General features: G+C 49.1%; 78 protein-coding genes and 1 pseudogene across 79 annotated transcripts; 47 read left to right on the top strand and 32 right to left on the bottom strand.

Annotated features, from left to right (window-relative positions):
- The first annotated feature begins 17,361 nt into the window (after positions 1-17,361).
- Positions 17,362-18,386, top strand: B0T23DRAFT_334990 (uncharacterized protein). Its single transcript, XM_062835792.1, has 2 exons — positions 17,362-17,999; positions 18,125-18,386. Exons 1-2 carry the CDS (start codon positions 17,384-17,386, stop codon positions 18,349-18,351), a joined length of 843 nt encoding a protein of 280 aa, XP_062693712.1. The 5' UTR covers positions 17,362-17,383; the 3' UTR covers positions 18,352-18,386.
- On the bottom strand, positions 18,370-20,688 carry B0T23DRAFT_376202 (major facilitator superfamily domain-containing protein). Its single transcript, XM_062836940.1, has 3 exons — positions 20,060-20,688; positions 19,175-19,998; positions 18,370-19,119 (listed from the first exon to the last, which is right to left on the bottom strand). Exons 1-3 carry the CDS (start codon positions 20,291-20,293, stop codon positions 18,516-18,518), a joined length of 1,662 nt encoding a protein of 553 aa, XP_062693711.1. The 5' UTR covers positions 20,294-20,688; the 3' UTR covers positions 18,370-18,515.
- A 463-nt stretch (positions 20,689-21,151) lies between these two features.
- Positions 21,152-23,722, top strand: B0T23DRAFT_394422 (acriflavine sensitivity control protein acr-2; the record flags this gene model as incomplete). Its single annotated transcript, XM_062838127.1, has 4 exons — positions 21,152-21,272; position 21,416; positions 21,630-22,495; positions 22,545-23,722. The coding sequence occupies 4 exons, from the start codon at positions 21,152-21,154 to the stop codon at positions 23,720-23,722; spliced, it is 2,166 nt and encodes a 721-aa protein (XP_062693710.1).
- Positions 23,723-23,880: 158 nt separating this feature from the next.
- Positions 23,881-25,460, bottom strand: B0T23DRAFT_104661 (uncharacterized protein). The gene is made up of 3 exons (XM_062831754.1): positions 25,453-25,460; positions 23,938-25,260; positions 23,881-23,896 (listed from the first exon to the last, which is right to left on the bottom strand). The coding sequence occupies exon 2, from the start codon at positions 25,137-25,139 to the stop codon at positions 24,018-24,020; it is 1,122 nt and encodes a 373-aa protein (XP_062693708.1). The 5' UTR covers positions 25,140-25,260; positions 25,453-25,460; the 3' UTR covers positions 23,881-23,896; positions 23,938-24,017.
- B0T23DRAFT_315316 (uncharacterized protein) lies at positions 25,168-25,404 on the top strand (the record flags this gene model as incomplete). Its single annotated transcript, XM_062834852.1, has 1 exon — positions 25,168-25,404. The coding sequence occupies one exon, from the start codon at positions 25,168-25,170 to the stop codon at positions 25,402-25,404; it is 237 nt and encodes a 78-aa protein (XP_062693709.1).
- B0T23DRAFT_104642 (uncharacterized protein) lies at positions 25,339-26,107 on the bottom strand. Its single transcript, XM_062831753.1, has 2 exons — positions 25,614-26,107; positions 25,339-25,553 (listed from the first exon to the last, which is right to left on the bottom strand). Exons 1-2 carry the CDS (start codon positions 25,880-25,882, stop codon positions 25,538-25,540), a joined length of 285 nt encoding a protein of 94 aa, XP_062693707.1. The 5' UTR covers positions 25,883-26,107; the 3' UTR covers positions 25,339-25,537.
- On the bottom strand, positions 26,024-26,839 carry B0T23DRAFT_376198 (thioredoxin I). The gene has a single exon (XM_062836939.1). It carries the CDS (start codon positions 26,715-26,717, stop codon positions 26,334-26,336), a length of 384 nt encoding a protein of 127 aa, XP_062693706.1. The 5' UTR covers positions 26,718-26,839; the 3' UTR covers positions 26,024-26,333.
- Positions 26,840-33,493: 6,654 nt separating this feature from the next.
- On the top strand, positions 33,494-33,580 carry B0T23DRAFT_t158 (annotated as a pseudogene). The gene has a single exon. The product of its transcript is annotated as a tRNA-OTHER (tRNA).
- Positions 33,581-39,799: 6,219 nt separating this feature from the next.
- B0T23DRAFT_312892 (uncharacterized protein) lies at positions 39,800-40,554 on the bottom strand (the record flags this gene model as incomplete). Its single annotated transcript, XM_062834713.1, has 2 exons — positions 39,800-40,305; positions 40,377-40,554. The coding sequence occupies 2 exons, from the start codon at positions 40,552-40,554 to the stop codon at positions 39,800-39,802; spliced, it is 684 nt and encodes a 227-aa protein (XP_062693705.1).
- A 1,746-nt stretch (positions 40,555-42,300) lies between these two features.
- Positions 42,301-42,984, bottom strand: B0T23DRAFT_403280 (uncharacterized protein; the record flags this gene model as incomplete). Its single annotated transcript, XM_062838766.1, has 4 exons — positions 42,301-42,386; positions 42,503-42,507; positions 42,583-42,690; positions 42,911-42,984. 4 exons carry the CDS (start codon positions 42,982-42,984, stop codon positions 42,301-42,303), a joined length of 273 nt encoding a protein of 90 aa, XP_062693704.1.
- A 462-nt stretch (positions 42,985-43,446) lies between these two features.
- On the top strand, positions 43,447-43,950 carry B0T23DRAFT_376187 (uncharacterized protein). Its single transcript, XM_062836938.1, has one exon. The coding sequence runs from the start codon at positions 43,589-43,591 to the stop codon at positions 43,895-43,897; it is 309 nt and encodes a 102-aa protein (XP_062693703.1). The 5' UTR covers positions 43,447-43,588; the 3' UTR covers positions 43,898-43,950.
- A 1,240-nt stretch (positions 43,951-45,190) lies between these two features.
- B0T23DRAFT_403279 (uncharacterized protein) lies at positions 45,191-45,590 on the top strand (the record flags this gene model as incomplete). The annotated part of the gene is made up of 3 exons (XM_062838765.1): positions 45,191-45,303; positions 45,378-45,438; positions 45,480-45,590. The coding sequence occupies 3 exons, from the start codon at positions 45,191-45,193 to the stop codon at positions 45,588-45,590; spliced, it is 285 nt and encodes a 94-aa protein (XP_062693702.1).
- A 9,589-nt stretch (positions 45,591-55,179) lies between these two features.
- Positions 55,180-57,210, top strand: B0T23DRAFT_403278 (uncharacterized protein; the record flags this gene model as incomplete). The annotated part of the gene is made up of 1 exon (XM_062838764.1): positions 55,180-57,210. One exon carries the CDS (start codon positions 55,180-55,182, stop codon positions 57,208-57,210), a length of 2,031 nt encoding a protein of 676 aa, XP_062693701.1.
- A 399-nt stretch (positions 57,211-57,609) lies between these two features.
- B0T23DRAFT_403277 (uncharacterized protein) lies at positions 57,610-57,834 on the bottom strand (the record flags this gene model as incomplete). The annotated part of the gene is made up of 1 exon (XM_062838763.1): positions 57,610-57,834. One exon carries the CDS (start codon positions 57,832-57,834, stop codon positions 57,610-57,612), a length of 225 nt encoding a protein of 74 aa, XP_062693700.1.
- Positions 57,835-62,167: 4,333 nt separating this feature from the next.
- Positions 62,168-62,443, top strand: B0T23DRAFT_403276 (uncharacterized protein; the record flags this gene model as incomplete). Its single annotated transcript, XM_062838762.1, has 1 exon — positions 62,168-62,443. One exon carries the CDS (start codon positions 62,168-62,170, stop codon positions 62,441-62,443), a length of 276 nt encoding a protein of 91 aa, XP_062693699.1.
- Positions 62,444-64,647: 2,204 nt separating this feature from the next.
- On the bottom strand, positions 64,648-65,512 carry B0T23DRAFT_104485 (uncharacterized protein). Its single transcript, XM_062831752.1, has one exon. The coding sequence runs from the start codon at positions 65,261-65,263 to the stop codon at positions 64,802-64,804; it is 462 nt and encodes a 153-aa protein (XP_062693698.1). The 5' UTR covers positions 65,264-65,512; the 3' UTR covers positions 64,648-64,801.
- A 6,370-nt stretch (positions 65,513-71,882) lies between these two features.
- B0T23DRAFT_315093 (kinase-like domain-containing protein) lies at positions 71,883-73,945 on the top strand (the record flags this gene model as incomplete). Its single annotated transcript, XM_062834838.1, has 5 exons — positions 71,883-72,359; positions 72,643-72,961; positions 73,021-73,082; positions 73,146-73,358; positions 73,415-73,945. The coding sequence occupies 5 exons, from the start codon at positions 71,883-71,885 to the stop codon at positions 73,943-73,945; spliced, it is 1,602 nt and encodes a 533-aa protein (XP_062693697.1).
- A 5,172-nt stretch (positions 73,946-79,117) lies between these two features.
- On the top strand, positions 79,118-82,166 carry B0T23DRAFT_427289 (uncharacterized protein; the record flags this gene model as incomplete). The annotated part of the gene is made up of 2 exons (XM_062840049.1): positions 79,118-81,172; positions 81,234-82,166. 2 exons carry the CDS (start codon positions 79,118-79,120, stop codon positions 82,164-82,166), a joined length of 2,988 nt encoding a protein of 995 aa, XP_062693696.1.
- A 1,320-nt stretch (positions 82,167-83,486) lies between these two features.
- B0T23DRAFT_104355 (chitin synthase export chaperone) lies at positions 83,487-85,122 on the top strand. The gene is made up of 2 exons (XM_062831751.1): positions 83,487-83,956; positions 84,025-85,122. The coding sequence occupies exons 1-2, from the start codon at positions 83,716-83,718 to the stop codon at positions 84,858-84,860; spliced, it is 1,077 nt and encodes a 358-aa protein (XP_062693695.1). The 5' UTR covers positions 83,487-83,715; the 3' UTR covers positions 84,861-85,122.
- On the top strand, positions 84,841-85,346 carry B0T23DRAFT_104351 (uncharacterized protein). The gene has a single exon (XM_062831750.1). It carries the CDS (start codon positions 84,921-84,923, stop codon positions 85,305-85,307), a length of 387 nt encoding a protein of 128 aa, XP_062693694.1. The 5' UTR covers positions 84,841-84,920; the 3' UTR covers positions 85,308-85,346.
- A 1,862-nt stretch (positions 85,347-87,208) lies between these two features.
- B0T23DRAFT_376161 (uncharacterized protein) lies at positions 87,209-87,545 on the top strand. The gene has a single exon (XM_062836937.1). It carries the CDS (start codon positions 87,245-87,247, stop codon positions 87,491-87,493), a length of 249 nt encoding a protein of 82 aa, XP_062693693.1. The 5' UTR covers positions 87,209-87,244; the 3' UTR covers positions 87,494-87,545.
- Positions 87,546-89,198: 1,653 nt separating this feature from the next.
- Positions 89,199-92,395, top strand: B0T23DRAFT_104324 (uncharacterized protein). The gene is made up of 2 exons (XM_062831749.1): positions 89,199-92,176; positions 92,276-92,395. Exons 1-2 carry the CDS (start codon positions 89,343-89,345, stop codon positions 92,337-92,339), a joined length of 2,898 nt encoding a protein of 965 aa, XP_062693692.1. The 5' UTR covers positions 89,199-89,342; the 3' UTR covers positions 92,340-92,395.
- On the top strand, positions 92,075-93,016 carry B0T23DRAFT_376157 (uncharacterized protein). The gene is made up of 2 exons (XM_062836936.1): positions 92,075-92,176; positions 92,276-93,016. The coding sequence occupies exon 2, from the start codon at positions 92,464-92,466 to the stop codon at positions 92,731-92,733; it is 270 nt and encodes an 89-aa protein (XP_062693691.1). The 5' UTR covers positions 92,075-92,176; positions 92,276-92,463; the 3' UTR covers positions 92,734-93,016.
- An 850-nt stretch (positions 93,017-93,866) lies between these two features.
- B0T23DRAFT_376154 (ribosomal protein S6) lies at positions 93,867-95,059 on the bottom strand. Its single transcript, XM_062836935.1, has 3 exons — positions 94,631-95,059; positions 94,453-94,484; positions 93,867-94,198 (listed from the first exon to the last, which is right to left on the bottom strand). Exons 1-3 carry the CDS (start codon positions 94,652-94,654, stop codon positions 93,901-93,903), a joined length of 354 nt encoding a protein of 117 aa, XP_062693690.1. The 5' UTR covers positions 94,655-95,059; the 3' UTR covers positions 93,867-93,900.
- A 384-nt stretch (positions 95,060-95,443) lies between these two features.
- On the bottom strand, positions 95,444-96,736 carry B0T23DRAFT_104287 (Cullin binding-domain-containing protein). Its single transcript, XM_062831748.1, has 2 exons — positions 96,329-96,736; positions 95,444-96,275 (listed from the first exon to the last, which is right to left on the bottom strand). Exons 1-2 carry the CDS (start codon positions 96,396-96,398, stop codon positions 95,587-95,589), a joined length of 759 nt encoding a protein of 252 aa, XP_062693689.1. The 5' UTR covers positions 96,399-96,736; the 3' UTR covers positions 95,444-95,586.
- A 2,276-nt stretch (positions 96,737-99,012) lies between these two features.
- On the bottom strand, positions 99,013-102,374 carry B0T23DRAFT_104188 (sorting nexin mvp-1). Its single transcript, XM_062831747.1, has 5 exons — positions 101,629-102,374; positions 100,244-101,104; positions 100,055-100,194; positions 99,404-99,997; positions 99,013-99,351 (listed from the first exon to the last, which is right to left on the bottom strand). The coding sequence occupies exons 1-5, from the start codon at positions 102,212-102,214 to the stop codon at positions 99,142-99,144; spliced, it is 2,391 nt and encodes a 796-aa protein (XP_062693688.1). The 5' UTR covers positions 102,215-102,374; the 3' UTR covers positions 99,013-99,141.
- Positions 102,375-103,000: 626 nt separating this feature from the next.
- Positions 103,001-104,753, bottom strand: B0T23DRAFT_334942 (ribosomal protein L18e/L15P). The gene is made up of 2 exons (XM_062835791.1): positions 104,043-104,753; positions 103,001-103,915 (listed from the first exon to the last, which is right to left on the bottom strand). The coding sequence occupies exons 1-2, from the start codon at positions 104,381-104,383 to the stop codon at positions 103,318-103,320; spliced, it is 939 nt and encodes a 312-aa protein (XP_062693687.1). The 5' UTR covers positions 104,384-104,753; the 3' UTR covers positions 103,001-103,317.
- Positions 104,754-106,571: 1,818 nt separating this feature from the next.
- Positions 106,572-107,870, top strand: B0T23DRAFT_334941 (uncharacterized protein). Its single transcript, XM_062835790.1, has 3 exons — positions 106,572-106,835; positions 106,897-107,449; positions 107,571-107,870. Exons 1-3 carry the CDS (start codon positions 106,576-106,578, stop codon positions 107,670-107,672), a joined length of 915 nt encoding a protein of 304 aa, XP_062693686.1. The 5' UTR covers positions 106,572-106,575; the 3' UTR covers positions 107,673-107,870.
- Positions 107,871-108,886: 1,016 nt separating this feature from the next.
- On the top strand, positions 108,887-110,556 carry B0T23DRAFT_314724 (uncharacterized protein; the record flags this gene model as incomplete). Its single annotated transcript, XM_062834824.1, has 2 exons — positions 108,887-109,446; positions 110,355-110,556. The coding sequence occupies 2 exons, from the start codon at positions 108,887-108,889 to the stop codon at positions 110,554-110,556; spliced, it is 762 nt and encodes a 253-aa protein (XP_062693685.1).
- A 794-nt stretch (positions 110,557-111,350) lies between these two features.
- B0T23DRAFT_439646 (DnaJ-domain-containing protein) lies at positions 111,351-112,506 on the top strand (the record flags this gene model as incomplete). The annotated part of the gene is made up of 2 exons (XM_062840700.1): positions 111,351-111,509; positions 111,571-112,506. 2 exons carry the CDS (start codon positions 111,351-111,353, stop codon positions 112,351-112,353), a joined length of 942 nt encoding a protein of 313 aa, XP_062693684.1. The 3' UTR covers positions 112,354-112,506.
- A 1,413-nt stretch (positions 112,507-113,919) lies between these two features.
- Positions 113,920-114,739, top strand: B0T23DRAFT_439645 (uncharacterized protein; the record flags this gene model as incomplete). The annotated part of the gene is made up of 2 exons (XM_062840699.1): positions 113,920-114,081; positions 114,146-114,739. The coding sequence occupies 2 exons, from the start codon at positions 113,920-113,922 to the stop codon at positions 114,737-114,739; spliced, it is 756 nt and encodes a 251-aa protein (XP_062693683.1).
- A 3,288-nt stretch (positions 114,740-118,027) lies between these two features.
- On the top strand, positions 118,028-120,898 carry B0T23DRAFT_411423 (FAD/NAD(P)-binding domain-containing protein; the record flags this gene model as incomplete). The annotated part of the gene is made up of 6 exons (XM_062839445.1): positions 118,028-118,092; positions 118,573-118,768; positions 118,826-119,308; positions 119,425-119,677; positions 119,737-120,706; positions 120,799-120,898. The coding sequence occupies 6 exons, from the start codon at positions 118,028-118,030 to the stop codon at positions 120,896-120,898; spliced, it is 2,067 nt and encodes a 688-aa protein (XP_062693682.1).
- Positions 120,899-121,683: 785 nt separating this feature from the next.
- B0T23DRAFT_403262 (Alpha/Beta hydrolase protein) lies at positions 121,684-122,547 on the top strand (the record flags this gene model as incomplete). Its single annotated transcript, XM_062838761.1, has 1 exon — positions 121,684-122,547. One exon carries the CDS (start codon positions 121,684-121,686, stop codon positions 122,545-122,547), a length of 864 nt encoding a protein of 287 aa, XP_062693681.1.
- Positions 122,548-122,785: 238 nt separating this feature from the next.
- On the top strand, positions 122,786-125,244 carry B0T23DRAFT_452323 (FAD binding domain-containing protein). Its single transcript, XM_062841141.1, has 3 exons — positions 122,786-124,520; positions 124,576-124,858; positions 124,927-125,244. Exons 1-3 carry the CDS (start codon positions 123,087-123,089, stop codon positions 125,010-125,012), a joined length of 1,803 nt encoding a protein of 600 aa, XP_062693680.1. The 5' UTR covers positions 122,786-123,086; the 3' UTR covers positions 125,013-125,244.
- A 35-nt stretch (positions 125,245-125,279) lies between these two features.
- On the bottom strand, positions 125,280-126,302 carry B0T23DRAFT_104128 (uncharacterized protein). The gene is made up of 3 exons (XM_062831746.1): positions 126,143-126,302; positions 125,703-126,056; positions 125,280-125,541 (listed from the first exon to the last, which is right to left on the bottom strand). Exons 1-3 carry the CDS (start codon positions 126,197-126,199, stop codon positions 125,380-125,382), a joined length of 573 nt encoding a protein of 190 aa, XP_062693679.1. The 5' UTR covers positions 126,200-126,302; the 3' UTR covers positions 125,280-125,379.
- A 1,537-nt stretch (positions 126,303-127,839) lies between these two features.
- Positions 127,840-129,326, top strand: B0T23DRAFT_411419 (uncharacterized protein). The gene is made up of 3 exons (XM_062839444.1): positions 127,840-128,058; positions 128,119-128,504; positions 128,579-129,326. Exons 1-3 carry the CDS (start codon positions 128,018-128,020, stop codon positions 128,944-128,946), a joined length of 795 nt encoding a protein of 264 aa, XP_062693678.1. The 5' UTR covers positions 127,840-128,017; the 3' UTR covers positions 128,947-129,326.
- A 341-nt stretch (positions 129,327-129,667) lies between these two features.
- Positions 129,668-130,344, top strand: B0T23DRAFT_104076 (uncharacterized protein). The gene is made up of 2 exons (XM_062831745.1): positions 129,668-129,801; positions 129,875-130,344. Exons 1-2 carry the CDS (start codon positions 129,786-129,788, stop codon positions 130,228-130,230), a joined length of 372 nt encoding a protein of 123 aa, XP_062693677.1. The 5' UTR covers positions 129,668-129,785; the 3' UTR covers positions 130,231-130,344.
- A 1,552-nt stretch (positions 130,345-131,896) lies between these two features.
- B0T23DRAFT_290128 (uncharacterized protein) lies at positions 131,897-132,073 on the bottom strand (the record flags this gene model as incomplete). Its single annotated transcript, XM_062834270.1, has 1 exon — positions 131,897-132,073. A coding segment is annotated over one exon (177 nt), but the record flags the coding sequence as incomplete, so codon positions are not given.
- Positions 132,074-132,824: 751 nt separating this feature from the next.
- B0T23DRAFT_355032 (uncharacterized protein) lies at positions 132,825-134,716 on the top strand (the record flags this gene model as incomplete). Its single annotated transcript, XM_062836149.1, has 5 exons — positions 132,825-133,221; positions 133,301-133,378; positions 133,539-133,723; positions 133,793-134,047; positions 134,492-134,716. Exons 1-5 carry the CDS (start codon positions 133,173-133,175, stop codon positions 134,714-134,716), a joined length of 792 nt encoding a protein of 263 aa, XP_062693675.1. The 5' UTR covers positions 132,825-133,172.
- A 659-nt stretch (positions 134,717-135,375) lies between these two features.
- B0T23DRAFT_394400 (uncharacterized protein) lies at positions 135,376-137,991 on the bottom strand (the record flags this gene model as incomplete). Its single annotated transcript, XM_062838126.1, has 13 exons — positions 135,376-135,405; positions 135,453-135,733; positions 135,789-135,810; positions 136,063-136,216; positions 136,310-136,313; positions 136,349-136,429; positions 136,816-136,900; positions 136,943-137,000; positions 137,056-137,150; positions 137,460-137,510; positions 137,623-137,652; positions 137,782-137,789; positions 137,964-137,991. The coding sequence occupies 13 exons, from the start codon at positions 137,989-137,991 to the stop codon at positions 135,376-135,378; spliced, it is 927 nt and encodes a 308-aa protein (XP_062693674.1).
- A 3,754-nt stretch (positions 137,992-141,745) lies between these two features.
- Positions 141,746-143,296, bottom strand: B0T23DRAFT_313686 (mannosyl-3-phosphoglycerate synthase; the record flags this gene model as incomplete). The annotated part of the gene is made up of 1 exon (XM_062834755.1): positions 141,746-143,296. One exon carries the CDS (start codon positions 143,294-143,296, stop codon positions 141,746-141,748), a length of 1,551 nt encoding a protein of 516 aa, XP_062693673.1.
- Positions 143,297-145,073: 1,777 nt separating this feature from the next.
- On the bottom strand, positions 145,074-145,868 carry B0T23DRAFT_104018 (uncharacterized protein). Its single transcript, XM_062831744.1, has one exon. It carries the CDS (start codon positions 145,700-145,702, stop codon positions 145,244-145,246), a length of 459 nt encoding a protein of 152 aa, XP_062693672.1. The 5' UTR covers positions 145,703-145,868; the 3' UTR covers positions 145,074-145,243.
- A 259-nt stretch (positions 145,869-146,127) lies between these two features.
- On the top strand, positions 146,128-146,999 carry B0T23DRAFT_403256 (uncharacterized protein; the record flags this gene model as incomplete). The annotated part of the gene is made up of 5 exons (XM_062838760.1): positions 146,128-146,222; positions 146,300-146,395; positions 146,581-146,795; position 146,915; positions 146,948-146,999. The coding sequence occupies 5 exons, from the start codon at positions 146,128-146,130 to the stop codon at positions 146,997-146,999; spliced, it is 459 nt and encodes a 152-aa protein (XP_062693671.1).
- A 5,539-nt stretch (positions 147,000-152,538) lies between these two features.
- B0T23DRAFT_427271 (uncharacterized protein) lies at positions 152,539-154,175 on the bottom strand (the record flags this gene model as incomplete). Its single annotated transcript, XM_062840048.1, has 2 exons — positions 152,539-153,974; positions 154,082-154,175. 2 exons carry the CDS (start codon positions 154,173-154,175, stop codon positions 152,539-152,541), a joined length of 1,530 nt encoding a protein of 509 aa, XP_062693670.1.
- A 96-nt stretch (positions 154,176-154,271) lies between these two features.
- On the top strand, positions 154,272-154,481 carry B0T23DRAFT_314621 (uncharacterized protein; the record flags this gene model as incomplete). Its single annotated transcript, XM_062834816.1, has 1 exon — positions 154,272-154,481. One exon carries the CDS (start codon positions 154,272-154,274, stop codon positions 154,479-154,481), a length of 210 nt encoding a protein of 69 aa, XP_062693669.1.
- A 1,946-nt stretch (positions 154,482-156,427) lies between these two features.
- B0T23DRAFT_355023 (uncharacterized protein) lies at positions 156,428-157,413 on the top strand (the record flags this gene model as incomplete). The annotated part of the gene is made up of 2 exons (XM_062836148.1): positions 156,428-156,836; positions 156,888-157,413. Exons 1-2 carry the CDS (start codon positions 156,445-156,447, stop codon positions 157,411-157,413), a joined length of 918 nt encoding a protein of 305 aa, XP_062693668.1. The 5' UTR covers positions 156,428-156,444.
- A 1,990-nt stretch (positions 157,414-159,403) lies between these two features.
- Positions 159,404-159,952, bottom strand: B0T23DRAFT_376124 (uncharacterized protein). The gene has a single exon (XM_062836934.1). It carries the CDS (start codon positions 159,913-159,915, stop codon positions 159,694-159,696), a length of 222 nt encoding a protein of 73 aa, XP_062693667.1. The 5' UTR covers positions 159,916-159,952; the 3' UTR covers positions 159,404-159,693.
- A 431-nt stretch (positions 159,953-160,383) lies between these two features.
- On the bottom strand, positions 160,384-162,886 carry B0T23DRAFT_439624 (uncharacterized protein). The gene is made up of 2 exons (XM_062840697.1): positions 160,771-162,886; positions 160,384-160,673 (listed from the first exon to the last, which is right to left on the bottom strand). The coding sequence occupies exons 1-2, from the start codon at positions 162,712-162,714 to the stop codon at positions 160,470-160,472; spliced, it is 2,148 nt and encodes a 715-aa protein (XP_062693666.1). The 5' UTR covers positions 162,715-162,886; the 3' UTR covers positions 160,384-160,469.
- Positions 162,887-164,001: 1,115 nt separating this feature from the next.
- Positions 164,002-167,774, bottom strand: B0T23DRAFT_411413 (Diaminopimelate epimerase-like protein). Its single transcript, XM_062839443.1, has 5 exons — positions 166,575-167,774; positions 166,102-166,146; positions 165,526-165,970; positions 165,007-165,464; positions 164,002-164,943 (listed from the first exon to the last, which is right to left on the bottom strand). Exons 1-5 carry the CDS (start codon positions 167,587-167,589, stop codon positions 164,468-164,470), a joined length of 2,439 nt encoding a protein of 812 aa, XP_062693665.1. The 5' UTR covers positions 167,590-167,774; the 3' UTR covers positions 164,002-164,467.
- A 2,369-nt stretch (positions 167,775-170,143) lies between these two features.
- Positions 170,144-174,693, top strand: B0T23DRAFT_376119 (uncharacterized protein). Its single transcript, XM_062836933.1, has one exon. It carries the CDS (start codon positions 170,306-170,308, stop codon positions 174,401-174,403), a length of 4,098 nt encoding a protein of 1,365 aa, XP_062693664.1. The 5' UTR covers positions 170,144-170,305; the 3' UTR covers positions 174,404-174,693.
- Positions 174,694-174,878: 185 nt separating this feature from the next.
- Positions 174,879-175,987, bottom strand: B0T23DRAFT_394392 (uncharacterized protein; the record flags this gene model as incomplete). The annotated part of the gene is made up of 4 exons (XM_062838125.1): positions 174,879-175,105; positions 175,233-175,359; positions 175,390-175,752; positions 175,976-175,987. 4 exons carry the CDS (start codon positions 175,985-175,987, stop codon positions 174,879-174,881), a joined length of 729 nt encoding a protein of 242 aa, XP_062693663.1.
- A 1,713-nt stretch (positions 175,988-177,700) lies between these two features.
- B0T23DRAFT_315278 (uncharacterized protein) lies at positions 177,701-178,418 on the bottom strand (the record flags this gene model as incomplete). Its single annotated transcript, XM_062834849.1, has 2 exons — positions 177,701-178,318; positions 178,371-178,418. Coding segments are annotated over 2 exons (666 nt in total), but the record flags the coding sequence as incomplete, so codon positions are not given.
- Positions 178,419-179,039: 621 nt separating this feature from the next.
- B0T23DRAFT_419013 (uncharacterized protein) lies at positions 179,040-179,978 on the bottom strand (the record flags this gene model as incomplete). The annotated part of the gene is made up of 1 exon (XM_062839689.1): positions 179,040-179,978. Exon 1 carries the CDS (start codon positions 179,595-179,597, stop codon positions 179,040-179,042), a length of 558 nt encoding a protein of 185 aa, XP_062693661.1. The 5' UTR covers positions 179,598-179,978.
- A 311-nt stretch (positions 179,979-180,289) lies between these two features.
- B0T23DRAFT_376116 (uncharacterized protein) lies at positions 180,290-180,682 on the bottom strand. The gene has a single exon (XM_062836932.1). The coding sequence runs from the start codon at positions 180,587-180,589 to the stop codon at positions 180,347-180,349; it is 243 nt and encodes an 80-aa protein (XP_062693660.1). The 5' UTR covers positions 180,590-180,682; the 3' UTR covers positions 180,290-180,346.
- Positions 180,683-183,348: 2,666 nt separating this feature from the next.
- On the bottom strand, positions 183,349-184,604 carry B0T23DRAFT_439600 (uncharacterized protein). The gene is made up of 2 exons (XM_062840696.1): positions 184,586-184,604; positions 183,349-184,523 (listed from the first exon to the last, which is right to left on the bottom strand). The coding sequence occupies exons 1-2, from the start codon at positions 184,591-184,593 to the stop codon at positions 183,389-183,391; spliced, it is 1,143 nt and encodes a 380-aa protein (XP_062693659.1). The 5' UTR covers positions 184,594-184,604; the 3' UTR covers positions 183,349-183,388.
- A 2,998-nt stretch (positions 184,605-187,602) lies between these two features.
- Positions 187,603-189,725, top strand: B0T23DRAFT_103909 (nucleotide-diphospho-sugar transferase). The gene is made up of 5 exons (XM_062831743.1): positions 187,603-188,128; positions 188,218-188,616; positions 188,670-188,756; positions 188,821-189,220; positions 189,299-189,725. The coding sequence occupies exons 1-5, from the start codon at positions 187,845-187,847 to the stop codon at positions 189,638-189,640; spliced, it is 1,512 nt and encodes a 503-aa protein (XP_062693658.1). The 5' UTR covers positions 187,603-187,844; the 3' UTR covers positions 189,641-189,725.
- A 5,169-nt stretch (positions 189,726-194,894) lies between these two features.
- On the top strand, positions 194,895-195,976 carry B0T23DRAFT_403246 (uncharacterized protein; the record flags this gene model as incomplete). Its single annotated transcript, XM_062838759.1, has 2 exons — positions 194,895-195,014; positions 195,071-195,976. 2 exons carry the CDS (start codon positions 194,895-194,897, stop codon positions 195,974-195,976), a joined length of 1,026 nt encoding a protein of 341 aa, XP_062693657.1.
- On the bottom strand, positions 195,970-196,506 carry B0T23DRAFT_103845 (uncharacterized protein). The gene has a single exon (XM_062831742.1). It carries the CDS (start codon positions 196,391-196,393, stop codon positions 196,055-196,057), a length of 339 nt encoding a protein of 112 aa, XP_062693656.1. The 5' UTR covers positions 196,394-196,506; the 3' UTR covers positions 195,970-196,054.
- A 3,667-nt stretch (positions 196,507-200,173) lies between these two features.
- Positions 200,174-202,323, top strand: B0T23DRAFT_103767 (dihydroxy-acid dehydratase). The gene is made up of 3 exons (XM_062831741.1): positions 200,174-200,495; positions 200,578-200,693; positions 200,761-202,323. Exons 1-3 carry the CDS (start codon positions 200,401-200,403, stop codon positions 202,251-202,253), a joined length of 1,704 nt encoding a protein of 567 aa, XP_062693655.1. The 5' UTR covers positions 200,174-200,400; the 3' UTR covers positions 202,254-202,323.
- Positions 202,324-204,257: 1,934 nt separating this feature from the next.
- Positions 204,258-204,709, bottom strand: B0T23DRAFT_354994 (uncharacterized protein; the record flags this gene model as incomplete). The annotated part of the gene is made up of 3 exons (XM_062836147.1): positions 204,258-204,352; positions 204,456-204,539; positions 204,678-204,709. The coding sequence occupies 3 exons, from the start codon at positions 204,707-204,709 to the stop codon at positions 204,280-204,282; spliced, it is 189 nt and encodes a 62-aa protein (XP_062693654.1). The 3' UTR covers positions 204,258-204,279.
- A 1,662-nt stretch (positions 204,710-206,371) lies between these two features.
- On the top strand, positions 206,372-206,924 carry B0T23DRAFT_103741 (uncharacterized protein). The gene has a single exon (XM_062831740.1). The coding sequence runs from the start codon at positions 206,437-206,439 to the stop codon at positions 206,755-206,757; it is 321 nt and encodes a 106-aa protein (XP_062693653.1). The 5' UTR covers positions 206,372-206,436; the 3' UTR covers positions 206,758-206,924.
- Positions 206,925-208,295: 1,371 nt separating this feature from the next.
- On the bottom strand, positions 208,296-208,831 carry B0T23DRAFT_103712 (uncharacterized protein). The gene has a single exon (XM_062831739.1). The coding sequence runs from the start codon at positions 208,739-208,741 to the stop codon at positions 208,409-208,411; it is 333 nt and encodes a 110-aa protein (XP_062693652.1). The 5' UTR covers positions 208,742-208,831; the 3' UTR covers positions 208,296-208,408.
- A 529-nt stretch (positions 208,832-209,360) lies between these two features.
- B0T23DRAFT_427257 (uncharacterized protein) lies at positions 209,361-210,799 on the top strand (the record flags this gene model as incomplete). Its single annotated transcript, XM_062840047.1, has 4 exons — positions 209,361-210,335; positions 210,394-210,510; positions 210,571-210,688; positions 210,771-210,799. The coding sequence occupies 4 exons, from the start codon at positions 209,361-209,363 to the stop codon at positions 210,797-210,799; spliced, it is 1,239 nt and encodes a 412-aa protein (XP_062693651.1).
- A 1,956-nt stretch (positions 210,800-212,755) lies between these two features.
- Positions 212,756-213,620, bottom strand: B0T23DRAFT_376093 (uncharacterized protein). The gene has a single exon (XM_062836931.1). It carries the CDS (start codon positions 213,328-213,330, stop codon positions 212,974-212,976), a length of 357 nt encoding a protein of 118 aa, XP_062693650.1. The 5' UTR covers positions 213,331-213,620; the 3' UTR covers positions 212,756-212,973.
- Positions 213,621-216,006: 2,386 nt separating this feature from the next.
- On the top strand, positions 216,007-217,549 carry B0T23DRAFT_394383 (concanavalin A-like lectin/glucanase domain-containing protein; the record flags this gene model as incomplete). The annotated part of the gene is made up of 2 exons (XM_062838124.1): positions 216,007-216,136; positions 216,267-217,549. 2 exons carry the CDS (start codon positions 216,007-216,009, stop codon positions 217,547-217,549), a joined length of 1,413 nt encoding a protein of 470 aa, XP_062693649.1.
- Positions 217,550-220,477: 2,928 nt separating this feature from the next.
- On the top strand, positions 220,478-222,898 carry B0T23DRAFT_376082 (Clr5 domain-containing protein). The gene is made up of 3 exons (XM_062836930.1): positions 220,478-220,988; positions 221,046-221,266; positions 221,319-222,898. Exons 1-3 carry the CDS (start codon positions 220,855-220,857, stop codon positions 222,431-222,433), a joined length of 1,470 nt encoding a protein of 489 aa, XP_062693648.1. The 5' UTR covers positions 220,478-220,854; the 3' UTR covers positions 222,434-222,898.
- A 511-nt stretch (positions 222,899-223,409) lies between these two features.
- Positions 223,410-224,606, top strand: B0T23DRAFT_103566 (uncharacterized protein). Its single transcript, XM_062831738.1, has one exon. It carries the CDS (start codon positions 223,577-223,579, stop codon positions 224,303-224,305), a length of 729 nt encoding a protein of 242 aa, XP_062693647.1. The 5' UTR covers positions 223,410-223,576; the 3' UTR covers positions 224,306-224,606.
- A 241-nt stretch (positions 224,607-224,847) lies between these two features.
- B0T23DRAFT_103543 (cytochrome c oxidase polypeptide IV mitochondrial precursor) lies at positions 224,848-226,461 on the bottom strand. The gene is made up of 5 exons (XM_062831737.1): positions 226,210-226,461; positions 225,922-225,966; positions 225,356-225,514; positions 225,189-225,289; positions 224,848-225,110 (listed from the first exon to the last, which is right to left on the bottom strand). Exons 1-5 carry the CDS (start codon positions 226,298-226,300, stop codon positions 224,946-224,948), a joined length of 561 nt encoding a protein of 186 aa, XP_062693646.1. The 5' UTR covers positions 226,301-226,461; the 3' UTR covers positions 224,848-224,945.
- A 3,076-nt stretch (positions 226,462-229,537) lies between these two features.
- B0T23DRAFT_394379 (uncharacterized protein) lies at positions 229,538-231,133 on the top strand (the record flags this gene model as incomplete). Its single annotated transcript, XM_062838123.1, has 1 exon — positions 229,538-231,133. The coding sequence occupies one exon, from the start codon at positions 229,538-229,540 to the stop codon at positions 231,131-231,133; it is 1,596 nt and encodes a 531-aa protein (XP_062693645.1).
- A 424-nt stretch (positions 231,134-231,557) lies between these two features.
- Positions 231,558-232,921, top strand: B0T23DRAFT_103532 (Oxo-4-hydroxy-4-carboxy-5-ureidoimidazoline decarboxylase). Its single transcript, XM_062831736.1, has 2 exons — positions 231,558-232,554; positions 232,657-232,921. The coding sequence occupies exons 1-2, from the start codon at positions 231,982-231,984 to the stop codon at positions 232,735-232,737; spliced, it is 654 nt and encodes a 217-aa protein (XP_062693644.1). The 5' UTR covers positions 231,558-231,981; the 3' UTR covers positions 232,738-232,921.
- A 569-nt stretch (positions 232,922-233,490) lies between these two features.
- B0T23DRAFT_315314 (P-loop containing nucleoside triphosphate hydrolase protein) lies at positions 233,491-235,846 on the top strand (the record flags this gene model as incomplete). The annotated part of the gene is made up of 2 exons (XM_062834851.1): positions 233,491-233,919; positions 233,969-235,846. 2 exons carry the CDS (start codon positions 233,491-233,493, stop codon positions 235,844-235,846), a joined length of 2,307 nt encoding a protein of 768 aa, XP_062693643.1.
- A 1,356-nt stretch (positions 235,847-237,202) lies between these two features.
- B0T23DRAFT_452298 (uncharacterized protein) lies at positions 237,203-240,455 on the top strand. Its single transcript, XM_062841140.1, has 4 exons — positions 237,203-237,882; positions 237,938-238,094; positions 238,150-238,810; positions 238,880-240,455. Exons 1-4 carry the CDS (start codon positions 237,701-237,703, stop codon positions 240,205-240,207), a joined length of 2,328 nt encoding a protein of 775 aa, XP_062693642.1. The 5' UTR covers positions 237,203-237,700; the 3' UTR covers positions 240,208-240,455.
- A 1,149-nt stretch (positions 240,456-241,604) lies between these two features.
- B0T23DRAFT_313926 (uncharacterized protein) lies at positions 241,605-242,483 on the top strand (the record flags this gene model as incomplete). The annotated part of the gene is made up of 1 exon (XM_062834773.1): positions 241,605-242,483. The coding sequence occupies one exon, from the start codon at positions 241,605-241,607 to the stop codon at positions 242,481-242,483; it is 879 nt and encodes a 292-aa protein (XP_062693641.1).
- Positions 242,484-243,166: 683 nt separating this feature from the next.
- B0T23DRAFT_427246 (uncharacterized protein) lies at positions 243,167-243,856 on the top strand (the record flags this gene model as incomplete). Its single annotated transcript, XM_062840046.1, has 2 exons — positions 243,167-243,518; positions 243,561-243,856. The coding sequence occupies 2 exons, from the start codon at positions 243,167-243,169 to the stop codon at positions 243,854-243,856; spliced, it is 648 nt and encodes a 215-aa protein (XP_062693640.1).
- Positions 243,857-244,969: 1,113 nt separating this feature from the next.
- On the top strand, positions 244,970-245,181 carry B0T23DRAFT_376065 (uncharacterized protein). The gene has a single exon (XM_062836929.1). It carries the CDS (start codon positions 244,991-244,993, stop codon positions 245,147-245,149), a length of 159 nt encoding a protein of 52 aa, XP_062693639.1. The 5' UTR covers positions 244,970-244,990; the 3' UTR covers positions 245,150-245,181.
- Positions 245,182-246,752: 1,571 nt separating this feature from the next.
- On the top strand, positions 246,753-249,346 carry B0T23DRAFT_314136 (uncharacterized protein; the record flags this gene model as incomplete). The annotated part of the gene is made up of 2 exons (XM_062834785.1): positions 246,753-246,968; positions 248,603-249,346. The coding sequence occupies 2 exons, from the start codon at positions 246,753-246,755 to the stop codon at positions 249,344-249,346; spliced, it is 960 nt and encodes a 319-aa protein (XP_062693638.1).
- A 2,092-nt stretch (positions 249,347-251,438) lies between these two features.
- On the top strand, positions 251,439-253,400 carry B0T23DRAFT_439564 (uncharacterized protein; the record flags this gene model as incomplete). The annotated part of the gene is made up of 3 exons (XM_062840695.1): positions 251,439-253,050; positions 253,151-253,212; positions 253,275-253,400. Exons 1-3 carry the CDS (start codon positions 251,742-251,744, stop codon positions 253,398-253,400), a joined length of 1,497 nt encoding a protein of 498 aa, XP_062693637.1. The 5' UTR covers positions 251,439-251,741.
- Positions 253,401-255,584: 2,184 nt separating this feature from the next.
- On the top strand, positions 255,585-256,417 carry B0T23DRAFT_103415 (uncharacterized protein). Its single transcript, XM_062831735.1, has one exon. It carries the CDS (start codon positions 255,698-255,700, stop codon positions 256,358-256,360), a length of 663 nt encoding a protein of 220 aa, XP_062693636.1. The 5' UTR covers positions 255,585-255,697; the 3' UTR covers positions 256,361-256,417.
- A 4,302-nt stretch (positions 256,418-260,719) lies between these two features.
- On the bottom strand, positions 260,720-261,040 carry B0T23DRAFT_313862 (uncharacterized protein; the record flags this gene model as incomplete). The annotated part of the gene is made up of 2 exons (XM_062834765.1): positions 260,720-260,846; positions 260,988-261,040. Coding segments are annotated over 2 exons (180 nt in total), but the record flags the coding sequence as incomplete, so codon positions are not given.
- Positions 261,041-264,779: the final 3,739 nt, after the last annotated feature.

Genomic DNA, 264,779 nt, shown 5'->3' with positions numbered 1-264,779 from the left:
ATAAATAAAAATTCTATATTATATTACTTATCGAAGGTAATAAGTTCCTTATTAATATAGGCGAGAATTAGGAAGATAGGTTTGCGAATGTTCCTCTTCGAAAGAAAAGTATTAGAAGTAATAATATTATATTGTAAATACGGTGTAGGGAAGGAGATATTCGAATATTTAGTATTAGAATATTGGGAGATAGAATAAATTTAACTTTAGGGCGAAAGTATATTTATATAGCCGATAAATAAGGAGGAATTTTATAATAAATTTAAAACGAATATAGAACGGATTCTAAAATAGGCCCTATAGTTAAGGAGGCTATAAGAATATAAATTGGCAATTAAAATTAAGAAGGCGAAGGAAATAGAAGAGATATTCGGGGATGTGGATTAGTATATTTGATTGTATATATGAAAGATCCGGCCGAAGTTGGTAGTTACTAAATTGGAATAGAATTATATTGGAATTGATAGGAAGTTAATTAGACGTATATTAAATATATCGAAGGTAGCTCCAGAAGAAAATTAAATTATAATTAAATTAGGGGAATTGGGGAATTAATTATTCTACGTCGCTACTATCCGATATTGCGTCGGTATTGTTATAAACTTTAACTTCCTTAGGATTATAGTTATCCTCTAAGTTGGAACCTCTATTATTATCCTTATTGTAGCGGGGCTAATATTAGGAGGTACCGTATCCGAAGCGGTGCTGCCCTCCGAATTATCGGGGGAAGCTATAGCTTTCGCGGCCTTAGCCACCTTTAAAGTAGGCGTCTTCTTAATAGTGCCGTTAGGTTTCTTATATAGTATTGTAAAGTAGTAGTAGTATTAGTTCGGGTTGGGTACGGGCGAGTGGCGGCGGTGGATTTGGTTAGGATGTGGATATAATGTAGCGAGGGCGGTAGCGTAGTGTAAGGAAGAAAGAAGGGAAGGAAGGAGAGAGCTAGGTCGAAGTTTCCTTTATAGAAATATTTAGGTGGCCCGGGATGATGTAATTAAGGAAAGATGGAATAAAAGACCGCCAACTGTAGAAAAATTATAGTAAGAGGACGAAGGAAGGACGGTTATAGGCCGGAGCCGGGTTGGCTACGTATACAATACAAGTTCATAGCCTCGGTTATAATAGTGAGGTTATACTGAGAGGAAGGAAATCGGGAAGGTACAGAGCCAATATAGCGCTGTTATGATAGCGAAGCGGAGGGTTTTTACCCGGCTATTACGGTACGGTTTTTCCCACCGACTACGAGTGAAGTAGTACCGCGTGCCCACTGGGCGGACTATGTATATAGTTAGCGTGTATAAGACTAATAATAATATTTATTAAATTGTATTCGTTAAATTATTTCCTTCGATAATAATTAATAATCTTTTTATCGGTATTAGTAACGACGAGGAGAAGAAAATTATCCTTTGCGCTTACTTTGACGTAGCTAATATTACTATTTAGAATTCCGCTTTCTAATCGATTATCGCCCTACTCGGTCGCTTCTATTATAATAACCTCGCTTAATACAAAGATATTACTATGGACTTTAAATATAGCGAGGATGAATTAAAGATTGTTTATAAAATAGCTATTGAAATTTAGTATAATTTCGATTATAAGAACCTCGACTACTTTAATTTAACGGTCGAAGTCAACGACTTCCAAAAGAAATATAATGATCTTAACGTAGACTACGCTGCCCTTGAATTTTATAGTACTTATATCCGGTCCTTACTTAAGAATTTTAATAAAATAATTAGGATTAATATCAATAAAATATTGTCCTTGAGGTAGACTATAAAGAACCCGCCGATCTTTACTAGTAAGGAGAATATTAGTATTACCCGTAAATATAAAATTTCTAAAGTAAAGTATTTCTATATTTTATTTTAGTAGAAGTACAATCCCTTCCTCTATATCAATAAGAATATTAAGATTATTCGCACTACTATACTACTAAGTCCCGAAATTTTATTTAATATTTAAAATAATTTGAATATTATTTAAAATGGGGGAAATATAGATTCTTAGCGTTAGAAGACTGGTACTGAAGTTATGGAATATTTAATTATTTATTTCTAAAACGTTGATTTAAAGATAGACATTAGTTACCGTTTTAAAGATTTCTTTATAAAGAATATATTTTTATGGAATTCGAATTAGAATTTAGTAATTTAATAAACTTCTACGGCCATAATGACTCTATAAAAGTTCACTATCTATGTAATAGAATTAACAAACGCTTTTACAACGCCCTTACGTACTATAACCTTTCTAAAGCACTAATGATTTTAAAAAGTAATTCGTAATTTACTGTACAATTGCAAATAATTTAAAGGACGCCGACTACTACTATAAAATAAATGTTCGTCTTTTTAATAATAATGCCCCTATTGCTAGTAGAAATTCTAGTAATAATAATAAAATTAATACGAGCGGTGCTTCTAATTTCTGTAATACTAATAATATTTTAGTTAATTAGAGTAGTAATAAGATAAACTTCGATATTATTAACTTCGCTATCTTTATCTATAAAATATTTTTAACTAACGTACCTATAATAGTAAATACCGCTATTATAGTAGTAATAATTATATTGCTTACAACTATCTTACCTCCATTAATTATAGTGCTTAGGGCCCCCAATATAATAAAGGTAAAAACAATAAGGATAAGAGCTAGGGTAAAAACCGTTGTAATAAAGAGGAAGTCTATAGTACTAAGGCTACTTCCGCTACCGCCCCCGCCGCTCCTACCGTAACCCCTACTACTACCGCTACTAATAGTAATTACTATAACGAACTAAAAAATACTTAACCTGTCTACCTAATTGTATATAGAAGTTTTTCCGGTTATTATTATAGAAATAAATTTTAAATTCCTTAGAATTGAGGGGTTTAAAGGAGGTTAGGATACAATCGTTAAATAATTCTACTTCCCCAAATTTAATACTCTTATTATTTTATATTATGATTAAATTATATAAGACTTATTGTATTTCCCTTATTAATACCGGCTATTCTACGATCATTTTTGTCGATTACTCTTGAATTATTAAATATAACTTTCCTTATTCCTACCTCTACTATATAAAAAAGTTTATCTTCGCTGATAGAATTATTAAAAATATTATTTCTAAGGGAATGATAATTAAACTTTATATTGGGTACTATAATAGAATAATTACTTTCTTAATTTATAACATCTTAACGAAATACCTAGTTACTCTAGGATTCCTATAGATACAATACTACAAACCCAACATCGATTACAACTAATATAAAATATATTTTATTAATTTTATTCATGAGGGCCGCCACTTACCTACCAACTTTATTAAAAATTAATTAATAGCCCCGAAAACCCTTACTAACCGAATCTTAATTGTAATTATTTATAGTAGGATTATTCTCACTCTTCTATTGATTCCAATTCCTCGATTAACCCTAAGGAATAAAGCTACTACCCTCACTTACATAACCCTAGTAGTACTAAAACTAATATTAATTAACGAAATTACTAACCCTAACTATATAATACTAATATTATTAAACCCTATATTAAGAATTTTCGAAGTTGGTTATCAATTTATTTCTACCCCTATTAAAGTACTAATAATCAATAGAGCCCGGTTTAAAATTAATATTATAAGTATAGCCGCACTTTTTATTAAAATTAAAACCCCTGTATCCTACGAACCCTATATCCGCTTTAATAATAATAATAATCTTGTTCCCTATACTATATAACTATAGTGCCTTTTTGGCATAGGGTCCTTCTCCAATTCCCTAAAGGGGAAAACCGTACGGCATTAAACGCCGCCGGATAAAAACCCCCAACTACATTTCGGTTGTAGATTCTACGCCGCTCCTACTTTATTTATAGTTATAACGGTTCTCACCTACCGCTATAGCGAATTGATTTCGTTTCTTCTACTATTGCGTTATTCTAATACTAAAATAATAAGAATAATAGGAATAAAATCTAAATTTAAAATGCTACTTCCCTTTACTATCCTTTTATTCTAATATTTACTACCCCTTCCTCTACCTTCTCCCTACTACCCGATCGCCGGTTAAAGGGTAACCGACAATATTGAATTTCATATAATTAAATCTACTAAGTACAATCTATAAATATCGAGGCCGAACGTTTGTATTAGTCTTTACTACTTGTATATAATGGATTACTACGGGCTAGTATTAATTTCAATAATTAAAGTCTTCGAAATTAAGTATAAATTAATATTATATCCCTAATGGTCTATGAATAGGTTATTATTAAAATACTGATAGTATATATATACTAAGTTCTAGAAATGGGTAAAATACTATACTAACTATCGTACGCCTAAAAAAGACTTCTTTTATAGGAAGTATTCGTATAAACTATTCGATTCATATTGTTCGGAATATATAAAAATTAGGAACCTAATATTAATAGATAAATAAAATTATTATAATGCTTAGCGCTATTATTTTTCTTATTGATTTCAGCGGGAATAAGAGAAATCACTAGTCCTTCTACCGCCGCTATATATACCTTTTACGATATTATATTACAAACGTTATTATAATTAAATTATTAGATATACCTTTGAACAAGTACTGGAATATTAATTGTATCGGTAAATTGAAAGTAGATGTAGTCGACCAAACTAAAATACTAATAAAAATAACCCAAATAAATATAAGTTTTAAATAAATACTAATAAATACGTACAAGGATAATTATTAAAAGCAAATTACTATTATACCGTACAACAACCAATAATTGAAATAGTAGAAGAAAATTATATAGGATAATAAAAAGTAAGAACCTCCTTAACATTTCAACACTACAACATATTTTTAAAGTACTTAGAAGTAATAAACGTATTTAGTACTTTCTTACTATACTACTAATAAATATATACAAATATACACACGCGTATATATAAGTATATATAAGCGAGTAAGTGTTTCTTTATATCTAGCTTATTAAAGAGCACTAAGCACATTTATAACCCAAACGCTTATAATCTTTATAGAGCAATATAAACCTAAATATTACTTAAATTTTATTATACTATATTTTAAGAAGGCTAATATATAAGTCAACTTGCCGACACGCACCAAAACCTTATAGGCACGCACCCCCACTAGAAAACTGGGGCAGTTCAGCTAATAACACTTAATATTGTAAATCCCGTTTTTACCCGCAAAATCTCGTTCTTGCAATGCACGCAATATCGCTTTACCCTAATTATTTGCACTAGCACTTTATATTGCACTATATTATACGCGATCATATTATACTTATCCATACTATTTATATCTACTATATGTATTACCTCAACGTACGTTAAATTATTATATTTAATTAATTTTTATACGGATTGACTACTATAGATACGCCCTCGTCGTACGTCGCGCTCCTCTATTAAAACCTTTATAAATATATTACTAGATTAGCGTTATTAGATTAGCGCTATTATATTTGCTTGCCCGCTGAAGATTAGGATTTACAGGGGATTTACTGGGTTGACCTACCTTATGACATTGAAAACCACGATTTTTTACAGCCAAAACGACATACTTTACATGTCAGCTGTCAGATCCCAAAAGTGCGTGCCTGTAAGTTTTCGGTGCGTGTCGGCAAGTAAACTCTAATTGAAACCTTCGCCTCTAATAATACCTTCGACCCTACTATTACTTAATTTATCCTAGTAAATAACCCCTTCCTCTCCCTCGACCCTATTAACGATTATGATAAATTGTTTACCTACTTTATTGAGTTTTACCGTTGTTACCGATTTAATATAATTACTCAACGTACTTAGAAGTTTAAGAAGCTGAGCTACGAGGAAGACGGGTCCGTTATTAAGTAAATATACTGCTGCGACTATATAGATTATTACTTATTAATCGTTACTAACGAATACTTAAAGTAATAGTCTATATTATAAAAGAAGGCGCGCTACTATCCCTTTCAAATAGTATTCTAGATTAAAAAGTGTATAGGATGGAAATAGATTGCCCGGGCTATGAACCTAATATACGAAGGCCACCCTCCATTGCGTAATTAGAAGGCTATATTATATTTTGTATTAAAGTATAGAATTATAAGGTTAACCCGGCAGTAAATTGCTTCCTTAGTAACCTTTTATTATAATAAGACCTTATAATATAGATAATTATTGCTATAGTTAAAGAAAAATACTTTAAGATTCTTTAGATTTATAACGACTTTAATAATATACGTTGGGCGGTATAATATAATACAAGGTAGGGGTACGATGATATATGGTTATTTATTGAGTAGTTGAATGATGATTTTTAGAGTAAAGTTCTCCTTTACAATTATTTAAACTTTGAGGGTAAGGGTGAGGATAAAAATATATTATACTATGCGTTTTGGTTAATTAACCGCTAGCGCCGGATTTAGATAAGGTTCTTATAAATTATCCTAATTGATGCTACGTATAAGACTAACCGTTACTATTTCCTATATATTTCGGGAATAATCCTTACCCTAGAGTGAACCTCTATACCAATTTTTCAAGTAGTACTTAATGATAAGAGAGAGGAGGGGTTTACCTTTTTAACATAATATATTAAAGAGGCAATTAATAGGCTTAAAATCCCTTATCTTATAGTAGTTATAACCGACAGTAACCCTTAACTTACTAGTACAATCGATAAGACTTTCTTGAATATATAACGATAACGTTATAGATAGTATATTAATTATTATATTGTAAACTACCTTAAAAAAGATTAGGTAATATACAACCGGTCAAACGACAATATAGAGTAACGTAATAAAGAGGATTCTAAAGATTTTAAATAGTATAATACCCGATTTATAATAATTACTAGAGCTAAGGCAGGATTCGACCCCTTACTAAATAAGGTCGCTAATATGAATTTATACTAGTCTTTATATAGTAGTATATAATCTACTCCTCTAATATTTTAGAGTTTGAATATACTTGGTTTATTCTATATTACTAATTTGGGAGTATATAGGAAGATATAGTATTATAGATCGAGGGGAAGATTTTACTATATAAAATGAAGTGGGTAGGCTACTTTACTAAGAATTACTTTAATAAAGAGTAAAGGATTATATTCCTAAATAAAATTAATAATGAGTTAACCTCTCCGCACGCACCCAAAACTTACAGGTACGCACCCCCACCAGAAAATTGGGGCGGTTTAGCTGATGATACCTGATATTGTAAATCCCGTTTTTACCCGCAAAATTTCGTCTTTTCAATGCACGTAACATCGCTATACTTTAGCCATTTCTTTTCCCCTTTTTCTCGTACGGCCAATTGTACTAGTACTTTGCACTAATTACCTCTAGCGCTAGCACTTTGCATATAATTATACTACTCTATCCCTTATTAATAATACTTTTAATATATATAAAGTTATTATATTTAATTGGTTTCTAGACTAATTAATCGCTATAAATACCTTCTATTATTGCGACCGTACTTTCGAAGTATCTTTATTACTACTCCTCGATTGAGAATTTTATATTTAGTGCTTCTATTGATCCCGATATAATATTATAGATTGTATTAATAAACAACCCCCTCTTTCCCTTCGAGCCTATCAATAATTATAATAAAATATATTCCTATTTCGTTACGTTTTGCCATCGCTATCGCTTTAGTATTTTAATTCAATATAGTTAAAAGTATAAAAGATTAGGCTACTTAGCGAATAATTTTATTATTAAAATTGTATTTCAATGCGATTATGTAGAGTATCGACTTTAACCTATTTATAATAAAAATGCAAAGAGATGCTCTATATTACGAAAGACGGCTCGTTATTACCTATTTAGAATTATACTTCAATTTTAAAAGAGGATAGGATATAGATAGACTGCCCGGGTTATAAGTTTAACTTATAAAGGCTATACCCCCTTGTGTACGTTAAAAGGCTATTTTATATTTCGTTGTAAGGTATTTGAGTGTAAGGTTAATTTAAAAATTAATTATTTTGTTGGTGACCTTCTACTATAACGAGACTTTATTATACGGATTATTCTTATTATTATCAAGGAGAAATATCCTGAGATTCCTTGGATTTATAGCGACTTTGATAATATGTAATAAATTGTATGTTATTATTTGAGGGAAGGGTATAATAATACTTAGTTATTTATTAAGCGGTTTAATAATGATTATAATAGCGATGGGGTTTTCGTATTTAAGTATGAAGTCTTTGAGGGGGATAATATATTATATGACGCCTTTTAAATTACTAATTATTAATATCGGATTTGGAGAAGGTTTCTATATATAATCTTTATTAATGCTACGTATAAGACTAATTATTACTACCCCCCCTTCGTTTAAGGAGTAGTCTTTATACTAGAGAAAACCTTTATTCTAATCTTTTAAGTAGTGTTTAATAACGAGAGAGAGGAGGGTTATACTTTTTTAATTTATTGTATTAAAGATGCTGTTGATAAGTTTGAAATCCCTTACCCTATAGTGGCTATAATTGACGGTAATCTTTAATTTATTAATACTATTAATTAGACCTTCCTTAATATATAACATTAATATTGTATATAGTATATTAATTGTAATATTATTAATTATTTTAAGAAGGATTGGGTAGTATATTAATAGTCTTTATTTAGTTAAGAAATAGAGTAATATAATAAAAAGGATTTCGAGGATTTAAAGAAATATAATGCCCGAGTTTCAATTACTACTAGAACTAAGGTTGGATTCGATCCTTTATTAAATAAGGTTATTAATACGAAGTTTGTATTATTCTTTGTATAGTAATATATAGTTTACTCCTTAGATTTAATAGAGTTTTAACGTGCTTGGTCTATTCTATAGCGTTAGTTTGGGAGTACGTAGGAGGATATTGTTTTGTAGATTGAGGAGAAATTATTGTTTTATAAGAGGGAGTGGGTTGGCTGTTATATTAAGAATTATTTTAATTAAGGTTAAAGAATAACGTTATTAAACGAAGTTAATAATAGTTCTCTTAAGAGTTATAGTCTGTTAGTTCGTGGTGGTTTAATTGAGTTATATGAGGCTAGTCTTTAATATATAAATTATTATTATAAAGTGTATATAAATTATTTAGTTAAATTTAATAGTCGAATATATGTGAAGTAGGTTAATTGTAAGTGGATAGGTACGTATTTATATAAATTATTTGTATAGGTATTTAATTTTATTAACTACTAATATTATAAATTTAAATTAATTTTATTCTTTTAATGGTTGAACTTCCCTGGTATTCCCTTTGAGTTTTGTTCGAATAATTTTAAAGCTTAATATAATTTGCTTTGTACTTATAAAATAGAGGGTTTATTAAAAGAGGGGAAGATGGTCCTGGTAATTAAGGAAGTTTACTATCTATTTTAGTACTTGTATTAATGTTGTGTAAGTTGATATTTATACCCCGGGTATTTCCTATACTAATTTTTATATTAGAATACGGTAAATAGATATTTTAAATATAAATTAGTTGCTAGAGCGTTGTTTAAAGGCTGTTTATATAAATAGGGGGGCCCCTTTGGTAGCGAACTTATATTCGTAGTGCTATTAGTTGGGTTATAATTAAATAAAGGTCTAGTTAGAGTAAAGGGTAAATTATATAACTTTGGTACTATTCGAGCCTTAGTACGGCGTAATTATTCCTAGTATGAGTTGGGTTTTAATATCGAGGAGATGGATGTTAGTAACGCCCGTGTTCGTGCCTAGAGTGAGGTACGTAGCTGTATTGAAGTGGTTAATAATAATAAGGAGGAGGATAACGAGTTGGGAAGATATTGGGAGGCGAGAGTCCGAGAGTAAATGGTTAAAGAGAGGGAGAGAAGGGATAAGGTTATTGAGATATTATTAATTAGTTTATTTAACGAGTTTTTTAAGCTATTTGATTTACCGTTAAATATAAGCTTTAAATTGTTAGATATAAGTATTTAGGGTAGAGTAGAGTGTAATACGAGTTGTTTTAAACCTTTTAATACTACGAGAATATTATTAAATTGGCGTTGTTAGATTTACTAACTTGTTAAAGATTAAGATTTATAGGGCATTTACTGGGTAGACCCACTTCAAAACATTGAAAACCCCGATTTTTACACCCAAAATAACATAGTTTACATGTCAGCTGTTAGACCCCTAAAAGTGCGTACCTGTAAGTTTTGGGTGCGTGCGGAGAGGTTAACTCTTAATAATAGCTCCCTTAAGAATTATAATTTATTAGTTTGTAGTAGGCTAGTTAAGTTCTATAAAGCTTATTTCTAGTATATAAATTACTATTATAAAGTACATATCGATTTATTGGCTAAGTCTAATAGTTATATATGTGTAAGGGATCTACGAGGTTTACACGCAGGTAGGCCTTAAAAAGAGCTTGTAATAACCAACAAAGAGGAAGAAGGAAGTCTGCACCCTACTAGTGTAGAACTTCCAGCTAAATATACAAAAAGTGTGGGTATTAAAGGTGCCAAAAATACTAAAGCTAGAAATATAGCCCGTGCGACGCCCGAGGGATACACCCAATAGCACACAATATATCTAGCGCTAAAACGGCTACTAACAGCCGACCCGCCCGTATACCCAATTAGAGGGCACGCTTAGCTTATACACTAAGCAAACAGTCTAAGCGCTAACCCTATAATATTACTTCCTACCCCTCCCCTCGAAAAATACCTAGAAATACTATATATAAGAAAGAATCCAACGTTTTAGTAACCTCCGGTACTCCCAAACACTCCTAACTCCTTACTACCCGGGTTTTTATAACAGAAAACAATTAAATAAACAATCAACAATAACTAATAAGCAAATCTCCCTAGGAAAGTTCTATTGATTACCTCAATACCTGTTATTTACATGTACGCTGGTGCCGGTTATATTCCCGGACTATACAGTAGCTACCGTACCGGGCCGGGCATTTCTAAATCCTCAGCCCCGTAACGTTTAATTCTATCCAACTATAAAAACTATTACCTTACTTTAATTTATATGTTATAACCGCTATCCCCCTAACCGTTACTACCCTACGGCGATATTTAGTATATATACTTTTAATAAAATTCGCTACTACCTAATACTTAAGTAAGGTATATACGGCCTTCCCGGGCACTTCTAGAAACTACCGGTTCTACTCTAGAATCTACCCTTCGGTATTGATAGGCTAATATCCTTACCTTACTACTTATTATTATTATAAATCTTATTATCTTCCTCCGGGCCCTCTTCCAACTTAAGTATCCGGATATACCGAATTTAGACTTTTTTATTCAAGTAATAATTAGCCTAATAAGAAGGTAAACTATAAACTGTATAAGTACCCTTCTTCTTCTACTTTTTCCATTAGATATTTAATAACTTGAAATTAAAATTCCCTACCGGGGTAGGCCGAACCCAGGTAGCGGTAATATCTATCAATTCTCCCCTATTAATATAAGTAGCGCTATAATTAAAATTAAAATTCCTTTAATTTTGACACTATACTCCCCTTAAGAAAATTATTACTATTTAAATATTAAAGGAAATTATAAAACTCCGGGTAGCTATTTAAAATTTTTAATCGTTTATAGAAGCGCCCGAACTATTCGTTATTAAAGCAAAATATTAATAAATTGATAATAGTTTAATTTAGTTACGTATTAATTTTAGTTCTATAAAGGATTTCTTTAAAATAAATAAGAAAGTAGAAAATAAATTCCCGGAACTTCTATTGTAAAGTAAAGAGTTCGAGCCCAGCTTTTTTATCCTAATTAACTTCACTATAGTTGAAACAGAGCTTCTCGAATAACTTTTCTAATATCCGGTTAATTAGAAAAGATTCAGTAAAGGCAAATAAAGTTTGGTGGATGGTAGGCGAAAGGTTGGAGTAAAAATAGTAAAACTAGGCCCCTAAATCGCTAATAGCCTAGCGATTAATATACAATTTCACCTTAGCCATATAAATTTATATATTAAGCTCCTTTTTATCCCCCGTAAATTTATTAAAGTACGGGAGCACTGGTTTCGGGGTATTAGAGGACTCGGGAACTTTAGAAGCCTTTAAAGTAACTAACTCGTTAATTAGTACTTAAATAGTTATAGTAAATTACTATTAACATTTAGAAGCATTCTAAACCTAAGGAATTAAAGCTATAACATAATATAGTAAAGAAAAAAAGTTAGCAGTTGGAAAATACTCTTCGGGCAACTAGAGGTATCCGAAACAGTAAGGGTACTAAAGACTGCTAGGGAGCTAGAAAAAGATTAAGAAGAGGGTTGGTTATAATATAAAGGATCTACAAAGTATACACGCAAGTAAACCTTAAAAAGAGGGAAGTCTATACCCTATTAGTACAGAACTTCTAGCTAAATATACGAAAAGCATAGGCATCGAAGGTACTAGAAATGCCAAAGCTAGAAATATAGCCCGTACGACGCCCGAAGAATACACCTAATAGTACACAATACATCTAGCGCCAAGACGGCTACCGATAGCCGACCCGCCCGTACACCCAACCAGAGGGCACGCCTAGCTTACACGCCAGGTAAACACTCTAGGCGCCAGCCCCGTAACATCCCAGACGTTTAGCAGCCTTCTATCGTCCCCACATATAAACGTTTCAAAATTTCCGACTTGTATTTAGGCATCTCGTAATTTTTGAAATATCTAAAAAGTCCGACTGTCAATTGACTGTTAATTTACAATTCGAAACACCCCCCCCCCCCCCCCCCCCCCCCTCGCAGTACGGCTGTCACAAAGTTCGAGGAGACCCACATTTTATATAGGGCGGGGGTTACGGAGGCAGAGGGGGTCTGTAACAGAGACTACCTTGTCGTTGCTTGCTTGAGGGTGTGTTCGGCGTACGCGGAAATGGACCTAGAAATGGAAATTTTTAAGGGGAACAGCACTGGCCTTCCTAAACCGGATTTTAGCGGTAAAATCCAATAATTTGTGGGTCTCCCAGTTCCAAATCAAAGCCCAGTTTCCAGAACCTATTCGAATGCTTCAGAACCTAGAAATAATGCATTTATCAATAAATATCGTAATATAAATAAAAGGATGTCGGATTTCAACTACTTTATTTATTTTTGTAATCTCCCGTTTTTTAACCCTCGATTTATCTATTAACGAATGTAAAACCCTTCTTTTTATACCTAAATAACTGATAGTCAAGTTTAATTATTAATAGTAGGCGAATCTTAATCCCTAGGTTTTTAAATCCTATTAATACCGAATTCCTAATAGTCTTAATCCTAATCCTAACTATTATTGGATATACTAACTTTTGCCTAATTTAATTAACCTAATTAATCTATTAGCCGTTTAAAGGGTAAAGGGAAGGTAGTAATAAAAACGACGACGAAGAAGAGGAATTGGGTATGGACCGACCCTTAAGAAGTCCACCTCTTTATTCTACTAAAGTAGGCTATCGATAAAGGGATAATTAATTAAAACGGTTATAAAAAGTAGGTATATAATTAAATAATTAAGAATATACATACTAAATTCGGTAGCGCGTCTAATATTAAATAAATATGTAATAAAGTCGATTATTATTAATATAAATAGCGTATTTAGTATATTCTTAAAAGTTACTCTATATTTAATTTCGGATTTAACCTTAATAGTAGTATACCTACGGCTAATAATAACATTTAAAATCGATTAATTGAAATAAGTAAATATACTATATATATATATAAATAATATAGGCGAATTAATTAGAGTGTTTTAAACGTATAAAGAGGTCGGTTAATTCCGCAATAGGGGTCTTCAATATCGGAAATTTATAGAGAAAGCGTTTATCAAAAACTAGGGAGCTACTAGAGAGTATATAATAATACTAAGTCGATTATTATTAAATAAGGAAGTACAGTAAATAATTCCCCTAAAATTATTAAACTTTTTTAATAATAATAATAACAATAACAGTAAATTCCCCGTCCCCGCCTATATAAAGGATGGGAATTTAAAGGGGAAGCGGTAGTCTGCTATTAATAATAGTCGCGATCCTAAAAAGAGGAAGCGGGAAAATAATAGTAAAATTATCGTTGAGAATTTGAGAAATCTAATTATATTAATAAATTAAAGTAGTAATGATTATGTTAAGAAGGTTATAATTAAAGAGAAATAATCGATTACCGAATAATTGAATAAAGTATTTAATATTTTTAAATACAATTAGAAAGATAAAGTTAATAATATTATTACTAATTTCGTTTTTACTAAATAGGAATCTTCTAAAGTAAAAGCGAATATCTTTATAAAAATATTTTGAAAGTAATATAAAGTTTACTTTAAAAAAGTAAAGAAGAAGGTCACTAACAATAGTAGAATTAATAAAAATTATAGAGGGGTAGGAATTGAACCGTTATTAAACTTACCTATCGACCCTCAATTGCAATTAGACTTCTAAAAAAAAAAAAAAAATTAAAACTAGGGGTACGGGCGGGAGGGAGCGGGAAGTGGGTCGACCCCGGATTTTCATATTTTATTTTTTTAATATGATTTTTTAATACTAATATAAAACTACGAAAAAAAATCGTATGTATATAAAAAATACACCATTCTAATCGCCGAACTAAACTAAATCGATATATCAATTTTGTATTAATTTTAAAATAAATTTATAAGTAATATAAATAGTATAAATAATATTACGATTTTTAATTCAGTAGGGCGGCGGAAACTAAGACCGCGCTAATGCTAATTAATATAACAAATATTACTAGAAATTTTAAGACTCAAATTATAGAATCGAATCTTTAAAAAAAATAGATTTTACACACTCTAACACTCTAGGAGTAATCTAGTAATTTAAATTTATAACTCGATATATACGATTTCACTAGATTTAAACACTTTAAAGGGTAATCTATATAGCCAGTACCAAATTACCCTATTTACTCACAAACCCCTATATCGTAAATTAACTCCCCTCCTCTCCCCCTTCCTCCTTCAACCACCAAAATTAACCTTCTCTCTCTTATACACACTCTAAATTACTTCTCCCCCCTCATCGTAACCTTATTATAATACCCTCGCCACATCCTCTTCACAATACAATTACGATATTAGGCTATATAATTAATTGTACCGCTATTAAATTTAACTTCTATAAAGTTATTACTATTAAACCCTACGTTTAATATTCCGCCGCTAATACTAGGACTACTAGGGACTTTAACCCTATTTACCAGACCCTTTTCGAATTATATTATATTATTCAAAGTTAATACCTTATCGTTTATAACATTAATATACGAGCTTAAGAGGTCGTTATACTAAAGAAGCCAGTTTATAATGCCCGCGGTAGTTAGGATGACTTTAATTTATATATTTACATTGAAGTTGGGCGATATATAATAAATTCTAAAGGTCCCTTTCAACCTCCCAATAGCCTTCTTAATAATAATCCTTATTTAATTATAACGAAGATTATATAACTCTTTTACAATAGTAGGTTTAAAACCTACTTTAATACTTTCTTAAAAGTGGTAGCGTATACTACAATAGAATATAAACAATCGGTTACTACAATTATAACTAGCATCGGTTAAATAAAACCAACTAGATAGAATCTTAAAGCCTTAATTAAAGGCGTTATTTAGGATCTTCATATTATTAACTAAACCCTCCTAATTAAGTATTACGAAGGTTAACATACCCTCGAAGGTACAAGCTACTAATATATTAATTAATACGCCTCCCTTCCTATTATACTATAGCTTTTAATTATTAATACCGATCTTAATAGGGAAATATAAACTATCGAAAACGCCTAGTACCCACTTAAAATATAAATAGAACTTAGGGTCTACCTTAATAGTCCAATTAATTAATAATTTAGGGAAACGGATTTTATAGTATACTAGGACTATATAGGTATTTAAAACCTTATAGAACGCCCTATTAATATAGGATTAATATAAGTAAGTAAGGTCTTTATAATTTAATTATCTTAATATAAATTAACCTATATATAGTATTAATACTATAACCTATTATATACCCAGTAATTATAAAGGTTATACCCTACCTAGTTACGAATAGAAAGATCAATACCTTCTTGTATATAAATATATTTCTCGAACTAAATAAACTAATATAACTAGTTAATTACGTAATTAAAGTATAGAATATATAAGGGCTCATACGAATTAAATCTTTAAATCGACCCTTATAGCCGTAAACCAAATCCTTCGTTATATATAGACCACGCGTACTATACAAATTCATAGGGATAGGTGTCTTCTATAGTATATGTGAAGAGGGTAAGGATTAAAGCTATTACGATAATCTATTTATAAATATTACAATATTTACAACGAATTGCGAGAGTTATAGTAGCTTGAATCGAGGTTATTATAGTAGTATTGAGAAGAAAGAAATCGATTTCTTTGAAAAAAATCGATTTTTATTAAAAAAGTCGGTTTCTGGGCAAAAATTCGATTTCCAAGCTATATTTCAGAAAATTTGAGAGTCTGAAATGCTTTTTGGGGATTTTAGGAAGAATGCGGTAATTTGATTAGTTAAATGGCTACTATGGGTACTGGAATTTCCAGGAACTGGATTTGTAGCGATTTCCAGCCAAAATCGTTCCCTACGCTTCCGAACAGTATTCTGAAATTTTGGCTTGGAAGGCTTCCAGGTGCCATTTCCGCGTGCGCCGAACACACCCTGAGTTGCGCAAAAGACTCAATTTTCGACGCAGCATCGCAACTGCCCAGAAGATATTAGTGTTGGAGGTGTGCCGTATCACGTACGGCCAGCCATGGCTCCAGCGCACAGGGCTCCCCTACCCTCATTTCTAGACCTCCAGACTTCTCGAGTCTTCCCCTCTACAACTCAATACATCAATCACCATCATCCTGTTGTACTCTTGTTGTTGTTGTTGTTGTTGTTGTTGTTGTTGTTGTTGTTGTTGTTGTTGTTGTTGTTGTTGTTGTTGTTGTTGTTGTTGTTGTTGTTGTTGTTGTTGTTGTTGTTGTTGTTGTTGTTGTTGTTGTTGTTGTTGTTGTTGTTCAGCCTGTTCACAATTAGGCATACAATATATAAGCGGAGGAGGAGGACATGTAGGAGGTTTCAGCAAGTCAATATATCCAATATTGACTGCAATTTGCCGAATGTTTATCGGGGATAGATCGCAACTTCGCGGCAATTAGGCTATAATGGAGAGACACCAAGATGTCCTAGTCAGTGGTTCGACGCTGTTATGATGGGTTCACGCCATGACTCTGGACACATTCGACGTCTGGTTACCCCTTATGAGTGTTGAAACGTATAACATATATCCCCAACGTCACATGGAGATTGTGAACATTGGTACTCTTCGCCTGCCCCAGTTGAAAGACATGCCTTATTAACTAACTACAATAACTTCTCCCGCTTCAGTGACAATTTCCTTCAGTGAAATGAAGGCCAACCTACTTTTCGTAGCCCTCGCTATCCGATATGCTGTACTTGCAGCCACTCACTGGGACATCTACGGATACGGCATAGTGGACACCTTCAGATGGTCTCGCCCATTTCCCGACGACGGCACCGACCCGGGTGGGTTTCTCGTGAACTGTCGAGCCGAGGGCACCTTTCATGCCATGATGTACAAACTCAGCGATCTCTTAGCAGAACCACCGGAAGGGTTGTCTCCGTGGCATGATGCCATTGAGGACTTTCTCGGTCGTCGGTCTTACCTGGGCAGTTGGGATGGGGTTGACCATAAGGGACACGACCGTGAGATCGTGGTGATGGAGTATGCTGATGTGCCGGGACCTGCTACGGATTGGATAGAGAACCAGCAGCGAGATACCAGCAAGACAGACGATGGCAAGTGGATGTTTGCGGTATTTAGAAAACCCGACAACCAGACTGATAAAGTAACGGGAACCATGAAGCCTGCCCTAACAAGAGAGGCAGCGGATGCTCATGAGGCCTCGCCGATTTCCGCCAAGGACAAGATCGTGGTGTTTCCAGCTGGTGCGATATACGAAATATTGCCTCTTTGGGTTTCTAGAAGCAGCAAATGCGAGCGTGAGTGCCCTGTCCTTTTATCAAGAAGATTCGAGACTTTGGAACTGTGCTCATCTCCAGTACCATAGGCGAACTGAACAATCTCGTCATGTACAAACCTCAAGCCATTGACAACTCGGTCATAGCATGGGTTACGAGCCACACAAAGCCCAGGCGGGACCTCGGCAATCGAGACATCACATTTAAGATCGAGGCAATGGCCGTCACCGAGACAGAAGAGGGAAAACACACGCGATTGATGTGGGAGAAGATGCATCGAACCATCAGGAGGAACGAAAGGAGGATGCAAAGAGGAGAGCGTCAAAAAGTAAGAGAGGAGTTGAACGAGGGAAGATTCAAGGACGAGCTTTGAGTATTTAAACGGCGAGAATAATCAATAAATGGCAGATCAAATTTCATATGATGCATAGTGTGCTCTGCTTGATGATATACTCAAACAAATTCTATAAGTCGACCAATGTTCTACACCTATGAAACCAAGCATGAACTCCGAAGCTATGCAAACGAAACATCATTTTATTCGGACTCCGGTTCAGGGTTTGACGACTCCGAACCGGACGCAGACGTTTCCTTCTTGGGCCCAATTCCAGCTTCCATCCGTTCCTCCAAGGTAAGTTCGCTTTCGGCTTTGCCGGGATCGATAAGGCAGAAAAGAAGCAGAGAGCAAGCGGCACAGGCTACTGCAAACCAGAAGGCCACCCTGTGGTTCTCGCCGTCAAACGTGCCCTCACTTTCAGCAACAGCCAGATCGGCGAGACCGAGGAAGAAGCTGATGCCAATGAAGACAAGACTGTTGATGAGAGCGCCAGCAGTACCTTGCATGTGCGCAGGTACATTGGTAGTGATGAAGACGTTGGACACCAGGTATGTGATATCAACACCAATGGTGGCTCCGAGCATGGCGGGGAACACAAAGGCCCAATAATTGGCATGGTCGGGGATGAGAGCAAAGAGAAGAACGCTGGCAAGACAACCGCCTCCGGATATCATCAGTAGCACTCTACCGGGAAGCTTATGAAGGGTGAAGCCGCCGATGGTGGCTAGGGCGATACCGCCGCCAGCCATGGGAGCGAACCAGGTCGCCGTTTGGAGGGTGGAGGCACCCATGAATGCCTCGATGCTGAGGAGCAGGTCAGCTCGAGTGCCTTTCAGTCCATAGGAAGTGGGGAACTTACTGTAAACTGGCATAAAACAAGAAAATGCCGAACACTCCGTAGGCAAAGAAGAGAGCAAGCGTGAACCTCTTCATATACTTTGCGGCAAATAGATCCTTTGGCAGCAGAGGCTGCTCAGCGACCCAACCCTCGAGATATATAGCGGCGCAGAGGAAAAGCATTCCGATAACGAACGTTACGGGAATGTAAGGGGTGCGCCAACCATTTGGAGCCGAGCCACCGGTGGTAATGGCAAAGGTGATGAGAATGATGGCCGGAACGATGGTGAATAAACCGAAGTAGTCCATCTTGGCTCGTCCGTGGTTAGCAACAGCCTGGTGTCTATCATTGGGGATGGTGAGATAAGCCATCAGACTTGTCACAAACAGGATGATGGTTCCAATAAAGAACCACCAACGCCACGAAAGATACTCGCCAGTGACCCCACCCAGGATAATTCCGATGAAAAAACCGAGCGGAGCGAATGCACTATAGAGACTGAAAACGAGATTCTTCCTCGGGCCAGGACGATAGGTCTTGCCCAGCAGCATCAAACCAGTAGGCAGGAAAGCAGCGGGACCTAGACCGGCAAGAGCTCTGGTGACGATGAGCATCTGATAGTTCTGACTAAAGCCACCAATCAAGCACCAGATGCACATCCAAACCAGGCCGCCGGTGAAGATGAAGTAGGCTCCATACATGTCGGCAAGGCGGCCGAATGGCAGGAGAAAAGAGCCGGTAACAAGGGAGAAGACGCTGGACGGCCATGTTTGGGAATTTTTGGGAATATCTAGCGCCCCGGCGAGACCAGGCAAAATGATATTGAAGCCAGAAACAAAGTATTCCTAGCCAAGGTGCCATGTGTCAGTTGAGTGCGTGACGAGCCAAGGTATCGAACAAACTCACACTCATGAGCATAGAAATGAGGATGGAGCCGCAGAACATGACCTCTTCCAAGGTGCTCGAAAAGACAGCGGGTCGTTGACGACCAACGCGGTCGAGATCGAACTCAGTGGTGGCGTCAACTTGGACATCCTGCTGTGCCTGAGAAGGGCTCTCACACTCGGACGATTCTGGATGTTGTTGGGGTTGCTGATGGTGTGGTTGTTGCTGTTGTTGTTCTAGTGTTTGCTGGCCCATCTTGCAGCAGAGTACACAGCTTCAGGGCGTGACACTGTCGAGAATGTTATAGATGGATAGTGATGGGAACATGACACAGAATGGGCATTGAACTTCTCCTTCTATATAATAGAAGTCTGCTAACGTACACACATGAAGGTGCAGGGAGACAAAGTAACTCCTTGAGGTGGCGATGGGGAGGGGAGCTTGTCTCCCGCTAACAAATCGCAGACGAGGAGCGTCCCCACTTGGCTGCAAAATGTGGGATCATGGGCCAAGGTGCCCCGGCCCAAGTGTTAGCCGGATACTTCCAAAGTCCGGGCGGAATTTGTCGTAGTCATAATTGTTCTGGCCGGAAAAAAAAAAAAAAAAATAGTCAACATGACAAAGGCTCCATCATCACCAGTCGGGCGAACTAAAACTGCAGCAAGTACGGCTTGGCTTCCTTTTTGGTCTTCCCCATGGTGACTGGCAAAGGCGTAGAGAATAGTGCTACGTATCTCAGGATTCCGATCCCTGGGGAGAAAAAGGGAAAACAAGCGGAAAAGGGTGGTTTCCATGTGTCATGAATGTCAGTCCATGACGACGAGAGTGGCGGAAGGTTGAAGAAAAGTCGGCGAAGGTTGTTGCAAGGCGGTGGCTTGATAAGATGCGCCAAACATGAAGAGACTCGCCAAAGTGGTTGGCGTCAAAATGTGAAGAAATCGGTGAAGTGACTGACACAAGCTCAAGAATCTCTGGTCTCCCAAGCGGATTTAAAAGCGCTAATGCACCTGCTGCTATTTCCCTTCCGGATCAGGCTTAGCTCTGGCTAAATCCAAAAAGGGCGGCCACGAGCAGGCCGTCGTCAGGAGCCCGCGGTCCCGTGGCCCCCCCGTCATGGCCCGGGCAGCAGCTGCCTCTACCGAACTCCAGGTCGGACACTGGCGGGGAAAACACTGGGGCCAGTCGGGAAGCCCATCGCCCCACAATCGATTCGTTATCTTATCTACCTACCTAGGTAGCTTTGTACGCCGGATATCCCTTTAACCGACCCATACTGAACGCTGCCATGGGCTAGCTAGTACTTCAAAATGTATACGTAGAATGTATACACAGATAGATTATTAGTGTCCAACTTGTTTTACTAATACATCTTTTCAGCGTGAGTCTCCAATCAAACACCAAACTGTCGTTGAGACGCTTGGACAAGTTGGCCCGAGGTTACGGACTAACAAACAAGCCGGTATCTGACTGTACACTACAAGTTCACAATTATATGACTTTGGAGAATTACACTAGCACTTCTCACCGAGGGCCTGGACGGAACCTCGCACAGCCAAGGTAGCGTCCTGTCTCCGATATGACAACCACCAAGACGCTACCACTACTACACTATCACCACCCATGGCCATCTACCCATCGCCATACCAGCCACGAATGATAAGGCTATCGTCCTGGCTCTCATCTTGAACTGGGTGACACCTCATGCGCCGAGAAGCCAAGCAGTGCCTGTTCGTGCAGTCCCATCTTTGTCTCTACAGCTCTTACAAGACACTCTTAGCGCAAGACAAGCAAACACCCTTCCCAAGACCGCCGTCATGGTGACAGGAACAGCCGCCATGGCTCTGAAGAAAATGCCGCCAAAGAAGCCTCACCACCAAAAGGCTTCGAAAACGAAGGCATGCTACAACTGCCATCGGAAACGTCTTCGCTGTGACAAGTCGCTGCCTGCCTGTCTCAAATGCTCCATCAACGGCGAGGAATGTCTTGGCTACGGCATCGTCCTGCGTTGGGCCGCCTGTAATTCACCAACCTCCACCATAACCACCAGGGCCACTAACAAGACCAACTTCAACGGCACCAACACCACCACACCACGAACCGTCAAATCACCTGCGCCAACACAAGCTCCAACACCAAGCGACAGCCCTCGACAACTTGATACCGATGTCACTAGTAGCTCAGCACCCAATCACACTAGTAGTAGTAGTAGTAGTAGTAGTACTACCACGTCTACCACAACCACCCGCATCTCATCTCCAACCCCAGAGGAAACCATCAACAGCTTCACAGTGGAGACACCAATCGATAACAATGTCGACCCTCGACCGCGAGCACCAGATGATAACCCAGATCCAAGCTCACAAATTATCAAGCGCCCCGTCAACCTCATCAAGATTCCATTAACAGATCCTCTCCTCAACGGTCTCTCAACCAAGGCAAGATGGTACATGCATCATTGTAAGTTTGTCTCACTCGTCAACATGGATTTGACCCTCACACGTCTCAGTTGCCACGATTGTCTGTCGAGACCTGGTCTCCATTGACCAGAAGGAACGGAATCCATTCCGGGCCATCATCCCTTTGGTTCGCAAGTTTGACTACCTCCAGTCGGTCGTCTTAGCAACGGCAGCCATGCATTTATCTACGATTCACAAGTACCAAGGTCGAAGTCTACCGTCGGAGTCCGCCCTAGTGGACGCACTGATGCTCAAGTCCCGGGCACTTCACCTTCTTCGCGCCGCCATCAATGACAACACCCTCACGGACAAGGCCATGATTCTTTCCGCCATCGTCTTCCTTGTCAATCTTGATCTCATCGACTCCGGCCGAGGAGGCTGGAAGGCCCATGTTGAAGCCGCCCGGCGTCTGATATCATCCCTATACCTGACCAAGACACACCTTGACGGGGCCATCGCCCCCCTAGTCAACGCCATCGCCGCCGACTGCCTTACCTATCGCATATACGGCTCAACCATCAGCGGCAACACTTCGTCGTGGTCGGACAATACCATCGATGACGGGGTCGTGTTGCCGTACATTTTGCAGAACGCCGAGGCCTACAGCTACCATTGCGCACCACCGGCTATCCTCCAAATTATTCTCTCTGCAAGCCAACTCTGTAGCGGCAGCTCCACAACGCTGGAAACAGATGGAGGGGCGGGGAGGATTGTCACCGCGGCGGCGTTGCTTCACAAGGCGCGCAACTTTGACGTGCAGACATGGGTGTACAATATCAAGGGACTGCCACCGGATGACGACCTGGAAGCGCGGGTAAGCGTGGCGTCAGCACACCGCGCGGCAGCCTGTCTGTTCGTCTTGTTGTCGGTTCCCGAGGCTGGATTGCTCGAGATACCTCTGCTAGAGCCCAAGGATCTGGTGCAGGAAATTCTTGGACATTTGTCCTGCATCCCAGATAATCACGTCCACTTGAAAGGAACGGTATGGCCGACTTTTGTTGTTGGCGCAGAGACGGACGATATGAATGAGAGGGCTTGGTGCCTGGAGCGGTTGGTGGCGGTTTGGACAAAGAATCCTTGGACGTATCCGTGGGGATACGTGCACACGGCGATGGAGATGTTGCAGGAAATTTGGAGGTTGAAGGATTTGGCAGCGCAACAGGGCGATGATGGAATCAACTGGTTGCAGAGGTTAAAAGCGACTGGGAATAGTTGCTTGATTGTATAGCTGGGTATAAATGCACGTACATTGGTAGGGATCACCTGACAAGGAAAGTTTCCTTCAAAAGGACCCCCCTCCCCCCTCTCTCCCCCTTCCCCTTCTCCTCCTTCTCCCCTCCCCCCCCCCCCCCCCCCCCCAAAAAAAAAAAAAAAAAAAAAAAAAAAAAAAAAAAAAAAAAAGAAAAAGAAAAGAAAAAGGGGCCGTGTGAACGTCGGAAAAGAGGAAAAAAAAAAAAAAAAAAAAAGGAGAGAAATAAAGCTGACATAGTCAACAGCTTGACCATACCAAAACATTACCTTGATTATCTCCTCCATCGCCTGTAGTCCCTTCGCTCACTCCCCCTAGAATATCCGTACCGATCCAAATCATCCTCAAACTCGACCGACCTCCTTGGCTTGCTCTCCCGATCCCTAGAGCACCTTCTACCATCCCTATCCCTCCGCACCCTTTCCCGTTCCCGGTCCCTACTTCTACCGTCTTTTTCGCCCCGCCCGTCCTCATCACCTTGCTCCGTCCCGACTTCACCCTCCTTTCCCTTTCCTTTCTGACCCTTACCGCCTCTCTCCTTCCCCTCCCCATCATCTACCTCTGCAACCCCTCCATCCACACCGCGGTCTTCATCGATTTCAGGATGCAGATTCCTCACATTGTTGACCGCCATCTCCAGATTGTCTATCGACACCCTGATGCCCTCTGCCCTCTTCGCCAACGCTTCATGTACATTGTACTTCTTATTCTGCGATGGAGGCTTATTGACAAGATCCGCCAGTGCTTCTGAAGTCGCTCGCAGTTCCTTCTTGAGTGACTCAAGCGTTGTTGCTAGGCTTATTGCTGCTGGCTCCGGATCATCGGTGGGAAGTGATCTGGGTCTGGTGCTGGCTCCAGTGTGGTTGCTGGTAGCAGCCAGATAGTCGGCGTAGCTGGTGTATGGGTATTCACCCGACGGCCGCCGTGGTGGCCCTTGTGTTGCCGCAGTGGTGGCGTACAAGGGTGGTTTGATCTTGTTCTTCTCCTTTTCCTTTTTCTTGCGCTGATGGAGAAAGTGGCGGATGCCAAAGCCGAGGATGCCAACGGCTAGTTGACCCATTACGTCGTGGAGGTCGTTGCCATCGCGGCTGCCGTCTCGGTCTCGGTCAATGCGGTGGCTAGCTCCGCTGCTGTCTCGTGCTTTGGTTGTTGTGCCGCGGTCGCGCTCTTGGGATTGGCTGTCTTCATGAGCGGATCTTGACCCTAGATTTTGTCGTGATGTGCTGCCTTTATCGGCCAAGTCTTGCCTGGTCAGACGCTTGAGAGAGTAGACCAAAGCAGCGCGGGCAAGTTGTTGGATGATTTCCCGAGTTTCATTATTGCTACTGCCCCTTGTTGATGATCGATTAAGGAGCGACGGTTTACCCCTGGACCTGTGCGAGCGAGTTCCAGGCATGTTGACGATGATGTTGGTTTGAATGAGAATGACTGAGTGGTGTTGTTTATTGAGTATAGACTGGGAAGATTCGAAAAGGAGCGAAAACTCGCAAGAAGAGCAAATAAGGTCGCAAACTAGTCTGCATATACATCTTGTAAGAAACAGATTGGTCTCCGACAAAGAGGCCTCGTGTCAGGAGTGGTGGGATGAATGGGGATGGCGAGTAGCTGCCTGCTCACGGACTTGCGGTGCCACATGCGTTGTTGATGGAGGTATCACCTGATAGTTGACTGTGATGACAACAGTTGATACTGGAACGCAAGAAGCATACTGAGACTAGAAAACACAACTATGTGCAGGCTAACAAATTGAAATATTGATTTCAAGTCATCTTTCCGAGTCACTGTCGAGAATCATTACTGGTCTCCTTCCCTGCCGTTCATAGATCGGTTAGCCGTGAATTCAATTCATAAGGACGTGATCAGAACTCACAGTATAGAAAGTGTGACGTCTCCCTTTATCTTTGCCCTCAGTTGCAAGTCGATATCCAAGTCCATATCGAGCCTAACGGCAAGAGCGCCACTGCGACTGCCTCTTGTTGTCCCTTGAACCGATTGCTGCTGTTGTTGAAGTCTTTGTGGCTGATATTGCTGGATAACATGGGAGTCGCCTCTGTCTGGCGAGCTCCCAAGATAGCTCTCTGGGGTTGTGTCGCGAGACTTTTGCTTGCCATGTCTCTCGCCGTTACGTGAGGTCGACATAATGCTGTTGAATAGTGGTGTGGCAGATAGGGGTCACGATGGAGTGTTATGCTGATATAGGGAAACGCCAAGAAAAAGAAAGGTCTTGTAGGATGACCAACTGACACGGTCAATGAGTCAAGGGCGGAGGTGACTGATAAGTGTGTACTATCCAGTGGTATAGTGTATATAATAGTAAGTATCTGGCAGAAATTGGGGCTCAAGGGTCACGGTGTGATCATCCATGGTAGAGGTACTTATCAGACCGTCGCCCGAAGATCCCATGACATCATAACCTGAACAACTGACAGTTTTCTATTCGGTTCACTCAGCAACAGCTGATCTCCAACCCCCGCCGAAAATAGCCAGACGCAAATGTCCATGCTGTAGTGTAGTATGTACACTTGATCCACAACTGGATGCTCTGTATGCCTTTGATCTCTTTCGTCTTGTTTTCTTTCCTTTCCGAACCTCACGACGAGCCAGCGGCAGCAGCCTTCTCCTTTGCCAGACGGCCCATCTTCTCGGCAGCGGCCCGCAGACTGTTGACATCGGCGCCCTGGATCATGACGGAACCGTTGACGGCGACCTGCTTGCCGTTCTTGAAGAAGAGGAAGGTGGGCATGGCGGAGACACGGTAGTGCTGAGCAACCTGCTGGACGCTATCGACGTTGATCTTGGCAAAGGCGAGGAAGTTGGGGATGGAGAAGGTCTTCGCAAACTGGGCATACATGGGCGCAATGGCCTTGCAAGGCCCGCACCAGTCGGCGTAGAAGTCAGCGACGACGTACTGGGTTGTGTTGAGGAGGTTCGCAAACTCCTGGGCCGAGTTGATGTGCTTGACGCCGTCCGACATTGCGATGATGTTTGTGTTCGGTCGAGGGAGAATCGATGGCGAAGTAGATTGCTGCAAATTTTCACGGTTAACCTGAACTGCCCGTAGGAGATAGCTCCGGCGATAAGGATTGTACACTACACACCTTGGCTACCAAGAAATCGCAAGTTGCGGCGAGAGTTGCTGGCAGGCGTCGGCTTTCAACTTTGTTAGGGCGTGTTCGGTAACTCAGTAAGGCCCAGTAAACAGGGTTTCCAGTAAATCGATATACGTGCCAGTACACTAACCGCTCGTAATCGGTCCAGTAAATCCAGCTTAGTCAGCGTCGTACTAGATAGAGCCCACTTTACAAGGGTATTTACAGAACCTATTCGAATCGCTGGGAATCTAAAAATTACTATATTTAAGTTTATTAATACTCTTAATTATCTCTATTATAACTAACTTCCATAGCCACCCCTATTTTATTTTATAAAGAATAAAACCTATTTATTTTTACACCTAAATGAGTAATAGCTAAGTTCGTCCTATAATAGAGGGAGAATCCTAAATTATAGGGTTTTAACTACTATTATAATTTAACTAATCCTAATCTAGTTAACTCCCCCTTCATTAATATACACTATTCCCCTATAGCTAACCTACCTTTTGTTAACCCCCTCCTTTCAACTAATTATAGTCTAAATTTAATAGTAGTAAGAAGAACCGTACTATTATTAAAAATTAATTATAGGACGGTAAATAGGAGGTTTATTTATTCACCCTTTTAAAAGAAGTAGCTAGTATTAGGGTAACTAATTAGAATAATTATAAAGATTAAATATATAATAATTTCGTAAAGGATATAGCCGAACATTTTAGTACTAAACTAAATAATAACTAAATCCGTAATAAAATTGACTAATTTCATTATAAATAATATACTTAGTTGATTTTAAAGAACTACTTTTAATTAAAGTTTGGGTTTAATTTAGATATTAGTATTATAACCGTATTTAATAAAGTATAGAACCTATTTATTGAAATTAATATATTATATTAATTGTTATATACCGGATAAGGATTTAGACTTTAAGTATTAACCATAATTAATAGAAGAATAAAGAAGTTAGATAATTTAAAAATAAATCCTTATTATATTGCAAATTTATAAAGGAGGCGTTTATAAATAATTAGGGTACTATTAGCTAATATATTAAGATATTAGGTGCGTTATTTCTTTTAAGGGAGATATTATCGGTTAGTCCGCTTAATTTTAATAATAATTAGAATAATAATAATAAGGTTTTCCCTATACCTATTAACGTTCGTAATAATAATCAAAGGAGGGTAGCCACTTTTAATCAAAATTTTAAAAAAAAGAAGAAGAAAATAAATAGTAAGATTATTATTAATGGGTTACGTATATTAATAAAAGTATTGTAAGAAACTTCGTACGAATTTGCCCCTCCTTTTTTATTGATGCGTAAGGATAAGTAGTTGGATAAAGTATTTAATTTCTTTTATAAAAAGTAGAAGGATAAAATTAATAATAAGGTCGTTAAGTTGGTATTTTATAAATAGGAGGAGTTTAATAGAAAGGTGCGCCGTTTCGTAAAGATATTTAATAAAAAGAAGGAGGTATATTTTCGATTATTGAAGAGGAGGATTGATGGCAATGGTAGTATTAGTAGGGGAAGTTTCTATTTAGAGACTAGCATCTATTTTGATTTTATCGATTTTGAATTATAGTGAGTTTAAGGGTATATTTACTAGTAGAATGTAGGCGGGAGGGAGCGGGAAGTAGGTTAGACCCTAGATTTCTATATTTTATTTTTTTAATATATTTTTTCTATATTGAAATAAAATTACTTAAAAAAATTATATATATATAAAAATTATATAGTTTTAATCGCTAAGTGAAGCCGAATCAATATTTTATATTTATATTAATTTTGAGGTAGGTTTATAGGAAATATAAGAATTATAAATATTTTCGAGATTTTTTAGTTCGGTAGGGAGGCGGGAATTAAAACTATATTAAGGCTGATTAATATAATAAATATTACTAGAAATTTTGAAATTAGATATTAGAATTGAGTTTTTGAAAAAGATAGATTTTTTATATATTCTAGCACTCTGGGGGGTGTCACGGCACTAGTAGTCGTAACCGAGGCACGGGCTGCCGGGCATAGTCGTGTATGCGGTAACCCGACCCACCGGGCCGGTGTATAGGGTACTGGGGCTCTAGGTCAAAACCCTAGACCCCGCGTACCTCTTTATACGTTTCTTTTCTTTTCTTTTTTATTTTATAATTCTACAATAGACCTAGAATTAACGTATTAGTTTGCCTCTCGTAACTACGTCGCTCGTAATAATTATAAAATTAATTTATATATTTTCTAGGGAGGAAATTAAATATCCTATTATATTCAACTTTCTAAATAATCGTATCGTATTACTAATAACTTCGGTTAAAAATAATAGTATATACCCCTAAAGAAAAGGTAGGCTAAGCCCCGCTAAAGAAGTAGGCAAATTAAAGCTCGCTAAAGAAGTAAGGATAGTAATTTACCTCGTAATTAATATCTAAAGTAATTACTATAGTAAATATTTAAATAAGTAAGGTTTAAAAGTAGGTTGTAAGGGTTTAGAAAGATAAAATTACTATAGAATAAGTTATTTTTAATATCGATAATATACTTATTACCTTAGAATCGGTAGTAGAGTAGGATAATACTTTTCATTATCGATTACTAAATATTATTACTATTAAGGATAAATAGGACGTTTAATTACATACCCTCGATATATCTAACCTCAATAATAAGGAGGCCCTAAATAATATTAATAAAACTATTATATTTTTTAATTAAGAAATTACCGTTAAAATAATTAATATATATTATACTTTTAAGAAAGAAGATTTATATACATTCCTATATATGAAGATTAACGTAATTATAAAGTATTATTCGAAAAAGGGTGAGGGTCCCGCTTTTACTTTTAAACCCTTTATTAAGGCTAGTAAGGATTATTAGTCTTATTATTTCAAACGCAATAAATCGTACATCGGCCCCTTCCTTATCAATTTTACTATTTTTAAAAATATTTATAAAGGCGATAAGGCCGGAATAGAAGTTATATTTTAAAAAATTAAATTGCGTACAATTTTGGCGGAGGCTGCCTTAATTTAATAGTAGAGCTACTAAATTATTATTATTAATTTAAATACTAATTTAAGTAAAATGTACGAATATACTTTAAGTTTCTTTAATTATTAGAAGGTAATTGAGGAGGAAATTTTTAAATTTAAAAATAAAATTACTATACTTAAGAATGCTATTGCCAATTACAACCTAATTACCCCTCCTTAGGGCGATATCGAAGAATTGGACCGATTATAATATAAGAATATAGCCCTACGTAAAAAGAATTAAGAATTCTAGGAGGAAGTTATATTCAGTATCGTTAAATTGAATACTACGATAAATAATTAAATCCGAATTGAGAATAAATATTTAAACGGGGTAAATAATAATAATATTCCTACAATTATTAATAAGAATTATAATGGTAATTCTCGTTCTAACTATCAAAATCCGCCCAATAATTAAAGTAACAATAGTAATTAAATCCCCGAACGAAGAACTCCTACCCCGCTAGAAGGCTATTATAATTACTTTAAATTATTAATCGAAATAAATAAAATTTAGGATAATCTATTTTAAATTTAGTATAAACTAAGTAAAATACAAAATACTTTAACTACCATTACTATTTAGGCTAAAAAATTAGGAACCGAAGTCGCTTTAAAGGAAAGTGAAATTATTAATTGAAATATAATAATCGCCCATTTTACTAAAGAGAATATAGATTTTCAGAAAGTTGAAAAGAAAATTACTATCGATCCTATCTTACAGAACGTAACCCCCTAGAATTTAGTTTAATACTAGTATAAATAAATTAAGGATTCGGATAATAATTTTAGGTACGATTGCGAAAATACTCCCGCTACAAATATTTTAATTGGTAATTCCGGCCGGCTTTTGGTAAAGGAGAAGGATCCTCCGTATTTCTATAATAAGAAGGATAAGAATATGGTCTCCTTCGATATTTAGTATTATTATATTTAGAATAAACTAAAGTTGAACGCCAATTATTTTACTAATAATAAGGCTAAGAAGATATATATTGAGAATTATATTGCGGGTAAGGCTGCTTAAAACTTGGAACCCTATTTTAGAAATAAACCCTACTATATTAGGATATCCTAAGAGTTATTAAATTATTTAAAGAATAAATATTATAATTATAACCGAAAGGAAAAGGTTATTTTCGAATTTAACGAACTATAATTCCGGATAAACTAAGATTTTTAGGAATTCTATAATACCTTCATCTATTTAATTAGTAAATATAATAGACCGGCCGATATTTGAAAATAAGAGTTCAATTAGAAGTTTCCTACGGATATTTAAAATACCCTACTATTTAACTATAATAAAAATATAATCGATTTCATCGCCTTCGTTTATATAGCTAAGAAAATAATAGGAAATAATTAATACTTATAAAAATCTAAATAGAAGGATAAAGGTAAGGATAAAGACGGTAAGGATAAAGGCTTATTATCTTCGTTTTCCTTAAATTTTTTTAATAAAGTTAAAGGTTTATTTTTTTCATTCGTAATTAAAGGCTTAAACGGAAATCACCATCCCTCCGAAATATTAAGGGACGAAGTTTATAAATTTTTGGAGGAAAATAAGTATTTTATTTATAAATAAACGGGTTATTATTTCCAGGATTATCCGAATAAATATAATAATTTTAATCGTATTAATGAATTTATTAAATAGTTCGCCCGTAAAGAAGCCGAAAAGGATACGACGGAAGGAAAATAATTATTTTAGGAATCGTAAATTCCTTCCTAAGGAATAAATTAATTAGTACTTATTCTAAGGATCTAAAAGAAGTGACTACTATAGAAGTAATAGAAATAAAAATGGAAAAGGATTTTCTAAAAGATTATTTTAGTAGAAAGGTATTATTAATTTACTATATTATAATATATAATAGTAAATTATTATTTATATTTAACACACTTATTAACTCGGGAGCAAATGGAAATATCTTTATAAGCCGAAAATTCGCTAATCGCCTTACTAACCTACCTATCGAATAATTTTACGGTTTTAAACCCTATACGGTAGGAGGATACGACGGCCGATATAGTAAAAATATTAATTTATACTTTCGAGGTACTCTATAAATTTAAAATTGAATTTTTCCGGACGAAGTAATAATAATTATAAATTTAGGATACAACTTTATTTTCAGTAAGTATTAAATATAATAATATTAGGTTCTAATAAATATTTATAATTAACGTCTTATTTTCCTAGAGATTAAGGAAAAGGAATTAATAATTAAAAAGGTAGAAGCGGTTAAAGTTAAAATATTAATAGAAATTAATCATTGTATTATAGAATTAAAATAATAATAAATACTAGCGGAGGAAATTAAATAGAAGATACTTAAAACCTTAGGTCGGCTTATAGAATTATTTTAAGAACCGGCGGTCCGATTAAAGAGATAAGGAGAAAATAAAGATTTAATTAAAATAGAATATAAATTCTACAATTAGCAGGCGCCTATCGAAGAGGAACCCTTCCCTATAAGGTACGAATATATTACTATATTAGATAAGGAGTAGGAATAGGACCCTTATTAGGGTAAGGATTTATAAGGCTAATACTAATTAAAGTATAAAAGGATTAATTAGTATAAATACTATAATAACCTCGCTATTATTAAAGTAGAAGCTTTTCTTAAATTCGCTGAGCGCAAATATATAAGAATAATTAATCTTTATAAATTGGATTGTTTTATTAAGGATTAGTAAAGGAAAGATTAATTGTTCGGAGAGGACGAGGAGGAGCTTAAGGAAAGGGCGAAATAGGAGGTATTAATTTATACTTATTAATATTTTAATATTTTTAGTAAAAAGTAGTCGGATATACTCCCTATCTATTATTTAAGCAATTATAAAATTAAAATTGAAGAAAGTATTCGACTAGAGGATTTAGGGTATAATCTATTATATAAAATAATAATTAATGAGTTAAAAGTTTGCTGAAAGTATATTAATAAAATATTAACGAAAGGTTTTATTAAAAGTAATTTAGTACCCTAGGCGGCGCCGATTCTTTTTATACTTAAGGTTAATAGTAGTTTATATTTCTGCATCAATTACTAGAAATTTAATATTATTACTAAGAAGGATTAATATTCCTTACCGCTAATTAAAAAAATTATTACTCGGATTAGTTAAATAAGAATTTTTACGAAGATCGATATTTGTTAAACCTTCTATTATATTTATATATATTTAAATAATGAAAAGTTAATAATTTTCTATATTAAATATAGAATTTACAAGTATAAAGTATTACTATTCGGATTGATTAATAGACCCTCTACCTTTTAATAGTATATTAATAATATTTTAATAGGCTATTTAGATAATTTCTATAGTGCCTATATCGACGATATCCTTATTTTCTTTAATAACTTGGAGGAATATAAAATATACGTTAAGAAGGTTTTAGTCCGCCTAGAAACTACTGGATTTTAAATTGATTTTGATAAGTGTAAATTCTATATTAAGAAAACGAAATTCCTTAGTTTTATTATCGGTAAAGACGGAGTAGTTATAGATCTTTAGAAAATCGCTATTGTTAAAGATTAGAAGGTCCCTATGAATGTGCGAGGTGTGTAATCTTTTCTCGGTTTCTATAATTTCTATTATAAATTCAGGGGGGATAGCTCAGTTGGGAAGATCTGAGCTTGGCCCCCTTTCGGTTTTATCCGAAAGGTCGTGGGTTCGAATCCCGCTCCCCCCCCTCTTTTATCCGGTTTTTCGGCCAGATCGGATAAAAGATCTTCCCCGTTATCGCTCTACTAAACGCTCTTAAAAGAAGAGTATTTATAGTGAAATTAAATATAGGGGCCCACCCTAGTCTAAAACCCTAGGTGTACGTAACTAGGCATGTGTTAAAAATCTCATCCCAATCGAAGATGCGCCGGCCTCCCCCGCTCCGCTAATAGGGTTTAAGAATTAGAACCCTACCTCCGAAATCCATTCCAGAGCCACGGTTCTACTTGGATAGAACCCATCTAGTCCTACGATATTAGACTAATCAACATTATTTTATTAAAAAATTCTAATTAATTAAAAAACGAAAGATTTCGATTAAAAAAAGTAAGACCCTACTTCCCTACCCCTACCCTAAAGATAGGATAAAAGAAGAATACCCGCTTCCGGAATAAAGAGAAATACTACTAAAGCGTTAGGTAGGGAAGTGGGGCTTTAAGGAACCGACTAATTAGAAGCCGCGAAGTCTACCGGGACTAAAAAGAGATAACGTACCGAGAAAAGAGACGAAAGAAGCAACTAAGGCTCCCCGGGCCCCCTACGGTGAGGTGGGACGAAGGGTTCGGGTTAGGGTTAGGGTTGGATATAGAGAAGTTGAGGGTTTTCATCCGGATTTCAATAACACGGTTTTTCCCTTAGACTACGAACGAAGCAGTACCGCATACCCCCCTGGGTAGACTAATATAGCTAGTTAGCGTGTATAAGACCAATATATATTATAAATTCGTAAAGGATTATAGCCGAGTAGTAAAGTTATTAATAGTTTTGATAAAGAAGGGCGAGGAGTATAATTGGAATTAAGATTATTAAAATGCTTTTGAAGAATTTAAGTAGCAATTATTAAATATATTTATTTTAGCCTATTTTAAATATAATTATCTTATTTAAATTGAAACGGATATTTCCGATAGTATAGTCGCCGGCGTCCTTTTATAGGAAGTAGGAGGAGATTGGAAGTTAATAGCCTTCTTTTTAGAAACTATATATAGGGTAGAATATAATTATTCTATTTATAATAAGGAATTAATAGCCGTTATCTACGTCCTATAATATTAGAGGGTGGAATTCGTAGGTTTATAAATACTATTCTTAATTATTATTAATTATAAAATTTTAAAATACTTTAATATTAAAAGGTTATTCAATTTCTATTAAATAAAATAAGTAAAATTCTTAACTTAATATTACTTTATTATTTCGTACCGGCCTAGGAAGGATAATAGCGCCGCTAATATATTTTTAAGGAAATCCGAAGATTTAAAGACTTAAAAGGCTAAATAGGAAATTTATTATATAATATATATTTTTAGGACCCTAAAGGACGGATTAATATTTCAATCCAACTAAAACCTATTATTAGTAGTAGCTACTATTAATATAAGAGTATTACCGGTTATTATAACTATTAATATATAAATTATAAAGGTAGACCCGGATATAGAAAGGGAAGTAGCTATAATAGATAATAACTATTTAGAAGGATATATTTTAATAAATCGCTTATTCTTCAAAAATAAAATAAATATTAAATTCGAAATTTATTAAAATATAACTCACTGGGGGGAAAATAAATACCAATTCGTTATATACAATAAAATCCTAACCCAATATAATAAACTAATCGTACCCCTAGGAATATTGAGGGCCTAAATTATATACGAACTATATACGAAGATTATAACCGTCTACCTTAGCCGAAATAAAATAAAATATTTAATCGTTATTTAATATTAATAACTAAGAATAATAGGAAATATAGACTAGTATATAGTAAATTATATAATATATTATACTTCGAAAATTCCTTATAATAAGACCCCGGGCGAATTATACCTACTATTACTAATAGAGAGAACTTAGTAATTCTTAGTAATAGATTTTAAATTTATGTTAAAGGATTATTAAGGATTTAATAATATATTAGTAATAGTAGATTGCTTAAGTAAAACTATATAGACGATATTATATTATATTAGCGTAATTGTAAGAGATGTAGCCCGAATATATTATAAAGGTTTATATTATATATATAGTTTGCCTAGAGAAATAGTATCGGATTGTAGTCTATAATTTATAACCGATTTTATAAATAAATTCGCTAAAATATTAAATATTAAATAGAAATTAGCCTTAGCAGGCTATAATTAGACGGCCAATTAAACAGAAATTATAAACGAATACTTCGATTAGAAATTATACCCTTTTATAAATTATTTTTAAAATAATTGGTCCGACGCGATTTTAGTAATAGATGCTATATAGATAGGTATACTATACGATAGTTTTAGTAGAATATAACTTTACGAAGTCTTAAGGGGATTCCCTATATTAAATACTTTAAATTAAAAAACGTATTCCGATTTAATTAAAATAATAGTAAGGGAATAATTTAATTATAGAGAGGTTCAAAAAATAATTAAAAGAATATAGAACTATATAAGTAAAATAAGAGAATTTATTTTTATTACTTAAGAACGTATAATAAAATAGGCTAATTAATATTATTAGGTCTCCGATTTTAATATAGAGAATAAAATTGTAATTATTAAAAGAGGAGAATTATTAGACTAATTTAATTATAAATTAGATTTTTTAATTATTAGTTAATAATTTATTATTAAAGAATAATACAATTATTCCTATTATTTAGAGGTCCTAGAGGGCTGGCGAAGCTCGGATATCTTTTATACGGATTATTTTCGGCGATATTCTAATAATTTATTATTTAGATAACGTATTAAATAATTAAAAAGATAATACGTAGGGGATAATATTAAATAGGAGGTTGAAGAGATTTTGGTATTACGAATATATTGAAGTCGGTTATAATACCGAGCGAATTAGCACGGTTATAACCCTAACCTAAAATATTATAATATATACAATTTTAAAAATTTACTAACGCTCCTCCGGGATTTCTATTATAAATATAGAGATTAACCGGGACCTCCTAAACAATTCGATATATAATTGTAAGTAGTAGAGATGGATAATTTTAATCCGGATTACAATGATAATAATATAGTAGAATAGAAGGGAGTACGGGTAATAAGGCGTTATATTAGGGCGAGGAGGTGATTTTTAATTGAGGGAGGTAGAATTATTAGGCGGTTAATTTAAGTAAGGTTATAGGGTAGGTTGTTTAATATATTGTAGTAGATAGTTAGTATAGTTAGTAATAGCGCGGGGGCCTAAATTTAATTAATTAATTAGAAGCCCGAAGATACCCCCCCTCTATTTGGAAAGCGATTATATTTGAGCTAAAGTAATAACGATTTTTTTGTATAGTTTTAATTGGAGGAGACGGGAAAGGACCTACTTTGTATATATAATAGTTTTTTAGTATATTTTTGTACGATTCGGGACGAGTCTTTTTTCTACCGGGGGGTGATATTACGGTATTGGTAGTTGTAACCGAGGTACGGGCTGCCGGACACAGTCGTGCACGCGGCAACCCGACCCACCGGGCCGGTGTATAGGGTACCGGGGCTCTAGGTCAAAACCCCAGACCCTGTGCACCTCTTTGTACGTTTCCTTTCTTTTCTTCTTTATTTTGTGATTCTATAATAGACCTAGAATTAACGTGTTAGCTTGCCTCTCGTGACCACGTCGCTCGTGACAGGGGGTAATTTAATAATTTGAATTTATAATTCGATATATATAATTCTATTGGATTTAAACGATTTAAAGGGTAATCTATATAATTAATATTAAATTACCCTATTTGCTTATAAATTCCTATATTGTAAATTAACCCCCTTCTCCCCCCCCCCCTCTTCCCTTTACTACTAAATTAACCCTCCTTAATTAAATTTACTATTCTATATTTCTCCCCTCCTTCTCAATTTATTATAATAATTAATTTATATCCTTCTAATAATACGGTTGTAATGTTATATTATATATCCCTTTATTCTTTTAAGTAATTTAATAGCGGTAAAATCTACCCTTCTCTCCTTATTGCGCTTAAGATTGACTATATTAAATAGTTTACTCTCTATTGCGATTACGTTATTAAGATTTACCCTTTTATTCGTTATAATATTGAAATAGTTATTAAGAGTATTATTATACTCTACTAATTAGTTTAATATTACTACGGTAATAAAAATAATTTTAATTTATATATTTATATTAAACCTGGGCGAATAATAGTAAATTCTAAACGTCCCCTTTAACTGACCGATTACCTTCTTAATAATAATACGAATTTATGTATAACGAAGGTTATAAAGTTCTTATATATTAATAGGACGGAGCCCCGCTCTCTTACTCTCCTTAAAGTAATATTAAATATTATAATATAGTACGAATAGTCAGTTATTATAATTATAACCCGCATCGGCGAGGTAATACCAGCTTTAAAAGATATAAAAATTATAAACTCCCTATTGTATAAAAGTACTATTAAGTATTCTTATATTATTAACAGAGCCCTCCTAACTAGGAGTATATATTTAATTCAACCGTCAAAATTATATACAATTAATATATTAATAGAATACAATCTTTTATAATTATATTACGGTTTAGCCTTACTAGTACGGGGTCGTACTTTAAAGTATGACTTATCGAATACGCTTAATACTTTACGAAAGTAGGGAAATAATTTCGGATTATTTTTAATAATATAGGCAGTCTACAGTTAAAGTAATCGGATTTTGTAATTACCTAAGGTAATATAGGTATTGAGAACCTTATAAAATACCTTATTATATTAGTAAGTAGGAGGCTATATCTAAATTTGAAACCTCTATTAATTAATTTATTAATAATATTAAAATTATAATTAAATAAGAAGGAAATAAACTAGAATATAATACTTTACCTAATTATAAATAAGAATATTAATAATTTCTCTTAAATAATTATATACTTCGACGAATATAATCTAGTATAATAACGAAATTATTTATATAATATATAGAAAGTCCGGGGCCCTATACGGATTAAATCTCTGAATTAGCCTTTATAATTATTCAAAAGCTCCTTTGTTACAAAGAGACTATACTATCCACACAAATTTATAGGAATTAGTAGCTTCTATAGAATAAGAAGGCTTGTTAGAAATATAGTAATTAGGACTACAATTTAGCGGTGTACTAGCTATTAATATCGACGAACTTTTAAAGTAGTAGATTGTATTATAATAGATTAGTATAGCGTTGAGGAGTATATATTAATAAGGTATTGTTAGTGAAAAGTAGGGATTTTTAAATATTGGAAGCTATTTTTAGAGGTTTGGAGGTCTGGAAATGAATTTTAGTAAATCTAGCGATTTGCACATATTTAATTGGTGGGATGGGGGTTGTAGGTCAAAACATTTACTGGAACTGATTTTGCGGGCATTTACTAGCAAATTAGTTACTGGTAGTTGCAGATCACAATTAGTAAATCCGGTCAGTAACGTTTACTAAAACCATTTACTAAGTTACCGAACACGCCCTTAGGGGACTAACCATCACTAAGTATACAAGTAACCGCTGGACGCGACCGTCACCGTGAGGTCTGTCGTTGGCGGGGTACCTGGCTAGGTAGAAGGGGTGGGTCATGGCTGATAACATACGTACCTACCTACCTAGATAACCGATAAGCTCCCTGATCCAGCCCGCTTCAGGGCTGTTGACATGCTCTAATTCTGCACTTGTACACTACTTGTAGACTATTGTAGTCTAGGACTTTCCGGCCTCCAGAAACCCGGCTCACTCCCGGGCTGACTCCACATCGCCGATCCGGACTCGAGCCGAATATGATCCCGTCGCCCAAGCCGCGATTGTGTCTCTTTGGCGATCTCGACTTATGCCAAGAGCCCGTGTGCCTCCAAATGCCTGCCGTCGATCTTTGCCAGTCTGGAGTGAGCAGTTCTTTACTACGCAGTATGTGTCGGTCACTACGGTATATAAACGTCTCCATACCCTCCTTACCCCTAGACCTCCCTTCCAGCATGAATTCTAGCTCGGGTGTACTCAAGTGCGCTATCTTGCCGTCTACTGAAGCCTGATCAAGAAACTTTGCCGGTAGGACGAAACGCAATGCTTTGTACTGTGTATTATTGCCGAGTGATGTCTATCTTGAACCTCAACTTGCACAGAGCCAGGAACCCAACGACTCGCGAAAGCCACTCGAACCGCAACGTCGATTACCGGTCACTACCATGAAAATCCGATCTCCACTCCTTAGATCAGTCCTAGGCCCAGTGGAGGTCAACCTCTCTGCCTTCCAACCAGTTCTCCATCTCACCATACATGCGCTTCCACAGTCCCTTGTCGTGCGGCGTAGGAAGGTTCACGTCGATCTCGTATCCCAGCTTGGCTTGCGCCATCGCAAGGTGCCGATATCCCTCCGGATACGTGCTCAGCTCGGACTTGTCCCACTTGGGTACAGTCTGGCCATCGACTGGCACTACCTTGTCCTTCTCATAGAACAGCTTGACATACTTGGCCTTCCACTCTTGGGTAGCCGCCTGCTTTTCGCAAAAGAAGATGAAACGGCAGTCGCAGTCGACATCATAGGCCACGTCGCCCTCGTTGAAGCGATGGGTGATGGTTGCCTTCATCTTTCCAATAGCCCGGGTACGGCTGTCGCCGAGCTCGGCCAGAGTGCCGCATTCGCGGTGCATGATGAAGACGCCGTTCTTCTTGCCCTCCTTGGAGACTTCAATGAATTTGTCAACCGGCAAGTCGCTGCTCCAGGCTATGAGTTTGATAGGTTAGCAAAATGACCTAACCTGCCAGGTAACCTCGTGAGCTGGCTAAGGTACGTACTAGTCCACACACAGGCATCATCCGTGAAGAGGGAGCGGTAGTTCATCCACTCCGACGCGTCGCGATACACAGGCCAGCCCTTGCAGAGCTCCGTAACGGCATAGCGGTCAAGTACGTCTTGAGATGATCCGTTGACGTGAGACCAGGTTCTGGTATGAGGATCCGCCGGTGAAGTCATGATTGCTGGAGAAGCTGTTGGGGAAGGAAGGGTGGAAAGATTGCTGGGTTGAATTCGAGAGCTGTAAGTTTGGTAGGTGCTCTTGACGACCTCTCTGTTCTTGTCTGAAAGCAACTGAAAAAATTGCAAATTCTGATGCGAGGAGTAGTTCCTTCTTATACCCAAGAAGACTTCCACTGCACTCGAGTATCCATCATGCCTGCATCTTTTCCAATCTCCGCCCATACATCCTCGCCACTAATCTTTCATCTCCCTCGTACCGAGTCGTGAGCGGTGAACTGATGAGACGGAAGGAGCGATGGAGGCTATTTCGTTTGGTTTATCGAGCAACGGGCTCCTACACCGAGACCTGTAAGCTGCCTAGCTTGATTGATGGAGGTTGTTGACTATCATGGCAATAACATTGGACAAAATGGCGGGCAAGTGAAGCCTCAACCGCTTAGCTACCTTCCCATCAGCTAGGAACTGAGGTTGGCAGCCGCAAAGGCCCAGTCACGTTACTGGTGTTGGAGGATCTTTCCTGCAGGACGGGATCGTGGAGTTCGTACAAAGCGGAAGTCATGGGCCTGGAGGAACATAGGCGAGGTGCATCCACATTATCTGGTTTGACAGCTCCAAGCAAACACGGTGTGCTGCGCTCAACCCAGTCATCCGCTTGGACCCGCCGTGCCTCTTTGAGTCCTCCGCCCCGAGGTCTAGGTCCGAAACCCGCATTAGAGCAACACACATTGGCATATCATGTCTTGGGAATAATGCGGGCATGAGAGATTGCGGTTCGTTGCTTCTGCCTGTCAACAAATCGTTCCATTTACCACACAAGTTTGCCCTTTCGGGACTCGACGAGCCGTTGCGCAACTACTACCGGCTGTCGGCATGGTCCAAGTATCCTGCCAATGCCTTGATATAATCCCGGAGGGAAGGCTACTCCTAGATTGTACTGGTCACTTTGTCGGGCAAGAGTCTCGGCGTCGAGTACGTGTTGTTGTCAGGGAAGATCATGGCCTTTCCAATCTCGAGATGACAGTCCAGGCTTCCTTCCTTATTGCAGGTGGCCGATTTTCACTCCGATCTCCGGAGCCAACCACCTCACTATTTATCCTTGAAGCTGAAGTAGTGTTGATGATGAAAGGGAAACAAAAGGAAACGGATCATCTGGTTTGACAATGATGGCTTATTGATATTTCAGTTCTTGACCCACCCGTAGTCATAGGCAGGTATAAGCGCCGGTGTTGCCCATGAAAGTTTCACTGTTAGAAGACTAGGTAGATGATGAAGCTGATTAAAACGAGCTCAGGACCGAGCTCTGTCCGGTTTGATATCTACGCAGCCGAGAGTGGAATGTGTTCCTGTACCTTTGCGCTGGTCAGAAATTGCAACTTGAATGTCTCTCATGGTTAAATGATACAAAATACGTAGAAGTACCTCCTCCATCTTGGGCTGACAGTAATCTGTGGGGGGATATCGACAAAAAATGCTCCATTCTCTGAGCTACGAATGAAAGCTACCTCTATGTCTCTTGCACACTCGAAACCGGATCACTGGCCCAGATTCAGCCGGTCAGCCCTTCTGCCCTGCCCACGCTGCCCACCCCCTCCTTTGCCCGAGTTAGCCTTCTCCTGTGTATTCACTCGCGCTTTTGGGCATAAAAAGCCTTCACTTGTGGTACGCGTGAATGCTCGTGTCCTTGAGTTTCTGGCGAAGATTGGCCGTATATGTCGTCATCTCTTCTTGCGACCACCCCAGGATTCAGCCAAATGTGAACTGAATGATGCCCTGAAAGTCTGAAGACACTTCAGCATAGGCGTACAGTCCAACATCCTCTTGCTTCGGATCTTATGGCCAAGGGAAGACTGGTATCTTGAATCACGAATTAGTATAATGCACTGCTGTTTGGCTTTTGGGACTAAATGTACTTACTTTGAATTCTTGTACCTTCCAATGCACAAACCCAGCCTTTTTCAAGCCGTTTTTAAGAAGAAAGTTATTCCCCGAAACTGACTGGGTTAATCCGATCCAGCCTCCCCGGACAGCTTTCCATACTGCTCTAATGCAGACCCAGTAACGACGGTCCCGTCATCACAGCCCACGGTAGCCGTGATGTCAACGTGTTCAATCCAGCCTCCCGGCTTGCATGCCCTGTACACTTGTTTATATAAAGCACCACAGTCAGGGATAACAATATCAAAAATCGGATATAGATGTAGTCGGAATAGTCGGGCTTGAAGGTCCATAGAGGTACCTCTATATTGGTGCGCCCGTTATTTCGAATTCAGGTGGGCACCAGATAGGCTGGATGGGCGAAATCGTGGTACCGATGGCCTTACCTTCGGAAAATCCATCGATGAATTGCCAGTACCCCCGAACCAGTACCGAATCAATCGCATATTTGATGCCCTTTTCGATGGGCGCTAGATACCATCTTCCGAGCATGACCTCGGCGATTCCCCCTGTCCAGATTGATGTCAACAAATCGCAAGAAGTTTGGTTTTCTCTCACGATTTTGTTCAAACAAGCGTCCTGCTCCGTGCCTCTTCTTCGATCAATGGTCAGTCAGCAGATTATCGCCGACGTTGGGGTTTGGTTTTCTGATGGTTCCCCCCTTGACGTGACATTCGAGCCCTTGACATGGCAAGAAGATGCGGTCGCTTGAGCTGCTACAAGATATTGGTTCGAGAGCGCTGATGTAGGTGCACATTTCCGTAGCTGCACTGGTCACAGTCTAGAAGTCAACTCGGCTGTTTCACAAACCAATCACGATCGAATCAAATTACAATGTTCCTGCATTCTCGTGAACACCCATTCTTCTTTCCAAGTGCGCTTCAACAGTAAATGGTCCAGCTGCCGATTAAAACACACGGAGAACTGAGGCTTCGCAAAATGTAGAGTGCAATGCCTTGATACAACCATTCATCGGCGTGTGGAAGCAGGTGTTCGACTATCTGCTCAGCCTGCCCTTCAAGGCGTCAATCTAGATCTAATTCCTGATTACCACTCTCATGCGAAGTGCTGCGACTCCGGAGACTGAAGCAGAAACATGGTGGAAACCGTGCAAGTTTTGTGCTGCCGCCTGGACGGAGAACTATCACGTCTCAAATGGATACAATGTTCCAGCCTGCCAGTCCCCATTGAGGCAACCTCACACCACAGCTTCCTTTTGGTGGAGGCCACAAACAAAATTGTTTCCGCACGAGAATCGGCAGGATTAGAAGTCCGAGTGGCCTTGGAAAAGTTGCTGTGTTGCGCATACGATGGTACTTGCATGCGCACACCCGTAGACGTCCGCTTTGAACTAAAACCCAGTTGTGTTTCCAGTAATGTCTGCCGTCACGATGTTATTCCATGACACAAGATGGGACGTGTCAAGATGAGTATCTCTCATGAAGGCTTTTCTCCATGCCATATTGATACCTGCACAGACTGGAACTGACTTGCCGAGTTACATGCATGCCCTGGGCTGTCTGCGTGATAAGCGAGACAAAGGTCGATCGATACACTGGCTTGTACGGAGGCAGTACATTCAGTATGATTACTGTGCCTTATTGGACATGCACGGCAACCACTCTGACCCGAACAATGATTACATTGTCACCACCTCCGACATCACCACTCCACTTTACCGTCACAAGGCTCGTGACCCAACAATTGCTCTCCGATGCGACTTGACCAAGCACAATCGGTAGTACGGACTTTCTTGGTTTTGGTTCCGATGAATAAAGCCACCCAGAATGCCTCCACGTGCAGGTCACCCAGCGTTCTATCACGTCCAGTTGTGGCAGAGCGCGGATGAGCAATGTGCGGAGTGGCTGACATGGGAGCGTGGGGTAACGGTGGTTGAAGTCAAACTACGCCTCACGTTAGGAGACCAAAGACACAGCCGAGGGCAAACATGAGATATGCTCAATGTCTGGGCCAATGTCGCTCGCAGGCCTCGACTCATAGAAACGGGGACGCGCGCGTACAGAGAGGCACGCACATGTTTGTCTGTTGGTCGTTGGTCGTTTTCAGCCAGCCTATCAGCCCCCAAGCATGGGGTTTGCGCCATCGTCGTCCTGTCTTTTTGACCATCACCTCGAACAGCTGAGTTCACATGCCGTTGTTTCTGCCTGAATCGCGCCCTGTTTCGGTTGTGAAGCCGTGTTCTACTCCGGTTGTTGCCTCCAGATAGGCAGGCTACGAGGTCATTTATGTCAGGTTCGTATCACCAAGACACTTTCCAAACGCTGAAATACTGTTGTTGTCGGTCCAAAAAAGAAGGCACATGTGTCGACCATCCAGGGTCCCGACTGACCCGAGCCCGAACCATCCTGCCACCCATCACTCGGCACACTCGGCGCACTCGGCGTACTCCCAGTGGCCATTGACGGACCAGACATGGAAAATCCTGCCCACGTATTCAGCCTACCTACACAATGGGCTTTTGTGGTCAAGTACGCGCATTGTCCATCGACGAAGCCGATATCGCAGTTCTATGATCCATCGATATAATCCCATTCAAGCCGACCTTCGACTGACCTTTCCGACAGTGGTTTGCCCCAGTTTAGTCACCCATACGCAATGCTGACTGGGGTTTGGACTGCGAGGGTGTCTAGAGAGGCCCAGTTCATTGCAAACCGCCATGTGATCCGATGGGAAAGAAATGACCGTCGCCGTCGGTGATCACCGGTCTCAAGTGGTGAGGAGTGATGCAAGGATGGGTCCAAATTCGCGCCAGGACGAGATGAAACCCGCGATTGAATTCGACCGTCTTCAGTGAGGCGTCGAGCATGCAAGTTCATTCACCTGCGGGCCACCCACCCGCTTCAAACTTGGACCTACTGCTTTAGCGCAAAGATCATCTTCTTGCCCGTGACGGTTTCGGAGTTGGGGAGACGGGAAGCACCGGCGGTTTGCGACACCAACGCCGATGCTATACAGATTGACCGAAGGCTCCGCGAATGACCTCAGTCACGCATGGCCCGTGCACCCTGTTATGCACTCTCTCAGGTTATGCCTGCTGGTGGCATGACGGAGACTCCCACACACAGATCGACGGCTAGTCTTTGCCTCACCTTCCGAGTGGGAATTCGATGCTTTTATCAGTTTTTCTTTTCAATTCGCTTTTCAAACCGACTGCTTTCATCTCGAGGGCCGCAATTGGGCATGAATGCGAGGGTGCTGCTAGGCGCTTCAGCTGGAAGTAGGGGACATGCTTTCGGGCAGTTGCTACTGACAGCCCGCCATATTGAATACTTTCATGACAGGTTTCAACGAGATGTTCAGTCAGAGGTCACCTCAATGGTATCATGGCAGCATCCGTCACCACGGGCGAGACCAGGTCGGAGGGCCTACTCTTCACATTCTTACTGGTGATAGATTTACGACCTTGGAGCAGGGTGCTTTCGCCCCCAAGCCATTGCACGTATGCCTACAGACAAAAAAAAGCCATGTTTTCGGAGTCAACTGTGGTCTCGAAGTTTCCTCAAATGATAGCAAAGATGCAGGGCATATGCTCGGCTTTGAAGGCCCTCATCAGTCAAGGCCGTCGTAGCGGATATGGTGCTTGGACCTGATGCTGTCGTGTTTGACCGGAAATGGCTTCTCGAATTGACCAGAGCCCGCGGGGCAAGAATTTCCTGTTACATCAGATGTATTAGGAAGGACACTTGCAATCAAGCGAAATGGCGATGGTTTGGAGGTCGTGTTATGTAGCCAGGACCCCAGGAAGTCCTCAATCAAAGAGGACAACCAGCCCAATACCACAGAGGTGGGCGGTAAGCCTGCGCCAACGATATTTCAATCGAATACGATCTGTAAAGGATAAATAATGGGTGTGACCTGTCTATCCCCTTCCACAGATAAACAGTGCAGTACGGGAAAGTGGTGTCTATCAAATCCATGCTTTCAGGCCCGCCACTTTCGAAACATCTCTCCCTCAAAGCAGTGGCCCGCCGAAAGAGTTGCAAACAGATTATTAGCATATACAAGCCCTGCTAGGTCATATCGAGACGTGACGGCAAGAGGGCATTACACGAAACAAAGAGTTTGCGCTCATCACGGGCACGACGGAAGCGGCAAACATCTAGCTTTGAGATCGAGATCACCAAAAGACCAAAGAGAAACCCGAGCAGGCATGGGGAGGCGAAACCGACGAAGACGATGACAAGGCTCCGCCGGGAGGTTATACAAGCCACGTGACTGATGTGACTTTATGAGGTCCAGTCGAGAAAGCAGTTGCCTTTCATTGCCGAATGAAGTTTTAAAGTGTGATAAAAAAAGGGGCGTATTGATGAGGATGGGATGTTGATGTTACGCAGTGCAGAGCGCGGCGGCACATACCTGCTGCCTATGCAACAGCAATCCGGCGACGCATTTTGCCAGCATTTGCCAGCAATACTAGGCATTGTTAGTGCTGGGTAGTTGAGTTGGTTGCTGGGGAACAAGGGACTGACTGGAACGCGGCGTCAAAGGGAAGTGGAAAAAAGAGAGACCAGCACTAGCTCGAGAGCGAATCAATTGCCAATTGTCACAGGGCACTCCGGCGGGCGATAGCGACACCACTGCAATGTCTGGCTGGTCGACGGCTGTCCACCATCCCCCTACTTGTAGTGTAGAAGTACCCTTCCCCGGGTCCACCCTGCCGTGCCCGTCCGCGTCACTTGACGATGGGGCGCGCGCGGGTGCGCGAGTGGACGCTCCATTCATTTTGAGATTTCGCGAGAGAGGCCATCCACCCATGCAGCCATGCAACTTGCATTTGCAGCGCCCGGCTCTTGGTTGCAACTTGCTCGGCTGCTTCTTGTTGTTTGGAGTTGAATTCCCATTACGCCCACTGCAACAGTTGGCTGAATCGACCGGCCGTGACAATAACGAAAAAAAAAGACGTTGTGTTGTGAGAAAACGGGGTTCGAAATACCACCCCCAGTGTGACATGACATGATACATCCCAATCCAATCAAACTAACCGCAGCTTGCTTGTTGTTGTTGTCTGGCGTGTCTCACTGGCAGCTCGCCTGGGAGAAAAGCGGCTGACCACCTTGGGCCACTTCCACATTGCTGCAAATGCTATCGAAAGCGAGAAACGAAGACGGACCCGCGACAAAATTTAACAATCTTTTGTCACACTGTACGGGCTCAAGGGAAGGAAGGGGTGGAATGGGCGCTTGCCTTTCCATGTCTTTTTCTGTCTCTGGCTTTGTCCACAAAGGCAGGCGCCTGAGTATCTAAGGCGAGCAAATTGAAAAAGTCATGATCTTGTTATTAAATGAATCAGTACGTGTCGCAGCCAAGATGAGGACGGACATCATAAGGTATGCAGCATATCCCATCCGTCGTGCCCATCCATCCATCCATCCACCCCTTCATCAGCAGAAGCAGAGCACAAGGAAAATTATACAACACCAGACGGATACGGATGTGATATCCTACTGGGTTGGTTACTCATCATATTTGGCTCCAACACCACAAGAAACGCTAACCAGGCTGAGAAGGAGGGCCACGGACCGCCTCAGTCATTGTCTCGTTGGCGTTTGATAGCTGGGCAAAATGTACCGCCCAAGCCGTTCCATCCGCAGTCAATTGTCCCTCATGTTCTTGTCCGAGTTCGGTTGCCAACATGCAATTCCTGTCGTTGTAGTCTTTTTGACCATGCCCCCATGCCGGTTACAATGTCGTCTCGTTTCGAACTATAGAAATGGAATTGGATTCCACCCTTTATCTTGCCAATAATCTGTGCACCAGGCCAAGGAAAAGTGGTCTTCGCCGCTTCATGCTCATTATCATCTTGCTTGGTATGTGTATGAAATGGGAAATCCTACCTCGCTTTGAAAAGCAATCAGGACCGATGATGGCCGACTGACTGCCTGCTTGCGACTAACACAAAACGGATATTGCTCACAAAACCCAGGTCAAGGTTCCCCGGGTGTGCATGCCCCGGAACCTCCATGTACTGGGGATCCAGTTCATCAAGTACTTTGGTGTATTGAACGACTTCGCTTGTCGACTTTTGAAGCTTAATGGTCCCATACAAACCAGACACTAGTAACGCCGGATCCTGGAAAGGGTGGAGAGGCTGGCAAGCTGGCAGAGCTGGAAAAGAAGGCTGGAGGTAGCAATTCCGCAACACGCAGACCTTTTTTTTTTTTTTTTTTTTTTTTTTTTTTTTTTTTTTTTTAATTTTTTATTGTATGGCGTCGCTCAACATCGTAGGATCTGCATGACACCGAGAATGAAGGCCACTTCCTTTCATTCACGCGGGCTGACGACATATGATGATGCTGCTTTGAAGCACCAATTGTCCCAGGCAGTCGCCGACCAACATTATTATCCGATTCGACTCCGACTCCTACCCACCCCAAGCGCAAGCGATGCGACAAAGTGGGTGTATACCCCTCCCTCACCATACATCGAGAGTGCTGATTGCAGCAAGATTTCAAAGACCAAACCAAGTCGGGGGGTACAGGCAATAAAGAAACTTTGATCCAGCCGCGGCACCTATCTGGACCTACTACGGTAAAAGGCAATTGATTCTCCAGCTACTATTGATTTTTATCATTTTAAACGAGAATCACGTGCAGTATGAAGCTCCAAAAGACATGGTTTGCAAGCATGGCAAACCCAAGGCTTCTGGAACTGCGCGTACTCGTCGTGCCTAGAAAGTCCGAGACGGCTGAGAACCCAAGTTGTGGCATTCAAATTCCAAAGCGCCGACAGGATGGATATTTCGAGACAAGGCTCCGCAACTTCAAGGTACGAAAAGTTTGTTGCTCATCCGTCCTTCGGATTCGTAAACCCGCGTTGGTGATGGAAAGTGGTTCCATTCGCTTTCTTGTTCGATCCGGCGATTTTCTGATGGTGCAGATGCGTGCACCATGTACGTAGTATGCTATGCGCGTACAGGATCGGGTTAACACCAGCAGAAGAAGACGGTGGAGTTGTTGATTCTGAACGGCGTTAATCCTTGAGCTGTGTCCCCAATCCCAACCACCACTCTCTTTTGTCCCCATTCGGACCAGGTCGGTAGGCAGATCGAGAACCGATCAACCATTACGGATGGATACACATGGGTTTTCAGAGGTTTTGAACATCCATGCACCGACAAAGTACATGGCTATAAGCCCGCAGCAAATTGGTTACCTTGATTACCTGGCATAGGCGCAGGATTCCGCTGTTTCATTTCTCAATCATGCCGCACCGCCGCCCTTCAAATATGTTCAATATGTTTTATGTAGGCCACAGGGAGCTACAAGTCGGGGGCGATGGCGCGGGCAACTGATGACCTCGACAATGTCAAAGGATCCGGTCCTTGTGTGGTCATTCTGCCACGACCTTCACATTCCGTTCGCACGGGATGTTAGATATGTGCGAAACACAAGACGGGATCCAACTTTTTGGAGTAACTTTGTTCGTGAATGGGCGCGCCCCGCAACAGTTGCGAATAAAGCAATTTGCTGGCGCTGCAGATCGAAAACAAGCCATAACCAAGCCATTTTTGCTCCTGGCTGGCCCTTTTGGTATGTGTCGGTTCTTCCACGCCGCCCACACGCCCTCTTTTGTGGCCTTGGCAAAGCTGGCACAACCGCAGTCGGTCGGTTGGAAATTTCCAGACCTGACCAGCATGGCAAAGGGCGGTTGTCTGGAAAGGGATACGGAAGACGCAAGAGCTGTCAAAGGAAACTAGGACGGATGTATAACGGCATACACCTCTCCTACGGGGCCGGAGTAAATGCGGTTGCAGTGCCATGACCGTGTGTGGTACGCTTACACTACCGTACCTACACAGCTGGGGCTCGGCTGTTGCTGGCCGAGTAAAGACATACATGCTCTATACTTGTGATGCTCCTCCAGGATAAGGGTTATGTCGTTTGATTGTCGCATCAAAGCTACGCAAGGTTCGGACGCATTCCATACGGAGCCGAGGCTTTTTGAGTTTTTGTCGTCTTTCCGCAAAGGGGAAATCACTCTAACCAAAGCGAGTTTTGCAAGACTGTGATCCGGAACGGTTGAGATGGGAGTCAAGATTAAAGATGGGGAAGAAAGGCGGGAAAAAGAGCGGGTCGCTGACGCTCCATTTCACAACCAGCTCCTCCAGGTTGTGCTCATCATGATGTTTCTGGAAACGGCAGAGTACACTACTAGTGTACAGACCTGCGAGCGACCTCGGATCGACCTGCGCTGATCAATCATTCAGCTCTAGGTAATAAAGAGGATCCCGCCCGTGTGCGCGTGCGTTTGTGTGTGCGTATGCGATGTGCCATGTCTCCAAGTCGGAGGTCTAGAAGTCATGTTGGATGCATCGTGAGGCGTTCTATTTCCAGACTTTCCGGATGAGAAAAGCTGGAGACGCACGAGTGACTTCGGGGAGGCCTTTTGCCTGGGCCCGGCGGCAGCACAGTAAGTTCCAGGGAGGGAGGGATCTTGAGTGGGCGAGTTCCGTGGCGGTTGCTCGTTCCGGCGAAGGGTTATTGAAAGAGGGACTCTGTTGGGCGGCTTGTGTGTTCAATAGCACTCCAGCGTCGCACTCTTCATCAATCTTTGACAAGGTTGTGTGGGTGTCGTGACGCGGTGCTGGCCGGAGAACAAGTGTTTTCGCTTCTCGATCACGGCATGATTTTTTTTGGATGGACGGCGAAGGCCATGCGCTGTGGTTTAACTTAAGTCATGGATAAACCCCCCTTTTGGTGGCATGGAGAGATGGAAAGTTGGAGACAGGGAGAGGGGCCAGCCACTTGGGATGCGCCAATCGACACTGTTGCCTTTTGCCTCTGGAAACGCGGCGTCAACTTTTGATTGGTAGACTGATACCGTACAGGGCATCGATGGCTTGGACGGTGGGCGAGGCTTTTTCAGCAAGCTATCAATGGATGGCGAGCCAAACCCCAGGAGAAGCCAAGCAACGCAAAGCCCGTGCCTCCTTTTTACTTTTGGTGATAAAGTGGTCCTTGTTTCTCCACTGCATCAACAGCCAGCGACGAGGGATGATGCTCGACACGGCAAAGATGATGGTCACTGGTCACTCCGACGATAACAGTGCGTGGACAAAGGTTCCAGTCCTAGCAGTACCTCTTCTACCTATGCATCCATTTCCTGCGTGAAACACCAGGTCCAGCACGGGCCGACATGGTAATGCGTTTGAAGGGCGAGGCAGACAGGCAAAACCGCTCAGTTTCCTCCATCTGACGCCAACTGACGTCGGGCCGTATCAGGGCTCAGACAGCACGAGCAGCGAAAGCAACAAACCAATAAGGCGACTGACTTTCCAGACACTCAACCCCGGATGGCATGACTGGTGTTGCACCTGGTGTTGGTGCCACTCGATGTGAGTTTCGTTATACACATGCTGCTGTTATGTTGGCTAGACAAGTTTATGTATGGGCCACAACAACTCTTAGAACTAGGGGCCTAAAGGGGGAGGGGGGAATTGTGTGGTGCTGCAACTTCGGATTGTACAAACGAGGAGGAGCCGTACGGTATGGTCCGGACAGGGCCGGGTCAGCTAAGCCTATAGGTACGTTATGTATGTACGTGTAGCACGTTCTTCTCCAGCTTCGGCTGGCGGTCTGTGGTTTGCGCTAGTCCGGTGACGCTGACCTCAGTCGCAATGTGGTGTGTCAGTGTGTGTGTGTGTTGGATCCCGACCAAAGGGACACAAAAGGAGACGCCGTTGACGGCAGGGATGAGGTCAACATGAACGGATCTCCGGACGCGCTAACCTGTTTTTATGGAAGTCTGACATAAAAAAGAGAAACGAGGTGAAAAGTCGCTCAAACCGCGTGGCCTGCCAATGTGTTCGTATCCTTGCCGAGACCTTTACCTTTTTTTTTTTTTTTTTTTTTTTTTTTTTTTTTTTTTTTTTTTTTTTTTTTTACTGATCCACGACTGGGACTGACTGATGGGAACGAGACAAAAGATGCACTACCGTAGTGTATACAAGTACAGTGCCAATGTGTGTGTGTGGTGCGCCAGTGGCCCAGTGTTCGAGTGAGAGCAATGCCAGCCCGCTAGGGACTTAAGTGGAAGGGTGTAATTGGATTGGTAGAAGGGTTCTCTTTGTGGATCCCCGGTCCGTGTGCTCATTGCCCACTGCCCCTACCTACCTACCGGTACCTACCTCACCACCACCACCACCACCACCACCCATTCTTCAGTCAGGCACGGTAACTCGTAAGACGCTAACAACTGACAAATCAAAAGCCAAATTATGGGAGTAGCAGCAAGTACGCACCTATCCAAGTACACGGACTACAGTCTTGATTGACCGGCACCGACTCGCAACAATTCGAGTTGTTTCCTGTCCACACTTCCTGTCCTGCTTGCTCTTTTCTACGGGGGTACAAGGCCAAGAATTATAGTGGAAGGAGCCAAGGAGCGGCCATGGCCATGCAGCGCATTCAATGAAGGGTTGGAAAATGGCAAAGACCCCGGACCACTCCTTGGTCAGCGTGATCCACCCATCGACCCAATGGAGCAGAGACCATCCAGCCAGTCAGAGGCAACGTTGGCGAGGACTGGATCTGCCTGTTCCACACTGAAGCCAGATGTCGAACAAAGGAAGGCACTTTACACGACCGGCGGTGGGCAACTGGACGCAGCTGCTGGAGCCTTCTGCCTTTTATTTTTTCCCTCTTTGCATCCGGGACCCGACAAGATACGGGCCGTGACTGGCCAGCGCCAAAACCTTGAGGAAGATTCGGAATGTGCTGACAACGACATTCGGTCATCAGTGATACTTGCTGAATGTTGCGTGAGTAAGTACCAAGCCCGAATACCTAGAGGTAGGTCGCGATGCAACAATCTCTGGCTCAGCAAGATCAAATATGCGTGAGAATGGCTTGGATGCAATTTCCATTGCTGGTCAGTCGGGTCCCCCCCCTCCTAGTACGCAGTACATACGTACATACGCCCTGGATGTAAGCAGGAAAGAGATATGTATCACCGTATCTCAAAAAAAAGAGACTGTCACTGGCAGCGGGTCCCGGGCTCTCGCAAGAGGAACAAGTGGAAGACGGGACATGGGAATGTACAGACCAGACCACAAGACCAGGGTCCGCTAGTGGCAGTGACCTGCAACGGAGTGACCTGTGGAAGCAGACAAGCATTGAACCAACATGGAAACATGGGATCCCCACTGACACGCTTCCCAAATTCACTTTTTTGGTACTCACCCGATACGGATACATACTAGTACGCAACCACGACGGGGAAAGACGAAGCAATCGAACGGAACACCGTGACGGGACCATGACCTCCTTCATCCCCAAACCCAACATGGATCATGGCAGAGGAAATGGAGGCTTTCACCTCGACTCTTTCTGTTTCCTTCATTATTCTCCTCCTCCATCCCTAGAGATAGAGGTACCCTGACCGGTATCCCTTCCCCCCCCCCCCTTCAACCTTCGACTTATTGTTCATTCTGCTTTCCCTTTCAGCCTCAGAGCATCACCCGTCGTCACCAGGGGCTTCGCTGTGACCAGTGCCTCATCCTCCCGTCACCACCATTCCATTGTCGCCAGAAAAGGTCACGGTGGACGTGTGTGTAAGGTAAAGAGGAAACACGAACAACAACGGACATCCACGGCAACGACCACGCCCACATTACCTCGATCGCGAGAACGACTGGACACGACACGATACGACACGACACGACACGGACCCGGGCCCGGGTACCAACGACTCGAGTCTTCCCCCCTTCTTCTTCCCTCCATGCTGTATCCTGTTCTTTGCCAATCCAGGGTGTCATTCCAGCAGCGAAGAGAGCCCTCCACAGACAAAGCTTCATTGCCCGTCGCAAAGGGAGGCGTTCTCCATAAAGGACTACGGTCAAAGAAGCGACACACCACTTGGCCCGGTACAGTATTGAATCAGGAAGCTCGTTCCCTCGATCCGGTTAACGACTTGCGACCGGAGCACTTTGGAAGTTGCCTCTGAGCCATCCACGCGCGCCGCCGCTAGCCCTTTCGCGCCTGCCTTGGACTGCCGGCAAGAGCAGGTTCGAATTCGGTATTGGAAGGAGCGATATACAAAACTACAGTCACCAACACATTCCTGTCCTCGATCTCCGCAGTCCAGTTTCAAATTGCCAAAAAAAAAAAAACAGACCACGGCAGAGAAAACGAGAAGGAAGCAATTGCCGTCTAGGCGTCACCATATGCCGGGGTTCCTTCTGACCTCAGAGTTCTGATCCAGATTTGAAAGCCATATCGTCAAATCAACTTCACCAATTGCTCACTTACAGTCACTGGTGCAGTAGCTTGTCGTCGTCGGACTTTTCCCCCCCCACCACGTCATATCCGCTGTTTCCCCCGCCGTAAGGAGTTTTCTCGCGGCATGTATCTCGCCAGGACGCGGTGTCAGAACCCTCTCCCCTCCTCGTCGCCCTTCTCAAGTCAGCATCAGTCTCCTGTCGACCGGTGGACAACCCAATCACTCGTATCTGGCTGGCGTCGCTACGGAAACCTCATCAAGAAGTCAAATCCAAGCAGTGCCGGTGGTCTTCAGACGCCGCCATACGACAACGACATGGGTACCACATACCAAATGCCGAAGTTGACTCCCTCCTACGAACAACATAGGTCTTACACTCACCCAACACTGCCAGCACTTTCCAGTTGTAGTGCTGTGTCCCAAAGGCCGCCTCGAGATTTGGCCCACATGTTTAACAACTCCGAGTCACTGTGTTCTTACTCGGATACACAGTCACTTTACCTCCCCAACCCACAGCAATGGTCGACTGCCGCTTCGTCTACTAGCTCGAATTCAGGTTCGGCACAGCGAGGTTATGCCCAGCAGCATCAGCAATACCAACAGCGGCAACACCAGCCACGGCAGCCAAGTCCACCACGGCAGCAACACCAACAACAATACGTTTCGCAGAAACAACAGCAGCAGTACCAGCAGCAGCACCAATCACGGAGGCCATCTTCACAGCGGCCCTCAAGACCGCCCTCACCAAGCCCCATCCGACGAGAACAGGAGATCTCGAAGCGGGATGCCGCCATGGCACTCCACAGCTTGCAGGTTCCGGCATGTATCAGTCCCAAAGGCGGAAGTCTCTCGGATTTGGTGGCTGATTTGACAGCACTGTTTTGGTTCGAAACTTCAAAAGTACTTGAGCAGGCCGCGACATACGATGCCCTTCGTCCAGGCGCCGCCCCTGTACGGCGGATCGAGGGACCCGCCATCGCTTGCCCCAACTTCAAGAAATGGGTCCACAACCTCTTGTCGACTACCCAGGTGACGCAGAATGTTATCCTTCTGTCTCTCTTGTACATTCATCGACTCAAGGTTCTGAACCCAAAAATGCATGGGCTCCCAGGCAGTGAGTATCGGCTGCTCACGGTCGCGCTGATGTTAGCAAACAAGTTTCTCGACGACAACACATACACCAACAAGACGTGGTCCGAGGTGTCCCAGCTTTCGGTGAACGAGATTCATGTTATGGAGGTTGAGTTTCTGGGAAATATGCGATACAGCCTTCTGGTCACCGAGAAGCAGTGGGAAGAATGGCTGGTTAAGCTGGCTAGATTTCGCGAATATCTGGAGCGAGCGCGACAAGTTTCTTCAGCAGATCTGTTGGCACCGTCACCAAACGCCCTCCCCGTTTCGGCTTTGCCCTCTCCCACAACAGGCCAGCACTTTTCCTCACCACTGCAGCCGACTCTGGCCGGACAGTCACCAAGCGCGAGTTTCTATGCGAAGCAGAGCTCTGGCCAAGGTTGGCCGACCCATGCCGCCGGCCAAACCCCAATCTGGAACCCGGCAAGCACACCCTTAACCCGAAAGAGGAGCATGCCAGAGTTTGATCTTTTAGAGCCGCCAGCTAAACGTCGGACGCCGTTGAAGCCGTACGCCTCCTCAGAGACCCTATACCCCACAGTAACGGTACCTGAAGCCCTCAGAAATTCTCGAGAATTTGCCTGTGCACCGCTTCCATCGACGAGCGAGATGGCCTTGAAACAAGCGCGCTTGTCGGTGTCAAACTTGACATTGAACAACGCTCAATCATCCACGGCAAATACGCTCCCGAGTGAAGTCTATTCCCGCGTCAGCTACGCACCGGAGAGCATGATTTCTTTGCCTCCCATCCTTTTACCTGCTCCGGGCATGGCTGCGACCTACGTCAACTCCACGTCGGCGGCTGCTCCCATTCCATCAATCTTGCCAACCAGCGGCTCTGGTGTCTCGCCGTCGACCGTCGTTGCAGCTTCGACAACGGCTCACCCGACCTCTCAGTATGCCTTGTCTGCGAACCGCCTACAGTCTCAGCACAGCCTGACCTCAAGCGGGGCTTATCTTGGCTCATCTCCCATCGGCGAGCCGCTCATACATACTCCGATGCCGGCAAGTTCTCCTTCCAACATATATCTTCAACAGCGGACGAGCCCGTACAGACCGGTCCGACATGCCGAAACACTGCTTCATCCCCCGCCATCGGCCTTTCTCCAACAATACCATCTTCCGAACCCGATTCCTCCGACTCAGCTACACTATCAACCGCTTGGGCGGCGGAACGAGGTGCGCACGGGCATTGTTCCAGAATTCGCCATGCCCAATAGTGGGTTGACAATGGCCGGAGCTGGTCGGTATCAGGAGCCTATCCCTGCCTTTCGTCAATCGTTTTCGTTGCCTTTACGGGATATTCCGCCGGCGACATCTGCATATTCACAGCATCCAAGGCGTTAGCATGCAATCTTAGGCATTTAGTTCACGAGGATGATCTTTCTTTTACGAATGCATTGACTCCCTGTACCATCATGTTATGCCCATTGGCCGTTACTCTTTTTTTCTTTTGCATGACTTGCATTGCATGGGCGTTTATATTGGTTGTGTCTGTCCCTATTTAGTTACATCGTATCTTTCCGGGAGCGACAAGCAAAGGGCGCTGAGGTCAAAGCGCCTCTATCTTATGACCATCTCGAAACGAACTGCCATTCCCCACCACTTACACTTTGGGCGTATCTCTTTGTGAGTTGAACAAAACCTGAGGTTATGGGGTCGGATTGGGGGGTATGCTTGGGACAAGGAGCACATGATGAACTTTGGCCATGCAATTCCGACACCTTTTTTGTGTTTGCGTTGAGTTCACACCACTGAGCATCTTGCCCGCTCACGCATATTGGGACTTGATAGAGGGCCAAGAATACACATTAGACATAGGATCACTGGGCAAATGGTGACCACAAAATGAGCTGGGAGGGAGAGAGGATGGGGGAGCCATGAGATAATGAGGATCCTTGGTTGTATTTGCATGCATTTAATTAGCAGCGGTACCCTTCCATTCCGCTGGGCCAGGATCAGACGACGCATGGTTAGGGAAGAGTAAGATACCTTAGAGATTAGCAAGATACCCTTTTGATTCACATCGCCGACCATTTTGTGTTCCTTTGTGACAAGATTTTACAAAGTTTTCCGTTCAAAAGGTCTTGAATGACCACGGTTACTTGGAGAGGAAATATGATGAGCACAAGGCAGGTAAGTGAGAACCCCTTGCGGTCGTGATACTAAACCGCCAGGTCATTCATGGTGGTCATGGGCACCGGTACTACTATCCTGAGCCTGACTTGACCTTCCCTCGACACCGTTGTCTGGCACGTACTTTGGGCCGACCGGCTCGCATCGGATGTGTCCGCGGAATTGCAGAAATTGTGGGATCAATCCGTCGACTGGCGGTGCAAGATCAGACAAGGAAGACACGTTTGAGAGTCGGTTTGGACACTCGCACAACGCACGACCTCCTTTTTCAAGCGAAGGAACCAAATCACGCTGGCACGTGAAGCTTTGATCTGGCATGTCTGTGAAGCTAGTATTTGCGAATATATTGGTCAGGCAAGAGCGTACCAGCGCCTGCGATGGTTGGAGGGAGAGAGGGGTGGTGATACCGACAGGTATCTAGGTGGTTGGTGGAGATGGGCGATAAAACTGACGCTTTTGCTTGGGGGTAAGCAACTAGGCAAGTGTAGGCCTATGGGGAATCTGGATTGAAGGAAATCATCTTTGATATAACTTGGAGTGTTTTAGAGGGAAAGATGGGGAGAAATCAAGGAGTGTCCTGTTCAATGCTGTTCCTTGGGTAGGTTTTCATGGGCCTTGGGGTCCAAGCTTCTGGTCAGATGACGGCAGGCAAAAGTCCCGGGCAAAACGGTCGAAGGGCCAGACTGAGTCTAGGAGTTTATATCGACAAAGTGTCGTTGTGTTGGTGAGGGACCAGTGTTTGAAGCAGGGATCGGCTAGGTGGACTTTAGCTGATCAGCTGAGCCCCGATGAAGAGGAAAGATGACGCTTCCTAGGCTGCAGGACGAATATATCGATCTGTGATGATGATATGCGAGAAGCTGGGTTGATTCAAGCCAGTCGACAAGATGGACTGGAATATAGAAGCATAATACGGAGCGAGGTACTTGTGGAAACTGGACGAGCTTTCAGGTGAGTGAACTAAGTGAGAAGAGGTAAGAAGCAAATCACTTCATCGTTTTTGACAGTTTGCGACGTCGAACACTAAGAAGCGAATCATCCAAACCTTTGAAGACACAACCTCCAGACCGTTTATCTCATCTCATCCTAATTTCCATAGGAAATTCCGAGTAGTCGCCAGTGGGAAGTACACCAGCATTGTTTGCATGGACTTCTTAGTAGAATAATCGCCAGCTTTGCTCGGCCACCAGCACTTTTCCCTGCTCTTGGCTCTTTTCATGGCTTCTCCCAACCCACAGCATCATCCCAACCGGAAGCAAACACTGCGAAAAAAAGTTGTAATCCCCAAACACTCCAAATGCATAAATCACGACATGATCGGCGGCTTACCAGTCATTCGAAGACAACAAACCATCCGTATCACACCAAGCGATAAGCTATGAGAAGAAGTTCTATACTTAGATTATCCACCGGCAGTCGGATCGTGCCTCACTTTGATATCCACATGACAAGACAATTGATGATGAATGACAAATGTCTCGCAGGAACAGCCGGGTGGAGGAACAGCGCAACAAGGAACTCAACGAATTGATGATATCCACAACTTTATCCGCCGCTCAACCGTTTCTCATCAAAGGTAGTTTGGACCGTTTTTTTTTTTTCTTTCTTTTTTTCACCGCCGGGTGGCTATCAAGGATTTCGCCAAAGTGCCGATAGTCGTCGGATCGTGATGGAGACGGATCCGAGTCGTATTGCGACTTTTTGAAACGACCGGGAGGCATATGGAAAAAAATGGAGATCATGCGGCAGTTACCGACAGCGGGAAGCGATTGCCGATCGATCGTGGGGACTTTCTCTATCGGACGACATGGACATGAATCGACATCGAAACAGACACGACAATACGAACGTGCTTGAGCACATAGGTAGGCACCCTGGAGAGGATATCGAGGCAGAATTTGCTGATTTGTTTAGTGATGATGCAGTGCAAGGAAGGCAAAGCGGAAAGGATAGAAGTGCGAGAGAGGAAAGGTCCATCCCGATGGAGTGCCGTTTCACTGACAACAAGGAAGGAACCGGAAGTGGGTGCGCTCCAAGGCGTTGATGTGGCATGTGCTCCTTCCATCTCTGCTCCCGCGCTTGGAGACACGCCGATGAAGGTCAATGGCCTATGATCTGATCATGCCTTCCTATTTTTGAGATCTTGCCCAATTCGCTGACCATGTGTTCGGCGGCTCCTTCCTCACGAACCGGTCACCCGCCGGAGCATTATAGAAGCGAAAATGAACTGGTGGAACCCCCCCCCCCCCACGGCGACGGACCGATACTCTAATAATACTTCACGGGGGAGACAAAACTTAGAGGTAAGGTTCATCGGGCGTAGTGGTAGAGTATGTAGCGAATTGAAGCGGATGTTCAAGCGAAAGGCCAAGCCGAAAAGTCTGGCCTTCCCGATCGGCATCCGTCGTACAGAAGCATGTGTTCTTGCAACAGTCAACATCCGTCAGCAGGATAAGGTAAGGTAAGGTAAGCAAAGGATGAGTGATCCAATCGGGAGATAACCACTTTGTAGTACACTACTTTCCACTTGCTCCGATTGATGGTTCGGGTCCGGGCTGGATACTTGAGAAATATTATCAAAGGCATCGATCGGGGTTGAGAGGGCCGGCCCATAGATTACATACCTACCTACCACTCTACCCACAATTATCCAGCACCGGCAGCACTGCATTTCCTCAATGCTGATTGAAAGAAAACCCACCATCACCGGACATCCTACCTATCAAGATCAGACGAGCATAATGAATCCGACAGATTTGACTCAGTCGGTGGTCGGTGGCAGACCACAGACCACTCACTGATCTCTCTCTCCCCGGCATGCAACTGGTCCGTACCTGACAGTCTGCCTAGGTAGGTAGGTAGGTAGGTAGGTAGGTAGCATTTCGAACAATGTGAAACCCACCACCCGCCCGGCAATGAGATCGATACACGTCGACAAGCCTATTCGATCGCGAACCGGATACTTTGGTGGAGACCGGTTGTGTGTCTGTCTGTTCTGGTCGACGACGACTCGTGCACTCACTCATTCACTCACTCACTCGCCGGTCTGGACAGGCGGCGGGTTGTGAGACGAGACGCAAAGAGGCAAATTGTCCGAACATGTGTTCATGCGGCGAAATTCTTGGATCATGGATTTCCTGACCGTGATGCTGGCCGCCGAGAATAGACGCATGGACGCATGGACGAATGGATAGATCGATCAATGGACGGATGGGGTCGCGGATGGAACTGCCTGCCTGCCATTCGCTCAAAGAGTCTGAAACGAGTCTATCTACAATGTTAGTGGCTGGAGGAACTGGGTTACTCATCCGGGCTTACGACGAATGTGGTCTGGTGAGATGGATTTAATTGATCTTGGGTGGCCACGGATTGGAGGATATCGTTAACTTGTCGTCTGAGGTGCGGGTTTCTTTATCCGTCGGTGTCTGGCCAGATCTGCTTGCCTCCAGATTGTTGAGACCCGGTTGATGTTCAGGGCCCGTTCAGGGACCAAGAGTGTCTAGAGTCGGACGTCGTGGATGATCTTTTCGTAAGAACGACCCATCCCTGCCATCATTCGAGGGAGAAGTAGCCGGACGGAGACGGTGGACTATTCACACAATGAGTGGACTGGGCAGGATAGTGGAGTCGGGTGTCAGTAGTCGTCGACCGATTATTGACGACTACCGACTGGTTCGTGGGGCCAAGAGTGGGTGAATGCTGTTATCTTATACCGCTCTTCTGCAGGCCGTACGGGGAAAGCTTGATAATCCAGCGAGCTTCTGACTCCCCCAAACGCGCTACAAGCATCGTGGTTCGCTTGTCCGCGTTTGTTTCGCATTTGTAGATATGTCTTGGCATGAGGTTTTTTGAGCGTCTAACTTGAGGCTATAAGTGGACTAGTGGTTCATGCCACGTCCACGATGGGGCCTTTTTACTTAACTAGGTGATTCTTACAGAAGTGCGGTCTGCACACCGAAAAAGATCAATGTATTCTAAGGTTTCTATAAGTACCGTCCCTCGCTCGGAAGTCTCGCCTGGCTGAGTTCCATGTGGGTTGGTGATTGGAGTCCGCTCTCCCACTTCATTGACAGCAGCAATGCAGACACGCCTCACCTCGAGTTACAGTTCAGGTGGGTAGCGCGTCATGGAAAACAAAGAAAAAGAGCCAAAGTGAAGTCGTGTCAACATGTCGTGGACTGGATCCTCAAAGCCTCTGTGGCGTTGTGAGTCGAGTCTTGGCAACCTTAGGCCAGGAACCCGGTGTGTGAGGTTGAAGAATACGTACCTGGATTGGGCCCAAGATGGGGCTGTTCGAGCCCTAAGACTGCCTGGGCAGCCGTTCGGAATTCCAGACTCTTCTTTGGCGACCCTTTCCCACATGGCACTGGCTGGGGATGGGAGGGGGCCAGACCACGGTGCTTGGAGTAGCAAGAGACGGCGAACGGGCGGGCGCCGGGGTTGATGAGAGTTCGGATTGGCTACCTCGCCACCAAACAAACAGACGGGAGAGTTGACCGTTGTGAATGTTCGATCTCCAGACTTTTGAAACTTGAAACAATCTGGGCCTCCCCTCATCGGTCCCTGGTTCGCCCGGGCCTCACCTTTGCCTCTTTGCTTGCCTGATCGCTTGCCTTCTCCGGGCTCCAGCGACGGGACGGCACGCTGTGGGCGTTTTCTTTCCTGTTGTCGTCGTTGTCCCAATTCTATCCCCGACCTTGATTTCTGGCGTCACGTCGATTCGGTAAGAATCAGGCCGCAACGAACAAGTGTGACAAGAAGCGATCAGGACACAAACTGTGCCCCATGCCCAATGTCCCATAACCCCCCCCACCGTAACACCGTTGGTCTTGGGTCAGAGGGTCAGTGATGAAGACGATGATTGCTTGTGCCGCTGCAGCCCGGGTTGTGCGACCTTTTTTGCCCAAGTTTTAACCGAGCCAAGAAGATGGTAGACCGACACAACGACTCAGCGACGCAAAGCGGGAAAGATGGTGATGATCAGCCAAGCGGAAAATCGTTGGAGTTGAGGTGACCTTGTCGAGCTTGGTTGTTGTTGTTGTTGCGGGGATCCCTTACCCCAGGGTTTCACCGTTCCAGGGGTAAGGAAGGGCATGGGCATGTCTAGCCCAACCTGAGTCCCTGTTCCTGGCCCAGGCTTTCCGGGCAGGGAGTGAGCGACAAGAGGAAAAGTCGGGGATGGAATGCTCGATTGTGAATCCTGGCCTTGTTGCTTTTTTGGAAGCTGTGCTCCATTCGATAGCTGCTTGGCCCCCATCATTCCAGACGATCCCTAGTGCTAGGTGGTGAAAAGAGAAAAAGTGGTGAAGGTGATGTTGTTGACACCCACAAAGGCGTGGCCCCCGCGTTCAATATGAAGTGCAAACGGATCTCTCTTTCTTCTTTGTGTCAAACAGTAAAGCAGGTGATGGATCATTTGGGGGGGATTCTGGGCTTGCTTCTGCTGCTGTGCAAAGGGGGATGGATACTGGGCTGGACGCCATGCAGCCCTGAACATTGCTGTGATCCGAGAGGCCATTCTCGCCGTTTCCCATGTGGTTTGAGATGCCGTGAAGCATTACATAACCTCGAGCAGAGTTTGTCACAGCAGTCGCCATGGCTACCTAGGTAGTGTACTGTAGAGACGCGGCAAGGGAAGATGCGGGCGACTGACGGGATGCAGTTGTCAGGGGAGGGGGGAGGGGGTGATTACAGAGAGAGAGCTGCGGTGGTTGAAGGGATGAGGGTTCCAATCAGATGCAAATCGAGCTTGACCACGTCGGCCGACCGGGGCTTGAAACCCAACTGCTGCCCAACACGTCGCTTGCTTCCCACTTAGACCACTCTAGCGCCAACCAATGAGGACCCCACCACGGCTAGACACACCTCCCGGTCTAGTGACCAAGCCAGAGAGCTTCACAGTTTTGCAAGAAGTCGAGAGCCGCTGATGATGTCCCTCTTCCCGGTTTCTTGGACATGGAGAAAAAAAAAGGATAAGCCGTCACAGTCCCATCACGGTTAGACAAGATGTGTGCGCGATCCAGTATGTACCAACGACTCGATTTCAAGCTTCGGGCATGGTGGTAGAAGCCTCACAGTCTTGAGCTGATGTTGTTCCATGGATGGTACCTACATACCTCACGGAAAGCCGCACCTGAAGAAAGAAGAGATTTTCCGTTGGGCTGTTCGCTTTGGGATGAGGCGGACTTTGGCAAAGCTCTTTTTGGATTTGTGCCCTGGACCCTGTCTGCCTTCAAGCTGCTCAGTGATTTGGCAATTCCTCCCTCCCATCATCTGTCTGTCCATTGCAGAGTGGCAAGCTGCGGTCTGGGGGGTTGCGACCATGTTTCTATCTTGACTGCTGTTGGCCCGTTCATTCGACCTGCTCCCAACACTTTCTCTCCGGGCTTGTTGTCGCCAAACGGACAACCCCCACCCCCAACTCGCTCGCCATCCCGATTCACCTTGAGCCAGGACACGAGATCAACAGAAGTCGCGTGTAGGTTTGGACACTGATAGTGGCCTCTTGAGTGATATCTGTGGTATCTCTGAAGTGCAGTTGACAAGACCTGATGGTTGCATTGAGGGGTACATCCCCCACTACACCTAGACTAGGTCGGGTAGTCTCTAGCGCAGTGGAGCCTCTGTTAGCCTTTCCCCGGGCCGCCGCCGCCTAGCTTCCTCTCGCTGTCTTGGACCGACTTCTTTCGGAAGGGTCGGTGCAATGGGCAATCATCCCATCACCGCAGAGTCAAAACATGTCAATGCCGCATTGACGAGGCCGATTGATGAGTGCTTGCGGTCCGCCTGAGTCCGACAAGAATTACCGGTAACGAGCTGTACTCCCCACGGCAATCAACCTTGTGTATCTTATTGCGTAGGGTGGCTCACAGAGAGTACACAGAGGCCCGATTCCTGCCCGGTCCCAGCCCATCAGGGCGATTATTGTACAGATGAATTGTATAAAAATTGCTGAAACCAAACAGAGTTCCGGCATGTGCGGAGCGGGTATCCCGGGGGGCTGACGGCCACCCGATTCAACGTCGTCACCGTGTCTCGCCGTGGCTTTCCTCTTCATGCCCAATCCCAGCCATTCAATTTCTCGCACGGAACGAGCAGAGGAATGGATGGATATGATAAAAAAAAAGATTTTGAAGCTAAAGAAAAATAATAAAACTAAAAAAAATCGTGACGCGGTTGCGCGGAAAGTTGTGTTGAACCGAGACAAAAACAGAAACGGAGAAGCAAAAAAAAAAAAAAAGGCATCATCGGTTACATGACACATGCACTTTTCCGATTCGGGAGCGGAACGAAACGCTGGCTAAGCGGATTAGGCCGAGTCGTCGGATTTCGTTGTTTTTCCTTCTGCAACGAGGACAGCATTGTGAACTCGTAACAGAGTGTTATGCGTAACGCGAAGACTGTCGCTAGAGGAAGAGCGGGACAATGAGGAGGGGAGGGCTGGAACATTGGATAGGCATCATGAATGAGACTGGGAAGAAAGTGAAACTATCAGCTGGGTGAGATGAGCGCAAAGAGGTCGGCCACCGCAAGGTCACACACACACTGCACACATTCGCCATTTCCTCGTTCCTGTCCGCTCTGTCTCTCTCTCTCTCTCTCTCTCTCAGTCAGCTCGGCTGATCCCCCTCCTCACGGCATGCTGTCAGTCCGTCCCGTCCTCATCCTACTCTACCCTGACCCCCCGGTCCGCTCTGCATGATGGCTTTGGTGGTGCCCCTCCGGCCATTCATGCCCGCCTCCTGCCCGCCTTCCGTGCTTCGGCCCACGCTGAAGATCTTCAGTCCCTGGTCCTGGGCTTCTTCCCATACAGAGAGACTCGTACACATCGAGTGACCTTGATACCGACCACCACTACTGTCTGCTACCTCCTGCCCACTGCCCACTACACTACTGCAGACGCAACTGCAACAACCTGCAACTGCACGAGCACTGCACCTTCCCTCGTACCTTAGTGTACTTTCAAGTCCAGATGCACACAAACTAGGTGGAAATCCAATCCGGTTCCTGCTTTGGGCCACTTGCAATTTCCACTTGTGCTGACTGTCCTGCTCCATTCCTTCCTCGGGTCAGAAAGAAGAACAAAAGATCTCCGGCAGCCCGCTCACCGGGCATCCATTGCCATCGACCACGCATCAGACGACGGCAGACAGCAAAAGTGAACAAGACGGCAACAACGACAACAACATACACCACCGCCTCCCTTGGTTCCCGTCTACCTAGTGTACACTGCCCTGGGCTGCGGTCCAGCAACAGCCTAGAACCAGCACCCTATAACCACAGGCCCATCCAGGGAACACGTATCGGGGCCCGCTTCGTTGTTTCCACTTCTCTTTCCCTCCCTCTTGCGTGCAGCACAAGTCTCGGGATTGGCAGGGAAGCCGCACTTTGGCTCTCCTCACCGAATAACAAGCTTAACGCACCTTGGGGCCGATTTCCAGGTCTCCATCCAGGTCCCCAGCGGCTAGACAGACTAGCTGCTTGCTACCTAGACAGTCAGAAGAGGCGGCGAAACATAACAAGCGTGTGAATGCCCATTTGTGACTATACAAGTTCAGCTGAAGCCCGCGTTCGAGGTCCCTTCTTCCACCCTGAACTCCCGACCTGAATTACTTACTCCTTCTCAGTCAGTACCATCTTCGTAATAATACCTAATCACTACCTGCCTACATACACACATTCGTTCTTGTCACAAACAAACCACCCGTACCTGCCTACTTAATACCCAAACCAACCAAGCACTCTTAATACATCCATCCCTCCCCCCCCACTCACACACATATACCTCCTTCCAATACCTGGCCAGACCTAGACCTGCCCAGTCACACATAACACACACACATACACACACACACTCTCGCTTGGAGCTCGAAAACCTGACAACCGGTACATATTCATATACACCCGGCTGCACTCTGTTGTTGCACGCCCGAGCAAGCATTGGCCGTCATACACAGAACACAACCGCAGACACACACACGAACGCAAACACAACACCGAAGCCTCATATCACAACATCACAACCTCACCACCACACATTAAGATAGACACGATGGGAGATCGATCTCCATACCCACAACGACCTATGCCAGGTGGAGGACCGGGGCACATGAGGGGTTTCTCTGTCTCGGACGACAGACTCAGCAATGTCAGCAGCAGCACGGGAAGCACTATTAGCACCGCCAGCACCGCCAGCACTGCCAGCACCGCTACTCCCACCAACAGAACTTCGAGCTGGCCTCTCCAACTCACAAACAGACGGGGACCTCCTCAAAACGGTCAACCAAAGTCTATTCTCCGAAGGGGCGGCCGCCCACCACCAACACCGTCTCGTGCTCGACGAAACTCGGACTCATCTTTGGCCTCGTCCAACATCCCCGAAGTAGGAAGCGGTTCCGAGACGGGCGGCTCTGATGTCGGCAGCTCTGTTCTCTCGGGTGGCCCTACCATGATGAACCCCATGGTCATGAATGGCCAGCCCATGGCGACGAGCCTACAGCAGAAGCGCCTCTCCATGCCTTCCCGGATACCCTCTCCGGCCAGACTTTCCTCTCCGTCACGGATACCCTCTCCTCGATTGCCATCACCTGCTTCCCGCATACCCTCGCCCAGCCCTCATATGGCTCTTCAAAGAGTCCCCTCAAGGGGAGGAGCTCCCATGCCCTCTCAGATCCATCTGGCCCCTGGAATGCCCGGACGCCCTCCCCTCCCACACCACGCAACCACTGGTTCGATTGGCCTCCCACGCAGGGTGCTCAGGGCCAAGATCCCTATAATCAACCTCCCCGAAGAACGTCGTGCCACCGTTAACCTACGCCCCTCCCGGGTGCCAACCCCTCCTCAGGGCCCTCACGATGGTCCCTACGGCCCTCCTCCTAGCAATGTGCGCACGATTCCTGCGCCACGCTATGTCCTTGACAACCGACCCCACGATTATCACGATCAGGATACCGAAACCGAGTCCGTTTCGGAATCCTCGATGCACTCCAACAGCACCAGCACTCTGGCGACTACGGTCGACTCGAGACTCTCCCTTTCGGACTGCGCCAGTGATGTAACACCAACCAGCATTTTCAGATCCTCCTCAAAGTCCAACAAGTCAGCACACTCTACCGTCCGGTTTACCCGTAGCACCACCGGGTCTGATTCTGATGACACCAGCGTTGCTAGCTCCAACCACCCACCTCGCAGTTCGCAGCTTCGCGTGCCGCAACCATCTCCCCGCCCCTCGTCGCGGACTGACATGGTCGTTGCCCGAACAAACAGTGAGCCTTTGCCATCTGTTAAGATCAGGGTGCATCACCGGAGTTCCAGCCAAGAAGAGCTGAGGCAACAACAGTTGATGGAGACAAACCTTAAACGCAAGATCGCCAACCTCGAGATTGAGGTCAGGGAGCTGCGCAACGGACAAAGCGTGCTGCTGAGCAAAGAGCACGAGCACAAGGAGTCCGAGCTGGAGCTTCTTCGCAAGATTGATGAGCTCGAGACCGAAGCGAGAGGCCTGCGTGAGAACCAGGAAAAGCTTCTGGATGAGAAGTATGCGAAGGCTTGGTACCAGAAGAACAAGGAGGAGAACCTTTTGGGTAAAATGAACCAGCTGGAGGAAGAGAACAGGAAGCTGCGCAATGGCCAACACAACCTCAAGTCGCAGCTCAGTGACAAGGAGGCCGAGGTAATTCACCTGCGTGACGATCAGCGCAAACTTCGGGAGGAGCTTCAGGAGAGCATGGCCGAGGTGGCGGAACTTCTCGAGGACCAGGCCGCCCTGGAAGATGATGTCGAGGCGATGCAGAACGAAAGAGACGACGCTTACCACGAAAAGGACGAGGTTGTCGCCATGATGGAGGCAGAGAGACAAACGATGGACGAGCTTCAACACCACCTCAATATGCAAGGCCGCAGGATGGCGGAGCTGGAGCAACAACTGAACGCTACGCGTGCGGAAAAGGCTGAGATGCAAGCTGAGCTACAAGGCAAGCTTGACAACGAAACCAGAACCGCCGCCGAGTACAAGACTACTTGTGCAGCAACTAGCGCAATGCTCAGCGAAGTCCAGAAAGAAAGGGACGATCTCAAGGAGACTAGCAAAACCCTCAAGGCTACCGTCACCCGTCTGGAGGAAGATATCAAATCCCTGCAGGGAGATCGGTCCGAACATGAGGTTCGTCTCATGCAGCAAATCTCGACTATGAGGATCACGAACAATGCCCTCGAAGAGCAACGTGATTTGAGGGACAAGGAGATTGAAAAGTTGAACACCAACCTCGATGAGTTGAGGATCACCAAAGAAGTGCTTCTTGGCGAGGTTGCCACTCTCACCGATGCGAAGCACCTTGGCGACCAGATGCGTCAAAAGCTGATTGATGATGCTGCGGAGGACAAGCAGAAGCTCGCTCTAGCGGCAGAGAAGGCAGAGATGGAGCTTAAACAGCGAATCGCCGAGCTGGAGAAGGAGAAGGCGGGACTGGAGGAGGCCAAGGCCGCAGTGGAAGCAGCTCGGGCTGACTTGGAGAGCAAGCTCACCACAGCCGAGGCTAGGTCCACCGCTCTCACCACGCGCATTGATGAGCTTGAGATGTCCAGTGCCGGTCAGAGTAACAAGGTCGGCACGTTGGAGGGTGAGATTGCCGTGCTCAGGGCTGAAGGTGTCAACCTCCGCATGCTGATCGAGGGTCTCGAATCCGACAAGGCTGGCCTGAAGAAGCAAATTGAGGATCTGGAGGCTGAGAGGTTGAATGGACGGGTACTACTCACCACCCTCAACACCGATCTGGCGGGAGCGCAGACTGCCAACGTGTCGATTGCCACTCAAAAGCTCAATGCCGAGCAAGAGTTGGCGAGAATGCGCGAGTCTCTTGAGGCCGCAAAGGGCAACATGATGACGCTTTCTGGGCTCAACGCCGCTCTCCAGGCCGAGGCAGACAAGGTTCCAGGTCTACAAAGCGCCAAGGCTGAGCTGGAATACCAAGTTGCCAACCTCAGCGTTTCCAAGGTCGAGCTGGAGTCCAAGGTCACTGAGCTGGAGGCCAAGGTTGCCGAGTTCGAGACTCGTGTCGCGACGCTACAAAGCGATGCAGACAAGGTCCCCGCCCTGGCTGGCGAGAGGGACGCAGTCCGTGAAGTAGTTTCTGAACTTCAGGACAAGGTGTCCAGGCTGGAAGCGAAGCTTAACAAGGCGCAGGCTGAGGCCGACCAACTCCCTTCCATCATGGCAAACAGGGAGGAGCTTGTGAAGCGGGTGAGGGAGCTTCAGGACAAGGTTATTCGACTTCAGGACGAACTCAACTCGGATCCCGACGTGACTACCGCGGAGCTCAGGGCCGAGTTGGATGCAAAGCACCATGAGATCGAGCGTCGGATGGAGGAGGCTGCTTACCTGAGAGACCAGAACAACCGTCTTGCGGCCCAGTTGGGCTCAGCTCGCGGCCAGCTCGAGGGTCTTCAAACGTCACTGGTCGTCGCTCACCACCATCGCAAATCCAGCCGCGACAGTAGGTCTCGGGCGTCGTCGCGTGATAGGTACGAGGAAAAGTCGAGCAGCAGCAGGAGCAGGAGGAAGAAGGACAAGGATATGGTCGTCGTGCGAAACTCCAGCGACAGAAGCGCCGTGTCAGTTTTACTTCATTACGCCGCCGGTATCTAAAGGAACCTTGAGCTGACAACGGCCAGGGAATACAGAGACAGGAAGAAACACAAGGAGAAGAGGAAGTCGCTCTGGCTTTGAGCGCTAGACGTTTTTCCGCCCCGCCACCGGCCAACCGGTATTTCCGCTCTTTCTTTTTATTTTTTCCCCTTTCCTGCCATGTCCGACCATCACCTACAAACTGTGTCCATGACACATACTCACATTTCGCGATTTGTCATTTGCGGAATTTGCCAAATCAGCATTCACTTGTTCATTTGTCTTCATGTACAACCACTTCAACATTCCTTTTGTATGAGCTCTCCTTGTATCTTATGGAAAAGCTTCAGGAGTGGTTATCACGTTGGATTAAAAAAGAGAAGAAAAGGGCAAGGCATCGTCATTTCTGGCATACACATACATTAGCATGGCATCTTGTGGCGCGAAGCGCAACTATAAGAAAGAACGTGAATGGGCGGCAAGCGCGAAGGAGGTTTTTTTCATGGCTTTTTATGACGGTTAACGATAGGATCATGACCAGGGCAACATGTTTGGGCTACAGTTAGAAACGCGGTGGTCATGTGTACAAGACGAGATGATTGTAGGATACCCAGATATTGAAGGTAATGGAGGAGGATCAAATAGGAGGACATTGGATGATAATAATACAAGACTTTGGACTTGGACCTGTTCTGACTTTCTGTGGTGGTGAACAATGAGAGTTTATGAACAGTAAGTTGATCATCTTGAAATATGTGGCCTATTCTTTGTCAGTCCTCCCGCTTCCGGGATAATCTTGAATGGGCTCCGATCTTACACCTTTGGAGTTGACCGCCCAAAGCTCCCATTGACCTTGGACTACATGCTTTGTCCAAAGACTGCTAATGGGTCTTTATGGAGGCCTTGAATCTAGCCTGGCTCTTCAAGCCACATTTTGATTCTAGAGAAAGAAGGATGTCGCTTTCTCGGAAAATCTCAAGATTGCTGACAACGTATCAACACCAACTTACGAATAGTATATTCCATGCAGTTGACGCCGGCTAAGAGTGAGAAGACACTTCTTGACATACTTACCCGGCTTAGAAGATTAGCATCACTGTAACTTGTCCAACTCACACAGGTCTCTGAGGTGCCAACCTAGTATCACAGACTACATACTGTTCACAATAAAGTACCCACCGGGCCACCAAGATAACCCGCCTGTCCACACCTCCTCCACCACAGCATTTTCCTCAACAGAGCTATCATCACCACCGACAAGATGGGACTCCGCGACGTCCAACGCGAACAAACCGACTACTTTGCCTTTCACCGCATGGGCCGAGCCTCGGCCTGGTCCCGCCAAAAACGCCGCGAGGCCATCCACAACCTCGAGTTCCCCCGTCGTCGACCTGCGCGCTGGCCAGGGTTTGGGCCCCCGCCTCCTCATCATCTTCATCCGGGGAGACATACCTTTCGGGAGCCGGAGCCGTATCGAAAGAGTCAGGAGGATGAAAAGAAGGAAGGGCCGTCGACGGGGGTGCAGAGACGGGCGCGCAGATTGGAACGACTACTGGCGCAGGAGGGGATGAGGTTCGAGAAGGTGTTGGGGTGGGGAGGGTTTGGGATGGCTTGTTTGTTTAGTATGTCTTCTGCTGGACCTGGACCTGGAGGGGGCCAGGGGGGAGGGGAAAAGGTGGTGGTGAAGATTGAGTTGGAGGGAAGGGATACGATTGAGAAGGAGAGGAGGAATTATGAGGTGTGTTTGCTTCTCTCTTTTTTTTTCTTTTTTTTTTTTCTGTTTTTTATTTAAAGATGGGTTGCTTGGGGGGAAGTAATAGTGTAGGCGGTTCAGTGAGTGGGAAGAAGAAGAAGAAGAAGAAGAAGAAGAAGAAGAAGAAGAAGAAGAAGAAGAAGAAGAAGAAGAAGAAGAAGGAGGAGGAAGAAGAGATAATCCGAGGAGGGTCAAGACTGTTTGAGAAAGAACCATGTCAGAGACTGTCAACCAAAAGAACTCTATACTAATTCTCTTTTCCCTACAGTTGATGCGCGACGCCCATCACGTCCTCCACATGTACAACCTCGCCGCCGAAGAAGCCATCGAAGAGAGCGACCTCGCAGCCGGCGGCCTTTTTCTCGAGTTCATGGAGCGTGGCACCTTGGAGAAATGGATCGTCAAAATGGCCAAAGAACGAAAAACGTTCAGCGACAGGGCACTATGGACCATCTTCGACTGCCTTGTGCGCGGTTTGGTTGCTTTGGCTTACCCCGGAACGAAGTGGAGGGCGGAAGAGTCAGCTAAGGATTTCAACGAGAGCCCGAGAGATACAATGGTTCACTTTGATATTGATCCTACTAATCGTGAGTGGATGGCCGATGACCATTGAAGATGGATGGAAGAGACTTACTGACTGCAACAGTTCTGGTGGGAGGCTTTGGCACATATGGACAACGTAACCATGCAATTGCGCCGATACACAAGGTAGGTGAACCGTTCAGACAAGATAAAGAGGTTACAACATCAACTGACAATGGCTACAAACAGATTGGCGACTTGGGCTTAGGAGAAATCTTCAATTTCCGCGCACGGCGAGAGACGGAAAGAGTATGGTATGCCCGCCAGTCTGGCAAAGCTTATCTCTACACACCTGAACAGTTTACCGAAGAATGGGATTGGCACATCGCCGCACCAGCCTCCGACGGGGCACCGACGGCGGGCAACTATCGAGAAAGCATGAACCTTTGGCAGATGGGTTGGGTATGTAATCTTGACTAGACGCTTGTCGCTCAAAGGCTAACTGGGGCCGTTCTCAGACCATGTATGCCTTGATCACCTTGTGTTGGCCCAATGAGAAAAAGGAACCGTTTGTATACGCCAGCAGGGTGTTCGACCGACCGGTGAAAGATGCTACCTACGGGGGTGATCTGTTGTACTCTGGGCGGTACGATGACACGGACCGAGATCTGAGAAGAGTGGTTGCGCAGTGCTTGTACCACTCTCCGTTATCGCGACCCACGCTCAGGGAGCTCGAGGTGCACATAAAGGACAAGCTGAGGACCAGATTAAACAACTCGGAGGAGGAAGCGAGAGCATGGGCCAAGAGATTCTACGGAGAGCCAGAAAGGCGGCGGCCGGCACCGCCTCCAGCTCCTGCCCGTGAGCGTTGGAATATGGGTGCTCATCCTCCGAACCGGTTCGGCGGGGCAGCGAGGGCTCGGTTCGGAAAGGTGTTTTCGAACGAGAGTATCTTGGACTTGGAGAGGATACGAAGACGGAGGGCAGATGAGGATCACCGGCCCGTGATTCGACGACAACCACAGCCTCGCAGATTCTGGAGGGACTAATCGCGTGTTCTGGGGGAAGCATTTCTATTCAGTTCAGGTTATCCGTAGTCATTAAAGTTAGGGCAACGTTCGTTCAAGCGAGTAGAATGCATGGTAACTGAAAGCCAAGATGGGTTCCGAGTCCCTTGGCTCTGTCAGGCCCAGGGCTGTGATGTGAAACGCGGCAGTGCTGATTCGACGACGGGGATGATCAGCCCACGAGCACCAGGCAAGCTAAGCGAGCTAAGGCGGCGGTCGATCATGCTACGGTACCGTGACGACGACAAGCCGAAGAAACCGCAAAGTGTCGCGGGAATGATGGCGATGGCGAAGGTGTATGGAAGGGCGATCTCGGAGGGTTGTCCGTTCCATGGACTTCGATACCTCTACACGTGTACTGCATGGTAAATATGGCTGTCAGGCCGTCAAGGTGTCCCAGAATATACAGCCACTAGCAAAGCCTCGGCGATCCCTTTATTTCTTTCATTCAAGTTACTCGGTGACTTCACGGCTAAAGCACCTCGCCCGCTGGGCGTGTATGAACGGGCACTTTGTGTCATGGGTCGTCAAGATGGCATTAGTAAAAGTGACAGGCATGGCGCGTAACGAAGCGTCTGTCTGCAGTTCCCTTTCGAGTCGCGCGTTGCATTCGCTTCGGGGCCTCGGAATTGGATGTTTGAAAAGAGGCCGGCACTAGAGGAAATCTCAAAGTAAAAACGAAAAACCGAAAAAAAAAAAAAGACGAAGAAGCGACAACGAAGCGAAGGTGCCCAGCGAGACTGTACGTGTAGTGTATCTTCCACTTGCTTGGTACCCAATAGGTCAGCAGCTAGAGGAAAAGCGTGGAACTGGTGCCCGGGCCTGCCCTGATTCACACTTGTGTGTACCCGCTATAATGACGTAGGGAATGGGGGCTGTGGAGGCGCTCCCTGTGCCTTCCTTAGTGTACAAAGCACCCCTGGGGCATTGTCAATGCTTGTGCTGCTTGGCGCCGGTCGGTCTGTTAGTGGACGGGAATTTCCTTCCTCGCATTTCTTCTGCATTGTTGGACACTCCTCGGACAAGCAAAGTTAATTTGATGGGGACGGAATCAATGAAGGGGAATTCTGTGCCGTTTATTCCCGTATGTATAGAGTCATGTCCCTGGCAGCGGATGTCAAGGCAAAAACGACACAGGCTGGAAGTGCCAGGACAGCCGTTCATGCATCGCCGAGAGGGGCGAGGGGACCTGGCGTAGAGGTAGGTAGGTACTGTTTTACGCAGTATGTATCTGGATGTGGAGATACCGAGATATCTCGGTCTCGAACTACATACATATTAGTGTAGGTTAATACTAGGTACACAACAACCTGACAGTTTCAGATCTGTCTTTGAAATCAAATATGTCTCTCACCCACAATGATCAACACACCTCAAAAGTTTTCAACGAGTGCCGCGCCGTATTGTAATGCGCCGCCGCTTAAGCTACCGCGGCCGCACAAGCACCAACGGGAGGGAAGAGGGAAGAAAGTATGTACGTATAGGTATACCGATGTGCTGTAGATGGTGATGTAGTGTATTGTAGAGGAGGGGTGGAGGATCAAAGCATGCTTGAAAGGTTCGTTGGATTTAAGTTTGGCCGTTGGTGTCTCGGTGCCATCCTCACTTTTTTCCCCTTGTTCGATCCAATGCGTGCCTCTTCCGTTTCTGGACTGATTCACAAGTCGTGGTAGGTGTGTATGGCATGTGTGTGAATGTGTGTGTACATGGACACTATTGCCAGTCTAAGGTACGCGGGCGGCCACATCGGCATCGGTTGGCTAAGTAGGTCGTCTATCCATTAACAGTTTGGGCGCAATAACAACAGAATATCGATTCCATCATGATCCTCCGTCTTCATCTTGCCCGTCCGGGACCCTCGGGAGTCTCTGTCAGAAAGTGCTGAGCGATAACGGAACACGATCGATGAGTGTCATGCTAGGGAAAAAAAGGGCATTTCTGGCACCTCATCACAAGAGTTCGGGCGGACCTGTGCCCTGGTATCCACCGAGTGCGACCCTATCGGTGCCAAGAATGCCCAGTTCCTCCACCTTTCCTGTTAGCGGCAGTGGGGAAAAAGGGCAGCACAGGCAGGGATGGTAGGGATTCGGGCGTTGAGAATACATCATACTTGCATTGGTGGAGATCATGGCGTCCCCCATGGCTGTCTTTGCATCTCGTCCAAGACAACCTTGATCTCCGACCAGACCGTCTCCAGACTCTTGAGACCCAAAGATGGTCCAATGGAGATGCAGAGCCAGCTGGGAACGATGATGAGTCCTGTCCTGGGCGCGAAAATCAGGGTGTTTCTTCCCTCGCCTTGCCTCCAAAAATAATGCTGGGTCTTGCTCTCCATTGACTTGGTGTTTTGCTTTTTCATAGCGTCGATTGGTAATATCATGCTACTACCACGGTCCCTCAATTCCCCATCCCCTTTCACCGTCCCGACAGCCTCTTGTTTCAAGTTCCTGGTTCCAACTCTTTTTTTTTCTTCGCCGCGTCGAGGTCCCCAGTCTTGTACACTACCAACGCCCTCCCTGCGCCCTGGTCCGTCATATCTATCTATCTTTGACCCAACGACACCACGAGTCTAACCTTGGCCAGCAGAGACCGAGGATATACATACATACATATCCTACTGCAGAGGGTTTACCCAAGTACCGCCCGCGCGCAACATCCCGTCATCCTGGCACCCTCGTAGCGTGACCATCCGACCTCAACTCAACAACTCCCGGGCCTGAGACACTTTTGCCGGATTCACCAGTCAGACTGATTGATTTTGTTGCCTAACCTTTTCCACGTCTATCAACGAGCACACGACTCCCTCGACTATTACCACCCAATCTCGAGCCATTACCACAGTATCCTCATCACCACCACCTCGGCTTACGGCGCGACACTGCCACACGCACAAAGACCAACAACGGCACACTGAGTGAACGCCCGGTCCTCCCTTCGGCCGTTCCGGCACCGCGGCTTCTTTCTTGGGTCAAGCGGTTTGCTATCATAACCAACACTTGCTGAGCCGCCCGACAAGGAACGGACTATTTTTTTTTTTTTTACGACAAAGACCCAGACCAAGGCAACGACCAACCCCTGGGCCTTGTCGTACTGATATTGCACATCTTGCAAAACACACCGGCAACAGCAACAACACAGAGCGAGCGTTGTGCAGGTCGGGATTGCGATTCCGCAAATTACTGTACCACCCAAACAGCTCACCACTACCCGATAACACGGACGGTTGATTGCGCCCAGCAGCCATAGAAGCGCGGAGATAGCGGGCGTGCTCATGATCAGAGAGGTACAGGTACGTGTCATGATTTTTGTCTTTATATGAGACTTTACTATATCACATACACGCGCGCCCATGGCAACCTGCATCCCCCAGTGTTTTAGTTTTACCGCGGTGCCTCTTTTTGCATTTTCAATTTAATAATTTTTTTTTTTTTTTTCTATTTTTTCAAATTCGCATTTGGCCAGCATCGGCGTTATGCGCATTCCTCTCTTCTCAACACCTGAAAAATGTGGGAAAAATGGGAAGGAGGACACAAGTTGCGGTTTGTTGCACTTTCCCTCCCCCACCGCACAGCCATTATTTCCCCAGCTGGGCTCTTTCCATCTCAACGTACCCCGAGTATGGGGCAGTTTGAGAGTCTAGATCTAGACAGAACCTCATGCACAATCCCATCCACATCCACCCATCATACTTAGCAGGATGGAAGTGCACGGTCACCCAAACGGGAGATCCGGACACAACGAACAGCCAAGGAACGATGGACGGAGGTTACTTTAAGTTGTAATGGGCGGGCGGGAGTCCAACGTCCAGTCGACTTCCCTCCCATCCATCATCTCACTGTCATCATCCCAACCTCAACTGCTCCCTTTCCCCTTTCACCAGCAGCTCCCCACATGTTGATGACATGGACCATTACGGTACCTGATCCGATCTTGGCCACTCGCTGGCGGCATCTCTACCTATGCACAGGTGCAGCTGTTAAGACTAGTCTGACGGCCATCTGCCATTCTTCGTTGGTTTACACAAAGTTTCGCTCAGCCAGCCTTACCTTGTCACTCCTGACTGGAGTCAAGCTGAGATGAGCGTGCGTTGTGCATGGCGAACGCAGCGCCAGTGCGCTGAATGGCTCAAATTGACGTTTGAGAGTGCCGTGTGTGAGATGGTTCAAATCCCCCCGTCACCGCGGTCCAGGTCCATGTCATAGTTCCATCGTCACGGTCTCCCTGTGAATGGTTGTTGTGAGGTGTACACGGGCCAGTGTGTGTGCACCGTTGGGTCATGGTTTATCGTGGTTCAGCGTGGGGATAATGTGAGGATGACTGAGCTGTGTATCCGTATCGTCACAACGCGATATGCCTGCTTACTCGTCTTGGAGAGCGGAGAGGGAGGAAATGGTCGCTCTTTCCGTCTTCATCAACCTGCTCGATCCGGATCATGCCTGTCCAACCTGTCCAACATGGCACCACGTCCCCAACCTTGAAAGAGAGATCAGCTCCCCGTCCCCGTCCCCGTCCCAGGTCCCGCCCTCTTCCAGATCCCATCACTCCACATGGGTTTCATGGAGGACGCTGGTTCCAGGCTCCGAGTCCCGTCTCATTCGTCCCGTCACTCCCGCCTTCCCGTAATATGGACACTACTACCAACGGTTGTTATTACGACTAGCAGGGGCACTTCCACTTCCACTTCCACCTCCACCGCCGTGACCATCACGCACTTCACCACCAACCTCACCTCACTTCCCGGGCCGGCAGGCATTGCTGGTTCTGGCACAACCGCATTGTATCCCGTTGCTGGCCAAACCCTCCTCCCCAAGTTCCACTCCCCCTCTCCCTCTTTCTCCTAACTACTCTCGTCAAGTCCACAAACTCCCCTCCCCCCCGTCACGATTTTCTCCCGTCTCTTCGGCCCCTCTGCTGCCGGACTACACACTGCACAACGTTTTTCCACTCCACTCTTTGTTATCACCTTGGTCTTCTGCCGTTCTTTTCATCCTCCTCTCATGTCACCTCTTGCCACCTTTCTCTACATCCGCTTCGTGGCGGACCGATCAAACTGTGTTGCTGTTGGTGGTAGCATACCAGTCACATCTCCGCCCCCCGTCTACTCTCACCTTTCAGACCACGCCTAGCCAGGACCAGTCTCTAATCTAGCCCACAATGTATTCAACAGGCCCCCAGCAACGTATTCGACAGCGACGTCAGCCGTACTCGTCATCTTCTCGTGGATCCATCTACTACACCCCTACCACAGGTCGCAACGGCCGCAGCGCTTCAGCATCTCCAACAACCCCTTCTTTTCCCAGCCCCTTGATAGGGCCTCGTCAACGCCGTCCACACTCGATTCACATTGTAGCATATCCTCCCGGTTTTATTCCGCACGAGCTACGACCTGACCCCCTTGCTGAAAAGGTCCGGAAGCGAAAGGAGCACAAGGACAGGAAAGCGAGGAAAAAGGCGGAGAAGAAGCACAACAAGCGTCGAAAAGCCGAGGAGAAAGCTCGACGAAGAAGATCCGAGCAGCTTCCACCCGTTCGTTTACTACCCCCGGCCGGGGAAGCGGTCCACAAAGTCATAGACAAGGTCTTGTCTGTCTTCTCCATCAAGGCAAGGAAACCACCAAAATCAGCCACGCTGGCGTCCCAAGCCACCGATACCGCCCCCAGGACGAGGAGATCGAGGGCGTCGAGTTTGATCGGGCACCTTCGCAGATCCAAGTACGAGCCAACAGTACGCCCGGAGCCCACAGTCGACCAGTCCGCCATGACTGCCGTCGCTCCTACACCCGCATCTCCCATGGTGCTGCTACCCAACAACCGGAATAGCGTAATGTCTGCTTGCACTTGCAAGTCGGCAAGTTCATCAATCACCGAAGTCCAGAAGCCTGTTGCATCCGGAAGCGGTGTAACATGTTCGATAGTGTTGGCGGAGCCCAATGTCTTCTTGACTGGGTTCGACCACAATGACCGTGCCCGGGAAGAAAGTCACGGCGCATCCGCTTTACTCCGCGGAAAACTCCAGCTGAACGTGTCCAAGAACGTTAAGCTCAAGTCTGTGACATTGAAGCTCGTAGGTAAAGCGAGGACAGAATGGCCAGAAGGGATTCCACCCAACAAGACAGAAACATATGAAGAGCAGGTTCTGCGAACACAGTCTTTGGTCTTCTTCCAGGCAATCCATGGCGGACAGTGGGAGACGGAATATGGAAACCAGTGCACATACTCGCTCAAGGGAAGTGGGTGCAACCACAACCCTCGGAGTTCTCTGTCCTCCAATTTCTCCAATGGCTCCTTCTCCCACCTCACCGGCAAGAGCCGGCACTCAACCAGCCTGACTGCCAAGGAGCTCAAGAGGCTCTCGCTCAATTCTGTCAACTCTCGGAGTTTTGGTAAAGGCGACTCTCCCTTTGCAAACCAAATCTATGCAAAGGGGTACAAGGTGTTCCAGCCTGGTACGTACGAGTACACGTTTGAGCTGCCCATTGACCATCACCAGTTGGAGACCACCAAACTGCAGTACGGATCTGTCAAGTGGGAGTTGGAAGCAATGGTAGAGCGTGCGGGTGCCTTCAAGCCCAATCTTCACGGCACCAAGGAGGTGTCCATCGTTCGGTTGCCGGATTCCATGTCGCTTGAAATGTCAGAACCCATCTCTATTAGCAGGCAATGGGAAGATCAGCTGCACTACGACATTATGATCTCTGGCAAGAGCTTTCCCCTTGGCGCCAAGATCCCCATTGCCTTCAAGCTCACCCCGCTGGCCAAGGTTCAAGTACACAAGCTTAAGGTGTTTGTGACGGAGAACATTGAGTATTGGACCAACGACAGGCACGTAACCCGCAAGGATGCTGGGAGAAAGATCTTGTTGCTCGAAAAATCTGCTGGGAAACCCCTTGACAAGCAGTATGAATCCAGCGACTTCCGCATTCTGAGCGGTGGTGAACTAAGCCCTGAGCAACGAGAAGAGGCCAGGCGGTCCGCGGCAGCGCGAAGGATGGTGCAAGCAGCCAGGACAAACGCGCCACTGCCACCGTTGCCGAACCAGACTGAGAACTTGCTGGGTGATCTGGATCTTGGCTTGGAGACCTTCTGGGGCAGTACCGAGCTTGAGATGAATGTACAAATCCCGACATGCGCCATGATGAGTCGGGATAAGAACCTTCGGCTTCACCCAGACTGCAGTTGGAAGAATGTCAATGTGTTTCACTGGATCAAGGTACGTGCAATTTCCCCGGAAAGAAGCTCGTGGAATGTCCTTCACTAACACTCCACATCAGATTGTCATGAGGATATCTCGACTGGATCCTGAAGATCCGTTGGGCAAGCGTAGACGCCATTTCGAAATCAGCATCGACAGCCCGTTTACTGTACTGAACTGCCGTGCGACGCAGGCGAATACCGCACTTCCTCAATACGGTTCAGATGGATCCATGCCCTTCGAGCGTCAACAGACATCCTGTGGTTGTCCTGATGCCGATGTTGTGGACAGGAGTGCATCCAGCCCGCTTGGACAGTTGCAGCTCGTGGAGCAAGATGTCCTGAGCCCTAGTGGCAGTCGACTGGGCCTCAACAGGCTCAGCGCATCGGTCTTACCTTCAATCCCTCAAGCCGCTCACGTCCATGATTCACGGGAATCTGGTGGCTTGCCTGTTAACCGAGCCCGGGGCCACACGCTACCGAGCCCTCTCGAACGGCAACGGCCCATGCACCTTATCCGCTGCCCATCATACAACCCACCGGCATTTGATGCTGACGAGCCCCCGCCGCCGCTCCAAGCCGATTTGATGACGCCGCCGCCCCAATACGACGCCATCATTGGTACGCCTAGTGTTGACGGCCTGGCAGACTATTTTGCCAGGCTCGCGGACTATGAGGACACCGGACGACCACAGATGGGTGACCGAAGCGGCAGCCAGGAGAGTGTTGCCACAGTGAGAGGCATCCCTAGGCCGACCAGCAGAGACGAAGGCTTCTTCGACTCCAATGAAGTGGTAACTGGCTCTGATTTGCCAGCCAACAAAGACTACGAGGATGACTCGTCAGGAAGCGCGGACGAAGAAGAGGGACCGGTAAGGCCGCATCGTCGTGGCCGAGTCAATGTTGCCAACCCAAGGACACCAGGTGGCAGGCTCATTCCAAGTAGGAGCTTGGAGATTGATCGCCCCGTGATGCGACTCGACATGGGTTCTCTGAATAGTAGGAGGAGATGACTTTGATTATGACTTTTAATGACTCGATGTATGTGTACGGGCACGGAAGTTGGTGTACAAGAAAACGTTTGAGCATTTCGCATTGGCTGGGCTGGTTCATTGATAGACGGTGTTTCCTCAACCCATTGAAGCATTGTCTGTCTGGAAACACGCATAGAGACAAAGAAGGAGGAGGGGGGTGGCAAGGCTGGAGTTTTATTCGGCATGACACGGAAGGAGATGGTGGCAATGGCAATGATGGCATGATAACGCATTAAAGACCAGGGCATGAGGCGGCTACAGTGGTTTGATATATCCATTTACGAATGGCGTTTGGGAAGGGACGGTGAAGTGTACAAGGGCAAAGGGAAATCAACTTGATAGCATTGACACGGTAATGTTCTTCTTTGTCTGTTCTTCATAAATAGTTACTAGACTGTGTGGGCTTTGCAAAGTGGTGTGCTGGGCTGCGCAGGACGGACGAGATATGTGGTTGACATTTGTATGGCGAGAGCTGACTGAGGAGGAGCAGAGCACAGGGTACCGTGGTAGTCAGTCGTTGGTTGGTCGTAATCACCTAGTAAAAGAAAAGGAGAGTGTAGAAAGAGTAGTTTTTATGTACCCTAAATGATGATCATTTCGTTGCCAGTTCCAAGAGGCAGTGAGGCAGTGAACATGGACAAGACGTCAAGGTGAGATGGTGGAAAGGCGTGGAGGTTGGAAAGGGAGTTTTATATTGAAGATCTTGGAAGATCACAAGCCAAATGGACGGAGAAGCGGATGCTTGGCGGGGCGCCCATACTTGACTCCACTGAGGCAAGCGATGATTGTTGATTTGCCAGCTGGATACCTTGGCTCTCTTGGCATCCAAATGACGGGCAGCCAGATGGGGCACCTAGTGGTCATTATTCCCTGCTGTGCCCCGATTCTCCCTTTTCTGCACTGGCCCTCAGTTCATCTTTCAGCTGGTTTCCCGTTTCTTGCAGTCGCAACGCAACCAAACAACACGAGGGACACGGCGGGGAAGCCTGTTTTGCCCATTTCTCAGGTGGCTGGTTGTCCAACTTCTCTCGTTGTCGTCTTCAAATCAACCACCGAAACACATTCGTTGAAACATCTTCATCAACACTTTCGTTTTCGCCAATCAATAGCTATTCCATCGCGTATCCGAATTACACAGCGCGCTTGTCCGACTTTCGCTCAACGGCAACCTCTCGTCTCTTCCCGCCAATTCCAGACTCGGGACTATTTCACAGTAGCACAGACTCCACTAGGCGCCCGTCTCACTCGAACAAACCGAGACAAGAATCCGAAAAGAGACACAATCTTCTCCCTCATCTTACGCACCTCGACTATTTCGTTTTTTTCCGCGACGACAGTCCGAGTTGTCGAACCTGCCGAGGCCGTGAATTGACACCAAGCCGACAAATCCCCCCGTCCTCTCGCTCGGCCCCGCCCCGTTGCGTCGCTTTTTGCTTCTTTTTCTCCCGGACCCGACGACACCCACGAAACCCTCGCCGAACGACCCTTAGCTTGACCCGGCCCTCGACGGCCTTAGACGTTGCCAACCATGGGGAAATTTGGAGATTTCAGTAGCATATGTCGCATGGCGCCTATCCCTCTATGTGCGTCAGTTGGCCCGATAACATCGATTGCCAGCGGCGTCGGCATTGAGCCGGACTGCTATGCGCGCAACATTGAGGTGGCCAACACCATCATCTTCCAGGGCGCGGCAAGCGTCATGCATATTGTTGCTCTAGTCATGACGGTGGTTATGTTGTTGCATGTGAGGGGGAAGTTCACTGCTGTTGGTACGTCTTTGTTTTCTCGACTTAGCTTGTGGAAGGAATGCTTGTTAACCAGATAATGTGTCCCACAGGCCGCAAAGAAATCACCACCTTCTTCTACCTTTACATGATCCTCACCTTCCTCTCCCTCTGTATCGATGCCGGCGTCATCCCTCCGCATTCGGGCTCTTACCCCTACTTCGTCGCCGTGCAAGCTGGTCTCGCCTCCGCCTTGGTCACCTGCCTAGTGATCAACGGCTTCGTCGGCTTCCAGCTCTATGAGGACGGCACTCCTCTCTCGTTGTGGATGCTCCGCCTCTGCTCCTTCGTCGCTTTCGTCATCTCCTTCCTCGTCGGTCTCGCCACGTTCAAATCCTGGGCCGGCTTGGGTCCCACCAACACTGTCGGCATATTTGTCGTGCTCTACTTTCTCAACGCCCTCCAGCTCCTACTCTACGTAGTCATGCAGATTATCCTCGTCACCCGCACCCTCCAGGACCGTTGGCCCTTGGGTGACATCGCCTTCGGCCTCTTCTTCTTCATTGCCGGCCAAGTCATCCTCTACGCGTTCAGCTCGCCCATCTGCGAGGGCATCTCGCACTACCTGGACGGTCTCTTCTTCGCCACGACGTGCAACTTGCTGGCCGTGATGATGGTGTACAAGTACTGGGACTCGATCACCAAGGAGGACTTGGAGTTTTCGGTGGGCACGAGGATGAACAACTGGGAGGTCAAGGAGTTGCTGCCACAGGGTCCGGAGGAGGACAGGAGGGCGACGGTCTATGCGGATCCGATTTACGAGGGCCATTATGCTTCTGGACCCGGAACGGGAAGTGGTGCGAGCGCCAGCGGTTATGAGGGGGGACATCACAGACGAGAGAGTCATGGGTATACACCTAGTCCCAACAGGCAGTCCTTGAGGTATTAGAACGCCTGAGACTGCCTGGGACATGTTGAGGAAAAAAAAAAAAAAAGTGTAGGGAAGGAGATGGATGTATGGACAGAGGAAAGGGATGGATTGTGGATGTGTTTTCAGACGGTTGATGGATACCATGTGCTCACGGCACTCTTGTCATGTTGCTTGCTTGTTTTGGTCGGGCGGGCGCAAAAATGCATAACGCAGCTATCTTTTATGATTTTCGGTACGGGGTTTTCTGGTGGGAGAGCAGCAGCAAGCGAAGCATCTCCAACAGACAGCGTGTTGGTAATTCATCATTCTTTTTTTTTTTTTTTTCTTTCTTTTTTTCTCTTTTGGTCGGCGTTAATGGCATTTCATCACGGGAGAACGGACGGAGAAACGGGGGTACGTACGTTTGTCATGGGACATGTGGTCGTCCAACGACGACGACGACGACGAGAACACTTAACTACCTAACCTGATAGGATATTTCTCTTATAATAATACTCTTACAAGAAGACATTAATAGCATTATACCACTTTACATTCGAGTATTACGCGCGTCTTTCAGCTGTTTGGTTATCTAGCTTGAGAGTTTTGTTGTATGTGATGGCGAAATGATACCTCGCGCCCAGGTTAATCAAATACATAGATTGAGGCACCTTGCGCAGGTTTTCTGACTATTACAATAATCACGGTCAGCATTATATATAAGAAATAGTAATGGCGTTTGGACGATTTCCTGACTTTATGGGTAAAGGGGGGGCGGCTGGATGGTGATGAACGGAAGCTGCAAGCCAAGCTGACATTTAGCTGCAGCCACTATAAGCCTCGAGGGCGACAAATCGAGAAGGCTACGCTACCTATTAAAAAGATTACGTAGTACAAGCTGCTGAGAGCAATTGTGCTCTATGGTAGACGGAGTTTCAGGGTCTTGGTATTGGCGTTCAAAGGGCGATAGGACGGATCTTGTATCGGCCTTTATCTGTTTACAGACTTGCTTCAGTTGCTTTATTGTCTGTTTGCGCTGAATGGCTTCTTTTTACCACAGTGAAGACCTAAGTTGAGCGTTGGTTTTCCAGGTTGTATGTACCGTAGACTGGGGATCTGCAACTTCATTATCTAGTAGTGTAGTGTAGTGTACTACAATTAGCCATTTCCGTGTTCTAGGTAGCGTAGCTTTGAGGTCTGTCCACCACACAAGTCTTTTCGTTGGTAGGTAGGTGACGACATGCTTCGTAAGGCAAGGACACAGTTTGTTTTGAATCCTTCAAGTCCCTCCCACTATAAGATGATTCCAACGATTGTATGTACCTGATGCTGATGCTCATGAACCAACCCGAGCCTCACAGGGGTCTTGGGTGATATACACTGTTTCTCTAGTAGCCTGGTGGCGTGAGAGGCCATGTTCCCTAGCCCTAGGCAAGCTCGGCAAGGTAATGTACCATTGAGAGTTGTATAATTATTTATACCTACCCGACCTTCCTTGTCATGTACTACAGGCCACCCGACCCTTTCACGCTGGGTAGCGGTAGTATAAAAGTATATGCCAGTAGCCCCCTTTTTTTTGCTCGTTAGATTAGATGAGACTTGGACTGTCACACCGTCGTGTACGAATGAACACGATGTGTATAAAACAAGATGGGTTGATACCAGCTGCCGGGTGTTAATGTTAATGAGGTGTGTATGTATGTGTATGTGGGAGATAATGCACACAATTCTCCGCTCTCATGCTAGAAGCAGATCTCGGCTTTCAACTGACGCCACGCGAATCTCTGTTATTCTCTGAAGATATTAAGCAAAGAAAACGAAACTGCCGTCAGCCTGGACGTTGATCGTATCCTCCTCACCTGGGACAGTCATGTCACATTGGGGACTTTTGTGTGTTCAAATTGGCCGTCAGTCATATCACGGTTTCCTTTTTTTTTTTTTTTTTGTTCTTATTGTTTTGTCTGGGAGGGCAGACCCGGGGAGGCAATCAATACTAGGTAATTTGCACATTTACGACTTTTTGCGACATTTGCGAACTATAATACGACGGATCCCGGTCGCTCCTTATTTTCCCCCCCCTCCTGATTTGCTTTCCTACTCGGCGCGACCATACGACTATGTGAAACTAACCTGCGGACACGGAGTTTCCAGCTTGCCGAGGCTTCGTTTTTTTTTTTTTTTTTTTTTTTTTTTTTTTTTTTTTTTTTTTTTTTTTTTGTCTTGTTTTTCGAAGGAGCGTTGTTGTTTATTGATCAGTTTGCGTTGGAAATAGTACTCGAGCACCATCTAAAGCAGCACACTATCGATCCGTTCTACTTTACGTTTTATTATCATGTCACTTTTGGCAGCAGCAGCAGCAGCAGCAGCAGCAGCAGCAGCAGCATTGTCGGTTGGGATGGATAGGTACAATACAAGTGAACTGAATGAAGGCTAGGGGATCAATACGTCACGGAAATCATTTTAGTTCATGCTCACTCGTTTGCGGTGGGACCCTGGTCCTTATTCGCCCGATGATATATCTACCTATGTACATCCAATTGCTGGGTCTAGTCTTTCTTTCCTTTTGCCTGTCTGGTCGATATCGGTTCGGTTGTTTGGTCTTTGGCGGTTCCTTCTTTCGGTCATCAGCTCGTGCTGCAATAAATAATCTATCCTGCGCTTTACAGGTCTGACGCGATGCCATCAATTGGGACGGGCAGACGAGCTGTTGAATAGTCGCCGCAGTCATGAAATGCATTTTAGTTCCCTCTTGGTCCGTCACTTCTCCCTGCGTAAAGGAAACCCGAGTTTTCCGCACACGGCACTTGACTCACTGCAGCGTCCACTAGCACTACTCGTCATGGCTAGTCGGGACTATCTGTCCTTTTGTTGTGTCTTTTACCTGATGACAGTGCGAACGGATGAAGCAATGACGGATGATTAGTCGTATTGATATTGTGAGAATCCCTCCCTATTCAGTGCAACCTTGACCCATTTTGGGAAATCTGCTAGGTCCCCAACTAGTCTCTCCCTTAGCTTGGCCCCTCCCTCACCCCCCCTATACGCCCGGACGGGCTTGTGCAACCAAATCAAGGACGAGTGCCGCCCAAATTAAAAATATCAAGCAATTCGGTAATTTTCCCCAGGGCAACCCTCGACTCGACGACTCCGTTTTACAGCAGCTAGCTGAGGTGCCTGCCTACCTATAGACAGCACACACGGTAGTAGGTACCAACACCACAGTCTACATATGCGCCCGGTACTCCGGTCACTGGACTATAGGGAAACACTGGGATACCTGGAATTCCAAAACCACCATCTAATCCACTCTTTTTTGCCCATCCCATTCCCTTTAATCCACGCCCCACACGTCCGCGCCCAGGTCCAGCACATATGTAATAGGGCCTACTGTAATAAGCAATACTAATTATCGTATGTCCATGCGCGCACACGGCAGCTGCCTTGTCTCATCAGTCAGTCAGTCGGCAGTCCTATAGAGGGGAGGGGAGAGCTCTCGTAATGATAGGAAATCATTCCATGCGCAGCCTAACTGACCGTGTGGAAATGGGGGGAAAAAATCATCAAGGTCGGGTACCGTTGACTTGTACCGCGCGACCTACAATCCGCATTCACCCTTTTTACCAATACCCTTTTTTTTAGTTTTTGTTTTTTATGGCCTTGCGTGTCATATATCAACTTTTTTTTCTCCTCTTGGATTCCTTGGACCGCCCTTTGCGTTCTTCTCCAATACCTACCTGTTCTTTCACCCTATCTCTTTCTCCAACTACCTAAGTAGGTATCACCGCAACATCCCTCATCCATCACTTACCATTTGGGTTTTACTCGCCTCGTACCCAATCTCCTATCACTTCGGCTTGTGCACAGGGCATACACATAGTAGGTTCCTATCTATCTACTTACATTATCTATACTGCCACCGCCGTGTGATCTCACCGTTTCCCCCCCTAGAGTAATAAAACCCCATCCGGGACGTAGTTGCCCGCACCACTCGCACGCCCCTTCTTCCTCTTTCTTCCTTTTTTTTTTTTTTTTTTTTTTTTTCGTTCTGCTTCTCCGGCTGTTTTTTTTTCTTTCTTTTTTCCCCTGTGTGCCATATCCGAAGCTGGATTTTGCCCCTGTGCATTCAACCGCAATTCTAACTGGCGCAGAAAGTGCATGAGGGCGAATATTAGACCAGTATACCACGCAATATTGCGATCTCACTGTCGTGCCATCACATGCAGCACCGTATAGGTAACAAACCACTTCATCCGAGTCTGGCCCAACCTGATTTTTCTCTCCTAACCTTGCCACGATCACATATTTTCCTCCACTTTCATTCACCCAATCTTGCTGTGCAGGCCTCATGTGCATTTCTATTAACTCAATATTTTTAGTCCTCTCCAGCTTCGACCGCAAGACACCGGCCAAGTAGGACATCCGGCGCATTCTGCCTAGCAGGACATAATACTAGATCGGACCTCACCTCCCCATTACATATATCAATTGTATACCATTCCCGCAGGCGGAAAGGGAGGCGACATGCCACCGTTAGCCCTTCCCGCTAGAGCCGGTACCATGGCATCCAGCAACCCCAACATTAATGGAACCGGCGCCAGCAGCTCCACACGTATCGTCACCAATGGTGCCGACGGCCCACAACAACAACAAGAAGAAGAAACCCAGATGAACCTCGACGCCGCAACCTGGGACCAGATCATGGCCAAGTATTGGGCCTCCACCGCCGCCAACCGCGAACGCGAAGATGCCGAGCTGCGCGAGGCCTTTGCCCGAGAGGAACGTGAACTAGCTGATTGCCAGCTACAGCTCGGTCAAGAGCGGGTCAAGCTGCTGGAGCAACTCAAAGCCATTGACCAGCAATGGACGGAGATCGAGGCGCAGAGGAAGACCAAGGAGAAGGATCAGAAGAGGAGGTGTGAGACGATTCGAGAGGAGAGGGAGAGGGACGATGAGTTGAAGAGGAGTTGGTTTGAGGAGAACAGGAGGAAGGCTGCATCGGGCGAGAAAGGACAGGACCCGGCAGGTTTGGCCATGTTGGCGAAGAAGGCCCAGGGCGTGGCTTCTGTGGCCGGTGGTGAACTTTGCAATGGGAGTGGCTCGACTTCGGGATTGTCGTCGCAGCGGGAGACGCCGCTGAGAGAGGAACAGCAGCAACGGCAACGGCACGCGTTGCCTAGTCGGCCCAGGGAAGGCGGTAGGACACCAAGCGAGGAGCACGACAGGGCACAGGAACTCCAGCAACAACTACGCAATGAACAAGAGCAGCAGAAGGAGAGGACTGAGAATGGACTGGATGGAAAGGCCGTGGACATGGACAAACTGCCCAAGGTTTATAATGGTGCGGGTACATGTGTCGGTCATGTGCGGCCCATCAACTTGAGAAACCACTTGACTATGCATGTCCAGCAGCAACCGATCAAGCGCCACGTACAGATTCGCCAGGGACGAAACTTCACTGCCGAGACACTGGAAACCATCTACGAACCGAGCGACAAGAAGGGCGCCAAGTGGTTGAGCTGTTGGATTCAGGCTACAGGCCATGTTCAGGAAACCCCTTGCGCGTCGTGCACAACTCGCCAAGGTGTCTTTCCGCAGTGCATCATCCTGGATGCCGAGGGCTTCCCCCGGTGCGGTAACTGCGAGTGGAATCGCCAGGGATGCTGGGGTGCTTCTAAGCATGCAGACCACGACATGGCCGAAGCCAACCCAAAGGCCGGGAACGGAGAGGCGGCTCAGGAAGCTCCCGTTGTTACCAGCGGCTTTAAAGCTGTGAATGGCACATCGGCGAGCCAGAAGACCGCCAAGGTGGTTAGCAACGGAGATGAGCAGCCAGCACGATCCAAACTGCCCTCGGGGCGCAAGTCCCTTCCGAGCACGCGCAAGTCCAGTGTACAGCCCGACTCAATCGCCCCAACGCCCCTGGAAGGCAGCCCAGCGCCCAACGACAGCGATCACGCAGAAGATCTTCCTCCCATCAACCAAGCAAACCTCGCCCTCCGTGACGACGGTACTGTTTTCACAGAGCCCCCTTGCATGCGCGGCGTTCCCCTCGCCAGGATCGGCCCCGACCATCCCTATTGGGATCCCGAATGGGTCGCGCTCGAGGAGCCGATCCAAGCCCAACTCGCCAAGTGGTCGGAAAAGTACGAGAAGTTGAAAAACGAGGGCGGCGCGGCGTCGACAAAATATCTGGCTGGTCGTCAACAAAACAGGGGCAAGTTGGTTTTGGACTTTCTGGCAAAGGGAGAGTTCCACCCTTATCAGCTCATGGCAAAGCACCTCATCAACAAAGCCTACATAGGCTATGATAACTTGTACCGCATGGTGCAGGTGCTGGCGGAACTCAAGAGGTTCAAGCAGCTGGATGTTTCGCCTTCACAATGGCTCAGACACCGATTGCACGAAATCCACGAAGAGCTAGGCGATAAGTTCAACCTCGGCAAGGCGGTGGAGAACCTCTACTCGGACCCCAAGCTTCGGCTACTTCGCAGCGAGAGCGGGTTTGGCAATATTGGTCGGCCGAGGGGCTACAAGCCCACGATGGCTGATAAGGGAGAAGATGGACCAGCTCCCAAAAAGGCGACCAAGGGGACCAAGAGGAAGGCTGCTGCTGTTCCCGCGACAGATGACCCTGTCAACCAGTCAGAAGAACAACTTCGTGTCGTAGACCACCATCAAGCCGCCGACACAAGAGCCCCATCTTCCCATTCCTCACCCTCTACTTCAGAAGAAATGGGTCATCCAACCCATGCGATCTCCAAGCCTCCCGCAGCCAAACACCACCAGCCTTCCCCCTCCGTGACCCTCAAAATCCAGGCTCCCCCCGAAGACCTCTACTACGAAGGCTACACCTCGGACGACTCCTACTCGGGCGACAAGATTACAGAAGTTGACTGGCGGCTATTACAAGTTCGTCACCGGGAAATGACTACCAACACCGGTATAACACAATACTGGCATTGGCTGGGCGCCGGCGAGGACTTGACGGGCCGCGGAGAGGAAAACTGCTTTGAGCACCAGGTCCTCAAAGACGTTAAGGGCCGTCGCGTGACGTGGGGCGTCTACAAGGAGCCGATTGATTTCCACTTGAGGTTGGACGAAATCGAGGAGGTGGTGTATGCGCCTGAGGGGAGTGGGTGTTTGAAGATTTTGATTAGTGTGAAGAAGGATGCACATCATCATCATCATCATCGTCATCATCATCATCATGGGGATGAGGAGGAGGAGGAGGAGGAGGAGGAGGAGGCGCAGGAGGCGAGGGGGGATGTGTTGGCTTGGTTTAAGCGGGAGAGAACCAAGAGGAGGTTTTTGAGCTTTTTGGTGAAGAAGGGGAAGAGGGTGGTGAGGAGTACTGCGTACGTATTTTTTTTTTATTTTTTTTTTAAATTTTTTTTTTTTGATGAGTTGTGTGATGCGATGAGTTACTGACGTTTGAGGTGTTGCTGTCTGTATAGGGCGTACGTGGAACAAGCTTGGGATGATATGGACTCGGTTGTCTTGCCGCATGAGGATGAATAGGGTTTGAAGTCCTCTGGGGAACAACAACTACCCATGGTTGCTTGCCGGTGAGCGCGAGGAAAACACGGTGGGTGGTGATTGGTGAGGCACAGGGGGGAAGTTGTGAAGCGCTTCAAAAGGTTCCATGGCGGGGATATGCTTTTCTTGTTTTTTTTGTTTTTCTCTCATTCTTCTGTTCCAGATGTTTTGCTTCACGGCACTCTTGGTTTGCGTGGCCTCGATCCATAGATCGGCCGATCGTGGTTTTACTGCATTTCCTGACTTTCCTGGTTTTCTTCTGCTGGCGTTGTGCTGGTCGGTATGGAGTTTGGGAGTTTATGTTTTTCGTATTGTTAGTTTTTTCTGTTTCCTCTTTCATCCTTGCATTTACTACCGGGCCTCTTTAAGTTCTTAGCGCCGGGATAAAGTGGTGGGATATATACACAGCGTCAAGGGGGTTGGTGGTGGTGGTGGTGGTGGTTGGTTTACTGCTTGCTTCAGTTGCTTTCTTGTTCCGGGCGTTGTTGGTATGGTGGGTGGAAAGACTGAATTTGAAAATTTTTCGTTCTATGGAGAGAGGGAAGACTGGAGTGCTTCATTATTCAGGTAGCCAAGCGAAAGTAGTGCAAGATAATTGATAGAGATGGTTTACATTAAGATGTGCGCGTTGACTTGGTGATATGAACATACCTCTGTTGCCTCTCTTTCCGTGTGTCGGCGAGACTGATATCATAGTGTTTAACCAGGAACTCGAGGGAATCGGGCATCCACGATGGGTGGGGGGAGGTTGTGTAGCATAAAAGTGTGGTAACTGAAGCAAGGATGAACTCCGAGTGAAGAGCCCTCACGTCAAGTTTTCAAAGATTGCCCGTAACTTCGATATGATCGTCTCTTACCTTTCTTAAGCGCGAGCCATCCTTCTGGGCCCGAACTTATGAACCACCTTGCTCAAAGGAACTGAATATGGTATCGTATTCTTTTACGGATTACATTCTATATGCGTTATCGTGCATAAACAAAGCCGGGTCCGGGAGCTTATTCACTAACTGGCTTGTCTGATATGAAGGTTTCGTTTCGAGTGCACCATACTTCACGCCAGAACTTCTTCATCGACGACGGCGGCTCGTTGGGTTGAAAAGAAGTTAGGCTCCTCTTTCCTTTAACCAGGGTGGGTATGGATGGTTCCGCAACCCATTTGCAATGAAGATTTCGGATGCGTATGCTGCCTGTCTGTATCTGTGTATTCCATGTTACTGTCCAGGTGGCGTGCGTGCACGATATACCGTCCCTAATGAGAGGCTCAGCTCGTTATTGGTGGGTGTTTCGGTCGTTGTTATTGTTGCTGTCGACGGAGGGAAGAAGGTATAAAGATGCCTGCCATCCGTTCATCCATATATGTTGTCCGGTCTGCTTCATCACGGCCCCGTTGTATACACAAAACCAGCCATTTAAACAGGGATGGATATATGTCGATTTTCGATTCAATTCGATTCATTATTTCCCATCCATCTGTCCATCCATCGTACACATCCCCCCCCCCCCCCCCGCCCCCTCTTTTCCTCTCCGTCCGGAAGATACAGATTTACGCCTCCTCCAAACTCCTCCAAGGAATCGCCCCAAACCTCGACAATGTCTCCAGCTTGCCATCGCCCAGCTTCACGTTCGCCGTGCGGATCACACGCGGGTCGGCCTTCATGGTGCGTCGGACTTCTTCGTGCGTCGCGATGCTGGCGTCGTACCGCATGACAAAGTAGTGGCCCCGGTTATGGCGCTGCTGGTTGGTGGAGATGGGACGGGGTAGTAAAAAGGTGCCCCAGTTCTTGATGTCGCGGATGACGCCGCCTTGGTTGAGGATGAGTTTGCCGGCTGTTAGGACGAGTCTGTAATTTTTTGTTTGTTGTTTAGTACGACGAGGTGTGGAAGGTTGGGGTTAGGATGTATGGTTGGGTTGGGTTCGGAGTCGGAGTCAAAGTCGGGGTGGGTGGTAAGCAGGTAGGTGGTTGATGATGTGGTGGAAGAGAAGACAAGGGAAAGATCGGTCGGTTCGGGATCATAAGGGAAAGGAGAGACGGAGGGAGTTTCTTCCAGTCGGATCATCGATTGGGAACATTCAAATACAAGGGGGAAAACATACTCCTTCACCTCGGCGATGTTGCCCGGGCGGACCTGTTCACAAGTGCAATCATTAGCAAGACTGTCTCTTTCTATCTCTCTCTCTCTCTCTCTCTCTCTTCTCCCATTCCCTTTCCATTTCCTTTTCTTTTCCTGTACCCCAATCTCTTAACACCAAGTTCAATCCTAGGGTAACTCACAATACCAATAGTCTCGTACAACATCTTGTCTGGTAGGTTGGGGCGGCGGGCAATCGGCTCGGGAAAGTAGAACGTAAAAAGATGTTTCGCGATGCGATGCGATGCGATTGCGACCGAAAGCGCGTATAGTACTAGTGAACCTTCGACGTCGATAAGAAGTTCGGAGCCCCACAGTAGGTACCGCTGTGGCTGCTGTTGTGACCAGGCTCAGCAAGTATTGTACTGTAGGGTGTGGTGGGTGTTGCCGTCAGCAGCGCCGCAGTGCCGCAGCGGGTTCGTTGCGAGCGGGTGTCCGGGTGCCGCCGCTTGCTTGGAAATTTTTGTGGGGTCCAGGAAGAGGTCAAAATTCTGCCGTGGTTACCGCCTGCCGGATTAGGTGTGTACGTACTTTTATCATAGGAGGGAGGGGGGTTGTTTACTGGACTCTTCAACTGTCACCTCGGTGATTGTAGAGACATCCGTTGGGTATATTGGTCTTCAATATGCTTGCTGTTTCAGAATTTCTGAATAAAAAAACAAAGAAACAAAAAGGAATCATACTGTGGTATAGAGGCAACGGGAAACACTCTTGTTCAGAAACACTCCCGACCGCTTCATACACCCTTGAAGGGCCTTCATGTCGTAAATGCATGCTCTTGTCGGTATTGTGTATCTGGAAATGCGCTGTGTAAATGTATTCTTTGCTCTTTGCGAACCAACCTCTGATCTTTCGATGCGCCGCTTGACCGCAATGGCAGCAACCTCATCAATATGATAACCGCCATGAGTGCCCCAAAGGCCCTCCCAACATCCGCTGGCAATAGCATGGCCCTCAGTGCTTCTCCTCTTTACTTATCCTCCCTGCACCAAGGCGAAAGAGTCCTCACCAGCATCCTCATAGGCTCCCCCCGTATAACCACATCCACCCATTTGACTTCATCATTCCACTCGTTCCCCGGATGCTCACGACCAACTTTCTAATAATCCTCAACATCCATCCCGTCCCCTCCTGCAGTCCCCGGTGCAGGCGCCTTAGCAATCCCTTGGTCCCTGCACCAAAGCACAAAATCATCAATCACGCCCGGCCACGCCTGATCCTCGTTCCAGAACCCGAGCGTCTCATCCACCATCGTCTTCTCCGCAAACGCCAGCGTCTGGTTCCACATATCCTTGTTGACGCTCCTTGTCCACTTCTCCGCCAAAAACCGCTTCCACGCACCCAGCCAATCCACGTTCTTGCTCTTCCACGGCCTCGGTCCTAGTCCTGTATCTGAAGACTCGGTGCCCAAAAACAAATCCCAGAATACCAAGGCAACGTCCTTCTCCAGTGCCTTTTGGGCAGGTTCCTTACCCAGGCCGAAAGCGAACTGGTAGACTTTTTTGAAGTAAGCTGGATTTTGCGGCAGGTTTTGGATGCACATCCGGACGTAGTTTCTGTGGTGGGCCGGGTCTGCGGGAATGCGGTGGTCGAGGTAGATGGAGGACCACCCCTCGACAAAACCTTGGCGAGTGATTGAGCCGATGGAGTCGGCGCGGACAATCTCGAGAACCACAAAAGCTTCAACGTTTTCGATATTGGCGCCCATGGAGGAGATGTAAGCTTGGGCGGCTTCGGCGCCGATGGCCTCGACGGGTTTTCCGGCTCCTGCTGCTGCTCGGTCCTCGTCTATATACATGTTAGTACCGGGGGAATGGGAGGTAGAGGGCAAAGAGACATACCGCCGACCAGACGGTCAAACAACTGATTCAACGCATCATCTGGGCCTCGCTTCCTTTCCCGATCGTTCATATACCTGTAGTCGAAGCAAGGTTAGTGTTCCGTTTTCAACCTGATAAACTTTGAAAACAATAAGCAAAGCATCTTAAGCCATCACGGACTCTATTTCCGGCGCATTTTCCAAGGGTGAAGTGGATATTCCCTTGGGATCTATGTGTGCACCCAACTCCTCGTTGCTAGTCGGTATGACAGTTTTTGTAGACGGTAGATCCTCCAACTGAAGAGGTCCAGCCACGTTGTCCGCCGTTCGGGGATATCGGGAGTGAGATTGTGATCGCGAGTGGCTCCCCTCAGTCTCAGTCGCATCTTCGCTTGGAGTAGCCGACTTTGCGGGTTTGCGTCCATTCCTCTTTCGGAAACAAGAAGCAAACAGTTTCGAAAACATGTTTTTCGTGTCTGAAGAGCCAAGTGGTGACATCTTGAGGTGCAAAAGTGGTGATAAATGCCTTTGATGGGAAAGGGGTGTCGCATTCATTCGTTTGGGAATGACATTAAGGTTGAGTTGGGGGCTCCACTGGAAAACCACGGTGTGCATTGAATTGCGTACTGGTTGCGTGGTTGCATTCTCGGCGCCTCCCTCATCTCCCTTCTGGTGATGTTTTCTGAAATAGGACCCGGGGGGTGGAAACCAATGCTGACGGTTGACAAAAGAAACGGTGACCCGACAGAAAAACCACAACATGTCCCCTTTAATAAGACATTGTGTCGGGACGTTGATCCCTTGTAGTATTCATTGGTCGTAAACAGCTTGTAGCTGTAGGGAGCTGTAGGGAGTTCCGACCCGAACGACCGTCGTGGCCGGCTTCGACCCGGCCCCAGAACAAAACCTCCCTCATATTCCAACGTATGATTTCGAAGGGATACACACACGCACGGTATGCGGTGCGCCGTGCGACATTGCGAATGCACATGGGGTAAAGTCGGTAGTTGCAAGAAGGGACGAGGACGGAAGAAGGGACCTACATATTCGCAGCAAGTTCGACACTGTAGTTTGCATTTCGGAGGTACTGTAATCCAAGTTCGAATATCAGCTTCTTGCACTCTTGTTCGTAGTCGCACTCGCACAGTCGGACAGACGGGTATATGGCGTCCCAGCGGGACAACACTCTCCGAGGTCTCTTTTAATCCTTTCCTGTGACATTGGACCTTGGTTGAACTCACCCGTTGCGCATTCTCCTTGGACGCATTGGTGACCGCGACAAACTGGGCCACCTTTTGCCTCTGGGTGGCCGTTGAGGGCATCCTAGAGCTACTCATTGTGGCTGTCTCTCTCAACGTTCGTTGTGTGGTTGGGGTTTCGTCGTTCGTTCCGTCTTTCGAGCGCTGGGCGAAAAAGAGACGGGACCGGGAAAACTATGGCGTAATGCGGCGTTATTTCGACTTGTGTGTCGTTGTCTGACAGACACAAAATGTCGCTCTTGCAAAGATAAGAGGGAGCTTGGTGCTGTCGCTTGTTCGAGCACGAGTGAGGTGATCTCGATCGGTTTATGAGCCCAAAGTCGTCGCGGGGCAGGGCAGCAAAGGCCGATAAGGCGGGATCGGCTGTTTGTTGGTCTGGTGATGTGGCAGACGGATGAAGCTTGGAGCGCTCGCTGTTGGACGGGTCGCGTGTTTATATTATAACTGCGCGCAGATACGAGCCGAGGGGTGGGTTGAGCTCCAAGTAGCCAAATCGTGAAGGTGCCGTGGCCGTTGATTTCGGGTTGCAGGTTCGTTGCCTAGATTCGTCCCTTCTTGCGTCTTGTCAAAATAGGTAAAGATCGGGAAGGCGGAGGGGAGCGACGGGAGTTTAGGGCGGGCACTCCACTACACTACTAATCCCATCATCGCAGCGAAGCGGGACGGAGGGGCCCGCGGCGGAGGTTCGTAGGTACCAAGGAAAGCCCACTACAGTACCACCACGGCCATTCAGCGCTATGAGTCCAGCTAGGTGAGGCTGAAGAGAAAACGTCATGGCGGGGGAAGTCACTGCGACCATAGAGGTAGCATGCAGTGCCGGTGCACCCGACACTCTTCCGCTACTGTACCGCCAGCTCGTGTGTCCGAGTGCCGCCGCGGCAGTGGTGTCCTCCGGGTCTTGGCACGAATCACTGGATCGAGATGGCCGACCAATGTCCCGGAATCGGCTTGAGCTTCTGGAAAGTACCTCTACCTAGGTAGAGTGGAAGCTGAATCACAGCCAACGAGTATACCTCCGTGGGTGGTATAAGCTGCATCATCATCTCTGGTGTTGTCCATACCTCTCTTCAACTTCCTACAGAAAGTCCCTACAGACAGACCATACACATACAGCTCAACTTGACACAAAGCAAATCATATGCAAACGCCATAAACATGAGTAACATAACAAGTCATACATGAAGAACCCCAAACCAAACGTCATCCGATCATACCGTACCCCCCTCAATCTTTGCACATACCTGGTAACTGGTATCCCCAAACCTCCCATCCCCATCATGAAGCTGTAATCTTCTTTCCCTTGTCCATAATTCGTCATCAATATCCGTCAAGCCCAGTGGACCACCCCACCAGCAGAAACAATCCTCCCTGTTTGACTGGCATCTCTGTCGTTGACGGTGCCACTTCTGTTGTTTTCGATTCCTGCAGGTCTGTAGAAGCTCCATTGCCGATAGCTTGACCTGTTGACCTTCATCGTGTTGCCCCTTCCCATGTCGCTGCCTCTGTTTGGACCACGAACAGTGCGGCCACCACCACCCCGGATGGTCCGACCAAGCCCATGCCTCTTAGAGTTCACCTAATCCCCAAGCGGCATGCCTTCCAGATCATCCAGCAACCTTCGCCAGTTGTCCGCCAGCATCTCCGAGTACTTAACCCGCTCCTGCGCCCAATCCTGCGTCAGTCTCGACACGTTATACTGCGTGTTCTGGAAAAATCGAAGCTCGTCTCTTATGCATTCCTTGACAAATACTGAGCGGTTGTGTTGTGTGACAATGGATTCCTTGTCCTGTTTCCGGTGTTAGTAGAGTGGCATTGAACAACGTAAAAGAGAGACATGCCTTAATGATCGCCTCTACAACCCTCTCTTTCTCCCCGGGCTTAACCATCCCTTCTGGCTTTGCATTAAGCGCTTGCAGCTTCGCTTCATTCGTCTCTATGCGTCGTTGCAGGAAGGGAATGTTGTCCTTGTCGAGACGATCTCTCCTGTCAAACATATCACGTAGACTGACCAGCGCATCTCGCTGCCTCTTCAAGTCCTCCAAAACACCCTCTTCCCACGCCTTCGCTTCATCCTCCATCAAAGTCTGTGCGGTACGCAAGTGTCGGCCCATGGCTTGCAGCCCGTCGTTGAGAAGTGGCACGTCATTGTGGTCGGTGGCGTAGGTATCGGCACTGGTCTCGGTGAGTGAGATCAGGGAGACAGCCATCCTGGCGTGGTCGGCTGCTACGCCTTCTGAGCGCTTGATGAGACGGTCCATGATGGTGCAGGTGCTGATGTAAAGCTCGGCGCTGCGGCGGACGCCGGCTCGGGTGCGCGCAAAGAGCTCCTCCAAAGTTGGCGGAAGCGAGTCCTCGAGACCGGGTGGTAGTGTACGGCCGGTGAACTCGTCCTGAACAGAGATCGTAGCTTGCTTGCGCCAGACCGACAGTTCCTGAGAGCACATCATTAGCTAGCTGCGGGGGAATCATAAAGTGTGAGGTAGACATACCGTAGGCACCGTCAAGAACATAATCACCAGCTGCTCCTGACCCAGAACCGGGTGGCGCACAAGAGCGTTGAGGAACCTAGCCAGACCGCGGCGACGCTTCTCGATAAAGGCTCCATCGTTGGACAAATGGTTGCCATTGACTGTCTCTGTTAGCATAGCCCATGTCCCTCGGAAGGATATCCAACTTACAAGCAACCCGCTTGGGCGGCAACAGCGGCAACACCCTAAACGGATACCGCTTGTGCAAGCAATCCAATAACCACACAAAGTCGCTGTATCGTCGGACGACCTTACTGCCACGTCTTATGCTCGAGACCTCGTAGTTGTGGTGCTGAAACATGAACACGCCCTCCTTCTCCGGCATCAGCGTCACCAGGATATTTTCCTCCACGTTGCTTCCGGACCTGACATGTCCAATGCTTCGGTTGGGATTGGAACCACCGACTGAACCACTGACAGACTGACCAGGTCCCCCACTATCACCAAACGGACCTGTGATAGCATTGTCTGCTGGCTCGCCGAACCCTCCTCCCGAGGAGCTGCCGGGAAAGTAGTTCCAAGCGCCATTGCTTTCTTGAATCGACTCGGCGACATTGTGAATTGAGCTTGGACCCGAGGGTGGTTGGCTGGTGGTGAAAGTGGAAGTTGTCCGACCGGGCAAAGCACCACTGGTGGTCGTCACCTCGGGACTCGTACTGTACGAAACAGCGTCGTTGCCGTTCAAGTCGTTGGCGACCGACCGAGGGACGTCGGCGGCGCCGTTATGTCCCGTCGAGTGTTCTAATGGACCATGGTTGTGGCCTTTGTGAAGATCAGGCGCGTTCCACGGGTCCTCGGGATACTCCATTGAAACCTTTCTCAGCGTGGGCGGCTGGTGTTGCTGCTGCTGCTGCTGCTGCTGCTGTTGCTGTTGCTTGGGAGGAGGCGGGGTGGGGGCTTTTGGTGGTGTAACGGGTCGTTGTGGAGGTTTCGCAGCAAGTTCAGACAAATTCGGCAGCACGGGCTGGACGTTCTCGTTGACAAGACCTTGTAGTTTGGGCTGGGGAAGATCTGGATAGCGGTTACGCAACGAGGTTAGTTTAGTTGCCATGACACTGAAGAACTAACGGACCCACCCCCGATGGCGTTGACCAAGGCGATTGCGGATTGCGGAGCGCGCGAAGCAGTGTACTAACATGGAAGGAAGATGATGTATGTGATGGGGAGAATATGGGGTATTTTGAAAAGCAAGACACGATATCAGTGGTATTGAGCAAAGCACGAACAAAAAAGACGGACAAGCAAAAAGGTTAACGGAGTCGGCGGGAACGATCAATCAACAAACGGGGGATTGACATATGACCGCCATTCGAGGTTCGTCTGGGTTGCAACGGGGGTTGGGATGGATGACCAGCCGGCAACTGGCTGAAGAACCGGAAAAGTAAAGGCGCCCCGGCACTTTGTTGCGACGAAGCACTGCAGGCAGAAACGTATTGTAGACCGAAGAGAATACACAACCGAAGAGCAGGATCGGACAATGCCGGCAGAAGGGAAAGAAACAAAAATAAAAAACAGGAATCAAAGAAAAAACTTACTTCGTCGACGTTCATCCACGCCATCCAAGCTGGCGACCTCCCCTTCTTGGACAAGGCCAATCAAGGCCAGCAAGACGTTGAACTCGTTCCTGCCCAAGTCCCCCAAGCCAGCAGCAGCAGCAGCAGCAGCAGCGGAGCTGTTAGCCTCCCCACCATGGGCACCATCACCCCCACCACCAGCGCCTGTAGCGGAGGCCGAAGCAGGGGCGATGATACCCATTATGCGCGCCTGGTCATCGGCGCCAAGCTTGGCCGCTGCCAGCGTCCGCGCAACCCCCCCGGCTGTGATCCGCCCATTTGTGCTCCTGTTCTCTGTACGGACTACTGCGTCGAACGTCTCGATATAGCTCTCGGGAACGTCGCCCGAGGGGAGGAGGTTGCGGATCAGATCGGCGCGGCTGCGCTGCTTGCGCGGGGTGGGCATGTCCCAGGGCGAATCGTGGTCATCGTCGGCGAATAGCGCACTGCCGGAGCGAGTGGTAGGCGCCTCGTTATCGAAGAGGGTCGAGCGGCTGCTGTTGGCGATCTTGGCTGGGTTGAGGGCGGCCGAGCCGTCGTCGGGAGGGGAGCTGCCAAAGAGCGACATGTTGTGCTGGCTGGCTGGAGCTTGGAGGGCGGACAACCCAAGGTAGGTTCAGGTCAAGGTGTAAGTCGGTTGGAGGAGTGAAGATGTTCGGCGCAAGGCAAGGTTAAAGCAAAAAAGGTGAGGCCACTCTGCAAGGCTCGGTTTCTGCAACAGTCGGCGCAGAGAATCTCACTAGCAGCGTCGCAATGCGACTCGTAATCTGGATGCAACGGAGGGCCGTTGGATGTAGGTACCGCCACTGGTAGTGTAGACGTACATAGGTAGGTATGTAAGCTCAGGATTGGCACTGCAAGGAACAACCCCAATGGGCCAGGGCTGAAGATGGAAGATCCAGAGAGTGAACAAGTTAATGATGAGATTACGGCAACCTCATCCAGAAAAAGAAGAAGAAAAAGAAACACAGAAATGAAGAAAAAAGTTGAAGCAGGTCGTGATGTTGACAACGACAAGATTTGGTCTCTCCCGCCGCTCGAGGGAAGAAAAAGTCAAGATGCATCAATGATGACGCCGCGGCGGGCAGAGTGGAGGGCACGCGCCGACTCCAAGGCTGACACAATCCCGTTCGGGAGGGCTGCATACAGTGGCTTCAGTGGACGGTTCCCGCTGTGGAAGCTGGAAGGAATGGCCGGGGACCGCCCAGGACCGGGACTTGACCGGGGGTAGCTTGCGGGATTGACACATGTCACTGGCCAATGGCTGTTCTTCCGACTGCCAGGTACGAGACAGCAAGTCTTTGAGATCCGTCGTTTGGACAATGTCACCACGCAGCCAAGTGGTATTTACTTGATAAAGTCGATCTTCGGACTACGATGGATCGCAAAAGCAGGAACACGTCAACCAAGAGAGTTTCATGATTCACCTGCGTTGTGGAGTGTGGCCGCATGTGGGAATCCACTCCGTAGGTGAGACTTGTATGATGTACAAGGACCCGAATATAACTGATCCGAGGAGCAAGACGCTGGACTGACAATACGCGGATGATAATAATACAACAACACAAAGTACAGAGCCATGAACGGGCCCAGTACCTATCATACAACAAGGAGGAAGAGCGCAACAACGAGTTTTGGAAGAACCGCCATCCCAGGCAATGTTCGTGTTCATTAGAAGAGCTTCTCCGACGCCACATCCCCAGTCTTGCTGGCCTTGACCTTGTCGGCCCTGACCACCTTGACCTTCTCGCCGCCCGTCGGTACCTTGAAGTACAAACTGGGCGACTCGCCAGGCGCAAGCTGGTGGCTGAGGTAGCCCCTATGCGCCGGGTCTCTGTAGTACTCGATATCCCAACGGCTGGTCGGGTCCGGCAGGCGGTAGTACTTCTTCTTGAGCGATCGCGCCTGCGCCAGGATCTCCTCCACGTGCTCCTTGCCCACCGGCAGCGGCTTGTCGGTATGAAGAGACTTGCCCTCTACCAGACGCTTGAGCGACTCCTTGGTGTAGAATCGGGTGACGATCTTGCCGCCGGCAGCCTCGATGGCCTCGATGGCGGAGGCGGACGCGCGCGACACGGTGATGGTGACGGGGATCTTGAAGCTCTCCTTGCCGCGGCCGAGAAGCTTGATGCCGTCCTTGATGCTGCTGCCAATGATGCCGGACTTGATGATCTCCTTGGGGGTAATGGGCTTCGTGGGGTCGATACGGCCGGCTTCGATCCATTCCTGGAGCTTTTCGAGGTTAAGCTCGGACATGTCGGCAGCGAACCTATGATGGACACAAATGGTTAGTCTCTCGTAAGTATCTGGTAGGTATAACTCGTATCGGACAGCATATTGGAGAGTTGTTGGACATGGCGCATAGCAAGAGAGGTAGGGAAGTCGGGGCGGCGTACTGGTTGACAAAACCCTTGCGGCCGTGAGAGACGATCAAGGGCGTCTGACCACCCTGGAACCATGGCTTGACATGACCGTGGGCCTTCTGACCCTTGGTACCGCGACCGGCAGTCTTGCCATAGCCGGACGAGGGACCGCGACCCTTGCGAATGCGCTTGTGGTAGGCGCCCCGGTTGTCGGACAGGCTGGCGAGGATGGATGCGCTCCTGGTCTGGACGGAGAGGGCAGCAAAGAGCGAAATGAGGGACGACGTCGGCGACGAGGCTGGGGCCGAAGGGCGGGCTGTGAGGGAGGCCTGGCAGCATCGCGCCGCCTGGGTGAGCGGTAACCTGGGAGGCATATCGGAGGCGGAGGACACGGGAGTGGGTTGGCTCTGGGTCGGGCAGTCTTCCGGATTCCGTTCCTCACGGCAACGGCACTTTCCTTCCCCAAAAACAAAAGTTCAGGACCCGCGCCCAGCCAAATTCCGACCGCCTGCGTCGCGGGGGTGGACCGTGCGCCCTCTTTGGTCCCGGCTCGTCGGAGACAAAATAAGTGAGACCAGCCAGCGGGCTAAGTAAACCAGTCCACTACCGCTCGTCAAGATGAAAGAAAAGGCTGTTGTAAGATTGTAAAAGGGATTATAATAATTCGGAAAGATAGCGGCTAGAGTGCTATTTGCATGTTTTCATTCAGAAATCACTTAGAACTTAAGACCAGTGGTGTTACAGAGACGCTTGGATACGTAGTGGGAGTATACCCAAGGTAGGTTGTCAAAGATCTCACCTATTTTGTCCACGACGAGCCCGGTCAATTGCCCGATGGGCGGCTGAGTCAGCAACCTGGTCCACATCCGACGTCCTTCGCCAAGGGACCGTGATGCTCCAAAATATCCATGTTCGATATCACTTACACGGGATATGCAAGAACATGTCAAAGGTTCAGTGCGGTGAAGGTCCCTACGAGTGAGTGTATTGCTACTCAACAGGCTGAAGAACTCCTGGTGTGAGTTTGGGGAATTTTTCCACCCAGTCGGAATGATTCCTATTTGAGTGTCTCGTGGCCATTGGAGGTGCGTTGAGAAAATATTGTGCAAGTACAGCTTTGGGATGCTCAAAGTATTGCCTTTGAGAGCAACGCGAAACAGGCAGCCAAGAGCAGTTGATACTAAAAACCTATGATGGATGGGTCTCAATTGCAACCTAGTGTACGCTAGAATTACACAGAAGTCCTGAAGTAGGGCGTGTAGAAGGGGGTTCTGTGTCAGCCATGAGCCAATCGAGCTGGTGGGGTTCGGGAGTGTTGAGAATGGTATGAGTGACAAAGACGCTGGAATTGCCTGAATGTTACTTTGATTTACTGAAGGTGGTTGTACGGCTGATGCAAAAAATGTAACCGTTAACCCTTCTTCGCTGTCAGACACTAACGTTTACTGCAGAACAGAGCAAGGGACAGCGTGCAGTCGTTTCTCAGGATAAACATAACCGATTGTGATGGAACTTTCCAAGTCAAGCACAGAGCGGGAAGCGCCGCTCCGGAATGGTTTTTCACTCAAGTCTGTCCTAATTCCGGGCAAGCATGGAATGTCAGTCCCAAGCCCGAACCACGCGCCAGGTACCTGCCACCGCTCCTGCCACCGGCAACCGGTCGGCACGCCCTTTACCGAACATCGACTGACAAGATCCCTTCCCGCCCAGGCCAAAAAAAAGAGGCATGTCCTTTCTTTTGTCCCAGCGTGTTGTCCCCTTCCCTCTAGCAGATCCGGTCATTCATCGATGATCTCGAAATGGGGGTTCATGCAGGTGTCTTCTCGTGCTTGCCTGCCAACAGCTGACTTCTTGACGCGCCTTCTTTCCCCGCTACCATATCCTTCCAGGCCACCAACAGACCCCAATCTTGCCCTCAACCCCTCATCACTGGGCTTTGTAGGTGCGCTTTCCCGGACTAACAGTCACCACATTCAGCGGCGGCAACATGGTGCAACGGTTAGGCACCTCTAGGTTTAATGTTCCTTCACTTCCTGTCATTGCGTGAGTTCGGTCATTCGAAGAAGCCCAGACACAACATGAACTGTCAACATCTTTTACAGGAAGTTGCAACTTCCACCCTGCACATACCTACCCCTTGCACTCGGACTTGAGCGTCATGACAATCACCAGATTGGCACGACGACCTTGTTCGATGTCGCTGTATTCTTTCCGACTTTGCAAGTTATTCTTCATTCTCCTTCGTTGTTAGCTCCCCTCTGTTCCTACTCAATTCAATCTCCCCAGCTCAACACTATACTATCCAACAATCCCCCATTTACTGTCATTTCTTTGCCTCTTGGAGTGTTGGACCATCAAAAGCTTAGTAGAACAAGTCCAAGGATAACAGTATCACTTCCGAGGCGTTCTCGAAACACATTCATCGCTACGCTATCTAAATCTCTTCGCTACCTTTTTTCAGACCTCCAGCTCATCATCGAACGATAACATCCAAGAAACAGGCCCAACCTCCTTCAGATATTGTGTTCTATCCTCAACGAACTAGAGTGTCACTTGATTCGTCACAATGTCGGCACAAAGCCTCATACCGGCAGCAAAGAAGCGGTTAATGGAGAAGCGTAAGACCGATTTTCTGGTACATGTTGAAATCATCAGATACATGCTCTCCAGCCTCCAGGATTACTTCGGCTCAAGAAATTGGACTCCAAAGCTTTGTCTGAGGTGGTGTCGTCAACACCTCAAGACTGTAACCGAATTCAATCTCCTATTTTGTGACGGGTACCGATGGCAATGGCGATGCCTTGAGGTATTTATCACTTCCGACCTGTAAGTGATTCCAAATAGTAAAACACATTAATTTCCCAGGCCCGCGCTGATGGTCAAACAGGGTTTCTCGTATCCTTGAGCTGGAACCGAGCAACATCGACACATATGATGCCGCATCGTCTTTCCGTCTCCCAAGCCAAAAAGATGAGGAAAGGCCGAGTCGCCAATTTATATTGCAAGCATTTCGAAACATACTTGCCGCTGACGATGCCGATGGCGAGGGAGCTTCGATGTACCCTACGTCGCTTATCCGGACCAAAACCCTTGCCTATTACCTGTCGCTGAGCCCTGGAGACCCTGGCTACGAACTCGGTAATGCAAAGTCTCGATTTGATATCTCGTACGCTCTTACGGAAGCCCTCAGCTTATTTTATAAAACAAGCATGATGCCAAGGCCGTGGACAGAAGACACCATTGAATTCATGGTCTGCAAGGAACATGAAAACGGCCATGAATCTGTATCCATAGTCACCCGCATGCCTATGATATCCGTTCCAGATCCCACGGAAGACGACATATCAATCCTGACTTCTCTTTTGAGGGGGCAGTCTCTGGAGAGCCCAAAAGTTCCCGATATCCCAGCGCCTAAATTTCCGGAGATCAAAGCGCTCGGGGTATTGCTCCTGCAGATTTGGTTAAACATGCCCATGGCGGAGTTAAGCAGCCAACATCCCGAATTCTTTCAGAATGGCACGGTGACTAGAATCGGAGAAACAGCTCTCTGTCACTCCCTAGATACCGGCATTCTCGAACACCTCTCTGGAGAACTGCAGCCCATATGCAAAGTCGTGGAAAGATGCTTCAACGATGAGGTATTTGAGGGGCGCGAGGGCATAGAAATTGATATAGAAATTTACAACCAGTTGCTTGTACCATTGGAACATTTGAAAGAAGCTTGGGAGGCCAGAGAGAGAGAAGCCGAGAAAAGCGACGAAAGAACAGACGAAAAAAGCGATGAGGAAAGCGGCTTCGAAGAAATTGAGTGGAATGGGGGAGAGAGAGTACATCCAACAGCTTCCACAGAGCTTGGGAGACATTATCATTGGAATGGGGGAAAAAGAGTACATCCAAAAGCTTCCGCAGAACTTGGGAGACATTATCATTCAACTCCATTCTTCAGGCTCCCGTACGACAGGCGGCGTAGGCCTAAAAACTGAGGTGCTGGGGCAGTATCAGAGAACTCTCTACTACGGCATTCTAGTCGGGCGCTTGAGCGCTACATCGAATGTAACTTAGCGAAACAGAAGAACAAAAGAGAGCCAGCATTCATAGACTTTTGACGACAACACAAATGCGCTGTGCTGATACATTCAGTGCCTGGCTGAATATCAGCCTGAACAATGTCGTTCGTAGAAAAACATCATACGAGATTTTATGCGACACTACGTACCGCTAATTTTTTTGCCCACAGTGCAAACCTCAACATCGGTGAACCTTGGGACTCGGTCTCGTTTTCGTAATGACCAGTCTGTATGCCGTCCATCATGCCCAACTCAGACCATGACAACACAGCCCGGAGAGGAGTGGCCTCATGATTTCTCTTTGGTTTAACGAACGCGGTCAGCTTAATACCACAGGCAACAGGTCTCAACTGCGCTTTGGAACGATGAGAAAATGGAACGGAAGGCTGAAAAGAGATGTGCATGGTGGATGTAACGCTGGTACCGAGAGTTTGGTAAACATTACCCCTATTGCTACGTTGGATGTTTCTGTTTTGGCGGCTATGCATGATCAGGCGCCGTACCCTTCATCCTTGGCCTGGAGATCGGCCACTTTGGCGCGGCAGTGTGGCTAAGGATAGTATCCGATCTAGTCTAGCCGCCAATGGTAGGGGACCAAGGGGAGGGAGGCCATTGGCAAAACCACCATGGAATAGACTCCATCGCGATGTTCGAGCGAGACACTTGAATCGTATAAGAGATTCGAACATTGCCAACCTTCTTGTCTCTTTTGTTCTTCTAGGTAAGCACCGTCATTTGTTATCTATCAATTACTGTATCAGTATCATCAAATCTCTCTCTCTTTCTCACTCACACACACACACACACACAATGGACAACGAAGCCTGGTTCCCTCTCAAACAAACCCACTACCCACCACCGTCCATTCCATCCATGAAAACAGGCCATCCCACCGGTCCCATCTCTATAGGCCACATCATTCCCGACCTCCTCCACCTCGACAATGTCATCAACTGCAATGGCTTCGAGCCCTTTCCTCCCCACATGGACATCTTCACCGCCCACTACGAACAGTGCCACTTCGGGGACCGCCTTAACTCCGAGTTTGTCGTGCAAGCCAAGGCCGAAGCGCCAATAAAGAACATTATTCCCGGCGTGGACGTCACGGGTAGCGCGGGGTTGCATCATACGAATATTGTCAGTGATCGTTGGGAGTATGACAGTGTGGTGGAGTACGTGGTGTACCCGACCAGACAGTATATCGACCGGTGTTTGGAGTCGAAGGAGGTGGCGGCGTATATACAGAAGAGCAAGAAGCTGTTGGGGGGGTGGTGTGTGTATTTGGTGACGGGCATCATGGTGGCGAGGGGAGGGGGAAAGAATGTGACGAGTGAGGAGAAGGGGGCGGGGGTGTTTGGGAATGTTGGCTTGTGAGTTTCTTTTTTTTTTTCTTTTTCTTCTTCTCTTTTTTTCCCCTTTCAGAAATTCGACTGTGTATCCTTGATCATGGACGGTACTGGTACTAATGTGGGAGAAAATTGAACAGCCAGGTGTCGGGAGTCGGGGAGTTTGCGCCAGAAGTGGGATGGGATACGAAGACCAAGACAAAGGTGAATGCTCATCATACAACGGACTTTGTATGTGCGATACGGCTGGTGAAGATTGCGAAGAGTGGGTTGAGATCGAGCTGGACGATGAAGAAAGTGACTAGGGAATAGTGGAGGAGGAGCCATGGGAGTACACGGGAAAAGGACCAGATATCTGTATGCGTCCCTGTGGAAGTGGAATTTTTCGGGTTAATGTGGGTGAATCCGGTGAACAGCAAAAAGAGCCAACGCGAATCTTTTTACTGCGATTCAATGAACGATGGACGAAAATGCAGAGCTCGCCTGTTCCCTCACACTTATCGTTTGCTTTTACTCTTGTTTGTGTTGAACCTTCGGTTTATTCGAATGGACCAGTCCCTCACGTACTCGCTCTCGCTAAAAGGTAAAGTCGGCGTCCCCCTCGCCGCGGCTGGTGTCCCCTTCGTGGACCTTGGCATCGGCGTTGGAGCAGCGTTCAGCAAGAGCGTAGCCAATTACTGGGGATTCGACCGGCTGGAGAGGTACATTATGCAGCCGACGAGGAGTTATGTACCTGAGTTTTGCTGAACCAGCCAGCACCCGGAAAGTCCCGAGAGTTCGTCGCGAGTCCCGTCGTCGGGTCAGTCCCGTCGGGTTCTCTGCATTTAGATGATGATGAGTGCGTTGTCGGGTTTGGGAAGGGGCGGCGGGAAGCACATGGATTGCGTGCATTGAATGTGATGCGCTAATGGGGACATTTTTTCTGATAATAGGGAAGTGCCGCTTATCGTTGAGGCTGGACCGGGGGTCAAGAGAAACATGACGAGGCAGACGACGTGGGGTACGAGTCAGACGGATGACTTTGTTTGGGCAGTGAGGTTGGCTAAAATCACTAAGAGCGGGTTGCACTCGGACTGGAAGATGGAGACGGTGTTTGGAAAGACATCGTTTCGCGGGCAAAAGGCCATATTTTGAAGGAAGGGAGAAAGCGCGGTCTCTTAAATTCGCTGTATGAATGGATGGAAAATGAACTTGCTAATCGTACCTCTACTTACCTCAGGGTAATCCCTCCAGGCGAACAGGAGATGGCAGTTGATGGAAATCATGACTACCTCTCAGGTGTTGGGTGTGATGAGACTGGGTTTCGGAATTTGGCACAGCCTACTTTGTAGGTAAGTTGTGAATTTAGCAAATGGCAGTGGCATGGATATGACAAGTTGGGTGCTATCCGATTTGGGTTCTGGGACAAGTTCGAGCAGTCTCCATGTAATACCGAGTCTGCTTAAACGGGCATGCCAGAATCAGCCACATCCCGAAACCCAGGTCGGTGTGCGAGATGGGGATCTAGCATAGGTACGCTGTGTGTAACGGACGAGCAGTTGCAATGAGTAGCCTACTCTATGCAAGGGACGGGAAGATTGCCGCCAGCTGTTGGTCCATCTGTCAGTCATCTTCTCACAGCCAAAACACCCTCTCCGATTCCCGTCGACCCTCAGTATAAATGCTCCGTCACTTGCTTTAAACGTTGGCCGAAAGTTGTATACCTCCTCATTCTCCACAGGACCTTCTTCACAATATTTTATAATGGCCTGAATTGTGGGAACTTCTTGAATACTGCAAAGTGCGTCAACGAGAGTAGCCTTAGACACCAACAACGTATTCTTGTCGCACATTTGAAGCTCCAGCCTTTCAGTCATTTCTTCCTGTTTTTTTTTTCTCCTCACCAAAACAAACAATCTCATATTGGCATTCTCAACCAAACATTCAGCATGATCCCAGAACCTAAAGGCCTACGGTGTTACGCAACCCTCGGCGTCAGTCCGCACGCAGACTCAAATGCCCTTAGGTCGGCTTTTCGGCGTCTTGCGTTCCAAAAACATCCCGACAGAAACAACAACGCCGTGGGAGCAACCGAGGAGTTTCAGCATGTAAGTGTCTCCCCAGACCGTTTTTTTTTTGGTCGCCGTTCCTGATCCATATTACGAGCAGCTCAAAGAAATTTGGGACTACCTAAGCAATGACGCCTGCCGAAAGCATTATGACCAAATAGTCGGGGCCGCCTATACTCGGATCACTCTAGAACTGGATCAATCCTACCGGAAACTGCACGAAGTGAGGCGGAAGATCTGCCAGTCACAGACACACCACACGGATCCGGCGACAGATGTTGGCGGGCACCACCAAGAGGCAACATCTGACATGAACAAGGAGTCGCAACTTTTGGAGCAGATCAAGGCAAAATTGCAAGACCTGGCCGACTTGAATGGCGAAATCAGACAAGTCCCCGACTTTACGCGGTATACTGATGTCGGTGTTCCCGGGGCCGTTGACTTTTGGCGCTCTTATGCTACAGTTCTGGAGCAACAGGTTGAATCTCTGCAGCAGCATGTCACCAGTCAACAAGAGGTCCTTGACTTGGTAGAGACAGAAATGGACCGACTAAGGGCAGAGAACCAAACGCAAAGCCACGAGATTGCGAGACTTGGCCGAGAAAATGGTTGTCAGAAAGAGCTTGTACGGGAAAAGACCGTTGAAGTGAACGCACTCAAGGAGCAGATTTGTATGATGGACGTTGAGAACAGCAAGCGGAGAGAGTGCTCGGAAAAAGTTCGGGAAGGAGAAGACCAGCTGCGAGTGTTAAACAAGCTTCGGAAGGAAATCAAGGCGTTAAAGAGGAGCGGCACCGGAAGCAGGCAGCGTTCGACATGTTGGAGGAAGAGAATAAAGGACTGGGAACGGAGAAAGGACGGGAAACGGAGAAGAACACCTTGAGAACGTCCAGAAAGCGGGCCTGTGAGGAGCAGCGAGAGCCCCAAAGATAAATCGAGGATGCCTCTGGGCATAAGGATCACAGACTTAAGGCCGAGAACCGCAGGCGGGAGCTTGAGGGCCGGGAGCTGAAGAACGGCACAAAGGAACTGGAGGAGCTGGAGCGGGAATTGGAACAGGAAGCTGACGAGGCCTTGGAGAGAGCGACAGCCACCAGCAACACGAGAAATGGGAGTTGCTTAACGAGAAGCAACACAAAGAGATCAGAAGCTGGTAAAAGATTGAGGTCGTCCGAGGCAGCAGAGGAAAGCACTACATCGGTAAGAGGGAGTAGTTCGACAAAGCGCCCTAGATCCGGTAAACGGTCTGACTCGGACGACATGTTCATACCGTCGTTGAACATGTCCAGTCGCGCATCACCCAGTGGGGGTCTGGACTCGGTGAATGATGGCAGTGTCGCTGCCGAGGGGGTTGCAACCGTTTGGAAGGAAACAAGCTAGGAATTCAAATAGAATCAGTGGTAGGAGACATACGAAGAGCAGCAAATGGAGATGTTGCGGAGATCGATGGTTGCGTCAGGCGAGAGGGTAGACACTTTAGATACGACAGATTGCGATGATAAATAGGAGCTGGGAGGTAAACGGTACTCTAGCTCCCTAGGTATGATTCGATAACATTGTGACAAGAATTTACTTCATTGAACTTTTGCATTTTGTCTTTTCCGCTTGCATCTGTCCCATTGAACATTCTCTGAACCATATGACAAACTGATGCGAAATTGGCGTCTTATAAAGTTACCAGTTGATGCCCTGCTTCATGGAAACAACGATGATAATGCAAGTCCGGCTTGACATGCAACGGAAGGTGACATCAATTTGCTTAGTTACTGGCCGGGTGAACACAGCGATGGGAGAGTTATTCAAGGACGAGTCTTTCCTCATAGCTGGCGCCTGGCGTGGCGAGTTGTCGCCTTTTCATCTTTTCTGTTTCCCTACCTCGACGGGAAACAGCGATGGCGGCAGAGCCTTTCTCATATTTTGTGGAAGGCACGACGCGTGAATGATGTTGGTTAAATGGACCCATCATTGAGACTGTCCCCCGGGGCTTTCGTTTCCTCTCTTCAACAACCTTTATCATCCTCCCAGTCCTCAGGCTTAGCCAAGCCCCAAACCTCCTTTGGACCCTCCGAGCGACATACTTGCTTTCCGTTCGCTGACGGTCTGTCAGCCTTCTTTGGATATCTCAGCTTTCCTTACACCGTGGGTCGGCGAGCGACACCAGCGGATTCTGCGAAACGACGATTCGTTCCTCAGCGGAAAGCGTTTGTTCACCGACGTGCGTACCCAGATATCCGCCGACAATCCCCCGGGCACCGTGACATCAAGTCCCCATGAACAGATCTAGCCTGATCTACGTCCTCACAGCTTCTAAAAAACAACACACACGGCAGTCGTGCTTCCAAAGGTAAGTGGCTTTCCTTGGACAACCTGTGCTTGGTTGACTGACACTGCAGAAGGACGTAGATCTCTGTCCCATCCATTCCGGTATACTGAAAAGTCTATAGCCAACATGGCACCACCCAAGATCACGGTATTCGACTATTACGCAACGCTTCGGGTCAGCCCGTATGCGGACAAGAAGGCCATCCAGAAAGCCTACCATCAACTCGCTCGGGAGAGGCACCCTGACAGAAATGGCAACAGCGCAGAAGCAACCGCCAATTTCCAGAAGGTTTGACGCGGGAGCTTTTGTCAAATTGTACACGAATCCATGGCTGACAAATGATACATGACAGCTTGTGAACGCATACGAAGTCTTGACCGATGCGTCCCGTCGCACGGAGTACGATTTCACCGCCGAACAGGAATACGTCCGAATGCAGGAGCAGTCTATTGCGCTACAAAAAACCCTGAGAAACAGGTCTCAAGGTACGGCAGCGGCAGACGCAGAGTTGGTGTCCAACCACCAGAATATGATTAGGCTCGCTGTGCACATGTGTGTTTTAACAAAGGAGCTCAAAACCATTCCGGATGGGCATTGGGAGAAGCGCGAGCAACAAAACCAGGCAGAGGTTGCGGAACTGCGCAAATCCATTGCATTCTACGAGGAATCTCTGAAGATTAGGTTTCAGCACATGCAGAAACTGTCGACTGAGCTTGCGCACGAGAGAAAGAAGGCGCGTGATGCGGAGACGCGCTACGCGAGCTTGGTCGAGGCTTTTCGCAACCAGCTCACAACCTACATCAATTTTGATCGGGTACGAAAGTTGCTCGGCATCCTGGATGATGAGCTCCAACCGATTCGCCAAATTACCTTTTGGTGTTTGGGCGCTACCGATGAATCTACCAAGGTAAAGTTGCCCACGCCAAGTGCACCTCTAGGAAAGTGACTTAGGACGGTGAAGACACGGCTCTTATGGTGACTGTAAGGCTAACAGTTGTGAAGTCTGCCGAAGGAAGCGAAACCGGGCCGACCACTTCTGAGGGTAACGGTGGTGAATCAACAGAGGAAACGAAGCAGGACACACCGATGGTCTGAGCAGCTTGACAAAGCGGTGGCCACTCTTTTTGAGTTGTGCAGCTTGATCATGAGACGACGATGAGGCATGATTTTTGAGGTACCAAGCGAAATACGGATCTCGTTCAGGGGGCAAAGTAAACAAAGTTGGGTGAAACATGGCGTGTGGTTAGCAGGGGGAAGCAACCCTTTTCTTGGTATCTTGGTGTTTATCTATTTTGAGTACCTTTAGATAGAGGTATGTAGCGGAACAGCCGACCAGCGGTTCACCGACCAGTTTTTTGCCGTTCATGAAGAGTGATGACCGGTGTGAATGGTTCAAGAAGGCAAATCGCTGCTTGTTGAACTCGGATCGATCACTCCCTTTGTAAACAGAGGGAAAACCCGTGACATGACTTTTGAGACATGTCGTCGAAGAAGCATTGGAAGACGGCGACGGGAACCTTATCTAAGATGTAAGACTGGGTGCGGATGCTGGGATGTCCTCCGCCATTGCGTCGGAGATATTTTCCCCAGCTTGCGAGCAAGGGAGCAAAGGGAGCAAAGGGAAAGTGCAGGATCTTCCGAACTGCGAGAGGCGAAATAGTCCGAGTCATGTAATACTTTCTCTCTCGTGCGTAAGAAGAAGCCGAGGAAGGGGAATAAGAAAAGAAGACAAGAAAGAACAGGCGATTGGTGCTACGAAGGGTTGGAGAAACGCCGGGTGCGTGACGATTGAAACTTGGCCAACCAATTTGCTGTGTTGGTGTTGAGGATGCATGGTGGTGAAGCAGTTGAGGGGACGATGAGGCGCTGTGATTCTGTGAGTGAGCGGCGGTGTCGTGATGCGGATGCGGATGCGGTACGACACTCACTGAAGCACAGCCGGAGGGGGACAAGCAGTTCCAGTGCCCGGCTGGCAGGTTGGCTTGTTGTTTGGCTTCCTTGTTGGCTTCCTTAAGTTGTTGGCTGAAGTCAGGTCGGGTCGGGTCGGGTAACTGGATGGTAAATCTGCATGGTAATGTCCGTGTGTGTGTCCTCACCGGCTGCCAATACTAGCATCAAAAGGAACCAGGATTTAGATGTCTGATACCCGAGGAAAGCCAAGCGGTCGCTGAAATACATACGTCTACTAGGTACCTAATCTTGGAGCTTGGGCAAAGGGAAGTCTGCAGACGTCCAAGGGAACCAGCAGGTAATCACATGCGCGTCACGATAATCGATCAAGCCACCATCTTAGTTCATCTCACTTTTTTCTGACTCTTTTGCTTTGTGGAAGATGGAAGATCTTTTGGTGAAAGAGAGGAAGATCTGGAAGAAGTTGGGAAGATCGTTCAATCAAGAGAGGAAGATCTAAAAAGAAGAAATTGGGGAGAATTACGGTAGTGAATACCATACCAGTTCACCGGGTGTTCAACCTCAACCACCGACCTAGCTATTCCTGACTAGGGAGCTAGGTATCGCAAGATGATACCCTTGAGAGACTCTAGTGAACTCTGATACAGTGGGCTCTACACTAGTGAAAGCCGGAATGCGACAGTGATTCCGCAACGGTGATGAATCCTATCTCACATGAAAATCACACTTCCCTTGACTAACCCGTCCTTTTGGATCTTGAACTACTAATACATAAACGAAAACTAGAGGGAGATTCGAGACCTTCCCAAGTTGCGGCTCGTTCGCGGTTCGGCGGCTCAAACCCTTGCCGCCTACCATACCAATGTGATCAACGATATCACTTGCTAGCGCGCTTCTTTCCCTACCTAGAGGTGCCTACCGAAATGACTGTTAGTGGGTTCTGGTAGTCTGATTGCAACTCATTGAAAATTCAGTGTGCATTTGGGACTGTTTGAGCCGATATATTCAACCAAGGACTTCCCACTGTGTTTTTGGTCGTCAAGGAATTGGTTGCTCACCAGAATCACCAGGCCGGATCGAATCGCGGTGAGTTTGCAAGTGATTGACTACCTACCTAGGAAATTCACGGTTCAGCTACAGCATGTTGCTGTCACCAACCGATACCACAGTCAAGTCTGGTCAGTCGTCATCCGATAAAGTGATATGAGATAAACGCAACGCTGCGGCGGGTGTTTTACGCTGCTTTCTGTGACCCTAGACAGTCTAGAGATACCCTAGATCCAGTTCACAGGCCCCAGTTCCCAGTTCGCAATACCCAAAACTGTTCCCAAGCTGGATGAAAGTACCTAACAACCGAACCGCACCAAGATGCGATTGTCGATTTTTTTTTTCGATTTTCCATGCTGTGCGATTCAATACGATGCGTCTTGCCGGGGACCAAGGACATGGACATGGGACTGGCAGTGCGAGATCGGTTCAATTCTGCTGTGATTAATCACTCTCAGGTTACCTACTGGACCGGGCGGGGGACCCAAACAAAGATCATAGATCATGCCTCTTCCCGTTCATGCATTCGTTCCAGTTGCCCTGCCTCTTCCAATTGCCTTGCTGCAGAGACTGAGTTTGTGGATTCAATGTGATCACGAGATCCAGCTGCTACGACCCAAGCAGCAAGGCTCCCGGGGTAGCTTCCGAGTAGGCGAGGGCAGGATCTTGCAGAGTCGTACTCGGTGACTGCCCGGGAACGGATGGGGGGTAACTTGAATAGACCGGGGGTAGTCAATACTCCTCCCTTCTTCGGGGATGCATAAAGGTAAGAACTGAATGAACAGTAAACATCCTCAGCCGCACCGTCGTCTACACTACAAGGTTTTGTTTCCTGGACCCCGGCCCTGTTTCTTTCTCACGGATGAGATCCAGTGGGCTAATGGCTGGAGGGAGGCGCTTACCACTGCCACTCGCTGCACAGCATCACTTGCATTTGCACTTGCGTTCCGGGTTGCAGTCTTGCAGCGCTCACGGTGTGGAAAGTACCTACCTAGCCTTGCTACACACCGTGGGGCCGGCAAGCTACATGCCAGATGAGCGAACCGACCTGAAGCTGGATGATCGCCGTTCGCAGATATATCGAAGATTGCTGTAGGGGCTTCCGTGTTCCATCGTTCATGGGTAGGCAAAGAGGTGGCTATCGTGACTTGTGATGTGACATGGTGCCATCATCCGCCACCCCCGGTGCCTACGTTCGGGCCGTGGGGATGAACGGCTCCTGATTCATATCACGGATTGAGAAAGCAAGACCCCCAAGAGCTGATCAAGACTCGAAATGCAGGTTACGGAACGTGGCGCAACGAGGCATTGGATGTGCGCGTGCCTTTGGTTGAGGGGTGGGTAAGTCATTAAGTCTAGTCTGGGTCAGATCCAGACGGTCGGGACCAACACGGTGAGCGGATAGGACGTAGTGGAAGGATGTGGTCGTTTTCGTACTAGCGGTTTGACCGTCTGATATCTGATATGGTATGTTAGTCTCAGTAATGTTGATACTAGAGAATTGGACTAGACTGGATCTTGGCCGTCAAGGTTCTAGGTTGTAGAGAGAGACACTACAGTATGGCACACCAGTCGCCAGGAGGGTTCCGTTCTCATCGAGTAAGTGGGAATTTCTTCCCAGGCAGATGTGGCTACCTATCTTGTCGAGAAAGGATGATGGAGATAGATGTATTAGCTGTGACATAAAGAGACATGGCCCCTTGCCTTGAGGATTGTCTGCCCCAGATCCTCCAAGACAAAGAATATCTCGCCGCAGAGCACAACATCCTACCTTGTTCTTTCCTATAGATATCCTGGTTGATACCTGCATCTCTTTCCTAGATTCAAGCCGGCAGCTGCCCTCGACGTCTTCATGAGAGTTGCTGTCATCGGAGGCGGTCCTTCCGGACTTGTCACTCTCAAGTACCTCCTTACCGCGCACCAGTTTCTCGGAGTTGAACCCATCGAGGCTCACCTTTTCGAGAGTGACGATGCCGTGGGAGGAACATTTTATGCCAGGACCTATGAAGATGCCGAGGTATTTGCGACCCCTTCCCCAGATGTTGCCTCCAGACACTGACCGTCCTTTCCTCAGCTGGTCTCATCAACTCAACTCACCACCTTTTCCGACTTTAGAGCCTCAAAAACCGATGGAGACTTTATGTCCGCCAAGCGATATGTGCAATATCTCAACGACTATTGCACGCATTTTAACCTGTGGCCCAACATCCACCTCAACACGCGAGTCGATTCAGTGACAAGGATGCTCAAGGGGAAACATGTCGTCACTTACACCGTCAAAATAACTGGAGAGACCTCGGAATGGGAATGCGATGCCATAGCCGTCTGCTCCGGTCTTCACGTCACTCCTCACATTCCCGATATCCCTGGTATCGAACACGTCCCCGTCAAAATGCACTCATCCCAGTTCAAGGAGAAGAAACAGTTCGGCGTCGACAAGACGGTCATGATTCTCGGTAGCGGAGAAACAGGTTCGGATCTTTCCTGGATGGCAGTGATTTCGCAGACCAAGCGAGTCGTCATGTGCCATCGAAGTGGCTTTCATTTTGCCCCAAAGGTAGATTTTCCTGGGCCACAAGGGCTGTTGTTCAGCGCCATTTGCATACCCTCAAACAAAGAAGTCTGGATGAGCTGTGCTGACAAAGGAAAAAAAAAAAAAAAAAAAATACACAGAGAAACCTCAGTCCTATCCTGTTTCCCATTTTGGGCCGCAAATCCAGTGGTGAGCTGACAGTCCCCTTGGACAATGCACGTGCAAGCCTGTTTGACACAGCTTACGTCCATCCCTTGCTTCGGAACCACACGGCGCTCTGGACGTTCTACAACATTTACGTACGGACGTTTCTGTGGCTGAACACGGGCACCCCCGAAGGATTAGATCAAGTTGTTGGAGAGCCTGATCCGCAAAAGAATCATGTCAGCCGAAGTATGTCCTCCTTTTTACAACCCCCCTCGGCCACCAAGATTATACTAACTGACATGTAGTCTTCTTCAACAAATCCTCCAACGCCGCGCCCTACATCTCGTACCCTTACAAACACCTACAACCCTCCCCCACCCCTCCTACCCTTCTCTCGAGGATCCGCTCCGCCCTCATCGGCTCGACCCTCAAAGACACAGGCGGCCGGTACATCGACCTGGCGCCCTGGCCCCAATCCATTTCTCCCCAAGGGATCGTCACCTTCCAAAACAACCACCGGCCCGAATGGGAGCGCATGCGCCAGCAGACCATCAAGCCCGACATTGTTATTTTCTGCACGGGATATAACCAGGAATACCCCTTTTTCACAGCCCATAACGCTTCTCTCTGCAATAAAAGCGGTAAAGCAGCGAAGCGGTACGTAGTCGAGCACACGGAGCGCAATGTCCGCGGTATTTGGAACCGCGACGACCCTTCAGTGGGATTCATTGGATTCCTGCGGCCCAGTCTGGGCGCCATCCCGCCTTTAGCAGAGATGCAGGCCCAATTGTGGATTGTGCAATTGGTTGCTCCCCATTGGATTCCGCGGCCGTTGGACTCGAAGGATGAAGAACATTATCGGTTGCGGCACCCGGCCGAGAGCAGGGTCAAGTATGGGGTGGATCATGAGAGTTATGTGTACCAACTTGGATTGGATATGGATTCTGCTATGGGGGTTATGGAGGTGTTGAGGAGAGGACTTTGGGAGAGGGGGGTGGGTGCTTTGTGGAAGGGGGAAGGTGATGGGACGTGGAAAAAGACAAAGAAGAAGAAGAAGAAGAAGAAGAAGAACGGGTGGAAGTTGCCGCTTGTGTGGGGACTGGGAGCGAATTATAATGTCAAGTTTAGGATGAAGGGGCCATGGAGGTGGGAAGGGGCAGAGGAGGTGATGGAGACGGAGTTGTGGAGGATGATTAAGCGACGGAGATGGTTTTGGGAGCATTTCTGTTTGAGTTTGTTGCCCATGATGATCTTTGGGCCGGTGAGTCTGTTGGTGTGGGTTTATGCTAGTGTTTGTTGGGGTGTTGGTGGGGGTTGATGATTTGAGAAAGAGAAAGCAGGAGAAGAAGAAAGGACTCGGAGTGAAGGGGGGAGAGGGGGATGGGATTGGGATCGAAGAAGGAGATGGTTAATGGGGTGGAGGGGAGGTGGATGAGGGAGAAGATGCCGTTGGAGGCGGAGTTGTAACTGAAGGGAAAGAGAAGAAGACGAGGGCTAGGATAGATGGGCGAAATTGGAGTTGGGGGGTGCAGGATTGGATTGGTTGAGTGACAAAGAACTTGCTCACAGCTTTATGGGGTATTTATAGACCATCAGGAGGTGGTTAAGACTGCCATTAGAGGTCTTGAGACGTCTGTTATGAAGGTATCAAAGCCTTCGGATGACATTTCCATTTATCCGTGTATGATGTGCTCGGTACCAGTAACATCCCAACCACTCCGAGAGGTATACTGGACATCCAGCAAGCCGAATTGCTAGCAGATCGATATTCGGTAATCTGGATTTGCCAACGTTGTGTCTTGGTTTGTCCCACCATCGGCCGTTCAGCATGTTAAGATAACATCACACCTGCCTGAATATCACGAATCCCGACATGCGATGGGATACAATCGACGGGATGGCGGGGCCGAGTAGGACATCCTATTCGTCCTTTTGACGATTTGGAGTCAAAACGGTCAGATGAACACCCTAGCGTCAGGTTGACATCATCAAGGTGATTTCACCAGACTAATGTTGGGGTAAGTAACGAAAACATGGGCAAGTCATGATGCCTTTTACCTGTCACTGTTGGGAACATTCTTGACCGGAGCATCAACCCAACACCACCGACGAGAACCTACCAAACAGATTTCCCACACCACGAACAGGAGATGCTTTCCCAAGGCCTTCGTCTTTCCGGCAACATCATCAGACGAATCGTGAGCGACATGGCGAGCACAACACCGGGCGTCTCCCTCTCGGCGGCGTCCCAAATGCCCCAGGGCAAGCCGCACTCCATCAACGAGTACGTCTCGGTCAAGAAGCCACCCCATCTCGACCGTCTCACCGCCACCACCCACCAAGAATCCACCATCGAGTCCGTCACCATCGACGTGGACGACGCCCCCAACGGGTTTGTCCCTGGCTTCCTGCACATGCCGCCCAACTTCACCGCCCCGGACCCGTTCCAAGTCCACCACCGCACGGCCGCCATCCTCCTCTCCGGCGCTGGCGGGGGCGTCACAGGCCCGTCGTCCATCTACCTCTCCTTGGCTTGCAAGCTCGCCACGCTGTCCTCGGGCATCCCGACGCTCCGACTCGACTGGCGATACCCTGCCCGCAGCAAGCATTGCGTCGCCGATGTCTACGCCAGCATGAAGTACCTGCAGGATCTATACGGACTCGACCGGTTCGTGCTGGTGGGCTGGTCCTTTGGTGGTGCGCCCGTGTTTGCAGTGGCAGGCGCCGATCAGCGAGTGATTGGGTGCGCGACGGTAGCGAGCCAGACACTGGATGCGGAAGAGGGGATTCGCAAGTTGGCGCCCAGACCGGTGCTACTGCTGCATGGGACGGGAGATAGGACGATGAGCCCGGCGTGCGCGGAACGGTTGTATAAGATGTATGGAGAAAAGGGGGATAGGCAGATGGAGATGTTTGATGGGGATAATCATTCGTTGATGGGCAATGCGGGGACGGCGGAGGAGATGTTGTGTGAGTTCATTGCAAAGTGCGCGGGCGTGGAGGTGGACGAGGGGTTGAGGAGGGATGTGGTCGAGACGGAGTTGGTGGATGAGGAGGAGAGGGAGGAGTTGATGGGGAGGGGAGGGGATCTTCGCGGGTTGGAGAGGAGGGAGTAGTATAGTTGTCGTAGGCGTAGGTAGAATCCATTCATTTCCTACCTAGGTATGTGAATGTCGTGTATATTGTGTTGTGTTGTGTTGTGTTGTAGTCAGTGACGTGTTGGTGGTTGGTGTTTGAAGAATCCATGGGGACGGCGCCGGGAATACGATTGCCCCCAACGAAGTCCAAGTAAAAGTCCCGAGGGGGATTGCCCTGCCAAGATGCTGTTTGACAAGCCGCTGAATGAGGAGGCGGGGAAGACGAGCCTGAAGAAGCCGCGGGTCCCCACATTTGACCGCTGACCACGCCGTGTGTGGAATATGTACCTCGCTTTCCACGACAAACATTCCGAGACTAGCACCGCGGCAACACCATCATCACCACACCCGGGACGCTCCCGAACCCCTCGCGGCACATGGATCGCCGGCGCCGCCATCACGCCGTCTGCTACCGACCACCACCGGATCACCGGGCACTCTGGGAACGGGAAGAGTCACGATAAAGAGCCCGTCATGGACGCCCACCATTTGCAACCATATACACCTATAGTCGCACCATGTCATCGGATCAAGAAAAGGTCGACGTCCTCGTCTGTGGCTCCGGCTCAGCCGGCCTGTGCGCCGCCGTCTGGCTCGCCCGCTTCGGTATCAACTACAAGGTCCTCGAGCGCCGTGATGGGCCCCTCAAAATCGGCCAGGCCGATGGTGTCCAGACTCGCACCGTCGAGATCTTTGACAGTTTCGGCATCGGCGAGGACATGCTAAAGGAAGCCTACCATGTTCTTGAACTTGCTTTCTGGGCGCAAAACATCGAGGGCGGAAACAAGGACAACATCAAGAGGACACGCTACGCTCCCGACAAGGAGACCGAAATCAGCCATCAGCCACACGTCATCCTCAACCAAGCCCGTCTCAACGAGCTGATGATCGGCCAACTGGGTCCTCAGCCACCCATCCAGTACAGCACCAAAGTCAAGGGCGTCCAAGTCGATGAGTCCGCCGATATCACCGACCTCTCCTCCTACCCTGTCCGCGTCGACGCCGTCACAGCCGATGGCATCGCCAAGACCTACCGCGCCAAGTACGTTCTAGGCTGCGACGGCGCTCACTCCATCATCCGCAAGTCTCTGGGGTTCAAGATGGTCGGCGACAGCACCGATGCCGTCTGGGGCGTCATGGACATCTACCCGCGCACCAACTTTCCTGATATCCGCAAGAAGACGGCCATCAACTCGTCGGTGGGCAACCTCTTGATCATCCCGCGCGAGGGCGATGCCATGGTGCGCTTCTACATTGAACTGCCGGCGGGGACAAAGGCGAGCAGCGTTACGCTAGAAGACCTCCAGAACCATGCTCGCTTGATTTTTCGCCCTTACGAGATGGACTTTGCCGATACCTTCTGGTGGTCCGCCTACGCAATCGGTCAGCGAAGAGCCGATTACTTCCACAAGAACCACCGCGTCTTCCTCACTGGCGACGCATGCCACACGCATTCGCCCAAGGCCGGACAGGGCATGAATGTCAGTTTGCAGGATGGCCACAACATTGGCTGGAAGCTGGGCATGATTCTCAAGGGACTGGGCAAGCCCAAGCCGTTGTTGGAGTCGTATGTGATTGAGCGCGAGAAGACGGCGACGGAGCTGATTGAGTTTGATCGCGGGTTCACGAAGCTGTTCAATTCCAAGTATAGGGAGGAGCATGGCGTCAGCCAGGACCAGTTTGCTGAAATGTTTGTCCAGGCGGGGAGGTACACGGCCGGACAGGCGATTCAGTATGATGCTTCGGGGGTGGTGGAGGTGGGGGAGCGGGATAAGGAGGTTGTGAGGAATGTGACGGTGGGCATGAGGTTCCCGACTGCGCAGGTGGTGAGGTTTTGCGATGCCAAGGCAATGCAGTTGGTCAAGGGGCTGCCGGCGGATGGGCAGTGGTATCTTGTGGTGTTTGCGGGGGATTTTCCGGAGGAGGAGGAGAACAAGGCAAGGCTTGAGAAGGTAGGCCGACACTCCTTGAACCGTATGACATGCGCATGACTAACATCGCTTCTAGGTCTCTCAAGCCCTCGACAATATTGTCAAACGTTTCACTCCTGCCGGCGCTTACTCGGACAGCGTCATTGATTGCGTGCTTGTGATCTCCGGTGACAGGAAGAAGGTCGAGCAGGAACAGATCCCAGAGTTCTTCACTCCCGTAACAGGGAAGTGGCAGCAGAAATGTCTGTTCAAGGTGTATGCTGATGATGAGAGCTACAACACTGGACATGGCCATGCCTATGAAGCCTACGGCATTGATCCAGCAAAGGGAGCCTTGGTCATTGTTAGGCCGGATCACTGTAAGTTTTGCTCCCCAAACGACACTTCCTTGTCAAGAAGCGCTTACTTACGGAGGTAATCACAACAGACGTGGCAAAGGTCTCGGCACTGGATGACAACCTCGAGCAGTCAACACAGCAGTTCTTTGAGGGCTTCTTGTTGCCACTAGCTTAGTATGGGTGTCAACTTCCAAGCAAGTGGATGTAGGATACGGAAGAGCATGGAGTTGAGGTTCAACACTTGGAATATCAATTTCGTCAAACTAATCAAAAGAGCATAGGTATCCATCCAGACATCCGAATTGCAATACAGATCATAAATACAAGAACGAGTGTAGTACATAAAGGAGACGTGAAGCAGAGAGAGAGCACCGCAGGCTCAAACCATTATCAGTCCCACCGGTCAGAAAAACAGGTGTGTGTGTGTGTGTGTGTGTGTGTGTGTGTGAAGGGAAAAAAACAGATTGGAACCCAAAGAAACAGCAGTCCAAGGCCTCGTTACCACTCTCCATTCGACAAAGCAGACCTCCCACTAAACAAGGCTAGCACTTGTTCACCGTAATAAACACAGTCCACTTCTCCTTGAAATAGACTTGGCCACCAATGCGCGTCTGGCCACCCATGTACTTGAAGCACTTGCTCGTAACGAAGGAGGCAGCCTCGGCGACACTACCCCAGGACCGCAAAGTGATGTCGTGGTTGTTCTGTTTCGTTATTTGTCTCTCGTTAGCATCTCTTTTTTTTTTTTTTTTTTTTTTTTTTTTTTTTCCTCTTCTCCTCCCCCTCTTCTCCACCTTTCCTTTCCTTTCCTTTTTTTTTTTTTACAACTCGCCGACACGACAAAAGAATAGAGACAAGTACGTACATCATTACAAACAACTATGGCCGAATTCCAACTACAGCTCACGCGACTGCACTTGTTGGCGCCCAAGCGCGGCTGTCCCTTTAGGCCGTACAGATAACTCACGCCGTCGTGGATGGCGCTCAGGGTGGCCCACGAGCGCGGGGCACCGCAGTAGTGCGTCGTGTACGTGTAGGGGCCCTTGTACGTGGCTTGGTCCCGGGTTTCTAGTAGCGTGGTGGTGGAGGTGTTGAAGGAGGTGGAGAGGTCAATGTCGGTGGGGATGGGGGTGGTGTCGCTGTAGGGGTCGAAGGAAGGGGGGAGGGAGGAGGGGAAGGAGAGCAGGGGGGAGGAGTCTTCGTCGGGGAGTGCGGGGGCCTGTGGTTGGGTGCGGGTTAGTATCAGGTCAGGAGGGAAAGGGGAAAGGAGGGGAGGGAAAAAAAAAAAAAAAAAAGAAAACCTACGGCTGAGGCAGTTGCCAGAAGAGCCGTGAGAGGCAGGAAGACCTTGGTGAAAAGCATCGTTTTTGTTTGGTGGGTTTGATTGAGGTTGGTGGGTGACTGTGAAAGAGTGTATGATAGACTAGATATCTGTCGACACTAGAAGCTGCGAGATAAAAGAATGAATGTAATCGACTTGAGAAGACAGAACAGAGGGAGAGGTGTCAGCACCCTCGGACTAGGTGTATGAGACAAGAAAGGATCTTTTATATCTCTTCGAGTCCGAGTCTACTGTCCAATTCTGCTGTACTCTTCAAATCCACCAAATGGCGACTTCAAGCCATTTGCAGACACACAGTCAAATCGCCTCATCACCACACAATGCCGAAATATATTCAAGAATGTCCTCTGCACCCCTGACCAATTTTGGTTTCCGAGATGGTCGAGTATCGTGCTCATAGACAAAGAACCATTCACCGCGTGGTTGCCGGTGGTGAGCCACCGAGGGGAAGGTAAACAAAGCGCCACAGGGGTTGAACGGTTGTGAATAGGGCTGAATAGGCTCTTTAATGCGTATTGTTCTACTTGCGAGAATCTCGCCTCTCTAGGTGGGTAATTCATTTGGACGACATTTCTTGCAAAGTTTTTGATGGTCTTGTGAGGCGAGATTCGTGAACAGTGTTTCTTTGGAGGTATTCAGTGATTTGAAGCATTATCGAAGTAGACATGGCGGAAACAAGGTATCGAACTGGACGGGTAGTTCGGTCCTTTTGGCCTTCAAGTGGAATGTGAAATATGACATCAGGACTGTGTCGGGATTTCTTCGGGTCCTGTGAGATACGGTACGGGCTTTGGCTTCGGTGGATGGTCGGGGAGAAGAAAGGGAGAGGGCCGAGGATCCGGGGATATCAATCGGATACTGTCGAGTCTAGGTAGTGATGCTGGGTTCTCGGGTAGTGGCCGGCGGATAGCGTCTGTATAAACTCCGAGCAGCTGGCAATAAAATTACCCTGAGAATGGCCAGCATAGATATCTCCTTGAATCATGACTAGGATACCTAGTCAATAGCCGGTAACTACCGAGTGCCCGAGGTTTGTTAATGTTTGCAGTTTGGTTGACTACCTGGACCCTGAATTATTGATCAAGCAACATGATGCGCAGTGTTTACCGAGCCGATGACTGTGGGTTCTTGTCAGCTTATCCGTAATTTTCCCCAAGTCTTCTTCTTTTCTTCTTTTTTCATCCTTCCTCTCCGTTGTTCCAACACTCTACTCATTTCTCTCACATCTTGCCAAGACAACTTCTTCTGTTTTCTTCATGGCAAACATGTGTCGGCTGCGACGGGTGCAACACAGACCAGTGTCTCTGGACGATCCATTGATCAATCATCATCCTTCATGCCACCAATTTGGTTTCCCCAGATTCGCTGCGACATGTGCATCTCAGTCTCATCAAGTCTCGGCCCCCAAAATCTCAAGTTTCGACTCATTAGTGCTCACTCCATCTGCGAGTCAGACCGAGTTGTTGCCTACCATTGGGAAGTAGTCAGAAGTGCTCGATTCGGACATGTCATTCTCCAGTGGTGTTGTTGATTGGCGGCAATGAAGCCGAGGTTCCTGGCGATCGAATTGCATCCCAGTCGCTGGAACCAGATCCGGTAACACGCCCGCCCGCCCAGCCTTCCGCTTTTAGCGGGTTGGTGATGGTGTATCCCAGCACAACGTCATCAGAACCATTTTTTCTTTTCTTCTTTCCGATGCTGGTCGGGTAATCCCAATCATCTGACATGCGATGCGATGGACAGTTAAAAGTCTCCGGCAGTTGATACTTAACCTCAATCCCTCCCTCAACCACCTCAAGGATCGAACTTGTGTTTGTTGACGGGCCAAGACGGACAAAATGGCGACCACCACAGATCACCCCAAGATAACGCTCTACTGGTATGCCTATAGTACTTCCCGCAGGTGTGCGATAGATCACTAACAATTTTCACTATACAGGCTCAATGAGTCCCGCGCACAGCGCATGGTCTGGCTCCTCGAGGAGCTCGGCGTCCCGTACGACGTCAAGATCTTCCATCGCGGCAAGGACATGCTCGCGCCCGCCGAGCTGGAAAAGGTCCATCCGCTAGGAAAATCACCCGTTGTCACGGTCCAGCCTACTGAGCCCGGCGCCAAGGAGATAGTCCTGGCCGAGAGTCCCTTCATTGCCCAGTACTTGTGCGAACACTTTGGCAAGGACACCACTCTGGTTCCCAACAAGTACAAGGATGGACAAGAAGGAAAGCTGGGCGGCGAGACGGAGGAGTGGATGAGATGGCAGCATTTGCTGTATTATTCCGAGGGCAGCTTGATGCCGCCTTTGCTTGTGGCTTTGATTCTTTCCCGTGAGTTTCCGTCTCTGTTTCCAAATGTACTCTTTCAGGACACCGGGATGCTAACAAAAATCGGTTGCTTGCAGTCATGTCCGGCCCCAAAGTCCCCTTCTTCATCCGCCCCATCACCGCCACCGTCGCCGGCAGGGTGAACAACTTCTTTGTCGTCCCCAACATCGAGAAGCACTGCGCTTTTATCCAGCAGTTACTGGAGACGTCACCCAACGGCGGCAAGTACGTCTGCGGCGACAAGTTGACGGCGGCGGATATCCTGATTAGCTTTCCGCTGTTGATGGTGCCGAGGGCGGAGGTTCTCGCAGGGGAGGCTGCAAAGGGGAAATTGAAGGAAAAGTTTCCCAAGGTGTTTGACTATGTGGCAAGGTTGAAGGAGGAGGAAGGGTATAAGAGGGCGGAGAAGAAGATTGCGGATTTGGAGGCCGAGGGGAAGCAGTGAGTGCCGGTGCAGATTCCGGAGCATGGCCGGTAATAAGTGGATCTCGGGGGCATTGCATGTGGGGCCGCTCCGGATGCTTGTCCGGATTATCGATCGATCGGAGGTGGAGTTCGCGGCACCGCTCGCTTATATGAGGATTATTGATTATACTCTGGACGGTTTATATTTAATCCTGGCCACTAGTAATGCGACCGGTGGTGGCTCTGGCGTGTGTGGCCGGGTCTCCGCAACAGGTCCGGGGCAATGCGCAGCATGCGGCCTTTCTGAGACCTTTTCAGCATTCAAGATTTATCGAATATTCTTTTCTTTCCTCAGTTGTGAAGCATCTTTGCCCAATGTTACTCCTAGCTCTATATACTTGGCTCAATGTTATGAATGGCAAAAAGAATGATGGAGTGGTTGCGCTGTGTTGAACCCTAACCCGCTGTGCAAACCCTACCATACGATTTACCGATCTCGCGCTCGTTCCTTCTCCCAAACAACATCAATGAATGCAGCATGATGGTGGGGTTAATCAGCTCACGACGACAACGGGATCGCTCTTCCCTTTCCACGAACAAAAGACAGAATTGATGGTGTGACTTCTCCCTGAGAGAGTCCATTTCCCAGTGTCGGATTTTCGATGCCCTGACCGTTCATTCATTTGTGCAAAGTTCAGTTCCATGCCAATTCTGCGACCCAACGAACTGCGCCCTCGCAAAGCTCACCACACTTCACTCTTCTGCTTTACGATGCACAGTCGGCCTTTTTCACTTTGTTCCAAGATGCCTGAGTAATTTGCTTCTTGACAATCATTTTACGAGGTCATCAATTCCACAGCCAGACTCGTCAAGGGACGAATGACTGTCGAACATGGTACGAAACCCTCCCGCGAAATACTTCCAGCATCCCACGGTAACAATATTGACCACCAAACGTCGTCCAACAGTCACCGAATCACAGCCGCCAACCGCATTTGTCGTGATGCTCCTGCATCTCGATTACGGCAATGGTTTCTTTCTCCCCAAAGAGGCCGTCCAGAGTGGCCTCTCGACGGCGTGCAAGTCCCGACGCAATGGTCGGGTCGCCATAACGGGCCTGCGGCGGAGCGCAGCATGCAACCAATTTCCTCCACTAATCAACGTCCATGATTCACAAGGCTGCCTTTCCAACTCGACGGATAATCAAGAGAAGCTTCTTCCAGTTTGCCTAATTCATTTCACTAATTGTGCTCCAGGCCCGAATGATCGTCGCGTCCCGTGTCCCTCACCGACCCCCCGGTCCTCGGTGTTACTGTTAGCCTGAGGTGCCTCGCTCTAGGGCTCCGACCTTCGGCCTCCGACCACCGTACAACGACCTATCGTCAAACAGCACTACCCTACTGAGGCCGAAACCCTTTACGAAATAGTCTTGAGGTTTTACGATGCCGACCTGCAGTTAGTGTTTACATGTCCACGGCTCAGCAGTCCGAATCACTACTCTGTTACAAGTCCTTCGAGGCACAGCAGCCGTCCAACGCCGCAGTCATCAGGCGATACCCGCATGCCAAACATGGGCACAGATACCGGCCTCAGGCGCCCGAGACAATGGTCAAACGCTCGTTGGCCACCGCTTTTCGTGATTCTCTGGAGGGAGATGGGGAAGGTTCACGGCATCCGGTAGGCCAGATAAGTGTATCTGAAACACCCTTTGTGGGTTGCCTGGTATGTATTACCTTGGTGGACGAGCTTGCATGTATCATGATATGGGCGTCCTATTGGGGGCAGGTCACTCATCGAGAGAAGGTGTGTGATGGCTCCCAAGGCGACTACAATATGGAGCTAGTGTTACATCACTACGCATACCTTGTTTATATGAGGCTTCATCAAGTGATACAGGGAGTCCTTTCTGCGCACTAACGGGAAAGTGCTGGAGATTATGCAACCCAAGTTTGACAAGACCTTGCTGCAGAAAAGGCAGTTCTTTCGGTCGCTCGTAACCTGTCACCACTTCCTTCGTACCGTATTTTTCCGCGCCATGGTCGTTCCCTCTTCGGCTACCGACTGTGTGGGTGCACGTCTATCAAGGCAGCAAGGCGAAGAAGTCGAATGACAAAAATTTAGAGTACCTCCAAGACGTCCCTATCCCATGCTTTAGGTTCGTACCACTGAGCCGCTTCCCGATGGAAGGTTACACATCGGGTGGTCTGACAACGTTGACAGGTTGCCTGTTGACCATCTGTTCGCAAAGCAGCCAACGGGAGATGCCCGAGTTGTGAAATTGTGATACACTCCAAATTTTCGTTAGTTCAAGGCTTCATCCATACATCCTGGTAACGGGGCGGTATCTAGATGGTGCAAGTGTACTGTCACGACTTGCTATGCAAGAAAGGTGAAGGCCAAACAAGTGTCTGTCCGGCTGCGCTGTTATTCAACCTTCAAGTTTCATGTTCCTGTGCCGCTGGCTTGCAACTCAGCACCAGGTTCCATGTACTTGCACTTTGTGGTGGCCTTGAACATTCAATTTTCACTCTCAGCGGCAATCACCGACTCCAACTGAAACTGCTTTCTACCTCAGCTTGCATTCTGCTGTTGTCTCGCCTACTCCTCGAACGCAATGATTCTCTTCCTTCTCGTTCTTGTTACACCACCGACGCTGCATCGCTTGCGGTGAAATGGTGGACATAACGCAGCTTTCCTTGCACAAGCCTGAACTCGTGGATATCCAACAATGCCCCATCAGTTCCACCCTTGCTAAAGACACTTACAGCCCCTTAAACCTCATCAATCACATACCTCTTATCTGTATCTGTCTCCATTCAAGCTCACAGGTTGGCACTCCTCGGTGTAGTACACACTTTCATACAGCCGGGCGCACGGGGTACCCCAGGGGAGTTCAAAACTACCGTTGCTGCTCCATAGATCGAGGCACGAGTTGGCCACGGTCTTGAGCACGTCCCGGCTATCTTGCTTGGCCGTAACAATCACGGACCAATCCTCTGCACCAACATCTTGCAGTCTTGTTGATCCACAAAAGTGTCAGTGTAGTCGATCTTGAGGGGAGTGGTGAGGAATGAGGTGTTGATGTCGCGCTGCTTGTAGTTCTCGCGGTACACGGGCGAGCTGGAGGTGAGGAACGGATCAACCTCACCATAAGTTTGGGATTCGATCTAGATGTCGGTTTGCATTCGGAGGGCGGCCCATTGGCAATTTCCTGCTCCTCTTTGGGCCAGCGAGAACTGTACAGCGGCTAGGATGCCCAGGGCTGCCAAGGTGAGACAAACCATGATGCTGTGCAGTTACTGATACAATGTCCTGGAACGATGAAAACAAGAAGCACATCAGAGATCAAGTCCATGTGCAGACAGAGAGGTACTAATCTTCTGTGAAGACCAGAGGGTACGAGCTCTAAGCCAAGTGCCGCGAGCTGTCCATCTATCATCGGCAATACCCATATTGTTTCTCACATTGGCGACCCCGCTCGCATATGGGTAAGTCAACTCATTGAAGATGTCCGCTCTGCCTGTCAACTGTGGAATTACCCGGCAACATATGCTAATATTGCTACCAGATATCTGTAGTGGCGCATGCCTACGGATAGATCAGGGTGTTCTCAACGCAGCAAGCTACTTACTGGTGGTTTTGGGCTTCAAAACATTGAACCGAAATCAAGAGAACAGGCTTAAAGGCATGCCCAAAGATCAGTGGCACTTGTTGATGTGATGCGGGAAGTTCTATATCCTCGACTTCAACCAATCCTTTACTGCGGGAGAGAACATGTCGTTGGTAGATACGTCATGAACTATCACATTATTTTTCAGCCGCATGTTGCTTGTGTCCTCAAATGCAGTGTTGTCCTACAAAAGAAGCAAAGAGCTAACAACCGGCATGAAAATAGACTCATACCAACTGCACAGCCACCCGAAGGATTGGACTGTCAAACAAGCTAAACGTCGATTTAGATGCCACACCTTTGTGGGTGGAAGCAGGTTCGATCACCAACTGTATGTCTCGTTTGACTCAGATGCCGATGCAAGACTATCTACAAGTACTGCTCCAGCATCATGTCATAGTACGGTATCTACCTCAGCAGTTGCTATATGGTGTTGGTCGGTAGGTAAGAAATTTTACCCCGCTCATGCGTTTTTGCAACCGTTGGTATCTCGTGATGCAAAATTTGATGATGTATTGCTTGTTGGTTGCTAATATTCGAGATTTTCACGGTCATCCCCCTTAAAAGCTTGACATTTGCACCATGAACGAGCCTTCATGCTGGGGCCATCACAGCCGAGGGCTGCTGACAAGTGGAACGAAAAGGGTAAGTCGGTTCGTTATCACCTCGCTGTTACTGTTGGAAGTGAAAGGATTAACAAAGCTGTACATTAGATCTGATCTAGTCGGGTCCTTCCGAGCCCAGATGATGTCGTCCATCTTGGTAGGATTCATTTCTTTCCCTGATGCGGTGCCGTGTTGTTGTGGGTGCCCCTTCTGTGCATTTGACGTTGTTTGCGGATAGTTGTCGATCTCGGGATATACACTGGAGAGAGGGGCTTATGACCTAGGCCTGGCAGTCAGTCACTAACAAGCACCAAACTGTCGGCGGATTCTCAGGTCGCGCATGTGCTGGCCAATGAGGCTTGAGGTCGCCGGCGCTTAACGGCATCCGCCATCGACCAACACCACTCCCAAATTCTCGGTTGCAAGAGAGATTTCGAGTCAAGTGTGCCTCGCTGCTCGTCGTTGATTCGCCAATGGGTATTTTACTTTTGAAGATGGTATGGGCTTTTTCTACGTTGTTGCTTCGCCCCTTTGACCTCCATGTCCGCATCTCGAATCCGGAAGTTGACCTCTAAAACGGCCCCCTAAACCCCGGTCCCCTAGCGGCTGAGTGGAGAGGGATCCACACCGGGCCCGAAACCGCGACCCGGAAATGGGAGCCCGTTGAGGGCCCGGACCCCACTGCCGCAAGGCGATGCTCCTGCAAAAGCTCACCACCAGACATGGGAATTGGAGATATTGCTCAACACCACTCTCAGCCCGACCCGAGAGTTTGGTTTGATGGTGTTTTCCTTGAGGCCTTTGAGGGGCACCTGGGTGTCATGATGGAAAACATACCGGGTTCATGGACTGTCACCCGGGCATCGGTTGGTGGCACATGCTATCAGTCCCTTGAGCAGGACTCCAATGTCGTCACATTTGGTTGCTCAGCCGGATGTTGACCTCCTCCTCGTCGACTGCCGGGTCTGTGGTCAAGACGAACTGTGAGGCGGATTGTGATGTTCCCATGGCATTGGCACACTGGCGGCCGTTGACATGGTGTGGAAGGAGACTTATAAAGAGGCATCATGACGCCGGCCATGGAGGTTGGATGGAAGGCATTCAGATCAACATCTATCCTTCAATCGTCTCTCAAGGTTCACTCGAGAAAATCACAACAACAGCTTCACTTGAGCACATCAACTCGGACATCAACCACTTTACCTGACTCATCGGCAAAAAGTCACCTCGGCAAGACCTCGACGTCACCACTCATATCAACAGCTTCAACTGCATATTCTCTCAGCTATCACTTGCCCTCTACCATCCAGGACTACAACAAGTCAACAGCCACCATGTGCAACTGGGAGCAAACCAAGTTCGAGGCGTGCAAGCACACCGAGACCAAGCGGATGGCCTACTCGTGCGCCATCTACACGAGGCACACCTATGGAGAATGCAAATTCGATCCCAAGAAGAGCAAGGTCTTTACCGTCATCAGCTACGGCTACTGCAAGGAGTGCTCCGAGATGTTCAACAAATATGTGAATCTATGAGCGCTGGTGTCTGTAGGAGGTTTCTGCTTCGATGGTTGTTTTACTAGGTGAGTGTCAGCTGTTGTCGCTGAATACTTTGGATGATCATTTACTAATGTTATTTTAACGCAGTTTCCATTCAACATGTCACTTGGTGTTGTTTCGCTGCTGAGACGATGCGCTCATGCAGTTTTCCTTTTCCTTTCTGTCTTTCGAAACAACGGAAAGTCGACACACCTGCCGGCAAGATCACCGCACAACCATCGTTCACCGGACTCTTTACTGGTCAATTCGCTGGTGATCAAGATCACTGCTCTCAGCTTCCGGAGGAGTGTCTCCATTCGCGCGGTTGATGTTACAAGGCCAGATGGTAAGGAGTGGCTTGGAGATGAGGGTGCGCTGTGATGCATACAATCTTTTGAGAATTTCTGGCTTTTGTCAAAGGGAGGTAAAGTTGAGTGGATCAACAGAACATTTACAGATGGGAGAAGAGGTTCTGAGGTTGGGACGTGGGTGTGTGTCTTGTGTGCGTTTGGCTAGGTAGAGGTACTGTTTGGTGTTCTCTTCTTGTATCTACCTTTTTGTTTCCCCCCCCCTTTTTTTTTTCTTTTCTTTCCTTTTGTTTCGATCCCCTTTCACTCTTGATACACTCTTGATATAGTTACAATAAGCTCGGACCTTCATGTTCGTTGACGTTCATAGAGACCGAGCTGTCCAATATACAGGTATATATCAAATTGCGATAAGCCCAATATACCCTATGAATTTGCATCGCCACTTCGTCTAGACACTGCAATCCAATCTGTATCGCTGCACATATTTCGTCGGTGGAAGCAAAGGAGTTGGTAGGTTGGTTGTTCCGGCTATCTAAGGGTTTCTCACCGTGATCGCTGATTACTTGGATACTGCAACCAAGGTCCATGCGCCACGATGCACCTTCCAACACGCAAACGCAACTCGCAATGGCGTGCGTGTACCGATGACTCGCATGAACAATCAGGCACGTGTGGAACTTTGCACATGCACACGCGTCTGGTCCTAATTGGGATCCGAGGAGTGAGGTGCGATTGTGAATAATCACCTTGGTACTTACCAGCCTGTTGGTTGGGTTGTTCCTACGCGGTACATCACGGAACTGGGTAGTTACGAGTACCTATGGTAGCTCGCCTAGTTGACGAACAGACGGTAAGCATTGATGCCTCTATTTGATTTGAAGGAAAAAGACGGAAGAAGACAGAATAAAAAAAAAATAAAAATAAAGATGACATGCATTCTTCTCATCAGTGCTCACTCACCGCCCGTTGACGTTCGTCTTATTGTTCGTCTTACACCGACTGACTGGTTGGTACCTGACTGAGGCGGCTTACTACGTACGTGCGTGCGTGCGTGCGTGCGTTATTCATTTCCCGCTTGGTTGGGTGTAGCACGAGACTTGGATTTGTGGATTCCATTTTTCCTCGTAAAAAGCGGTGGAAATAACCCAATTGGGAGGAGTAAAGTGGACGTAAAGTGGGAGTGGGACTGTGTGGGATTACATCAGATTTGCCATTTCATGGCATCCATCCCAACCCAAAAGAGATGCAATCGTATTTTCTCATTCGCCATTCTTCTTACCTACCTAGAGGTACCTATGAGACGCTATCTACTACGTACGTAGTATGTTGCGGGCGAGGTAATCGAGGTATCTCGCGAGGTGTCGAGGTTGTACAAACACGTGCTTGTGCTGGTACGTACCTACCGCAGATAGTGTAAGATGTGTGTGAGGTGTCACAAAGTTACGAGGTAGGCGGAAAGGAATGAAAGAAAAGAAACTTGGGGGTGATACGAGGGTTTGTCAGCACCAGACCACAGTATCAGTAGGTAGGTATGTAAGTGTATTGGCATCAGCACTAACTAATGTTCGATCCATACGGAAAATATGGATTATACGTAGGTATCAACATCAGCACTGGTGCTAATAACTCGTATAGAGGTAGGTAGGTACGCGGTATTTTTACCATCCATTACGGGACGGGTATCTCCCTTGCGTGCTACATGTAGTATCATTCGTCTCGCACGCAATCCATCTTTTATATGGCCTAACCGTGGGGTCCGACTCATCGTAAGGTATCCTCACTTACATGTTACGAAAAACGTGGTAATTAAGTCCAAGGTAGAATAGAGGTATTCAACGTTATAAGTGATAGGTAGATTGCCGACGAATTGCTACCCCACTGCACTATGTACAGGAAAAGGAGCAATACATACATAGTCATGTGCTTGAACCGTGCTGTTGGTAAACTTGATAGGGTAGGATCCCAGTGAGCTGGAACAGAAGGGAGACGGCGGGGGAAGTGTGAAAGATGGACCTTGTTACCTACTTACTGGGTGTGCTTTGAGCCTTCAATCCACTGAAATTGGAATTGGAAGTTGGGGTTGAGAGTTGAATGTAGATGCACTTCTTCTTCTTCTTTTTCTTTTTTTTTTTTTTTTTTTTCTATTTGCTTTTTTTTTATGCGTATTTCCATGTCCCTCCCTTCCTTCCTTACATTCCTTCCCTACTTCCTTCCAGCAATGCTTCCTTCCTTCCCAGATCTGGCTGAGTACACTACTAGACGTACTGTACAAGCTCCACTTTTTCCCACAACCACACAACCATTCAACGAACATCCAATCCCGATTCCCGAAAACGGAAATTGACAAACAACAGGGGGCCTCAGGCAGGCAGGACAGACCTAGCTCAGCGAACGAGCGACGACTCCCGGACAAACAGCCGAGAACAAACATTGCACCATTCCTTTCCCTTTGTTCGTTCGTTCGTTGTCTGTTGTTGATTCTACCGCAGTAGTAGTGTACAAGCATCCATCTGTTCCCTTGACACCGGGGTTCGGCAAGGCCAGCCAAGGTTTGAAGTTTGAATCTGGCTTGGTCCTTCCTTGCACACTTACACTGCAACTGACACTAGACCAGTACATATACTACAGTATATAGTGTACAATCTACCCCTAGTATGTTTGTTAGCTCGCTACAAGCAGGGGTGGAATATAGGGATGTAAAGCCAATAGAATCTATTTATTTTAAGCTAATTTGAGGTAAAATTAACATACTATAAACACTATTATATATTATTTAATATTGAAGATAGGGATTTTAACGTATAAAAATAGGGATTTGAAATATTAGCGATTAGTATCTAATATAACTACTATTTACAATAATAATAGACCGCAACCGCTTAGGCATCGAATATATTAGTTTTTTTATATAAGATTTAAAGTAAGTAACCTACGCTTCCTTAATAGCCTCCTTAAGGACATTCCTAATCGGTCTAATTAAGTAAATATATTTAATCTAATGTTTTATTTATAATTAAATATATTTAATAGGGTTTAAATTAAATGAGTAAGCTAGTTAATTAATTTATTTATTTATTAGAAATAATTTATTAAGTATAGTTTTTATTATATAAGAGGTATAAACGAGGGTATTATTTTATTAAACTAGCCGAGTACGGTTTACGAATTAGAAGGTATAAAGTAATAGTATAATACACTTTTAATAAGAAGTAGAATTAATTTTACCCTATTTCTTATTCTAAATTAGGTAAGGCCCCTTTATACTGCTTATAAAGTAGTTTTAAAATATTTAATTATTAGTTCTCTAGTATATTTAAGTTATTTTGTTAGGGGTTTTTCTATTAAATATAGTAATATATTTACGGTTAGAATTAAGGTTATTAACCTAAATTTCGTTAAATTATACCTAATTCTCCTATTAAAATAATATTGTATTAATCTATTTTAAAGTAAATTATAGGCGAATTTAGCAATTCTTAAAATTTAATAGTTATTTAACTAATTAGAAGATTTACTATATACCTGCTAATTATATAGCGCCTTGAATTGTACGGGCACTATATAGTTCTAAAATTAGGAGAGTTTTACAGACCTTAAATTATAGTAAGAATTGTTTTAATTTATATAGAATTTATAAGAATACTTTTACTTATTTATAAATTTTTAATAATATAATAGGCGGGCGGCTATAGAGAGGGAACCTGGGTTTAATATTTATAATAATAATATATAATACTTACTTCTCTATAAGGGTTAATATACGGGTAATTTGCGTAATCGATAGGTTTATGTAGAAGTGTAGCGTTTTAATTATAATCCGTTCTTCGTACGTAGTAAGCGCCGATTTTCGGGCCGGACTAATATAATGCCGAGAGAAGGTAAGGTTCGTAATATTAGTAAGAGGGGTACGAATTAGGAGATAGTCAAATTGAGGTAGAGTAGGACTTTTAAAATTAAGGGTAGATAAAAATAATTTAATTTAATTATAAGAAAGTTTAATAATTAAATTAGGAATATTCGAAGTAATTAGAAGGTTAGTCCGATAAATTAGGGTAGTTAAATTAATATTAGTATAAGATTTATATAATAAGAATAATTGATTTATTAGGAATAATTAGGAAGCGAAGTCGAAGGTTTGAATAATAAGGGTAAATTAGAAGTGTATTCTCTTTATTAAATTCGGCTATTAAATTGATAATATTACGGGGTAGGGCGGCGGTTTTAATTACCGTTAAAATATAACAGTCGTATTAATTTTGGAAGTAAAGCGAATTATTAAGGTAATTTAAAAAGATTTCCTAGGCTGCCTCTCAGTGAAATTATATAATAAGGGGACTATTAAAGTTATTACTATTATTATTGCTATTATTATTATTATTTTTATTATTAAAAGGAATAGGGGTTAAAATATTAAAATTAATGTCTTTATTAGAATAAGGGTTTTATTTATTAAAAGAGTGAAGCTATACCTTCTATTATACTAGGTTAAGTACGAACTAAAGAAATTTACAGACTATTTTAGACCTATTGAAATAATTTAATTAATTAGATAAAGCAATAAATTAAAAATAAAATAATAAATAATAGGTAAATAATAGGTAAGTGAATTATAAGCGGGTATAAGCGTATAAAAGTATATATAAGTAAAAAGATTTTATTATTGTAAAAGAAGATTAGCCTTTTTAATTATAAAATTAAGCGACTAATTTTGTAATTAATTTAATTAATTTAATTAATTTAATCGATTCTCCTATTTAATTATTTGAATAAAATTATTTAAAGATTATTTTTTATTAGAAGTATTTAAGTAGCTATTGTTTTAGTACAGTTGGGTACAGCTAATAGGCTTCTAAGTACGGGTAAGCGTTGTAATACCCTATAATTTAGCCTAAAAGGGAGTCCTGCACTCCCGCGGGTACGGTAAGGTGCGTGGTAGCGTTTTTTACCCTGGTCACATTATTCGGCCTCAAGGATAATTAAGTAGATGTATAGACCACTTTAGTCAATTGAGCCAATTAGAAGTCTTGTATAAGACCGCACGGACTACCGGAACCCCTGTTATTGGGTGGGTCCGAAGAACCGCGCTAACAAACAAACCAGTCTTATATTGTACACCACACCACACTAAGTACACGACACTTACACCAGACCCCGACCCATGCGATCACCGTCGTCTGTGTCCCGGTCCGGCCCCAACCCTTGCTTAGATATGTACCTCATCAAGTACACTACACTATTGAGATTTAGACCCTGCTTCTCTAGACCCGGCCCCTCGTTTCGTACACTACACTAGCTACAGTAGACCACCTACCTACCCAGGCACCCAGTACACGTGTACCGACCCAGGTACCCCTGTCTCTGGAACGTTGGAAGAGTCCGTCTTGGCTCCCTTTCTTTCGATCTTTGAGTTTATTATGACATCAAGTGTGTGGAGATGGGAGCTATTGTTTCGTATATGTGGCTGTCGACAAAACTTGGCATTAAGGAAGAAAAAAAAAACGTGGAGTTCCGGCCGGGCGGTTGGCCGGGCAGGGCGTACCTTGCCTTGAGCATGGATGACTTCTTGGCTGTTCCGAAGTGGGGGAGGGGAAGGGGAGGGGAGGCTCTTTTGTTGACGTTGAGTGCGTAGGTACGTGTCTATCCGCGTGTCTTCTGGGCTTCGGTAGTGTAGAGCGAGATGATGATTTGCGATGATTAATGGGTTTGGTTTGTTGAGGATCGGGTGCACTGGCTGCTGGGTAGGTAGGTAGGTATCATGACGCGCAAGTGTTTGGTGTTTCCAGACTGAGTGGAATTCTTTCTTTTTTCCTCGCTAATGGTTGGATCATTCATTGGCAACCAAGGCATATATGTATGTAATGGCTCTTTTGACTTTATACATAACATCACAGCGAGAGCAAATAAAGTTGTGACCAAAAGTATTGTATCCAAGCTTGTCTCGGAGGAGATGGATTAGATTTTACCACTAAAAACAAAACAATAAAAGAGGCTTTTTGTTGCTGATGCTATACTGTACAAGAAGAAGAATAGGAAAGAGATTTTTTTTTTTTTTCGCAAAACACACAAACAGGTTGAATAAGAAGAAAACAAGAAGATGAAAAAGGAGAACAAGAACAAGAAGGAAAAAAAAAAGAAGAAAAAAAAGAGAAGAAGAAGCAGAAGAAGAGGCTCGTTTTTGCAAAAAAGCATTTTGGACATTCATTCATTGCTGGCTGGTTATTCATTTGTCCCATGTAGATAATAATTCGCATTGCGCGTTCCTCCTCTCTTTTTTGTGTGCTGCGTGCGTGCGTGCGTGCGTGCGTGAGAGCGTTGTTGTGTGCGTTTTTTTTTTGCTCTTTTTGAAGGCCGATGAGACGAAGGTGATGGTGTACTTTTGGATGATGAAAGATGAAAGGCAAAAGAAGAGGGAAAAAAAAAAAAGAAAAAAAAGAAAAGAAAAAAAAAAAAAAAAAAACCAGAAACAGAAACAGAAACAGACCATAACCTTTCTAATCCCAGGGGTATCCTTTTTCTTTTTGCGACAAACAAGACGGAGAGGAAAAAGAAAAGGACTTTTTTGGTGAGAGAGACAGAGAACCCGAAAAAAAAACAATGGTTGTGGAATAATGACACTGTGTGGAATGGGATAAAAAAAAAAAAAACAAAAGGCGTGTGTAACACGAAACATCGCAGCGCGACTTCAAATCCCAAATTACCACGATCACAATCACAATCACAATGGTGGCGTGACTCCGTACTGGTGGTGATACACAGGCGCAATGGTGTTTGGCCTCGGAAGCTTGAAATGCGGGAGGTTCAGACAGTACAGCGTCTTGTGCTCGCTCCTCACCATTTCTCGGAACCCGTCGAGGTCCAGCTGGCGCACTGGCGGGTAAATCCGTGGCCGTGGTGGCTCATGGACCAGCTCTCCCTTGGAGTTATCGTGTTCTTCGTGGTTGTCGGCCAGGAAATCCAAGATGTCTCCACGCAGCTTCTCGCCACGCGCAAAGCTCTTGGAGGAGGAGGAGGAGAAAGCCGCCGAAGATGGTGGTGATGGTGTTTGCGTCGTGCTGTTGTTCAAGGAAGCGGGCAGATGGTGGTAAATGGACCCTAGCCCGCTCGCCCACATGGAGCGCACATGTGAGTCGTCGGTTACCCGGTGGAAATGCGGGTTCCTGGTGCGAATCTGCATGATGGTGACGGGCTGCAGATTTGGCACCCGGCCCGCGTTATAGCCGGCATGAGCAGCAGCAGCAGCAGCAGCATTAACATTCTGCGGGGCCAGTTGATCCAGCAGCTCCACAAAATGGAACGGTTCGATGGCGTAGCCGTTGGCGAGCCGCAAGCTCAGAGCAAGGTCCATGGTCATGGCGTGCTCGCCGGCGTTGCCCGTCACGATAATCTCGCTGTCACGGGCGGCGGCCAGGCTGCCGGTGGGGTCGGCGTCGGCCATGGCGGACAGCAGCTTGTTGAGCCAGCGGTTGACCACCTGCGAACTCCGGCCCTCGCACGTGTAGTCGATCTCGCCGTTCCTGACCTTGGGCTTGGACGCCCACCGCAGGCGCACCATGGTCTCGGTGCCCGGGTTGGGGTTGAGGGCAAAGCCGGCGGCAAAGGCCCGGCAGTACTCGTTGACGGCTCCGGGGACGGTGATGTCGGCGTCGACAAAGGCGACATAGCGGCGCTGGGGGCACAGAGCAGCCACCAGGGCAATGCCAAGCATCATGCCCTCCCCCTTTCCATTGCGGATGCGCTTGTGGCTCCCGCCGGCCACGTGCGTGACCAGGTCGGGCAGGCCATACATGTTGAAGGCTGCTGCCGCCGCGGCATCGCTCTGGTGGATCGCCAAGGCGGGCCGGGCGTGGCGGCAGAACTTTCGGAGCATCATGACCTCCTTTCTGTACGCCCGCCCCTCGCTGTTGGACACCAGCACAATCAGACACCCGCGGGGGATGCCCGAGAGCACGCCCTCGATCGTGTTGGGGTCCTCGCCCTTGCACGGCACAATGACGGCCATCTGGCCCAGAATGCTGTCCAGCTGCGCCTGCGGGATGGTCACCTCTGGCGGAACGCCGTCCAGCACGCTCTCGTCGTCCTCCGGATCCGTGTCGCTCTCGAGGTCCCTCATGTCCTCGTCCTCGTCCGAAAACAGGTCGTCGTAATCCGAGTCGTCCAGCGAAGACTCATCTCCTTGCTCGGAGCCTTGGGGCGTGTAAGCTGACCCGACCGTCTCCAGCGGTATCCCCGAACCGGCATCCAGCTCCAACACCTCAATCAGGTGCATGATGCTGAGGCCGCCCATGTGCAAGCCTTTTCGCGGTTCCGTGAGACGCATCTTTTTTTTTTTTTTTTTTTTTTTAATGAAATTGGCGATTAGGAATAACAATTATGAATATGAGTGCAAAACTCGGGGAGGATGATGATTGGTTGGCTATACAAGCAGGCGATATGCAGGTGTTGCTGCAGCAGTAGTGCGCGCCAGTCAAGTGTCGACAAACTTAGTTGGTGGTCAAGTTGTTGTATATATCGGTATTAGTAGTAGCAGCAGTGGCGATGATGGTAAAAAAAAGTGAGACTGGGCCGGCACTGCGGGTACTTATAGCACATAGCATTCCCCGGACAATGGCATGGATGAGGCAGTTCGGGATAGATGACGGGAGAGTGAGGCAAACAAACACGGTGTGTGTGTGTGGTTGCGGGTTACTTTTGTTGTTGGGCGGTGTTGGTCTGACTGCTGCGGTTCATGATCCCCAGGGCTCCCGAATGGTGGTGGTGGTGGTGGTGGTGGTGGTGGTCTGTGGTTGATGTGTCACTCGGTATGTCTCGCTCTCGCGTCACTGTACTTGTTCGGGAAACCAACAACGGGTATAAAGATGGAGAAGCAAAGTGACTGGCTATGGCGAGACGGGAACTGTTTAAAAAAAGCGTGGCTGACCGTGGGCGACATGCTGCGAAAAAGAAAGCAGAAATAAAAAAGAAAACAATCACCAGTTGGGACAAAAGCTTTATCTTGATAGGGGGGGAACCGAGTGTAAAGGTTCAGAGTACTGTAGGTAGGTACATGGCACAACATGGGGTACAGCATGGGGACAACAACATGGGAGAAAGACATGGGCCCATGCACCGAGTTTGTGTGTAACAATAATGTATAGCGAGCGGGTTTGATAGGTTTGCCCTTTTATTTTTTTTGTTTTATTTTTTTTAAATTCTTTTTTCCCTTTTTTTCACCAGTGTCTACAGGGTACCTATCTGTGTTACCCCGACTACCGAAGCTACCTGTACACTAGTATGCGATGGAGGAGGCCGGATGGGGAGAGAGTTCCAGAGTCGAGGAGATACCTGGTAAAACACGCTCGCTGTTCAACGGGCAAAGAAATTGGCAATTTCCCGGCCTTTTCGTTGATTGGAAAGAGAGCTAGAGCAGCCATGGCAATCTTATCGGCAACTGTGTGTCGAGTCAAACAGGAGGATGGACCTGACTCCGGCCGCCGCTGGCTGGAACTCGACGATCCTCCCACAAGACAAGAGGTACAAACCCACCGTAAATTTCTCCAATAATGCCCCACGTGCCGTTGCAGAGGTTGCTGCTCCAAGCAGGGTTCCGGGGTCTAGTGGCTAATTGCCCATGGAATGGAAGCCAGGGCGACGCTCGGATTTACGGTGGACTCCCGCCGCCTAGCAGCAGAAGCCTTCTGGAAAATGGAAGACGCGGACGGGAGAACCATTCCAAATTTCCACCCAGCTCTTTTTTACCTAGGTACGTATATACATAGTAGGTAGCCTAGTTAGTGTCGGTGTGTCCCGTTCCCTTGCTAGTGGATATATCATATCTCCCATACCTGCGGCGCACTAGGTAGGTACACTAAGAGGTGGTCTGTGATTGGCAGCAACAGTCTCCAAATCCACTTTCCCTTTCACCCAAACCTAACCTCTTACCCGTTCAACCCGGTAACAAACAACAGTAACGCTTCAGGGGATGCCGGTGACCATGACAATACATACAGTACACTACTGATGATTCACAGCCTCCTCTGCTCTCCCCACATGCCTTGAAAAATTCTCCCGTCCTTCCACTTCCAAACATCCAAACTCGGCTTACAGGAAAAAGCAACCACGGCAGATCAAACACTTTTGACATTCCCGTGCTGCCGACGGAACCTAACCTAACAACCCCCCCCCCCCCCCCATGGCCAGGCACATGCGAGGTCATTCAATTCGATGTGATTGATGCTCATGATCCACCACCACCCCAAAGAGACCAGTGTCTGTTTACTTTTTCGCACCAGACCACTCCAGACATCCTCAGCCCTACCCAAGCCAACCTTTGATGAGAACAGGGAAGAATGGTCTTGCACTGAGGAAGCCAACGCCGTTCCTCTGCCGCGGATACAAACCGGTCGTCCCAAATAGGTAGGTGCTTTGCTTCCAGGCCTTTGTCCACCCCCTGTCCCTGACCGGCCACATTCCCACCCCCCCGGTCGTCGAACCCGTCCATCCCCGGCTGCCACCAACCAAGCCAACCCCCCCTGGTCCTGCTCTGTTTCACGACCGGGAGCCGAGCTATGAAGGATCCGGTCTCCCCCTGGTCCCGCCCGGGCGTCATAGCGATCCTTTCCACCCAATTTCTCATACGAAGTGGAAACACCAAGAGCCGAGAACAAGACAGAACCAGCACAAGCCAGCCGGGCATCCCTTCACGGCCGGCCGCGCGGGCATGGCACGTTTGGGGTCATGGTGGTCAAGGTAGCTCATGATCATGGACATGGAAGTGAGCGTAGGCCTGTTTGGCTGGCTGGCTGGCTGGCTGGCTGGGTGCATCATGTGCGTGCTATGCTTTTTTTTTCTCCCCCGTTCGTCATTCTGTCGCTCTTCTCGCTAGCTAGCTCTGCCAATCCGACTTCTTGGCTTGCTATCATATACTCAAATACTCTGAAAAAAATGATAGCCCCCAAAATAAAACAATAGGTCCTACACTATATCGCAAGCCGCCTGATACCCGTTCGTCATCACAGCCCACGACGGATGCAGAGAAAAACTCTCATCATCACTGGTCACCCAGAGCTTCGGGTCCAGCACACACTCTCGACATGGTTGCATGTCTTTTTTGGTATGCCAATGGAACTTGATCATGTCACCCTACTACGGCTGGGAACTTTTGAGAGGAGGCATGACGGCACAAAATACGGTGAAGAATACGACTCTATTCAAAGGCATGTATGTAGTATGTACGTATGTATCGGGGATGACGATCATTCTCACTCTCTCACTCATCTCAGTCACAAAACAGGCGATGGCATGCTCGGGCGCACACTCATGCTCACACCACTTTCTTTCTTGACAAATGGAAACTGCCATTCAGCAACAAGCGCAAGCGCCAGGCGCGGTGACTGTATTTTTTCGGTCTATGTCGTCGTCCACTCTCACTTTCCCCTTCCTCGTTGACACCCACCCACTCACACTCACACTTACACCCACAGATCCATCCAACCATCCATCCACTTGCATGGGTTCTTTTCCTCCATCTACACTGCATACATACACTGATGCCATGCGCCCCATGTTCATCAGCAGCACAGGGTGTAGTGCCCCATTGGCATGTTGTTCGTGTTACACAAGAAAGGGTGATCAATGCAACCCAACTCCCTCGGTTGAGTTCGCCGAGACCGGGCGTAACACTGGAGAAGGGGACAAAAAAAGACTGAAAGATCCAGTTCACAAAAAAGAGAGAGGAAATGGGATGGCGTTACAATCCACGTCGGCCGGAAAGCAACCCAAAAGATGCCGTAAAGAGAGAGAGAAACGAGAGAGGCATTGCCAGACATACATACCGCGAATGACGCGGTAGGATAGCGCGGTACACGGGCATAATACCACAATACCCCTGTAACAATATCGGCTTCAGCGTAATGATGATACCTACCTACCTTTTTTGCAGGCCTCTGGAAAACCCAGTGGCTCGGATACGCCTTGTCCTGTTGGACCGTTAGTGTGTACCTCGGAGACCTCCAACTCTGGTCAACCAATCAAGACACCGGACCATCCTCCATCCTACGCTAGCCCCGAGTTTATGTAGGTACCAGGTCTAACTGACAGCAGCAGAACACACGTGCATGCCAAACAGGGGAAAACGGGACCAAAGAAGGAATAGGAAAGCGTAAAGATTTGCTGATAAACCTACAAAAGAAGAAAAGAGAGCAAAGAAAACAAGGCGGACCACATTCCGCTAGGAGACTTCTCCGCGAGACAGCAGCAATCCCTGTTGGAAAGAAAAAAAAAAGCCCGGGGAAATCATCAATGAACGACATCCTATCGCCCGTTGGACTTTTTATATCGAACCATATCTACTACATACCTAAAAAGCAACTACACTAGGATTTCCAAAAGTAGTAGCAGCATCAACTGCATGTCTCAGATACACCACCACCCCCACCCTAAGAACAGGAAAAAAGCAATGTTTCTGAGACGGCTCCTGAGAACTGAGACATCGTGATCAGTTTCCAGCGCGTCGAACACACCCGAAAAGCCCGTTAGCAAGAGCAGCTGAGCGAGAGACATTCAAGCCCTGACTGCCCTGTCCGAACTGCTGAATGGATATATTGATGAATGCCATTTTATTTTCAAGCACGCAACGAACACTTACCGGCGGACACTAATCACACCCACGGCACCGAAGCAGAGTCATGAAAATTGTTAGTCCCGGATTTACACTATCTTCATTGCCCTCTTCACGTTATTCCACCTGCATTAGCCACCATCAGGGAAATTCCCATTCTCCCTTGTCAAGCCACTACGGGAAAAAAAAAAAAAAAAGAAACAACAGCAATAACGCCATCGATGTATAATGTAAGAAATGTAAGAAACAAAGCGCAATATCTGGTCGATGTCGGCATCGTCGGCACCACCGGCCACTAGTCACTAGTCACCAGCCACCAACCAACAGCCACTGGGATCAACATCCATCCCAACGTCTCTGCGCAATATAACTCCATTTATATGAAAGTTCCTTCTTCTCCCTTCTTCTGTCGCGGCTGAAAGCCACCTACCTACCTTGTCTTCCAACCTCCCGATGATGATGATGATGATGATGAAAGCCACAAGTAAATAAATTCCTCCGTTTTTTAATTCGTAAAACCAGGAATCCGATTCGTCTGTCCTCTTTCGAAACCAACCAGGGAGCTAGCACAGAAAGCCACAAAGTCAGACGAGCCAAGGTAGGTAAGGTATCTAGGCAAGGTATCTAAGCAAGGGTGCGGCGCAGGTATGTATGTACAGTACACTACCCTAACATACGAGCATACTTACCTACCGTACATAGGTATTATCCCCATGTCCCGTCTACTAACACACGTCCATTCACGTCTTGCACCCACGTTTGTGCAGTTCAGTTAGGTAGGTAGTTCCGCACTGTACATACCTAGGTACCTCGCTGTCCTGACTTCCAGCTTAAATTGAAGCCGGCTGGCTGGCTCCCTCCCCCCCTCGCTCCTTCTTCCTCTTCTTCTTCGGGGTTAGTCCTGCCTTCCAATTCGGGTCCGATACCAGAACAAGTACATGGACCAACTGAACTGAACCAGGCAGGGTAGTATGTACGGTACGCACTTCTTTCTTAACTCGGCATGGCTTGCCTTTTTTATCTCTTTCTTCAACGCTTCCACTTTCACTTTGTAAGACCCTTAGTAAGTTGAGAGCCCGCTGCCTCTCGTCTCTGCAATACCTAGGTAAGATATCTTGCCTATAGGTACCTAGCTAGCGGTAGTTCTTTACAAGAATTGCCCTACCGGCTGGGATCACAAATACCTAGGTAATGTACCTACCTAGGTAGGGTCTCAGTACACACACAACGATTCCGTCCGGCAACTGGAATCCGACTAGGTACGTATCTTTCTTGTATTTGGAAAGGCTACCTACCTACCTACCTACCTACCTACCTACCTATACATAGGTACCTACCTACCTAGTAGCCCCACTAACTGACTCTCCATCTTTCTCGCTCTTGGAAAACGAATTGATCAGATTCATGAGAACCTGACTTGACAAATACCTTTACCATTGGGACACAACCCAATAGACCCCTTGGAAGGGTGTTCTTCGTCAGCTTCCCCATTCAACCACAACCAACCATCCATTCATTCCATGGCATCCCTGGGGCTGGGTCTGGGGCTGGGGCTGAGCGCCGGGACTGGGACTAGTGGACACGGAATTTCTGACTGCGCTCGCTGCATACCGTACTAACCACGTACGGTACCGACAGGTCATGTAAGTTCACTCACATGATATCCCGCCTGGTCCCTTGCGTGCATTAGTCTAGGGTAGTATAGTTGCCCTACCTTACCCAATCTGTAGCGTCATGGTCTGGTTGCACGAGTGACGACCTTACCTGTTTGATCCATGGCGGCCCATTCATCTTTTTAGGTTAGGTAGGTAGGTAGGTAGGTAGGTAGGGTAGGTTCCCTGGCGGCGGCGTCCAAATACGGCACCGAACACGGCACTGACATACGTAGCCAGTAGGTAGTACCTCGTGGTAGGTACCATGCATGCATGTATGCATACAGGGGATTTCGGAAAGCAGGGCAGGGACGGTAACTAGGTAGGTGGGATGGACTGTTACTTAGCTCTACGGTACCTCTAGAGACTGGATGGATAGACCTACCTGACCATGTTGTCGACGCATGGAACTTCACGTCATAGGCATCATCGATTCTTTCACATATTTGTACTGTCTGTAGCTAAGTTATGTGTCAGTTAACTACACGCTCGGAGTATTAAGGGAAGAAGCCGAAGACCCAAACAAACAAACAAACAAACAAACAAATAAACAAAATAGAAAAAAAGGGGAAAAAAAGAAAAAAAGAAAAAAAGAAAAAAAAAGTGAGGGAGAAGAGAAGCAATCGGTTACATCATATTCAACTTAAACTTCCAGCTGCTATTTGCTAGATAACTCCCAGCTTATCCCAGCCCAGTACCTACCTAAACTTCCAATTTAACTCCCGCCCCCACCCAACAAAATCAGACAACCTAGAGGTAGGTAGGTTTCGTTCTTTTCCGAAAACTATGTGTTCCCCCCGTGCCCGTCTGTCTGTCTGCCTGTCTGTCTGTCTCCCTCCTGTTCTCAGCTTGCTGGGATTCTTTCACTTTTTTTTTTTTTTTTTTTTTTTTTTTTTTTTTTTTTTTCAATCCTACCTTACTTTACCTTACCTACCCAATTACCAACAGCACCAGCGGTTCTACCTATAGCTGTCCTGGCACATGCGGCCGTTTGCCCCCCCCCCCCCCCCCCCCCCCTTTTTTTTTTTTTCCTGTAGTGCATTAGTGTAGTAATCGGGACATGAATAGGGGCGGAAAAATTAACCGAAACGAGAAAGACGAAACGAAAAAAGACAACATGACATGGCATGGGAGAGAGAATCGCGGAGTTCGAGAAGCAAGCAAGCAAAAGTGTGCAACGACCTACGTAAGCGAATAAGCGAAACAAGTTAAGAAGAGCCGAAACAAAGGGAGGAGAGATGAGTGATAGAATCTAGAAGACTATTTCGCTCGCTATTATTCAGTAACTGGAGGAGGAGGAGGAGGAATTCTATCTCCCTACCTATTCTACATCCAATGACTTGGGATTTTCACGCACAAAGTTCTCGAAGTAGTGTGTGTAACGGGTAAGGCAAGGTAAGGTGAGGCAAGGGAAGTTGAGGCAAGGTCGGTCGTAACGAAGGCAAGGTAAGAAGTGAGGTGAACTCTGAATGGGTCCGTAGTCGTTCTCACAATCTACCTAGGTAATATTCCAATCCCTACCTGGATACGTACCTACCTACCTACCTACAAACACAATTAGGGAGCTAAATATCACAAAATGCTGTTGGTTAATCAACTAAAAAAGATAACAACAAACAACGAGGAAAAAAAACAGATGAGATGATATTTCCCTCATTCCCATGTCTATAATACACCCTTGCACTTGTACGACGGAATATCCGGAATATCCGAAATCGAAGCGAACGAACGAACGAACGAACGAACGAACGAACGAACGAACGAGATAAAAAGAAGAAAAAAAGATACTAAACCGCCCGGTCCTAGTAAAGTCCATTGGAAGAACTCTAGGCAGGGCTTCGTCAACTGCCTGGTGCTGCTGCCTGGTAAAAGTAGGAGATGGCCTTCTCAATTAATTTCAAATTGGGCTCAAGCTCTCTTAGGCGTAGCCTGGATATACCGGTTCGGAAGATGGGAAGGATACAATAGTGCCTTCCATGAACTGATGAACTGAAAGAAGGAAGTGGTGATGAAGTTGTTCCATTGGAAGCCTGGTGCAGTGTTAAAGCCACTGCCTGCCTGGTTGAGATCTTGTTATTATTCAATCCAGGATGAACTCGAAGGAAAGTTGAACATTCTTTTCGTTCTTATCGGCCCTCGTGGCATTATCTCGTGGGAGGTGGTGGTTCGGTACACGGTTTCGAGAGAGGATGTTAGGGGGTAGTAGATCTCTTTGAGGGGTTGGTGGTGGGTGGTGATGAGTGGAAGAAGTATTTGGGGAGGGGGTGGTGGTTACTTATTGGAATAGGGAGTTGGAAGTGGAAGACGAAGTGGAAGTAAGGTAAGAGGTTGACTTGGAAGTTGATAGTAGACGGTGGAGGATATTGGAATTTTGGATCGGGTGGGTCGATTGTTGGGAGTGTGTCCTTCCCTGTTTCTTTCCTCTTTTACAATTCAATACTGGTTTGTTTGTTAGTTTAGTTCCTCGGCCATGGGTTGAACAGGGAAAATCTAAACCTCTTATTGGTCTCCTAAAGAGAAAATTGGCCTCCGTTTGAAACGTTATAGGATAATAGCTAGGGTTGAAAACGCTACATAAGCCTTCTTATACCTCTCTCCGTCTTCTTCTAAAGCCTTCAAAGACTAAAAAGATATAAAACAACAGTCCCCGACGGCACCCGTCCGCTTAAAACCCGAATACTTTTTTATTCTAGTAGCCTAAGAGTGGAAGTGGGCGTTTTTTGTACCAAACTAATAAACAAACCAGGGTTAGATTGTACTTTTTTTTTTCCTACTGCCCTTCAGGTTTAAGTCTTGGTCAAATGGTACAGTTGTCTTTCCACACATTTCACAGCTTGTCATATTTTCCGCCGTGTACGCTGCATCCTGTTACTAAACTCTGTCGCTATTCGGCCGTCATGTTCTGTCGCTGTATCCTGTCGCCGTGTTCCGTCGTTATACCTATCCTGTTTCCAAAAATCATTATCATCAAAATTCATAACCTATTTGTGTCCCTACCCTGCATCCTACTTAGGTACCCACGTGCAGCTACCATGTCCCTTTGCTCTGCCTGACAAAACACCCATTCCTGGCCTTATTCAAAAAGAGAGTACCGGTAGCAGCACCCGCATCAACGCTGCACACCATAACCTCTCGGTCACCGACCCCTCAGTGATCATCGAAAGCAGGTCAATCCCGTTTCGAACCGCCAACCTCATACACTCCCCTCACCTTGACCCTAGCCTTTCCGGGACAACCGTCAAAGTCCCATCGATCAAATCCTCATCTCCCAAACCCTAATCCTCCAACTCCCCAATCATATAAAGTCCTATCTTCCAACATTCCATCCTCCAAGCCATCTTCCAGCCCCCCACCTCCCGCCACCCCTCCTACCATCCCTTCCTCCCCCCCTACACCCATGATCTCTCCCCTCACCCCATCCCGATCCCCATCACCACCCAAATAATTCAAATACTCCCCCGGCAAACACCCACCTGTGCCTTCCTCCTCCATCGAGTCCTTCCTCTCATACAACGTAACCTTTACTCCCCCCGTCTCCCTCTCCCTTCCACTTTCCATTCCCATCCCATCACACCTCATCAGTAACGTAGTTGTCCTCACCCCCTTTTCCTTCTCCATCTGCCTCGCCAACTCCCTTATCTTCTTCAACAGCGCCACCACCTTTCTTAGCGTCCTCTGATTTAGCTCTGTGTCTGCCCACAGTCGTATCTCCTCGCTCTTGTCTTCTTCCACTACACTATTGTTGTATCCGCTGCCGCTGGGAAAGAAACGTCCATTGTCGTTCTTGGCGATGTACAACTTGTGAATTTGCGAAAAGTAGAGTTGGGCTTCGGCGTTGAAGAGCGGTTTGTTGCGGACTTTGTGGGTCTTGACTTCGACGAGGCAGTGAGAGGGGATGTCGCGGCCGAGATGGAGGACGCGGAGGGTCGCGGACGGATTGGAAGGGGAGGTGCTGAGGTGTCCGGGGACGCAGGGTCCTGGGATTTTGTCCATGAAAAGAGGACGGCATGGGGAAGGGGGTGGCGACGAAGGGGGTGTTTCTCCTGTTGTATGTGAATCGCGGTGGCAGGCGTCGAGGGAAGAAGAAGAAAATACAGAGAGGTGGGTGCTCGGTTTAGATGAGCCGGCAGAGACGGCACTGCTGCGTCGTTGGTATTGGGATACTTCGTCGACAGTCAATGCTGACAAGGTTTCGGGTAGGGTGGGATCAAAGTTGCTTGGTCGGTGGCAGTCACAGTGGTATGCGTCTATCTCGGACTGGACGACTAACTGCAGTCCACCGAAGCGATACTGTATAACCCGATGGTGACTTGCGCTACTCTTGAGTAGTTCGTCTTCTTGATCGTCGTAGATGCACGTTGCTTGCTCGAAGCCGGTGCCGTGACCCAAACTGGAGTTCAGATATGGGTCCGATGTCCACTTGGATAGAAAGAGCGTGTCATTTCTCCAGGTGAGATCATAGCGCTCATAATTCTGTTGTTTATTGTGGAAGATCATGAACATCTTTCGGAGGTTACTTGCGTTGCTGACAATGTCTGTTTGTCTCAAGTCATAGTTGGGATCGGTTGCTTCGATAGATCGCACAAGGGGCTCGAAATGATGGGTGTAGGTCGGGTAGTCACGCCCGAGGGATTTGTTGTCGTAATCGAGCTGGAGGTCAAGTCGCTCGGTTATAGGGTGGAGGCGCGGAGGAACACCTAGATGGGAGAATTAGCAAAGACGCTTCTTCTATACCTCTGTCTACTCCGGGCCAAGACTGCCCCTTCCCTCCCAGGATACAACAACGATCCGAGGGGATACATACCTGGTACTGCTATCTGATTGCTTGCAATTTTGTTGAAGCTCGAAATGGCATGCACATCTTGGATCCTGACCGGTCCATCTTCTTCCAAGCCCATGTTTTGCACATTGATATTCATCAGAAACTTCAAATTCTGCCGGATCAAATTATCCCGCCCGCCACTCCTCTCATTGTACAGAGAATCGCGCCGGACATGGCTCGAGGGATGATAATATCTGCAACATCCCGACGTAAGGAACTCACACATCTCTCCATTCCGGCATGGCTTGGATGGCGTTTGCATCATTTGCTTCCAGATTCTGATCCGGTAAGGGTTATGGTCAAGGTTGCAACTCGAGCTTCGTTGGCAGGGTTTGTCGTTGACGAGCCATCCGCAGGGAGGCTGGGATCTTTCTCTGTGTAGCATCGCGACGTGTATGTGTTGTCGGTTTTGCGTTGAAAGATGTTTACTTAATGAGCAACAGCAGGGAGTTTAATGACAAGTTCATCAACCAAGATGTCTGGTGGGACCATGGTTTATATAGGGCAAGGAGCTTGTTTGTCAGGATGCTCCAATCCCTTTTCTTCTTGCATTATCAACCTTCGGTACGAGAGGCCTACCAGCGGGATAATCAAGGCAACCAGGACTATGAGTCCAGTCTATCAGGCTCGCTGGATGATGTCGCTGTAATCGTTTGTACCCGAAGAACAAACAATGGTAGCGAGGTAGGTTCCCCCGTCGGAGGCCCGCGCTGGTTGAGCTCAAAGGTGTAGGTGATGTTCGCTCGTGGACGGCCAATAATTCGCGGGCCCAACTGCAGACTAGCAGTGCAGAATTGACCCTTACTCGATAGTTCTGGTTGATTGGTTGTAGGCTTGCCAACTAACTCCCGCGGGAGGCCCAGCGACGGGAATCTAGGGTGTTCTTGTGGTCTGTCGATTGGGAGGCATACAAACGTTCTGAATCTAGGCTCAATGTTAGGTTGTCTATGTCTTGGACGAGGCGGATTGGGGAATGGTTGCTTGCCTACCAAAGTGCACCAGTTGCTCTGGTTGGGTCTGCCTCGTGCTAAGGATCGATGCAAGTCTGCCTGTGTTGCTGCCTCAGATGCGATTGACCGCGGCCTAGGAATGATAACAACAATGGTGACAAAGGGGAAACCGACGATCTGGTCTAGGATGTGTAATAGGGCTTTATCAAGAGAAGGGAAAAAAGGAAAGAAGAAAAAAAAAACAAATCCGGGTGTGTGGGCCAACGGGCATATGCACCATGATCAATTGGCCCCAGGGCAACTGGCTGCACGTCCCACAGGACCGCAGGAAGGAAGCCATCGCCAGTCAAGAGAAGTGACTGAAGCATAGTTAACTGATTAGCAGTTGGGAGCGATAAACCCGTGTTATTCTCCACAGCAGACTACTATTTCACTTGTTGCTCATTTTCTGACCCTCTCCCTTGCTGTGGTAGTGATCTGGGTATATGATGGCGGGATGCATCCGTCGGTGCCAACAAATAGAAAAGGCCATTCTGCATGACCGGAGTTTCTCGGCGCGCGGAAAATTGCATGTTCTGTCGGCCGACGTACACTATGTGCTGACTGATGGATTCGTCGTCGACAATGTATCAAGGAGCAGTTTCTGGCCTCAATGCCTTGCTTGCTGCGTATCAAAAAGAACGTGGGAAGGCATCGCTGTCATTGTATTTGTCTGGTGGACCACTAGGCCGTCGGATCTTCTTGCAGATTCAGATGATGAAGGGGTCAAAATGACTAAATGAAATCGAAAGTAGCACAAAACTGAAAAGAGACAAGTGTAAACAGACTCCAAGACGAGCACCCATTGCTCAATTCATCCAACTTACGCACCCTTGAGACCTACCGTGGCTAGCAATGAGTGCATTCCATTCAGAGCCATCGCAATGAGTCGGATGAAGCACATGCGTTCCCTCTCGACTTTGTTGCTCACGGTGTAGTTCGACAAGATGGGTGCCCTGCAAACACTCCAAGGCGTACGGGACAGCAGCGGTGATACCTTAGCGACAAGACAATAGGACCCAGGTGTTTGATCCGATAGCCTATTGGTGTATGCACTTGCACATCACTGAGGTTGGAAAATTCAAACCACCATCAAAAGCGAAGGTTTAGTTTGTAACACTCCTTCACTGAGCATCAAAACAACTCGGATGACACGGGGAGAGTTCAGAAGCCACGACCCATTCACCAAAGGTGCAATGAATTCTAAGTCGAAAATGGCCAACTCACTTGCACAAATACCGCGCTCAGTTCGCCATAAAGCAATAAGAAAAGTCCCTCTACCTTGAACAATTCAACCATCTTAAGCAAAACGAAGGAAGTGCACAGATACAAAAAAGAAGCGGAAATAAAGCAGAAATGGAGTTTCAGGAAGCACTTACTGGTCTAATGACAACATGCACTGGGTTGGTCCCAATCCTCGCACTCGAGGTACCATCGAACCTCTCCGTCCTCGTCGAAGATATCCCAAGAGTGCTCAGAGAGCTCGAGGAGACACTGAGGGATCTCCAAGAAATACCTCGGGAGAGAAGGGAGATGGTGGAGGTCCACCACTTGCTGGTTGTGCTGGCATACGGCATGTTTGAGCTCTCTCGGCTTGATGCAGCACTCCATGCTCTTGGGTACTTTGGCGATCAGGAGCCAAGTACGGAAGACAAAAAGGAACGGAACATGAATGTGTTGTGGGACGTCAAGATGACCTTGGCGGAGTTTTGGGAGTATGTCAAGAATCTCAGAACCATCTTGGTCAGGTGAGTTTGTCCGCAAGAAGTCCGGCTCCAATTTTTGCTGATATTCTCCAGCGAATCCCAATCCGAGCGTGTTTGGAGCAAGAACAAGCTGGACAGAGAGCTCCAAGCAGTTCTTCGACGCCCTAACCATGTGTCGAGTCGTCTTAGAACCATAGACCTGTGGATGGAGGACGGACAACGATACGGCAACGGCGGTTGGAATAGGGCGTTTACTGATGTAATGTTAGACCCAACTTTAGATCCTCCGATTGTGCCTAGCAGAGTGGCTGCCATAAGATCTCAGTTCGACCCAGAGTCAGGCTACCAGCCAGTGCGTAACAATTTCAACCAACCGCTTTCAAGATCGTCGGACCCGAGATGGTCATCTCAGGCAAGGGATACAGCACGTGTACTGCTCACTGATATCTCGGGCGTGGAGGACATCAGTATTCCCATCTACCGGGAGGACCTGAGTAACGAGGCCAACTACAGATTCAGTAGCGCGCCTCGTAGATCAAGACCAAATTACTTGGACATTGCGGATGCGCCGGGGATACGAGAGATTGCTCAGTCATCGCCTTGGCAACCACCGCGATAAGAAGATTGCTGGATCCCACAGGAGATGGATTCCTGGTGGTAAGGCAAAGGCAGGAGGTATAACGAGATGCTGGGGTGAGACATTCCCGACAGAAACCCGTTGCTGTGGAATGAGAAGGTGCGGTTCGTAACATGGCGGGCTGCGAATGGAAAAAAGGGATGACGGAATGTGGCAGGGTGAGAATACGGGGAGAAGGATAGAAGAACCATCAATAAGGCCCAGTGGTGTGAAAAATGCAGACGTGTGAGCCGTCGGGGATAGTGTTGTTGAGGGCCTCGAAGGAGATGTCTGAGAAGCATTAATTCATGCCACAACTCGTAGCTTCGCCGAAGATAACTCGCCATTGTCTGCTGTGGACTGTGCTGTGCTCATTGACACCCCACTCGAGAGTAGGAGAGCCTCTTGTCAAGGGTCAAAGTCGTCAAATAGCTCAAGACCCTCTAACCTTTCTTGGCCTGCTTGATGATTTCGGCGATCTGCGCGCTGGACTTAAGAGTGAACCCCGGCGATAGCATCAACTCAGTGCCACACCATACAGAATAGGTATCTCAGCTGAAGCTCCGATGGGTTAGCGCCATTTCCACAAAGCCTATCCTCGGAGAATAGCGCCCTAGCGGCATGTAGCGAGCAAGCGTGCCGGCCAGGGGCACCAGCTATGTGCCTTTTCTTTTCTTCACGTGAGGGAATCGCCAAGCCCAGCCTCGGTTCGGCTCCGAGTGCCCGGTCGGACCGGTCGGTGGAATTTCGTAGTGTAGTGTAGCATTCATCGAGATGTCGCAATCACCACCACCCTTCCGAAATGTCGTGTCGGCACATGCGCTCCATTGACATGGCGTAATGTCGCAGTTGTACAGTACTGTAGTAGTGTATCTGTATGTATCATGTTAGCTATGTCGTGTACTGTATCTCGTTTATCAGATGCAAATCCCCATAGCGGAGCCTCCTGGGGGACCACCACGCGTGGAGACCGCTGGATCCTCTCAGCGACCCCAGAAAGAGCCCTGAAAATTTCGGAGCAGCCTCCCGAAAACGGCTTGGGCTGACTATCGTGGGGATCGGCCCGAGTTGCACACGGCTAGCGCGAGTTCCACCTTCCACGAGTTCCGTCATTTCCATGTGGATACAAACACCATCCAGGCACCCGGTCCTGAGCCTCTAGCCGAGCAAGCTGAACAAGAAAAAAACGGATGCCCTCGTGGCGGGACACTAATCTCCGGCTTGACCAGAGCCCCAAGCGCGCAACGGTTCTTGGAAACGAGATGGCGCATGGGTCTGCGAGCGTTGTGCAAGGTGCAAGGACAGGCACGCAAAGGAAAACAAGCAAGGACAGGCTGAGGAGAGAAACGCGCAAAAGATGATCAGCATGGCCTACACACGGAAGCACGGCTAATATCGATGGAGCTAACCACGGGAAAAACTGGAAGAATACGGCGGCTCTTGGACACTGAAATTTGGACCTGTCCGGATCATCGGATCGTCATCAACAGGCCAGCCCGCGGACAACCGGCACCCCGTGTGTTGTCCGAAGTTCATCGGCCGTGGTATTGTGGCGTGGCTCGTGGTGGCATGTACCGGTAGATGGCGAAGAACATGTTGAACGGAAGAAGCCGAAAGAGCAAAACAGGGAAAAAGAAAGCGATGGTGGGAGCAGATTCAGATCGTATACAAAATGCCACTGAGCGAGGAGGATGTTGGAGCCTTGGTGAGAGCGACCCGGTGGCGGCAGTGAAGTGGAAGGAAATGGAAGAGTTTAGAGGCACCGGACTGATCAGGGCGGACGGGGGAAAAAAAAGAGAAAGAAAGAAAGAAAGAAAGAAAGAAAGAGGAAGGAAGTTGAGAAAGGAAAGCCCAGCTGAGCCAAGCTCTGAAGTGAAAGAGTGTGACGGAGTCTGATGATGAACTCAAAGTCGCGACTGCCATTTTCACACATTAGCATCAAGTAATCACAAAATGGGTTGGGCCTTGAACCATGAGTGGAAAGGCGGAGGGAGGCAAGAACATCTTTCGTACCTGCCTTGTGATACTCAACAACATTGGACACCTCGCTCTATGTTAACGCCAACAGCGACACCACCCAGTTCGTGAATTGCGCAAGGAAGATACTCTTGCCAGAGCTAAGTGAGCGCAATCGTCCGTGAACACAACTTCCCTCAACCAGTCATTATCCATCATTGCATGCCGACATTGCCCTGGGTCCAGCGAGCCCAAGGGAATAATATGGCATCATCACCAACATGACCTAACCTCAAGACCTCAAGGTGGAAGCCATATGTACGTTCATCAAGAGACTAGGTAATTGTAAAGTGTACATCTTCCCTCTTCCATCTTCCCTAAAAGGTACCGTAAGGATACAAAATCCAACAACGCCAACCAACCAACCCTAAATAACCTTTTTTTTCCCCTCGCCATCGATCCGTCCATCCATCCATGCATGCAGTTGAAACCATAACACAAACAGAAAGAAATAAGAGAAAATCCCTTTCTAAAGGGAAAATGCCACATGGTCTATCTAACAAAAGCAAAACCGAACCGAACCGAACCGAACCGAATCGAAATCGTACCAACAACACCTAGCCGTAACCATGCTAACTAATGTTCCGCTATGCTACTGAGGAAGGTATCGATGTATAAGCAAGCAGTCAGACCACCGCCGACAACGTCCGTCCGTTCAAGAGACCGGGACAAACCAGACCAAACCACCGTGAAATCAACGTGAGATTTTGAGGTGAGTGAGTGAGAGGCGCTGTGAGGCGTCGAACGATAAAGAAATTTGAGAGGGGGATATGTCGTGAGCGAGATGAGGTTGGGAAGTCCGGCCGTGGAAAGACATGTGGTCTACCGAAATGAAACGCCCTTTGTGAGTGAGGGCCACCGGGGGGAAACATGGCGTGATGTGGTAAGGAAATAGCTATGCGAAGGGACAGGGACGACGCTGTCCATGTTCGCTGTCATCTTGGTCGACGTTTCATCCTTTCATCCCGCCGGCTAACACCAAATATGCCGCCAAGTGCATACCGACAACGACGAGACCCATTGCGCCCCAGATAGACTGAAGCTCACAAGAACAAACCAACCCACGCCGTCTTGTAGCTGACATCAGTCGAGCAATCGTCCACGGCGCAAAGGACCTTGAGGTTCTTGGCCGCCACAGCGCTGGAACTAGAACCAGCCGCGCCCGACGCAGAGGACCCCTGATCCTTGTGTTTGAAGCCCGTGTTCTTTGTGCACTTGCGGTTTTCGTAGCATTTCTTGCAGTAGACCTGTTTCGTTGATTCGATCGTTAGATCACCATCATCACCACACGAGCCGGGGGAAGAGCAAGGGGCATATAGAGAAAAGAGAGGAAAAAAAACATACGTGACCACACTCCTTGACAGCCCAAAAGAAGTGTTCCTCTCGATCCTTCTTCGTCCTCGCCTTCTTCGGCGTCGGTCCCGCTTTTTGATCTTCCTCATCAGGATCATACGCCAACTCCTCCTCACAACTCGGACACACCACCGTCAGATCCTCTCCCGTAGCCCGCGTGAACCCTTCTCTAGGCGGTGGCGGCGCATTGGCGTTCCTCTGCTGTTCTGCCGCAGCCGCAGCCGCAGCCGCTGCTGCCGCCGCCGCAACTCCGTTTCGTCCATTGTTACCGTAGTCGAGATGTGGCAAGTTCCTTCCCAGCGGATTGTTGTTCGCGTCCAAGCCAATAAGTTGGACTTCGAGATCCGGTCGGACGTTGGCAAAAGCGCCCAGGCGGAAAAGGTGGTAGAAGTTGTTAAACATGCCACCGCCTGGTACTGCGCGCGCGGCTCTACCGGCGGCGGCTGGGGGACGGGCGGCGGCGGCGGCGTTACGTGCTACTGAGCGATGAGCGGCGCGAGCCACGGCGTCGTCGTCATCCGAGTCGACTTCGCCTAGGTCGACAATCAGTTCGTTGGCGGCCGGGCGGCGATTCACGGGCCTGCGGCTACGTTCGACGTTGCCGGGTTCGCGGTGAGGAGGGCGGTGGTTGCGGTGACCGCTGGCAGCTGGGACGGGTTCGTCATCGTCCAGCGTAAGGTCGATGACCTCGGCAAATCCGTTGCCAGCTGGGGCGGGAGCGCCGTTGTTGGCGTTGTTGGCCGACATTGCGCGGCGTGCGCGGCGTGCTGCTGACGCTGCGGGGTTGTGATGATGATGACGGCGGTTGTTTATAGCTCGATTTCCACCAGCTCGAGGAAGGGCAGCGGGCTCGGCGTCGGAATCTTCCAGATCTGAGGTCAAGTCGATGACTACTTGAGCTTGTTGGTCTTGTTGTTGTGGTTGCGCGGGGTTGAGGTTGTTATTGGCGGCGGCAGCAGCGGGAGTACGCCTGCCTGCCCGCCGGCCATCGTTGCCGCCCTGGCCCGCCCATTCTACTTCCATCTCGACTAGTTCGTCCAATATGTTGGCGGCAAGGTTTTGTCCTCCTCGCGGGGCACCTGCTGCTCCTTCACCCGAACCTAAAACACCTCCCCCGCCTTGCCGCTGTTGTTGAGCACGGCGACGGTCAAGCAGAGCCGGCACGCGATATGGGTGGTGACGATTTTGTTCGTGGCGGTTTTCCTCTCCTGCAATCGATGCAAACCGCCGACGCGCCTCAGCCAGTCCTTGCACAAATAGCTGGCGGCGTTGCTCTAGTTCGTCAAGACGTGCCTCAATACGTGCGCTGGCTTCAAAAATGTCAAATTGTTCGCGGAGACGGCGGTCGAGAGAGGAATCAGAATCGTCGCTTTCTTCGCTAGAGGTGTCGTCGTCGTCGTGTTCGCTGTCTTGTTCTGTATCTGACGAAAGGAAGCCGCTGCTGTCAAGATCGAGGCTGTTGTCGCTGTTGTCGGAGTAATCGTGAAAGCCGGGAATGTCGAGATCGAAGTCGTGGTCAAAATCGTAGGGAAGGTCGAGGTCGATGTCAAATCCAGGGTCGGCGTCGACCAGGCTAGATTCGCTAGATGACGGAGACTGTGGGGAATGTGGGCTCTGTCGATGGCGGGGCAACAGCGAACCGCCGCCAACGTTGTAGTGATTCTCTTCCTCCTCTTCTTCTCCTTCTTCGTCGTCAAGGTTTAGGTCAATGTTGTTGTTGTCGTCCAAATTGTGATCCCAGTCCAATTCAGGAACCTCGTGATCGTCTTCACTGTTGTCGAGACTCAGGTCAAGGTCAATGTCACTGCTGTCGTTATCGTTGGCCAGATGGTCTTCGTAATGGTCCTCGAATTGCCCTTCGCCCTCAGCGACCAATCGCTCGACCTGGTCCAAGAATCCGCCCTCGTCATCAAACCAGCCGTCTGCCGCGTCCATAATGACCCGGGGGGAAATGGAAGGGGGAGGAAGGAGGTTGATTCCACTGCGAAGTCGCGGTGCCAGTGTCGGTGTTCGGTGGGTGAAATTGCTTATTCACTGACAGTCGCCTCCGCGCATTTCCCCAACTGGAAGATTGGGGAGAGCAGCAATGCACAGACTGGCCTCGAGCTTTCGGGCCAACACCAGTGTGGTCCCCCTTGCCGCTGGTGATGAACGACCGGGATGAAGCCGAACCGCCCTGCTGATTCAATAAGTGCACGTGTTGAAGTGAATTTGGGAACCAGACCCAAATGTCCAATTCGTCCCTAGGTATGCTGGACGGTGATCAGGCACAACGAGGTCAGGGTTGAAGGAGAGCTACAGTAGCTGTCTGCAGCCTCGAGGGGTGGGTGGTGGCAAACGCAGCTTGGTCAGCAAATGAGCGAATAGCGTGTTGTGGTTTCAAGCTGATGTTTTTGGGTGAGCGGATAGCAGGAATTGAAAGATGAGAGCCAACCATCACCGTGATCGACGAATAGACTCGGTCAACAAAGGAAGGAACTGAGGCTTTGATATTTTGTGATAGTGGGGGAAAAAAAAAAGGAAAAAAAAAAAAACCAGAATAAAAAAAGTGACCACCAAGGCTTCCTGCCAATCCCGTCTTCCCGTCTTATGAATGGTTGAGGGAAGCCGTGGTGTCATGGTACCGTAGAAACTCGGTTAGTTAGCAAAGAGCTAACCTCAATGCCTGGAAAACCTGGATATCAGGCAGGGTGCAGATCTGTAACACTCGAGTCCGAGCCTGTGCTTCGGAATGCCGTCTAGGCAAGATAGTGTTGGGCAGTATGGTAGAGCCTTCACTAACTGAGCGGACATGCGTACAGAAAGAAGTAGAGGTATGCGGCGTCCTGTGCTTACCTCTACAATGTCGGGCGCTCAAAGAGGGAAGGCTTTTTGCCAACTAACCGAGTTTCTACGGTAGGTAACCGGCACGGAGAACTCGTGTTTTTTTTATTTTTTTTATTGTTTTTGTTTTTGTTTTTTAACTGAGGCACAAGGTCATTCATCAACACCTCAGTTGGTGTCTTTCACGAGTTCCTATAGTGACTTGACGCTGACCATGCTTAATGTAGCTCTGTTAGTACCTTAGCAGTACTGCAGGCAAAAGAGCGTATCACATCACTGTATCCTTAACAGCCAGACATAGGGGTCCAATTGTACACTACCTGAGACCACCTCAATCCCGCTTCAGCATTCAGGAACAAACAGCTGTCAGCCTATCAGGTTGCACTATCTCCCGATCCCGTCGTGAGCTCTTCCAGGGTCTGATGATGGACTGTGATATGGAAGCTGTTTGAAGACAGGCAACGCTATCACGAAAGATTAGGTGAAGCCATACAACAGTATCACCGCATGAATTTCCCCGTTTTGCTTCGGTATGATCAAAAGTGAAGACATGTACAAGACAAATATACTCTTGAAATAACGTGCTCCAGTCGCCCATTCTAAACTAGGCCTATTCATCAAATATCTTTTTCACGCTCGAGTCCAGATAAACCAATGAATTACTTTACAAGCTCTTTATGTTTTGCGTCATACTGGGCAGACTGGCATTGAGCCCTCTCTCATCATGAGTTGACGTCAACCAATCAACCCCTATCTCCCCTTTCGCTCCTCCTCCAGCCCATCACTTTAATCTTCTTGGGTCCTCCAAAGCCGACCCCACCTTGTCCGTCTCCGATTCCGACGTTTCGTGTTTTCCAATGCGGTCCTACTCGCTCTTCGGCTCCAACACCGAAACTACGCCCTCTTTGCTGACGGCCACCAACTGCCTCGCCTTGTCTCCCCACTGCACCGCCACAGCGGGCGTGCTCGTCCTCAACGGCTCCGTCCACGACTTGCTAGCCTTGACATACTGCTGCACCGTAACGCCCTGCGATCCGGCAGTGGCGAGGTACTGGCCCGTGTAATCCCAGGCTAGGCCGGACACGTCGCCAGTCTGGAGCTCCTTGGCCCGCGCGGCGTCGCCTTCCTTGCGCAGGTCGAAGACGGTGACGGAGGACTGGCCGACGCCCGTAGCGGCGAACCAGAAGCCGTTTTCGGAGAAGACAAGGGTCTTGACGGGGGCGCCGAGGGTGAAGTTGGCCATGCGCTGGAGGGTCTTGGTGTCGAAGATCTCGATCTGGCCGGATTGCGTGCCGGCGGCGAAGAGGTGGCCGTCGGGGTGGAAGGCGCAGGATGTGAGTTCTGTTTATCCATATTAGCAACTTGAGACTGTGACTGTGAGGTGGGTGGTGAAAGGGTACATACCAGCATCAGTATAAACACGCGCCACACGCTGCAGCGACTGCAAATCGTAAAAGATGATGCCCTTGTCCACGCCCACCGAAGCAAGAATCTGCTCGCCAGGGTGCACCGCCAGTCCCGTCACGGCACCAGCGTGTTCCGTAACAGAACCAGTTTCGACACCGCCCTCAACAGCCTTGACACTGCCCTTCGAAGTGGCCGAGACGACCTTGTTGCCGATCCATACCGTGGCGGTCACCGGCTCGCCAACCTCCAAAGAGCGTTCGTGTGCCTTGGCCTCGACCGAGTAGAGATCCACCTTGCCGTCCAATCCACCGACCGCCGCATAGCCACCGTTGAGGGCAAGCGAGGTTGCTTGTGTGACGGGGAGATCTGTGTAGGCGGTTTGTTGCAGAGCGGAAATGTCGTCTGTAGTGGCCCAGCCTTCGGGGACTGGTCGCTTCTTGCGGCCCTTTTGCTTTCTGTAGATCGGTGAATTGTCAGCATTCAACTTTTCAAGGTGACGAAGCGCGGTGAACGTACTCGGCCTGGACCTCATCAACATGTGCAGCCAACGCCTCGGGCAGACCCTCGCTGTCCACTGCCATAGCATCGCCAGTCGCGGCACCGCCAGCAGAAGCCGTAACTGTGAGTCTGGAAAGGGCCTCGCGGGCCTCATCGCGCTCCTTGGTCAAGCGAGCAATCACGCGAACGGCGGCATCGTTCTGGTAGAGCGCCGTGGCCAATTCCTCCCTTGTCCTCGCCAGTTGTTGCCTCGTGTTGTATGACTCTAGTACCAGGGCGTCCCACTCGTCTTGGAAGGCCTTGAGCATGGATGGGAGGGATGTGAATTGCGGGGGGCGGGGGCGGACGATCCGATTTGTCTTGATGGGGAGGAGGTCTTCGACGTCTAGCTCTTCATCGGTGCCGGGTTCTTTGTGGTTCTCTTGGATGTACTTTTCGATCAATCGCTTCTCGAAGACGGCGCCTGTTATGTGTCAGTACGGCATCGCATTTTGGCCTGTCGTGGAAGCATCTGGTGTGGCTTGGTGGGAACAGAAGCGGTGGGAATGGTGGGATCTCGGTGATGGTGACAACAATGACGAAGAGTGCGCGTACCGGTCTTTCTCGAGACAACAGGCTCCTCGGGAACCTCTCCGGATACTGCGTCAATCGGTTAGCACGGCGCTGCGCAACGGTAGCTTAGAGCTGGGACATACGTGCGCAAAGCATCTTGACAATATGACTGCAATGCGAAATCTGTAAAATGGGTTGTTTGGTTTCAAGTCGCGATGTCAATGTCGTCCTCCAACTTTTTTGTTGCAACGCGCCACGGCCAGCCAGCCAGCCAGCCAGCAGGCGGCCTGGAGCTGGACGACGCTAAAGGTACTTGGAGGTTTGGCGGCAGGCAGAGAACCAACGCCAAGCTTGAGCCACACCGAGCCGCATATGACGGTGAGTGGCCAATCATGTTGGCGTCTAGGAGGTACTTTGGCAATGTATCTTTTCTTCGTCATTCTCGACTTCAACACCATGCTTAGCACCGACAGCATCACATTCAACTCTATATCAAATCTACTACACATAGATACTTCCCTTCGTCACCACCACCGCCGTTCCTCCCAGATACAAATCCTTCACCTTCACCTCCCCATTCTCCCCCTCCACCGCCGTCGTCTCCACCTCAATCTCACTCTGCCTCCCCATCTCCACGCCCTGCGTCACCTCAAACCTCGCCCCTCCCATCTCCCTCCCACTCACCGTCAAATAGCTCGCCAACGTACACGCCGCACTGCCCGTCGCCGGATCTTCAAATCCCAACTCCACCATCCTCGTCCTGAACTTGAACTCCTTTCTCCCATTTTCACCCTCTTTCTCCCCCTCCATCGGCACAAAATAATACCTGGACACAAACCCGCCTTCCCACTCCCCCTTATCCAACAACCCCTCCACCTTACTAAAATCCAGCCTCTTGGCCTTTGGCACCTTCGCCAAATGGTCCAAACTCGGCAGTTTCACCAACAAAAACGTCATTCCTCTCACGATACTAACCACCGGCCCATTCAACTCTGCCTCTCTAATCTCTGCATCATCCGATAGCGCAGCCTCAATCATATCCTTCACCTCCCCTTCTTTTTGTCCATTCAATACCCCGCCCAACGTCTGCCTATGAACACGCACAGCATGCGGAATCGTAGCCTTCACCCTTCCTTCGGTCGTTGGTCTGATAGTAATCGGTCCCGCCTTGGTAACAAGCGTATCCACATGTTTCCAACCGAAATGGTTCAGCACGAGGTACGCCGTTCCCACCGTGGGATGTCCAGCAAAGGGAAGTTCTTCCTCGATGGTAAAGATGTCGATCTCCCGGCTGGTGGAAGTCAAGCCATCGCGCGCTTCGTCGTCGAGCGTGTGCAGAAAGACGGTCTCGGAGAAGTTGAATTCGCGGGCGATGAGCTGTTTGGTGTCTTGGGTGAGATGGGGGCGGAGGGAGGCGGGGATGAGGACTACGGCTAGGGGGTTGCCGAGGTAGCGCGTCGAGGTGAAGACGTCGACGGTTAGGTAGGTGAGGGTGATGGGTTGGGAGGAGGAGGAGGAGGAGGCCATCATGGATAAACGTGTTGGTGCGCGAGTGGCGCTGTGTTCTGGATGATTTGGTGAGTATGAGTAGGTGAGACTGAGGGCCCGAGGGATGTGGTGCCTTTCACAATAACTGATTTATGGATGTTTTGTTGCGGTGTTGAGGTTTTATATCTTGATGAGAGTTGGAGGAGTCATGGTTTGATGAATCACGGCTGAAAAGTGGGGTAGCTCCAATTGCTACCTTGGTGAGGTTCGTCTTAAGTGGTCGCGCCCTTTTAGTGACATCGGCCAGCTTACGTGATGACATCGCCCGCAATGCTTGATCCCTCTTTCTTTTCTCTCGCTTTCCTTTTCTATTCTTTTCCCATATCTTCCCCTTGTTTCGATCTTTGTGTCTCCAGTCTCCAGTGACTAGTGTGCCTGACAGCAGGACACCATTTGCCCAGGCCTAATTCTTCTCTTTCTTTTCGTCTTGAGAAGCCACCGCCTTTCTTTGAGTTATTCATGTGAACTCTCCCAGTCATCATCACATCCACAACTGCCCAATATTTTTGGTGTCACAAGTTTCGTGATCACAACTTAGGAGGTGGCGTCTCTTTCACGGCATATGTCGATGTCACTACGAAACGTTCATCTTTCAACGTTAAGAACATTCCCCAAACCAATATGAAAACTACCCATCCCGGCATCCAAACTCGGAGGTTATTACCCAATGAATCCAGCCAAATCTTCTCGCTCGCCCTTCTCAACGATTGAGACAGTCTGTGAAGTCCTGCTTGCCTGCCCGACGCACTCGTGATATTACTAATGTACAATTCCGCCCTGGTCTGTTGGTTAGTCTGGTATAGGAAAGCCAAAGCTGTACTAGATAAAGAAAAGACTTTGACTTTCTATTGGGCATTTTAATCTCACAGCCTATCTTCCAGTGCTGAAGGCCTGAAGGAGACGGAGAGAGGTATTAGAGGATAGGTAGGTACCTCTACCCAGCAGAGGCTTCTGTAGCGTCACAATCTCTTGCCATTATCCCATTTCGCTTCAGGCGGAGGACACTTTCTCTCCCTTCCGCTCGTCGCTGCCAACAACGAACAGACTAGCTTCAATTTCTACAAGACAACTCCCAACGAAGTCCATCGCAAATACCTAGGTATCTCACTGGAATATAGCACTGCGACCGAATGAGCGTACGGCCCGCCGAACGCGGTCCAATTTTTCTTGTATGAGAAGGAACCCCAAAGGCTAAGACGGGGGTACCGCCTGTCGTGCGGACGGCCATACTCCTGCGGCGACAGAAGATGTGGAGGGGTAGGAAAGGCAAGTTTGCAATGACGGTGGAGGTGTTGTCGAAAGTATGGAAACTGGTGGCAGGACACCAACCAAGGAGAAGGTGCGCGATAGGCGCCAGGTACCGCAACGATCCGGTGAACTTTGGTCGGGCAGTGCAGGCATACGGGGTGCAGGATGGGGAGCACTCAGGTGGTGGACAGCAAAGAGTGCACGATTCCGGGTGTGGACTGGAGGAGGAGGCTGGGGGATTTGAGCTTGAACCAGTTTCTGCTGAATTATGCTGATGCGTCTTCTACCTGGAGGGCGGATGGCAAGTCCGTCGCAATTAACACTCCTCCTGTATCGGAAAGAATAACAACTCTGTCTCGGATACTGGCACTACTACGCTGAACGGGTTTCGACCCTCTTGTCAGCCGTGGCATCAGCGCCGACGCAAGCAGAATTTCGAGTCGGCCAGCTACGGAGACAAAAGGACATCTGATCACTACAGGTACGCGTCGAAGTATACCTCTGTCACAGGCGTCAAGTCAACAACTCGAGATGTCTCACCCCCATGTCGCGATGTTTTGACCCTTGTAGCTCGTGACTGATTGACGGCCCGGCTTCCCAGTTCCAACAGAAGGAGCAGAGGGATCTGCCTTGATGACGGAAATCGACGGGAGTCTTATCAGTGCAGATTTCATGCTCGTATTATGAACATGTCTGTTTTTCAGGTAAGAGCGACAAAGAATCGACGTAGTGTGGGCAGTCACATTTGTCTCTTCTACTGATCGTTCCTTCCCCCTTTATGAGTGTTTATTTACCTTTGGAGGGCCGGGGCTACCAAGGATGCCACCAGAACTGCTGTCGTGGGTGCTGGAGAAATTTACAGGTTTTACACGCACTGTAAGCCCCGGTAAGCCCCTTCCTTCCCTTGGTGCTCATCGATGTATCCCCGCCTTTTTGCACAGTCACCAACCACCCCAGATAATGCTATGAATTGGGGAGGATGGACTGAAGGTACGAACTTCCGTTTGGAAAGGTTGAATCGATGCAAGAGCTTGAGAATGCTGTTAAATCGACGAGTGTCCAATGCGACTTGGCCTCTTGGTCGCGATTGTCGCGAGTGGTAGCATCAGCCGCAATCAAGATAAGGCGAACCGTGCGATGAGCTGCGCCTGTACATAATATTCATCAAGCGCGCCGATAAATTTCCGCAGTTACTACAGTTCCCTGTACAGATGCCACTAGCCACATATCACCGCTTTTCCCGGCGGGGCAGTTAACTTCCAGTCTGATTCGTCAATTCAGTTTGCCTGCCCTCAATTGAATGCTGCTGCCACAGCTTCACTTCACTTCACATCTCATCCACGACCACTCACTTCGATACGTCCACCCATCTGTCGTTTCATGACAAGCGCTTAACCCTGAACAACCTCCAGTTCATCATGTCCTGGATACCGGACAATCCACCGTGACCATGGTTGCCTCGAGCCTCTGCCGCGTGGTGGCGACTGCATGCGCACGACGACCAGCATCATGGGTCACATTCAAGTCGGCCGTCATCGTCCGCCATCCTCTTCATCAAATCCGCACTCACCCTCACCACCGCCAGTTCTTCCGCCCAACCACGGCTTCCTCTGCTCCACAGCCGGCCGCTACGGACTCGGAACAAGCAGACCGTCTGGCCCGTCAAGCTCCGTCCTGCTTGCCACCCCAAGCTCCAGAGGACGACATGGAAATCATGTCTCTTTCTAGACGCCTCACATACACCGGCTTAAAAAATTTGAAGGTTAGGGCGAAAAAGTGGCGATTTCTCCGAAAGGCTACAAGGGACGCTCTGAGGTGCCTCACTGATACCAACAAGTCTCAAAAAGATCGTCAAAAGGCGATTCAAGCCCTGGCCCGCTCGTACGTTATGATATCTTGCTTCCACGTACAAATCAAGGACCAGACAATCGACTACAGAAGCTTTGCAGTTTGTCGTAGCGCCGTCGTGGACGTTACCGAATCTGCAGTACGGGCCCGGGAAGCCCTGGAGGAGGCTCAGGTCAAATTAGATGAGGCGCAAAGGGAGCTAGACCTTGCACAGGCTGAAGCCGCGGATGCCCAGGACGTAGAACTCAAAGCCGAGCACGTCAGAAACCTTGAAGCCGCGCTTTTGGCGCGAAAAAAAGAGTTTCGCGAGGCCGACGAGGCAGTTCTAGTGTCATCAGGCATCTTCCTCAACACACCATCTCCAGAGCAGCGCAACCAAGCGGAAATCAAGGGGAAGGACTATGAGTGGATGCTTGGTGCCCTTGATGAGATACAAACGTATCGCGAAATGGTATTCATAAAAGCTAAGCAACTCTTCGCCGCCTCGATCGCTGCAGACAAACGCAAACGATCAAGCAAAGCAGAAACAGAAATGGAAGCGACGCCAGTCGAGCAGTCAGGAAACAAAGAGATGGAGCAACCGATAGAGAAGGAGGACGAGGCAGGGCAGGACGTTGATATGGAAAGCATCAGAGAGCAACCTGCACCCATCGAAGAGTATGAGGACAAGCCCGAGCGCGTCCAAAACCTCGAATCGTCTAAGCCCTACCAGCGCCCGACCATCAGACTCAACGAGGCGACCGCCAAACCCAAGCCTATCCAGCTCAAGGATTCCCTGGCCGACCACTACCCCATGATCGCCTTCCCCTTCAAAGTAACCACAACCGTCATGTTGACGCTCCACAAGCTGTTCGAGGAGTGTTGCTACCAATTTGCCCTCGTACACATCCCCCATCACCTGGCCGAGCAAAATTGGGACTGCCCCGAAGCCGTCGAGTTAAGCACGTGGCACAAGATCTTCAGCGAGCTGCTCCAGACCGATGCCGACCATGTCTTCGCCTTCGATACGGGCTCTACGTTTGAGACGGCTGTGCCCGCGAGCCGCCGCGTCATCTACGTGAACAACCACATTTTCACCCTCAAAGACATTCGGAACCAGGCAGTTCATCCTAGGCCCCTCAACCCCATGGCGCTGCCCAAAATACTCCGCCGCGCCAGCGAGCTCGCTCGCCTGTTCCGCGACCGCCGCCTTCAGCAGGACATCCAGCAGCTCTCCTCCGAGATCAATCGCGTTTTGACGGCCGTGAAGACCCGCCGGGCCGAAAGCCTCAAGAAAGGCCGTACGTATGAACTGTACCGCCAGATCGTGGCTGACAAGGTTGCCATCCAGCGTGTTCGGAATCTACTGGCCGACCGACAAGTCTCGGCCTCCTCAGAGGAGCACTGGGCCGCGTGCATCATGTTCGAAAAAGACATAGAAAGCCTGTTGGAGGCGTTATCGGTTGCTATTCGGGCAGACGAGGATGCTAGGCTCGAGGCCGAACTCCCGCCGCTCGTCGAGATGGCAGAAAAGATGGCCGCGGAGGTGGAAAAGAGGAACGCGGAAATGCAGCTAAGGCTGGAGGCGGTGCGCAAGTCGAGAGCGGACATGGTGCTGGGGAAGATGCAGTTTTTATTGAGCAAGCATACGTGGAGAATGAAGACCGACAGGTTTCCGTTTATGAATCTGTCGGAACGGAAGAGGGAGCTTGGTGGCGTGGGTTCGCCTCTTCCATCGGCTGATGAGCAGGGAGGGCCGCAGGAAAAAGTTGAACCGTATGAGCGTCAGCGGCATGGCGAGCAACCGGACGAGAAAACCGGTTTTGGACCACCTGGTTTGACCAAATCGTCCTACGCGTACAGGTCCATCATCAGGAACGCCCTGACTCAGGATTTACGAAGAGAGGAGCGCGAATTCGAACGCGAGCGGGCCAACGCCGAAGCTGATGCGCACGCCGAAGCCACGAACATATCTGCCGAGGAGGAACGATCTAGCCCAGGATCTGTACCCTCTGTCCCAGAGGAAGGAGAGTGGTATGACGAGGCTATGAGCGAGTCCGAAAGCGGTGACTGGGGCCCAGACGGCTACCACATGACTACCAGCGGGTTCTTCGAAATGTTGGAGAAGAGGAAAAAGCTACCCTTGGAAGATTTCAAGCAGCGGGCGATGAAGGAGATGGCGGCTGCGGCGGTGAAGGCGACAAAGGCGGAGCAGGAAGGGGAGAAGGTGGAGCAAGTTGACGCCGGAGAAAGCCCTCGCACGACAGCAGCTGATAATGAGACCATGTTCAACAATTTAATGGATGAATACGACGCTCTGCGCAAGGAAGGTCTCATGAATCTCCTGAAGAAGGACATGAAGCGGAGAATCGCATTCGAGAAGAAGTGCGCTAGGCAGAGAATGACAATTGATAGCGAGTTGAAACCGTTGAAGGATGAGAGAGTCAGGATAGTGAAGGAGATGAAAGTGTTATGGGAGAAAAACGGAAGGCTGGAGATGGAGAAGGAGAAAGCGAAAGGGGCGGAACATCAACTGGTGGGAAAAAACGAGGAGGTGGACGAAAACAAAAACGAACTCGAACCCGTCGCCGCCGCCGCCGCCGCCGATAACGTCGTCGACAATGAAGCTGCGCTCAGCATTGGCATAAAGGCACTGGCCGAGTTGGCTACAAAGAAGAAAGAAAACGCGGCAAAGATCGAAATCCTCACAGTGAGAAGGCAAAGGATAGCAAAGATCTTGAAAAAGCTGAGAAGACTCGACCCGGCTCGGTCCGTCACCTTCGTCAAGATCGGCCACATAGAAGAAGCTGCCGCCGATGATCACCCGTCCAGTCACGTCGAGGTTACCGATGTTGAAGTCGATACCAACATGGAGCTCACCGAGGCCGAGGCCGAGGGCTGGAGGTCCAGTATTGAGGAGGCCGTTGACGCTGACATCAAGGGTGCTTCTTCCTTTGAGAATCCCAAGGAGGTAGCTATGAAGGCGTTTCTTGCTATGGAGGAGATTCTGGAGGAGGCTACGCCCGACGTCACCACTGGTCCCGAGGCTTCTGATGAGGTTACTCCTGCCGGAGAGGCCGCTGCCGGAGAGGTCGCTACACCTGAGACCTCCGTCGAACCTTGTGACACCGAGACCTCCTCCTCCACTGCTGCGTTGGCCGACTCTGAGACTGTCGCCATCCAAGAGGATAGTACGGAAGAGACAGCCACGTCATCAGACCTCAACGATACCATTATTCAGAACGATGTGCTTGAAAGCACACCCATTCAAGATGCTCCCGAGGAAGAGGCAACCACTCAAGAGATGCATCCAGACAAGGAGACCCCATCACTGTTCGTTTCGACGCCGAGACCCCCGCGGGGGAGGTTTCTGACGAATTTGGCTCTTTATGTCTCCCGAAGGTCGCAACCGGTCGTGGATGTGACGGAGGATATGAATGAGGATCTAAAGGAGGATGTGAAGGAGGAAGTGAAGGACGAGTCGGAGGACGGAATAAAAGTCGAGCTGCACGAGGATGCGAAGGAGGGTTTAAAGGAGGATGTGGTTGAGGTTGTGAAAGAGGACCTGCAGGAGGACCTGAAAGACGAGCTGACCGACGAGCTGACGCAGGATCTAGAAGGGGATCTGAAGAACAAGCCGAAGCAGGATTCAGAGCCCGAGACCGAGGCTGAGCGTGTGAACAAAGAGGAGGAGGCAGCGCCACAGGCTAGAGGAAAGTAGTCTTCATGATGAAGTGAACAGAAAAAGGGGACGAATACGGGCTACGTCGGTTGGTGAGGGTTATGTATAAAATGTGTATGATATGTCTTCATTTCATTCCATTCCATTCCTAGTAGATCTAATGTTTCTTCGCATGTAGTGGCTTGTACAGTGGACTTCCTACATCCAGTGGAGGTTTTGTACATACATCCAGCTGACCTATATCACAATTCATTCTCTACTCCACTTATCAACACCGCCGGCATGTATATAACTTTCCTCCCATCATTTATTCCCAATACCAATTTTCCATCAACCATCCCTCAATCGAAATAATAGTTCGTAAACCAGGCTTGCTGGCCAGATAGATGCTAAACCTCCGCACAGCAACTGGAGCTTACCTACCTAGGTACTGTGACAATGCAACGTTAATGGCGAGACGGGAGGTTGAAACTTCAGGTCCGAGGGCTTGCAGGTTTGAAGGTGAATGAATGGATTATGATGAACCATCCACATTCCAGCTCCCCACCATTCTGCTTTCAGTTTCGGAGCCGCTTTCAAAGTCCCATTCAGAGTCTTCATAGTCGTCATAGCCCTCGCAACCATCATCCCACTCATCGTCCATAAGGATTCCTTCGGGCTCCTGGTCAATCACCACCATGACCATGTGCAGGAGTATAACCTTTTCCAGAGCAAAAATGTCCATCCCCGGATACCGTACCCCTTCAAAGGGGAGCTCGTCCTCGTCGTTTGAGTGTTTGTAGGTAAATGACGGTCGTCGTCGGGCCTCCCGGGGCATCAATCGGGGCGTTAAAGTCGGGCCAGTTGCTGTATCTGGACAAAAAGATACCTAGGTATTCTGGTTGCCGTGTCGCGACTGCGTAAATTTCGAGGGATGTCTCGCTATCGCTGTCGCTGTCGCTGTCGCTGTCGCTTTCGGCTTCGGCCGCATCATCGCCCTCATGGTCGCTACCTACCTACTGGGTTCGTCGCCAAAGACTACCTACTTCATCCCACTCTTCCTCCTCCGAGTCTTCCTCGGATATCGAGGTGTACGATGAGAAATTCGGAATGGACCTTGGCGAGGACGAGAAGTCCCCACTGGATTCAGAAGAAGAGTGGTGCACGGGTGAGGCTGTGGCCGACGAAATACATACTGTGAGGTTGAAATGTCGATAGTGAGGTAGAAGGCAAAGGGAAGGGAGAAGATGAGGGTGTGTGCCGCAAGATGGATGGCCGGTATTCTCCTCGTCGGTTGGCTCGATGGAGTCCATGGACAAAGCCACAGTTTCGTGCTCAGGGGTTGGTGGGACGGCTTCGATATCCTCCTCGATGCTGGGTAGGTAGGATGTGGTTGGTGGAGCCTTGTTCTGATGAGGGTGTTGAAGCCTGATGATAGGAAGTGAGTGGTAGGCTCGTTGTTGTGGTCTGTTCCAGCGTACTAGTCAGCGATGCTGTCGTCATTGGCATTTTCGTTTCCGCTGGTCTTCAGCCTCCTTGGCGATCGACTTTCTGTTCTGTCCTCCAGACCCCTTTTGGACTTTTCCATGTCGTTAGCCTTTTGAAGGGACGAAGGAATTTCGTAACACTTACGCTGCTGCCCATTGTGGGGGAAGGACACTCGATTGTCTGATGCGCTATTGTAGAGAACTTACCTCTGGGTAGGGTATATAGGTATGGTTGGGTCGTGACGGAGTATTGGCTACCAGCTGTCGCCTGTGGTCGGTAAACAATTTCGTTGGTGGTTGTTGTGGGGGTGAGAAAATATAAGGTGGGAAAAAACCCGTGCTTCCTTTGAAGGTCATAATGGAGCGAAGTGAATGGTCAACCTGGAATTAAATTAACCCTTCACCTGAAGTTCCAAGTTCGCATGTAAATGGTGAATAGAGGTGGTCGATCCTCGATTGTCGTCCATGCATTAGCAACATAAGTGAGCCTGAATCTAAAAGCAAAGAATTGACGATCAAGAAGGGCCAGGCAGATAATTGCGTTACTCCTCCTTTTCCTCCATTGATACAATTTAGCAATTGAATATTACTGTAGTCGTCAAGCAAATACTCGCTGCCGCCGCCGCCGCTCCAACCCTCACCATTCTCAACATATACCACTTTCCCGGTACCCATAGCGCAGGCCCCACGATCACATACAAAACGGATCATAATAAACAATCCACAAACCTCTTCCCCACCACTGTACTTCTGTCTCAGTCTTCTGTTTCGCTATCAACCTCCCACTCGGCATTGTCCTCATCGTCGTCGTCGTCGTCGGTGAGATAGGCTACTTCGATCTGCTGATCTCCATTCTCAGACCGATCATCATGTGTAAAAGTATAACCCTCCAAACGAAAAACATTCATTCCAGGGTACCGGATTCCTTCAACTTCAAGCTCGGCCTCATCGTCCGACTCATCGTTGAAGGAGTACCTCTAGTATTCGTAGGTTCCTTCGTCATCGGAAGCATCGAAATCAGGCCAGTCGGTGTATCTGGGTGCGAAAATTTGTGGGACTCCTCGGTTTCTGTGGCTGTTACTTGCCGCCTCGGTTTCGCTGTCCTTTCCCTATGTCGGAGTCCTCGATGCTGTGTTCGTCGCTAGCCTCATCCTCCATGTCGCTGTCATCGACAAAAGTAACTCCGGGCGCCAGGACAGAAGCTGGACCCTGCCAAGGCGGATTGACCATTGCTTCCAATACCAGGCCCAGTACGTCGACATCAGGTCCTGGATTTTGATAAAGTTCCTCGTTCCACTTGTAGCTGCCAATATTTCAAGAAATCACCTTGTGGGCGGATGTCATTCACTAGACCAGACGGTCAAATATCAAGGTGAGAAGTATAAGGTTGAAGAATCAAGATATCGATTAGCGATATTCATCAGCTATTGTAGTTATTTGAAGGTCTTCAACGCTGAAATATACTGATATTACAAAATAATATAAAAAAAAACGAAGCGAAGAATACTTGTAGGCATTACGTTGGGACTCCTTGGTTTTGAAACTACCTCCAATGCTTGTAAGATTGGCTCCTCCACGTCCGCCGCCTCTCTCTCTCCCACAGGCCCGACTTTGAACCCAAACCCAACAATATACTCTTACTAACAACAACAGTACTGGTAAGCCGCCTTCGTTGTTATCGTCGTTACCCTGGAGTTATAAGACCGCTACGGCCACTACCGCTCACTAGCGACGGCTGTTGCTAGCGCGACGCGGCGGCGGCGGGACGATATTCTCCTCGTCGAACGGCTCTCTACCCGAGGTCCCGCAAGGGCTAGGGCGCGGAGGTTACAGGTTGAACATCTCATCATCCCAGTCTTCTTCGTCTGAATCATCTTCGTAAGATGAGGAACCTGATGGAGGCGGGGCGAGAGTTGACCCTGCTGGAGGCAGGAGGTGTGGAGGAAGCGGTGGCCGACGAAGCTGGTGTTGGTGAAAGGTAGGGTAACTCTGCGAGAAGCAGAGATGGAGAGGGAGAGGGATCCTGAGGCTGAATTGGCGAGGGCGAGGGGGACGAAGCCGCATGGGGCAAGGTAGATTCGTTTTCGTCGTCCTCTACGGTCAATTCCCGGAACCTCTGTGTTGCATGTGTAGAAGAGGTATAATGCCCATCTGTAGTAGGCTCGAGATATTCGGAACTGATTACATTCGGGTCGCCTTCGATGGTGTTGACAATGGTGTCGCCAATGCGTTCTAGGGGTGGAACATTGCCCTCGGTGTACCCTGGATGGTGATTGTCCTCGATGCTGGGAAGTGTCTTGGCTAATGTAGAGGGCCGTTGTGGCTCGGGTGAGTTGTAATCGTTGATCGGAGTGGGTGATATCTTGTCGTCGCTTATATAGTTGCCATTGGAGATTACCTCGGGGTCGCTTTCGTCGGCGTCAGTTCTCTGCAGTTTTTTGGGCGGGTTTCGGTCTTGGTGGTCCTCTGGACTAATGCCTCCCTTGGGCTGTTTGGTCTCGTTAGCCCGACGCATGAGAAAAGCGTTTGGTGATACTAACACTGCTGACCGACTTGGGCGAAGGAGACTCGAGATTTCTATTGGCCACGTTGACAATTTGTGTTCGAGTTGTGACGCATGACTGGTTGTGACAAACTTGATGTTGCTTCTTGGGGAGGGCAGACAGATGACTTCCTTGGAGGAGTAATTGTGGCGGGAGCAAATAGGTGCTTCTTTTGAAGGCTACCTATGATAAACGGAGTGAATGGTCCATCCTCAGGTTTTGAAGATGCCAGTGAGCCAGCCCTGGAAAAACAGCCCGATTACCAGCGAGGGAAGCGAACCTAAACCTGAACAATCAGGGCAAGCCATGGGATTATCCATTCCTTATACATAGCGCGAGTGTCCATCGTTGTCACTGATGCTCCTGACGTATCGTGGCCCTCCATAAAAAGATGAAAAAAGTATCACGAACAAAACAAATAAAGGGGAGAACAGGAAAAGGTAGTGAGTGTAGATTGCAGGCCGATTTCGCCATCAGTATCTAGCTACGTGCCTCTGGTTTACGTACGGACGACTAACGACCAGTCAGTCTACGGGCCCAAAGCAGTGCCTAAACTTCTGTAACTCGTCCGGCGATGGTCAACAGTGCTCCTAGCCAAGTGTGCAACGTCAGAAAGTCTAGCGAACTTTGCTTCCCAAACATGGTTTAAAACATGGTTCTGGCAGCCTAAATGCTCGCTCGTCTTTGTTTGCGAGTTGGATGAAGCGTGTAACGAGGGTGAAGGGGAGGCAATAGAATCTCCCTTTGATGAGCATTTTCCGTCTCAAAGGGTAGCTGTTCGCTTTTCCTGGGTAAATTTGCAGAAATTCCTGTGATTCCATCTGCAGTCGCTTCAGCCTCCAAAGTTACTGCCAGCTTTGCGCCAACCTTCGTGATGCTTGGTATGTCGTTGATCGGTATTCCCTCATGCTTTTGCTCCCTAGTTTCCTTTGCCTCCTCGACATGATCGTGACAGCCAAAGTCAGAGATGTCGAACAGGGATTTATCCTCTGGGACATCCAAATTGTCGTTCGAACGACAGTTGTCGGTACCGGGATGGTCGCCAGGATGCTCAAATGCGTTGGGTTCTCCGTTCATCCCCTCCAAAATGTCCTTAACCCCTTTCGCTAGTCTCCTAAGGGCCTCCGGCGTGTCGATGACCTCATCGATGGCTCTTGTTGACTCGCCTTCGCCTTCAACGGGCTTGGGAGAGGGCTGCGGTGTCTTTGGCAACTCCGTGGACATGGCTAACGAAATACTGAAGTCAATGCTGGTTGGAAATGGCGAGCGGTACCTCCAACATAGAGGCAGAATTGAATGCACTGAATGGTAGGTGGCTTCCTGTCCAAAATTTCGAGAGCGAGGGTTTTCTTACGAGCGAAGAAGCGTGGTGGCCCATCGATGGCAGTGAATGGGGGAAAACCCCAGAAGGGCTGTCACCAGAACTCCCCTAGACTTTGAAAAAAATGCGCGTTGAAGGTTCACATCCTAACACCAGGTTTGGAGGCCGCATTGTTTCGCGACCTTGACTGCCCTGTGCTTTGACGGCTTGGCCATTGTTCCAGGAGCTTCACTTGAGGACAGAGGAGTGGCCGGCCCAGAAGACTTTGCCGATGGACAAGGGAGGCGCCGGCAATATACCTCTATCCCAAATCTTTGAAGGGATGCAGTGACCAAGTTGTTTCAGCAAAGGAGGATGTTGGCAAAGGTGATTGCATGACAAAGAGGCTTGTGAATCAAATGTCAAAGGGTTTGCGATGTTCGTGTTGTCATTGATCTATTCTTCCCATTTGCTGTTTTGCGGTGTGGTGGTTTCTGCTTGCGTGTTTGCAAGATGGGCGACCCATGGTGTTTGTAGTTGACAATCCTGCTGCTGAGATGTATTGCCGATGCGACGGCCTATCATTTGTAGGCTTTGGTGGAATTGCAATGACGTTGGATCGGCTAGTGGCCACATCTACCCAAGCACCTCACGGTCGGCTCGGGGAAGGATATCATAGTCTCCATCCATAACTGTTAAAGTTGATGCGCGGTAGCTTGTGGTAGTTCTCATAGTCGGCTTCGCTTCTGAGCGACTGGCTTACGGGATCTCTGAGGAAGGGGTCGACAGCTCGATTGGCACGGTTGCGGTTGTTGAGCTCGTTGTGAAAGGGACCCATCAAGTCCACTTGCGGCGAATCCTCCAGGAAGGGGTTCTTTGGGGTTGAGGAATCTCCAACACTCCACGGCGAGGACATGTACTCATCCTCAGGGGTATTCGCTTCCTCGTTCTCGCTCTTGTCCTTATCAGAGTAACCGTCGTTGTTGTCGTTGTCGTTGTCGTCGTCGTCGTCCTCGTCCTCGTCTTCGTCCTCGTACTGATCCATGTCGCCATCACTACCACCTATCGTTTCCTCGGCCATGTCAACATCGTCAACGCCGTCAAACACTCTATCCGGCTCTGGCGATGTTTCGGACTGATCTTGCTTCTTTTGCATGTTCAACATGACAACCAGCCCTTTGAGGGTTTCCGATATCTCCTTCCTCGTCAAAGTAGCCGACTCCAGCGATACTCTGTGTTGACCTTGTTCCTTGTCCCTCGTCTTTGCCGATTCCTGTTCGTAATATGCGAGTAACTTGGAGCGAAATCTTTGACGTATGACCTCATCCATTAGACCAGTCGCTTTCTTCACGGCCTGCTCCACGACTAATGCCATGCGCAACCTTTTACATCTGACCTCGTTCGCCTCGTCAAGCGCCTCCTCCGCAGCTGAGGCCATCGTTCTGGACCGTTTGGGCATAATGGGCTTCGATGAACGATTGTTGAGTGCTTGGACTTTGCGAAGTAGGGTTTAGTGGTGATCGTGAGAGAAAAGCTGGAAGCTGGAGGTGCGTTGAGGGCTGAAGACGGGCCGTGGTGGGTATTTAACTGCAACCGATGAGCCATTCTTCGATAATTCCCCAAGTGCCGTCATCCTACCTCCAACCGCCAGCTATTGCGCATCCAGAGTTGCCTTCACCCATACCAACAATGCTCCTGAGAGGCAAAACGCTTTTGAATGGCCGGTTGGGATTGCGAAACTCGAAGGTTTTGGCTCCATCGTTTGGTCTCGAGGATTCTGTCGCGAGTCTCAATAGCGTGTACAATAGGAGGGGCGGCGCGTTATGGGTTATTGGCGCGAGGCTGTATCATATGTAGATGAGATGCAAAAGGAGGATGTTGGGATGGAATCCAGGGGTTGGAGCGGAGTGGAAAACGACTGCAGAAGAGGAGTGTACCTGCAATCCCATCTTGGTAATCGCTGCAGGACTGCAGCCCAGGCGTCTCTGCAGATAGGTAAACGCGCCTGTCATGACTCCTCTATTTTCGTCCTCAAGGAAAGCCACCAATGGAATCACTTCTTCGCCCTAGACGCGCTCAATCACAACTTCAAAGTCTCGACGGCAAGGTTTCCATCATAAGACTTCCATATTCCTCCCCTTTTCATTTCACGAGTCACGAGCTCGCTCAAACCCTTTTGCTTACACGCACTCAAAGCTCCTTTCTTGGCATGTTAGAACCTAGGTAGACACTACCAAATATCATCACCAAAAAGCACTTCACCCTCTTTTTCCTCCAGCCAAATACCCTCGACTTCAATCCTCATCAACCACACACAACCTCCTCAATCCATATCATCATACCATACATCCGTCCAATCCACATCATCCTCCCGGCGCCAATCATACACCTGGGCATCGTCGGACTTGCTGCTGCCCGTCTTGGTGGTGGTGGTTTTGTTGTTGCCCGACTTGGGCTGGCGGTGGTGGCGGCCAAAGCTCGCTGGGATGGTGACCTTGGTTCCAGTCACTTGGATGGTGGTGTTTGTGCCGGGGACAGTGAGGGTGGTCGTGGTCGTGGGGGGTGGTGGGTTGGTCGGCCTTGCCGAGGAGGTTCTTCTGAGTGGAAGACATCTTGTCTGGCTGTGATGGTATGATGTCGAGAGAGATATTCGCGACGTCGGTAGTGGTACGCTGTGAGGTGGCGGCCTGGTGGTGATGCTTTGATGATGGCAAGAAGATGGGTTGCTGATATAGAGGTAGGTAGCAAGAGCCGATTTCGTTTCGAGGTTCGAAGGAAAATGTGTTGAGAGAGACGAATGTGACTTCGATGATGTGGAAAAAAACAGGGAAGAAGAAAAGTCAGATTCCAGCAGGGGATGGGATGCTTATATACCTCTAGAATTCAACCTTTGCCGCAATAACCTTCATGCAACGTGTTCGCCTTCACCATCGAACAAGTGTCCTGTGAATGCCTCTCATCTGCAGTTCAAACCTGCGAGTTGTCTGGAAGCGTTTTAAGGAATGCGATTGTTGGAGGGTTGGATGGCTAGGACGTCGGGGGAAAAGTTGATAGTAGGTAGGTACCTATTCATAAGCCTTGCGGACATGTCGATGGAAGGGAGAAGCAAATTGACACCATTCCGGTAGGGTCATGTCTTGACGCCAGTGATGCAATCCCAGATAAACCAGGAATGCAAGAGCGGCATGAGGACTGGACTGGGGCGGGTGTGTCTGATGTTCAAGGCGTATACTTCTATCCTCATTTTTGATAATTCGCAATGATGGGCGGCAAAGTGCGACAATATAAACCATATACATGTACCATCTACGGCGTAATAGTCTTCCATGTTGACACAAGATGCAGGTTGGAACCATACGAGGTTCGAGGGGGGTGATGAGCACACCGAGAGCGTATCTCACATGGGCGTTGTTTGTAAGAAGATGGTAGGTGATTGGAATTTCTGTACTGTTGCATAGAACTGTTCCTTCAAAATGGTGCTATCATACGTTGCCGTGAGACTTCTACCTCCCGCTTGCTATGTCTAGGCGTCTTCGCACCCAATTGCAACGGAAGTTTAGATCAAGTGGCACTTGCGTGGCACACATCGCTTCCCCCCTTCTCCCTCCTTGCATGCCTGATCCATCCCCTGAATTCGATGATTGCCCGCTCTCTTTATGTCAGGAGCGTTCCAATCCCATGTCTTACACCCTTCCATTCCATTTAATCCCACGAGCTACTTCCATCGATTCTCATAAAACCCCGGGGCACTATCACTCGGACTTCTCGACGCCAGCCTAATGTACCTCTTGGAGCACATCTCCCCCAACCGCTGCGACAGCGGATCCCAGTACTTCTTCAACCGTCTCTTCTTGTTGACGAGCAAAAGGAACAGCTTTTCTTCCTTTACTTGTCTGTGCACTTTGGGCGCATCTTGGTACAACCCAAATTTTGTGCGTTCGAATTCGATTTTCTCGTAATGGTGGTAGTGGTCAAAGTCCTGCAGGGTGCGGAGGCGTATGGCAGGGGGTATGACAGGATCGTCGGAGCTGGAGTTGCTGCTGTCGGTGTCGTAGCTGCTGTCGGTATTGTTATGGTGATAGGTATGAAAGCTATTGTTGATGCTGGTGTTGCAGCTGGTGTTGGGGCTGGTACGGTTATCGTGCGGTACCTCCTCTACCAAATGGCTTGAGGAGTGAACAGATTCGGATCGAGTATCATGGGCTGCCATGTGTCTATTCATGTCGACGTCCGCGTTTCTGTCGCTTGATGGTAGCGGTGCGGTCAAGGCCGAGGGAGAACGGTCTAGGGGAATATGGTGGAGCTCTGCACAAAGCCGGGCATACTCGTCGGAAATACGGGCGAGTTCTTGAGACTGAGCACGAGTCATCCTCTTTGAGCTATCCTGTAGACGCTCAATCTCTTTCTCCATTTGCTTCAATCTTGCGTGGAGGTATGTTTTTCTGTCTGACTCGGTAACACTCTCACGAGCTTCGTTGCAAAGACTCGGAGGAGTGTCAACAAAGGGATCGTCAAACGAATTCAGTGCCGCAGCTTTTTGTGCCCATTGCCTCAGATTTCTGTCGACCTGCCGTTCGTACCGGCCCCCACAAGTCGCATTCGAAGCTTCGACATCTACGTTGTCAAAGATCCCGGCCAAGAAGATGGGCGAATAATTGTTTCCTTTTCTAGCTTTCTCCGGTCGCTCACACGAAGATCTGGCTTCGCACTTCCTCTTGGCGTTTGGGAATACTGGAGAGATGTCTGGTTTGGTTGCCGGTATTTGGACTCGGCATGGGTGTTGGAAGTCCCGAGAATTGATTGGTTTTTGTTGTTTTGAATAATCGCGAGGAGGAGGTGTTACTGGATACCTAGAGTTCCAGTTGGTAAGCCAGGAGCCAAAACGCTCACTTGGGCCAGCTGTTGGACATACCTGTCCATCTTGGGTCGCTAAAGGCTTCGGTGAGCTGGATTTGCGTGATGTACGTGAAGTCTGTGTCTCTACCGAACGTAGTGTGAGCTTGTGAAGAGCTGGCTCTGAAAGCGGCGTGGCGATAGGGTGACGGTGTCCCATTAAATGATGGGGAGAGTATGGAAAATACGAATTCAATCGAAGAACCCCAAATCTTGACCTACCTACACTACCTGTACTTTGACTCCGGAGGGACCTTTGGGCTGAGGGGTTCATGCAGATGCATCATGCAGCAATATACCAAATGCAAGGTGGTTTTCGGTGTGGCCGCCGGACTGGAAAATTCATAGAGGTGCCTGCAAGTATGTATATGCATGTATAATTATATTCCCTGCACTAGAAACGCGGTGATAGGACTTTGTAGTTGTCTGGACCTTGGGGAAGATGACATGGCAATGCAACGCCCGGCCAACAAACTGACGATAAAGCACTTGCCGGACACCGACTCCAGCAGGAATAGAGACCGATAAGGGTTTGAGGAAACAGAGGTGACTGCATGGACATCGACACAATTGACTTGCGTACAGTCGGCAGGCAGCCCGATGTTTTCCTCTCTGTGTTGAACCGATCCTGGTGTCGGATCACGAATCGGCCTGTCGCATGAAGCCTTTTGTCAATCTGGGAGAGGATGACCAGCTCAGACATGAGTCCTAGCGCAAGACAATCACAAGCTCGGAATACCATGTGTAGCCTCGACTCCAGAAGTTCCAAGAATGAGGAGTATTGTTTCATGCCCTGGCTGAAAGATATAGCTGTCCGTGTGTGTCGAAATCATGTAGATGTGGCCTTGCAACTCGACCACCACTGCTGCCATGGTGAACGGCGACGTCTTTCTATCGGTTTCGGATCCGAAATACATCCGAAATCTTGTCGGACGATGGAATGCCTCGGCCTCAAGAGTTATCGCACCGGCCAAAGGGCATCGGCTTCCGAGGCGCATCTTCGGGCGACTATCTGCTTGGTTTAAGGTGTCAGGGCTCTTTATGTCGGAAATGGGATTCGTGCTGGTTGAGGTTCAGCGCAGTTGACTTGGGTAGAGAAATGCCTGAACAGAGGAGGGGAGATTGAGGTTCCTTCGCGCCTCCCGCCGAGATGCGGAGAACTGTTCACATCAAGATTACCTATTTGTAACTCTAGGGAAGGAACTTTTGTGATGCTCACTTTTTATACTCCGATGATGACCGCATGCACCTTCCCACCCAACCTGACTCATCATGATTGTCAAGATTGGGAACTGATGGCGGGTAGAAGAACAGAGAGATAAGGCCGATATTTGCTAGCAACACACTGACACATCTGGAAACATTGTCACTTGTCTACAGGTCCAACCCAGTCCAACAGCCTGACAGTTTGTTTTATATGGCAATCCCAAGTAGTAAGAGGGACAGTGGGATGGATGTACTGGAGAGGTGAGCTGCCAAGACACTCGCTGCTGGCCCAACCTTGACCACTCCGATACGGATAGTAAGTACTCCATCACCATTCTATGAATGAGTAATGTGAGAATTCTGTCGTTTGCATATTGCTAGAAATTCAAGTGCTCAAGCTATCATCGCTTGATGATGGCGGCTGGTGCCGAGGTACATGTCCCCTTGTCATCAATTTACCAGTTCGCCATGTTGGCTTCCATTGTGGTGGTCAGTGCACCGCTCAAGCTCACTGCCTGCCGGAACAGAGAACTCATTTGCCCTGGACTCTCGAACCTTGAGCCTCCAAGGAAGAAAGCAACTGGAAAGCCACGGCGTCCCCGGTTCAGCGTCCGTGTGTGTGTTTGACATTGGGAAAAAAAAAAAAGCATCGGATCTCAACCATGGCTGTGTTTCATCGTCATCCTGTTTGTTTCAGCGTTTCAACACTGATATTCTTCGCCGCTGCATTCGCTTGGAGCACTTGTTCCTCGGGAATGTTTGCCCCTTTTCCGCGAGGAGTGCGGTTTTTGCACAATTGTACTGTGTAGTGCAAGCAAGGAAAAGGGGGCAACCGAGAGGGCCATCACCAATCACATTGTATCGTCGACTGGAAATGTTATTTTTGGGAGTGAGACAATTCCTGCGTTGGAAGATAAGCGACCAGCTGGCCGACAGTTGTCCATGGGCTATCAATGCGAAATGCTGGGACGAACAGACCCTGGGGCTGCAGCTGGCAGAGGCATTGCATGTTCCTGACAGCCCAGCAAGACAATCCACCCGACTCGGAGACTCAGGGTCCAGCACTAACAATTTTCCCAGCGGGCAAGTGCAGGGGCAGCGCCACGCCAGCGCTGTGAAAGTCAGTCCCCTGGAACCAAATGATGGAGAGGCCAGGCCCGGCTTTTGGGGTCTGGGGACGGGATAAGTACCTCTACCTCAAGACAGGATGGAGCGAGGGAAACTCGGTCGGATTCCGTGTTTCTCCAGATTTCTGGCACAACTTTCGCTGCTTCTCGCAATTGACGGAAACTCTGACTGTCCTGTTTTTGGGTTTGTTTGTTGTGTCTTTCTGTTATCCTGATGCCATTGCAATTGTATACCTACACTACGTTTCGTCGTTTTGAAAACGGCTGCCTTTGATATCAACGACACCTCGACGATATCGCGGGGAGTGTGTATCGGGCCCATCTCCAGCGCCCAGCCTTGCCCCCCCGTTCCCTTCTCCAGTCGAGTGAGGAGGCCCCAGTCCCTCTCAACGAACGGGCAGCCCCAGCCTTGGCGGCCCTGGCCCAGAACCTCTTGTGGTCGTTGTGGACGCGTCCCCATCGTCCCAGCCAGTGGAGCAATCTCTCCAATCGACAAACCACCGAAACACCCACTCGCCTGAACGACAAGGGGAAACTATTCTCTCCCCTGCCACTCGCTTCACTTCTCGCCTTTGATTGCTTTTTGCATCTGCTGCTGCATGTCGCGATACAGGTAGAGCAGAGTTTGGAGGAGAACTCTCTTCGTGATAGATTTCTTGTTTCTTCTGGATTATTATTTTCGGCTTTCACAGGGTGCTGACGGAAGCCCCTTTTGTATCACGACTACCCCCCCCAATCGCGAATCCCACGTCGACGATATCGACACCCCCGGCCGACACATCACGACATACCAACGTGGCGACCGACCGACGACGACATTTATACCAAAACACCACCCACCCATAACTTCTAATACACACACACAACCCGACTGCGAGAGCGATAGCACTACCTCGCCGTCGTCGTTCCCTCTCGGCTCCGGCAGCGCCATACACCGCCTTCACCATGGACCTCCTCCGTCAGCTCGGGGGGCTCCTCCCTGGCGGCAGACCGCCCCAGCTTCCCCTCGGCCAGGGCGAAAAGGACAAGCCACGGAGGACACTGGCCCAGCGCCTTCAGTACCTTAGGAGACCCCTCAGGTTACGAGGCAACTCCAGCATATCCGTGCCTCTGGGCGTGGTCATTCTCTTCCCCTGCATAGTCGTCATCCTCATCCTCGTCCTGTTCGTCAGGCACCCAAGCTCCCCTGGCCGCATCTTGATGCCCGCCGGTGCCCCTCCCGGCATCAGGTACGTCTTTGCTCTGCTATAGCTCCCTCACCGCCTTTGGTCTCCAAACACCAATCGCTAACACCTTCCTTCCCTTTCCCCTCCCACAGGAAAATCAGCGAAAAGTACGACAAGGTCTTCGTCACGGGCTGCCTTGAGCCCGACACCAGCAAGCCCCGCGCCAATGGCGCCTTCGTCGTCCTCGCGAGAAACAAGGAGCTGGACGGTGTTATCCAGTCCATCAAGTCCATCGAGCGCCACTTCAACCGCTGGTACCACTACCCCTACGTCTTCCTGAACGATGGCGACTTCGACGACACCTTCAAGGACACTGTCAAGAACTACACTTCTGCTCCCGTCGAGTTCGGCAAGGTTGGCCCGGACATGTGGGGTTTCCCTGACTGGGTTGACCCCAAGGTTGCCAAGGAGGGTATCGCCAAGCAGGGTGATGCCGCTGTCATGTACGGTGGCATGGAAAGTTACCACTCCATGTGCAGATTCTACTCTGGGTATGTCCTGCGATTCAGGTTTCAAGCAAGCTACATCTGCTAACACAGCACAGCTTCTTCTACAAGCACGAGCTCCTCCAGAAGTACGAGTGGTACTGGCGCTTGGAGCCCGAGATCAAGTACTTCTGCGACATCACCTAGTACGTCCTTTCACTCCCCGCTTTCCATCTGAGCGCATTCCACTAACATAGTACCGCTCCCCAGTGACCCCTTCCTCAAGATGATCGAGAACAACAAGACCTACGGCTTCACCATTGCGGTCAAGGAACTCCGCGAGACCGTCCCCAACATTTTCCGCTACGCCTCCGCCTACAAGCGTCTCAACAACATTACCTCGCAGGGTCTGTGGGAGATGTTTGTCGAGCCCCAGCCCGAGAAGAAGCCCGAAGTCCCCGAGCCCGGCCTTCCTGAGGAGATCCTGCGCTCCGACCCCGGCGCCAACAAGCTCCCCGATATCGACCCCGAGGCGATGGAGGGCGAGAAGTACAACATGTGCCATTTCTGGTCCAACTTTGAGATTGCCCGCTTGGATTTCTTCCGGTCCAAGGCGTACGAGGATTTCTTCCAGATGATGGATCACAGCGGTGGCTTTTGGATGGAGCGTGTATGTTTTTTCTTTCTTCCCCTGTCCTCTCTTTCGTACCCAATTTTCCCCCAGTTCAGCCGCTAACAATCACCACAGTGGGGTGATGCCCCGATTCACTCCCTCGCTGCCGGCGCCCTCTTGGGTCCTCGCGACATCCACTACTTCCGCGATTTCGGTTACCGCCACACCACCATTCAGCACTGCCCCGCCAACGCGCCCGCCCGCCAGCTGCCCCGCGAGCCCTACCTCGAGAAGACCACGCTGGACGAAAAGAAGCGCATCGAGGAGGACAAGTACTGGGATGAATACGACACCCCCAAGGAGAACGGCGTTGGGTGCCGCTGCAGGTGCGACACGGACATTGTCGACGTCGAGGGCAAGGAAGGTTCCTGCTTGGCCGAGTGGGTGGATGTTGCGGGTGGTTGGGCCAGTCCTTAGATGGGGTAGTAGTCCTTGATTTCAAGGGGTTACGACACCTAGGAGCTTCTGAAGCGGTGCTAAGCCAGAAAATAATGGCAGCGTTTGAACAGCGATTGAACATCGCGCATCCTCAGCGCAGTCTATGAACTCTGTCCGAGGGTGGCAGATGGTTGCGGGAGAATGTGTACATGATGACGAAAAGAAAAATGGCACACATACGTGCAGAGAATGGTGGATTGGATGGAAACGAGTTTCTTTACATGTTTTTCACTTGTATACAGGATCATGAATTGGGGCGGACTGTGGAGGAACAGCAAGCAGGCAGGCGATTGTCGATACCAAATTCTTGCTTGTCTATATATGGTAGACTTTGTTTCAGTGTAGGAGTGGAGGAGAATGGTTAATCCATTTATTCATTTTTCTTGTGTAGTATGTTACCTTTCTTTTGCGCGTAAAATGAAAAGAATTGATCAGTTATTGTCATGTTAGACCATATATTTCCCCCTTAGTTCCTGGCCAACGATTATTCGTGCCATCTCCCTTATATTGTTTCGAGGACTAACATACTTCAGTTCTTTTTTGGGTAGTCTGTCAAACGTAACTCGAGGGATGGGATAAATGTCGGAAATATTGAGGAGAATGATTTCTGCCAAGCAATACCTAATGAAGGGAAGGACCTAGTGAAGAAAAGGAGGGAAAGCTCAAGATGGATGGAGGAAGGATAGTTATGGAAACATTGACAGTGTGCCGGGATTGCATGGGATTGGGTACTGGTCTGGTGCATAGGTAGGTAGGGTGGGTGGATCAATAAGGTACTTAGATCCAAACAACAGAAATGAGTACACGGACAGACGGGGCTAAACACCAACACTTGGCTCTATATATACCTACCTAGGTAGGTACCTACCTCATCTATGACAAGCTTGTTTTCTTTTTTCATAACAAGACCTTTACTTTGTAGTGGGCGATCAATTAATCAACTAACTAGGTAGTCAAACTAACCTAATCCGATATCGCCGCTCGTTGTAGCTATATCTGTCGAAGAGATTGATATTATAAAGGAAACATTGTAATAATAATAAATAGTACATGGCTCGATTGGAGAGTCTCATTCGAATGTTTTCTATCTACCTACTGAGGCTTGCGTAAAGACTAGGTACCTACCTACCTACCTAGTAGGTAGGTAAAGGTCCAAGGTATAACAAAACGCCGGCTGGGATGATGCCAGCGTACCAGGAAGACGGAGTGTATATACTTACCTACTCAGGGTAATTAATGTCAAAGTGTCTCACACAACGATTGACGTCCAGGACGACTGACGGGAGCCACCACCTGACCCCTGGCCCGGACAAGACAATGGATGGGTTTCGACAAATGAATAAAGCTCGATTATACTAGTTGCCTGTCTTGGTTCTTTGTATAGGTAGGTAGCACAGGTTGAGTACCTAGGTAGGTAGGTGGGTACCTATTCTAGAGGTACAGTAAGTACTCAAGTCTACCTACCTAGGTACCCAGGGTGCTGCTGGCTTGCGGTGCGTGAGCTGGACCAACAACAGAATCTTGGGTACTAGAGTATGAACCGGTAACTCCTGATGGTCGTTTACCCTTGATGGGAGACACATGTGATAGCCAAGATAGTCATAGGTTGTCGTTGTTGACGTTCATGCCTGTTGATACACTACCTATGTACTGGACTTTTCTTGTCCTGAGGGTTCACATGATGGCGCGCATCGATGTCTTTTTGAAGCTCTGATTCGAAAGAAGAAGAAAATCTAGAAGGAAGACCAAGCCACGACTAACGAAAGATGGAGTAGGGAGGAAGGATGATGATGACGGTAGGATTAACTAGCAGTGTGCCCCTATGGTCTTGCAGCATGTCATTCATGTCGTATATCAATGTGTCCCAAACACTTGTTGAGGACTGTCTGAGATTCCGACTGGTCATTCAGCATCTCTCCGTCTCTACTCTTTACTCCGTCTGGATGGAAGTACCTGCTTGCTATAAGCGCGCAAGGAGGTTGATGTTTACGAGTTTGACCAGTCGGGAGCGCCGGATGTCTCTGGAACTTTGCTTGTTCTTCACTATTGGCGGACCATCTAATCGGACCAAAAATCTTAACCGCCTACTCGAGAGCCGCATGCGATGACACCGAATGAATGGTAAGGGCGGGACGCCATTCAGGTATATAGGATGCGTACACTATCTGGTTAGATCCAGATAGCCGTTCGTTGATATCAGTAACTTCAGCAGGCGCTGAAGGAAGAGATCAAAGTAATGATGTGTCTTGCATGGCCAAGCAACTATCGCGGGCGCAACGAACGAGTCAAATACATGTGAAAAGTCAGTGTACAAGTTGATGCGAAACAGAACAGATCCACCGTCGAAACTGCCGTCGCATGCTGTTGCCAAGTGTTTATACTTGGGACGCCTGTTTACTCGAAACGGGCGGCGGGCCTTTTCAAGTTTCTTTATGTGGCAGCTTCTCAATATTGATGGTGTGGGAGGCTGTTGAGGCCCGTTGTTTGGTTGGAGAGTGGAAGCGCTTAAGCGGCTGAACTAAGTTCTGTTTGTTTGTGATGAGGTGCATATGTTTGACCTCCAAAGCGACCATCATACGGCGGCAACCGGGGCTATTTTAGGAGTGTTGGGTCCATGAAGCGGGGAGAATCTATCGAGGCCGAGAAAAGCAATTATCGACGGTGTATTGCTCGATGTCTTTTGACAAGACAAATGATGCCATCGTACACTGACCTGGAGTCGTGGGGCATAGGGGATGGGGCTTGGACGTTGAAGTCTCGAGATAAGCGACAGTTTGAGATCGATCGTCGAATGTTTTTTTTTTTTTTTTTTTTTCACATGCAGATATTGATTTGGAAATGTTTCAGTAGCATCCGTTTCTCGCCTGGAGAGGGCGCAGGCAGTTTCGCGGCAGATGGGCTTGGTGTTGTTGTCCAAGGGGAAGAGCCAAGTCTCAAAGTGGACCGTGACGAGGGGCATCTTGCAGGGTTCTCCACATATTGAGTGGTGGGGCAGATGCCACATCAGGCATAGCGTGAGACGTGCCTGAGATGACCAAGCACTTTGGCGAGTTTTAAGGGCCTCCATCCCCGTCAACTCTGACCGGAAACCCATGGGAACCTTGGACGATGTGGCAAGAACGCTCGACGATTCAACGTCCAAACAGCAGGGACATTGGCTCATAACGGATTCGCATTAAGATGATGTTTCGACAATGGGGAACATGACCAGAATCCGGAGGCGGAGCAGATCCGGAAGACGACGATTCCGTGGTCATGGTCACTCTACCTTATCCCCTTCTTCGCCCGAGTCGTATCCATACACTACACGTGAAGGCTTCGACCTGTGGAGGAAGAAGAGAGAGACATGAGTGATTGATGAGGCATACCGAAACAATGTGACTGAAGGTAAACACGCGAAACATACAGACCTGGAGATGCTTGGCTTTTTTGCCAAAGCTTTCTCTCGCAAGAGCCTCAACACGAAACTTCCAGGGGAAGGAGCCAATCACCAAAGAATGACAGGCACTAGGATCGTTTGATGACACACAGGGCAGGGACGACAAGCCACCCACCCCAAAAAGACGACAATTGAGGGGGAATCCCGCTTGCCCGCGCGACAACACTCGGACGCTTCCTCCTCTGTAACTCTGTTTCCTCGGACACTTCCAGACCACCGCAGGGCTCCAATCCCGATGCGACTCAGGAAAACCGAAAACTTGGGTATCGAGGGAACCCAGCTGTCTCATCGTCTTCCCCAAACAGAGCGAGTGCGCATCTCCATTGTTTCTCCAACGTTCCATTCCGTGTTCATGCCGGGCCAAACCCTGGCTCAACGGTTTCACTCAACTCGCTCGTCACGTCAACCTTTTTTTTTTTTTTTTCTGATCAGAAACGCCATGACCCAGCGTCGCTTGCCATCACGGCCAAAAACATCCAACCGTTGATGATGAAAACATTGGGCCTCGAGGCCATTGGCCAAACCCGACAGACTGGTCAGAGGAGCAGGCCAACAAACAGATGGCAACCGACCATCTGGTCTGCTGAATTGGGTGTGCCGCACTCCGGCATTCTGGGCCCAAGCAATCACATCTTTGTGGCTCCCGAGTCATGAAACTGAATAATAATACCAATTCTCAACAGATTCATCACCGGTGATGTCGGGAGGTGAGGTCGGTCTACTACCAGCGGAGTGCCGTCCGAATTTGTGGGGCTCGCGGTGTCAGCAACGATCATGACGAGATGTCGTTTCCGACTAACTCCGCAACCGTTGCGCATGACATGGCCCAGACCCTCTGATCAACTACCCTGCATTGCGGCTACGCTCGACAGCAAGGGTTTGGACATGGTTCGTCGGTCAGATTAGGTTTTGCGCACGTCCGTCCCTGACCTTGATGGTCGGGCAAGGGGTTCATCTGAGATGGAGAATGCCCGTTGTCTGTCGACATGTACCATGAGACACACGATTACTGACTTCATCTTTCCTCTTTGGGATCTACAGATATTCAACATATGATTCCTTTTCTTTGCCAGAATCAAGTTCATTTCACGTTTCCACAACCGCCCGCCTCCTGATACACGACACTCCATTGTCGAGACACGGACGTGGTGGTGCTCTTCCCCCAGTCTTGTCTGGATCTACCAGTCTCCTCTAGCCTCGTCGAGGGTATCCCCCAGACATCTGTAACAAAGCTAAGAGTCTGTGGCTTGCCCCCACTGGTCTGCCCTACTGGATGTTCCTATGTCCGAGACTCATGCAACAAATAGTGGACATCATTATCATTTTTCCCCTTCCCCCTCCCCCTCCATGGGCGGCTGCCTAGACCGTTTCTTATTTTTTTTCTCTATACTTATTTTCCAAGGCCCCTTCCCGGACCACTTCCACTTGTTTATCACTCCGCTGTCGTGTGTGTGTCTCCCTTTCTTCTGCCTTCGCTTCTTTCCTCCAGAGTAAACAGAGTCACTCCTTATTATCGACCAACAATATCAGGCGTTTACTTTATCTGTCATTTATTGAAAAAGGGTGGCTGGCTTTCACTCCTTGGGCCGTATAAGCTGGTTCATTATACCGTCATTCACACACGACATTTCCACCTCAATTATCGTACAATTCCACTGTTGTTGCACCCTAGGACCGGTCTCGCTTGATCAGTGCCAGTTGGAAGAGGACAACCTTCGATTCTTTACCGACCACATTCATCAAAACACAACCGAGACGCGGCAGCAAGTCGACATGTCTCCCACCGTGGCTGTGATGACGGCACCCGTCTCCTTTGCCCCTACTACGGATACCATGGACCGCCGTGGCTATGGTATTACCAAGACCAAGAAGACAACCTCTACTGGTGGTGGACGGGCATGGAGCGAGGAGGAGGTATGTTGAAGTCTCTTGCGATCAAGTTTGATCAACATCTGACTGACATGTCACAGGAAGCATATCTCATCAAAACTCGGATGCAAAAAATGCCATACAAGCACATTGCTGCCCACCTGAAGAAGACGGAGCTTGCCTGCCGCCTGCACTTCCATCAGCTCAGCCATGGCAGCAACCGCCGGAAGCGCACATCTTCACTGTCTTCTCACGGTTCCAACCAGTCACCTCCCATGCGTGGCGCTGATGCATCACCGGCTCGCGAGCTTGATGCCGCGCCCAGCCGCTCGGTGTCGCCTTCAGGGTCAACGTATTCCTACAGCTCCACCAGCCCGAACGCTGTTCAGCTTCCTAGCATCATGTCCACGACTAGCTCAACCAACACATCGCCTCGTCTGCCAGCCATTCTACCCAAGCCAGCCGCCATGAGCCTGGGCTTGTCTGCCATGTCTCGTTCTACTAGCAGGTCTACATCCCCCGCATCATCACACGCCTACACGTCATCCCTACATCCTCACAGTACCACCTCTGGATACCGATCCACACCGACCAGTTCTCATGGATCGCTTCGTCTGGATTGTTCCGCCTTGCCACGGCTGCCTACTTCGGCAGCTACCCCAGTGGCCTTTTCTTCCAGCCAGCCGGTCGATATGAACCGACTCTCTGCAGTGTACAATGCACGCCGGGCGTCCTTCTGGGCCTCGGTAGCGGCTGATTATGGCAACGGAGTCAGCCCGACGGTGTTGGAGCAAGCATGGCGCAGAGGAAGCAACAGTGGTCAGACACCCGTCACTCCTGTTGGAAGTCCAGATGATCAGGTCTATACGCTCCCTCAAATCAAATCTGACAAGACTAGGATCAGCGCCATTCTAGGTATCGATGCTAACCCCAGGAGTCCGCGGGAGCGGGAGATGGTGAGGAGGTTGGAGGAGGAGAGGTGTTCTGTTGGCATGGTTGGCGCATGATGGTTCATGCAGATAATCTTTGTTGGGTTATCCAAGTTTTCTTTCTCGGTCGTGTACGAATGATGTTCCTTTGTGGGCTCAATTGGTTATGATCAGGATGTATTGTTGGGTCTTTGTTCTTTTCTCCACTGTCGTTTCTTTTGGATTCTTTGGGAGTTTTGGGTTATCGTACCTATGGGAACAGTAAAGGAACGGGTATGAAAGCATGACACTTGTACGAAAAGGAAACTTGCTGTGACTGCCTAACCAAGCTTTCACACACAGCTTTACGATGGAACATGTATCGGGCAGGTTATTGACGGAATATGGGCTGGCGCATATCGGTAAGGGAACGGCGGAAAAGTGAAAGGACATACATGGTGTGTAGTCTAGTAGCCAACTGAAGGCAAAAAGCGAATTCACCAACACTCGATCCATTCGTTTTTCCACCACTCCAAATCTTGATGGCTATGCTTAACCACGACAGTCACTCCTCGCGGGTAAGCCATCCGAAGACAGACACCCTCCGCTAAGCGACTCGAACTGCAGTTGGCCCGAGATACGCAACCTGCATCAAGCCATGTCCTGCGACGCAGTGCGATGCATGCACTGTGATGTAAGTAGAGAAGAGACGGACGGGCTAGATGTATTGCGTTATCAGGCGTCAGATAACCGTCGATAGCCGATCACTGCCGATGTCTGGGCCTCGGATGAAGACGGAGAGGTCGCGATCGAGTCCATCGATCGTAACTGGCATCGAGATATCTCTATGATTCCGAAACATATGGCGACTCATTGGCGTCACCATCTCGCCCGCCAACAAACCTCGCGATGCATGCCGTCTCGACCAGTTCGAAAAGAAGCAAAGAGAGATCCTTGCGACGTTGCAATGTTGCAAATCATGCAGTACCAGTTGTTGCCAAGTTGAGGTTTGGGTAACACAGTCCCTTTGCCGGATTGCGGGACAACGTTCTGTGCGACAATGCCTCGACTTCGGCACCTTTTGATGTCCCGGCCAAAGGCACGTCCTGCCGTCGAGAACATCACATGCAATTTTACGTCCTTGGATCGAACACAGAAAAGTACTCCGCCCAATGACAAGGAATTCTGCATCATCATTTTTCTGAACCCATCAGTCTTCAAAGGCTTCCCAGCGAGAAACACGACATGCGAATAGCGTCATGACCCGCCGACAATCACATGGGCCGATGTCGTCTTTGAAACTCCTGATAACAACCACCACCACTCCAGGCAGGTCAGGGTACAGCACCACAGACAATATGCAGCGCATCATTAGATCCCACCAGTTCCGCACAAACATGTCTCCGGGTCCTACTCGACTTGGACGAGTCAACGATATGGCGTCTCACACATGTCACCACACAAAGGACGGACGGACGGGGTGGTGTGGACGGGAGCAGCCAACAAGTAGTTCTCATGCATATCACTGCACACTGCACGCAGCGTAACCCAACGTTCGGACGCCGGACGGGTACACCCGCATGATAAGCGGCTTACACTACACCACAGTTGCATCGGCCACCAACTTTTCCCACGATTGCGGCATTGCTGATGCAGTTCCAGATCGCATGCCATGCTAGCATGCGCTGCCATGTGGCCCCAAATAACTGCTTCTTCGTCGGTTCAAGACCGCAAGTTTATCTCGACATTTGGACGACGAACTTGTCAAAGAACGAGGACGACGAACCGGATCGACATCAATATCCCCGGCTGGCCATCCCTTGCTTGCTTGCAATCAGCATGCTTATCCCACCCAGTCCGAGGCCGAGGCAACACCAAGTTTCGGTCCAATCCGGACGCCCTTGGTCAATGAATGAACCACGGCCAACGACGGCGGTATTTCGCTGGCTATACGCCGTTCCGTCTTGTCGATCGCTGTTCCCGCGCCTCGCCCAGAATGCTTCTATCGGTTTTCTTCTAACCATGTGAATGACAGCCCAGAATTCAAAGCTGCAACCAGTCTCCTCTTGGCAGGTCTGCCGTTCCAAGTAACCAAAGGTCCGGATGGTTGGTGTCTTCACTCAACTGTTGGTCCTATATGATGGTTCCCGAGTGGCCTAGCCGCCGTTGGTCGATAACGCATCTCCACACGGTTTGTTGGTCCCTTCATCCAAGGGTTTGTTCATTCAGTTCATGCTTTCATTTCCCTTTTTATGTTTCCGGAGCCAAGTACTTGAGGCTTGAACTCACGCCAAGGTCGGCCCGTTGGCCACTAGGAATATGTACAGTGGACCAGTGAATGGGTTCTCCTGGTAGCGATGGTTAACAATATCTGGATCTCTTGACCCCCAAAGTATCTTGCAGCAGCACTAGCACCTCCCTCTTTTTCGGGGGTCAGGAGTGGGCCGTTCGGGTGCCTCTATCGGACCGTGATCGGCGGCCGGCCTTCAACTCTGTGGTCTCCTCGAATCCTGCCCTGTCCCAGACTGCATGGCAAAGCGCATGGTCTGTCGAAGATGGAACCGCTAGCACGCCCGCCTAACGGTGGAGACTGGAGAGTCCTCCACAGGAGTCGTTTTGACCAATGATAATTCCGAGAATTGGCTTGACAGCCCAAGTTTCCTATCTCGCCTTATAGTGTACAGCCCAGTATGTACTGGTTTGTTTGTTTGTTAGCTCGAGACCTCGTATCAACTTTCCTGTGAGATTTCAAAGCTGACTGATACGTGATTTTACTTTAGATACGCCATTTCTGCCACGTTAAATCCTGCCAATGGCTTTTGTCATTTGTGCTTAACCCTCTCGATTTGTCCTCACGAGGTTTGGGGCTACTCGGGATAGATTTGGTCTAGTGTACCAAGCTAACAGACAAAGCAGCATCGGACTGTAGTCTAGAGCTTGGTCCCCAGCACCCGCGGTTTTACCGTTGCGTGGTACCTCCCAACCACATCAACCCAACTGAAAAGTACCCAGATGGAAATGGAGCACCCAGCATGCAAGTTGTTCAACCGGCGTGCTGTGTGGGAGTTCGGACCATCAAACAATGAGCAAATTGACTCCATGTCACTCCTTGCTAGTGCTCGGTGACATGTGCCGCAAAGTGGTATTTAGGTCTGTGTGCATGTGTTATGTGTCATAGCAGAACAGCGCGTTGTCCCGAATCCCTCGTCTCGTCCTGACTACTTACTTGTATAATCTCGACCCAATAATGCCTGCCTAGTTTTACTGTCCATACATAAATAAACCTTTCGAGCCCGGCCGGTTGGCGTCATGCGAAGTCCATTTACTTTCAGCCCCCCTCTTCGGTTTGCAAAAAAAGTTTCGATGAAACGCTGGACCAGCACTTCATCCTGATTTCCACCACGGCTGGAATTCGATTCCCGTTTGTTGCCTTTCACCATCCAATCCATTCATTCACTGGGAGTGCCATTCACACGAATCTTGGATACGTACCCGCCGCCGCCTGGCCAGCTGGATTTTCGGATCAGGGAAAGTTTTGATATAAAAGGACTTCCTCCATTGCCAAGTTTCCCCCGAAGCTATTTTCTCGAAACAAAGCAACCCCACCGAGCAGATCTACTAGACTAGTTCTTTGTCTGCCTCGACACTTTTTTTTTTTTTTTTTTTTCCCGACTTTGCAACAGCTTGTGCTTCCTTTTTTCAATAGCCGAGGCACAAGCTTAGGTACCCTTCGTTGACGACAACCCGTCCAAACTCATCTCACAACGCCCTCAGGTAGGTAGCCGCCGACTCCGGCCTCAAATATAAATCAACAATGGCTTCCAACCAAGATGATAAGGCTGTCGCCCCCGACGCTGCCGTTCCCGCCGGCCAGTCCACCACCACAACCACCAACGAGAACAGCGAGCGCAACTTACCCAAGGAGGGCGAATACATCCAATGGCGTACTCTCCCAGCTGGCAACCCCGACCAGTTGAACCGCTGGTCGCACTTTTTGACTCGTGAGCATGAGTTTCCTGGAGCTCAGGTAAGTGATGAAGCTATTACCATTGCCATCGTTCGGTCTTGATGCTACCTACATACCTACCTACCTACCTACCTACCCTCACGTCACGTCATGTCATGACATGACAAATGCCGCTGCTTTCACCCTTATTCTTTCATTGCCGAGCTTAATTAAGCGGATCCCACACACCACACACACACACACACATACCCAACACCTCGGTTTGAAACAAATTGGGGTTTCGTTCGGCAAAAGGATCCCGAGCCCCCGTCCGTCACTCGCTTCGTCATTCATATGCCTTATCAGGATGCGGAGATGGCTCATGAGGGGTAGCTTCTGGGCTGCTGTGGGGTACCATAGTAGCTTTTGCGTGGTACCTCTAGACAACGAAGTGGAAAGGGACATGGACCCCCCCCGCCCCTGACGACGATCATGAATTACATACAACGGGTTGTACCAAAGCAGCAGAAGCTCGGAATAACTCACTAACATTGACAATTACCCAACCATGTAGGCCATGCTCTACGGCGCCGGGGTCCCGAATAAGGACATGATGAAGAAGGCGCCGCATGTCGGCATTGCGACGGTGTGGTGGGAGGGCAACCCCTGCAAGTGAGTTCTACCTAGAGGTACCCAAAGGGATGAATGAGATATGTGGTGAGTGAGTGAGGGTTGAGGATTAACATGGTTATAGCACCCATTTGCTGGATCTTGGCCAAAAGGTCAAGAAGGCCGTTGAGCGTGAGAAGATGCTCGCGTGGCAGTTCAACACCATTGGTGTCTCGGATGGTATCACCATGGGCGGAGAGGGTGAGTTTTTGTCACCTCCATGTCTCCATGATGGGTGATATGAGATCAATGCTAAAATCACAACCAGGCATGCGCTACTCACTTCAGTCGCGCGAGATCATCGCCGACTCCATCGAGACCGTCACCTGCGCTCAGCATCACGACGCCAACATCTCCATTCCCGGCTGCGACAAGAACATGCCCGGCGTCATCATGGCCGCGGCCCGCCACAACCGCCCCTTCGTCATGATCTACGGCGGCACCATGCGCGGCGGCCACTCGGAGCTCCTCGACCGCCCCATCAACATCGTCACTTGCTACGAGGCTTCCGGCGCTTATACGTACGGCCGTCTCAAGCCCGCGTGCCCCAACAGCACCGCCACCCCTTCGGACGTCATGGACGACATCGAGCAACACGCCTGCCCCGGCGCCGGCGCCTGCGGCGGCATGTACACCGCCAACACCATGGCGACCGCCATCGAAGCCATGGGCCTCACCGCGCCGGGGTCCTCCTCTTTCCCTGCGTCTTCGCCCGAAAAGTTCCGCGAGTGCGAAAAAGCCGCCGAGTACATCAAGATCTGCATGGAGCAGGACATTCGCCCCCGCGACTTGTTGACCAAGGCCTCGTTCGAGAACGCGCTCGTGCTCACCATGATCCTCGGCGGTTCTACCAATGGCGTTCTGCACTACCTCGCCATGGCCAACTCGGCCGACGTCGACTTGACTCTGGACGACATCAACCGCGTCTCGGCCAAGACGCCCTTTTTGGCTGACATGGCTCCCTCGGGCCGCTACTACATGGAAGACCTGTACAAAGTCGGCGGGACCCCCGCGGTCCTCAAGATGCTCATCGCCGCAGGTTATATCGATGGCACCATCCCCACCATCACCGGCAAGTCCTTGGCGGAAAACGTATCCGACTGGCCTAGTCTCGACCCCGATCAAAAAATCATCCGCCCCTTGAACAACCCCATCAAGTCCCAAGGCCATATCCGTGTCTTGTACGGAAACTTTTCTCCCGGCGGCGCTGTCGCCAAGATCACAGGCAAGGAAGGCCTCTCCTTCACGGGAAAAGCCCGTTGCTTCAACAAGGAATTCGAGCTCGACGCCGCCTTGAAGAACTCGCAGATTACCGTCGAGCAAGGAAACCAGGTCCTCATTGTGCGGTACGAAGGACCGAAAGGCGGGCCAGGTATGCCTGAGCAACTGAAGGCTTCAGCGGCGATCATGGGCGCGGGCCTGACTAATGTCGCCCTGGTGACAGATGGTCGGTACTCTGGTGCTTCGCATGGGTTTATTGTGGGCCATGTGGTGCCCGAGGCGGCGACGGGGGGGCCGATTGCGCTGGTGAAAGACGGGGATTTGATTACCATTGATGCGGTTAGGAACCGGATTGATGTCGTTAGGACCGTGGAGGGCGCCGAGGGCGAGGAAGAGATTGCCAAAGTGTTGGAGGAGCGCAAGAAGGGGTGGAAGGCGCCGGTGATGAAGCCGACGAGGGGGGCGTTGGCCAAGTATGCAAGGTTGGTGGGGGATGCGTCGCATGGGGCTGTTACTGATTTGGGTGGGGATGCGTACTAGAGGGCATACTTAATTTGGATGGCGGACGGCGGCGGCTTTCTACTACGACGTGGGCGGATAGAAAATGGTTTTTTTTTTTTTTTTTTTTTTTTTTTGAGAGAGAGAGAGAGAGAGAGAGAGACTCATATAGACGGTAGCATTTCGCTTTGCTTTGCCTTAGCTTTGGGCCTGTTTTTTCCTTCCTGCTTGCATTTGTTCGGCTCCATGCAGTGGCGTCCAGGAGAAGGTCTTTGTCTTTATACATAGTGGCAAGGAAAAAGACGAAGAAGAAGAAGAAGGGGAGGAAAGAAGGAAATGAAAAAAAGAGGACATTAGACAGATTACACATGGATGGAAATTCGCTTTTGTTTCTGTTGACTATGTCGGGTACTACCCATGGGTACTATCTATTTCCCGGGTGACATAGAGGTGTTCTCTGGGATGTAGTGATGTGTGAGTAGTGAAATCATAGTATATCAACATCCACGATGTTCCTCGAAAATACCAGTCGCCGTGACTGCCCGGCATACTACTAAAGATAAGTACCTAGGTAGGCAACAAGTGATGTTCAAATATGATAAAGAAAAGGGAAGGGGCATGTTCATGTTCATCCAGCCAGCCTTCTCTCGGTGTTTACAGTCAGCCAGGTTCGTTTACTTGATGCCTGCCACAGACTAACTAACCGTTGACTATTTGTAAGGTGTACAGCAAGCACACTTGAGGTCTTGTAATGCATTGTGCACAAAACTCGTGCATGTCTTGTGCGTGAACATCGGAATGCCAATGTCAAGACAGGTAGGTCAGTGAGATGTAGGTAGGCATGCAGTTGTTATTCTTGTCCAAACACGATGAGATGAGGTCGTTGAGGCTCAGGGATACTTGATGAACTGGCTAACATGTACATACCGTATGGACATGGATGGATGGATACACCAAAAGCCGTTACCGACCTTGGCATTCAAAGTTGAACCTTCAGTTGGATTGATGGGACAGGGGAGAAATTGCACAGTGCAGGTCTCTGCTACATGTACATTGCTATACTCTCCATGAGCCGTGTCGATGAGGGGACCTGAGGAACTTCAAAAGTCACAGATGGAACTGATGACCAGGGTTGGTGGGGACTTGGACGTGGGGAAGATCCAAAGTCGTGGGTAGGGTTAGATGAGCGTTTGACTTTCCACGGTCTTGGTACCGGTACTTTGTCATGAGCGGGTGTTGACACCGACTTTGGGACACCCTTCACTCATCCTATTGATTTCTCTGCTGTATCGGTCATGAACTCGGCTGTGAGGCTAGCTGGTTACTTAACGCCCACTGCCCTGACGTCCATTGCCGTCAGTGTCAGTTCTAGCCCCGCTTGTGAGCAGTTCCTTGAGTTCACGAGGACTCGGCTATGTACTCTGGTCTGAGGTAGCCGAGTTGTACGTCCTGTCTCAGTTTTGGCAGACAGATGCGTGTGTCTCTACCTAGTTCTCTGAAAATGTGGCGCTTGTAGAACAGAAGGCAAGTTGAAAGTGTTCGATGGTCTCTGATCTTCTGTCGTTGAAACAGTGTATGACAGACAGCTGCGATGCCGACATAAACTCCGGCTCGAAGCCGGCTCTTGGTCGGAAGTACAAAGGAGTTGGATTGGGGTTCCCGTAATTGATGAGTGATCATACAATAGCATGTGATGGGGCTTGGGTTGTATCAGTCGTGTTGAGGGCCCATACAAAAGTCGATAGTCGATATGGTGACACGCAAGAGCTGCATGTAGTGACAGTAGTGTCGTGAGAGTGCATCGTAACACCAAGCTTTTGGGCGACGGACGGTTATGATTTGTCTGATAAAGGGAATCCGAGATGGATCGAGATGGAATGATGGAGGTTGGGTTCATCCAAAGCTGACATGGCAATGTTTCTCTTGTTGGACTTTTTCCTGACGGGTCATCATGAAATTGACAGGACGATGAACGGAAGGAGGTTCAATTCGACTTGAGGAGTATGTATGTAGGAGCTTTTGGTGGCTGGTGGAGTACAAGGTGCAGGCTGCTTGTTTTAGCTCAGACTCAAACCCACAACAGCAGTGACTTGTATGCACCATTGCCAGAGGTAGAGAGGAAGTACCGGTCGGAAGAGGTACTGCCAAGTACATTACGCGGGTCAGATGTAGCGTTTGGGGTCATTGTCGCGCGACCTTCAGAAGCACATTACATGTCTTGAGTTGGGCTTGATGAAAGGAAACGAGGAATACCGTACAGACCTCATGGCGAAAAGCTTCAGTTCGTTGTCGACATTCTCTTCAACTTTGATGCGCTCTTCCCTCCGTCTTGATGGCCCTTCCTTCTCCTTCCTCGAAAACTCTCAGCTCAACGCTGCGACTTCCTTCACTTCCTCTTGGCTGCCATTGTCTGAATGCACAGATCTGCAGAATGGCCTGTGCGCGGTCTTGTGCAAAGGTACGTACCGAGGGAGGGGTGGATGAGGGGTCCAGTTCATCCCTGGCGTCCATGGAATCAAATTTGATCATCTCGAAACATCCATGATTTCTCAATCTTTTCATTCACCTGTTTTCGTGAGGCTGCCAAGACGAAAGTGCGAGGTAGCATTCAAGATATCGATATCGGTGACGCGAGAATGCGATGCGATGAATCGAGACATTTCGCCGGCTCAGCTGGGAATCGTGGCTTGGACAAGGAAACTGGGCCAATCATGGGGACGCCCAAGCCTTGCCTTCGTAATCCAAAAATCCGGAAATGTTGATTTTACGGCTTCGAGTCGATACACGTAACCATTTTCCATTCACTGAACATCTCCAAGGACTCATGGTTTGACTGGTTATTTTATCTTTTTTCCCGTCTGATCTGGCGCCATCCATTGACTATTGCATTTCGTTACCGACGACGGACACTTGTTTTGTTCGACCAGCGACCAACAAGGCTCAAAGGCTGCACAGTTCCGCGTGCGTACCCGTCTTTTATGACTTCATCACCTGGCAACCCCTCCATTTCTGCCATCCCATCCTAGCCAACGGTCCGGCAAGCAGGGAGCATCGGTCCGGCGTCTCCAAAAACAGATGAGATTCCAGTCCGATTGTGTGGGTCACGGGCTCAGAAAAAAATAGAGCTTTTTCTGTGACATCCCCGCTTCCATCGGTCCCCCAAAACGGAGCTGCTCCCTGCTTTGACAAGCCACAGAGGTACCTTTTTTTTTTTATTGAGGAATTGCAATCATCGCCAACCGAATCGAACAATCACCGCGATCCAGGAAATCCGGACATCTCGGTCGACAGACACTGAAAACAAGTCGAGGGACTTTCCGTGGTCCACAGTTCCCTTCGTTCCACTTCGCTCCGGTCTCCCGTCACATCCATCTGTTGCGCGCGCGTTTGCACTTTCCAAGTCACAGACAGCTTTCCGCATCGATCCAGTGCTGCCGCCATCCCCACACCCGAAATAACTGGCCTGCCGCTAGAGCCAAATTCCCAAGGCACCTACGCTACTTACCTGCCTCCAAAGCCCCAGCCACCCATCCCCGGCGCAACTCTCCCGTCTCTTCGTTTTTTTTTGACTCGACTCGAGGTCCCCTTCAGGTTCTCTTTCCCGTCGAGGTACTTCTGTCCATCACTCAGCAAGTCGAGGAAGCAGACCCAAGACCCTTCCCAGCACAGCACAGCAGCAGCAGCAGCAGCAGCAAGCAGATCGCACACTGGGAACTCGGAGAGTACTTTGCGACAACCTTCCATCGAGGTCGACAAGAGGTTCCCGCCCACGCGCGCATCACTCGGTCTATCGCCAATACCTCAACTCTACCTACCTCTACCTCAAGTTTTCTGCAATCCAGACAAGAGAACGTCAAAGTCACCTCTACACATACCTTACCTACCCTTTGCATCGCATCTCCCACGTCGCTCCGGTCGTTCGGGACTTGGGTGCAACTTTGAACCAAACCTGCGAGGATAGAAAAGTTATTTGACACGGTCAATTCTGCCAGTAAGTGCATCTCGCTTTTCTCATCCCTTCGAGCTACTGTGATCGATATCTCCCCCCATGCCCCTGTCATCCATCATCCATCCATCCATCCATCCATCCATCATTCGCCCTTTTTTTTTTTTTTTTTTTTTTTTTTTTTTTTTTTTTACTCACTTGCACACATCCCGATCCATCATTCAATTTCCCTTTTTTTGCGCGCGATAACGACGGGACCAGAAGCCGAACTACGGTATCATGTTCGTGCTTTTTGGGAATGTCGTGAGCACTTTGCATCGCACTTGCACTGCACACTGTCTCTGCTCGGCCTGTCTGCCTGCCCCATCTGGTTACTCTCGTTTTTTACTACCGAGTTTATCCAGGGTGGGTTTGGTGTTGTTACTAGCTGAGCATGACGCCCAGCCTGCCGCAACATCAAAATATGCAAATAAATGCCACAACCACCACTGTCGCTGCTCTACCCGGCCTCATCAATTGTCGACCAACCCCCAACCTGCCCGTTGTGAGAGAGATATGATTGCTGCTGCTGCTGCTGCTTCTGCTGGTCGGCTAGACTGAACAGACGGCAACCCAGCACATGCACATTTGTCTCCAACGGGAACAGAAGGGACATGGGTTTGGATTGCGTGGGATTCCCCATGCAAGTGGTCAGCACCGACGCCTCCAAATTCACCTACCCTTCATCCTCCGTCCTCCCCCTTCCTCTTCCCTCTCCTGCGTGCAGCCACTCAACCCGTTCGCGGGTTGGGCTGACCCAAGACCGTCACTTTTCCCCGGTGCCAGTGTGTCGTCGCCACACGGGCAGTGAGGAAGTATGACGCGGACTGGACCAGGCTCAATGCTGAGCTGTGATTTGCTGGAGCTCAACCATTCACTTTGAGCTCCGGATGGTCACCACAGCACGCAAGCAAAATGCTGGAAGAGGAATAAGAAAAAAAAAGAGGAAACAAAAAAAAACGACAGCGAGAAAGAAGAGGACATCAAGACAATAAAACAAGCAGCAGAAAAGAAGGGGGCGTATCCGCGACAGCAGGCGATGACAGAAATGAAGAGACATTGAAAAGAAAAAAAAAAAAAAAAAAAAAAAAAAAAAAAAAAAAAAAAAAAAAAAAAGAGGCAGGCCAATGCATCTCCCATCTCACAGGTATCATGATATCCGGCAGCCCAGAGCGGCAGAAGCAGACAGCCAAAAGCAGAAGCAGAGCAAAAGCAGAGCACAGCAAAAGCAATTCGTCCGTTGGCGACAGTCACAGAAGTTTGCTGCAGCCCCGAGCGTCACGAAAGAATGGACGTTAGCTTGGCCAAGCCTTTTCCCCATTTTATCTCCATCAGCTCATTCTTTCTCCGTTCCCCCATTCAATTTGCCCGCCGCCTGCAGAGAGCAAGGGACAAAAAAAAAAAGCCAGCGCTCAGTCATCCTTCACAAAGCCCAGTTTACAACCAGTCCCCAGCATCCACACAAAAGCAATTCCATCCATTCGATTGTTCCTTGATACAAACTATTTCTGAATCTGCACTGCTACAGTTCGGCCGTTACTGACTTTTTGAACTTTTTTCACCAAAAAAAAAAGACTCGGTCGGCAGCAGCAGCAAGAACACGACAATTAGCACAATGGAGCAGTGGACGATTCCGCCGCAGCCTATGCCCGCCATGGGGTCAACGGAGTACACTGTTTACCCCAACTCCACCAGCCACCCCAATGGCCTTCAGTAAGTACCTCTTTCCTTGTACCTTTCTCGTATCTGTCTGTCCTTGCCATTCCCTTTCCTGTCCCCAGAGCAGAGTGGCAGTAGTGGGGGAACATGTGCGATACATGCCTCACTCGGTTCGGTGCCTTGAGTTCAAGACACGAGCCGTCGTCGTTCCTGTTCTCTGTTCTCTGTTTGTCTGTTGTTGTCTGTCTACCTACCTCACTGTCTACCAACCTGCCTTTCCTTGTCTCATCATAGCATCTTCTCCATCTCTTCCCTCGACACAACATTCATGTGTGTATGTGTGTGTGTGTGTGTGTGTTTGGGACTAGGTTACTACTGCTGCTACTCGCCTAGCTACTAGCGACCAGTCGGCTCGGCTTGAGAGACCACTAGTGTGGTCTGCGTAGTCGAGTCGGCCCTGCACGAGAAAGCGATCCAGGTCCCCGTCACAACCACCCAGCATCCCGTCGTCGTGTGTCTTTCCCCTTCGCACGCCCGCGCGCATCAATCACTTTTACATGATACATGCTCCTTCCCCATCCAGCATCACTTTGATTTCTTCTCCATCATTCATGTACCCCATCTCCATGCCCATGTACTCGTCGCGTGCCGTCCTGGGCCTTGTTTGTCCTCCTCTTCGTCTGTAGTGTTTGCCGAGTCGACGGGACACTTGCAAGACTTGGGACAAAGAACGAGTACGAGTAACAACTCGCTTATCCGGGTACCAGCTACTCCTACAAACTGCTGTACTGTACGAGCGGCAGTGCAAGCAAGCAAGCAAGCATATCGACATTAGCAGCCGAGGGCACGAAAGACGTTGGGACTGGACTCCTTGTCGCGCTAGCATCAGTCCGTCAAAAAGTCGACGCAAGCACAGGCATCATCCGTTTGACAGACAGACGGGACCTCTCTGTCTCTCTCTCTCTCCTCCCCCCCCCCCCCCCCCCCTGCCGCCTACCTCTACAGTACATCTACCTACAACACGCGCCGCCGCTGGCCGAGACCCTGCCTGGACTTGGACTTGACCAGACACGGATGAAGAAAGTGGGTTGGATAGACACCTACCTCCCCTCTACTTCTGTCGCCTGGCTGGCCTCGTACCTCTGCATATTATTACCCACGCACAGAAACAATTGCCATCCTTTGACTCGGCCTGTTTCGTCATCCTTTCCCACCCGTCGGTCATCGGCGCGCGCCAAAAAGCTACCTCTCGGGCCTTGTTTCGATACCTTCCTTAGTTGATCCCCGCCATTGCCCTTGGAACACCCCTTCTTTTCTTCGTCCCATCAACAACACTCCGTCACTACACGTACCCGTGTTCGCGCGTGCGTTCACGTCTGTCGACTGCGACCCCTGCTGTCGCGGTGCAGCCTGGTGCTTCGTGCCCCAGGCCGACCCGAGGACGCAGCGACCCATCGCATCGCGACCCGCACGCAACCCGCAACCCACCACCGTCCGTTGCCAGCATGAAGAAACAACAACAGCAGCAGCGGGTCCCTAATGACGTTCATGCTCAGGCATGGCGTCAACCCACGCCGTCGATGCCGGCGCTGCCACAGCACCATCTTCCTCCGCATCAGCAGCAGCAGCAGTTGCAGCCGCAACAACAATCACAACAACAACAAAGCGCGTTTGCTAACCAACCCGCCTGGTATCCCAGCCCGAACCACTATGCCCAGCAGCCCGAATTGACTCGTCGCGACCAGCCGCCCATGGACTTTCGCGCCTACGCCCAGAGCCAGCCGCAGCCGCCGCAGCAGCAACATGCCCAACATCAACAACATCACCAGCAGCACCAGTCCCCGCACCAGCAGCACGCCCAGCACCCACAACACCATCAGGCTGCCCCCGTCCAGCCGTCCATGTCCCATGCCCCACAACCTCAAGTGACGCCGCAACAGCCAGCCCAGCAACAGCAACAGCAACAACAACAGCCTACCCCCGTTCCTGCTCCCGCCCAGCCAAGAGGCCGTAAGCGCAACGCTCCCGGCGCGCAACCTTCTCCCCATCCCCAACACGCTCCTCAGATCACCCACGCGCCGCCACACGCTCCTCAACACCAAGCGCAACATGCTCCTCCACACCACGCGTCGCAACCTGGCCAGCCTCAGCATGCGTCCGTCCCCCAGCCTCCTCAACAACAGCAGGCTCAGCAGCAACAGCCCCAGGTTCAGGCCCACCAAGCTGGCCAAACCGCTCCCCCCGCGCAGCAGACTCCGGTCCCTCCTCCAGCCGCTCAGCCCGTCCCCGTTCCTCAGGCCCAGGCTCCCGCTCCCGCTCCGGCTCAGGCTCAGCCTGCTGCTCCCGTCCCTGCCCCAGCCACCGATGCGACCGCTCCGCCAGCCAAGAAAAGCCGCACCAATACCCCTTGGACTCCGGCAGAGGAGCATCGCTTGAAGCAGATGCGTGATGCGGGTAACAGTTGGGCCGAGATTGCCAAGGTACATCAATCTGTGTTCTAATTTGAAGAATGACCAGAGCTGACCATAATCCAAACAGACCTTCCCTACCCGCACTGAAGGCTCCGTCAAGAAACACTGGTACAAGGATATGCACTATGCCGAGTTTGCTGAGGATGAGGTAGTTAGCGCCCACCTTCTTTTCACCCTTACCTACGTTGGTGGCATGCTGTTGTTGTGGTGAGAAACCAGAGATGCTGACTGAGACGTCAAACAGAGTGCCGCCCTCATGAACGCCATCAAGGAGTACGAGAACAACAAGTGGAAGGCCATTGGCGCCAAGGTTGGCAAGCCGGCCAAGGCTTGCGAACAGTATGCTAAGGAGCATTTCCCTGGTAAGTTGTGCTCCCTTGTTCCCCGATGTTACCCTGAAAGAAAAAGACCAGCTGTGCTAACGTTTGTGTTTGCTTGGAATAGAGCTCTTCGCGCCCCAGAAGGCTCGCTAGAGATGGATGACTACGTCATCTCCGACACGACAAGAGTCTGATTGCCAGTAACGAGCTTTGCAGAGCTGTACGCTGTCTGCAGCGTGGTCAGCAAAAATACACTCATAAGGAATACATCTGCCTTGGCTCTCGTGGCCTAGGCGGCTGCGGGGCAACTCTCTGGCAATCGCAGTCGGATGACCTGGTACCCTCGGGTTCCTTGGGTTTCCGACATCTCCGGGCCGGTCCATATAAGACCATCAAAGTCAGGCTCTGGTTTAGTCATTGGCGTTTTGGGATGCAAGATCAATATCTGGTAGACACACGTCTTTAGTGTCCGCCAAAGGTGGGCATTTACTTGTCCGCCAAATCGGAAATGGTATGAAGAAAGAAGAACCTCAATCGAATCGAAGAAAAGTTTCGTTGTTTCCTTATTTTCTCTTGGGCTTGGACTTGTCTATTTCGGAAGTTGGGAGAAAGGATGGAAGGCCTTGTTATGGAAAAAGATTTCTTGCTTTGCTTGCGCGCGCGGGCGATGGGTTATCAATCGTCGCTTGGTTCACAAACTCTCTCCTCTTGCCTTTGTTGATGTGTTGATGTCGATGTTGTTGTGTTGTGGATGTCGTGAACATGGAGGGTTGACGTGACAAAAGAGGGGGGTGGGGTGGATATAACTTTCTTGCGGAGGAACTTGCTCGACGACTTGGTGGGGTTTCCAAATCTAAACAGATCACGGTGCCAGGTTGAAGCTGGATGTTGTTGTCTGATGGTCAAGGGATCCCCGGGGACGGACTTAGTTTGAAGGTTAGAGAGATTGATCCTGTTCTTGTCGATAGTCAATGTTGGTGTAGTCTAGCGGGAGGGTACGTAGTAGCGGGTTAGCAGGTTGGTAGTTAGTCGTCGTCGTCGTCGTCGTCACTGAGTTGCTTTATACCCCTTCGCGTTCTTGACTATTTTGTTCCCCCGACAGCTGTTCCTTCGTGTTGCAGCAAATCTATGACTCGTCCAGTTAGGTAGGTAGGTTACCGTCTCACCGCGGTCAAGGGGAAGCCTACCTGGTAATAGCAATCACGGTGAATGCAACTTTTCTTAAGTTTCCAATAGGAACGCTGCTCACGTCAGGTACAAAACACCCGCCTGGACCGAATGAATGGAATTCTACCAGTCGACGACTGTATATGTATGATCCCTCTCATCGAGCCAATCAGTCAGTTGTCGACCGGGCAAACCCGCGCATTCCGTATTCCGTATACTTCCTTCCGAGTCCGAAAACTGCTGAAGGAATGTATGGTGGACGTAGGTTACTTGTGGCCTCTCTTTTCTGTTTTTTTTTTTTTTTTTTTTTTTTTTTTTTTTTTTTTTTTTTTTTTTTTTTTTTACTTTCCCTATCAAAGAAAGAAAGAAAGAGCTACTACAGGCATGGGCACACACGACGCCAAGTCCAGGTAGTAGTTAGTGTAGTTAGTGTATAGTAGAGTATTGGATACAGACAGGCAGGCACTGTAGGAAATGATGTTATGACGAGGGTTGAGATAGTAGTAGTAGTAGTAGTAAGAATTGAGATGTAGTAGTAAAGGAGAGGATGATAACGAGGTTAAAGGAGGATGAGATGGGGTACATACTTTGTATTTCTATATCCAGTCTACTATTACTACTCGCGTTATGGTGTTAGTCTCTAGCTAGACTAGAGAGGTACGTAGGATAGATAGCTTGAATCGTTCCGGGCCAGAATCACGGTGTCAAACGGGATTTAAAGTTCATTTATTACTATTAGTAAAAAAGAGGTACCTGCGGTTGGGTGTTGTTAACAAGTTCCTGTTAGTGATGTACCTAGTAAACTCCCTTTATGGCTCTCATTTTTGAGGGAGGTCATCGAAAGGGGCGCGCTAACAGAGCCTTCATTGGTTGGAACAATGTTTGGATGCAATGTGTATTGTCCGTGTATGATATCTACAAGTAGGTAGGTATGTTATTCCTGTTTTATTCATGCAGCTAAGGAAGAGACGAGTCGTAAGCAAGCTTCTGGTGTCTTCTTGTCCCCTACCAAGCGTCTTGCTCTTAATAGAAGGTGTATCCAAGCCCTCATCAGTTGATCCAGGCTTTCAAATCCTTCAAATTCTCCTTACACCCACCAGGCCGCGCACCAGTGCTCTTATACCTACCTAGGTAGTAAGTATTGCGTCGAAGTATGTACATTAGGAGCATGAGAGTCGCAGCCGCCCGCAGCTGTCAAAGGCGTACCGAGGCACCCAAGCTATAGATAGGTAGTTTTGATCTGCAAAAAAAAAATGTATAACTTTAATTGCAGTGCAATTGGTGGAGGCTTGTACACAAAGTGTCAATGACTTGCGTTTGGTTGTCTCACCACTTGCCTCGTATGGGGTTGTACAAGGCACCAGAGAGGACGAGGGGGGGGTAGAGAGATCTGCCAAGAGAAGATGGTCGAGGATAATGATTATTTTGATGCTGCTCTGCTTTTCAGTTGGAGGCCAGCAGTGCCATGAAACCGGTGCAGCAAACAAAGCAAAATGAAAACCAGAGGCGCGGTACATACCACTGCAGGAGAAGCCAACGTCTCTCGGTGATGCAAGCTCCTAGAAGGGAAGAAAAGTAAGAAAATCAAAAAGTAAATGTGTGCGAGGTGCAATGGAGCGCATTGCAGGCGTCGATCTCGAGCTACAAAGTAGGTCCAAACATGTGAATGCTCGTGGTGATTCCAAAGAATCCATCCAGTCTGGGCAGGCAAGGCCACTGCAGGTCCCTCGACGACAAGGTAGTGTGGGCAAGCATATCCTCGACAACCCAACGAATCGTGATTGGTAGGAAAATGGGGCGGTACATACAGTACCGGCATGTATTTGTTTTGCCTCATCATCATGACCACACTGCACCACCATCTTGGGTAAAGAAAGAAGAGACATGATTGCCGAAAATAAACCTCAGCTGTCAAGAGACAAAGACATTTGCCAAGGGCAGGTCAGATTTCAAGTCCAGCTGTGAATACGGACGGCATGTGTGGCGATTGGTACCTTAGCCCGCAAGTAAAAGCACACCTCGACGACTTTCTCAGCTTCACCCAAGCCTAGCCATTCAGTGTACGCATCCCAGATCTCCAATCACATCAATCACCCTGCGCGCTTGCGGCCCATCGATTCTCGTGGGCTAGGGTTGCGAGTCTGAAGAGGTTGTGGGTGACGGCTCTTGGCTTTATGTAGGGAAAAAGCCACAGCGTTGACTGTCTGTCGTGCATAATGACCTCACTCGATTCCCAGACCACTGGATTGGCACTGAGGAGCTGAATAAATTTGTTTGCTCGACTTTCATGATCGATTGCCATTTCCACACCTTTTACTCGCGTTGTCCCATGTTTTTCAGGGAGGCAGTGCAGTGTATTTCCCTCCCATTCGTTGAGACATTTGCTGTGAATAGTGTGGTGTGTACACTACACCTCCAGGATCCCAGGTCGGCAATAGAGTAGTAAGTACAGTCCAATGCTGGTTTGATTGTTAGTTTGGTACACCAGGCACTCCTACTGTACAATAAACATACCTAGTATACTAGACACAATCTGTTTCGAATAGTCCTAAAAGGTTATATAGATAAATCAAAAGGTATCAGTTGGATTTAATTTGGCATTTTGAATGTTAGAGAAGGCATGCCCAAGGTAGGATTATACATTAGTTAGCCATTCAAACGAATAGCAAAGTTAATACGAGGTCTCGAGCTAATAAACAAACTAGTACTGGACTGTATGTCTAGTGTATAGTAGTGACAGCCGGTGTGTGTGTGTGTGTGTGTGCAACAAGCCAGATCGGGAAGCGCGCGATTGTCCAACACGAACTGACAAGGTGGTGTCAAATTGTAGATACCTATGCAATGCGATGCGCTGTGCTGCACTGCCGTTCTGTCAGCTGCTGCTGCACATGTATTATTGTACAGATGAACTCCCATAATCATGAAATCCAATTGCGCAGTCTTGTTTTCTCACGTCATCGAAAAGACCCTTTTTAGACATTGGGCGATTTTGCAGAGAGAAAACACCAAAACACCAAAAAAAGGAAGGAAAAAGGCCTGGGCTCTCTTTCTGGGGATTCTTAGGGAGCATGGACGCTAGTGGATCGATCACGAGGGAGTGGACCACATTCTTCTCCACAGTTTAATGTCCCTTGGCGGGAGTCGGGGTCCAATTCAAGCCGATCAGTGTCACTCCCTTGTCCCATCATGGAATCGATGTTTCCCCGTTTTATTTCCTGTATCCGATCTTCCCTTTTTTTTTTCTCTTTCACGCAGGCTCCCCCACATTTTGGGAGGTTTGGAGCTGGATGGTCGACTGGCTGACTGTACATAGTAGAAGAACTTGTGTTGCCTGGGAGCTGTCTAAAAGTTTGGAAGAACTCAAGTTCCCTTGGTGGAGGAGGACGAGGGTTGGCATCCCATTGTTTGGAAGCGAGCGAAGGTCCCAGAAACTGGCTGGAATTCGACCACATGTTTCTCCAACTTCCAGATCGAGAAAGTGATGGCCAGCTTCCCTTTGAAAGAAATCCTTGATCAAGGTTTCCTTCTCGTCCCTCTTTTTTTGCATTTGCCTCCTTTCCTCTTTCCTTTCTCCTCTGTGGTCGACTCTCTCGTTTCACCCATTCACCAACCATCGTTACGTGACCGGTCATGACAGAAACAAAACCTAAACACCCTCGCTAACTAGGTACAGCCAACATCAACAACCCCGGTGCCGAACAACCCGAGACGACGACGACCATCAATCAGTTACTTGGGACTGAAGAACTGCACTCACAACGAAGGGAATTTGTTCACCACCGTACATACAACCCCGCGCCAGCACAGCCTTTCTTGAAGCCAACCACCACCTGCGCTGCTCTCTTCCTTTCCCCACGAAGGATTCGCTGCGAGTGCGTGCCCCATTGCATCCGACTAGGGGATCGACTAGGCAAAAAGCAATCAAACCGACTTTGGCCATCTTAGCCGGTTAGTACGGGGAAACCCCTATAGGCCATCCCCTGCAAGGGCCGTTGTTGGTAAGGTAGGGTCCGCCGTGGGTCACATGGGCGGTGGTCCCTTGGTTAATCTCAATATTTTACGATACGACTCCCCACGTCAGTCCACTCTCACTGTCGACATTCCATTGTCCCGTCCTCCTTGTCGGTTCGTTAGACGGAGGCAACATCATCACTTTCGTTTGTTTCTTTTGAAAACAACACTACAAAGTCAAAATGCGTTCAACAACGGTTTTGACTTTGGGCGCTGCTACTGCCCTGCTCGGCGCAGGCAACGTCCTCGCCGATGATATCCCTACCTGTTCATTGGACAAGAAGTGTCCAGAGTCGGCACCTTGCTGTTCTCGTAAGTCTTTTTTTCTTCTTTTCTTTCTTCACTCTTCAGTTGGCACCACCACCACATACATCTGCCATCTTGACATATCAACACAATGCACGACGGCAGCTCACTAACGCATCTATCCGCGCCACCGCAGAATACGGCCAATGCGGCGTCGGCGCCTACTGCCTCGGCGGGTGCGACCCGCGCATGTCCTTCTCTCTAGACTCCTGCGTGCCCGCCCCCGTCTGCCAAGACAAGACATACAAGATGGACAAAGCCTCCATGTCCAAGATTGTCGACATCAGCGAGTACCTCGGCGACCCCTCCAAGGCCGACTGGGTCTCCCAGGGTGAGCCCCTTTCGTACAACGACAACACGCTGCTCACCATGCCCAAGAACTCGGTCGGCACCGTCCTGGCTTCCACCACGTACATGTGGTACGGCTCCGTCAAGGCGCGTCTCAAGACGTCGCGCGGCCGCGGCGTCGTGACGGCCTTCATCCTCATGTCGGACGTCAAAGACGAAATCGACTACGAGTTCGTCGGCTCCGAGCTCACCACCGCCCAAACCAACTACTACTTCCAGGGCATCCCGACGTACGCCAACAGCGGCAACATCAGCGTGACGGACACGTACTCCAACTGGCACGAGTACGAAATCCGCTGGACGCCCGACCAGATCCAGTGGCTCGTCGACGGCCAAGTCGGCCGCACCAAGCTGAAATCGGAAACATGGAACGCCACAGCCAACCAGTGGGACTTCCCGCAGACTCCCTCGCGGGTGCAGTTGTCCATTTGGCCCGGCGGCGCGGCGTCCAACGCGCAGGGCACCATTGACTGGGCGGGCGGTGCTATTCAGTGGGACTCGGAAGACATCAAGAATTACGGGTACTACTTTGCTACGTTTGGAGAAATCACGGTGCAGTGCTACGACGCCAAGAGCCCACCGGGGACGAACAAGGGCACGTCGTATTACTATAATAGCTACAGGGCGACCAACGATACGGTGGTGGATAGCGACAAGCCTACCGTGCTGGCGTCGTTCCAGGGGACCGGCACGGATATGGATGCTGGTAAGCCGAGTGGGACCAAGGGCGGATCGGCGAGCGCGACCAAGGCTGGTGGAAGCAAGGGGACGTCGGCGCCGAATTCGATTCCGGGGGCGGGAGCGGCGCCTAATCAGGTGCCGGGGGGAGGGTCGGGGAGTGTCTCGTCCGGCAGTGACGGTGGAAGTTCGGCGGGTGGTGACGGTGGGAGCGGCGCGAGCAGTGGTTCGAATGCGTGTGGAATGAATGGGTTTTCGCAGAGTTGTGATGATGGAAGTGGAAGCGGAAACGGCGGTTCGTCCACCAAGAACAATGGTGTCAAGACGAGGGATGCCCACGGGGCGAGCGCGTTGGCTGCTGTGGTGGGGTTTGTTGGGTTGATGGTTCTTTAAACATGTCTTTATGAAGGGGTGTAAGAGTGAAAGGAAGAGAGAGAGAGAGATTTGGTCTGATCAGTGACGAATGGACAGGACAGGACAGTAATGGTAATGGGTAATTGATGTCTTATCTTGGGCTTGTCCTTCAGCGGTGCTTGTTTCTTCTTTTTAGGGAAGGGGCTGGGTAATCAAGTTTGTGCAGTGGTTTGGGACTCGGAAGTTCTTATACCATTCTGTGGCGTTTGTGTTGATTCCAATGGCGACTCTTGACTCAGAGAGTATTGAGTGACTGCGTTCTACCTAACACTATTTATGGTTTGGATTATGTATGGATGCTAGGGCTAAAAAGAGAAAGGTGCGGTATACGGTATGCGATATGCAAGGAGGCATTAATGTATTTCTTGTCGTGTATGCGCGTAGGCTTTTCAAGTTGGCTGGTGCTAGGAGGGCTATCTTTGTTTTTATTGTGACTGTGACGATGACCTTTTTGAATAGAGAGGAGGGTTGATAGGGCTTTTCGGCCCTTGATAGTCAATGGACATGGTGTTGAATACTCAGGATCACCTCCTTGGAGATGACTCCTGGTTGGACAATTGGACGTGCTGTTGCAGAGATTGACATGATGCAGTCCGGTGGTTATCAAGGGCCTTTTGTCCTGTTCTTGTGAAAATTTTTACCATTCGTGTGGAAATTGCAGTCTGGATGGATTTTGTAGACCTGCCCGGTCATGTGTCGACGTGAATATTCTGGTGTTTCGTCGCGCTTGTTCTTCACGATGGGATGGGTCCCGTCGGTGGCGGTTGTCATGAAGTTGAAGACGGGAGGGACCTAAGACGCCCGGTGGAGCGTGCTACAGGGGCACAACAGGCAGCACTGGACTGTTAGTGGCTGCAGTGAGTGTCTGTTTCCTCAAGCGTGCAGCCTTGTCGATCTCAATCCACTAACATGTTGTCCACTCTTGACTTCATCTTCGTTCTTTCTTCAATTCCTTGGACATCGACTGCTTTGTATCACTTCGTTGAATGTGGAAGGCACGATGACTCTTTGATGTGCAGTGTACTCACTTCAACTTCTCCCCAAAGAATCAGCGACGTCTCTTCAATATTTCCTCGCCCTCACCCTCATCAAATGAACCGACTTCTCTCCATCATTTTACCGCTCTTTTATTCTGACAGCATGTCAACACCCTCGGCGGCGGCAATCTGGTTACCGCATATGGCAAAAGGGGACCAAGATAGCTACCAGATTCGTCGAATAAATAACCGCCCTGGTCTCGATTCGCCTGTTGGCCAGGCTCGACCACTCCCACGGGTCTCAGGAACGGGCATGGCAGTGCCTGGGAAACCGGTAGAGTTTTCCGCCATCTGACCACTCCTTATCACCGTCCATGGTGATTGTTGTGACTCTACATCTCCCCAATGGTTTCATGCCCTGCGGTTTTGGCCCAATGGTGGTAGTAGCCAAAAGGTACTGATTGACTATACCGACCCGAGCATCGAAGCTCTCGGGTCCTCTCGATATTACGCAGACGGGGACCCGAAGACGGAATGGCCCCTTGATCCGCGAGCTAGCTTACATATGGATGGTAACACGTATCTGCTCGTCCAGGACTTTTGTCGCGAGGAATCAACTAGTCATGAAAGCTCGGCTAACTGTGTATTTGTCTTCAGCCTGTCCCATCCTACCTCTAGCGCGTGCGAAGATCAGGCAATGGATCAACACGGGCCAGTATCTACTTCCCTTCCTGTGTTTTCTGGCATCGAGAACACCAAGGCTGACCACGCGACGAGACCGGTGTAGTGACTGCTTCTTGGCATGTCCAGAACCATCTCCAGTCCTATATTGTTCCCGTGCCACGATACAGGTCCCGTCTTGGTTTCTTCGAGTCGCAAACACGTTGCACCCGAGGCGTTCAAGGCTGAGCAGAGCAAACACGGTACGGGGAGCACATCAACAGGTTCGCAGCACTTGAGCCACAGCCCCCGCCGCACATACAACCAGTCGGCTTACCGTTCCAACCGGGGGCCTTCCGCGAAACCAGTAATGGTGTTATGGCTTGTCTTCCCGCGTGCACTGTTTCTTGCAACAGCCGTGTGGCGCCTGGCCCATGACCAGTCCCCCTGCCGGAAGTAACTCCGCAATAAGGCAGCCATCACAGTGGGAATGACTTGGATGCCTTTTTTACACTTGTTCCGAAATGTTACACCACTCACCAGCGCTTCCCAGGTTTCCGGGAATATTCTCGTTCGCTGGATATGTCAATTGTCCTCATCAAGAACCGACTCCCCAGCTTGCCAAGGGACTCGCGGAAGCAGAGTGCCATGTCCCCGGCGTGTTGCGGCGGGAGATCCGACACACCTTTTGCGTGCGGCTCGGCTTTCAGATGTTGGATGGTTCTCCGGAAGGTTTATGGCCACATACCCGGTGCAATGCAACACGTTTGTTCCCAATTATCTGTGTTTCTAATCCATCATCCAGATTAATCCAAGATATTGGCGATACGGGCGCTACACCTCATACCGGCTTCGCATCCGAGTGCACCATCGAAGCCTTCAACATTCCCGGAACCATCACACCGGGTCAAGACTTGACGCTTAGCTGATCTGTGGATTCACTGGGAAGAGGACCACGAACATCAAACCAAAATCCTCCACGTGCTAGTGCAGCCGCCCTCGTGGAGAGGTAGCACAGCACACCGGTTCGTGACCCTTCTCACCATAGTGCTGAGCTGAATCTCCTTCAAAGTAGCCATTCGACGTCTTGGACGTTTCAAGCCTTATCTATCCTGGACCCACTGCAAGTCTGACGGAACTAGTTCATGGAAACAAGTCCCGGTGCTCTATCATGACAATGTACCAGTGTACCTCGATATTGCAGGGTCCTAATGGTACCTGGTCAGCCTTACCTTTTTCTTTTTTTTTTTTTTTTTTTTTTTTTTTTTTTTTTTTTTTTTTTTTGGTGCTAGTCAACATGTAGCCACACCCGCACACACACCCATTGAAGATCCTCATACCTCGGAGCGCTGCCGATGCATCTGGCGGTCTAGGGCTGATGCTGTTCCCGTGTTTTCAACGGTTCATCGTCAGGGCAAGAAAAACTTTTCGTCTGTTGACTTTAACATGGTGTCGAGCGGCTCTATTTTCCTATCAACGGGAGTGACCTGTTCAGGTATATAACCACTCACCTGCTCCCCTCTGTCCGTCGTCATGCGTTCCACAGGCATCCAATAGTTCCTCAGTATAAAAAGGCCTCGGGAGCCTACTGTTCTATTTTTGGGCTCCCGCCAGACCACTTTCAATCTTACACCAAGTATTTTCACAATGTCAAACCTTTCCGAGAGACAGTCCAAGTTGGACAAACACCGGGACACCATCTATCGCTTGTACATCACGGAAAACAAAACCCTATCGCAAGTTATTGACATTATGAAACGCGACCATAACTTGCTGGCTTCGTACGTTACATTTCCTTTCCATGTCAGGCCGATAGCTAACATGTGATGGCCACACAGGGACAAAAAATACAAGCGTTACTTCAAGATCTGGGGATTCGAGAAAAACTACAAGACCAGTGAAATGATATCCATGCTCAAGATGCAACAAAAGCGGCTCAGGGAAGGAAAGAAAACGATATTCTGCAACGAGCATGGCCAGAAGATACCCAAGAGCAAGTTCACGCGGTTCAAGAACCGTCACACAATCAGGGAGTTTGCGGATGAAGAGTTACAAGACGGTACGGTGGTACTTCCTATCTTCCGTTTGGGGCCATCGCTTATGCTTGGTAGTCGAAATCCCAAGAGGCATCACCTACAAAACACCCGAGCCAGATGACACCAAAACCCGGTCGAAGAATCGTCCCAGCACCAATAGAACTGGCGAAAGAACAGGCATGGGGATGGAGGAACCTCAAGTCATACCCGCAAGATCAGGCTCGTCATTGTCCATGTCCTATCCGAACTGGAGCCAGTGTCGGGATACCGATTTTACCCCAACGAATGCCTCTCCTGCGCCTTCGGCGTACTCCTTGAACACTACAATAGGTGCTCCCACTGCTCCAATGGCGGCCTACGCGTCGAGGCATCATGGCCAGATTGAGACACACTTCTCCCCATACTCGACGGCCATCAGCGACCCAGGTGAATATCAGTTATCTGCAAGTTTAAGACAGAGCTCAGTGTCATCTATGCCGCCCCTTGACTTGAGCGACAACCGGGCTGGGCTCTTTTCCAGTACCGTTCCTTCTCCCGCTCTTTCTGCATACATGTTAAACGCTACTCTTGGCTGTCAAATTTCACCAGTGGCAGCATACACGACAACTGAGCAGCGTTCAGCGTATGCGCTGGATTCCCTAACACAATTTTCAGGTGCCCACACCGCGGGTTCTGTTCACTTAACCGCCGGCGCAAGGCCGGGATCGTCGTCATACAATAACTATCAAGGGAATCATGTTGGGCCTTCCCGTGGTACTATTAACTCTCTCGCAACCTCAGCTTCATCACTAAACAACACCTGCGACCTTGGTGCTTCATCCGCTTATCCCTTTAACAACACAATTACTGCCCCTGTTCCCCTCTCCTCTCCAAAGAATGGCCAAGGGCAGTCTTCAGCCAATGATCCCATCTCGCCGGGTCTACAGCTCATTGATTCCGGTCCCTCTCCAGCATGCGGTCAGGGGGAGGTACTCTTCGGTTCCGGACTCGACAACTATACTGGTGATTATGGCAGATATGATAGTATACCAACAAGCAATGCGAACAACACATACTCTCTTGTGTTGCAGCCATATCTTGATGGGATTGAGGAGTATCCGTACTGCAATACAAAGAGTTACTACATTGCCGGATATCAGGGCGGAAATGGCGTGGATGAAAGTTTGGGGTTTCGATCTCAGTCCCATTGAGGAAAGATGGTTCTGGTGATGGTGAGGATAAGGCGATAAGTGGGCACAGAGCAAAAAAGAAAAAAAGAAAAAGGGGATAGAATGCTGCATTGAACTGACTTCTTTGACTTCTCCGCCCTTGAATATTCGGCATCGTTAGAGTAGGGGCTTACGCTGTCCCGTTTGTCGAGAAAGAAAGCTTCCTGGCCTGGACAATGCAGCATATGAACGGGGCAAGCCATGAAGCAGCCGGGGCATACCATTCCAAGCTATTTATTAGACATAGCGATAGATAAATCTGTCAACCCTCGCTAGAGTTTGTTAGCCCATCACATATGCGCCGTTTCATGACCGAGATTGTTTCATCGCTGTACATGTTGGAGTGAAGAGGTTCAGCAACATGAGGTTGATCTGGAAAAAGAAAAAAAAGATATAGGACATGGAAGACACGAAGGATATATCTGAGATTAATTCGATCGGGACGAGAAATTGATCTGGTATAAAAGAAAGACTCTCTTTCGGTTGGAATCTATTCTTGATTGGTCATGGCATCATAAATGAGTGGGCGAGCATGGTAAGCTTCCCCGGAGGTTGCACTACATACAGTAACGGCTGAGGCGGCCCCGCATTTTCAAGGCCATTGGCCAAAGCTTCCAGTGGCTTGAGCGGGTCCATTCCTACCATTGGACCAGACCAGACCATCGAGGTCCCGTCTCCAGGATAATTCACTCCAGTATGTCTAGGTCGCAGGCTTCCTATGACCATCGGCAATCCAAAATGATTTCCCTCCGTTCAAACTATCCGTTATTGGATATCATACCAAGGTATTGATCTCCTCGATCTGGTTTTGTGCGACGCCAGCCTGGTGCCGCACTAAGATAGCTAAAGAACCGGAACCCATCTACCGCTTCTACTGAACTAGTGTAGCGCGCGCCTACTTCCCTCGAATCGATAGTACTGCAACGCGACAACCACATCCACGCGCAAACATCCATCCATCTCCTCGAAGAAGCCACAACGATTGAGCTTTACGAGACGACCATCGAGTTGCTCCCCACCTGAGCAGACCATCATCACCGAACCCTACCTGGTCTATACTTGGGTACATACCTACTCAAGCATCCACCTACCCATTCAACACCTACATACGCTCCTCAACGCAACATGTCTGGTCCCGGCAGTGGCTCCGGAGGCGGCACCCGAGGGAAATTCAACCCCAATTCCCTCCACTACGACCGCTCCGCTACCCTCCCTCCCTTTCTCGCTCGGTTGCATGCACAACATGCCCCAGGCAATTATGACGGTCCCGATCCGATCCTGGCTGCGCGGAGACGACCGACGAAGAAACCGAGAAGTGGAAGTGAAGAAGCGGAGGATGCGCCGCTTGTTTTGGACGAGGAGGGGAATGTGGTTGATGGAGTGTCAGTGGGGAGGGATGGGGTGGTCACGGAGAGGTCTGGTTCTAGGGTGGAGGGGGAGGGGACCCAAGATGGGAAAGAAGGGACAGAAGGAAAAGAGGGAGGGATAAGCGAAGAAGGGACCAAAGCAGCAGGGGAGGAGGACGGGAGTAAAGAAGGGAATCACAAGAGGGCAGTGGCAGTGCAAGAGGAGAAAGGAGTGGGAATAGGAGCGAGTAGGAAGAAGAGAAAGGTAGGGAAGGTCATTGGTGGTGATGATGATGATGATGATGGTGATTCGGAGCAAGAGCAGGAGCAAGAGCAAGATGGGGATGATAAGAAATCATCAGCGGGGAAAACAAAGGACAAGAACAGCGGAAACACGGGACAGCAGGCAGGGGAGAAACCAAAGCCCAACAAGACGACTACCAAGAAAAAGAAGACGACGGCCAAGAAAGTCAAGCTTAGCTTTGGTGATGGTGATGAGGAGGGTTGAGATGTTGTCATTACTGGGCTTGGGCACTGCAAGTATAGAAACGCATCAAAGGGGCATGCCGAGAGGAAGGTGTACATGTCGGCCGGCGCATGCCCCGATAGCAAGTGGAAGGGCGCAAGATGCGCGACCTGGATGACAAGCTCGCGGATGACGAGGGATGCAAAGTCCAAGTTTGTCTAGGTCGTTATGCCTGGGAGAGCTGTCTGGAGAACACGGTAGTGAGCTATCTTGGAAGTCTCGAGTCTTGTTGCTCGGTACCGCAAAGAAGGTCGAGTCTAGATGATTCTGCGAATGCACTTTGCGCAAACAGCCCTAGTAGCAATCCTGAATCTAGATACAGTCATGCAAATCCAAACCCTCTGGGGTTTTTCTCCATGGTGTATACAATTCCATGTTCAGTATTTAGTTGTCCCCCGGGTTTTAGGTAGAAATCTACAGCTCTAGGTTCCCGAATGCAGTTTCGACCACCTGCCCAGCCTCATCATCACCCCCGTGTTCTCCAGGTTCGCAATCACAGTGCTTGCCTCCCAGTAAACTTGTGTCATATGCATGCATCGTATTTGTCAATGTCTTCTTCTATTAACAACCCACTACACAAAACCTCAAACCTCCCTTGGCAAACCCAACACAACTGGGTAATTTACCAGTACTCGGGCTTGACGTAGTCGGCAAAGGTCTTGGGCTCCTCGAAGCCGTGGTGGTCGTGGCCGTGGTCGTGGGCGTGGTCGTCCTGGGGACCGACGTAGTCCATCTTGTAGACGTTGCCGCACTCGGGGCAGCGCTCGACGGGGCGCTCGCGGGTCATCTATCTTTTGGTTAGAATACTGAACTGAGCGGTGAAAGGCAAGAAAGGATAAAAGAAAAAAAAAAAAAAAATACTCACGGTGAGCCAGATGACGTTGTGGGAGTCGGCAGGGAAGCCAGTGCAACCGGCGTACTGCTCATCACCGGCGGAGCGGACGGAGATGGGGTTCTCCATGGTGCCTGTTTTTTTTTCACTGTCAATCCCCCAGCTCCTCTCTCAACCCAGGTTATTACGGCGAGTCTTACCCCTGCGGGAGGCATCAAGGGGCTTCATGTCGAAAACGTCGACGCCCTCCATCTTGCCGAGAATCTCGAGACGCTCAAGACCGGTGGCCTGCTCGAGATCGGTGGGGACAGTGCCGGGGGCGGCACCGGGGCCGAAGAGGTCATCCTTGGTCTTGATCTCTGTTTGTCGTGAAAGGTTTATAAGTCAGTCATGTATGTTCTTCGTCGTATGCGGTTTCGTCCGTCACCCCGCATCGTCATGGAGCGAGGGGAGGCTATAGGGAGCTGGGCTGGACTGAGCTACCCGGCCGGTGGAAGCTGTGGTAAGGGGAAAGCCTCGAGCTTGAGTTGGTCGATGAGCTTCTTCTCCGATTCGTCCGCGCAATGATAATAACCCCCTCCTTTTTGTGGTCGTCCAATGCTTTCCTCCTCCTTCTTGTTGTTTCATCAAGCTCCCCCAAGCTTGACCAAGCTCAGCTCGAGCTTTAAAAGACCCACCACAGCTTCCAGTCCGCGTAGCCCAGTTCCCCAGTAACCCCAATAGACACAATGGTGACGCAATCGCCGGCGGGGGGAGATCATCATACCGGAGAGACGCTTGATGTGGGGGACAGGCTTGGTCTCGGCGTTGCCTGGAATCAGGATAAAAACATGGTGTCAGTTTTGCGATCGGGATTCGGGATTTGGAATTGATGCGCGTTTGGTTGTCGCGAATTGGTTCGTGGTGGTGGGGTTCTGATGTCGTCGTCGGTGGTGGTGGTGATGATGCTTATGCGCGGATATTTGCAGCTTCGCGATTGGAGCTTTTTTGGATGCCGTGCTTTTTTTCAGGCCGCAGCCGCTAAAAGCAAGAGACGTTTCCAATGTTCACTTACAGCGCACAAGGGTGGTGGCGATGCTGCGACGGAGAGCGGGGGCAGCGGTGGCCCGGCGGGCGACGGCGACGGCGGTGCGGGACAGGAGCATGTTGGCGACGGCGGCGGGTGGGTGGTGGATGGTGTGATGTCGGAGTGACAGAATTGACCGGGAGAGAGCGGAGAGGCGGGAGATGATGTTTTGTCGCTGTCTGTCCGAATCCGAAGCTGGTTTGCCCACACTGGGTCCCACAGCTGAGCTGGGCACTGCAGTGGACAGAGGCCCCGACCGACGCACCGCTTGCTTGTGCCCTTCCTTTCTGCCGCTGGCAACTGGCGAACGGGCGGTTGTTGACAAAGGCGCTTGGACCACCTTTTGGAAAGCTTCCCCAGCTGGTTGCCAGAAGCAGCTAGCGCACGGTCAGGTGACACTGCACGTGAATCACATCCTCCATGTCATCAGGACCATGAAATGAAGTGACAATTGCATGGGAAGAGGGTTTTAAGTGATTATAGGTCTCAATTGAGTTAAACACGGCACAGATCGTATAATGATTGAGCTAACCAGGAGCTGTAGAAGGTCTTGATGGAGCTATCGCAGGTTGGACATGCATGACCCTAACCCTCCAAGCCCCAGTCACACATCGGCAATGCTCCACCCCGCGAAACGGGACTCGGGCTTTCCAGCTTCAAACCACCGGGCCCAATCCGGCTTCCGTGTCCGATAGTGGATCCCCGGATCGGCGCCTTTTGCATGTCGGAGCGGCACCATGCCGGAAGTGTGCAAGTCATCTTGTCCAACTAACTCACTAACAGAAACACAACACAACGAAAGATTCACAGCTTCTTCACCACAGCCGGCAACCGCCACCGATCTTTCATCTACTCAATCACCCACCCCTGTCGCAACCCGAGAAGGAGGAGCAGAAGCCAAGGTGAAATTCGAATTTGTAGGGGGTAGGTGGTGGTTGTGATGGGGTTGGACTCTGAAAGGGATTAATGTTTGGGAGTGAAATATCGCATATGAGAATTGGGTTCGGAGTTTGGGATGTCTGGGGTCTTACACAGCACTCGTATTTCACCTTGTTCAACATGGAGGCCCAAGACAAGGAAACACACACGACGTCTTGTTAAGCACATGATCACGCCCTACAGCTACGTACTCCTCCTCTCCCTGCCTCCTAAACACCAAGTAAGATTCTTACCTACATGATACCTACATACCTACCTCTGTTCTAGGCCCCCGACCATAGAATTGGGCTCCTCCTTTGTCTTTAGGCATACATTCTGGATGGTACCCAATAAACCAAGGCTGATCACTCCGGGGTAATCTGAGTAGATCTCCTCGGGCGGAGCTGGTTCCGCGGCTGGGGCGCAAATGGCTCGGGGTTTTCTCCCTGTCCGAGGACTTGCTTCTGAACGGCTTTTCGTTTGGATGGTTGTGTCAATGGCAAGACTACCTCCGTCTAGGTACTTGTTCGTGCAACCGAGTGTCGACAAAGGGGCCCCAGGATCGACATCTGAAAAATGGCTGCATGCCCGGCGCTGGAGCTTCAAAAGGCTGAGCAATCTTCATCTATCCGAAGAAGGTGCAAACCCAGAAGAGGGTTCATGTCGTACTTGGAGCTTTTCTTGGTAGTACAATGTGTTGTACACCTAGGGCGACATGATGAACGACCTTCAAACAACCGCAAGAAGGAGTCTTGGCACTTGGCAGATGGGTAGGACACAAGTTCTTCAAGGACCTGGAAACTGGCACCTGCCTGTCTGCCTGCACCTCATCACACTTTTGCTGACTGTACAAGCCCAGGTCATTCATTGCCCTTGCCCTCCTGACCAACGGCGAACTGCAGCCAGTCGCCCAAACAACCAAACTAACTCCCTCTCTCAAATTTTTCAACTCAGCCCGTCCCGTCGTCCCCTTTCCGACAGCTTTTGTACGCACCAATCAGACGCCGTTCGGTACTGTCCGCCTACCATACTGCGCAGAAAGGACTTTCCCGACACCACTCAATCTCTTCTTCTACACCCAAAAGCTGCATCGCTTCCTGCACCCCGGCTCTTCCCACAGCTTTTTCCCATCGTGCCGGTGCCCATGTCGTGCTACCATCTCGTTCGTGTCTCTTCCAATTGCTAGCAAGGTAGTAGCTAGGGCTATTGGTCTGTTAATTAATTGCTACCTAGCTTCACCGCCCTGGAGATTAACAATCGATGACAACCAAGATCTTCCATTGGAGTTGGTCTTCATACCCATCAATTCCTGATTCAGGCTTTGTGAAATCTGGTCTTTCCATGCTGCTGGGTCAGCTCATGTCCCCCTCCCCTTCCTACGCTGTCTCACCTGATCGCCTCATCCGAGTGCTACCCCTCTCTCACCAAGGGGAAGAAAGTTTAACCTTGTTACCCTTTTTCTGTTTTGTCCTGCTGGCCAGCCTGCTATGGTAGAGCTACACAACAAACATACGAAGCTTTCCCATCACCTGAGCCCTTGGGTGATCCAATCATCTTTTGAACTCAAACCATTTTTTTGGCGACTTGGGACTTGCAAGGTTTTCGTCAAATCAAATAACTAACCTTTGAGCTTTTCTTCTTCCCTTCCCCCCTTCTCAATTTTTTGGAAGACGCCACTTGCGCATTTCTTACCTACCCTGTACCCTACCGAACGTACACTACTACAGCGGAACATTGGTCATTGTACCTACCTTGGATTGTTCCAGCCCTGCCAGCTTTTGTTTCCGCCTCAACAAGGGACCGTATACATACCTAGCCAAACCCTTCGGACGCTTCCGAGAACTGGCACACACACCACCACCTCCACCATATCATCTTTTGGAAGCTTTTTGTTGTTCCAGGCTCTTGACTTTGACTTCTTCCCACGGACAGATCATCTGGCTTCCTAAACTGGACAGAAAACTTTTCTCCTCACCCACACTGAGTGTCTTTGATCCGAATTATTGCCCGGTCAAGTTTGATGGTGATGAAGCTTCCTCCTCCATACCCGACATTTCTACCATCCGAATACCTGAACACCCGAAACCCAACAACGACCACTGTTACTCCTACAAAACCAAAACCCTGAACGACTGAAACAAGGCAACCAAAATTCAAGATGGAGCATTAACGGATCAATCAACCTGTTATCACGCGTGGAAGTAGTGAAGGTCAGGCTGCGTGCGGTTTGTTGCTTGTTGCGCAATTGGGATAATACAGAGCAGAGTCTCGTTTCCAGGATCTCAATCAGTTTCGTGGAGACTTCCAGTTTGTGTGACTCGCGAATCAGAGCAAAAGTGAAGGCCAAGGGAAGAGGACCGGACTTTCTTTTCTTCAACACTTCACGCCAATCAATGCAATGGGAATCCAAGTCGTCGAGTCCTCGCTAGAACCGCCTCGATCGTCTTTCGCGCAGCCGCAGCAGCAGCAGCAGCAACAATACGGACCATGGCACTACCGCGATGTGCGCTCAAGCAGCCGCCGTTATGGCTGGGGTGAAGGACCGGCGGCGGCGGCGGCGGCGGCGGCGGCCCTCATCTCGAATGCATTTTCCGAGAAGAAGAGGTTTGCTGGGGCCGCGGAGGGGGGCAGCAGCAGGGGTAACGGCAAGGGTACCAGCAAGATGGCGGCGGCGTGTCTTCCACTTCCTGCTCTTGTCGTCGAACAGGCCCAGGAAAAGCAACCGGGAACAAGCAGTGCCATATCAACAGAAGTTCTCCCAGTTCAAGCTCCAGAACCGGCACCAGCACCCGCGACAGCAATAACCTCAGCCTCAGCACCCGCGACAGCAATAACCTCAGCCTCAGCACCCGCAACAGCAACAACCTCACCGTGGCCATCATTCACAATCCTAATACCTTCTGCCTCTACTTCCCCAATCCTCACATTCCCACTTACTCCCAGCAACCCACCGCATCTATCGCAACCTGAGGCACATGTCCTTGCCAGACCCAAAAGCCTTAAACGTTCTCGTCCCTGCACAGACGTAGACGGCCACAACACCGCCCCGCTTCCGTGCAAGAAGCGGCGTCTGCGGCTAAACTTGGTCACCTCCCGTCTGTCTCATCCCTTTTCGTTACCCGCTACACATATCCTCAACCGGGAATCGATCCTTAAGGGAGATAAGAGGCTACGAAGTATAGCGGCGGCAGCGAATAGGAGGATGGCCATGGCTGGATGGGGATTTGGAGGAGTTGGGGGGCAAAATGGGGGCGGCGGGGGAATGGCAATGGCGATGGGAGGGAATGGAAGTGCGGCGTCGTTGTTGAGGAAGATGGCGGTCATGAACCGGTTCAGGATGAGGATGATGGGGGAGGGGTTGATGAGGGCTCAGCAGGCTCAGCGGGCTGCGCAGGCACAGGCTGTACAGGCACAGGCTCATGAAGTTGGGCAAGGGAGAGGAGGAGGAGGAGGTCCGCCAGCGGTGGCGGGACATGTTGGGGTTGGGGGAACTACCGGAGGAGTACCAATGCAACGAACAGCGCAAGGACATGATGGCTACGGACCCGGAACAAGTCATCAGCCTCCTCCACCCAGGGGCAGTCAAGCTGGTGGGCAACAAGTGCCGGTGCCAGTCATAACAGGGTTTCCCCCGCCGGTGATACACACCACCACCTCCAACTCAGAACCATCAACACCACAAGGCCTCTCTCCCTCTCCGCCCCTTCACCCACTTCACTCACCAGACCTTCGGCCCACAGACGACCAAGACGATCAAGATTTTGACGACGAAGATGTTGCCTTTCCTACATCAGCGCACGAAAGTCGATATGAAGGCGGAGATGAGGAAGAAGGGCACGAAGTGTATGCGGATTTTGGGGTTTTATTCGGCGGTGGTGGTGGAGACGATGATTTGGACGTTGAGGGAGACAGAATGTCTGGCGAGATGTCTGTAGAGCAGCAGGAGTGTTTGGGTTTGGACAATTGGGATGGGATTTCTTGGGGGGCTGCGTAGGTCTAGCTAGGTGGTGAACTGGTATGGGAGGGTAAGTATGGATGGAACGGGGTTGCGGACTGGGCGGCATCGTTCATCTATCATCTCTATACTCAACTTGGGTGTTTTTATTGGTTTGGGGTGGACGTCGTGCTTTTAAGATTACTTCCAGTTAACGCACCAGGCCAGGGGACCGCCATTATTGCCGTGGTTCTTTGTCTGGGTACCTTAATTTGATTTTCTTCACCCGGCATGTCTACATACTTGGGGGAGATACGCGATCGCGCTCGGGCGGTTACTTCCTCGTGGCGAACATTGTTGTTTTTGGAGCTCGCGACTCGCCTCCGCCTTGGATAGCAGCTCGCGCGGCTCCGGCCGATGGTGTTGATAACAAGCTAACAGCCCTGGCGAGGAAGCCGATAACGGACAAGTCCAGGAGTAGGGGAATCAATGTTCTTCGCTTGAAGATTCGACAGAATAGCGATGGATGAAAGTGAAGCGCAAGGTTACGGGACGATCCGGGCGACTCGCCGGGATTCACGGAGGTTTCCCCTGAAATACACAGGGACCCGAGGTTCGGTCCAGTGAGCCGGTACCCCACTGCAAGGAGCTGCCCCTGCCGAGCTACCTACGGTATGTTGTGTACCCCACAGCGTAAGGTATGTTTGCGTGGACGTCATGGCAGACGGGCCCGATCTACCCCACCTTGGTCTACTGGCTGCCGCTGCTGATAAGGGACGGCAACCCCCCATCCAACATCTACAGTCTCCGTCGTCGTCTCCTAGGTACTCTCCATCCTCGTCTTCTCCAACCATAATACCACCCACCACAACAACACACAAACCACCACCACCACCACCACCACCACCATGTCCTCCTCCCACACCCACAGCACCCACCTCAACCCCGAAGCAACCCCCTTCCTCCCCGCCATCACCTCCCTGCCCACCCTCCCCGACGCCGCCCTCATCTCCACGCTCGACCTCCTCTTCGAGCCCTCCCCCGACCTACACGCCCTCGCCCTGCCCACCCTGCGCACCATCTCCTTTTCCTCCTACGACGACCTCATCTCCACCCTCCGCGACGAACTCCTCGCCATCGCTGACGCCGTCGCCCTCGCCGCCGCTGATCCTTCCGTCCCGCAGATAGAAAAGGAAAATATCCAGCGGCCGTTGCATGCGATACTGGGTAGTCATCCGAGACTGGGCGAGCCGAAGAAGGAGACACTGTCGGCGCAGAGTCAGAAAGAGCAGGCGCATTTGAATGATTCGGAAGAGGTGAAGGCGGAGCTGAGGAGGTTGAATAAGGAATATGAGGACACGTTTCCGGGGTTGAGGTATGTGGTGTGGGTGAATGGACGGGGGAGGGGGGAGGTGATGGGGGATATGAGGAGGAGGATTGCGAGGGGGGATTTGAGGGCGGAGGAGAGGGAGGGGATTGAGGTGAGTTCTTGCTTGCGTCCTGCTTGCTGATTTCGTGGTGTTGGATTGTGTTGTTGAATGCTGTTAAATGGCAAGGCTGACTTTTACCTACCCAACACCTAGGCAATGTGCGACATTGCGGCCGACCGAGCGGCCAAGCTCCTCAAGTCTGCACAGGAGGCCGTCGAACATGGTAGCGCTTAGAGAAACTGAGTACATGGCCGTATAGCTGTGGGGACTGCCAACTTTATCCAATTGTACGGTTGGTGCCAGACAAGGCAGGAGGATCAAATGCAGGTCGCTTGGGATGTGACCTGCATGCTGAGAAGGCTGTCACATCTCAGCCACACCCGTCAACCGGCCGGCAACCCGTTTGTTGGACGAATCTTCGAAGACAATGCAGATGCACTCTGCTCGAAGGGGACATTGGCTTCTGGGCCACCCTTATCAAAGGACTAAATCGGTAAGCACCTTTGTAGAAAGCAATGGAAGGGCATACTCGGGGACAAGAAGTGCTGCTTGTTATTGACTTGCTAACCCGTGGTTGCAGAACGCCTAGTGATCTGCCGGCGCCTAATGCATTACCTTCAGCTTCGTCATCTCAGCCTCATCCATTGGCCGGCTGTTTGTTATCGAACGAATTATCGACAGCAACAACATGCATGTAACCCGCGGGATTCAGCATCAGCATACGGATGCTACGTGAGCGACACCAATAGACAAGTTGTTTGTTCGACGAGCCTCTGACATGACTCTGCCGATAGAGGCCTACCATTACCCCCACTCAAAGCATCGTGTACTTTGCCGTTTGTCTTCATAAAGACCCCAACATGTTCCGTGCAAGCAATGATCCCTTTCGTTCTCAGCAGCATCTCCTATCTCTGCTATCACAATCTCACCCAATTCCTCCTTTTCTCAGCCATCTTTGACTCTACCTCCTCTGATCTACACGTCTTGATGAAACTTAAACGCTCTTTGCTCGAGACCACAACAGCAACTCCTTCTACAATGGGTTCTGAGATCAAGCCCCCTGCCTCAGGCATCCTGACCAGCCCTGATCGTCTCCGCAAGATTGATCAGTTGCGCGAGAAGAACATCGATGTCATCTTGCCATTGCCTACATTGGTTGCGGTCGGTGACCAAAGCTCTGGCAAGTCTTCGCTGCTCGAAAGCGTCACTGGCATTCCGTTCCCTCGCGGCCAGGAACTTTGCACCCGTTACGCGACCCAGATCACCCACCGTCGCGATCCTGAGGTGCAGATAATCATCACCATTATCCCTGCCCCTCAAAGCACTGAGGCGGAAAAGATCAGTCTCAGGTCTTACCGCAAGGAGCTTTCCTCGACCACCCAGCTCCGTGATCAATTTGCCAAGATTCTTGATGAGGTAGGCGTCCCACCCTTGTTTTATCAACCATCTGCTAACAAGTGCACAGGTCAACGTTTACATGAAGATCAAGACAGACAAGAACCCTGAAGGAGAAAAGACCTTTTCTAGGGACATCTTGAAGATTGAGAAATGTGGCCCCACCGAGGACTATCTCACCGTCATCGACGTTCCCGGCATCTTCCGCCTGACCTCCAAAGGACAAACAACAGAGGGTGATCGCAACCTTGTTCGAGACATGGTCACCGGCTTTATCAAGGACAAACGGACCATCATCCTCGCCGTCTTACCTGCCAATGTGGATGTGATGACGCAGGAGATCCTGGCCCTGGCCGAACAATACGATCCGGATGGAGAGCGCACCCTGGGTGTCCTCACCAAGCCTGATTTGGTCATTGAGCGCAGCGCCAAAGAGGCTGTTTGCAATCTCGTCGCTGGAAGGAAGAAAGCCCTCAACCTCGGCTACTACCTTGTCAAGAACCGTGGTGGTGACGACGACGATGACTCTAAAGATGACTCGGGTATTCGCCGGAAAGAAAGAGATCTCTTCCAGCAGAGTCCTTGGTGTAACTTGCCGCAGGAGCGCGTGGGAGTTGCAGCACTTCGTGAGAGACTCCAGGATCTTCTGGGTGAGATCACGGACAAGGCGTATCCAGAACTTCGCTCGGAAGCGCGCAAGAAGCTCGCGGAGGCTCGGGAACAACAAGATGCTCTTGGCCCTCCGCGACAGACCGAGCGCGAGCAACAGCAGTATCTTGCTCAAATCGCAGCCAAATTTCAGCAAATCGTTCGTGCGGCTCTCGAAGCCAATTATTCCAGTCATTCAGCGTTTGATGAGCATGGCTTGAGGCTCATTACTCAAGTAGTAAGTATCACAGACACGTTCAACACCCTAATGAGAAAAAAGGGCCACACATACTCTTTCGTAAAGGTAAAAACAAGGGACTCGGACGATAAATTAGTGAATAGCGATGATGACAGTGAGGTCGACGATGGCAATGAAGAAGACGACGACCCAGCCTACGATGGCGAGTATGATGGCGAGTACGATGGCGAGTACGATGGCGAGAACGATGCCGTGCACAGCGAGTTAGCCAACCGCGGCACAGTTATTCACATTCCTCCTGAGTTGGAGAGCTTCACCAACATCGTGAAGCAACCTATAATCACGGTCAAACAAGACAATAGCAACTGGATCCGCAACATGTACCTCGAGTCTCGAGGTATAGAACTCGGCACCTTCAGTCCCATCGTCCTTGCCAGCGCCTTCCGGGATCAGACAACCAACTGGGGTCTGATAACGGAGCACTACATCAGTCTCATAATTTCAATCATTCACGAGTTCACTCTATCTATTCTCAATACGATTTGCGCGGGTGAAAAGTTATATGAGGCGATCAAATCTATCCTCATGGATGACCTACTGGCGAGATACGCGAAGGGCATGGACTATGCCAAGTATCTGGTCCAGGTGGAACGCGAGAAAAAGCCCTACACCGTCAACCACTATTTCAGCAGCAACCTTCAAAAGGCTCGTGGCGACCGGGCCTCCGAGGCCCTGAAGAAAAATTGTTATTGGGATGATCACAGTGGCGCCTATGCCGTCAAATTCGAACACATCAAGACAGCCGTCACCAACAAAAGCAACCAGGAGCACGCCCAAGATGACATCCACGATATCCTCAAGAGTTACTACAAGGTCGCTCGCAAACGTTTCGTCGACAACGTCTGGCTCTATGCGGTTGATCATCACTTGCTGTCTGGACCCAACAGTCCCTTGACGCTCTTTTCGGAACAGTGGGTGTTGGGATTGGATGAAGACTCGTTGAATGCTATTGCGGGCGAATCTCGCAGTACCAGAGACAAGCGAAAGGAGTTGACCAAGAAGATTGCGGATTTGGAGGAGGCGTTGAGGATTTTGAAGTAGATGGTGTCGGTCTCTACTTTTTGGCATGTTTAAGCCCCGTTTAGTTTGCTGTGCAGATGGTTCATGTCGATCTCTAGTTCAAGTGTCATATCATCACGGATCAGCTCGACCCGCGTGTACTGAATGTAGTTACTTTGCCCATGAGATGTCATTTCCCCGTTTCACCCCAATAGCTCATGAGTTTTGTCGCCTGCAGCCTAAAGTAGGTACGGTGGGTCGTCTGCGGTGACGCTTATGGCTCACCGAGATCTCAACCTAGGTACCTACACTAGGATCTAGGTACGTCGACCTGTCACTTGTCACTTGTCACTTCCTTGTGTGTCCCCAAAGCAGTACCCAATGTGGTATTCGGTATCCCCGTCCGAAGCAAGGACCCCATGCAGGGCAGTGCTGCTTATGCTTATGTATGCCTTGTGCGCATTCTCGTTGTCGGCGATAGACTTACCTAGTCGGATAGTGCGAACGTGATTCGGATGTGTTGTTTGTTTTTATATATTCGGAACTGGATGATGGAGGTGGAGGTAGTTGTCATCTGTGGACGAATCGGGCACGGCAGAGAGAGGGTGTGCGGCAGGGCCGGCGTACTTTACATAGGTAGGTGCAGTTTGGGTCATGGGACTATGGAGTTGAGGTGTTCCTAGAGATGAGGTGATGCTGTCTGTTCCTGAAGTATGAGATGAGATGGGATGGGATGGAATGAGATGAGACGAGGAGTGGTAAGCTGCAGGCTCCAATGCACTCCGCAGTTTACCTTTCTGCGACTCCGTAACCCGGATAGGTAGGTATGACCTAGGTGGTAGTACAACAGTAAGGCAACGGGAAAGAGTGGGAAGTACCGACGGAGGGTTGCGTATCTTGAATGGTTGGATCAAGGACCAATCATCCCCCGCGTTCTTTGTGAGGCGGGAGCGTGTGATATGTGACATGACATGGAAAATGAGACATGTTAAGCCGTTCTTACTTCCTTTTGCTATGTTCGTTGGACTTTGGAATTACGTGGGGTTGGAATTACCGACATACATATATATACGAACAAGCTGAAATGGCAAACACCAGCCACGATGGAATCTTTTCATGCAAACCAACGTCGACTTGAATGCTCTGTCGTTGTTCCGTCCTCTTTCCACTCAGCGGAAGTCACCAGTGATGACAGCATGCAGCTACATTGTACTGGTGAGACTGGGGAACTTTATGGGGTAACACGGCATGGAAAGGCTCTGAGGCTGAAGGCCCCACTGAAGCGGCAGTGCCCGCCACATGATGCGGATCCTCTGCCCAAAGGGGATTCCCTCGTCAGCCACGGGTTCTGTCAGTTGGTTGATGGTTTTTGACCAACCGCACTTGCCTACGGAACTAGGTACACTGCTAGTACTATACTAGTCTAGTGTATAAATCTTCAGCGAAACCCAAGCCCTGCCAAGACATCAACCACCGGCCGCCGAGAAGAGACGGTGGGAAACGGTGTACGTACAAATCCATCACCGCAGCAGCGCTTGGTGGCTTTCTATGGCTCGAAGGGTGCCTAGCGCCGCCGTATGCACTGTTGATCCTTCCATAGCGAACGAAAGTCTCTTCACTCACGATTTTAGCGATTTTTATTAGCGGTCCAGTGATCATGGCAACCAACCCACGCAACGGCAGCCGGGGCCAGCAGCGGTCTGACCCTTTACTTTCACTTCTCCATTCTTGTGAAGGGTCTCATCCGACAGGCTGACGACGGATCGATGTCTACACCGAACTTCGTCATACCTCTTACACTGCCCGAGTTTACTGAGTAGGGTTACTTAAAGGCGGGACGGTCCGTTACCTTTGGAAGCTTCTTTGAAACCTTGACTCAACGATAGGTACTTCACCATGGCGAACCAAAACGGCCAAACAGACCAGCAACTGCGTCCTCCCACACCGGACTATATCACAATGGGAGGTGACGATGATGGGATGGAGACGCCCCGCCTACAGGAAGGCATAAAAGCAAAGCCAAAGCGCATCATAGTCTGCTGTGATGGAACGTGGATGGACTCACTAGGGAAGAGGGGGTGAGTGTTCAGTTTCATGTACTCTTCCGCCCGAGCAGCGCTGACATCAAAGCAGAGAAGAACCACCATCAAACGTCACCCGCATCTCACGCGTTCTGCGCCGGACATGCTACGACGGAACTCACCAAGTCATCGCCTACGTCCCCGGCGTAGGCACAAGCAACAAGTTGGATTCCATCACCGGCGGCGCCTTTGGTATGGGACTGGACCAGGTACATTCCTTTTACCCGGGCAATTTCATCCCATCTCACCACTAACACACCCCAGGACATCCGCGAAGTCTACAACTTCATCTGCACCAACTACGTCGACGGCGACGAAATCTTCCTCATCGGCTTCTCCCGAGGCGCCTTCACCGCCCGTTCCACCGCCGACATGATCGCCTCTCTTGGCATCCTCATGCCCGACGGTCTCGACCGCTTCTACTCCATCTTCCACGACTACATGTACATGGGCACCCCCTCACGCAACAAGACCGAGTTCGTCGTGCCCAACCTGCCCGAGTACAAAGGGCAAAAAGGCCAGGCCAAGATTGAGTGGGAGGCAGAGCGCATGAAGATGTACAAGGAGCAGTTGATCGAGCTGGGCTACACGCGGGACAAGTTCAGCGACAAGAAGACCGACATCACCATCAAGGCGCTGGGAGTGTGGGATACCGTTGGTGCCTTGGGGATTCCGCCTGCGCCCGTGATTGGCGTCAGGGGGTCGTCTAACCAGTGGGCTTTCACTCACACGCAGATCTCGGATAAGGTGGAGCATGCTTTTCAGGCTTTGGCGCTTGATGAGCCACGGTATGCGTTCCGGCCGGCCTTGTGGGAGCGGTTACCAGGCAGCAAGACGAATCTGAAGCAGGTGTGGTTCCCGGGGACGCATGCGAATGTTGGTGGAGGGTGGTATGATCAGCAGATTGCTGATATTACGCTTGCTTGTGAGTTTTTTTTTTCCCCCCCCCTTCTATTCTACCCTCTCCGACACCATACTGACTCCCGAGAAAAAGGGATGTGCGACCAACTCTCCACCCTCGGCGTCGAATTCAACCTCAAAAGGATGCACTCCATCTTCCTCGACTCCCTCCGCTACTCCGCCGCCCACCCCTTCCCTTACTCCCCGCCCTCCTTCACCCAAGCCCTCCTCACCAAAGGCAAATCCACCATCTCCAAACTTCTCACCATCGGCAAACCCTCCTCTTTATCCCCGCGCCCCTCCTCCATTTCAATTTCATCCCCCATTTCCCCCCGCCAATCCACCTCCACCACCTCCTCTTCCATCTCTTCCTACTCTCACACCAAATCCCATTCCCACTCCAAATCGCACTCCCTCTCCATCCCAACCAACACAAAAGGCACACCCGCCCTCCCCTGGGCCCTCCCCCCCATCTTCCACCCTCCCCCCTCTTCATCCTCTACAGGTCCCTTCTTCCACGACTCCAAAGAATGCACCCCCCTACACATCCACTCCCACCCCCCTCTCGCCTCCACCCCTTCAGCCCTGCTCTCTCTCGGCGCCCGCCCTTGGGCGTTGGGTACGCTCCGCAACCCAGCCAATACAAGTCTAGCTACCCTAGCGGGGCGCACCGTTCGGCGCCCGGGGCTGTTTTTGAGAGTGGACGAGGACTCGAATACCGATACGCCTTTCCCGCTTTTATCCACTGGGGAGACAATCCATTCATCCGTTAGAGTCAGGTTGACGTGTGGTGGACTGGGGCCGGATGATAAAGATGTTTGGGGGTGTGATGCTTTGTTGAAGGGACAAGACGGGAAGCCGTTGTGGAAGTTGGAACGGGGGTGGGGAGTCGGCAAGGAGGAACAGGAGAGGGTGGAAACCTTTGTACCAAGGGAGGTCGGGGTTTTGGGAATCGAGGCGAAAGGAGGGAGAAAAAGGAGTGGGTCAAGGGTATACCCCACCGAAGGATTATACCAAGTCAAAAAAGAGGAAATGGCGTGGCGGTGGGTTTATATAGGGGATGAAAAGTCGGTGCAGACGGGAACGGGAAGTGGAAAGATCATGTTTGGGAAAGGGGTGCGGTTCCCGGATCGAAAAGTGTTGGCGGAGGAGCCGGTGGTGGGGTATTGGGAACGCTATCTTTTGGGCATGTTGACTGCGCCTGGTGAGAGGGATGTGTGGCGGTGGGCGGCGGAGAGGGGGATGGAGAGGGAAAATGGTGGTGGTGGTGGTGGTGGTGATGACGAGGGGGTACTACCTCTAGGGGAGGTTAGTACGAATGAGCAGAGGGTGAATGGGAGGATACCTCTACCTCTAAAGAGTAATGGTAATGGGATTGGAAGTGCCAAGGGACATAATAAGGCTGCGCATAGTGTTGGTTAGGGACCCGGGATTTGTGGGGTGGCGGTAACTTGGTGAATGGCGTGGGGGGATTTTGAGTACTGCTTTTTTGAGTATTGGATTATGGGTACCTAGCCTGGTGTTTTGGGAGTTTTTCTTTTGGTTCTGCGTTCGGTCATCTTCATGGGAGAAAGGGAGGGATTATTTTGGTTTGTGAAGGGTAGAGTAAGAAGAGAAAGGTCTTGAGACAAAGTAGTTCTAGTACGTAATGTCAAGTGCTAATTTTATACCTACATTATCGATTTTAAGGATAAGGATACCTCACAAAGCGACGGGGACGACAAGGTGGGCGATGATGATGGCGACGACGAATGTGCTATAGAAAGCGACTCCGAGATTGAAGTAGAGTCGAGTGGTGGAGAGCTGGAACGTGCCCCTGGATTGTTCACCATAATCCATTCTCCTTCAAACCACCTAGTTAGTCTCTTGGACTCCAGTTTCAACCTCCCGTCTCGCCATTGGCGTTACATTACCACAGTAAGCTCCAGTTGCTGTGTTCAGGCCTAGCACCTGGCCAGCAAACTCGGGCAGTTTGCGAGCCATAGTTCTGGTTGGGAAACAGTTGATGGAAAACGGCACGGGGAAACATCGGTGGGAAAGAAGTCATATGTGCTGGCGGTGTTGATAGGCCGAGATTGAGGAGTGGTCAAGGTTCACTGGTTTTCCGATTGTACATCCTAACATGGTTTTGTTCCTCTTCATAAGGGAGGCACACATCCGGTTTCTGAGGCCACTGGTGAGTGATGAATGACATAGGCCGTCGTACGCATCTTTCGCTGCACCAATGATGGCCTTTGATAGTGTATGGATCACAGCTCTTTTGTTCTAAAGGTCTGTTTGCTCCCGCCTTAGCTCACTTTGAAGAGGTTTGTTCATAGTTCATCCCCAGCAACTGACTACAACCTTCCCTTAAAGATGGCGTTAGCATCCTTTTGGATGTCTGATGCTGAAACTTGTCGGCAAGGATGGAACAACTAACACACGGGACCTCTTCGTCTAGCTCAGACGAAAGCTGGGAAACTTTCGACGATGGCATGAATCCAGCGAGCCATGAGCAAGCAGAACGGACCAAAAGGGGTCTTGAGGATGAAGAGGATATCCGACCGGCCAAAAGACTGAAGAGTGGCGGAGGAGGAGAAGTCTACGATGAGACTCGAGAACGTATAATGGCCACATATCCCCATCTTGTAGATCTTGTGGAGGACGTCGATAGCCCCGACACTCAACTCGATGACCGCCACGTCAGTGGGCTATGGGATGTTGTCAGAGCAAACGCCGTGAAGGACGACGCTGCGGAAATCGAAGACAACAACTCCGATAATGGCAACTCCAACAGTTACGGCTCAAGTGATAACGAAGAGTGCACCAACTCGAGCCAAATGTCCAGCCAGCGATCCAGGACACTATCACCTCAAAGAACACCCGAGACTCCTACCATTCTTCCCAGCATTGAGATCGGTCCTAAAAGTACCGGACCAGACAACTCGCCGGATTTGGGTATGAAAAACGGGGTTACCAAACAACCATATAATGATCCGACCGCTAACGATATTATAGGGCATCATCCCCGAACGCCATCCCCGCGCCATCGGCCACCTCATATTTCCCCAGCACCTTACATCTCGCCCATATCCCCTCCCGAGTCCCAGTTCATTACAGCTGTCCCCTCTTACCTCTACACATTAACCCCACAGGCGGTCTCACCCACGTCCCATTTGGGGCCGTCTAGAGGGATCTGGCCTGGTTTTATACCCTTCGCGTCTTTTTATACCTCTTCCGAGGAAGAAGAAGAAGAGGAAGAAGAAGAAGAGGAAGAAGAAGAAGAGGAAGAAGAAGAAGAGGAAGAAGAAGAAGAGGAAGAAGAAGAAGAAGAAGAAGAAGAAGAAGAGTGGGAAGGGTTCTCGGACAACGAAGAGGAAGAGGAGCAAAAGGGGGATAATAAATCGAAGAAGAAAACGAAGAGAAAGAAGATGAAAAACAAGAGGAGTATTGTGTTTTGGAGGAGGGAGGCATGGCAAAAAGAGCATAGAATGAAGTCCGAGGAAAAAGAATGGGAGGGATTCTCGGATGAGGAAAGGGAAGGGGATACAAAATTGGAGGATGACAAGGAAGGCTCGGAGGATGGTGGTTCCTCACCTACGCCGCCACTATCGCCATCACCACCTGCGCCCCCATTTTACATATGCCGTTTCCTTCGCCGCAACATTCGCCCTCGCCATCACACGGATCGGACAGTGTACCGAAGTGGGAAACCCTGAGTTACAACAAGCCTTCCACTTGTGTGCAAGACAACACGTGCAAATGAAACAAGAATTGTTTTCCAAACAGTCCAGATTGTCTCCCAAACAAACACTCATTGTTTTCCAAGCCCCTAAAGTCAAAAAAATAGAGTATATATAACCTTCTACACTTCAATGGTCATTGATATCTCTGAGTAGGTAGGTGTACCTGATTAGATATTTCCCGCATTCATTACTCTTGCCTTTCACATCGCGATCGGCTACGGCAAGCATCATTGTATCTCCCTTGATTGTCACCCAGCAATCACACCAGTGACGGCCCCATAAAGGCCACAACATCACATGGCTTCATCTCTCCAGTCCTTGCCGTGTAGAGGTCCTAGATCTTTATAGACTGATTGCTAGTAAATGGCATAGGCGGCGGTATGGTTCACCAGAATGGGGATCCAGTTCAAACCTTGAAGCGGGTTGCGACCGTGGAGGGTCAGAATGGGATTCAGGTTTTTCAAGGTCGGCCTCCATTCACTTCCTCATTTCCCATTGTTGTTCCAAATTTTATAACTAAATATTCCAACTTGATTGGTTGTGTCTGCCCCGAAAAGATTCCTTCCGCAATGTCAACGCACACATGTCGTACACGGCATTTCCAACCATATAGCGACCATCAACTGGCGCTTTCACAGTCTGATTCTTTTGCAATCATGGCATCAAGCAGTGAGCCATCCCCTGCGCGCAGTGAGGAGAATATGGGAGTCGCCAATAACTTTTCCACCTACGTTACAGGCACCAGGAGGATGCTGGAAGGGACCAGCATTGATAACCCGGTAAAGAAACGGGCCAAGACGATTTCGAGCCACGAACATGATCTCACTCTCAACCACGTAGCTGCTTTCCTCGAAGACACTCGCCGGACAGGAAAACTTCACGTCTGGTACAACGCTCACCGGAAACTTTACGACCACCTTCAAGCACGCCGCGCTAAAATGCTTGCGCACTCCTCCGTCGACAATAAAGTCGACACCCTAGGCCAAGTGACCAAACACAACGACTTGGGTATCTCAGAGAACGGCGACACTCACTGAAACTACTTCGAAGCGCTACTGGGCCGTCTTGAAACTGCTTTGGAAAAATATTTCCCCAAAACCCATGACAATGGAGAACCAACCAAATGCGGCGAAGGATCCCAGGTCAACAACAGACTCCCCTGCCTCCAACCGTCCACAAATTCACGCACCCACAACGTTCCTGCTCCGCCTCCCGCCAAGCACTCGCTCAGCACCCTTTCCTCGCTCAGGAACAAGACCATTGAGAATACCTCGGCAGTCAACGGGAGCAAAGCAGAACCTCCTCGTCGGAGAAAGGCCAGGAGCTACTTCCCAGCACGCCGCTAACGTGGAGGTCCCGAGGGCAGCAATCCGTTTAGCTGCTCTTCGACCTCTCTCGGCGGGAGTGCTACCACGGAGCCAGAGCCGTTACCTTTTGCCGTTGTCTTTGCCATTGCCCAAAACTAAAAACAAGCGAACGGTTGCCTGTTCAACCCCCAAAGCGGTACCGGGCACCAAGGCGGAGCGCCTTGCTCAGTACATGAAGTACTGGCCGAGGTCGAAAAAGCATGAAAAGGAGGAGGAAAGTGACGAAAACAAGGAAACATCGCAACCGCAGACAAGATATAACCTTAGGAGTACCTCCTCTAAAAATTGAGGCAGGTTAGTTGATGATGGAGGAGTGATGCAGGGCAACCAGGTACCTTTACGATGAATTTGTCAAGAAAAAATGGCAAGTTCAAAGGCTATATCAAAGCAGTCACTCGTGGTTTTAGTTGTGAGCAACTGGTCATATGCATCGGCCTCGGCCCAGCATAGGCGGGATACATCGATTCTATCCTCTTATCATGAGAGCAGTTATCTCAAAAAGACCTCTAGATTTTTCTTCCATCTGCAAAGGAGTACACATCAGTAAATCTTCCTCAACATTAGGGGTACCTAATCATCTGTACCTCTACCTCATGGCTCATGCATATCCCCAGCAATCAATGCGTGCCTCCGACTTTCTTTGCCAGGTCCATGTCCTGATCTCCATGGCGACTGGTAAATGGCGTCGGCGCCAGTGCCATCACCAGGATGAGCATGCCAGTCTAAACCTAAGACCGAGGGTGAACCTTTGTGACCTTGAAAACATGCGCAGGTTTGAGGGTGTCAAGGTGACTCCAGTCACCATTCACACCTGAAACCTTTCCAATTGATTCTATAGATATTCTGTTGTCAGTACCTAGTATACAATCCACGGAACTTCCTCTGATCCAGGACTCACCTGAACAATTTGCACATTCCATTCTCTCACGACAGTCTTCCTGACCACGCAACATCTACTCAACCATTGCACTCACAATGGCAGAGCTCAAAACACCAGCCCCTCCCCCCGATGAGGACGTGAGTTTTGTCGATGACGATCTCGCAGGGTCCCAGACCAGGAGGATGACGGAGGAGCCCACCAGGGACTGGACCCCATTGAGAAGAAGACTGAGGATGTGCCCAGACGAGGATCCTACGGCTAGCACCCCGGCTCCAGCTCCTCAATTTGTCAAGAACGACAATCCCCAGAACACCAAAGTACCGCTAGACGCAGCTCTGTGGAACGACACTACCTACCCGCGAAGTCTACCAACACCTCAAAGACCGCGCTGAGAAGCTTGAAGGCGCACCCATCAGTAACGCAACTGGCCCGCCCAGCTCAAAGAAGGACACTCCGAAATCTGACGCTCCTTCCGATGACGCTGCCGGAGGAAACATCTACGAAACTCTCCTCGGTCGGATTCAGTCCACACTTCAACAACTCCACGACCAGCATGATCAAGAGAAGACGACACAACCAAGTGCGAACTCTACCTCCAGTCGTTCCACCACCGACACCAATCTTGACAACCTTTCAAGTCCTTCCATTCCTCCCATCAACGAGCACCCTACTACGCCTGGTTCCAAATCCTCCACCAGACCGTCGTCCTCATCTATCACCAAGCGCAAAGGATCCAAGAGCAAGCAATCAGGTGCCTCCATGAAGATGTTCGCTGTCAAGGGAACGAAGGCAGAGCGTCTCCAAGAGTCCATGAAGTACTTTCCGAAGCCCCCTTCGCCGATGCCGAGCCCCCCTAGTTCTCCTGGCTCCGATGGGAACTGTTGACTGAGCTCCGCGGTAAGGACCTGAAAGTGGCACTCGAGAGATGAGTATTGGCTGTTGAGGCCCTATCCCGTACCCACGGGGAGGTATTGATGGAGGCTTGGCTAGATATGGGAGGAGACGTATAGAGGTAGATTTTATGTTGGCCGGATACATAGTACGTCTGTAATGTAGCAATAGCGCAGGTACCCCTCGCCAGTCCCAGTCAAAAGTACCAAGGCAGAACGCCTGCACGAATGCCTAAAGTACTGTCCAAAGCGCCCTTTACCCTGCTCATTCGGTCACTATAATACCTCTCAAATTCATCTCCATACTTGGAGAGCTCGGAGGTGTCGCCGGATTCCGAAAATGACTTGAACGATCGGTAATCCGCCTCGCCTAGGCCTGAAGGTCGCTGTTGATACGCAACAGATGTACACGGGCATCAAGAGAAAGGAAAGTGATTAAGGGGGAGCAAGAAACCTAGTCGGCGAATTTGAGGTATTAGTGATGAAAGGAGACAAGTAAAAGCGCAGGGAGGAAGTTTGAGTGTCAGGCGTGGACTTGCCTCTACCGTTGAAGCATCAGTTCGAAGGAAGCCATTTCTTTGAGAAATATTACCCTGTACCTAGTGACGGTTGTAGAGACCTGGAAGAGGAGAGAAATATTGCCCACCGTTTCCAAGAATCATCTGTACATCTATAGATCAGTAATGCAGCCTTCAAAGTACCTACCTAGCAGACCCGAAACGATGAGCATGACCCTGGACACTCACCAAAAACATCGCGAAATCAACACCAGACTGGTCTAGACTTTCGCTGGGCGTCAAGGTTCGGTACCCTCGCTTGTTAGGCAGGCTTTGACTCCTAGGCTGCCTCGGCTTGGCCTTCCAAACATGAACCTGAACCTGCCACCATTCACATGACCATTAAGGGACCTTGGAAGGGCAGACCAGGGCTCATCAAGGTCGACCTTAATCTGTTCATTCACTCTTCCCAAGGGCACATCTCCTCGTGTGCCATAACAGAGGTATCTTTCTTGCTCTTCAACTTATCACCGAGCAAGTTTCTGTCCTTCAGACCTTCCAAACCAGCATCTCGAACCACAAGTCTCAACATCAAGCCGATCACCAAGATGTCCGACCAACGACCTCTACCCAAAACCCCTCGGCCCGGCAATGGCGACAATGCACGCATCACCGACTACTTCAAGTCAATCGAGCGCACTGATAATGGCACGAAGTCCAAGAGGAAACTCGAAGATGAAGAAAATGACCAATCAACAAAGAGATTTAAACGAAGCGACGACGGACAAGCCGACAGTATCAAAACGGCTCGATACCAAATCAAGGTCGACACTTTGAAGACCAAAAAACCGGTGTCTACTGGTCTTCTTGATGAAACTGACGGCGGGCTCCGCGAAAGCCTTACATGTATCGGCCGCAGGGATTTTCTTGAGGAAGAAAGGGTGCAAGACAAAATGAGGCCTCGCAACGCCGACATCGAGCGCGGCGGTGTGACGATCGGCGCTGATGACACTGCTAGGCGGCGCCGGTCTAAAGCACCATCGCCTCGACTTTCCATCCCACGATCGAAGAAGAAGTTTTCAAGTGCCCGACTTTTGGACGAGACCGACGCGGGTCTCAACGCCGTTCTTACTGGCCGATTCGAGACCGCGCGATATGAGGAGCCAATGACCGGGGACGATGCGGAAAACCTCAACCACACTTCAAGGCACAATGGCTTGATCGGCGAACCAACGACGACGGAAGACAATGACATTGACGCCACTCCGAGAGACCGGCTCAGGACTCCTTCGCCTCAACGTCCTCTTACAACCCCCCAATACTATAGCAACCAGCGTCGGGAAGAACACGAGTCGAGTCCAATGTACCCAAACGACAGCCCTTTGTCATTCCTTTTTCCGAGTCCCGTCGTTGATTCGCCCGCACCGGGATCGTCTCCCGTGGCCTTCCCTTCTTCCCCGTTGACGCAGTAAGAAGGTGGTTGGCAACTCGTCTTTGCTCCATGATGAAGTACCTATCCAGTTCCAAAGATTCCAACGACAGGAGCGGCAGTGAAAGGGAAGCAGAACTTCAGAAGTACTTGGGAGAGAACAGGGCTAGGTAGTTATCATGGATACTGACGGCGTTGTGCTATGGTTTGGGCCGGACAGGCCTCAAAATGAGCAGGGACAAAGCAAAGAGGACGAAGAAGAGATACAGGTAGGCGAAGCGACGGAAGGGGAATACGGGAATTGGAGATTCGCAGGAGAGTAAAGGTAGTTGATGTGTCTTCACTTTCAGTCGTATATAGCACAGCTTTCCCCAGATCCAGATCCATGTGGTCGGGACTGTCTGATACCCCAGGATATCTATAAATGTCAGTACATGTACTCTGGAATATCAATTCTTGAAGATGTCCGTAGACCCCTCGCATGACAGTGACAGCACTTACCGCAAACATCGCGAAGTAGTCGCCAAGCGGACCCAGTTTTGTTGCCTCTATGCAAGGCTACCTCAGCATGGCCTTCCGAACCTAAACTTGATACCATTCACAGGGTGGTTTTGAAACCTTGGAGGGGCAAGGTAAGGTTCACCCAGGCTGCCTCCCTATTCCTATTCACCTATACCCAATTGTATATAGAGGAAATCTTGCTCTCTTTCTTCTCCAAACCCTAGTTCTCACCAACAACTCGTTAGCAACCACCACATCCCCAATATCTCTGCGAACTACACACCCACTCCCATCATGAAACCATCCACTACGCCTTCGCCTAGTATTAGCAAGAGTGCCCGTATTACGGACTACTTCCCGTCGATTAAGTAGTCCGGATTAGTTGAAAGATCTAAGAGGGAGCTGGACGGTACCTCTGCTACGGACACCTAGCCGGCGAAGAGGTAGAAAATGTATGTAAAATTTATTACTTCAACCAGCCTGCGTACGGTTCGACTCGACGTCGACATCGACATAAACGATCTCAAGGCAGACACACCCAAGCGCAAGCGCAAGACGCCGCCCAGCGCTCGTCTCCTTGATGACACCGATGGCGGACTCCACGACAGTCTTGTAGACAGATGGGATTTTCTTAAGGAAACGGGCGCCGAGGAGAATGCCGCAAGTGAACCCAAGCGTCCCAGACCCTCCGTGTCGGTCCCAGCCCCTGCCAGCGTCAACAACCACAAGCGCAAGAGGCTAGCATCCTCTCGCCTGTTGGATGACGTCGACGGAGGTTTGTCGGATAGTCTTGTCGGTCGGTTTGAAACTCCGAAATACGAGGAGAAAGTTTCCAGCGGTGAAGAGGAGAAGAAGAAGAACGCCTCGACGCACTACACCGTGGACGATGACTCCGAGGCTGAGACCATAAAGGCCGATAATAGCAAAGATGATCTGAGCAGCGAGCAAGATGGTAAGGACTATGATAGTGAGGAACACGGCGGCGATGACGAAGATAGTGAGAGTAACGATAGTGACAAAGAGAACGTCCCGCCGAGAGTGCGCTACAGAACACCCTCGCTCCCGCCTCTCCCAGCGACCCCCGAGCATCACGGAAGCCAGAACGAGACTGGCGATGCGACTCCAAGTGGCCAGTCCTCGACCAGCTCATCGTCGCTCCTTCTGCCGAGCCCGGTCGTGGATTTGCCGCCACTTCCATCTTCGTCTTCGTCGTCGTCATCCACCTTGGTCCCTGAACCGTCAACCTTACCATCTCCTCCGTCGTCGCCGTAAATCGTTCGCATCGACCCGCCTCCGGTCTGCCTTAAATGCTTCCCCACTTCCACAGCATCCAGTGACAATACCGGTAGCGATGAAGGGGAACCCAGGACCGCAGAGGGGCCGCAGACCCACAGGGGACCAAGAATCCAAGACTTATCACCACGACTATCACAATGTCGGCTTAGGGGCGTGTCGAAATGAAAGATCGTGGTCGAAAGTAAATACAGCGAGGGGGGAAATGCGGCCAAATGGAGCGATGACGGCGGAGAACCACGAGCTGGAAGTTGTCGAGTGAGCGAACGATGAGCCCGCCAGTGTTGGAGCTTCGGGGGCGTTCGGTTGGAGTTGTAAGCGGGAGGAATAAGTAAGCTGGAAATCGATGTTGGCGTACATGGATATCGGGTTGTCGAAAAGAGTTGGAGGTGCTTGTGTCGAGATTTGCTAGACGTGGTAGGCTGTCGTCAGACGAACAGACAGTTGTATCGTCTCGCACAAATCTGAGCCCCAGATGGCCGTCATGCTGTCTCTCGCTGATTGTTTCCCCTATCCGCAATATTTTCCCTCAACTCAGTCAGTTATCCAATTGTATAATCGCAACGCTGGCTAGTGAAGAACATCACTTACTTTTACACTCAAATGATGACCTGTTGCGGCCACAAACCTTTCCAGTCTAGGTGAGCAATGACTGGATCACTCATGATGCCCCTATTGCTGTCCGGATGTGACATGGAGTCATTCACAGACATCAGAGACAGGGCGAAGTAACTAACCAGAAACAACGCCGACGTAAGGAAGCTGAGCGCCGGTAACGACAGACTGATCGACGGGATGTCCCACAGTGATAGCGTTGGAGCCACTGTCAATACATATCTTGACAACCAACGTCAACGGGTACAGGAAAACATTACTAACAATCCTGACGAACTGCTGGACGAATGGCTAAAACAGTTCGACCGCGATTAGAAAGAGAGCGTGGTGGGTCGGCCTGAGAGGCAGGAAATATAACAAGATACCTGGGCGTCAGACAGGACAGAGAAGTGAGCAAGACTAGAAGCTAATGATTCGATGAACAATCATGGCGAGAACAGCAACCTTGATATCAATAACCAAACCAACAGGAGCATGGAGAATACAGCAGACCAAAGAGCAAAAGGAAAAAAAGACAAGCAGACGAAGTGCAATAACAAGTCAACCACATCAGTGCTTTATCATACTCCAGTCTTCTTCAACAGTCCCCCAGTTCGTAAACGTGAGCAGAAACTACGTCCGTGGTCAGGTCGGGTCGGGTCAGGCAGGCAAGATTCGGCCCGAGCCCACTGGCCGCTCCCTCCGAATCCGCAATACTTCGGCGACCTTACTCAATCCAACCAACAACGACCACACCAAGAGGCAGAGCGAGGTCAACGCTAATTCCACCCCCACCCCCCGACGTTGTGCATGTCGTCCCCGTTCGTAGGTAGAAAAGGTACTATGCGCTAGAGGTACCGATGAGGATATCCATGGAAATATGGGAATCGGAAAAAACGAGCTCGTAGAATCGGGAGAAAGCAAGGAGGCAGCAAGGAGAACCATATAGGTACCTACCTCTAGGTACCTTGACACAGCGACAAGAATCCCCAAACACCACACTCGTGGCCTCCTCGTGACTTTAAAAGTCCCGGCTTCACATTCGGACCCTTGGTCCGTGAGCGGCACGCACTGGAGGGACCTGCCGGGCCGCCACCTGCAGGAAGCCCGGTCTTCGGCAAAATGCTCTCGTAATCCGGCCGGCCGGACCAGATAGTAAACCTTAACGGACCTCCGACGCACAGCGGTACCGACAGCTGCAGTGGTGTCCTGTTCGGACATGAGATGAAAAGTAAGGGTCATATTGCGCACAGCTGCGGCATTCACTCGACAGCCTTGGCTGAACAACCTACCGAGGTTTGTTTGCATTTCGCATGGCGGCGACTGTAATGTCGAGGGGCTCGAGCAAGTGCATGGTCTGGGAAATATATCGTCCTGGCTGCATATGTCCGCGGAACTTTCACTCTGTTTCCAAAGAACAACGCAACATTGCACTTCCTACTTACCACCACTTGTCGCGACAACAGTCCATCATCACAGCGTCTCATCGATACCTCACCATCACGAATACCTAAAGGTTAGCATTATGTTTCCTTTAACACTGTAGTATCCCTTCGACTAACGTACCTGACGACAGAATATCAACCGACAACCACATATCGGCAGACAACCAACAATATCACCAACCGCACGTCAACACGACCCCCATTACGACCAACCGACAGAGTCCGGAAGAGTCAAGAACCTCGAGCCGACAACACGAGTCGACGACAATCCCCCAGAATCCTCGACATCACACCCTCCGTCCTCACCTCTATCACCACAGTACGTCGAGGTAACCATGGCTTCCCGACCTACAACCCCCATCAACCCTCTTCTCCAGGCTCCCACGACCCCCATCCGCACGGACAATCGTGCACTCAGCCCCCCCTCCAAATCACCCATCGCCACTCCTCCTCCCCCCTCTCCCATTCCCTACCTCCCCTGGCGCGACCAAATAACCTGGGACCACCTACTCCACTCAGCACCCATCGTCGACAACTTTGACGACGAATCCGACATCGAGACCCTCGCGCCGCAGACTCCACCAGACAAGATCCTTCTCTCCAAAGAGCGTCAGGCGATCCTCCATCAACGACTCCGAGCAGGCCACGGAACTCATCGTGTCCATTATATCGTATACGATGACTACCGAGCCGACGTCCACAGCACCAACATCCCGGACTCGCATATGATTTTGGTGACGGGTGACCCGAGGCAAAACGGAGGTATCCTTTCCTTCGATGGCGTGGATGTAGAGGAGGGAATGCTCGTTGAGAAACGGGATGGGTTTTGGGGGGTGTATGAGGTTGATTGGGATGAGGAAGAGGAAGAAGAGGAGGAGGAGATGCCAGTTGAGCAGCAGATTTACCAGGTGTTTCTCGATGGGGCAGGAGGGGACCACGAAGAGGCTTGGGATGTATATCAGCGATTTCAGGCGCACAAGCAACGACAAGCGCGAAAGGAACGGGTTTACCAGGTTATGCTGGAGGAGTTGGAGGGAAATGAGGCGCTGGCGCGGGAGGTACATGCACGCTGGTGCGAGGAGGAAGAGCAGCGGGAAGATTCCGAAGATGAAGGGGAAGAGGAGACGAGAGATGATGATGAGCAGAACGTCTTTGCTCGAGCGACGATGTGGGCAAAGGGGTTCAAAATGGGATACGAGCTGCGCGACGCGTCACTCCAGAAGTCGCCGACGAAGTCTGTATCGTCAGCTGACGTACAGTTGCGCGACTCGTCAATCCTCCTGAAGTCGCCGACGAAGTCCGTATCGTCTGATGTTCCCGAGGATAGCAATCAGTCAAGCAAGTCGAAGAAAGAGCCAGACGTCTACGATTGTTTGGGCGAATGGGCGGTGCTCTTGAATGGGGAGAGCCCCCGAAGAAAGACGACAACCGGGAACATGTACGAGAGCACCGACAGCTTGATCGATACCTCTATGGAGCAGGACCAAGACGTCTACGACTGTCTCGACGAACGGGCCAGGAGCCTCGAGCATGGCACCAAGCACGCTGCTTTCTTCCACGAAGCCTCAAAGTTCGTAGACAACAATGGCAGCGCCAAGCTCATCGATATCGCAACAAAGACGGCCGATGTGTACGAGTGTCTTGGTCTGTGGGCTCAACAATTCGAGACTATTTCTTGATGGCAACTCTCCAGTCGAGGAACGCTTGCCCAAGGCCGTCAAGACGACTATCACCGACATCATAGGCTTCACAGATATCGACGACAACGGCAAAGTATCCAACGAAACCGCAGCGGGTACGCCGAATGTCGAACGATATACCCGGACCCTATCATCATAACGCCGAATGATGCTGCCACTAGGCTCAAGACTTCTGGAGATTTTTTGCATCATCGTCGCCATTCCTTGACCAGCTTTTGGAAGGTCAACGCAGATAGGTTGAGTGGCCGGTCACTTGAAAGCAGTTGTGTATGTGGCAATGGATGGGCAAGATAGACAAATGATGTAGAGAATTTGAATGTCGCCTCCGTGTGCAAAGCTTGGAAGTGCCGTAGAAATCCTGATGAGCCGTGATTGTGTGAGGATAAGAACATGGAAATTGTAAGAGGGGCAATCAGGAAACTTGATCTCATCCTTCATCCCGCTTCTTGGTGTCAAAGTTGCCCCCAAAGTGAAGCCGTGATGTGAATGCTCCCGATGCTGTCTTTGCCATGATGGCCAGTGATGCTTGGGGTTTTGCCAGTGATTTTCCAAGTGACGTTAAGGCCTAGCGCCACTCCATGGAAGAGTTCTAGAACCCTATGGCCGCAAGATCGTGTCATGTCTCTCGTCTTGTTGTCGCCGGCCAATGGGTGGTGGTGTAGGGGACAAAGAAAAGGGCCGTTACGGATCGACACAGCCTCAAAATGCAAAATGCCCGTCAATCGGTGAATCCAGTGAATCAGTGATCCAAAAAAAGAAATTGGCACCCTTTCTCGGCCAGTCAGGAGAGAGACGGCAAGTCATGACGTTGGAAGGCGGAAGAAAAGCCCGGACGGAGATGTGTGGAACTGGAGAAATCCCCGTATGTATCCTTCATGCGCATTATGGTCGGCACGGAAAGGCCGTTCGTGATGGCGGACCGAGGTGACGAAAAAAGAGTGGAAGCCGGCAGTGGCGGATACGATGTGGTGTAGAGGTAGACGGCGACGAGATGGAGAACGAGAAAATGGGACGTCAACAGCTTCCACTTGCTTCGCACAAAAGTTGCAGCATGCAGCACGTTAGCAGATTCTGCTTGGTTATCCAGTCAAAAACTGTTAGTGTCTGGCAGCGCCCATGTTCGGATTTTTCAGAACAGGCACAGGCAGGAGCGGGTTCGAAAAGTGGACCAGAAGACACAGTCAGTCTTGGCTTAACGTATTTCGCAGCAAGTCTCGCAGAAATTTGATAGTGCATGATTTGCCTGCAGAGACGACGATCCTGTTCGTTCTTTCATCTCCAGCCTCGAGCATTTTCCATCGTCTTCGCTCTCTACGTACACTACACGTATTCCTCCCACAATACGACAACCGCCCGTCGCGCACATATACGAACGGCTCCATTCATACACTAGTATCTCAATGTGACCTCGGGCCAGACAAGTTCGGCCTCCAAGCATTTCCCACCAAAAGCGGGAAGTCCGGCACCGTTTCGCCAACACCACCACACCAAGCCCAGATCGTCAGGGGTCGATCACTGGTGGACCAGTCACGGACATCCACTGCTTCGCTTAATCACCTCCACTACCCTTCAGGGAAGCCCCTGAGCTACCACCACCTGATACAAGTACTGTGACTGGCTGACAGGGCACCAACACAGTCGGAAAAGTCGCCCGAGCATGGCGCAACACGGACCCCAAGAGCATGGCACTCTAATCTCTGCCACCGGTCATCGATATTAGCGACGCGAGATTCACAATTTGGTTGGCCTGTTTCGAACCCGTCAATCATGGGGGACGGTGACCCTCTAAAAGGGCCAAGCAGAGTCACCACGCTCGCAGTTCAGAGACACTGGTGATTTGGATGCCCGCGACCGGACTCACGTTGTCCAGAGAGGTAGAGGTAACGTCGGATAGCTCTCGCCTCCCTCGGACAGGACAAGGCCAAGAGAGAGGCATTTCAAAGCATGACCTCAACCGGACAGTGGAGGGAGGCCTTGACAGGTCCACCATTGTGTCCACCCACCAGCGGGCAAAGCCAACAAAGATCTCTTTCAACTCGTTCCAAGCTGGGTGACACTTCACCCAGAACAGTCCAAAAGCTCGTGTTCAGCAAGCCCTAACGGGTACAACTAAGGGCGCCACATGGTCGCCGTCAACCAATGGTGGGGATTTCCGCCATCCCGGGTTTGGTGCAATCCAATCCGCTGTGGTTCCTGCATTCGACTTTGTGATGATGATCCGACGGTTCGAGTTCACGTCCAATCATTGCTCGCCATGAGACCCCAGTGGATCCAACTAACCAAGTTCTCTTTTTCTCATGGTGTCCACTTTTCTCTTTGGAGACGAGGTCCGCCTACCCTTGCAATGAATCGAACAATCCATGACATCCGTGTTCAGCTGAAATCATCCCTTGTTCTCTCCATCCATCTTGCTAACCTTATAACCATACGCTCTTTTCACACCTGCTTCATCCAAACCTTTGTTTTCAATCATCAAGTCATTCGCTTTTTTCGACGTCAGTCAACTGCATACACTCGCTCAACACGATTAATCGTCTCGAACCTACCTAATTACACACATCCAAAAAAAACAAACCAAAACAACCGCCAATATGCGTTCCACCACCACCCTCCTCCAGGCCCTCTTCGCCTCCTCTGCTCTGGCCATCCAGATCACCCACCCCAAGAAGAACGACGTTGTCGACCCCTCCTCGGGCGTCGAGGTGACCTGGAGCACCGTCAGCACCGACCCCAAGTCTGCCCACTTGGTCCTCGTCAACATGGCCAGCGGCCACACCCCTTACTCCAAGGACCTCGGTGCCGTTGACCTGACCAAGGGCTCCGTCATCATCTCGGAGAAGGACGTGCCCAACGACTCGGACTTCCAGTTCAACTTCCAGTCCGTCGACCCCCTCAACCAGGGCATCCTCGCCCAGTCCGAGCAGTTCGAGGTCAAGAACTCCGACGACGACAAGAAGGAGACCACCAAGAGCGCCGCTGCTACCCAGACCACCGCCGCTGCCACTCTTGTCACTGCTTCCGACTCGGCTGCTGCCACCGCCACCTCCGCTGCTGCTTCCTCCGATGACGAGAGCTCCTCCTCCGCTGCTGTCTCCGTCAGCGGCGCTTCCACCCTCGCTACCGTCACTGGCTCCGCTACTGCCACCGCTTCCGGCACTGCCTCTGCCACTCACGCTCCTACCGCCGCTGCTGGCAAGGTCGAGAGCGGCTCTCTCCTCGCTCTCGCCGTCGGCCTCGTTGCCGTCCTTGCTTAAGCGACCTACCTCGACTGGGTAGTCTTAGCACCAAGCGATGGGCTGTCAAATCTCTAGGATGTTCGTAGTCGGTATCAGTCCTCTGAAATCCACCTCGTACATCCTACCTGCCTATCAATAGGTGTGACAATAAACAAAGGAGGATGGATGGATGATGTCAACAAAGGAGTTGTTCATTTGTTGATGGCATGATATCAGTTGGGGTGTATATGTACTAGTTAATTTTGCACTAGTATATGTATGGGGTTGTAATAGATGTCGTGTGTGTATGGGGGGAAAGTGGAAGAGATAGACACGCATTGGGATGCCCTTAATGGATTACTACTTAGGAAATATGCATGGGAAAGGCGTTTTTGTCTTTTTTTTTTCGGTTTGGGTTTGTTCAATTGGCCTTTTCCTCTGGCTTGATGATGCTTTTGGTGATTATGCTTGTTACGTACTGTGATTTTGTTCTGATTCTTTTGCTTCTTCGCGTATGAATATCCTCATCCTCCCCAGTTGATGTCTTCCTTCCATCATGGTCCATGCTGTCCTACATCACATCCTACGTTCATGTCCCGCTTTCCAGTTATCATCCCATGCCGTGCTACACTTGCAACTATAAAATCATTGTCCCAGATAAACAAGCACTCTACCCACCCACAGCTACAAGCGACATATATCACCCAAAAAAAAAAAATTGACACTTGTTTCGGATTCACCATACAGCTATACCTAACCGTCCATCACCGCCGATCAGCCATGTATATGAACAAACGTACCATCCGTAGATCAAACTTAATTCCAAATCCCAGCCGTTGATCAGGAAATCACCGGGATCATCATGAATTGTTGTAGTGACAATCATTTATGCATATCAATACAAATGTTCAATGTAGTGAGTCCAAACTCGCAGATGCAGCGAAAGAAAAAAAAAACCAAAAAAGAAAAAAAAAAAGAGAAAAAAAAAGCGAAAAAGGAGAAAGAAAGGCGAGAAAAAAAGAACGGAAAAGAAAGAAAAGAAGAAGAAAGGGAATGAAAAGAAGAAGGAAGGGAATGAAAAGTAAATGCCGCGATACTTGGCGTGGTGTTGTGGAAGTCATCTACTTATCGGACTCTGATAAATCGAGCAAAAAAGTTGAAAACAATTGAGGTTCGTCCGTCTGTGTTGGTTGACTACCTACTGTACCTAGTATTCCTAGCGTGTTAGGTAGATAGGTCCCTCTAGGTAGATAGGGAGGGTCCTTTGCGTAGCTCGGTATCAACCTAGCTTACCTAGTACCTGACCTACTGAGCACCTGTAGTCTTCAAAGGCACTATGAATTTTCATCGATCGATTGCTTTTCCTTTTCTTTTGTAGTTGGGGGTTATATACATTTGTGCCACTGCATTGTTCCCTCTACCATTTTCTCCTACATAGCTACCGTATGTTCATAACACACACGCGAGACATCGATAGGTAGAGATACAGACCATTGACCTCGTCTATTCAAGCCAGCCTTGCATACCTAATTACAGTCCAGTACTGGTTTGTTTATTAGTTCAAGACCTCGTATCAACTTTCCCGTACGTTTTCATGGTTGACTAATCCTCACTCGTGTGATTTGGTGCTAGCAGGTCGTCTGTATATTCAGGTGATCAATCGGAGTTTTTGCTCTTTCCATCCTTATCTCTCCGGGCTAAATGGGAGGGAGGTCAGTCTCGACGCTGGACCAAGAGGTAGTCAAGGTGTCTGGGTTGCAGTACCCGACCGATATGTAGATTCCCGACCCAAAAAACTTGTTCGGTTATTGTATACCTGGTTCTCGTTCAATTAAAGTGTCGTCATGTTTGATCTGTTCTAAAATATCTTGAGGAAAGCCAGGGCCTCTCTCTATCTCCGTTAAGGTTATTCGTTGATTGATTACTCTGGATCCAAAAACAAGTGAAGTTCATGATCCAGACCGGACCCCATCTCCGTCGTCGTACGTTCCTTCCTCCCTGGGCATTTACCTACCTACCTAGGTACCTCTAGAAGTAGCCACCCTTGTCTCAGTATACCTGTATTACATGTCGGGTTGGCAGTGAGAAGCACCTTTTTTGCCCTTGATAGCTGTGGCTTTCGGTGATACAGGTACTTACTCATCTCTCATTCGGCTTACAGAACCCGCCATGACTTGGATCTCGCTTTATCTGCTTCACCATGTCCAGTCGTGTGTACTAAACTTAACTAAAAACGCGTTCCTCCCTCCCTTGGGGCCGCGATCTCCCTCATGGATCAACTTTCATACGAACCTGTTGGCGTCGGCATCAAACTACAGACGTTCGATCGAGTCCTTGCCTTTCTGCCCTCGCTCGGAATGGCTGCATTTCCACTACGCAAACCCGACTGAGCGTAACCCAATTTCACTCGCGCGAATATAGTCCTCTTCGTTCCTTCCGGGACGGACAGTGAGAGTCAAGTCAAATTCCGCCGAGACAAAAAAATCGAATGGGATGAGCGCGCTTTCCTCTTTACTGGTAGTCACCTCAGTCTTCCCCCAACTTTCGTCCAGTCCTTCCAGTCATTGCTCGATTTCAAGTCCCCGGGGCCACAGCACCTGTAGGTGTCAACGTAGGTGGTCAGAAAGCAGGCGGCGAGAGTTCTCAAAAGGAAGGAACTGCCTCTACCGGGCATCATAATCAAACCATCGATTCGTCAGGAAGGAATCGTAGCGCTCCTTCCCGAGACGTACCTGCCTCAGTAGGTTCAATGTACCGTACCTTCCTGGCTCCAGCATGATTGAGATTGGGGAGATACGTGAATCAGATCGTGACTCCAATTTAAATTGCTCCTTCCTCACTCACGCCGTGACGCTCACTCAATCTTTTCAAAGGACCGGGATTAGTCGGATGCTACCTACCTCTAATGATTGAACTGGGACTGGGAGCTGTCAAGTTCTTTCCCCTCCTGCGTTCTGAAATGGGAATTCCCGGAACCGTCGACCTCTAGGTACCTCTAGGTACTGCTGCAGGTTTGAAAGAAATAGAGCTGAGGCTCCATACTAAAAAAAAAAAAAAAAAAAAAAAGACATCAGATAGGGCAGGACGCCGCCAGTTCAGGTCCCCTTGAGCAGACGGGAGCAAGCACGCCAGTGGGTATAGGCATGGTTCAGGAAAGAGGAGCGACCGCGCATATCGTCAATGATTCAACAAAGTCCGTCATGTTTTCCGACGGACACGATCAGTTGCATTCAACCTCTCAAGACTCAAGAGCACAATCTGCATCCCACCGATGGATGTCCTTGGGTGACGGAGCCATAGAAAGTAGAAGTCTACTGCGTACTAAATTGCCGTGATTACCGTGCCACAGGGCACTGCAGGATTGACGACTCATGCTGTACGGTACGGGGACATGCGCTGCCGACATCGACGTGGCATGTTGACACCCGCAGTTAATTCGATAGGTGGCCAGGTTTCCATATCACAGTCTGCCCCCGTTCATCTCTCTTGACGCCCAAATGAAGTGTGTCCCGTGGTGCACCCAACATCCCTCCTCATCAAGTTTAGCACCTAGGTTAGCCTCGGACTGCGCCTCTGTTCAGCTGATCATCTACTGCCGCTCAATCAATATATTACGATAATCTCATCTCATGTCTCGTGACCTGTAGAGGTATGTGGGCTACAGATACCTAACATTTTTGACGAAGTGGTCGTTTCCCGGAATTATCTGCTTACTTGTATCGCCTCTTTCCACCGAGTCAGGCTTTCAATCCCGTCGCGGTCTCATAAGACAACTAGGAATACCATGGAGTGAGCTCAGTAATAGTTTGCCAAGGTACCGGTAATTCCATTGGGACATGAATGAAGACGGGACGTAAAACTATGGTATGCGAAGCTATTGTAGCTCAAGGAAAACAATAGTTGACTGTGAGACCTGTAGTTATGATGGTCAGTGAGCGCCGAATTCCCCAGTGGTCGACGGTAGCAAGTTAAGAAACGGCTGCGAGCCGCAAATACAGCTACCCGCTTGATTGACGTTGATGTCAATACAAAACTCGGTAAGTGGGAATACCATTCTGGTAATGACGCGAATGTTCGGTACTATCAAATCAGGTTTTTCCGGTTCATGTTTCACGAGGGTAGCATCAACCCCAGGTTTCCTATCATCTCAGATCTCCCCTTTATCAGTAAGTACTAGATGTGTGTGCCGAAGTTCTTCCGCGGGAAGGGGGGGTTGCGCTCTGATTACCAGTGATCCGAGTCGTGATTTGACACTCGAATTCTTTTGGTTTTTGGGTCCCTCGTGATATAGTATCAATCGTAATATGAGGTTGCTTTAATCCCTAAATCCTGATTTCTACCCACCATCACACACATCCCGCCGTCGGCGAGGGTGGAGGACCCTTGTGGCGTCAAGGGTTACAAGGCTCTGTCTGAGGACAAAAGATTGTGGCGCACTCCCCTTGATGGTGGGAGACATGGTTGTCGACAGGAAATGATACTGCTCGCTTGACCATCCAGTTGTGGTATCAGCTTACATCCTTGGCTGACTTGGTCACTTTGCCAGTTGACCGCAAGGCATGGTGATAACCTCAATCGCGACCTCGGTGTGATTATACTCGCAGCTCCCAAAACTTCCCGATGTTTTTGTGATATATCGTTTGGTTTTTTTCATGGTCTATTTTACCGGTTGTCGGTATTTGCCGCGATGCTTGACTGAAGTTCACCATTTGAAGTAACCGTTTTGTCGGGACATTGTGACCTTTTATTGCGATTGCGTTAGAGATAGCCGCACACAGATGAATGCTTCGGAATGGCAAAAGTCTGATATAGTATTCCTAGTAGGTCTCAGAATAAGAGATATCACAAGGCTATGGTATTTCAGTATATGTCAAGGCTGTAGAACACTGAGGCTAGCGTGACCGAAATCGACTTAAGTTCGAACTTATAGGGTTGACGGCGGCGACCTCAATTATCCAACGTCAGGCTTGAGGAGTATAGACATGTCTTGCAAGACATAAGATGGGGATAGGGCTGGACAAGGAGAGGATGTGAAACATGGCCGCTACCCGCTGTGATCGGTGAACTACGCACCGGATAGTATTGTCTATGGCGTGGAAGTAGTTATGAACGCCGTTAAACCGCTCAGTGCCCGAGCCACTCCCGCCAACGGCGTGCGTGGGTCTCGCGGCGCGATCCATTGATACCCGGTAGTTGCCCGGCAATATAAGGATAAACTGCGCGATAGCTACGTAGGTAGCCGCGCTCGTCCACGGCAAAATTGATGAGACCTTCGCTTCGCGGGCGATTAGCCAACTACTTGACAAACGCGGTTACAAAGACTGTGATAGGGCTCACGAGAACTCGAAGATACATCGGGTCAGGTCCCAGTGGGATATTCATATCCAGAAATTACCTAGAAATCAAGTTCAAAGGTGTGATAAGGGCGCTTGGATGCGTGGTAAGAGTATGACCGAGGCATAATGTTAAAGGTCTCGACCATTTTGTCCAGAACGAGCCGCGTACAGCAATAATACTGTGTTGTACACTACTCTGGCGGGGGTTGAACAGCGACTTCGCTGCAACCTATTCGGAAACCGGGACTCCTTGTGATACTCGAAAAGTCTTGGCCTATTTGGACGAGGGCTTGGATCTTGGCGATCTAGACGCCCAAGAAGGAAGAAATAGACGAACACGGATCCTGTGGAAAGAAGGGGCGTGTGTTGAACGAACCACATATTGGGATGCCGCTCAACAAGATGGACATTTTTCTAATTACCATCATGTTGGGGGGGGGGGTAATTTTATGTCATGCTCCGCCCCCAAGAGGCTATAGTACACTAGTACCGGTGGACTCGCGATAAGCCACAGTTTTTTCGGAAACGATCAGGGGTCTGACGAGCCGATCGCATCTTTCCCCTTGGTGAAGTAAAGGCAAAACGTGGTGTTCCACACCGGTGGTCAAGACGGGAGAGGAGCCAGGAAAGTGAGGGTGAAGGTGGGGGGAGGGGGAAGGGGACTTGCTGTGACTGAGGGTTTGTCTGGATTGACGACAGGAGATGAATAAACTCCATCCATGGTTCGGGAGTGAACATGTGACCGTGACGAAACAGACGTTGGATCAGACCATGGGAGACCGAGAGATGAGCATTAGGTAAAAAGAAGCGATCCCATTTGGCCTTCAGTTGTGTTGGTAAATAGTATTGACAGGTGTGGTGCATAGCACCATTGTGAAATTGATGGAAGACTGGAGGGCAAGACTCCATGTCATGACGGGTAGGAATTGGAGAGTGTTTTTCTGTTGCACGGCATCCATGGATGGAGCATGGGATTCCGAGAGCCAGGAAAGGAACGGAGCCAGGCTGATGATATGTGGTCTTGTTTCAAACCCAATCGATATCATGATGATTGAAACCCTGTGTGCTGGTGGAAAAAAAAAAAAAAAAAAAAAAGGAAAGAAAATCTGCCGAGGACGGAATGTCACTCATGGCACGACCCTCACATGAACCGAGAAGATCGGGGACTATATCAGATCAGGCGGGAATCTGCATCGAAGAAGCACACGCCATCCTTCGCCATTGAGATGCCGTCCAGTCCGTGGCGGGAGAGGGAGGGCGCCTCTCGGGAATGACGGACAGCGACATGGAGACAGCACTGCACTGCACTGCAGATTATGACAGCTCAACATTGACAGGCAAAACATGTGACTCGAGGAATGCAGATGAGGGGGGTCTGGAGGCAACAACGGAAGGGAAAGGGGAGCAAATGTCAAGGGGGCAGAAGGTGCGACCTGAGTGCAAGGAACGGTGGACCTCGGCGTATGTATAGGTAGTACTGTGATACGTTACACCGCTGTGCATTATTCAGGTTCTGCCCGATGTTGTACTGCATGTAATCATGCGATCTCCCCCATGACGCTTGACTGTGCCTCATTGCGGTGCTGCTTGCGGATAGCGGATTGCCCATCCCAATTGAGCAGTCCTTCCTATGCATGCCATTGTTCCGCGCTCCGTGACTGAAAAGGAGTACACCACGTAGCGAAAAGAAGGGACGGCATCCCGTCATACAAGAAAAAGAAAAAAAAAAAGAAAAAAAGAGAAGAAAAAGAAAAGGAAAAGAAGAGCAACAAAGTATGAATCTCTACCAAGGTAAGTACCCAGTCCTCACAGGGCTCGGTTTCGATTCTCGGTTCTCGGATCACAAAGGTGTCATTGACGGCTTGTGGCCGGGGCAGGGGGGCAAGGATGAGGTGATAGTACGGGGTATGCTATTGTCCAGGTTGTTGTTCCTTCTCCGAGATGAACTTGCTTCTTCTTCCATCAACAAGTCAGAGGACGGATCAGATTTCTTTGGCAGGCAACAACCGAGGCAAAGTTTTCTCCCTCCGTTGTGTCAAGATACCTCTAGGTACCCAAATCCAGATGTGTCGGTTCCTGTTGTCCATCCCCGAGGGTGCCTGCCCCGAACGGCTGTGGCTGCGGAAAGAAAAGTCCTTTCAGCCAATCATAGCACCGTAAGAAGGAGGGGCAGGCCGGGCAGCAGCGGGAAATTGTGGGGCGCAGAATTGAGATCATTGCCTGGCCAATCAACATCATTTTATCTTGCGCACTTCGTTCTCAGCAAATATTGCCCGTAGTTGAAGGAACCCTCCCTCCTGCGCTGCTGAAGACTGCCTGGAATCTCTGATGAGGAAACTCCCGTCACCTACCTTAGTTGTGCCCGTCGTCACTTGCCCCTGTCACGGGACTTGCCGGTTTCGGTGGCTTTCTCAATGCAGTAGTGTACGTAGTCACCAGTCCAGTTTGCGAATGAATCAAGGGCAGTTTAAGACTTCAAGGGCCTCGACCGTGCTGGACCGTGACACCAGCGAGGCCCGGACATCGACCGCCGCCCGCGCTCCCCCCCTTCTCCCACTTCCCGCTCCGCTGCCGTCCGAGTCCTCCGTCCCTTGTTGTCGGGATTTACACGGCTACACGGTTATAAGGAGGAGAGTCAGGAGTCTGGGGTAAGATGACAGCTACATACACTACGTAAGTACATGACACAAGTACCTCCCTCCAAGATGGCGGAGACATTTCAGGGAATCCGCTTGTCGACTAGTGACCATTGACTCCCCTCAGTACTATGTAGGTACTGTAGACCAGTTGCGCCGTCAGCAGGCTGGGACTCTCTCTTTACAATGGAGTCGTCGCGTCGCCTACCACGGAAATGACAAGACTGATAGCAGCAGAGATATCATCAGCAGCCAGACGGGATCCACCAGCAACAGGGAGACATCCTCGCCATAGTACCCGCTATATTCATCGACCGAAAGACCTTTCTCCGCGCCATTCCCAGGCACATAGCAACGTCGCAATCACGAAAAACTGCCAAGCTGGGCCGTACTGTACTGTACATTATGTACAGCCTTTCTCGACATCAGACCCTGATCCCCGCCCTCGTGCTGCTGCTGCTGCTGTCAGCAGAAGAAAAAGAAGCA

This window comes from Neurospora hispaniola, assembly GCF_033458365.1.
Source record: "Neurospora hispaniola strain FGSC 10403 chromosome Unknown B0T23scaffold_3, whole genome shotgun sequence".
In the NCBI taxonomy this organism is placed as follows: Eukaryota; Fungi; Ascomycota; class Sordariomycetes; order Sordariales; family Sordariaceae; genus Neurospora; species Neurospora hispaniola.
This window is presented reverse-complemented; position numbering and strand designations above follow the sequence as displayed.

Excerpts from the sequence above, each read along its gene's own strand:
- B0T23DRAFT_103909 (XM_062831743.1), top strand. The coding sequence starts at position 187,845 with ATGGACCTCCTCCGTCAGCTCGGGGGGCTCCTCCCTGGCGGCAGACCG. Across the intron at positions 188,129-188,217 it reads GGTGCCCCTCCCGGCATCAG|GAAAATCAGCGAAAAGTACG; the intron begins GTACGTCTTTGC and ends CCCCTCCCACAG. Across the intron at positions 189,221-189,298 it reads GTGGCTTTTGGATGGAGCGT|TGGGGTGATGCCCCGATTCA; the intron begins GTATGTTTTTTC and ends CAATCACCACAG.
- B0T23DRAFT_103415 (XM_062831735.1), top strand. The coding sequence starts at position 255,698 with ATGCGTTCCACCACCACCCTCCTCCAGGCCCTCTTCGCCTCCTCTGCT.
- B0T23DRAFT_376157 (XM_062836936.1), top strand. The coding sequence starts at position 92,464 with ATGGCGGGGATATGCTTTTCTTGTTTTTTTTGTTTTTCTCTCATTCTT.
- B0T23DRAFT_376187 (XM_062836938.1), top strand. The coding sequence starts at position 43,589 with ATGGTGGAAACCGTGCAAGTTTTGTGCTGCCGCCTGGACGGAGAACTA.
- B0T23DRAFT_376154 (XM_062836935.1), bottom strand. The coding sequence starts at position 94,654 with ATGTTGTACGAGACTATTGGTATT. Across the intron at positions 94,485-94,630 it reads TGTACGAGACTATTGGTATT|GTCCGCCCGGGCAACATCGC; the intron begins GTGAGTTACCCT and ends ACTTGTGAACAG. Across the intron at positions 94,199-94,452 it reads AACATCGCCGAGGTGAAGGA|ACTCGTCCTAACAGCCGGCA; the intron begins GTATGTTTTCCC and ends AAAAAATTACAG.
- B0T23DRAFT_376119 (XM_062836933.1), top strand. The coding sequence starts at position 170,306 with ATGGTTGCCTCGAGCCTCTGCCGCGTGGTGGCGACTGCATGCGCACGA.
- B0T23DRAFT_376124 (XM_062836934.1), bottom strand. The coding sequence starts at position 159,915 with ATGTGGCATTTTCCCTTTAGAAAGGGATTTTCTCTTATTTCTTTCTGT.
- B0T23DRAFT_104485 (XM_062831752.1), bottom strand. The coding sequence starts at position 65,263 with ATGTGTCATGTAACCGATGATGCCTTTTTTTTTTTTTTTGCTTCTCCG.
- B0T23DRAFT_376082 (XM_062836930.1), top strand. The coding sequence starts at position 220,855 with ATGTCAAACCTTTCCGAGAGACAGTCCAAGTTGGACAAACACCGGGAC. Across the intron at positions 220,989-221,045 it reads GACCATAACTTGCTGGCTTC|GGACAAAAAATACAAGCGTT; the intron begins GTACGTTACATT and ends ATGGCCACACAG. Across the intron at positions 221,267-221,318 it reads GGATGAAGAGTTACAAGACG|TCGAAATCCCAAGAGGCATC; the intron begins GTACGGTGGTAC and ends TATGCTTGGTAG.
- B0T23DRAFT_103845 (XM_062831742.1), bottom strand. The coding sequence starts at position 196,393 with ATGGATCGAGTGTTGGTGAATTCGCTTTTTGCCTTCAGTTGGCTACTA.
- B0T23DRAFT_376116 (XM_062836932.1), bottom strand. The coding sequence starts at position 180,589 with ATGTCCTCGCCGTGGAGTGTTGGAGATTCCTCAACCCCAAAGAACCCC.
- B0T23DRAFT_103566 (XM_062831738.1), top strand. The coding sequence starts at position 223,577 with ATGTCTGGTCCCGGCAGTGGCTCCGGAGGCGGCACCCGAGGGAAATTC.
- B0T23DRAFT_104287 (XM_062831748.1), bottom strand. The coding sequence starts at position 96,398 with ATGAACGATCGGGAAAGGAAGCGAGGCCCAGATGATGCGTTGAATCAG. Across the intron at positions 96,276-96,328 it reads GTTTGACCGTCTGGTCGGCG|ACGAGGACCGAGCAGCAGCA; the intron begins GTATGTCTCTTT and ends ACATGTATATAG.
- B0T23DRAFT_103532 (XM_062831736.1), top strand. The coding sequence starts at position 231,982 with ATGTCCTCCTCCCACACCCACAGCACCCACCTCAACCCCGAAGCAACC. Across the intron at positions 232,555-232,656 it reads AGGAGAGGGAGGGGATTGAG|GCAATGTGCGACATTGCGGC; the intron begins GTGAGTTCTTGC and ends CCCAACACCTAG.
- B0T23DRAFT_376161 (XM_062836937.1), top strand. The coding sequence starts at position 87,245 with ATGAAGGCTAGGGGATCAATACGTCACGGAAATCATTTTAGTTCATGC.
- B0T23DRAFT_334942 (XM_062835791.1), bottom strand. The coding sequence starts at position 104,383 with ATGCCTCCCAGGTTACCGCTCACCCAGGCGGCGCGATGCTGCCAGGCC. Across the intron at positions 103,916-104,042 it reads CGCAAGGGTTTTGTCAACCA|GTTCGCTGCCGACATGTCCG; the intron begins GTACGCCGCCCC and ends TGTCCATCATAG.
- B0T23DRAFT_104351 (XM_062831750.1), top strand. The coding sequence starts at position 84,921 with ATGGATGTATGGACAGAGGAAAGGGATGGATTGTGGATGTGTTTTCAG.
- B0T23DRAFT_376198 (XM_062836939.1), bottom strand. The coding sequence starts at position 26,717 with ATGTCGGACGGCGTCAAGCACATCAACTCGGCCCAGGAGTTTGCGAAC.
- B0T23DRAFT_104324 (XM_062831749.1), top strand. The coding sequence starts at position 89,343 with ATGCCACCGTTAGCCCTTCCCGCTAGAGCCGGTACCATGGCATCCAGC. Across the intron at positions 92,177-92,275 it reads AGGGTGGTGAGGAGTACTGC|GGCGTACGTGGAACAAGCTT; the intron begins GTACGTATTTTT and ends CTGTCTGTATAG.
- B0T23DRAFT_104188 (XM_062831747.1), bottom strand. The coding sequence starts at position 102,214 with ATGTCGCTCTTTGGCAGCTCCCCTCCCGACGACGGCTCGGCCGCCCTC. Across the intron at positions 101,105-101,628 it reads CGTGGATGAACGTCGACGAA|ATCTTCCCCAGCCCAAACTA; the intron begins GTAAGTTTTTTC and ends ACCGCTATCCAG. Across the intron at positions 100,195-100,243 it reads GCCGCCCAAGCGGGTTGCTT|TCAATGGCAACCATTTGTCC; the intron begins GTAAGTTGGATA and ends TAACAGAGACAG.
- B0T23DRAFT_439624 (XM_062840697.1), bottom strand. The coding sequence starts at position 162,714 with ATGGACGCGGCAGACGGCTGGTTTGATGACGAGGGCGGATTCTTGGAC. Across the intron at positions 160,674-160,770 it reads CTGTCAAGGAGTGTGGTCAC|GTCTACTGCAAGAAATGCTA; the intron begins GTATGTTTTTTT and ends TCAACGAAACAG.
- B0T23DRAFT_376093 (XM_062836931.1), bottom strand. The coding sequence starts at position 213,330 with ATGTACCGCGCCTCTGGTTTTCATTTTGCTTTGTTTGCTGCACCGGTT.
- B0T23DRAFT_103741 (XM_062831740.1), top strand. The coding sequence starts at position 206,437 with ATGTTCGTGCTTTTTGGGAATGTCGTGAGCACTTTGCATCGCACTTGC.
- B0T23DRAFT_104355 (XM_062831751.1), top strand. The coding sequence starts at position 83,716 with ATGGGGAAATTTGGAGATTTCAGTAGCATATGTCGCATGGCGCCTATC. Across the intron at positions 83,957-84,024 it reads GGGGAAGTTCACTGCTGTTG|GCCGCAAAGAAATCACCACC; the intron begins GTACGTCTTTGT and ends TGTGTCCCACAG.
- B0T23DRAFT_104128 (XM_062831746.1), bottom strand. The coding sequence starts at position 126,199 with ATGCTTTTCACCAAGGTCTTCCTGCCTCTCACGGCTCTTCTGGCAACT. Across the intron at positions 126,057-126,142 it reads TTCTGGCAACTGCCTCAGCC|GCCCCCGCACTCCCCGACGA; the intron begins GTAGGTTTTCTT and ends ACCCAACCACAG. Across the intron at positions 125,542-125,702 it reads CCATAGTTGTTTGTAATGAT|AACAACCACGACATCACTTT; the intron begins GTACGTACTTGT and ends ATAACGAAACAG.
- B0T23DRAFT_104018 (XM_062831744.1), bottom strand. The coding sequence starts at position 145,702 with ATGCCCGGCTGGCTTGTGCTGGTTCTGTCTTGTTCTCGGCTCTTGGTG.
- B0T23DRAFT_334941 (XM_062835790.1), top strand. The coding sequence starts at position 106,576 with ATGTCGGCACAAAGCCTCATACCGGCAGCAAAGAAGCGGTTAATGGAG. Across the intron at positions 106,836-106,896 it reads GTATTTATCACTTCCGACCT|GGTTTCTCGTATCCTTGAGC; the intron begins GTAAGTGATTCC and ends ATGGTCAAACAG. Across the intron at positions 107,450-107,570 it reads CGGAGATCAAAGCGCTCGGG|ATACCGGCATTCTCGAACAC; the intron begins GTATTGCTCCTG and ends GTCACTCCCTAG.
- B0T23DRAFT_452298 (XM_062841140.1), top strand. The coding sequence starts at position 237,701 with ATGGCGAACCAAAACGGCCAAACAGACCAGCAACTGCGTCCTCCCACA. Across the intron at positions 237,883-237,937 it reads GACTCACTAGGGAAGAGGGG|AGAAGAACCACCATCAAACG; the intron begins GTGAGTGTTCAG and ends ACATCAAAGCAG. Across the intron at positions 238,095-238,149 it reads TTGGTATGGGACTGGACCAG|GACATCCGCGAAGTCTACAA; the intron begins GTACATTCCTTT and ends AACACACCCCAG.
- B0T23DRAFT_104642 (XM_062831753.1), bottom strand. The coding sequence starts at position 25,882 with ATGTCGACCTCACGTAACGGCGAGAGACATGGCAAGCAAAAGTCTCGC.
- B0T23DRAFT_376202 (XM_062836940.1), bottom strand. The coding sequence starts at position 20,293 with ATGGGCCAGCAAACACTAGAACAACAACAGCAACAACCACACCATCAG. Across the intron at positions 19,999-20,059 it reads TCATTTCTATGCTCATGAGT|GAATACTTTGTTTCTGGCTT; the intron begins GTGAGTTTGTTC and ends CACCTTGGCTAG. Across the intron at positions 19,120-19,174 it reads TTGTTTTATGCCAGTTTACA|CATCGAGGCATTCATGGGTG; the intron begins GTAAGTTCCCCA and ends CCTGCTCCTCAG.
- B0T23DRAFT_103712 (XM_062831739.1), bottom strand. The coding sequence starts at position 208,741 with ATGCTAGCGCGACAAGGAGTCCAGTCCCAACGTCTTTCGTGCCCTCGG.
- B0T23DRAFT_376065 (XM_062836929.1), top strand. The coding sequence starts at position 244,991 with ATGTGCCCAGACGAGGATCCTACGGCTAGCACCCCGGCTCCAGCTCCT.
- B0T23DRAFT_104661 (XM_062831754.1), bottom strand. The coding sequence starts at position 25,139 with ATGCCTGGAACTCGCTCGCACAGGTCCAGGGGTAAACCGTCGCTCCTT.
- B0T23DRAFT_411413 (XM_062839443.1), bottom strand. The coding sequence starts at position 167,589 with ATGATGGCCTCCTCCTCCTCCTCCTCCCAACCCATCACCCTCACCTAC. Across the intron at positions 165,971-166,101 it reads TGTTGTCTCGAGAAAGACCG|GCGCCGTCTTCGAGAAGCGA; the intron begins GTACGCGCACTC and ends GACACATAACAG. Across the intron at positions 165,465-165,525 it reads GTTGATGAGGTCCAGGCCGA|AAAGCAAAAGGGCCGCAAGA; the intron begins GTACGTTCACCG and ends ACCGATCTACAG.
- B0T23DRAFT_452323 (XM_062841141.1), top strand. The coding sequence starts at position 123,087 with ATGTCATCGGATCAAGAAAAGGTCGACGTCCTCGTCTGTGGCTCCGGC. Across the intron at positions 124,521-124,575 it reads ACAAGGCAAGGCTTGAGAAG|GTCTCTCAAGCCCTCGACAA; the intron begins GTAGGCCGACAC and ends CATCGCTTCTAG. Across the intron at positions 124,859-124,926 it reads CATTGTTAGGCCGGATCACT|ACGTGGCAAAGGTCTCGGCA; the intron begins GTAAGTTTTGCT and ends TAATCACAACAG.
- B0T23DRAFT_103767 (XM_062831741.1), top strand. The coding sequence starts at position 200,401 with ATGCTCTACGGCGCCGGGGTCCCGAATAAGGACATGATGAAGAAGGCG. Across the intron at positions 200,496-200,577 it reads TGGGAGGGCAACCCCTGCAA|CACCCATTTGCTGGATCTTG; the intron begins GTGAGTTCTACC and ends ACATGGTTATAG. Across the intron at positions 200,694-200,760 it reads TATCACCATGGGCGGAGAGG|GCATGCGCTACTCACTTCAG; the intron begins GTGAGTTTTTGT and ends AATCACAACCAG.
- B0T23DRAFT_103543 (XM_062831737.1), bottom strand. The coding sequence starts at position 226,300 with ATGCTCCTGTCCCGCACCGCCGTCGCCGTCGCCCGCCGGGCCACCGCT. Across the intron at positions 225,290-225,355 it reads CCTTGATGCCTCCCGCAGGG|GCACCATGGAGAACCCCATC; the intron begins GTAAGACTCGCC and ends AAAAAAAAACAG. Across the intron at positions 225,111-225,188 it reads ACAACGTCATCTGGCTCACC|ATGACCCGCGAGCGCCCCGT; the intron begins GTGAGTATTTTT and ends ACCAAAAGATAG.
- B0T23DRAFT_334990 (XM_062835792.1), top strand. The coding sequence starts at position 17,384 with ATGAAGGCCAACCTACTTTTCGTAGCCCTCGCTATCCGATATGCTGTA. Across the intron at positions 18,000-18,124 it reads TAGAAGCAGCAAATGCGAGC|CATGGGTTACGAGCCACACA; the intron begins GTGAGTGCCCTG and ends ACTCGGTCATAG.
- B0T23DRAFT_411419 (XM_062839444.1), top strand. The coding sequence starts at position 128,018 with ATGGCGACCACCACAGATCACCCCAAGATAACGCTCTACTG. Across the intron at positions 128,059-128,118 it reads CCCAAGATAACGCTCTACTG|GCTCAATGAGTCCCGCGCAC; the intron begins GTATGCCTATAG and ends TTCACTATACAG. Across the intron at positions 128,505-128,578 it reads TGTGGCTTTGATTCTTTCCC|TCATGTCCGGCCCCAAAGTC; the intron begins GTGAGTTTCCGT and ends GGTTGCTTGCAG.